Below are 288358 nucleotides of genomic sequence, written 5' to 3'. Positions count from 1 at the left end.
CCCTGGGTGCAGTTCCAAAAGACCTTGAAGAGCACCTCAACACCATAGGGGCCACAGAAATCACCATAAACCAATTACAAATAGCAGCTTTACTAGGAACAGCCTATATTCTGGGACGATATCTATAACCATTGACAATAAAATTCTGGCATCCCAGGTCCTTGGGAAGGACTCGATGTCTGGATAAAACAAACCAGTCAATAACACCTGTCTGACTGTGTAAACAAGAAATAATCTCATCTTGCCTCTAGTGGCCAGAAGAGGTTACTGCAGGCTAAAGGTCAATACTATAGAATTCTAACATTTTCATCATGAGGGAGCTTCACAGTTACAGGGCCCTATTACCATTAGTGACAAAACTTGCTGAAGATGGCTTAATTTTCTGATCTCAAAGCCACAAGGATATTCATATGTGAGAAAATGTATCGCAGGTATCCCAAACCAAGGAAATGTATGCTATTAAAGATTAACACCAGCCCCTTGAATTGGTGAAGAATTTAGGTGAAGCTTTTCCCAATGCATGTTTTCATACTGGAAAACCCTGCTAAATTTCTGGGTCAGCTGCTGTTCAAAACAGAGAAGTAGGGGCAGTAAATTAAAATTACATACATACATACTTTTTGACACCCCTAGATAGAAAGTGTCAGAAATGGGACTAGTGTACAAAGGAAATGGTGTTGATGTGGAAAGAAATGAGGCGGGATGGCAGTAGCAGAATAGTGTGTAGACTGAAGTGTTAGGATTAAGAAAATGGAGGATGGATTTTATTTATTTATTTATTTATTTATTTATTTGAAACATCTAATATACCACCCACTTCGAAGACTCTGGGCAGTGTGCAAAAACATACAGAGCAAGACAGCATTAAAATTACATTCTAAATTAAAAACTAAAGTAACGAACAAAAAGAAAAAACCAAATCAATAAATTAAGGGTAAAAGCCTGGCGAAAAAGAAAAGTCTTCAATAGAGATTTAAAAATCAATAAGGAAGGAGCTAAATCAATCTGAAGGGGAAGGGAGTTCCAGAGAAGCGGGACAGCAACTGAAAAGGCCCTTTCACGGGTCCTAGCACCCCGAACCTCTCGGAAATCAGGGACCGACAAAAGGGCCATTTGAGATGATCTGACCAGACGGGATGTAACTGGATGGGAAAGGCAGATCTGGAGGTAGACAGGCACCAAACCCTGCAAGGCTTTGAAGGTGAAAACCAGGACCTTAAATTGAACTTGGTAGCGAATAGGCAACCAGTGCAATGACTGCAGAAGAGGTGTTACCCTGTCATATTTTCTGGCACCCATGAGTAGGTGAGCTGCTGCATTCTGAACCAGTTGTAGCTTCCCTAATATCCTCAAAGGTAACCTTAGATGGCAATGAGGTTCATTGTAATGGGGAATGAAGATATGGCAGGGGGGCATGGTTAACAACAACAACAAAGGCCAAGGACAGTTGTGGCAGCATTGCAAAGGGGGGAGCAAGTCACTCAGCAATTAAAGCATTGATTAATCAGAATGATTAATCACTTGCTGCCTTCAGCCTCACTTAATGAAAGTGTGGTGAAGGATGGAGCATCTTCAGGATCTAGGAGAGGATTGTAAATTATTGTACCAACAAGATTTCTATCAGAACTGGAGAGAGATACAATTAAGGCTATGATCTTAGGCACACATATCTGGAACTAGGTCCTATTGAAATTAATTGAGTTTATTTCTGAATAAACTTTCTGAGTTACACTGCAAGGCTGCATCTTTTTCATGTGTACTTGGGAGTAAGTACTATTAAAATAAGTTGGACTGACTTCTGAATAAACATCCATAGCTTTAAGCTAAAGTCACATTTTCCTAGGAGGTAAGTATCCATTACAAAGGAACATAGGAAGCTGCCTTATACCAAGTCAGACCGTTGGTCCATCTAGCTAAGCATTGTCTGCAGTGACTGGCAGAGGCTTCTCCAAGGTTTTGGGCAAGACCCTTTCCCAACCCCACCTGGACCTGCCAAGAATCAAACCTGGGACATTCTGCATAAAAAAAACAAATGAGCTACAGCCCCATCCAGGCACTGACCACACCAAGACCTGCTTAGCTTTAGCAACTGGCTGTATCATGTGCCCTTGGACCATACTCTGGGACCATCTTCTTGAAATGCTGGGATTCACTACTGAGTAAACATGAGTAGAATCTAGGTGCAAGGAAGATCACGATCCTTGTTTTCAGTATATGAGTTTTTGGTTTCAAGGCTTCTTCACACATTACATTTCAAAGTGTATATCTAAAAGCTGCTGCTTCCAAGAGAACACATTATTCTGTCTCCTTGGGACCATTCAGCAGGACCCCTGAGGAGTGGCTAAAGCAGAAGCACATACACTATTCAGTTTCTGAATCAGCAAGATGTGAAATGGTCAGGACATGAGACAGAGATCAGCTTTGACAGGCTGATGCCATTGCCACCCGCAGAGCAACAGCCTCTGCTGCTTGTCCTCACTCTCTTGCTCTGCACAGTGGCAGGATTGGGCCCCAGAAGAATCCTCCCCTTCTTCCCTCCCTAGTGCCACACTGCCACCTGGAGTGGCAGCAGCTCCCTTTCCAGAGACTACATGCTGCTACTGCCAGTCAGGGGTGGGCAAGTGACCAGCACTGGCTGCTAAGATTTCTCTTGCCGGTAACTGGTGGTAGTGGCAAGCAGTAGCAGCAGTTGCTGCCTGTCCTCTATCTCCTTGGCAGCACCAGAGATTTTCAAAATACTGGACACGTTTGGATGTAACACAAGACCAGAGTTAAATGGGGCAGAGGTTGGAACTTGGTTACATCTGAATGCTTGCACCTGTGGTTTCATGGCAGAAACAACCTGCGGTTTTCCTTGTCAAACTCCAACTTGAATCTTTAGTCTGCCCAAAGGTTTGCTGCCATGACCAGAGGTTTGGCCACCACAGCGTTACATCCGAAAGTGGATGGTGCCATAACCGCAATTCTGTGCGGTTTCTGGAACCGCAATCATAAGGATGGTGATGCAGACCCACCTGGGATCGTGCCCACTCTAGTCTGTGCCAGCTGTGCTAATTGCTGGCCACCTCTCCAAGCACTCACCCCACCCCACCAATTGGGGGGGGTGTTACCCTAAGGTCCTCCACAGTAAACTGGCACTCTCATGAAAGTGCTAATCACTTGGCAGCAAGCCGCCAGGAGAGCAGGAGTCAGGTTTGGTATGTATGGATTGCTTTGCTGGGCGAACCCTCAGAAGAGCATCCTAGGTCACAGTGGGCCAGGCCCTAGGATCCTTTGCCCCACCTCCATATACATATTTCCTCCTAGGAAGTCATCATGTTTGCCTCCCTTTCCTGAGCAACAGGAAAATATTTACTCCTCCAGATCCCCCCTCCTCGGAAATCGTGCTTGTGCAGGACAGTTTTGTTTTTGAGCTTTTAGGAGGGCAGCAGTACTATCACTTTCAGAAGAAGCGCTGGCAGGCATGGCATTTAAAGGTATTTAAATGCCCTTTCCATGCTGAAGGCGGGTGGACCATTTCAAAAAGACAAATCATGTTTGGTGTGCCCCCTGTAAGATCATGGCCAATGACAGCCATTCCTGTGACATGCTGTCACCTTGCCCACAGTCTGGCTACACAGGTGGTATGGAACTTGCTGGGATGTGGCCTCAGTGGACCAGGAAAGGGGGGGGGGCCTCCCCTGTCCTGAAACTGGAGCTTGCTGGACAGCGGTTGGACAAACATCTGCAATGCTTTTCACAGTTTGAAAAATTAACCACAGGTCAACTGATCCCCAGTTTTGCATTATGTGCGAATGCAGCCATAGAATCAGGAGAAGCCTAGTTTGGCTTTAGGTTAATTAAAAGACAAGCAATTACTTCTGCCTATTGAATACTAAGAGAAATGTGACATAGCTCTAACAAGTAAGCAACAGAAGTGCCTGGGCAACAAGGAAGGTGTTTCCCCCCTCTTGTAAACACAAGCTATTTCTTTTGTTCAGTCATATCTAGTCTCTATCTATAATACACCTACACTATAGCAAGCTAGTGAGGATGTTTAAGAGGTTTATTCTGTCTGGGGAAGGTAGATGGTGGCAGCAGATTAAGAAAAAAATAACAGGTGGAATCTTTAGTAATCTTCCACATGAATGTGTGCTAGCGCTGCCTGTAGTAGCCACAACCGCAGCTCCTTCTCTTTGTCTTCCTTCTCTGCCCCTCCCGCTATGGGACAGATCCATGGGCTAAACATTCCAGCCTCCATAGTAATGCTTTTCATAGCTGGCTTTCAGTCAAAAATAATTTTGGATTTGTTTAAAACAAACAAACCGAGAACCAGTCTAAATTATATTATTTACAAAAACTATTCTGGCAATTTACCATGGGCAAAGGTTCAAGGGAGCCACTTTTTCAGGTTGCTTGGTAGCACTACGCATCAGGCACCCAGGAGCTGGTTTGGTCAATATTCCACCCCCACGGCAAACTGGGTTATGTGATTAAAATGGGGACTTGAAAGAGCACATACATCCTTCTGTCTTCCCAGCAGGTCCTGATATTCTCTTGACATGTATCTTTATTACATGGGTCTATAGTTTGTCCAAAGCACTGCTCTATACATGACAATAGCAGTTTAAACAAGTATTTGGGCCATATGTAGAATGGCATTTTTGACAATATGCTCCCCCAGTCACAAGAAAATAACATGCTAGAGTATGTCAGGATACACCTGGAAGATATAAGGACATGCATGCTCTTGGCAAGTCCCCATTTTAAATGTGTGGGCCAGCTGTGTGTGTGTGTGTGTGTGTGTGTGTGTGTGTGTGTGTGTGTGTGGTGGGGGTGATATTGTCCAAACTGGCCCCAGGATTAGCTGTGGCTATCTGTGGAATACATACTTAGTGGCAAAACTGAGTTCAATACTGAAATGTGTGGAATATGAAATGGCCCTTCTGTGAAACAAGAACTAGGGATGTGTACAGTTCAGTGGGCTGCCAAACTGGCGGTGGGGGGAGGGTTTGGGGAGGGTGCTTTTAACCCCTCCCCCCATTCCTCCCACTGGTGCTGTGCTTAAAATCGGTCCCATGGGCAGCAACGTACCACCTTGCTGCCGTGGTGCATGTCAGACTGGAAGTAGCCGGTGCATGTGTACACACCACACACACACACCAGCCACTTCTGGTCCAGGGTGGCAAGAAAGAACTACCACCTTGCTGCCACCCTCTGCCACCCCACGGGAACGATTTTAAGCACAGCACCAGCAAGGGAAATGTGGTGGTGCAGGGAGAGAGCACCCCTACCCAAACCTTAAAGGTAACACCCCCCCCCCCTCGCCGCTGGTTCTGCCAAACTGCTGGACCTTCAAACCAGTTTGGCAGTCCTTAAAAGGATTGCTGGACTGGGTCGTGCAAATCCCTAACAAGAACCACCAACCTATGGAATAAATGTGTAAAAGAGCAAAGTGAATGGAGACATCTTGAGATATGTGCAGGTAAGTGAAATACCGTAAGCTCAGGTCGAGTTAGGACAGGAATATTGTCAATAAGAGACAGAAGGAAAGTCGGTGGCTTATCAAGAGAAGAGCATGTTTGGGGCTGGAAGTGGAATATAGATGGGAATGGAATTTAGAAGTGCTTAGCTTTCACTGGATTACCCCAATTTTAATTATCCATGACTTAAGCAAATTGTAAGACTATAAGAACTGCCTTGGGCTAGTTAAGATGATAATTCCAACGTGTGATTAGATTCTTTTACTCGTGTACAAATGATCATCCAAATGGAAAACCACACATTCTCTACTCTGGATTTAAACACTAGATATTATGTAGGATTTAGAATGTGGTGTAGTCACTATCGTGTGGTTAGGTGATCATCTGAATTGAAATGTAGTTTTTTCCCCCCCAACCATAGAGTTTGAATTGTAAACAGGACAGATCACAGAATTGGATCATCCATTTAAATATCTATCTATCTATCTATCTATCTATCAGATTTGTACACTGCCCCAAACTTTCGTCTCTGGGACCAATGGAAGATTGTCTGCGGGGAAGGTAAGTAAAACCCGCCTTCCCTGCAGATAACCCATTAGCTCTTCTCACCAATCATGAGAAGAACTTCTTAGTCTCTTTTCACATTTTAAATGCATACCTCATTAGTTATATAATACCATATATATATACATACACTGACTTCCTTCTCTCCGTCCCAAGCTCATGAAAGTCAGCTTTCTCGTTCGGCATGATTTTTACTAAGATTTTTTTTAACTTTATGTAAGCTTAAAGTAAAGATTAGTTACTGTTATGACTTAGTCTGGATTCTTCAGAACCAACTCTGGTAACAGTCAGAGGTGTTTTGGAGCCTGAACCTAAAGGCCTTTCGATCCCCCTACACACACACACCGTGACAAACACAGTATTTTAAACATGTAGGTTCTTGAGGCCACAAACAGCAATTGAACTCACAAGAATGTAAGAATATAAAACAGGAATATTTATGCAAATATGCATTAGCAGAAACATTTCAACACACAATTTAACATATTCTCATCCCACATGTTTATTTTCCCCTGACCGGGGAGACCCAAGTTCAAATCCCCACTCAGCCATGATGCTTGCTGGGTGACTCTGGGCCAGTTACTTCTCTCTCAGCCTAACCTACTTCACAGGGTTGTTGTGAGGAGAAACTCAAGTATGTAGTACACCGCTCTGGGCTCCTTGGAGGAAGAGCGGAAAATAAAACATAAAATAAATAATAAATAAATAAACGCAGAGGTCATGCTCAGCTGCCCAGTGCAGCACAGGCCAGTGTCATGGCAGACTAAAGAGGATTTGGGGGCCCCAGGGGGTGTGGAGGTCCTGGACTTCAGCCCCGAAGTCCAGGGGAATGAGCACCATTAGTAACCATGGCAACAATGGATAACAACGAAGTCTGGCTGAGGCTTGCAGTGCTGAAGCAGGCTGATGATGTTATCAACCTAAAACGGTAGCTGAGGTCTACACAGACCTAGTGCAGGGGAAACCTGTAGGGTGCCCAAATCTGCTCTGAATTCTGCCCAAGACATCAGCTCTACTGGTAACAAGTGGCATAGTGAACTTTCTGGTCTATAGCAGCATTCACAAGCAACCATGTTTAGCAAGAAAATACATGTCTGCTAATTTCAGTTTCCTTTTTCTTTAAGTTATATGTTTTAAGGATTGTGTGCTACACAACCTTGATAAAGCATTGTCACAACAGTTCCTAGCTTTTTCAGAACATTATTTCCAGCACAAATTAAAGCTTCATTTAAAGCCTGGAGACTCTTTTTGTATGTTAATTTGCCGTTCTAAGATGAAAATGAACTAGCTTCATAAATTCTCCTCAGATTCCTCCTTTGCTAAGTTTAATGCATATGTGAATATTTGCCAGATCTTCAAGATTTAGCATTCATATTTGATAGCTGGCAATATTTGATTTTCCACAGAATGTGATTGCTGCTATGTAATGGCATTTAGTATGTAACTGCATTGCAATTCACTCCCCCACCTCTTTGAACTGCAAAAATTTCCAGGGGCAGTGTTTTGGGGCTGGTTTCCTTTGGATGAGAGAGACCACTGGAAACCTAATGTGTCTTTATCATAGCAGCTTAAATATGGCAACCTTTGTATCAACCACTCTCCTGTCACTGAAGTTTACAGGAAATAGATTTTTCCTCAAAAATTGCCCTTTGAGAAGGAGAAGCCCCACACACTAGAGGTGCACATGGAATGTGTTTTGCATTCTATTCTGAGCTTGGAACAGGACTCAAAGCATTGGAACATTCCACTGGCACAACTGGCTGAACAGAGTTGTTCCTATGGAACAACCCCATTCTGACCTGGAACACCAGCATAGTGTTGCTGGCCATGCAAATAGCCACTGCGCATCTGCAGCAGCCATTTGCATGCCATAGGCGGGGCCTCCGCCACTTGGGATGCTGGTGCGGTGCCACTCCTCACAGCCTCTTGGACTATCACTGCTAATAGCTTTGAAAAGTACCTTTCGTGTGCCTGCCACACTGCCCTCAGGCCACCCACTGGCCACCCAGAACAGTAGAATGTTGTTTCAGAACCAAGCCTGGGAAAGCCCTTTATATAAGGGAATTCTGTTCTGGGCTTGGAAGACTTGGAATGGCTTGTTCTGATACAAATGTTCTGCACATCCCTACCACACACAACTCAAATTTGATAGCACAATGATGTCTGATTTTGGTTTTACAAACACTGCTGGCAGGTCTCTGTTCTACACACGTTCAGCATTCCACCCTTCTCCCACACTGTAAGCCCAAGAGAAAGTGGAATGTGAGAGAAGATCCTTGTCATTTCCAGAAGTATTGAAAGAAGGTTCTTCATATGCTTAACTGGGGAAACTCCCCCCCCTCCCATCTCAGCAGTGCCTCTAAGTATTCCATAGAATCAGTATGAAACAATTGATGTATATACAGTAGTTGCAAATTCAGCCTAAGAATGTCAAATCCTCTGTTTGGCAAATGGTTTGTTAGAGTGTCTTTTTGAAATATCATGTACTCTGCATTCCAGTATGTCCTACTCATTGCAAAGCAGTGTATGATACTCACAATACTTTCCCCAGAACAATCTATGGGTGTTCTGGGCCAATCCAAGAGAAATGAGAGTACCTGAATGAAACTGTAAAGTCATTCACATGACCACATTCAGCCGGTCCTGGGGAGGGCTGGTGGGGAAGGCAGGAGCAATCCTGCCTTCCCTTACATGATTCAAGTTGCTCTCAGGCTTGCTAGCATCCTGCACCCACATGAGCAGCGCACAGAGGCTCAGAGAGTAGCCAGGAGAAAGATGAAAGCAGGCTGCAGCCTCTCACATCCCACAATGCACCATGTGACAAGCACAAGCTGGGCACTCTAGGCACCTGACTCTGTGTCTGTTCGGGGACTTGGGTAGAAGGGTGTACTCATGCCAGCTTGATCATATGCACATTTACTTGGGAGTAAATCCTGCTTTGTCCAGTGGACAGAATTAGACCTAATTCTGTGGGCAGAATTAGACCCAATGGTATTAGGCATGTATATTAAATATAAATAGAGTTTGAACCTGGGAATTGTGTTCAATATATTAAAGTCAATAATCAAATTGATTGCTTTTGCAGTTATACAAATGGTTCGCTTTTAGATTTTACATTATTAGCTTATTGGGGCTGCTGCAGTTTAAGGAAGCCACAACATTGTTGAGGACGAGTGGCTGCTCAAGCAGCGCTGTGAGTTACTCCTGTAGTGGAAAATGGGAGTAACTATAGCAACTCTGCCTGCACTCGTTTTCAACCGCATTGGGGCTGCCTTACAAATCCACAGCAGCCCCAGTGCTCTTGACAGCATTGTTGAGACACTATGCAGCATGTTAGCCATTGATTTAGTGGAAGAACTGGGCTGATACTTTATCTGAGCTTTTCCTGCTTTTTACTTCTGCAAGATTACAGACAGAATTACTAGGTCACATGATTGTGAAATTATAACTTTTAAAAATACAAGTCTGGAATGCCCCAGAAGAAAAGAGATTCTACACAGAGAATTGAATCCATTGAAATTCATGACCATACGCCTTCTGTACTCTGTGATAATGCAACCTTTGTATTTTCTATTGACCACGAGAGCTGAATTAATATTAAACCTGTTGCCATATAGTTAATGTAGTATAACATACAAGCATACCGTAAGTAGCTTTGTAGTTCTATCCTCCTTTAATTATACCTGATGGGTCAAATCCAAAGGAAATGTGAACTGTGTCCTTGAAAAACTTTAACTAGATCTTTATAAATATTGCAAAAAACAATAATTTTTGCATCAGTATGGCAAGCCAGTAGCAAAGAGCTTGAAGAATATAAATTGGATGTTCCCTAGAAGAATTGGAAAAGGTTAAAATTCATCATTCTAACTGATAGGCTTTTTTTGAAAAATAACAGGTGCAGGGAATACAAAATACGGTGTTAATTTTCCATTCCTGTACTGCCCCCGCCCGCCATACTATCTTATAAGAAATCCATATTTGATGCTTTAAATACTTTAATATATTGATTTGAATGCAATTTTCTTAAAACACACAAAAAACACCTTATCGTACAATTGCAGACATAATCATACTCCATTTTATAGGAGGTTTGTTGAGATATAGCATATGCAGCTTAATCCACAAGCAAAAATAAACCCATGAGATCAAACATGAGATGAAGTTAGTCTCACTGAAATGTTACAAAAACAGCTTCAAACCAACTAGTTCCCCACTTTAATTTGCTATTCAAGGAATCTGTTGTGCAAAAGCCAGAGCACATCATTCAGTATGCTAAACACAAGTTTATTATCGCAACATGAGAAGAACCAACAGCAAATTCCTGATTGCCTCCGTTATACTACTAAACCCAATGCTAACTAGTGAATGAATCATAAGATGTTACTAATCTCCCCATCTCTACCCCCACCCCCACTTTTTTTTAAAAGGAAAAATAATTAGATAAAATAGCTCTGTTGAACATTTGGTAGTTCAGGTAATCCTTTGCTCATCTCTAAATCTCAGGACTGCCAAATAACTCAACCAGAGTGAGTGACGATATGATTAGTAACACTGCTGTCAGTTTTGCAGAATGGCTCTGGCAGAGTCTCTGTAGAGTTTGTATTAATTGTGCATTTGATGGCTGAATGTTCTCCAGAATAAAAAAAAAAGATGTCATCTGTTTCTCTTGAGCATTCCTCATTTGGACATGGGTGGTGGTGTTTTTTGGTACTGTAACATTACCTACAGCCATTTCTTCATTAAGTCATATGTAAATTGTTAACCAGCTCTAAGTGTGTTAATTGCACTGATTATCAATGCTCGTATCTCCTTTTGGCTTGGCTTTCCCTGTCAGGCCTATTTGGAAAGTGGTTCTTCTCTGGGATGGGAATGGATGCTCTGATTTGTCTTCCCAATAGCAATTCCACTGGACATTCTGATGAAGTGTGTGTTTTTTTTGAGGGATTGCAGGGGTGTGGTGAGATCTCTCATGCAACTCCCCCTTTCCCCCTGTGGGCACACTGTTGAGCCATTAGAGTTCCACAAAGTCCTCATGCTCTTAAAGAGCAGTCCCAAGCACCCTTGCTGTACCCGCTGTGATTCCTCGAAGTGCACACACTTCTTCAGTCAAGGTGTCAGCCACTGTTAGCTTCCTCATTCACATGGGCTGGCTTCTGGTTTTGAAAGGTAAGGATGTTGTGGTAAGACTCCTTTTGTTTTATTGGTCTATTTCTTCTGAAGCAGTCACAAGGTAAGATTTTGTTCTTGTCATTCCTGTTCCCAGGCCATAATACCATCTGCTTGGCTCACTCATGACATTTAGTTAGATTCTTATGTCCTTGATAGATCGGATCCAGAATTTCATTCCTCAAAAGCCCTATTCAGACATAATGTTAAACACTTGTCCAGTGTAGACAAGTACGGTTATTCACATGTTAGATTGAACACAGTTATAGCTGTACACTTAGAAACATAGGAAGCTGCCTTAACTGAGTCAGACCATTGGTCCATCTAGCTCAGAATTGCCTACACTAACTGTACCATGGATTTGATAGGCCTGTACCAGGTTTACTTTTAAAATGAACACAGGTACAGTCATTCACAACAGACATGTATGACTATACTGCCATCTGCACACTTGTACAACATAATGTCTAAATAGGGCTATAGATTGTGGTACAACAATGTGGTTGTTTTTTGTTGTTAGGCCTTCCAATTCATTCAGTTCCCCCTAGTTAGCAAAATGCTTCTTTTGCAACTTGTTTGCATATTAAGATACCCAAAACAGTATAGGGCATCATCTGGGCTCTATAAAATGGTCTCTGCTTTATGCATGTTGTAAGTTCTCTGGAAAAGGTTAGGTCTGCTCTGAAAGAATTCTGATCTCAGCTTCCCAATCAATTTTGAAATTAATAGTTGTCTTATAAATACTTATGTTTATCCTCCAGAAAAAGTTGGAGTCTTTACAGAACCTAGAGCCAAAGAAAATGTGTCCATCCCCCACTGTGGTTGTTTCTTGCTCTAGCTGGGCACACCACGTGAGGGCAACCCCTTCAAATGTTGTAAACATTTCCACATCTTGTACATTCAGGCTGTAAGGATGGTATTCCTTGCTGCAGAGTGCTTTTTAAATGGCTGGACTGCTTTCTCTGGGCTTTTCTGTGTGCTGCTTTATCAGATAGCATACATATGAAATGCTTTTGTCCTTTCCAAAATGGCTGCTGCTACTTCCAGTGTTTTATAGAGTAGAGGTTACCTCTTCAGTGCCTCGTTCCCTTTGCTCCCCTCTGATTGCCATTTGATCTCCATGCCTTTGTGGAGAGTTAAGTCCTCCATTAGTTGCATTTTCTCAAATAACCCTTTGTGCAGAATTTCAAGCGCTAGCATATCTCTAAGGTGTTCCTTTTTTGATCAAGAAGCTCCCTGTGTTCAGCATGTTCCTACAAGGCCTTGACAAATGATTCAACCATTTATCCAGATAGAAGTGTTCTATTCTTTGATAGAAGCAGGCCCTCTTTATACAGCACATTCCTCTTTGAAATGAAATAGGCGTCAAATTTGACCAGAAAACCTCATAATTAAGCTTGTGGCCCTCTTCAGCAAAAATAAATGATTAATGAGCATTTTTGCTTATTTCCCCATAAAATAAAGAGTGAATTTACTTGCGCTATACTTTTACACATTAATCTACACAGCATTAATCTACACAGGGTCAAAGATGACTTCAAAATCTCACATTGTTTAACAGCCATTTTTGATTCCCAGGTCCTACCAGAATGGTGTTTACTGTATAACAGATTGAACTGAAATGATTATGGGGGAGGAGGGGGATGTAAACCTTATATATTGCCTGTGTAAACCACATGGCACTGTGTTCACCAGGAGTCACACTTGACCTTAGTCTGATCCAGCGTGATGCCTGACTGAAGTTTCCCTGTATAAATCCTTGTAGCAAGTAAACTCAGTTCATGCAAATTAGCTGGGAGAAGGAGTAAGTGGGTCTGGCCCCATCTGCACTCTTGCTGCAAAGTGGGAACAGAATTTTCTGAACATTCTGTTGAACAACAAATAACATTTGTTAAAAATGAAGCTATTATGGTCAGTTTGCTCAGAACACCACCACATTTATGTGGCAGTCATGCTTCGAGCAGATGCTGGTGTTTCCTGCAGCAAACGTGTACAGTATGAACAACAGGTGTGCATTCTTCAACACCTGTGCCTGGGACCAAAACTCCCAGGTATTTATGCAGGTGTTTAAGGACATGCAGCTGTCTTCCATACTTTACATGCTTCCTAGGGAAAAGACTGTTGTACCCATGTCAAACATGATTGTTATGGAAAATATGGAGCCATCTTCCTTCAGAAGCCAGTACAGGATAGACGATTGTGGAGTAATGAATACTAGAGACGTGCACGAGCCAGTTCAGCGGCGCTTCTGGGAAGCACTGAACTACCTCAAGTGCTGGCGCCTGGTTTGGCAGGGCGGGGAGCTGGTTCCCTTAAAAAGCAGGGAAGCAACTCCTTACCTGCTTGTCCACTGCCCCTCCACTTTCTCAGTGGCAGCGCCTGCGCTCCAAATGGCCACACGTGGCTGCAGTGCTTTTCCCTGTAGCCTCTACTAGGCATCAGAGGCTGCAGGGAACAGTGCCTCAGCCATGTGGCCGACAAAGAGCTGCTTACCTGCTTCTTAAGGGAACTGCCCCCCACCCCGCCGGCAGCTGCTTGAGCCATTCCTGACGAATACAGTGTACCAGGCAGAGAGGGCAGTGTGCAGTTGTCATGGGTGGAGCAGGTGCTTCGGCAGTGATGCTTAATGTAAAAATTAGGATTGTTTCAAGCACATGAATGATCTCAAAAACAGCACAAGTCTGTCCCTGTTTTTATCTCTGAACGGTTGGAGAATATGGATGTGCTTGCTAAGTTGTAGGGTTGTCACACCTCCTCTCCCTTTTCTCCAAGGAAATGTGGGAGAAAAAAACCCCCTCACAAATGTTCTTTTTGAAACTGAGAATGGTACTTTTGTGCCTATGTGTATATCACCCTCACACCTTATGGGAGATAATCATAACAGCTCTTGCTGCTGCCGACTCTGTGCTTCTTTCCTTTCTCTCTTTCGATTCGGCAGTCAATTCAGAGGAGGGTTTTCATTGTCAATATATCCACTTTACACTGAATAACTAGAGCGAATAGGGGAGGGAAGGACTTTCAGAAGAGTGACTTGCAAATACTGCTGCCAATGCCATCCCTGGACTTGAATTTAAAGCTATCACAAGAACACTGTTAACATTTATCTGCCTCTCTGTGGGCCAACAAATGAAAATCTCTCCCAAAGTTTCTGGCTTTGGCATTTTGTTTTGATTGATGACCTCGATTAATGCAGATGGTGCTAGTTAGCTTTAAGATACCCAAAGGGTAGCGATCTAGTTAAAACTCCAAATGTGACTCACACGCACTATTTAGCCCCCTGAAAGTTTTTAAGAAACAATTGTTGAAGATCTTATCCATCATTACAATTAAGCGTTTGTGTGTGTGTCGTTTCCAAGAGCCATCTGTTACTGAGTTTTTAAAACTCACTGCTCCATTTATATAACACAGCTGAAATAACATTTACTGTATGGAATTGTGGCAACTAGATGAAGAAAAACAAAATATTAAAGATTTCCACTTTAATAATCAGCACGTCTTATGATGCAATATAATTTCCCCCTCTTTGCTGTGCTCAAGGCCTTTAACAAATCAAAACGCATCAAGTTAAAACAGTAATTAATGTCAAATGACTAGCCACAAAAGGGCCTATTTAATTAAAAAGTTCTAGTCTTTGATTAAACCTTATCACACATCCTTCTGATTGCAAACTGTTGTCTGGAAAGCGAAAGTAATTGGTTACATAATCTATTGTCTCTATCCTAATTGACACCTGCTAATTGTCTCAACATAAGATGGCAAAAGATGCATTGCAAATGTTAAAAGTTAATGGTGAAATTACCGTTCCTTTGAAGTCTATGGGAAAACGTATATTAATCTTTACCAAGACAGGATTTTTCACCCTGATTTTCACATCAGAAGATTTTTGTTAATATATTCAAATGATTTTGAGTTAGTTCTCATATATCCTTTATGAGTTTTATGCCTGGTGGCCCAAATTCCCCACTTGCTGTAAAGCTGGAGTAATCCTAAATCACTAAGCTGCTGTTGCATGGTTTTCATAGAGTCAGTCCTTTGGCTTGGTTGGTTAGGTCCTCACCCAAAGAACATGCACACACATTTTAGTGCTTTGAGGTACTGAGCAAAGTGGCAGCCATTATGCATCTCATCTTTGTTTCGCCATCGGTAATAAAACCAGTCATTCATTCATTCATTCATTCGGCACAGAACATCCCAAAAGTTCAGGGTAGGTCACAACAAACTAATGATTCTACCCCAGGGCTGCTTGACTTTAGCCCTCCTGCAGATGTTAGCCTACAGCTCCCATAATCCTGACTATTGGCCACAGTGGCTGGGGATTATGGGAGTTATAGTTCAAAAACAGTTGGGGGGCCAAAGTTGAGCAGGCCTGTTACCCTATCTTTAGCCATCAAAAGCCAATTGGAATAAATGCCTTGCACTGCTTCAAAAAATGCACAGCTTCAGTCTTTCATGAGACTCTAGGGTAGAATTCCAGCACTGATGAACAATGCTGGAAGATGCCTTTCTGTGTGCACCTTTTTGACCCTAACTTGGCACAGAGACGGTAAGCTTAAAAGAGTGTTCCTGGAACATGAGTGAAGGTGGTCTGTTTAGGTGCCATGGCCAAAGCATTCATGCTTCAAGCAGCTGTGGGGGTGCTGTGAAAGCCTGTGTACTGCTCCATTGCATTCTGAATCATGAGCACAATTGCACAATTGAGCTAGAGTCCTAATATTTCAGGGTACTCACCTGTGCAGTGTAGAAGTGGAAACACATCCATTAAAGCTTGTGGCTTCTGGAGCACTTCTAGAATGTGGGAGAGTGCCCAGAAATATTAGCACTATTGCACAACTGCACTTAATTCAGAATGCCATGGAACTGCAAATGGGCTCTTACAGTGTCCTTGCAGCTGCTTGATGCATGAGTGCTTTGGTAGTCAGGATGTCAGGCACTGGCTCCAGGTCATTTAGGACTTCTAAAGCCATCACCAGCAGTTTGGAAAGCAACCATGCAGCTTTGGGGGCAGTGGCATAATGCACTTGCAGCAACCTACCCTCTTCATGAGGCAGGCAGGTCACAATATTTGGCACCAACTGAAGCCTCCAAATTGTCTTTAAGGTCAGCAACATTAAGCAGATTATCTAGCTTCAAAGTTCCAAAAGCATGAATCACGGTTGCTAGGTGTGGATCTGTGAGAAAAGGCTGCAGGTGTCTCACCGAATGGAGATGGTAGAAAGAACTCCTGGCCATTGCCACCATCTGAGTAAACAGGCCCGGTGACAAATTTAGGAGTTCTCCATGGCTATAACCCTGAGTGACTGAGTATACCAAACCCTACTGCAAAGACTGCTGATCATCATTACTTCAGTCTTTATTGGATTTAATTTCAGTTGGTTTACCCATGTTTAGTCCCCCAGCTGTAGCCGTGCATAGGGAGAACTCCACATCTAAAAGCATCTAAAATAATTTATAAAATAATAAAAGCCTGGAGATAATCTTCCAGTGATAATTACATATGGTGAGCTGGTCTGATCACTATTTAGCCCCATTGAATTATGCTTAGTGTCATATGTCGTATGCTTAGTGAGTCATAATGCTTAGTGTCATATGCTGTGTTAGCCTTTTGGGGCATTTACTGGACAGTAGGAGTATGTGCGGGGAGATGCATTTCTCCATTCACTTTTGTTGTTAGTTTGTTTTTACATTTATATTATATCTGCTCTTTCTCCAAGAAGCCCAGAATGGTGTATATGATTATGTTCATCCTCACAGCAACCCTGTGAGGTTTGTTGCTTAAAGCTTAATTCATTAAGGTATTAATTTATTAAAATTGTGTGTGTTTCATCACAGCATTCGTCAGTTTCATTCATTCATCCCCCCATTGATTTTAATGGGAGAACTAGCTGCATTTTTCCTTTCTCTAACTTTGCTGTTTTTAGCTAATTGGTATGAAAGTTGCAGGCATTCTAGGACCCCTCGAAAGTATCAGATCTGCCCATTTTCAAACAGACAGGACAAAGGATCCCTGTTTTAGAGGCCACTAAAAAGGCCATTGTAAGGGCGACTTGTTAGAAATAAAATGTATAGGAAGGCAGAGGGAAACTATAAAAATATGTTAAATAAATAAATACATAAATAAACAAAACAAAACAAAACTTAGGCAGGCTGATCTGGATATAGCTAGAAACGCTTCTCCTTGCCACCGTGATTGAAGGCTTGTGTGTATAAAGAAGCCCTATCATATTTTTGGATACTTTCACCAAAATATATCTGCATTCACTGTCAATTCTTACTTCCTACAAACACACCATACTTCCCCCCCCCATATCCCCCCCCCCATACCTTCCTCCTAGCTGCTGCTTGCAATGGGAAGTGCAACCAAAGGCAATTAATAAGACCTGAATGGGACCAAGTGGACAGTTAAACTGGTATAAAGGTTTAAGTCATGACAGTTAAACTGGTATAAAACCAAGTGGATTTCTGTTCACTCGTGACTCTTTCATGCGTACTGTGTTATGCTTAGTACAAATGTTGAACTGAGTGCAATGGCCAAATTCAACCCCAGGTACTCTGAAGGTGCTCGACCAAAACTTACTGAGTCAGACCATTGGTCTATCTAGCTCAGTATTGTCTTCACAGACTGGCAGCGGCTTCTCCAAGGTTGCAGGCAGGAGCCTCTCTCAGCCCTATCTTGGAGAAGCCAGGGAGGGAACTTGGAACCTTCTGCTCTTCCCAGCGCAGCTCCATTCCCTTAGGGGAATATCTTGCAGTGCTCACACATCAGGTGTCCCATTCAAATGCAACCAGGGCAGACCATGCTTAGCTAAGGGGACAAGTCATGTTTGCTACCACAAGACCAGCTCTCTAGAGTCTGGAAGGAATTCTGCCTTGGGTTGTTTTGGGGCTTCATGGGAATTCCCTTCTTGGATCAAAATAAGGGAAATAGGAGTATGAGGCAAAATATTTTGAGTTTAAATGGTTTGTTAAAATACTTTGTAATATACATAGCACTTTGGGAGTGTCCAAAATGTTTGGCATACAGTAGCTCAGTAATCTTTACAGCAACCCTTTAAGGTACGTTAGTAGTATTCCCACCCCTCAGTTGCAGATGGGAGGCTGAGTGATAGTGATTTGCCTAAGGCTGACTAGTGAGTTCATGAATGAGGTAAGACATAAACCAAGAATTCCTGACTTGCACCCTTGAATCCACTCAGTTACCTGAATTTTTGAAATCAAAAGTTGACAGTCCTCTTTGAATTCCTGTTTTTAACTTGGAGCCATTTGGTGCCCATGGTTTAGAACCCCGCTTCAGAACTCACTGGTTATCTCTGAGGCACTCTCCTAGTAAAACGACATGAGCAGCCTCCATGGCACCAATGAGTCAGCGCTCACAGAGAGTAACGGTCTAAATATTTTGATTGAAAGCCTCTCTTCAGAGAGACAATTCATAATCCAGCAGAGCAGCCCACTGTTCCTTTTTTCCCCTAGCATATGTCTGAGCCAAATTAGAGTAATATTTCAGAGTGGCAGCAAAATATATTTACATATTTAATTTTAAATAATTTACGTTGCCTTTTGCTAAGATAGTTTTACACGGGCTGATGTTTTAAGCTTCCTGTGATTTATTGACTGCAGACTTTATTGGCATTGCATTTTCCTATGCAAAAGAAGAAGAAATGCACCCAAGCACTCTCTTCCAGCCTATATCTTTACCTATAGAATCAAAACAAGGAGGATGAGGATGAGGAAGAAGCCATTCTCAATGCTGAAATAATCAAACATTTCCCTGGGATTTTTCCCAGTAGCAATCTATACAGCTTTGTTCTGTGTTACTTATTTGACAATAAATAACGTAGCATGCAACTGAGAATGAATGAGAGAGAGAGAGGTTGGTTGAGTGACTTTTTCTTCTGGAGTGTGAGTTTAAGGTCCACCAGCAACCTAGTTCACAAACTAAGTGGGACATGTCTACATCACAAACTGACAAATAGTCATTCTCTCTTTTTACTCCTATGAGAGGGGCCGGGGCCTCTAATAGTATGCTCAGTACGCTCACCAAACTACAATTTCCAGGATTCTTTGAGGGAAGCCATGGCAGTTAAACTGGTATAAAATACATTTGTATTGTAGATATATCTCAGTTCTATCATTGGATGGCTGGGGCTAATCTGGAGGGCAGTCACTGAGAAGTTATTGCTGCTGCTCCATCCCCACCACCTGTGGTGAGATCCATGTGGAATTGGATTATATGAAGGATTCAATATGAAGACCAAAGCAGAATGAGTTAAATCTGGTTTTGAGACTTGCTATAGCCATTTTAGTCTGTGGCCCTTAAACATGCTGTATCCTTTACAAGTCTCAGCTCCACATGGAACTTATCCCAATGGAACTTATCCCATTTCTTCACTTGATTATAGGTTGTTTTCCTAAAGTTTGGTTACTTAGAACACATTAAGGAGATTTGTTGCACAGACATTTTTTGGTAGCCTGATACAGTATATCTCTGAAGCATTTGAGAACTCGGCAACTAGACAGAAACTTGAATTTTAAAACATGGACAAGTAGATATTTTCTGTTAGAACCTGACCTTTTTTGGATTATTATTATTTCCATCTTGTACCAATTGATACTGGTCTGATGATCTCTAAACATCTAGGAAAATCACATGGATAGCCTTGGAATACCTCTCAGGTTGTCAATAGCTAAATGGATACAATCTGTGAGAGCAGAGGAATGTTTGCTTTGGCAATCTTATCCTTGAGGTTATACAATCCACCACAGAAGAAAATCTGTATCACATTTGTATTTGTATATTTCAATTCTAGGCCAGGATTGTTAGCAGAGGTTGCCAACAAGCAAGTCCAACCCATTCAGGTGAAAATAAATGGGACTTTTGCCACCACCTTCTACTGGATAAGAATGAAGACCTTGATTAGAGTGTACTTGAGCTTGTAGCCAATTGTGCAGAGATGGATGTCAGCAGTGCGCAACTCCAAGTATCCCATCATTTTTACAGCATCCAGATTTGTAAGATAGGTGGTGTCATGTCTGATAGTACTTCCCTGACCCAACAGGAAATATCCACTACAGAGTTTTCAAAAAAGCTTTCAAAAATATTAGTAGAATAAGCAAAGTATAGATTTTGCAGAATATACATAGATGATATCTAAAGACACATACAGATATGTATACTTTATATCAGGCCTGCACAACATAAGGCCTAGGAGCTGGATCCGGCCTGCAGGGAGCTTTTTGCTGGCCCCAGGTAAGAATATCCTGTAGCAACAGCAGGAGCAATGAAGAACTCTTGGTCAGTTGGCCAAATGCCCTCTACCCTTGGGCTAGAACCGACTACTGACACCATCTTTCCTTCCCCTTGCTTAAACCCCTGGCTCCAACCCTCTGCCCTCTCACTTTCATTCATATTTTTAATAATTAAGTTTAATGTAATAACTAACGTAGCCACCTTAAGTGGTGAAGTGGGGAAATGCTTGACTAACAAGCAGAAGTTTGCCGGTTTGAATCCCCGCTGGTACTATATTGGGCAGCAGTGATCTAGGAAGATGCTGAAAGGCACCGTCACATACTACGCGGGAGGTGGCAATGGTAAACCCCTCCTAAATTATTATTATTATTATTGTTATTGTTATTATTATTATTACATTTATATCCCACTCTTCCTCCATGGAGCCCAGAGCGATGTACTACATACTTGAGTTTCTCTTTCACAACAACCCTGTGAAGTAGGTTAGGCTGAGAGAGACGTGACTGGCCCATAGTCACCCAGCTAGTTTCATGGCTGAATGGGGATTTGAACTCAGGTCTCCCGGGTCCTAGTCCAGCACTCTAACCACTACACCATGCTGGCTCTCTTCTACCAAAAGAAAACCACAGGGCTCTGTGGGTGCCAGGAATTGAAATCAACTTGATGGCACACTTTACCTTTAATTACTAATGTGCTGAAATTAACCTCAACCACCACACACCATGTCATGGTTGATTCTGACCCAATAAGCATTTGAATTATGCACCCCTGCTCTTTATAGATTAATCACATCAGTGCTGGCCATTGGCAACAGCATATTAATATAATGTTTTGATCCACGTTCTTTGCTTGCCATTCATCCCTTTCAGCACAGGCAGTTACCATAAAGCAATGGTTCTCAAAGTATGTTACAGGGTACCCTGTGGTTCCTTGGAAGCATATCACAGAGCCAAACGAGACATTATGAAAGATACAGAGCTTTCCACTCCATGGGTCTTTACTTTCTGTACCTTGTAACATTGAATGGAAACAATGTCTGACAGGATGTCATCACAATTTGTGTCTCCCTACCCCAACCCCCCACCAGCCAATGTTGCATTGTTTATATTGGACAAGAAAACAAGAAAGCGAGGGCAAAAAGAAGTGGAGCAAAGGCAACTCTGTATCTCTTGAAACATCTAATGTGGCCCTCCGGGGTTCCTCCATAAAGAGACCAGTGAGGGCAGACAAACTTCCCTGAAAGGCAACTTGCTCACTGCTCTACTGACCTTCCGCCTACAAGAGAGTTTGGGGCTTGCAGTTCATGTAGGGCAAGGGAGAGGTTGAGCAGGCAAGTGTTCCTCAGCTGATAAGTTTACATGAAAAGTGTTCCCTGAAGGTACAAGGTTTGGAAAGCTTTCACTTTGAAATATGGGCTTGAGGCGTATTCATGCACAGTTACTTGAATTATTCTAAAATTCTGGAGTTGCCACTGAATGTTGTCTAAAATGAGACTTGAAGTGAAATTGGAGGTTCCTGCTTGGGGAAACAGCCAAAGAATTTTTGAGAGAATTAGAAAGGCGGCCCGCATGTTCTTCAGCTGTAGGAGGAAGGAAGAGGGGAAGGAGGACTGCCCCCTCCAAGAAGACTGTAGAGAAGGCTTCTTCCACAGATGACTGTGTGCAGGGATGTTTGTTTCTCTCCCCTTCTTCCTGAGGGCTGCACAACCCTCAGAGACTTGTTTCTGGAAGCCAAAATGACCTTTGGAAAGGGGAGGGAGTGAAAATCACTCCCTGCTCCCCCTCTGTGTGCACTTGACTGTGGGTGAAGCCTTCTCAGCAGCTACTCTGCAGTAATTGGTTTAGCTGTTCTATCAACCCTAAACTAAAAGCTAGCACTGTAGCAGTTAACTTTGGTGGAATCAAGATATCACCATAATATATTGGGTGAACCCAGCAAAAAGAGTGCCCTTTTCCATACTCCATTGTTGTTGAGTTCTGTATTATATACTGGGTTTTATCTTCATTACATTTGAAAGCAGGAGTTTATTTTGTCTGTAGAGTGATTTTAAAATGTTTTAAAGTGATTCCTGAGCATCATTTTGAACGCTGAAAGAACAGCTTAACCATTTTAAAAACATTTATAACTGCATAGATACGCAACATAATTGGTTCTGACCCAACCGTAGTCATGGGCAACTAATCCCATCTGACAAATAGTGGCCCCAGTATAGATGTGCATCGTCACCTTTTTCATCCTGTGAACTAGTTCAGTAGGATGAGAGAGAGCATTATGATGAGGATGTGAATATGCATCCAGGCATGCACCTGATCCACAATGGCAACATTCATGGAAGCCTGCTTATGCATGCAAATCTCTCTTGCTGGATTGGGGTGACTGTTTCATCACAGGCACACAACCTATTCAGATGATCCTTACATATATTAACTAAATACATGATTGTATACCTCAATATAGGAGCACTTTAACTACAATGAATGTATACCATTAAGTATTTGCAGGCTCAGGAAACCTGACATGTTCAATTTGAGTTGAATAAATTCCATACTTATGAACCAAAGGCCAGAAGGGGGTCATCATTCCTTAAAGAATATAAGAGCAGGTAGGTTTTTTTAAAAGATGCATATTCAACAGATTCCTAAGTAATTAAGTTTTGCATTAAGAGTTCAATAACCTCTGCATCAATTTGATGACCTGAGGTACTTCAAACCATCAGGACAGCAAATGGTATGTATTTCAGTGAGATTCACATCAGTACTGTGGCCTACATCAATCAATGCAGTGTTCGCTTTACAGCCAAATTGACTAACCTTCTGGGCTACCACTTTATATTAGATTTTCCAAATATGCATTTAATTAAGGTTGAATATGACAGTTTTGAGATGTTGACTATTGACTGCTTCTTAACAAACAGCAAAATGGAAAACCCAACCCATTAACAGGCAATGTTTAAGCCTGAACAAATGTGCTTTAGTAGCTTTCTGTTTTATTAATGTACAGTACTGTCTGATCAAATCCACATGACAACTCAATGTGAACCATGACTCGAAATGTAATTCTTCCTCTGAACAATACTATCTGCTGCTTTACAGCACAATGGACTCACCAATGAGGAAACACATAAATGATGCGGGCAATTATCCTAAGTTAGCCATTTGGAAAACTTAAGTGTTGTACATATTAAATTAAAACAAACCATGCAATATATGTCTTTTTCATACTCATTTTTTCTGCAGTAGAAATCTTGATTAGAACACAGTTTTAATATCCACAGTTTTGGTTATTAAATTCTGATCTTTTAACTAAAAGACACTGAGGAGATTCTCACGATCAGAAAAAACGGGCTAAGGGAGCCTAGCCCACTTTTTGCTGATCGTCTGCTGCCACAGGAGCCGTGCAGCTCCCAGTAGCAAACCCTCCTAATTCCCCCTCCCCTTAGCCAGGGTTAGCGGAGTGAGCACTCTGCTAATCTGGTATTTCTGATCGTGTATTGCCACAGCGTGGCTCAGTGTTGTGGCAAGGCACGAGGAGACCCCCGCCAGGAGGCTGAAACAAGCCTCTCGACCCTGGGGGTCTCTCCAGGATGCCCCACACACTTATGCGTGGCATCCTGTAACTTCCGGGGGCCGCACGGCCCCTGATCCCCTTAGCCCCCACTGGCTCTGTGATGGAGTCGGCAGTCATGTGGGTGGCTGATCCGGACGCCCTGGGCTGTCTGGGGATCATCTGCGGGGAGAGCGGGCTAAGCCTGCTCTCCCCACAAACCATATTTCGGCGAGTCTCATCAATTGTGAGACTTGCCTCACTTAGTCTTTGCTTTTCCCATTATAGGCAACTCCAGACACTTTGCAGTTAGATGTGATGGTTGCAGTTCTACATGGTTTCCCACAGCCAACATCTAAAGTATGAGCAATGTACCCACATGTTGACTCTTGTATCCCTGTGCCTGGGAACATAATTGGGCTGTTCAGTAGAGCCCTATTCGCACAATGCATGTACAATCTGTGTATAATAACACATGTACAAAACACACCTGTATGCAGGCACAGGGTCAAACTAGATACGATGTTATGTAGGAACATAGGAAGCTGCCATATACCAAATCAGACCATTGGTCTATCTAGCTCAGTATTGTCTTCACAGACTGGCAGAGGCTTCTCCAAGGTTGCAGGCAGGAATCTCTCTCAGCCCTATCTTGAAGAAGCCAGGTAGGGAATGTGGAACCTAGATGCTCTTCCCAGAACGGCTCCATCCCCTGAGGGAATATCTTGCAGTGCTCACACATCAGGTGTCCCATTCAAATGCAACCAGGGCAGCCCCTGCTTAGCTAAGGAGACATGTCATGCTTGCTACCACAAGACCAGCTCTCTAAGGGGCCAAGCAGTCCCCTTCCATTTTGGGGATTTAGCTTTCTTCTGTGCCCATTGCTGCACAAACTGAAGCTTGAGGATCAGCCTCCATTGTAGACAAGAGAGGCAGTCATGTAGGCAGGGAAATTATGTTTCAGGGAGACTGCACACAGCACTCTTGCATCTTAGATCAAACAAAATTGACCCCTCTCCAACAAGCAAGGGCTCAGGCACAAACTGATCACACCCTAATGCAATCGGAGCAACTCCCAGATGATAACTGAGACATATAGAAATATAACGTATAGAAATACGTGAAATAAATAAATAAATAAAACGGCTTGCTGGAGCCTTTCTGCTTTGTGCCCAGCCTGAAGCACCCGGCTCTCCTGATGCCCCAATAAAACATCAACATAAACATTGCCTGCCTCACAAACCCCTGAGCTCTAGAAGACCTCCCTCCTTTGTCCTCTCACTTATTTTGCCTTGAACTTGAAACCCTAGAACTACCCTTAGGCACCTAGAAACCAGTGTTACTTTCCAGATGGGAAAGTGCTCGGGGATGCTCTGTCAAGTATTGCTCCAGAAGTCTTCCGGCTGAGTGCCTGTCCCTGTCCTCAACCCCTTCCAAGTCCCCATTGTGCACAACCTTGGGAGGAGGCACACACAAGGCTCCAGCCTGAGCCTGGATCAGTCAATTAGGGTAATTCTTGCCATGGGTTTGTTGATGGACATTGTGCTCAAGATTGCTCTGAGACCCTTGGAGGAATGCTGCCCCTCTGCTCCTCTTTCTCTCTTGGACTAGGGTGATGGTACAAACCATGGATTGGTCCCTGCTTTGAACCTGGTCCCAGTCCAGGACACATTGAATGTTTGACTCAAGGTGCTAGCTAACCAGCCTCAAAGTCCACTTGCCCCAAAATAAAAACCTTATTGTGGCATGGATCTCCCAGACTCCAGTGGGAGATCGACCCCTCTTTGCTCTCAAATCTGCAGAATAAGGAAAGGTATAAACTGCTTTCCTTTCTCCTCCTCCTCCTCCTCCTCCTCTCTTACTCAGGCTGTAAGTGGTTTTGCTTCATCAGCCCCTGCTTCCCCCTGTATTATCTGAGAACAGCCTTCATCCTCCAATTCTCAGACCTCGTTATGGTGATGTTCTCTTTAAATAAACATTTCTTTCTCTGGAGTAGTCAAGAACTATTTTGAAATAGTTTTTTAAAAACCTGCTGCTGCTTTTGTGCTAATCATTCTGATAGGGATGTGCACTAATCAATTTTTTGTTTTGATTTGTACCCGAATCAAATCACCCTTGATTTGTTTTATCAGAATATCCTAATCTGTCTGCCAAATCACACCAGATTTGATTTGTACCTGAATTTTCTGAATTTGAATCCAAATTGATTTGAGGCAAAAAAAAGGGCCCCTAAGGGCAAAAGAGTGGGGTAGGTGGTAGTTCTCAGTGGGTGGAAGCTACCACCCAAATTTCAAAGAAATTGGGAGAGGGCATGATTTTTAAATAATTTTTGAAGTTGGCACATATTTAAGCTTTTTCCATAGTTAACAACGGGGATTTAAGCAGACTTATAGCTCCACGTAGGGGGCACCAGGGTGGCCCAGAGCAGGTTGTGGTGAGTGGTAGTGCCCAGTGGGTGCAAGGAAGCTATTACCCAGATTTCAAAGAAATTGGGCAAAGGGGTGTTTTTTTAAAGAATTTCTGAAGTTTGTGTGTCCTTAAGCTTTTCCTCCATAGGGGATAATGGGGATTTCAGCAGCCCCAGAACTCCACTTGGGGACACCAGGGTGGCCCAGAGAGAGTGGTGGTGTAGTGCACATAGGGTGCCAACCACCCACAAGCCCATGTGGCACTGGGTTTTGTTGTTTCTAAGGTGTTCTGAGAGTAGATTATCTGGTAGGAAATGAGAGTGGATTTAATGTTTGTCATTGAATCTACTCTCAGAAGAACATGTGAGCAGGAATACTGCTATTTTCTAGCCCTGTGCATGTTCAGAAAATTCATATTTGGCCCGATCTGAATTTGACAATATCAGATTTGGATGCTATGTGCTCTGGTGATATTGGATATTGGCTTGGATTCAGACATAAGGTCCAATCTGAATCTGACAATATTTGATTTGGATTCTATGGTCCCTGGCGATATCGGATATCAGATCAGATTTGGAATTAGAATCTAAATTCCTACTTAAATCCAATTTTTCCCCATAGAGGTGAATGGGGAAACCAAAAACAAATCACTAAAACTCACTGGTTGGTCCTAGATCCTTGAAACTTGCCATACATGTGTGGAAGGGGCTCAGCCACCCCACCCCCATAGTGAATTTGAAGATAATTGGTTGCTGTCATGCATAAAGATTTTTGAGATTTTTATTTTAAAATTGCTAACAATGGTGAAATCTGGCTTGTTTCAAGACAGAATTTTACAAAAACTTCTGAAACTGAAGATCCCCCTTGGACCATCATTTCACCAGATTGTGGAGGAATCTGCCCTTTGCCTTCATGAAAAGGGGGTAACAGTATGACCTTTTGCCCCCGCCTTATATTTCCAGAATGGATGGGCATGCAGTTATGAAATCTGACAAACATTAGTCCTCGTTAGCAGGCCTCTGTATAATTTTCCCCCCAAAGCTACGGGTCAATCCCAAAATTTTGGTGGATTTTTGACTTTTTTGTTTAGAAATAGTTTTTTCTGAGGTGTGAATTCTCATTCTATCATAGCAAATGAGCTATTTTTCAATTAAACAACTCTCATGACCCCACTTTCACTTTTTCACACTTTCCTTTACTATGAATAATATGAGGAAGTAATCAATTTAGCACACTTCACCTTATGAAGACAAACCTCATACAAATAAATTCACCATAATTCACCCCTCTGCCCAATCACTCTTAAATTGGGGATGGGTGGTAGCCTCCACCCATTAGGCACTATCTACCAGCCCACCCCACTCCTTTGGGGCAGATCCACTTTCTGCCCCCAATCTGCCCCAAAGACACCCAAACTTCAAAAATTCTCAAAAAATCAGCCCTCTGCCCAATCCCCCTGAAATTGGGGTGGTAGCCTCCACCCATGAGGCACTACCACCCCACCCCACTCTTTTGGGGCAGATCCACTTTCTGCCCCCAAACTGCCCCAAAGTCACTAAAACTTCAAAAATTCTCAAAAAATCAGCCCGTTGTCCAAACCCCCTGAAATTGGGGTGGTAGCCTCCACCCATTAGGCACTACCACCCCACCCCACTATTCTGCCCCAGGCCCCACTTTCTGCCCCAATATGCCCCAATCTGCCCCAAAGACATGAAATTTTCAGAAATTTACCAAAAATCAGCCCTTTGCCCAATCCCCCTGAAATTGGGGTGGTAGCCTGCACCCATTAGGCACTACCAACCCACCCCACTACTTTTGCCCAGATCCCATGCTATGCCCCCGAACTGCCCCAAAGTCACTAAAACTTTAAAAAATCACCAAAAGTCAACCGTGAACCAAATCACCCGAATTTTTCATGCCCGAAATTCGGGTGATTCGGCTCGTGCCCGAAAAATATTGTGGGACATCGGGGGTGATTCGGTTCAGCCCCGAATCACCCGAAATTGTTCATTTCGGGCACAGATCGTTCTGTGCCCGAAATTTTTTGCACATCCCTAACAGGAAGTACTGTAAATGTAAAAGTCCTTTTTCACAGAAGTAGCATGTATAGTACATTTCACAGAAGTAGCTACGGGGCCTCCAACCAGGAACCCATGGATCTGTAGAGCTGCCCATGTGGTGAATCACCAGGATTACAGGCTGGAGCAGTTGCCTAGGCAGTAAAGGAATACAAGATACTGAAGTGCCTGAAGTAGTTACTGGCTCTCCTTCCCAGGAAGGACTGTAAAAGTTCCTTTTCTGAATGGGATTTTGCCTGGGCAATCTGCTCATTATTGGATCTTAGCGTGTTTTCCCCTGATGCTGACTACTGCCCGTGTACAACTCTGCTCCAACATTCTGCATACCCTTTCCTGACTTTATGGTATTCATGTTGGCAGATTGCTTGTGTGAACATGGAAATGTGCAATTTAGGACTAATTCACAATGTATGCATGGCTTCTCAGTGGCCTCACAGAGGCTTTTTGAGGATGATTCCTCATTTCCTACTGGAGGAGTACTCTATGGAACAGTGTGACTCAGTCCTTGCCATTCTGTCCTATTCCTTTTTGTAAGTATGAGGAACAGGTCTCACTTTGCAGATGGCCCTCCTCCCAGGAAATGAAGAAGTGCCTGCTAGATAGCAAGAGGCCATTCACTTTGGTCTCCCAATCTGGCACAGGAAGTGGGTGAGGTCGGGGGTGGTGGAATTATGCCCCTTTTCTCACAGAATTCTACTGAAATAGAAAGATATGAGAATGGGCATGCTACAATTAAAAAGCACTTTGAAGTTGAACTGGTTTCAATGCGAAATACTGAAACAAAAATTCAACTCAAAATCAAGGGGACTGAGGCTGCAATCCTATGCACGCTTACTGGGGAGTAAGTTCCATTGAAGTCATTGGCTAACATCCAGATTAATGAAGCATCAGTGCTTCTGAAGCATTCAACTAACTCAACTCCACTGCTCATGCAAGGGTGTGTGTTGGATTTTGACAACCTCCCCTTCCCCCAGAAGTGCTCTGAACCACCCAAGAATATGTCACTGGGGGTTGCAGTACTCTCAGGGACATATTTTTGGGTGGCAGAGAGTGCTCCTGAGGGAAGGGGAGGTCATTGAAATTTACCCCCTGTGCAAGCACTAGTGCAGCTTCTTCAGAAGCAATGGTACTGCTCAGGGGCATACCAAGGTTGGAGTTGGCCCAGAGATGAGATTTTTAAATGGGCCCCTCACTGCCTTCCTCTCCTTCTCCTGGCCCCACCCATGTCTCAGCTGCAGAAGAACATTAAAGACATGTGTGGTATAGTATAGCAGATATAGTGTAGACAGGAGACTACAGCCACAAGGTATAAATAACAGCAGAACCAACTAATACAACAGTATCAATGAAGAACTTTAATAGTTGCACATATCCCAACTATGACATCTCACCAGAAGCCACATACTATGATATCCCACACCACCATCCAGAACTTAATGCAATGGCTAGATCCATCTAGCTACACATCTTTAGAAACAGTGTGTCTCTATATTTCAAGCACAAACGAATATAAACAGCTTTTTTTCATACCCAAAGGATTCCTTTTACTCTATTGCATGAATGATACTAGCAAGAGAACAAAACACCACCACCTTCACTATGGAGGCTGATTCAAGCAGGGCAGCACAGCAGACCAAAACAAAGGGTACAAATAGGCTGGCACTGACTCAAGTTTACGCTCAAAGCTAGGAATGTCGAGAGACCTGTGTGGGGTGGGGGATAAGGGGAAGGGAGAAGAGTATATTTTTCTCCCAAGGAGGCTTGAAGGAGGCCGTGGGCAGGAAATTTTCTTGCCCTTCTTCTCAGTTTTTCCTCCAGTCCTGTGCTTTGCTTTCCCATCCCATCCCATCCCACCTTGCTACGCCGCTGCCCCTGCTCACTTGTTTTTGAGGGAGAAGACAACACACAGGAAACCGAGTAGGCAAAGTCCCTCCAGTACAGCTCTCTCAGTCTCTAGTCTCTCTGACTCTGCTCTGTGTAGTCTGTGCTTCAGCACAGGCGCCTTCCCTCCCACCCTCTTGTTCCCTCCACAGCCTCGGCACCTTTGCAAGTTATGCAGACGCAGGCTTGGGCTGCTCTGCCTCCTCCTCCAGAGCGGGGAGGGCACCACTGCCCAGCCCAGTCTCTCTCAATCGGGAGGGGTGGCATCTCCGCCTTCCTCTTCGCTGGAACACGAGAAGGAGTCTCCTGCCTCCTCCAGCAATGCATGGCAGGCACTGGGTGGGCATGGGCAGCCAGCAACATGTTCGGAGGGCTGCCCCTCCATCCTCAGCTTTGCCTTGCATGCCGGCAGAGAGAGAGCCCACCTCTTTTGCCTCCCAGGCTGCGCCCAGCACGGCCTGCCTCATCTTGCTTCCACCACCTGGCTAAGACTCAGAGCTGGGGATGAAGAAGGGAGCCAGCTGGAGAAGTACGGCCCCAAAGGGAGAGCTCTTTTTTCTCCTCCACCTTCATAGGAAGGGAGGGTCTCATGGGCACAGAAAGTCTCTGGGGCTCTGGTGGATGCCAGGCAGTGGGACAATGGAAGGGAGGGAAGGACCCAGGCAGCTGCAGCTGCTCCTCGGCTGATCATCAGGGCTCCTTATGATCAGCCAAGGAGCAGCCTGCTCCTTGGCTGATGAGTAGCTGCTGCAGCCAGCCCCCTCCCAACTGAGAGACTGGGCTGGGCGGTGGAGCCCTCCCTGCTCATAGGAGGAGGCCAGGGGCGTAACTATCATAGGGCAAGGCGAGACAGTTGTCTGGGGACCCACTACCTTGGGGGCCCCCAGAGGCAAGTCACATGACTGACTCCCCCAGCCACGCACCCACCCGGGCTTCCTTCAGTTGTATTCATCCTCTGAAATTGATGTGGGTGTGAAGACCTGGAGCTACCAGAACAGCATGTCTTTCTCTAGTCCCATTAAATGACTTGCATCGTCCACCGTTTACAAAACCTTTTAAAAAATAATTTAGGATGATGTTCTATTGTGGCACACAGGTTATATTTTACTATGCTTTTTGTTACCACTATTCAGCCTCATTTAAGATTTCTTTACTTCATGAGTTGAGCTACAGCGAGGGGGGCCATTTAAAAATCTTATCTCAGGGCCCACTACAACCTGCTACGTACCTGGAGGAGGCAGAGCAGCCCAAGCCTATGCTTAGGGCAAGAGCTGGCGGGCGTCGCGGGGGTGAGTGCGTGCAGTCGCCATGTTTGGGGACAGGCTTTGGAGGGTCCTTTGATGCTGCTGGGCTGGGAGACAATTGTCTCCCCTTGTCTAATGTACGGTACACCCATTGCTACTGCACTTCTCCCATAGCACTTGTGCTTTAGTATACCTTGCTTCTGAATAAACTTGCTTAGGATGCTGTGTGAAGATCGGCTAGATTAGGCCTTATCCTATTAAGTGCTGACGGCATCCTACTGGCATCACAAGGTCTAGGTTAGCCAAAAGATTAATCATAGAAATATATGATCACAAATGACAGGGACTATATCTGCAAATATGTCAAACTTTTCCCCAAGCTTTAAGCTTGCAACAGGATTGCTCGGCTGCTAATTGGTATGTTTTTCTCAGAAGAGTGAAAATTCTAACCTTTTACTTGACAGATATGTGGGTAAAATGCCACATAACAATTTGAAAGCTTATCTACAGTGTGCTCTTTACCATGTTTTGTTTACGCTGAAACTCGCACAAGAATATACAAATATTGGTGGTGGGGGGGGAAGAGCCCAAACAGAAGAGTATAGCCTAAGAGGTTGTTTCAACAAAAATGCGTAAACAGCCATTGGCAGCTGGTTTTCAACTATGTTAAAAACAAAACAGATTTTTCTTTGGATAAAAGTGAAAGGAATATTTTTGATACTGGTATGGGTGGAGGATAAATTCTGTTCTGATTGCAATAGTGTTCTTTTCCTTTTCCTTATAGTAGTAGAAGGCAATTGGTCACTTCTACTCTAGAGGAGGAAGTAAAGGGAGGCCCTTGATGCCACCATTGATTTGGAGATGCCCCAGCCTCCTGATCATGCAGATGGCCACCATCACAGATACAGTGTTCACCTTTTTCAGATGAACGCTACTGTAACTGTGAGTAGCATACTGCCATGGGTGAATGACAGGACTAGGGTAGGACTCCTGGTCTTGCTTTAGATGCTGTACATGAGTGCAGTGTCTTTTCAAACATGTCTGGATATACCTAGAATATTAGGAGGACAATCTTTGAGTGTGTGAATGTATTCGAACAAGATGGCATGGCATGAATATATATTCCCAGCATTTCTTATTATCTCCGTTGTTCATAGCACCTGTTTGGTGTGGTCATTTGAGAATGTAGTAGGAATCTGGTTCAAATGTAATGCTAAACTAGCTTTAGGTAACAAATCAGTTACCAGATGTGGGTAACTGGTTAACTTATTGTGGTTTGAATAAACTAGTTCCCCATATTCAGACAAAATGGGAAACTATGCTTTATTCTAAATGGCAAATGAAAGCTTTCAGCCCCTCTCCCAACACATATGAGGAAGGGGAGCATGAAGGCCCAGGCTTACTGTGGCTCATACACATAATGATAAACAGTGGTTAAAACTATATCTGATCTGGGCCATAGTCTGCTTGGGATTTTACTCTTCAAAGTAATTTTGGTGTTTTTCCAAAAACTGTGCTAACACACTTCTGATTACTGATCATTCTGAAATTTACATTAACTAGCAGATTTTAGTGGGGTTGGGAAGCACAGCTAATTTTGTTGGTTGCTTCCTATGCAAAAATGGCCTATTTACATCTAATGGTCTATAATTTGGCATCTCCAAGAGAGGGCTGAGAGAGATTCCTGCTTACAATCTTGGAGTAGCCGCTGCCAGTCTGTGTAGACAATATTGAGCTATATGGATTTATGGTTTGACTCAGCATATGACCACTTCCTATATAGTATAAAAACCTGCCCAGCTATCATTCCTTCAAGCCTTTGGTGAAGAACTTTGTCCTATATCTATATATTCTGAAGTTGTCACTGAGGGGTTTTTAAAAGAAAGAAAAAACTGGATCAAATTTGAAGTTCCTGCTTGTATGAACCATATGAAAATATTTGAAGATATTGAACATGCTGCCATAAATAACAGAATGTCTCATGGATGCTTCTGCATATCCCTCGAATTTGCAGTGTCTATCTTTGAGACTGGCAGGCAGATTGTGCATTTTTGATCTCTTCCATTTTTGATCTTATTATGGTGGAGCGGGCCAACCTGGTTTGTATTATGGAAACCCGTCAGTGTCAATTGGGAGTGAGCGTTCTGCACCCTGTCCCCTTTCTTGTGGGGTTCCACAGGGCTTGGTCCTTGCTTCCATTCTCTTAAACATCTACATGAAGCCACTGGGCCTGGTCATCCATTGGTTTGGGGTAAGTTTTCATCAATATGCTAATGATACTCAGCTTTATATCTCTACCCCTGGCCAAACAGGTGATGCCATCCATGTGCTGACTCAGTGCCTAGAGGCTGTAAAGAACCTGGATGGGTAAAACAAGCTCAGGCTCAATCCCCCCAAGACCAAGTTGCTCTTGTTCAGTTTGCAATCTTGCCGATTGTTGTGTGTGAGTGTATCTATTGACAGAGATGCACTTCCCATGAGAGAGATGGATCGTGATCTGGGGGGTCCTTCTGGACTCATGGCTCCTTCTTGAACAGCAGGTGGAGGCCAGCTTTGGCTGGTTCGCCAGTTATGGCCTTTTCTCGACTGGCAGGCCCTGGCAACAGTAACTCATGCTTTTGTTACCTCTCGTTTTGGATTACTGTAATGTGCTCTACTTAGGGTTACCTTTGAAAATGATTTGGAAGCTTCAACTAGTCCGCAATGCAGTGGCCCACCTCCTCATGGGTGGCCGTAGATTTGATAGTGTCAAACTTCTTTTACAGTCGCTGCACTGGTTGCCTGTTCACTTCCAAGTCCAATTCAAAGTGCTGGTTCTCACCTACAAAACCCTTATGGGCTTAGCACCTGTATATCTCTGGGATCGCCTCTCTTGGTTGGTTGTATCCCTGTGAGGTCTTCTCAGCTGGTCAACCTTAGTGTCCCAGGCCCTGGTGTAGTGCGTGGTGCCTGGGCCCATAGGAGGGCCTTCTCTGTGGCTGTACCTCTTCTTTGGGACACTCTTCCCACCCAGATTCATTCAGTCCCCTCCCTGGCTGCTTTTATGGCCCTTCTTAAGACCCACCTGTTTTGCCAGGCATTTGCCTTATTAATAATAATAATAATATTTTAATTAATTGTTATTGTTATTCACTGCCTAGAGTCTTTGGAGGAGGCAGTATATAAGAAAATTTAAATAGACAAACAAATAAATAAATATCCCTCAAATATGCAGTGTCTATCTTTGAGACAGGCAGGCAGATGGGGTGATACCTACATTCTCATTCATAACTGAAAAAGGAAGGAAGGAAGCTCTTGAGATCTGGTTTTCTATATTGATGCCATACTGATTGTTCCTCAGCAACGTTTTTGTCTATATGCCCAATAATTGTAGTCTCAATAATGCTTGCCACTAATGTGGGGTAGGGGAAAAAAATGAAAGACCCGTGAATGAAAAAAAAATAAAATAAATGAAAATAATGAATGACCAGCTCTCAACACAGGTAAGAATAATCTTGAATCCTGCATATGAAGAAAGCAAGCAACCTGCTCTGTAATGACTGATGATGGTTGGCGATGAGAGACAGGGCACACCAGGGAAAAATCACAATGAGAGACAGGGCACAACAGCCACCCCGGGATAAGGAGCTGTTTCACCATAGGCTTCATCAGGGGCTGGTTCCCATTAACACAGGCTGGAACAATGGAATGAGAATATACAACAGTATCTATGACATTATAGAGTGTAAAAAACTGAACACAAAAAACACTCAAGATATAAAGACAAAATACAATGCAATTAAGCTTATCCAAGCTAATTAAAAAGCTCAAAGTTTGCTTTACTAATGGAATGCTCAACATAGGTCATGAACACAGGCAATAATTAATTCAAAAGATTTTTTAGCTGTACCCAAACCATGAACTTCCATAAAAGATATAGTAGATAATAGTATATAATAAAGGCAGACCACAAACAATGTCATATCAAATGGAACTCAAAACATAAAAAGTAGGTACTGCCTGTAAATTATCCCAGTAATGATTACAAAGGAACAAACTGAAATAATAATATAGGGGGGAATATATATATATATGTGTATATATATATATATATATATATATATATATATATATATATAAACATTATCAATACAATACAAAAGAATAAGTATAGGAAAACTTACACAACAGTAGAAAAACATTTCTTATACAATCAAATTTCTCCAAGCATGTTAAAGCCTCTGAGTTCAACTAGCTAATGAGAACTTATCCCAGGTTATAAAAGGAGGAGAGAATTAACCAGGGAAATGATACCGCTGTTCCCAAGAACTTCAAACTACACTTAAAGGAGTAGCCTATCATAAATGGTAATTTCAAGCTAACCCTTGAAAAATACAGCTGAAAGGGTAATTGTTAAAGCATATTATCCTTGCAATGATGACAACCTAATAAACAAAGTAAAAAACATACCATGCCATGGAGAAGCCTAGAATGTACATATAAAAAAAGTCACAGGGGAAACACGTCAACCCAAACCATATATTTAATACTACCCCAAGCGAGGAACTAAATTACTAGCAAACTGTAACAGGGGGGAAAAAAGGAAAACCGCAGATGATCCTCTAACGGAAAAGATACTATAAGAAACAGGACAGATCATTGGCAGAGTTCAGACCTTGAGGTGCAACAGTCCAATAATAATGAATGAAAAAAAGCTTCTTTCTGAAGAAGAGTCCAACGGACATCAGGTAGAGCAAAAGAAGATCCACAGTACTTATACAGAATGAAAAACTGAATATCATCAGCAGAATGTTGTTTATCAATATAATGCATCACAAGGGGAGCCTCTACCACCTTATGCAAAATGCGGGAACGGTGTTCAGCAATCCGGACTTTGGCGCTTCTTTCTGATTTACCAATATACCAAAGATTGCATGGGCATTGGATCACATAGACAATGGCTTTAGAACTGTAATTAGCAAAAAAACGGAGCGAAAATGATTTGTGAGTAAAAGGATGATGTACAGACTTAGTGGAAACAGCTAATGAGCATACCGAGCAATGGCCACAAGAAAAAAAGCCGAATGGTTCAGAACCATGCTTGTTCAGAGATGAAAGGTCAGTACTTATTAACATATCTCAAATTCTGGAAATTTTGCGATAAGTGATCAGGGGTGAAGTTTCACACCCTGGTAACTGATCCACTATATGCCAATGCCTTTTGATGATATTTTTGATTTTATAAGCCAACAGGGTGTACTGAACGGACCAGAAAAGCCGAGAACTGGAACTGCGAGCCATAGAGTGAAACAAGGAGCGGCGATATACAGAATTAGCACGAGAAAGCGGATGCCGAATTATATGTTGTGGGTACGTGCGATCAGTTAATTGTGATTCCAGCAGTTTAGACTCTCTAACATAATCTGATGTATTTGCAGAATTTCGCTTAATCCTCAGGAATTGGCTGTAAGGGATGCTTCGCTTAAGATGTTCAGTGTGATAAGAATCAAAATGAAGATAGGCATTAGTGTGAAGAGGTTTCTTGTAAAGGCTGAATGCTAGCTTATTAGAATGGTCTTTAAAGACCAAAGTGTATAAATATGGGATATGGTCTTTGTCCCACTGGTAAGTGAATTTAATATGGCTATGAAGTTGATTAAGCCAAGAGACAAAAGATTCAAGAGTAGAAGGGTTGTTGTAAACCAGGAAGATATCATCAATATAGCGTTTGTACATTAATATATCCTGATAGAAAGGATTAGATGTTGAATTCAGAACAAACTTATCTTCCAGTAGTGACATGAACAAACAAGTAACAGAAGGAGCAAGGCTGCAGCCCATAGCCAATCCTTTGATTTGAGCATAAAATTGGTGTTGGTGTCTGAAAAAACTGTTTTCGAATACAATATCAACCTGTTCCATAAGAAAAAAGGTGGGAGGATGTGATGAAGAACGAGCTAACAAAATATCCTCAACCATCGTACGGGCTTCGTCCAGAGGTACTGACGTATACAAGGAAACCACATCTAACGAACATAAAATGGCTGGTGGGAAAACTTCATGCCCCTCAACCTTCATAATGAAGTCTTTCATATCTTTAATGAAAGATTGAGACCGGGAGACCAAAGGTTTAAGAAAATGATCAATATAGACAGAAAGAGGTTCAAGAATGGAATTGGAACCCGACACAATAGGGTGGCCTTTAGGAGGAGGATCCGGCTTATGAATCTTAGGTAAAATATACAAAATAGGTCCCTGAGGGTAAGGGTTAAACAGTAAAAAAAATTTCAGCATCAGTAATAAAACCTAAGAGATCAGCCTCATCCAGAACCACTTTGATGATAGATATGATTTTGGAAGTGGAATATTTATCTAAAGGAAGATAAAAGGACCTATTGTCCAATTGTCGAGAAATTTCCTTTAGGTAATCAGTCCTGTTCATAATAACAATGGTGCCGCCTTTATCTGCTGGTTTGAAGATCAAATCGGGATCCTGCTTAAGTGTATTTAGAACAGAGTGGTCTTCTCTAGAAAAAATACCAAATGAAATTACAAAATGCAATGAAAGAATGAGAAACCAGTATATCCAGGTGTCCAAACACAGTCCAAGATGTCATCAAAAAGAGACATGTCTCATGGCTGTCGTGATTTTTCCCTGGTGTGCCCTGTCTCTCATCACCAACCATCATCAGTCATTACAGAGTAGGTTGCTTGCTTTCTTCATATGCAGGATTCAAGATTTGAACTACATGTATTTACAACATCCTACTGAATACATTGTCTCCTCCAATTGGATTTGAGGACTCATTACCTGTACTGCATGCACTCTTCTATGTCTCTTTTTGATGACATCTTGGACTGTGTTTGGACACCTGGATATACTGGTTTCTCAATCTTTCATTGCATTTTGTAATTTCATTTGGTATTTTGTCATTGTATTTTGTTACATGCTATACAGGTGTGTTTGATTATTCTTACCTGTGTTGAGAGCTGGTCATTCATTATTTTCATTTTGTGTTTTTTTGTTCACGGGTCTATCATTCCCGCCCCCCCCCCCTCCATTCCATGGACCCCAGTTTTTTCCTCGGTTTACTAATGTGGGTTATACACACTCCATGATGCTGTACAGTGTTATATAGCATTTTCAACAGTGTGCATTTGGAGTATTCACCACCTCCATTCCTCCAAGTAAGTGTTGTTGATGGGTAGTTTATACCACATGGCACCACTATGTATGCTGCGTATTACACGTTTTAGAGGGGAAATGTTTCTAGGATTTGTCAAACAGCACATTTGTTTACACAGATTGGTTGAGATCAATGGAAAGAATCTTATTAGCCACCAAAATGCAAAGACTTTATAAGCTGCTAGAAAAGCAAATACCAGAATGTGAGACAGATATGAGTATGTGTGTATGTGTGCACATATGTACATGCACACATTATATAATGCCCATAAATTGTGGGGACAACATAAGTTATGGATCCCATAAATCCAGAGCAAGAAAAAAATGAAGGAAAAAATCCAAAATTATACAAGAGACAAATTCTCACTGGAAAAATCACACACACACACACACACACACACACACACACACACACACACACCCTATATAGCAACAACAACAACAGTATATATCCAATTGTTCTGTTGACAATTGCTTATATAGATAAAATAAAGGTATTAAAATTCACCAAATACACACATTATTGCCTCCTCAATAGGAATAATATAGTCAAGCTTCCATAAAACCTTAAGAAAAGGTCATCTGTTCTGTACCATTATTACTATTATAAAAAGAACAAAAACATCTGTATACCCTTTTAAATTATGTGCATCCCATAAGAATGACTATGTTCACTTCATGTAGGCCTATTTTCATGGAATTTACACAATGTGGCTCAAAAGGCTTTAACATATGGACATAACAGTAAAGTAAGTCTTTCTTGTAGCACCCAGGAGAGAAATATCTAGGTTTAGAATCCAAACCATGTATTTTGTGATGCCTCCAGGTCTGGGAGGGTGGGTAATGGGGGGAAGGGAATAGCATACAAAATAATATACTATCCTCAGGTAGAAAGGCTGCTCCACTACCCCCAAGGAAGCCTATGTACTTGGGGGTGGGAATTCTCTGTCTAATCCAGAGTTAAATCTAATTCACCCTGCTACCGCTTATATTTATGGCCACATATCCATGTGTGCTTGGTGGGCACCTCATTAGTATACACTAACATCATTGGGTTGTATCCAAAGAAAGTTAGTCCTGACTAAGTCCCATTGAAATGAATAGGATTTGAGTTGGTCACAACTAATTCAACTCGCATTAACTTCAATGGGACCTAAGTCATAATTTACTTTCTTATAATACAGTCCATTATGTTCGGATATTATTCAGGCTGGCTGGGGTACTTCCAAAGGCTGAAAAAAGGGACATTCTTCAAGTATCTATGGAAGATTGGGAGAGAGGGAACAGTACAGATCTCCATTGAGAGCGAGCTCCACAGTCTAGAGGCAATCACTGAGAAGACCCTGCCCTGCATGCACTGCAAGCAAACCTCAGCATGTGTCAACACATGGAGTAGAGCCTTCCTTGCATATCTGGTCCAGTGGGTAGATTCATCTGGAAGCAGGAGGTCCTTATAGCATCTGGAACCCAAACCGTTTAGGGCTTTTAAAGCAACCAGCACTTTGAATTGTACTCAGCCTTGGGATTGTTTCTAATGGAAGGTGGTATATAAATTTAACAATAAATAAAATCCGTAAAAGGGGGAAGTGTTGGTGGTTAGTAGGACAGTTGATGGGGAATAATCTGGAAGAGGCTACACTCCTGAAAGAACAGGTGTGCAGTTTGGCGGGGCAGGGGGAGGGAGTTCTCCTGGGCCTGGCAGTGCTCCTGGATAGGAGTGCCTTTGCACAATGCACCAGCTGCAACCCTTCCTTGGGACAGCAGATGCAACTCTTGTCACCCTAGTTACATTGTGGGTGGATTATTGTAATGTGGTCCCCCATGAAAGATATTCAGAAACTGCAGATGATGCAGAATGTGGTGTCCCAATTATTATCAGAAGCCATTCACAGTATACACATTGGCTGACATACAGAGCAATGAACTACACTGGTGTAGAAGGGAAGTGGCGATTTTTATGCCCTACCCTTCCTCAGGGTGCCCTTTGTGCCACCAAAAAATGGGCACAAAAATCTGAATTTTACTCAGATGGAAATTTCTCTTCTCTTAATGAGGCATTGATTATAACCTCCGGCCATCTGGACATCCCCCTTTGGCAGCTTTATTAGCCAAGAAAGGCAAATAAAGGGTCAGAAGCACATTGCAACATCCTCACACTTCCAGGGATCTTGTTCACAGCTCCAAACTGCGTAAGTTGAAAAGTATCCAAAACAAGAGGGCAAAAAGAAGCCCATAGCAAGATACTTTGTTTTATTTACTGTAATTCCTTGTAGTCTGTGCATCTACCCCAAGTGTTAAAAGTATGAACAGCTGTATGGCATCTGCACTGACCCATCAAGGCTGCCTTCCCATGTCCATTATGTTTGAACTAGATATCACACCATTGTCCTGAGGATCTATGATAAATAGAGAATGTGTTCTTCCCTGGCTCCTAACTAGAACCTGGGGTCACCCAGTGAAGTAGGCTGCAGTAGGTTTGGTTTGGACAAAAGGAAGTAGTGCTTCACACAGCAGGTGATTAACATATGGAATGTAATTGCCACTAGCTTAGTTTTTTTTTTTTTAAGGTTAGACAAATTTGCAGAAGATAAATCTATTAACTAGTATTAGCCAGGACAGCGATGTAGATAGTAGATAGAGGGCTACTATCTCTTCCATGTACAGAGATAGTAGCCCTCTGAACACCAGAAGCTGTGAATAAACTGGTGATGGAGAAGTCTTTCGTGTCCTGCTTGTGAGGATTTTGGAAGCATCTGGCTTCTGGCCTGTTCCAGACACAGAATGCTGGACTAAATGGAGCCTGCTTTGATCCAGCCAGGCAATGTTTCTGTGTCTGTGCCTTGGAATGGGGACACATGCAACTCTTGTGCAAAGGTTAAACTGCAGAGTTGGGAGCATGCCTCTGCTGATCATCTGGATAATCCCCAAGTGTCAGTCTTCTGATGATTCTGGCTCAGTGAGGATTGCGGATGCTCGGTGTAATGCCTATCAGATGGAACCGAACAGATGCTGAACTGAAAAAAAGAGACAACAAATCATGTGGCGGCGGCGTTTAAACTGTAATCTGTACATAGATCTTATTCCAAAGGCACATGTAAATCAGAGGGGGAACCTTGTCACAGGTGTCTCTCCATATATGAATTAACAGCGCACACAATAATGAAGTGTGGCATGTGTGGTTTTTCTGCCTCCAAGAATACCATTCGGGCACCTTCAGCATATCTCACTTGGGCTGCATCTGGGAAATCCTCTCCTATCGCACACTTCAAATGTTACAGAAAATGTATTTCTGTGCCTAGGGCAGGGACCCAAGTCAACGTGTCCTGAAAATGGGAACTAGCACCAGGAGTATCCAGGGACGGCTGTGGATACTCCCAAAGGGGCTGCCAATGTGATTCCAAGATTTGCTCGCCTTAGACTGCCCGTACTTAGCAGGAAAAAGCCCAGCAAGTGGCTCCTCCTTCCCTGTGAGTAATGATGACTCAGTGGAATGAAAGGCTGGTGAGCCCACCATGCCCCTAGAGGTGCACCTAGGTAATTTTGGAACCTGGACCTCAAGGCCTTTGGAGCCCCTCCTCCCTGCTGTAAGTTAAGCATCATCCCCCTACACACACACACACACACACACACACACACACACACACACACACCATGACACATGCAGTATCTTTAACACATGTCTTCCTGAGGGCACAAACAACTGAACTCACAAGAATGTAAGAATATAAAATAGATACATTCATGCAAATATGCATTTGCAGAAACATTTCAACATGCAACTTAACAGATTCTAAAGCAGAGGTCACGCTTGGCCACCCAGGCGCTTTCCAGATTGCACACTGTTCAGCAGGTGATGTTGAAACACAGGCAGTACAGGAGCGCACTTAGTGGACAGTAGCGATAATGTTGTCACGTGTAATCTAGAAAGTGCCCCGGCACAAGTCATAGTCACGCTCAGCCACCCGGCACAATGTGGCGACCACACTACCCGGAACAGACTAAAGGGGATTTGGGGTCCCAAGGGGGTATGAAGGCCTTGGTCCTTGGCCCGGACGTCCAGCGGTAAAGGCACCTCTGCATGCCGCTCCAGTCTTTTTGTCTCTGAAAGGAAGGAGCCCTTAGACTTGCTGCAAGGCAGGTTCAGGCTGTGTGATTTTGATGGGTGGAACAGCTGATAGGGCTGCCATATGGAAAAGAGGACAGGAATCCTGTCCCTTTAAAAAATATCCAGGAGAGAGAGTTTCAACAGGTACAGCTTGTCATGCAGGGGAAAGAAAAGTGGCACCCACTGAAATTCCCTCTTCTGTCCATCTATTAAAGGTACAGAAGACCTGTCCACTTTTCCATATGGCCGCCCTAGCTGAGGAAGCCTGTATTGAAGGGCCTCCGCAGCCTATGCTCCTGGGATCTAATCCAAAATACGATTAATGTATGATTCCCACCACACATTAAGGTCATCTGAGGAGGTCTGTCTTCAGTTGCTACCAACATGTCTGGTGGCAACTCAGAGGCGGGCCTTCTCTGTAGCTACTTCTGGGCTGTGGAATGCACTCCCGGCAGAAATCCGCAATTGGAGTTCATTATTGGCCTACAGGAGAGCCCTTAAGACCTCTCTGTTTGGCCTGGCCTTCCAGGATTTTTAAACTGTTTTTAAATCATACAGGTTTGGCCTGGTTTTCCAGGGTTTTAAAAACTGTTTTAATTGCTTTAATAATGGTTTTATGTTGTTTTTACAGTTTTTGATTTTAACAGTTAATTGATTTTAGTGTTGTTTAAATGTAAACCGCCCTGAGCCATTTTTGGAAGGGCGGTATAGAAAGAAAGAAAAAAATATATACAAGGGCCCACCTCTTCAGCAGACCCAGATTGATGCCTAGGAATGCCTTTGTTATCTTTAGTATGTGTGACATATGTCATTGCAGCTGGTTGGAATGGCACACTTGAGGGAAAGATGTGACTTTTTTGCCTGGGACACTATCATTTGAAGATAATCTAGCAACATGTTTTAAGCTTACACCATATATCAGTCGTTTATGAGGAAAGTCTTGAATTGAATCTTTGTTCTATAAGACTCATATAAGTGTATTGCACAGAGTGTTGCATGTATGACTGTCTGCCTGAGGGGCAGAAGTCATGGGCATGTGCTCAGTGCAAACAGCTCCTGGCTCTCAGGGAACAAGTTTGTTCCCTCAGAGCCAAAGAAGCTGACCTGGAAAAGCTCAGAGGGGCAGAGAGGCATGAACCACTCTGGGAACAGTTGCCTCCACCTAGCACCAGGTGGGTGCTGCAAGTGCGTTGTTATTAATAATGTTAATAATGCAGTAGAAGGTACTTCTTTTTTTGTTTAAATGCCAGATGCTCTGATTTTCAAAACGGGATCCAGGGAGGATCCAGAAAACTACAGGTCGGTTAGCTTAACTTCTGTGTTGGGTAAATTGATAGATAGCATACTGAAGGACAACATTGTTAAAGATATAGAAGAAAGGGCCCTGCTGAACGAGAACCAGCATGGCTTCTGCAAGGGAAAGTCTCATCTCACTAAGCTTTTGAAGTTCTTTGAGAGTGTCAACAGGCACGTTGATAAAGGTGATCTGGTTGACACAGTAAACTTAGGCTTCCAAAAAGCCTTTCACAAAGTTCCCCTCTAAAGACTCTTGAGTAAACTTAGCAGTTATGGGATAAGGGGACAGGTTCAACTGTGATTTGGTAACTGGTTGAAGGGTGAGGAACAGAGGGTTCAGGGGTGTAGATGGGTTCAAAGCTCCTGAGAGCTCCACCCCTGGCTCAACCCCTTCCCTATTTTCTGCATTATCTCCCACACTCCAAGGGGCCACCTGGGAGAGGGGTGAACACAGGTCCCATCTCCCCTAGTTATGCCAAGATGGTAGGAATAAATGGATAGTTTTCAGAATGGAGGGAAGTATGAGGTGGGTTCCCCCAGGGATTCACACTGGGACCAATGCTCTATAACTTGTTCATAAATGATCTAGAAGTTGGGGTAAACAGCAAAGTGGCCAAATTTGCAGATGACACTGAACTATTTAGGTAGTGAACTCCAAAACAGGTTGTGAGGAGCTCCAAAAGGATCTCTCTAAACAAAATGGCAAATGTGGTTCAATGTAAGTAAGTGTAAAGTGATGCATATTGGGGCAAAAACCCAACCCAACATCACATATACACTGGTGGTGTCTGAGCTGTCAGTGACTGACCAGGAGAGAGATCCTGAGGTTGTGGTGGACAGCTCGTTGAAAGTGTTGACTCAGTGCGTGGCAACTATGAAAAAAGCAAATTCCATGCTGGGGATTATTAGGAAATATATTGAAAATAAAAATGCTAATATTATAATGCCCTTATACAAATCTATGGTGAGGCCACATTTGGAGTACTATTATTACTTTAGTATTTATTATCACTGCATACAGTTCTGGTCACTATGTCTTAAGGAGGACATTGTAGAACTGGGAAAGGTGCAGAAGAGGGAAACCAAGATGATCATGGGCCTGGAGCACCTTCCTTATGAGGCAATGCTACAGTATCTGGGGCTCTTTAGTTTGGAAAAGAGGTAACAATAGAGGGATATAAAATTATGCATGGAGTAGAGAGAATGGACACAGAGAGAATTTTCTCCTTCTCTCACAACACTAGAACTAGGGGTTACTCCATAAAACTGATGGCCAGGAAATCTAGAACTGACAAAAGGAAGAACTTTTTCATACGGTGCATAATTAATCTACGGAATTCTCTGCCACAGGATTTGGGGACAGCCACTAGCTTGGATGGCTTTAAAGGGGGCTTGTATTCATGTAGGACAGGTATATCAATTTCTACTACTTGGTGTCTATAGGCTACCTCTAGCCTCAGAGACAAGATGCCTCTGAATACCAGTTGCAGAGGAGCAACAGTTAGAGAGAGGGTGTGCCCTCACTTCTTGCCTGTGCGCTTCCCAGGAGCATCTGGTGGGCCACTGTGTGAAACAGAATACTGGACTAGATGGGCCTTGGGCCTGATCCAGCAGGGGTGTTCTCATGAATCATGTAACTCATTTATCATTCGGCTAATTCATACTGAACGGATATTGTCCTAAACTAAATTTGAATATTGCCTTTTTACATAGGAACATAGGAATATAGGAAGCTGCCATATACTTAGTCAGACTATTGGTCTATCTAGCTCAGTATTGTCTTCATGGACTGGCAGCAGCTTCTCCAAGGTTGCTGGCAGGAATCTCTCTCAGTCCTATCTTGAAGAAGCCAGGGAGGGGACTTGGAACCTTCTGCTCTTCCCAGAGTGACTCTGTCCCCTGAGGGGAATATCTTACAGTGCTCACACTTCTAGTCTCCCATTCATATGCCAGCAGGGCGCTCATCTAACCGCTTTATGCTCTTCTTTTTCACACTTCATACCATTGTATTTATGGGCGCTAGTCTTCTCCTGCTTGTCCTCATCAAATATGCCCCAAAGGCAGTAGTATTGTCTCTGTACACCAGAGGGAGCCATAACCTAATTGCAATCTTCTCTCTCCCCCCCACCCCCTTTTTCTCTCTCTCCATAGACACAATCAGGCGTGACTGAAATTTGAACAAGTTTTCCTATACACACAAAGCAACGGGAGCATCGACACCTGACTCTCCGTTTTTTTTTTTTTTCTGGCCACTCATTCTGTTTTGCTGATGGATTTTGTGAAGTTTGCAAGAGTGGCGGGGTGATAGGAGGAGGCGTGTCCCAAGAGGAATGCTTCCTACCACCGCGCTAACCAGCCGGTTTATGCTGAGCAGGTTTACTTCCTCAACCAATCGCGTCTCAAGTTTCAGAAGCCTGCTTTCGACGAAGCTCCTCCTGTCGGCCCAGTTCAGTTCGATGATTTCCAAGTTGCAGCTAATGGAGGTATACGCTGCATAACAATACATTTCTTTTTCTCTGCGCGGTGTATGTCCCCCCGCCCACCCCTCACCCTGCATTCGCTTGATAATGGTGAGCAGCAGAACCGTTCTACATGGTTAACTCTCCATTTCAAAGCTGCAAAGGAGGCTTTAGATGGGAGATCGGGGGAGGGTGCAGGGATTTGAATGCAAATAATCTGAAACTCCCCCCTCTCTCCGGTCAGTGATATTTATGATCATCACAGACCGAGAAAAGGCTGAAGGTTATCCTGAAAAAGAAGCTCCCCCGCCCCCCAGCAAGACCCGAGTCTTCAGATAATGTCCAGGGGCTTTTGTAATTGCCCTCACGATCTGATTTTTTCCTCTGCCATCCTAAATGATTCATGTTAGTCACTTATACGGGAGTCATTCACAATTTATAAATGGCAGCTTGACTTTAGTATTTATGAGTCGAGATCAATGCTTTTAGCAATCAAAACGCTCACCTTTACCTAGTTCAAATGCATCCTGGAGGGAGTTTGTTTTTGGGTAATTTTTTTTAAAAATATAAATCATTTCTTTCCTAGCTTGCTTGAAGTTAAGGGCTCCGCCAGCAGCTGTCTGGGGAGGAGGGGCTTTGGGGGGAAAGAGTGGGCTGCTGTAATAAAGGTGGCGGCGACTACACCTGCAGGCAGTATCGAGGAACATAAAAAGATGTCGAGGCGGCGATCCTGGAAGTCCCATTGAACCGGGTGGAATTTACTTCCGAATTCGCGCATTGGATCGGAGTGCTGTTCTGTTCATTTAAATACTGGCTTGTTTCAGACTGACTCTCCCAGCTATTTCTCGCTGCCCCATTAGCTTCCCAGGGGCCATTTGGGGCAAGGCGAAGCGTCCTCCTTTCTAAGGAAAACGGCTCTTTGGTCCTGGGGGACTGGGGCGTGATGCTATAAATCACTCCTTTTTGTCGTCCCGGTGCTGATGAAGGAGCAAAAAGGGCACCGTTACCTCTAGACGTATCCAGGGCAGACTGCACCCAGGGGAAAAGGCGGGGGGGGGGGGCTAAGACAAGAATCTATGGTGCCTGCTACGCAAATGTGCTTAGATTGCATTATTTGACGGATTTTCTCCCCAAGGAAAAGTGCGACGGAGGGGACGGGAAGGGAAGGAAGGTCATGGACATGACAGCACTTAGCCCAGAAACTTGCTCTTCATCCCAACAGCCCTAGAAAGTGTGAAGAAGAATGAAGAGAATCCTTTCCTCCACCAGGACTAAGAGGGTAAAGACTTCCGAGAGCGTGGCGATGACGTGACATCTAGGGCAGGCTTGAGCCTCCGCGACACCTCTCATTTGTGCAAGGGGCGCAAACAGAATCGGGACAAAATGCGGGGCGGGGGGAGTCACAAGAGAAGGATCTACCTTCTAGCGTTGGGTTAACACTAAAGTTTCACTTTCTGGTTTTGGAGCATACACCACTCAGCGCCTGTGGGCTTTTAAACTCTTTCCCTCCCAAACAATGAGGACTAGAAACTTGCATTTGCAAGTATTTCCTTTACAGTTCGAAAAGTTCATGTGATGCCTGAGAATTGCATGCTTCCGGAACTAAGCAATCGACGCGTGAACCAAGCGCGCCTGCACACACACGAAGTTGAGGTGATGTTTTAGAATAGACCTGAGAACAGTGCTTCATGTCTAACCTCAGCAGCTCTTCCTTGTAAAGGATCTGCACGGAACCCCTAGTTCCGCATCGTGTGTGGGATGGATAGCGACAGCGATTATTCAGTGGGATGAGAAACATTTTCGGTAGTTTTATAACCACTTCTTAGTAATTACTATTTCTCTGGGGGCTGAACTGAACATTAGAAGAGAGGGTCCCCAGGTGATCTCTGCCCCCTTGCGATCCTGGGGAAAACAAAAAACAAAAACTGGCTATAGGTATGGTGGATAAAAATCAAGAGTCGTTTGCCAAATTATCTATTCCACTTCCCTTACGATGTTGGTCTAACTTGGAAGAAGCCTCGTGGGTTTTCAGTGGCATTCACTCCCAAGTGGAGACGACCGCAGCCTTTCATATATAACACATCCACCCTTCGCATTCACATTTATTTTGCCCCAAGAAGGAGGGGCAACAACAGAGCACTTTGCAGGGTCAAGAATCTCCATCGCTAACGCAATAATCTTTCATCCAGGTTTAGGTACAGAATAATTGACCGTGCGTCCGAAAATCCCATTTGATCCTCAACCCCCAACCCTCCTTCCTTTGCAATAACAATGATAATCAAGAACTCCTAAATACATCCCGTAGATTCTAAATTAAGCGTGTGTGGTGGTGGTGGTGGGGAAGCCCGAGAGAAACTCCCACTGCTAAGGAGTCGCCGCAGCACAGAAAAGGAGAGGCTGCTCGCACGTTGGAAGCAACAAGGCAGCTTTTCCTCCCGCGGTTGGTTCTCCAATCTGAACTGATCTAATCAATGACACCCAAGCGTTGGGGATTCTAACCACGCCCCCAGCAGCCTAGTGTCCGCTCCTCATTTGACGCCAGCCTCGGAGGCAGGTCTCGTTCCCCTCCTGCGATTGGCTGGCAAGAAATCAGTATCAATGTTTAAGCAGCGGCGTGAGGTGAATAGAGTCAGTCAGCAAGAGGCACCGAGAGCGAGAGAGACGAAGGTAGGCATGCGAGGGTGCCGCCAAAGCCCAGCGAATGCTGCATAAAAGGAGGAGGGGGAGGCGCTGCTGATCCTCCTCCTCCTGCTAGGCGCTTGCTCCATCCAACTGTTGAATCTGTCTCCGGTTTCCTAATCATTAGCTGCGGACTCTTGAGCAGAAATGGATTTGCTTTCTGGGAGATCCACACGCCTCTTGCTTGTTGGCTGGAGAGGTTGACACAGACCCGTCCGTGAGAAAGAGGCGAGGATATTAATTTTAAAAAGGAAACGAGCAAACCCTCGTCTTTCGACAGATTGCAGGATTCACTACTCCTTGCACACTCAGCTCCGGACTCGATTTTTCTAAAAAAGATATTTTTTTTTAAATAAACAGGACGGGGAATACACTGGCTACACACATCAAAACCCGACCGAAACTTATTAGATCTGTGATTTATCTGTGTGTTGTGCGCGAGAGTGTGATGTGTTCTCTCCCACCCCCCACTGAACGCTGGATGGTTCACACGTAATACTCAGGAAAGAAAGGGGTCGGCACAAAAATACTCCAGTCAAACAGCAGCCAAGTCGCCTTTGGGGATTCCAGTCTGCTTTTGTCCTCCTCAATCTCCTGGTGGGGGGGAAGGAAAGAGGTACAGTAAAAGTGGATCTGGGGGGCCAACACCCTCGCCCTGTGCACCTCCCATCCCTCTGTCACTGTGGATTTATTATTATTATTTTTTAAAACAAACCCCCCTTTCTTTCCACTATTCCATGCATCTGGTGCTTTAGAATTGCATTCTCCAACGTGTTCCTTCTTCCCGGGTGTCTGTCTGTGTGTGTGTGTGTGTGTGCGTGCTCACAGCCAGGGAAACTGCAACTCATGTCTGTACAAGGGAGCAACATGAGGCGCTAGTGACTGTGGTTCTGCTTTTTGCTCGGCTAGATCTGACTCACCCAGCCGGCTTGAAACACCTGCAGTTCTGGCGGTGGCTTCCATTGATGCGGGGAGGGAAAGACTGTTTTGCTCTGAAAAGCTGGAAACCAGTCGATGATCAATACATTTTTTTTTTTAAAAAAGGCCTCCATGATCTAACAATAAAGAGGGGAGGGGAGCGCGGGGGTGGGGGGAGCCGCCTTTTTAAAATATACATTTTTTTTTCTCTTCCCCGTCTTGCAGACACTCTACACGTAGAAACGCTGGCAAAATGCACCGAGGAACCGTATTGGCTGCAGCCTCATAAATTTTTGTAAATTTGTTCTGGAAAGCGAAGAATTAAAGCGAGAGAGATTTCAAAAGATTTTAGTCTGGGCTAAGCGGAGAGCTCCCCATGAAGAGGACAAAAGTGGCATTTGCGGTGGGGAGGAGATGGAGGCGAGGAAGAAAAGAGGAGCGATTGACGGCGCTGCCTTGTGAATGCAAAGGCTGTTTTCCCATTTAGGGAGAGAGACTCGGTGCGTGTGTGAGTGCGAGGGAGGGTGCGTGTGGTGTCTCTCTGTCTCCCCCACCCCACCTCTCCGCTCTCACTCTTTTTTTAAATCTATGAGCCTAGCCATGAGTTGCCTGTTGATTTCCTCTTGACTGGCGAGAGAGGAGAGGGAGGCAAGCAAACTGAAATTAAACTGCATCGAGCAAAAAGTGCAAAGCTCCTCCAGACACGCACAGAGGCAGCAGCGAGAGGCGGGCGGGCGATGTGGTCGTGGTGGTGGCGGCGCCGGCGCCAGCAGCAGCAGCAGCAACAACGGCGGAGGCGGCGGTTCCTGATCTCCCTTTCAGAACCCCTCAGAGTGCCTTTGACGGGGCTGGCTATTTGAATTTTTAATTCGCCCACCCCCCTTCCTTTTGCCAAGAGACCCGCTGCATATCCGGAGGAGGATCGGCTCTGGAGGGCTCGCAATTCGCTCTTTCCTTCTAAAGAAGAACCGGCAGCGGGGGGAGGAATCTGGTGTGTAGGAACTACAAATCCAGAGGGACTCTAATATTTTGATTTTTGGACCCGGCAGTTTCCCTCCCCTCTGATGGTTATTGTTTTTGGCGTCGCAGGAGGAGGCAAAACGTGTGTCTGTGTGTGAGAGAAGCAGAGCGATTTCCCGATGGCAGGCAAAGAGATGCGGCTCTCCGCAGCAGCCAAGCAGGCGAGATTAGATCTCTAAATGCAGCAAAAGGCTCGCTGAAAAAAACCAACAAGCCCGTGGGGCCGTCAGACGTCGCCTGCCACCTCCTTTCTCCCCGGTTCCAGCCAGCAAGACTTGGCCGAGTGACTCTGTGCTCCCCCATCGCCACCTCAAGCTTCCCCTTGCCGCCCCCCACCCCGTCTCTCCAGCAAGCCTTAGCTGTTTACAAGTCGCCTTGAATCAAGAAAGAAACCACTTCCTTTAGAGAGGGGGGAAAAAAACTCACAAAAAACTATTCTCCCCTTAATTTTTTTTCTGGGACTCATTGCAGGCTTTTTCTTTCCCCCCACTTTTTGATTAAAAAAGAACACACAGTATATTTGCGGATATTTCTCGTTTGGTGTTTTGTTCTCCCCTCTAGAAAAGAAGGTGGTTTTGTATTTCTCATCCCTCCTCCTCTCTGAAGTTGGACAGAGCAAGTGGAAACTGCAGCAGGAACCAGGAGGAGGAGGAAGGGTCGAAAAAGAGAGAGAACCCCCCCCCCCCCCCGACCGCTGGCTGCCTTGCTCTTTCTTCCCTGCCTCCCTTTGCCAGCTCCATCCATGGTGGTGCCGGGGCTTTGCGGATCTTTTAGAGCAACAGGTTCTGGAACTTGACAAGGCAGGGGTGGGGAGGGGGGAGGCAAGGGGGAGGGAGAAGGTGGAAGGCGGGGGAGGCAGCAAGGGCAGGGGGAGCCGAATGTGGAGAAGCCAGCCAGGACTGCGGGAAGCCGGCCTCGTCGGGTGGGCTTCAGTGTCTTCCACGGGGATGTACCTTTCCGTCTGGTGCTTCTTCCTCTGCTGGGCTCCTGCCCTGACGCTGAAGAACCTGAACTATTCGGTGCCCGAGGAGCAGGGCGCCGGCACAGTGATCGGCAACATCGGCCGCGATGCCCGGCTGCAGTCCGGTGGCGGAGGCGGCGCAGGGTTGCCGCCGGTGGAGCGCGCCCGCGGCGCCAAGTCCACGTTCCGCGTCTTGGAGAACTCGGCGCCTCACCTGCTCGACGTGGACGGCGAGAGCGGCTTGCTCTACACCAAGCAGCGCATCGACCGCGAGGCGCTGTGCCGGCGGAGCGCCAAGTGCCAGCTCTCCCTCGAGGTCTTCGCCAACGACCAGGAGATCTGCATGATCAAGGTGGAGATCCAGGACCTGAACGACAACGCGCCCGCCTTCCCGTCCGACCAGGTGGACCTCGACATCTCCGAGAACGCCGCGCCGGGCACCCGCTTCCCGCTGGCCAGCGCGCACGACCCGGACGCCGGCGAGAACGGCCTGCGCACTTACCTGCTCACCCGCGACGACTACGGCCTCTTCTCGCTCGACGTCAAAGCCCGCGGCGACGGCACCAAGTTCCCCGAGCTGCTCGTGCAGAAGCCGCTGGACCGCGAGGAGCAGAGCCACCACACGCTGGTGCTCACGGCGCTCGACGGCGGCGACCCGCCTCGCTCGGGCACGGTGCAGCTCAACGTGCGCCTCATCGACTCCAACGACAACAGCCCCGTCTTCGAGGCCGCTTCCTACGTGGTGGAGCTGCCCGAGAACGCCCCGCTGGGCACCGCCGTCATCGACCTCAACGCCACCGACGCCGACGAGGGCACCAACGGCGAGGTGCTCTACTCCTTCAGCGGCTACACGCCCGAGCGGGTGCGCGAGCTCTTCAGCATCGACCCCCAGACGGGCCTGATCCGCGTCAAGGGGAACCTCGACTACGAGGAGGGAGGCCTCATCGAGATCGACGTGCAGGCCCGCGACCTGGGCCCCAACCCCATCCCTGCCCATTGCAAAGTCACCGTGCGCCTCGTGGACCGCAACGACAACGCCCCCACCATTGGCTTCGTCTCTGTGCGCCAGGGGGCCCTGAGCGAGGCCGCGCCGCCTGGCACGGTCATTGCCCTGGTGAGGGTGACTGATCGGGACTCGGGTAAGAATGGGCAGCTGCAGTGCCGGGTGCAAGGGGACGGCAGTGGTGCCGATGGAGCGGTGCCCTTTACGCTGGAGGAGAACTATGACAACCTCTACACTGTGGTGACTGACAGGCCCTTGGATAGGGAGGTCCAGGATGAGTATAATGTCACCATCCTGGCTAGAGATAGTGGCAACCCCCCACTCAATTCCACCAAGTCCTTCACGGTGAGGATCCTTGATGAGAACGACAACCCGCCCCGCTTCAGCAAGAACCTCTATGTGCTGCAGGTGCCCGAGAACAACATCCCAGGCGAGTACCTGGGCTCTGTGTTGGCCAAGGACCCAGACTTAGGCCAGAATGGCACGGTATCCTACTCCATTCTGCCCGGGCATGTGGGTGATGTCTCCATCTACACCTATGTCTCTGTCAACCCCACCAATGGTGCCATTTATGCCTTGCGCAGCTTCAACTATGAGCAGACCAAGCATTTTGAGTTTCACGTTCTGGCCAAAGACTCGGGCTCCCCCCACCGTGAGAGCAACGCCACTGTCCGCGTCACTGTTCTTGATGTCAACGATAATGCCCCCCTTATTGTGTTGCCGGCCCTTATCAATGACACTGCGGAGCTCCAGGTCCCACGTAATGTTGGCGTGGGATACCCCGTGGGCACTGTCCGTGCCTTGGATAGTGATTTTGGGGAAAGTGGGCGCCTCACATATGAGATTGTTGAAGGCAATGAGGAGCACCTCTTTGAGATGGACCCTTCAAGCGGGGAGATCCGCACGCTGCACCCTTATTGGGAAGAGCTGAGCCCTGTGGCTGAGCTCGTGGTTAAGGTCAGTGACCATGGAAAGCCCAGTCTTTCAGCAGTGGCCAAACTGATCGTCCGGGCCTTGGCTGGGCCTCTGCCCGAAGCGGGTGAGCCCCAGGTGAATGGCGAGCAGCACCGCCGACAGCACTGGGACTTGTCGCTTCCCCTGATCGTCACCTTGAGCACTGTTTCCATCATCCTTCTGGCCGCCATGATCACAATCGCAGTGAAGTGCAAGCGGGAGAACAAGGAGATCCGTACCTACAACTGTCGTATTGCTGAGTACAGCCACCCTCAGCTGGGTGGAGGGGGTGGTGGCGGAGGTGGGGGAGGAGGCAGCGGAGGGGGTAAGGGCAAGAAGAAGAAAATTAGCAAGAATGACATCATGCTTGTGCCCAGCGAAGGGGAGGACAGCCGGGGGCCCCTCAATGTCATGAACGTGGTGAGCAGCCCCTCCTTGGCCACATCGCCTATGTATTTTGACTATCAGACACGGCTGCCCCTTAGCTCGCCCAGGTCCGAGGTGATGTACCTGAAACCTGCCTCCAACAACCTGACTGTGCCCCAGGGACATGTGGGGTGCCACACCAGCTTCACAGGGCAAGGGACTAACGTCAGTGAGGCTCCCCCGAGCCGGATGTCCATAATTCAGGTAGGAGATTTTTAGAAATAACCTGGAGCTCACTGCTAAATTGCATTTTGTGTCTGCAGTGAAACCTGCTGAGAGGTATCCCTCAAGGCATCCGCAAAGATTAGTAGGCTTCGGGGTCTAAAGCTACCCACATTTGGGCCCGACTCTCATTCTAGTTCATTGGCAACAGGGTCAATTACAAGTTTTAAAGCAACAAAACATTATAGTACTGTGAAACTGGTGCCTGTTATAGGACCTAGAACCACTATGTTGGTCTGGTCTTTTAGAATTAAACATTGATCAGTAAGGGTGTTTTCTCCTACAGGTTTCACTATGATGTTCTTTCAGGAAGCAGAGGAAGGGGTTGAAGGTGTCCTATCACTTGTTGCTCAGTGGAGATAGTGAATGTTCATTTTTTATAAATAATACTAAAATGGGGTTTAATCTGAGGCTATTGACAGATGCAGTGTATGTAGTGCTCCATTTGTGTACATCAAGATGAACTCCATTTGCAAAATGTATGTTTTTTTAATGTGCAGAATGTCACACACACACACACACACACACACACACACACACACACACACACCGTAATATTTTGGAACTCTACTGCCCCACCAATAAATTTTTCTCTTCAACAAAACCTTGGCGGAATTAGAGCACTCATAGAATTATATCTTCCTAGTTTGAAGTATGTCCATGATCCAACTGAAGTTAAGCACTTTAAAATGTCATTGATTTACACAGGAGGGTGTGTGAAATGTTTTGAGCACATGCATAGCCCTCACATTTGAAACCAGTCAAATCTGAGCATGCTTAATATTGACTAGATCATGCCCTATATGCTTCCCTCTATCTTGGACGATTTTAAAAAATAAAGAGCACACACACATTGTGGCATCAGTTAGCAAAGACATATTTCTAGTATCTGGAACTGATGCTTTGATGGTTGCTTTGTCATAGAAGACTTAGGGCTGGTTAAAGCATGTATGCTCCCCATTTGATGGCTGCAAGTCAACTGGTGACTGGCATGTGTGAATGGACCATACAGGTGGAACACTGCAGATAGAACTTAAATTTCACCTCACATCACCTCAGACACAATGCTTTTCAAACAAAGTCAGTTCAGCCATTTAGCTGCCAGTCATGAAGTGTGCAGTGATCAAATGTAGAGAAATGTAGTGATGTACATGTGTGTGTGAACCAGCTCTTAATTTGTTTGATATTTTTTTAAATGTCAGAAATACAAGTGGAACATATTGTGCTGTTTTTTGAACACATTGTGCTTTTATTTGCAAATGAAGGTAGAAAGCTGTAAAATGGGCATGACCCAGCCAAAGTGAAGCATTTTAAGTGCCATAGATCATAGCTACAGAGATTTAAACACACACTTAACACCCTTATTAAAATCAATGGAATTTGAATGTGTGTAACTTTAGCTGTAATGTGCCTATAGTTTTACAGACCACCATACTTTGCAAATGATGGTGGAATGTTGTACCTTTGTTTTGGTTTACTTTAATGATTTGCTTTACTTGGCAGGGGGGAGATCATTGAAATAAAGAGCCAGAGGTTATCACCTAAGGCCTACATATTTCAAAGCAGCCCCACTGATTTTTATAGGACGCAGAGTAAATGGGTGGTGGAATGCAGTAGACGAACCTGTTCCCCACCCCAACTTAAAAAGAAGACATAGCAGAGAGTTGGCATCAAATTATTCTTCCTGGAACCAATGGACTTAATTGGGGTGTGTCCCGGGCTGTTAAGAACACTTTCCAGAGAATTAGGTGGTGAATTCCAGATAGTATCATTTCAGATTGCAAGTGAGGGGTCATATTTCTGAAGCCTCTGCTCTTAAAAAAAAAAAAAAAAGCACCCTCCCCACATATAGTAAACTAGTACCTTAAAAAGGAGGTTTATTATATATCGCTCAGTGATGTGCTGATTTATTGCGTGCAAAGAACTCTGTTTAAGGGAGCATTACAAATATATGACCCATCATTGCACCTGGAAATTATAGTAGTACAGTTCAGAATTCTACCACCTAGTTCTACGCTCTATATAGATTGGCTCTAACAGAGCAATCCAATGCACGTTTACTTAGAAGTAATCCCCACTGTGGGTTTTGTCCTAGTAAATATGTTTAGGATTGCAGCCTTAGTTCTGTAGAACTAGGTTTGCATGGATGCGACATAGAACCCAGCCAATATGTGTTCACTCTTTAGAAAAAGTAATTGTGGGATAATGTTCATATACCCAATGCATTCCAGTGTTGGCTCTGGATATTGGCTGCTAAATACATTGGCAATGTCATATGTTTTGTCCTGTGCTGCTTCTAATATGCTGTACAGAGTCACAGGGGAATGATCTGAGTGTATCAAAAGTGACACAGACTCATTTTATGTTCCAAGCTTTAATGGGGGAAAGTTGCTCTCTTGCTCTTGATGCACCGAAAGGAAATTCATAATAGATTGGAGATTTTCATTCTGAATGGTTATGTGTACACCCAAGCTATGATTTCTGTCACTGCAATCCTATGTACACTTACTTGAGAATAAGCTCCATTGAACATAGTGGGATTGATTTCAGCATAAACATGCATAGGATAAAACCCACTTCCCAGCATTCTGTCAAGCTTTAGTGTAACTAAGAAATAGAATCCAGAATGGGGCTAAGCAGGGAGGAACAGATTTAATCCCTTCTACCATGGGGCCCCTTCCTTTTCTTCTTTACAAGTACATGGCTGCCATTCACGGAAACAGTGTTGTGGGGAGAGCAAGGCCTGCCTAGTCCTCTGCCTTCAGCAGCAGGGATTCCATCAAACTCTACACACACACACACACACACACACACACACACACACACACACACACGGATGGATCTTTTCAGTATAATTGGCCAACCGATCTTGTGGATGGGCATCCACTAGTAGTTCTCTGTATAATAGCCTAACTGTGGACAAAGATGGTGGGGTGTAATGGGAAGGGACATTTCTTATAACTGACAAGCCTTTTGTCCAAAACTGCAAACACTGATGCTTGTAGAGTTATGTCATTATCTTCTAATAACTGGAGTGGGAAAATGCTCCACCTCACACAAGGTCACTGTGAACTATTTTTCAACCCACTATTGAGTTGTGTCACAGAAACAATTTCATTTTATGCTTATCATGAATGTGTGTTGCTATCAATTAGGTGAGCTGAGCAATATTCAAAATCTGAAATTGATTTTAACAAAAAGTGACACTTGGAGAAAGAACATTAGGTTAGGGCAGAACTGAAGGTAATTTGATTTATAATTCATGCATTTAAAATGGATATTTTTCCCCAGTGACACTTGTTTAAGTCATGTCTTTCTTAAAAATGTAAAACGGAGTAGTCAGAATACCAAAACAAAAGCAAACATCCAAACTCATCCCACCTCAAAACCTTTTTATCTAGTATGAGAGTTACTGAAATATAGAGAATTATATTTTGCTAAAACTATGTAATATTTATCTAAAGCAAATAATACATGTGTTGATGGTACTGAACCACTAAAGATTTTAATGTAGTGTCAAATCCCAATGGGTGAACATGATTTTCTTCATTCTTACAGTGTACACTGTATCATATCAAATAATTTTTGTCTGAGATCTATATAAAACTTAAAGAGGAATTTCCTCCCTTAAAAAGGTGTTCTGTGGTTTCTGTAAAAACCTTAAAACGCTGACCATGGAGGATAGTAGCAGTAGCATCTGGTAGCATCTCCTGGGTGTGTAGAATCTGTAACTTGTAGCATTGCATGGGCGATTATGGAGCAAGAGAGCTCAGCGAACAGACTGAGATCTCTCTCCTTCAACTCTGAAAAATCAGGGTCATGGAGGTTTAATATCTAAGTGACTCTAGTATTACCTGTTTTAGAACAAGTTTAGGTAAGGTGTTGTGAATATGTGTTTAGATGACTCTACTTCTGAAGGCTGTGAGTATGAGGCTCATTTGGCTCACAGTGTATTTCTACTTCCAATCCACCTAGCTGGTAACAGATATTCAAGTCCTGTTCAGACATTACACTACAGTGGACACAGGTACAGATGTGTACACATGTACAGTTACTCACATAGGAAGCTGCCATATACTGAGTGAGACCATTGGTCTATCTAGCTCAGTATTGTCTTCACAGACTGGCAGCGACTTCTCCAAGGTTGCAGGCAGGAATCTCTCTCAGCCCTATCTTGGAGATGCTGCCAGGGAGGGAACTTGGAACCTTTTGCTCTTCCCAGAGCGGCTCCATCCCCTGAGGGGAATATCTTACAGTGCTCACACTTCTAGTCTCCCTTTCATATGCAACCAGGGTGGACCCTGCTTAGCTAATGGGACAAGTCATGCTTGCTACCACAAGCACAGATACAGCAGTACACTATCTATCATGCATTTGAGGAGCCTGTACCCAAGTTCACTTTTAAAATGAATACAGGTACAGTCATACGCACAAAAATATGTTGATGTGTACAGACATCTGTATACATGCACAGCATAATCTGAATAGGGCTCTAGACTTGAGGTTGTCATCCCCACCCCCACCCCCACCCCCTGCAGGGGAAGGGCAGAAATACAGCTTTTTTCTTTTTTTGGCATTGAAAGGCTGAGATGGGGAAGCTTCATCTGTTGACTCACACACACACACACCCCTCCAATTTTCTATACAGCTGTTAAAAGTATAGGAGCCTGACTGGGTAAATTCTGACAACTCTCATTTAGGTAGTTGTGTGAGGTGTCAGCGGAATACTGCCTTAGTCATAGAAATGGGTGTGTCCCTTGACCATGGTGTCCCAATATGCTCTAAAATGTCCTCTGATATAGTAAAGTATTACTGTACATTATAAGCAATACAGCATTATTTGTACAGTGATGTGTTTCCTATTTCTGGTTTTATTTCCCTCAAACCCCAAGGTTTTTAAAAAGCAAGCAGCTACATTACCAGGTGGACAGTATACACCTGCCCTAAGAGCCAGTCTACACGTGCAGGAGAATTGTGCGGTAGATCTTTTCTCACACAGTTGTTTAGACTCCAGATTGGGGAATCATATTTGAATGGTCTCCCAACTGCAAGTGCAACCCCTTCCTGCCCATGGAAAGCTAGATATGCTACTAGATTTCTGTGTGCATGGATATTTTATCTCCCACATGGCAAATCATCCAAGAGCATTGTATTAGAGTAAGTGCATTTGATGCTGATACTGAGGAGTCAAGCTGTGGTGTGCAATTCAGCAGTGAAAACAGCAGAGATATTGAAGTGTGTGTTCTTTGGATGTATGTTACAAGGTGATTTCCTTCCCCGCCACACATATGGAGTAGAAACTTTATCTCGATGCTTGCATGTGATAGACATATCTTCACATATGTGTGCCTTTCCTACTTTGATAACTGCCCTTGCACTAAGAGGAAATGAACCATGGTTCCCAGTCTGCACATTCTGGTAGTCAAGAGGGAGAAGTAGCATTTGAGCTCATCCTTAGTTTGGATGTGTGATGTCTTATTGTGCAGTTAGTCTGGGTTGAGAAGAGTGGCAGGCAGAGTTTGTATTTTTGTAGATTGGGAAGTATTTTTCTGCACAAGCAAATGCAGAATTTATCTCTGTTTGAGAGAAAGGACAACATAGCGGATTGTAGGATAATGTGAAGTATAATTTCAGTGCACTCCCTCTGTACTGAGCTCATGTTCCGGGGCATAGGGAGCTTGGTGGGGACCGGGGGACAAAGTATGACCAGCGGCTCCCCCGCCCCTGGGTGGTAGAGTTTCATTTGCCCTGTCAGCGGCTGGCAGAATCGCTGAAAAGGAGCTCCTTTCCAGGAGCTCCCTCTCAGCGATTCTACCCCTTGTGTCGGATGACAGATGCAGGGAAGAGGTCAATGCCTGAGAGGGGAGTCCATCCCTCTTATGACACATGTAGGGGAGGAGCCAATGCTGGGGTGGGGGAAGGGTCCATCCCGCCCCACCCAGTGTGAAAAGCTGGCTGGAGATAAGAGAGATGTGCCTTGTGTTCCCAGCCAGCCAGCGCTTTGCTCACCGGCTTAGTGCGGGAGAGGGGAGGGGAGTGTGCTGGCCGAAGGCGAGCTTTCGGGGGGCAGACCGTTGGGGACTGGGGACAATTGTCCCCCCTTGCTCAGTAGTTGCTATGCCCCTGCTAATGTTACATATAAACCAATTGTATGCCCATGACAGGTAAATCGCATAAGTAGGTCAATATATAGCCTAGTCTGATGCATTCCTAAGAACTAAGTGTCAGTCATTTCAATAGGATGTACTCTTTTGAGTCTGAGTAAGATTGTAGCCCTAGTCATTTTCATCTATAAAAATAGTTTTTTTATTTGTGTGTGTGTGTGTGTGTGTGTGTGTGTGTGCGCGCGCATACATGCAGATACGCAGAGAGCAGGAGCAAGAAAGAGAGCTGTAAACAGAAATTCTTGGATTTATGCCACATTATTTGAAGTTAGTGGGGCCAAAAGGCAAAATAATCTCATTCCTGTATCAAGCCTAAGCCCTTTGTGGGTAGCGATAATGGAGGCAGTTGACCTGAGCTTCACTCGTGGAAGAGAGGCCACATCCACTCTGACAGACATTATATTCTGACTGATAAAAAGATGGTATTGACATAGGGTTCAGTCAGAAGCAAAAGGGGCCTTGCAGTCTTTAGAAGGACTTGATTGTACTAGGTCCAACATAATGATTAAACCGTCCTGTTGAGGCATTTTATTGTATGAGTGTACAGATGTAAACTTGTTCATGCTTTGAACATTTGTTCATGTTTTAAACAAATTCTACCTGTGTTTGTTTAAAAAGTGAACCTGGGTAGAGGCCCCTCAAGTGCATGGGACGAACAGGAAGTGTACTGCTCTACCTGTATTCAACATAATGTGTGAATAGCTATACCTGTGCACACTCACTGTATGAATGTTGGACATAATGAGGCTATTCACACGAGCATGCAAAACCGGGCTAAGGGAGCCCAGACCAGTTTTACACTCTTGATCCCGGTGGCTACATGGCGGCAAACCTGCCAAAGTAGCCTCTTGCTAAAATGAGGTTAAGGGAGTGAGCGCTCTCCTAACTTCATTTTTTGGATCATGTGTCAGCTTGCTTGCAGCCACGCCTGGCACACTCAAGGGGGGTAGGAGGATCCCAGTAATGCACTGCACACTTGCATGATGCATTATTGGGGCTACTGGCGGTGGGGTGACACATGGTGGTGCATCCCGGCACTCTTACCCTCGGAGCTGCTGGGCAAGCCACAGGCAAGCTGCCGCTTGTCTAGGTGGTTGATCCACCCACTCAGGGACTCTTTGGAGATTGTCTGCAGGGAAGGTGGGCTAAACCTACCTTTGCCAGCATGGTGTAGTGGCTAGAGTGCTGGACTAGGACCGGGGAGACCCAGGTTCAAATCCCCATTCAGCCATGATACTGGCTGGGCTAGTCACTTCTCTCTCAGCCTAACCTACTTCACAGGGTTGTTGTGAGGAGAAACTTAAGTATGTAGTACACCGCTCTGGGCTCCTTGGAGGAAGAGCGGGATATAAAATGTAAAAAAAGCAAAACAAAAAAACCCAACAACAACAAACTGTCAAACTCTCCTTCCCCGCAGACAGCCGGCTAGCTCTTCTCACTGACTGAGAGAAGAGCTCTACAGTCTGGATAGGGCTAGCAACACTACAGAATAAGGGTTTCCATCTTTTTTTCTGCCTCTGGGTCTTTAACAAGAGCAGCTCCACTAGGGGCATGATAAAGCTCTCACTTTTGCTGCAGCCATGGGATTGGTGTCAAACTTCTGGAAGGCCACAAAATGTGGTTGGCAGATTTCATTTTGCTCGGTAGGTCACCATTGTTGTAGGCCTGATCTAACCATTAAGGGTTGGATAAATATTTTCAGATGTGCTCCGATGAGTCACCCCACCCCTGCATAAGTTACGAGCCACCAACAGAAGCTCTAGCTTCTCTTGCCTGCTGAATGTTGTCTATCTCCTCTCTCCATTTTTGCAGTTTTAGGCAAGCAGAAGAACCTGGAGCTGTATCACCCTGTGAGGTTTTTCTCCCCACCCACAGAAACTGGGCTAAGGGAGCCCAGCCTGGTTTCTATGGGTCGTGTGCTGCAATGGGAGCCGTGTGGCTCCCTGCAGCAAGCCCACGTACTTGCCCCCCACAAATGAAGTTAGCTGAGTGCCTGCTCCACTAGCCCCATTTACCTGATCGTATGTCTTCATTTCCTTTTACTAGAGAAGGAAATAACTGTGTGTGGCGGGGGGCATGATAAAAATGAACTTATGAATGGAGTGGAAGGAGAAGGGATTTTTCCGCTGTCATAATACTAGAACTCAGAGAAATTGACTTGCACCAGATCCATGGCAAATAAAAAAATAACTTGGAATTAATTACCACAAAGGCCACTTCTTAGATAGTTGCTGAGGTCTGTCTTCTTTTTCCTCCCCCCACCCCTTTAACATTAGACAAATTCATGGAGGATAGGTCTGTTTGTGGTTATTAGACCTGATTACTAAAAAGAACTTACATTTACAGAGGCAGTCTACATCTGAACGCCAGGGATAGGTGAACCCAATCGGGTGAGGTAATCATCCTCATAATTTCCCAGAGGCCATTATTGGAAACAGAATGATGAGTACCTGAACCTTGGTCTGATCCAGCAGGCATTTCTTACACAGGACTAGTCACTTGAGTAAGGCAAGAGGGATTTTGTTCTGTTTCCTTCAAACTGTTTGAAAAATAAATTGTATGCGCACACTTGTATGCAAAATCAGAACAAAAAAGCCTTGCTTGTGTGGATAACTGAAATAATTTCATGCTAACAGGAAACAGACTTGTTTTTTTAAAAAAAACTTCTGGCAAACAAGCCACACTTTCTTTTTCTCCACGTTTCCAAAAAAGATGAAAGAGTTGATGGATAAAGGGAAAGCAGCAGATATAGGTTCTTTAAAGTGACATGACAGCAGCGTTGAAAAGTATCTACATATGCAAGTCGCGCTGATGATCATAGAGAATATTTACAATTGTTCTTGTGATGTGATGTGGAGAGATTTGTAAATATAGTGGGAGTGAAGACAGAACGCGAGAACCATGACTGCAGCTTTTTATTGAACAGCTGCAACAAAAAAGCCCATTTTGCAAGAAATGCTCAAGCTGCGAGTAACCATGGTTGGCTATAGTAGGCAGTCCTGTAACATTTTGAGATAAAGTACAGATCGTTCGTAATACTTCAGGCACCTGATGTTTACGATGTGCCGACAGATTACTGTCAAATCCCAATGCAACCTCATCACCAGGTGTTCCTAGTAGCATCCAAGAAGAGAAGAGGCTTTAGGGGGGAAGAAAAACCCCATAAGCTGTGCTCACGCTGTTCAACTATTTCCTATTGTTCCATTGCGTGCTTTAAGAAACTTCCATGTGCCCACTTTGAGAAACTTCAATAGAGTGTAAGAAATACTGCTACAGAAAAAGAGGAGAAATAAAATACTTGCTTCATTGTTGTTAAACATGGGGAAAAAACAGTATCAGAGCCACACGGTTCTTAATCTTGTTTTTATATTATTCACAAGAATGGTAATTTTCTCTTAGTTAGTGAGAGCTATTCACTAACAGACTGGATGCTTTGACATATGACACTCTCTTCTGGAAAACAAAACCACAAAAAAACTGAAGCTATGCTGAGTTCCAGAACTCATGTAATGTGTTCCAAAGCAACTTTACTCAGATATAAGTCCCAAAGCCTTCTGTGTGATTTACAGCTTATTTATTTAGCACATTTTTATACCGCCCCGTGCAAATGTCCCATGGTGGTTCACAGTCTAAAAAACATTAAAACATCAACACGATTAAAACAATATAAAATACAAGCTTAGTAACTGTGTTTAGAATTGCAACCATATTGTGGTTTGGTTCCACCAAATGGCAGTTGTATTGTGATCAGTGTGAAAACTGCAGTCTTCATGGGACCAAAAACAAAACTGTGGGAGGCACTCGTTCTTATGATGGGGAAATCTCACCGAGATAGTAATATCTTTTCATAAATAGTGAAGACTTCCAAACATCAAGTGTAATTCTACTGAATTTATCTGGGTGGCTTTGTTGCCTGTTTTTCATTGCATGTAGTAATATTTATGACTGATACAGTGTTCAAGGAACTTCGCATACCTTTTCCCAGTAATTCCTTATAACAGTACTTCAAGGCAGCTCACCTTTATTCTCTCCATATTGCAGGGGAGGTGGGTGTTGAAAGAGAAGGTTACCTAAGAAGTTTATGATGGATGGTCTTGAACTGGAAATTCCCTGGTTCATGGCTACTGAGCTACCCTAGTACCCTCAAACAGTAGTTGAAAAACTTTGAAAGAGAACTCAAAGCTCCTTCACAGAACCCCCTGCAATGGCAGGGTTCTCTAAATTGGGCCTGCACAAATTGTGAGCCACCAAGCCAGCCACATAGGATGGCTTACCCAGAAAGGAAAAGCAGGAGGTGCAGTAAATCCCAAGTAAGCTGACACACAGTAGATTTTTGGTGGGCCACAAGTTGTGAAGGCTTCTGCTGTAAATTAAATCACGGATGAGCTTTATTTAATCAATTTGTATTCTACGCCATCAGTAAACAAGCAATACTCCCAGGGTGACCAAACTAGTTATTTACAAATTAGGAAAGGAGATCCAGTAACTGGTACCCATGCTTGGCATAACTGCTTGGTTGACTTTAACTACTGTATGTATTTTCCTTATGGTAGAGTTCACTCTGTTCTCCAGAAGCACAGCCAGGACAGAGAGGCTGACTGTTATTGCAAATGCATGCCTCCATTCCAAGCTCTCTGGAATCCACTGACAGCACTTTCCTACCAACTAACAGAAAGTGAAAGGCTGCAGTCCTATGCACAGTTACTTGAGAGTAAGCCTCCATTTAATTTCGTTAGGCTTATTTCTGGGTATGCATGCATAGGATTGCACTGAAAATCTTACTGGTCTGGCACTAACCCCTTGCATGAGTTTTAACAGCAATACACATCATATATATCACACACATATATATTTATACATATCAGGCTTTCCTCCTGCTACATTTAATATTTCAGCATTATTCAGTGACCAGCTGCGTGGGAAACCTAAAGCTGTGAATCTGGATGTGGGTCCTATTTTTAAACAGACTTGTTAATGCCATTTACAGCATCACTTCTGCCCACTTCTGCCCACTTTACTCGAGTTGGGCTTGCAAAGAAAATCAATGATAATAAGCGCTTGGCATTTATATTTATTTATTTATAAGACTGAGCTATCCTGCCCTTCAGTGTTGGTACTTTCAAGGCGGCTTACAGAAATAGAAAACAGTAAAGTCACTATCCCCTGCTAAACTGGCAGAGAGGCAATCTAAAGGTGGTTCATTCATTTATACATATATACATATACACATACACAACTGTCCCTGCTTAACCCCAGCACAGTGTCCCTTTAGTGATCGTTGCTCATGCCTCCCTTGTGTTTCTTTTTAGACTGTGAGCCGTCTGAGAAAAGGGGACATTATTCTCATTCTTTTTATTATATATAAACTGCTTTGCGGTCTTTTTTGTTGTTAAAAAGCAGTATATAAATAGTACTATTAATAATAGTTTGAGGAGGAAAAAACAAACCAACACACCAGTTAAAAGCAGCAGAACCTTAAAGACATAGCAATAGATGTAAAACAGCTCAAGCACGTTATAGTAATTTAGTTCAGGGCAATTCACATACATGGATCAGTAATCCTTACAACAGCACTCTTTGGTAGGTCAGTAGTATTATCCCAGTACTAGCCGACCCTGCTTCTGCCCCCCCCCGCTCCCCCCCCCCTGGCCTTGCCTCCGCGACTGGGCTGGGCCCGCCGCTGCCTCTGGCCTCTGCGGCCAGGCCTGCCGCTACCACGGCAACCAATCCTCCTGGGTGCGCCTCAGCCAATCAGGCCCGTCCGCCGCCCAGCCATCAGCTGGGTGCTGGGACACACATTCCAAGGCACACCCAGGAGAATTATATATATAGAGAGATTTTAGATGGGGGCTGAGACAGTAGTCCCATTCACACGTTGAGTCTCTACACACGAGCGGTGTGTAGAGCCTGGGAGTGTTCAGCGGGGAGAGACGACAGCAGACGATCAGTCCTACAGCCCTGGGCAGCCAGATCGGCAACCCACATGACTACTGGCTCAATCACGGAGCCGGTGGGGGGCTGCGGGGGTCAGGGGCCGCCCAGTCCCCAGAAGTGCCAAGATGCCACCACACGAGCAAATGGGGCATTCTGGGGGGACCCCCAACACTGGGATGCTGCTTGTAGCCTCTCGGTCGGGAATCTACTCGTGTGTTGCCACACACCGCGGTGGCATACAATAAATAAACAAGGTTAACGGAGCGCTTGCTCTGTTAACTTCGTTTAAGGGGAGGGGGAATTAGGCAGGCTAGCCGCCTTGGAACTGCCTGCGAGCCCGGTGGTTCAGACGATCACTAAGTGGGCTAGTCTCTCTCAGCCCACTTTCTAGTGATTGTGGGGATAGGCTTATTATGTTCAACATGTACGGCGAGTATATAGTGTACACAGGTAGAGAGATCTGTACACACCCAGTCATTCATGTTATGCTGAAAGCAGGTACAGAAGTACACTTCCTATCTGCATCATGTATTTGAAGGGCCTGTATCCTGGTTCACTTTTAAAATAAACCCAAGTACAGTCATTCACACAAACTCATGTACAGTGTACAGACATCTGTACACTTGTACAGCATAATGTCTGAATCGGGCTAGTGTAGCTTGCCTATGGCTACCTAGTGAATTTATGGCAGAAGCATAATTCAAAATTGGTAACTTCCTGGTTTGTAGCTCAGTGTCTTGATTGTTAATACATTTCTCTCTCTCTCTTCCTCTCCCCTCTCTCTCATAAATTATAATTAGAATAAATCCTGCATTTTCAAGTACTGAAGGTCATGGTTGTCCAGGTGTCAGGCGTGTTTCCCTGAGGCTGGGTAGGTGATAGTGAAATACAAGTTGAGCCTTGAGCCTTCTCGGCACCATCAGGTGTCTTCTGGGTGAACAACCAGCTAGCTCACCTTGTGCTAATTGAAAGGAACAGGAGCTAGTGTTGACAAGCTTTTAGCATGTTTGGTGGCATCAAGGTATCCTGCATTCTTGCTTCCTGGCTTACTTACTTTGTAAAAAGGTAAAGTTGTGCCGTCGAGTCAGTGATCACAGAACCATGTGATTCTCTTTGGTAGAATACAGGAGGGGTTTACCATCGCCATCTCCTGTGCAGTATGAGTTGATGCCTTTCAGCATCTTCCTATATTGCTTCTGTCTGATATAGGTGTTTCTGTTTCCCATAGTCTGGGAAACATACCAGCAGGGATTTGAATCGGCAACCTCTTGCTCACTTGGCAAGTTACTTCGCCGCTGCACCGTTAGGTGGCTCTGTACATGGAACATAATTGAACACCATCAGCCATAACACACATCTTTGTTTTTGTTTCAATGAATTCACAGGAGTTGAACTGGAGTTAAGAGTAGTTCACCAAATGTCCATTTTGGGGGTGGGGCAGGGGTATGGGAGAGGAGACTGAAAGTACATTTCTCAAGTGTCTGGATAACTGACACTCTGGATAACTAACAGATCATATTCTTGATCTGTGTATCTATTTAACTTGTGCAAATCCACAGAGGAAAATTATTTTCAGCCCCCCCCCCCCCCCCCCGCCTGAGATGAGTTTCAACATGGCAACATGGGCAGGGAGAGGGAAGCACAAAGAAACTGCCCTCACACCATTGTGGTACGATAAGCTAGATTTTTAACTAGGAACCTCGTGATCAGCATGTTGTGGTTCCCCTGTAGGGAACTGCTCAAGGTTTCAGAGGAGAGGGGAAACAAACAGTAGTATCTTTTCTCCCTAGCATGAATCTACTCCCAAACAGTTTTTCCTGATCTTGCTCTGACAGCCAGGCTCCAAGTTCCCTGGTTAGACCTCAGTATTTGTCTGAACAGGGTGGTATTGGCCTTGCTTATTTGGCGTCCTGCTTTACTATTCCAATGCATTGTTCTTGGACAGATACCTTGACTTTGATCTTGACTCTTGAATTTATGTTTTGTCCTTTTGTATGAAAAAGCTCAGGATGATGATGTCTGCAATCTCTGGACACACACACTATTCTATCCCTGTTGCCTATTTGAGGTCCTCCCCGCCCCCAATTCCAGCAGTTTCTCCGTAGCTTTTAGAGTGCTCACGAACCTTTGATGAGATCACAGCAGCTCTGCCAATTGCTGAGAGGAGACTTCATTCCTGCCACATTTGGGTGTCTGGGATCACTCAAATTGTTCAGACAAAAATTCAGGGCACATACAAGACTTCTGCATGTACAGCTTGTACATGGATGGGCTCAATGTCTATAGATCGGAGTGAGAGTGCAGACAGTGAGCATAATGTATATGGATATGTTCTGAGCAATCCTGAATATGCCAACTCTCTGTCCTTCAGAAACTTGGTCTGGATCTGTCTTGGCTATCTACAACAAACCCAGGTTGTGGCAATGTGTGAATGGCACTTTTAGTCTCTTTCTCGGTGCACATGCCTCATGGGTGGGAATTCTGAGGCTGAGCACAATATATACACCAAAACTGGTAATGGGTTTGGAGACATCTGTGCTGAAATAGTCACACTTTACTGAGGAGCCCTCAAACTTTGTGAATTTTAAGAGTTGCATAGTAGAAGCTAGCAGTCAGCGAAATTAAAATCCATATAAAATTCATTCTCTCACTCCACTGCCTCTTGGTTCTCACAGCCCCTTTAAGCCTGTGAGGTACATAGTGCTTCTGTGTCATTCAGCAGAATTTCAGCTTCTGTGCAATTTGTTCAGAGCACAGGAAACATTTTGCAGTATATATTTGGCACTCCAGTGCATCATTAGATCTCTGGCCATAGACTCCAAGCTTTCAAGCTCCCTTGCTTGTCTATGTCCTTCCTGTTAAGAAATCTCTTCTGCCTGTCTTTAGGCCATATTTGGGAGTTTTCCTTAGACCCACATGCTCTTTTGAATATTATCTGTTGCAGAACATTATCTGGGCAGATTTAAGGCTTCTGCGAGTCCCCCCCCCCCCGCTTTTCTTTTGCCAGAGCTGCCAGAATAAAAGAGTGGCTTGGGGAGGTGAAGCAGTCCCAAAATGGCAGCTTGCACCAGGGCTTTTTAAAAGGAAAATTCAGAAGTCCACAATGCTATGTGAGTATAATTTGTGATGCAACAACACACAATTGTGCATTTTCCTTCTCTGTGTACACATCCGTTGTTGCCTAGAATCACCATGACATTTGAAACACACACAGAGTGGGAGAAATCCTTAGAACTGGGAATTTGACAGCACTGTTGCAAAAGAATGCCATAACATATTCCTTGGTGAAGATTCTATGAGGAATAGCAGTGGAGTCTCTGGGAAGTGTCATTGGCCAGGGGAGGAGAAATGGATATGTGTGATTAGGGTCTGGATTCTAGAAGAACATGGACTACTCACTTTACTTTTGTTATTGTGTTTTGTACATCATTGGCCATAATGATCATTGGTACATTATGTTATAATGTAACATAACTTTTGGAATAACTTAAATGATTTCATGTTTGTTATTTTAGAACATGTTATTATTAACATGTTCATATTTGCACATCTGTTATTATTATTTAATATTAATAAGAACTGCATAGTTTGTGTCAAAATCCCAGAATTTCAGGAGAAATTGGCAGAACAGAAGGGGAACAAGAGGCACTGCTTTGTGGTGAAGAAACTGGAGATACATTAATGCTAGAGAAAGTAAATCAACCCTGAGCATTGAAAGGGAGGGAGAGATATAGAGGGAGGAAGATTAAAAATGATATGGCCATGCCTTCACTCAGCCAGCTGATCAGATTTGTAGAACTGGCTGGAAGGAAAGGGAGGCAAAAGTAAGCCCAGAGCCTGGAGAGCTACTTAAAATAAACTCCCAAGCTACCTAATGCTCACCATTATCTGTTGTTTCCTCAGCTTTCCTCTAGCTTACCTATCCACACAGATTCTGTTGTTCCTACTCCTATGTAAGCCCCCCCCTTCAAACCCCTGCTAACTTGGCAAAGGCACCTTTTGACGTGGTGATTCTCTTTATTTTGCAGGGGGAGAGTAACTGGCCCTATCCACCCCCAGTACAGTACTTCCAGTGACTGTTGCTGGTGTCTGTCTTAGGGGTTTTTTTTGTGTGTGTGTTTTTTAAGATTTTGAGCCCTTTGGGGACAGGGTTCTATCTTATTTATATTTATTATTTCTCTGTGTAAACTGCCCTTAGCCATTTTTGGAAGGGTGGTATAGAAATCGAATAACTAACTAACTAACTTACTAACTCAGTAATTTCCCCTTAGCTGCTAGAATGTTTGTGAACTTTCCATGACATCACCCCAGTTCAGCCAGTTGCTGGAGGAGGTGTCATTGCTGACACATTTTGGTTGAGGACATTACAATATTGATAGTTATGCTACAAGATAATAAACCAAGAAGGAGCATATTGCTTTTGTGAGAATGGGGGATTAATGATGCATTTGAAATGAAAGCCCACCTCATTAAATCAGTAGTATCACTATCTACAGATAAACTGTTTTATGTGCTAAAAGCATTAGCTGTTAAAATTATTTCCAACAATCACACCCTAATCCAGAGATACTCTAGCACAGCAATATGTTGTGGGTGGCTAGTAATATGTTGGGAAACTCTGAGCATAGTAGCCCTAGACAGCTTATAAGTACATGTATTCCTATTCAGCATTTAGAGAAAGAATTCAGTGTGCATTCTCATCTGTATTATAGAGACGTTGCAGGGAGTGTATTAAACAGTGCACGTCTGTGGCAGTGTGCATCCTTATCCCTGCCAGTTTGAACCCACAGTTGCATGTATCGCTAACTTGGCAAAGAGGCACCTTTTAACGTGGTGATTCTCTTTTGTTTAGCAGGGGGAGAATAATCAATCCACCCCCAGCACAGTATCTCCAGTGACTGTTGCTGGTATTTATCTTATGTTTCTTTTAGATTGTGAGCCCTTTGGGGACAGGGATCCATCTTATTTGTTTGTTATTTCTCTGTGTAAACTGCCCTGAGCCATTTTTGGAAGGGCGGTACAGAAATCGATAACTAAAAATGAATGAATGAATGAATGTATAGATCAACTTTCACACACATAGCATCAGCAGTGCTGACTACACTTGTGGAAGGCCGATATCTGGATCTGCCTGTTTTTGCTTATGGTTAGCAGCATCCAGTTTAGTTTATAGCATCTATTCCATGTTTGCCGCCCTTGCCCAATACCCATGTTGGTTGATCTGGATGCAGATCCTGCATTTTAAAATATGAAAATAATGTCATCAATCAAAAGTATTCTTAGATCAGGTCAACCTGCTGAAGAGAAGCAATCAGAGATCAGTATTAAGTATTGGTATTAAGATGTGAAATATTTTCAAGAGACGCATGAAATGTGGCACCCTTTTCACCAAGAGCCTGAAACCCCACTAAACAACATACTCTTGCAAAGCTCCTGTCATTACCAATGGGGTTTTAAGTTGTTTTCTGTATTGCACTGATACATTGTCTGGGTTTGCAGCCTCTATAAAGTGCTGTAATTTTTTTCTCCATATGCCTTGCAAAGAAAAAAAAAGGGGGGGGAGTAGAGCAAGTAAAATTGTGCAGGTTTTAGTGCTTTTTATCGATGTGTATGTTGCACTGAAATTTGCGCTTCCTTTGGGTGGAATTTGAGTTCCTTTGGCACAGAGATTGGGTTATTTTTATCTGTGGCACACAATAGGAAAGGATTTTAGCACAATACTCTTGGGTCAAATTCACTAGTGCAGTGACCAAAGAGAGCTGAGCTTTTGAACCTTTCATAGTTGTATATCAGGGGGCATTTCATCAGCACAACATTTGTCACTGGTACATGACAAAGTTGCACCTGCCAAAATTCCCATGTTTGCACAACTCTAAAGCTACATAAGCCTGGTTTCTTCTGTTGGCCACATGCAGAATGTCTCCTGTACAGTTCCCACTGCAGAGACTGGAAGCTGTGCAAGAGCACTCTCATGGATTGTGGCCTTGTTCTGCAAATAGTAATAACGTCAGATGGGGGGAGAGCTGGTCTTGTGGAAGCAAGAATGACTTCTTCCCTTAGCTAAGCGGGGTCTACCCTGGGTTGCATATGAATGGGAGACTTGATGTGTGAGCACTATAGGATATTCCCCTTAGAGGATGGAGCCACTCTGGGAAGAGCAGAAGGTTCCAAGTTCCCTCCCTGGCATCTCCAAGATAGGGCTGAGAGAGATTCATGCCTGCAACCTTGGAGAAGCCGCTGGCAGTCTGTGTAGACAATACTGAGCTAGATCAACCAATGGTTTGACTCAGTATATGGCAGCTCCCTACGTTCCTATGTGTCTGAAGCAATTAAGGGTATCCTATTTGCCGCTTTTCCCAGGGGACGACACTCTATTGCACATGAATGGGAAGTGCTTTGTAACAAAGATATGGTTATTTACAATAGTAATGAACATCCTCCAAAGAAAGAGTGAAAGGAGCAGAATTTTAGGGTGTTTCCCCCCTTAGCTTGGGATCTAGAAAAGTGTTTGTCATTATGATGGGTGATGTGTATATAGAGGGTGGGTCTGTATATTGTGGAGACTGCTAATGGGGTTGCATCCCATGCAGTCTTTCTCTGTGGATACTGGGCCATCTGCTTTTGGGTTGTGGAGGGACAGGTTTTGCCCCTTGTCAACTCTGTGCCAGTTGAGACAATAGTAATCTAAACCAAAGTTTAGATTATCAGGAGAGAATCTGGCCTGGCTGTGGGCTCATAGCTCCCTCCTCACTGCTCCTCGTCCTTTGGGTGCCAAGATTTCACTTTCACTTTTGCTGTTAACAGTTTCCTGTTGTATCCAACAAACCAGGATGGGCTCATGAAGGGAAGGGAGGGGTCTGCTCATCCCAACTAATGCTCTAATGCCTAGAAGGGAAGTGATGTCATTTTGACTGACAGATCTGTTATTCACAAAACTGAGCCCTTATTGGTAGCAATTGCTCTTCTCTTCTGATTCTTCATTGATTTTTACCTTATTTTACACTTTGCCTTTTGTAATTAAGGGGGAAAAGGTTACACTGAACTTTCATTTACTGTAAGGATGCTACAGAAATACCAGTAAATTCAGAAATTGATTTAGGCTTCTAAATCTAGATACATTCCAAGTTACATGCAAATTGTTCTGCCCATGTTAATTTTATGATAAAATGTTATTTTTCTCTAAGATGGGAGTTTACCACTAAAGACCGAGGAATATTTGTATTCATGAAATGAAGGAAAATACACTATACATTTTAAAAATACTTAGCTTGACTTGCTTTAAGGGCATAAACCTCTCATTTTTTAAAGCACATTAAATTCTCAAAAGAATAGTAGAAGCAGTAACCAAAAGAAAAGAAATAACCCAGAGGTGCCATTTCCGTTTGTGTGTGTGGGAGGTGAAAACAAAGATATTTCAGTAGGAGGGGTAAAATTAAAGGTCCATCTTGGATATTTTCAAGATTGATTGGGGGAAAGGGGGCTTTTAAGAGGATTTGTTGTAGATGCTTTTAAATTTATCATAAGGACAGTACTTTATTACCATGGACCAAAAAGTCATCTCATTTTTTTAAAGCAGTTTTAAGTTTAATTAATAGAGTCTACTCACTACTCCTTTAAATATGGTTTGTATCCAATGGTTAGCATTTGGTTTACAAAAGGATGTAGTCTATAATTTGAATGGCCACTTCTTGAAACAACATGGCGGATAGGCAGAAAAATGCCTCATTGGGCCCCCCTAGGACCACCTCCCCTATATTGTGAATTTGATTTGTGTCAGATTTGCATTTGTAAATGCAAAAGTTACTAGAGGGGGAGACACAGACAGGTGATGTCACAAGACTTCTTCCCTTTGGAAAGTAGGCTAAAAATTAAAGGTATGTCTGCCTTAAGTACAAACCCAAGGTTAGAATTACATGGTACCAAGTCATGTTTACAAACTCAGGTTGTTGCTTTGCCATGACAAGGTATAACCTACAGGGGGTAGGTTGTGGGGGAGAAGCTGAAGACCCGAAATAACAATAAAGACCCTGGGTTAGGCTGTGCGTGAGAACCAATGAGATCAGGCCTGATCCGGGCAGGGCAGGGCAGTGCCACCTAGCCCAGCTTTTCACCCTGACTTATAGCCGGGGTTGAGGGCATGACCGCCCTTTTAACTCAGGCTCCAGGATTGTGTGTGCACTTAGGCTGCGTTCAGTCCAAGAAGATACAGAGACATGCGCCTAGGCCCGTCTCTTGGGGGAGCCTGTCAATGCACCACAATCATGGTGCAGTGCATCATGGGATCTCTGGAGGCCAGGACACATTTTCCCGTCCTCCAGAGCTCCATGCTGGGGGGCACAGCATGGATTGCCTGGAAGTGTGGTCTGCACTCCCAGCAACATTTCTGCTATTGTATGTGGGTGGGGAGGGGGGAGGGAGGTGAGCTGGATCAGCCTTTCTCCCCGCCTGCCCAGTCCTATGAATGGCCCCTCTGATTTGCAGTGGGAAAGCCAGAGGTAACACACAGTTCTGGCTTAATACTGCTAGTAATACATGGGCCCATTTTTTACGTTTCAGAAGAAGAAATTTGTTTTGCTTTTAATTGTAATTTTGAGCTGTTCAGTAGTTTATTGACTTTCTGCTACTGGTTTGTGGTGTGTTTGTTCTTAGTTGCCTTGAGTGCTGCTGAATGGGGAGTATAAATGCTTTAAATTAAACAAAAATAAATATTAAACATTTGTCAATTCTTAAATAGCTTTTATCAACAGCTAGATGGCACAGACTTCCAATCAATCTTTGGAGCAGTGATTTTTACTATTTTTCAAATTGAGGCTTCCTTGGCAAAAAAACCCACCTTCAACTGGAGAGCCATTTCTCACTGTGCTGACCTCTACAGTGTACTGTGCTTCTCTCAGTGCTGGGAGCATCCTTCAAGAGAGACAGAGCCCTCTCTTAAGAGCTCTAGGAGGAAGGTGCTGGAAAGGGCTCCACTTCCCAACAGTTCATGCTTTCCAAGATGGTGCAGGGGCTTGAGAGGGCTCTGCTTCCCCTAAAGGACCTCCCTGGTGTTGGGCAAAGCAGAATGGTCATCTCCACATGGTGCCGGAGTATTCAGCTTATACTGAAGCTTCATATAGGCACAATAAACAATTAGTCAGGAAGGCACACTCAGGGTTGATTGGGGCCACCCGTGATCTTACAATTAATCACACTGCTTTTAAGTTGCCTCCATATATATAGCCTTGATGCCACTGGGATGGCTCAGATAGAATTTTGAACACTTCATGAATGAGCCTGGCAGGACACTCAGGCTCATGCACTCAGAGGCGCTGTTACCCCTGGACTTTGGGGCTGAGGTCCAGGGCCTCCACACCCCCTGCCCCCCCATATCCTTTTTAGTCTGTCCCAAATAGTGTGGTCGCATTACAAATATGTTAAAAATACTGTGGGGGCGGTGGGCCCTCCAAAATTACCAAGGTGCACCTCTGCATGCCCTGCCTCTTTGCCTTGCCTCCTTCCCTTGCATATGGTGATTGCCTGCTTCTTTTCCTAGTCTGAGGCAAGTAGTAGTTTCCTCTTTGGCCGAAATGCACAGACTCTTACTCTTCTTTGCAGTCTCTGCAATGGAAAATACAGTTTGCCTCAGACCAGGAAAGGAGAGAGGAAATTGTTGTCTGTGAGAGAAGGAGGGAGCACACAGGACTGCGCCTTGGCCATGTAACACCAGACCAAGATGTATTTCTCAATACATCTGAAACTTGCCATCTGCACAGAATGAGACTCTGTGCAGGTGCAGAACACACTATCCCACTGTGTCCTCCCGCACTATCTTGTGAACTTTAAAACTGTGGAAGTGTATGAGTTTCTCTGGGGTACAACCTTAAGTATGATACTTCAGGTGTTTACTGTTAAATGCAGGCACTAGAATGACTTTTTGATCTTTTCTTGAAGAAAGAAAACAGCCTTTAGTTGTCTTAGCTTGCATAAAAGCAATATAATTTGTAAGGAAATAAACTAGAACATTTTCTCTCAGCATGTGATGCTGTCAGTCATATTATTGCCTGCATTGATTAACTTCCAGAAATGGAAAACTTCTGTTGGATGCCAGGAAATAAGAAACAAGCGAATTTTCCCTCACAATTCTCTTCAAATGATAGCCCAGATTCTGAAGAGTTGCTCTTCCTAGGAAGATGACTATATAGTTCCTTTCTCCAAGCCATTCACATAACATGCCTGCAAAATAATAATGCCACCAGCTGTGAAAAGGATGACATGTAAATGAGCCATATGAGGGCATGAGGTTCAAAGGAAGTCGTGGGATAATGTTAGAAGGGAATTGAGCCAGAGCCACATGGCATGCTATTTTTTAAGAAAGAATATGGGATGTACATCATCACATTTGAAGCAGCTACACCTTTTAATACCTGCTTGCACCAGAAAAAAGCAGGCGGGTGGATCTTCTGAACTGGGCTTGTTTGCATAACAATTGTAATTGTGTAAGTGTTTGAAAAAAAATTATTACATGCAGTATGAAAATAAAAAAGCTTTATGCAGTGTGTAGGGTGAGGGTTCACTGAGGAGTACAAGCTTGATGCACACTTGCACGTACAACTGAAGGTAAAACATGCACACCAGGGCTGTGGGAAGAACTGAGGCAGAATTCCAGAATTTCTTGTTCTGAAGAAGGTTGTAAAGGTCTACAGAAACATTTCAAAGCTACTGACACATACATATATCTCCATTTTCTGTTTTGTAGCTTATCAGTCCATGCTGGACTATAGTCAATTTAAGACAGTAAAAGAACTGACAAGGAAACCCGCCAAGTGATTTAAACGCATGATCTCATGTTAAGTCCTTGCTCCTATTTGAAAACTGCTGTATCACTGTCATCTAGTCCACTTAAATACATTAGCCACAATCTTTGGGCTGAGAACTTCCCAGAGTTTGCGCTGAGAACTTCCCAGAGGAATGTGGCTAACATTTTCTCCCTTCATCACACTTTGTGCTGACAGTCTTTTAGTTTAGTTTAGCTTTTAGTTATTTATCACCCTTCAACCAGGGACGTCAGGGCAGTGAATAACAAATTAAAAACAACAACCCAATAAAACAATCATACAGTTTTGTTTAAAGTATACTAAAAATCAACAAACACAGCCACAACAAACTAATGAAAGGATGTCAGAGAACAGTTATGAATTGACCAAAGGCCTGAATAAAAAGGGCAGTCTTTGCAATGTTCCCTGGAATTTTCCCCATCTGTGCTCAGCAGGGGTGTAACTATAATAGGGCAAGGGGAGACAGTTGTCTGGGGCCCCCCTGCCTTGGGGGGCCCCCAGAGGCAAGTCACATGACTGACTCACCCAGCTGCGCACCCGCCCAGGCTTTCTTCAGTTGTATTCATCCTCCGAAATTGATGTGAGAGTTAAGACCTGGAGCTACCAGAACAGCATGTCTTTCTCTAGTACCATTAAATGACTTGCATCACCCACAAAATAATTTAGGATGATGTTCAATTGTGGCACATAGGAGATAGATAGATATGTATGTATGTATGTATATGCTTCAGTGAGGGGGGGCATTTTAAAATCTTGTCTCTGGGCCCACTCCAACCTTGCTACACTCCTGGTGCTCAGATTGAGTTTTGTTCTGGGCAGTAGTATCAGTGCAGACGTGCATTCAGAATTGGGACTTCCTGATTCAACCTGAGCGAGAACTAAAATTAGTTGAGCAAACATAAAAGAACTTGTGTTCTTTTATTTAAGGCACACATATGCCTTAGAGGGAACACTAGTCTTCAGAATCCTCTGAAAAACTGATCGGGAGCCATGCAGATCTCATCTGAGTGAGAATTCCATGGCCTGGAGGCACTCACCGAGACAGCCCTGTCCCACGTACTCAACAAACAAACATGGGTGGTGGCGTGTGGAACAGAGCCCTTTCAGCTGACCTAGTCAGGTGGGTAGATTCAGCTGGGAGCAGGTGATACTTGGGGGGAGGTGATACTTGGTAACTGGGGTCCAAGTCATTTAAGCTTTTAAAGGTAATAACTAACATCTTGGATTGTACCTGGAAACATATTGGCAACCAGTGTAGTGTAGTGTATGCACACTTTGGGTGGCTCCAGATAACAGTCTCACTGTTGCATTCTGCATGATCTGTAGTTTCGAAATGCTTTTCAAGCGAAGCCCCATGTGTGGCGCAGTGCAATAACCCAAGCATAACTTAACTAAGGGATGAGTGACAGACCAGCCTTTTCAAGGAAGGGGCACAGCTGGCACATGAGCCGCAGGTGTGCAAAGGCACCCCTGGCCACCATTGCCATCTAATTCTGTAGGAGCGTTGCTGAATCCAGAAGGACCCACAAACTCTGAATCTGCTCCATCAGAAGGAGCATACCCTGTCCAGAAAAGGCTGAACCCCCTACTCCAATTGGCCCTTCTACTAACCACAGTTACATCCATCATGTCTGACTCAAGTTTCAGCTTCTTAGCCCTTATCCAGTTCATTACAGTCTCCAAACCCTGATCTCCTCCACTTCCCTTAAATCAGATGACATACATAGTGAAGTATAACTGGTTGTCGTTTGCATATTGATGACACTGTAGTCCCCCCCCCCCCCCCGGTTTCATGTAGTTATAAAACAGGGGTGGGGAACCTTGGCCTTCCAGCTGTTTTTAAACTACAACTCCCATCATCCCCAGCCACAGGAGTTGTAGTTCAAAAACAGCTGGAGGGCCAAGGTTCCCCTCCCCTGCTATAAAACAACAGCACAAGCTAGAGTTATTCGAAACCTCAGAAGACATGGGGTCGAGCGGTAGTCCTCCAATAATACCTTCTGAATCCAGTCATCTGAGTAGGACCGGAAATAGTCCAAACACAGCCCACCCAACCCCCAAATTGGATGGGTGGACCAGAAGGATCCAGTGGTCAATAGTACCAAAACCACTGAGAGATCCAGCAAAACCAACAGAGATGCACTTCTCTTGTCTTATTCCTGGGATAGATAATCCACCATGGCAACTAAGTAACCAACCTGGACAAAAAACAGACTGAACTGGGTACAAATAATGTGTGTCATCCAAGACTCTTTGCAACTAGATTGCTACCTTTGTCATCTTGCCTAAAAAGGGGAAATTAGAAACTGACCAGTAGTTTTTAAGATCAAAGATATTGAGAGTAGGCCCTTACAACAGAGGTCTAACTACAGCCTCTTTCAGAACAGATGGAAACTTACCCTTCCTCAGTGAAGCATTGACAACAACCTCAAACCATCCCTCCTTTGACAGTTTTTATCAGCCAAAAAGGGCAAGGATCAAGTGCATATGATGATACTTGTAGACTAACAGGGATCTTGTCCACATAATTAGACTCCACAAGCTGAGAATACAAGATAAGTCATTGGACACTGACTAACTCCTAAAATCCAAGTCGGTATATATACAAGCAATTTTATCTGCAAAGTTTCAAGCAAACTGGTCACATTGGTCCATTCAGGACTTTTACCTGGGAAGCAGTAAATGACAAAACATTTCTTTGCTGCTGTCACCATTATGAAGTAGTCCCTAAAATAGACTATAGCTGGTGATCAGTTAAGTTCCTCATGAGTCTGTCTCTAGTAATGCTCCAGCCACCTTCTCAGAAACTAAGGAGCCAACTGGATTTTACTCAGCCAGAGAGGTGTTTAGGAGCAATTGTATTTTGCAGCTGGGTTGTCTGTCTAAACCAGAGGGCAACTAGAGCCTTGCCAGAGTTGCCAATGGGAAACACTGAGAGTGTGTCTGGATCCATAAATCTCTGGGGGCTGACCATCTTAGTGGGTCTTCACCCATGCGAATGCCAGAGCATACAGAAAAGCTAAGCTAACCAGAGAGTGATCTGACCATGACAACAGAGACACTTAGAAAGTGTCAAAGAAAGGGAAGGCGGCGAACTAGGTGGATGCATTGTATCTTCTTATCCCAGGGACTAGCTCTGGGGAATGAAAAAAAAGAAAAGCATTTTTGCTGTTTTGCCTGCCTTCCAAACCCAAGAATGCCAAGGATGCCAATGGAAGGGAGGCAATAAGATAAGCTTGAGTTAAGACTGCTACTAAGAATTTTTAATATACCGCTCTTCAACCAATTTCTCAAAGCGGTTTACATAGAAAAATAAACAATACATAAATAAGATGGTCCCCTGTCCCCAAAGGGCTCACAATCTAAAAATAAACATAAGGTTGACAACAGAAACAGCCACTGGAGGGACACTGTGCTGGGGTTGGATAGGACAATTTGCTCTCTCCCTGCTAAATATAAGAAAATCACCACTTTAAAAGGTGCCTCTTTGTTCAGTTAGCAGGGGTACTAACAAGACAAGAGAAGTTCTTTAGCTAGTCTGTAATAAAGAGGTGTATCAATCAGTATTCCATATCTGCAGCAAACTTCATTTCATGGCACCAAAGTATGTGCAAGCAGTTATAAAGGTCCTGCCCATGCAGCAGAAATTAGGCATCTGCATCTCCTAAAAATGATTTTCATTTTCCTCTTTGCATGATCGACATACTAAATTAGTTTCAGACGGTGTTTCAGACAATCTGTTAGGATTCATGTGTCAGCCCTCCATTTGGCCATTCTAGTCCTACTGACGCTATGATTACCGGTATTTGCGGACCCTGCCCTGGAACACATCCAGACAGTTTTATTGTACTGAAATGGCTCTTCCAGTTCATTGAGCATCTAGCATAATACGGTTGAATATGATTGGCGCGTTTACATATATTTATTCAGGAAAAAAATCCGGCAGTTAAACTGCATAATTATGGGAAAACGAATCATAACAATAAAAGACCATTTAAGTTAACAAGCTTTGTGATCAAAGGATAAATACAGGTTGGATAAATGAGACTGTAGATGTAACTAATCTACATAAATAGGCTTTGGTCTGATTAGAAGAAGAGAATACATTAAAATAATTTAGATGTACTTTAAATTTTTGTTCAGAAGCTGTTGTTTTTTTAAAAAAAAAATTCCCATTTTTGTTGCATATATTAAAAATAGCTGTTTTTAGTGATACAATGCATTTCACTTAAAAAAGCAATGTCTGCCACCAAAAGAAAACAGAATTACAGAAGCATATTGTATTTTATTATTTATTTTATGCTAAACATTTATATTCCACTTTTCTCTCAAGATTCAAAGCTGCTAAGAACATAACAAAAACAAATTATCACAAAATCAGTAGGAACCAAACAAAGAACACACACAGAGAAACAGATGCACCTAGGTAATTTTGGAGCCTCGACCTAAAGGCCTTTGGAGGCACACCCCTTCTGCAAATTAAGCATCATCATGCTCTGCTGGGCGACCACACCACCCAGGACAGACTAAAGAGGATTTAACGGGCCCCAGGGGCTTTGGAGGCCCTAGACTTTGCCCCTGAAGTCCATGGGTAAGAGTGCCTCTGCACACAGATATATAAATAAAAATAAACAATAAGCGGAGTATGCAAAAAAAAAAGGGGGTGGAAGCAGAAATAGCCCTCCCCCAATACACAGGAAAAAAAACAGGGAACAATCCTCAGGAAAAGAGCTCCCCACCCTCCCCAGTAATTGACATACAGTGTGTGGCCTTGTTTCCATGATCAATAATCCTGGAGAAACAATCACTTCCGTTGTTTATTAATTCATGTAAGCATTATATCTAGCAGAAGCTAATTTCCATACTCTGAATTATTTGTATGATCAAAAATTAATTTGAGGCTGAAGTAAACTGAAAGTTCTTGATGATGAAATGCTCTTGATTATTATTTTTTAAATGTCAGGGTAAGGAAGAGTATAAGAAACAGAATAATCATAATGAAGGACAGTATGGGAGGAGTTTAATGCCGGGCCGGCTCCAGGCCCAGCAGAGAAGCAAGAATTCTCCAGAGTCATCTGCCCACATTATTCATGCAAGCAAGCCAAGCCAAATGCAATATTTTTTTTCCTGGAAATGTCTATACAGATTTGGTGTTTGTTTCTTTCAAGTGATGGCAATAACCAGCTTATTTAAAGAAGAGAAAACCTGTGGCCCTTCTCCAGACTTGCTCAGTATCCCTCTCTCTCTTATCCCCAGAGCCATGAAAATTGCTGGCCACCCTCTGGAGCTGGCCATGGTTTCACAAGTGTATTATTGTGACTCAAGAGGGACTTCAAAAGAGCCCTTAAAGACACTTTTCTTTTAAGCCAGGCTTTTAATAATCTTGAATATTTTAATTTGTTTTAACAGTTTGTCTTATTTTGTTTTTGTTGTGTTTATTTTTGTGAACTGCCTAGAGCCTTTGGAATCAGGCGGTATATGAATTAAATGAATGAATGAATAAATGAATAAAATAATGAGGACTGATAAGGAGGATATAAGACAGAACAGCCATATTTGTTTATTCACGTGCCTGCCACCTTGGCACATGAAGGGGTGTGTGTGGACCAATTTTAACACCAAAATGTGAAGAAAGCAGAACATCCCCTCTTTACCTCTTTACCACTGATGAACTGATCATCAGTTCAGTCACTTTTCTCCCAAATCTGCTTCACACATGTTATCAGGGCTGGGAGAAGAGTACCTGAAGCAACAAGTGCAGAGAAATAAGGTGGGAGAGAGTTTAACTTCCTTTCACTCAGGCACCTCCTTTGATGTTAGTCCCACCCACCCTTTATACCTGAATGGGAACAGATATGTGAATAAGCAAATATGGCTGCCCCTTTCATTCTTTGGCCTTGTGTTTAACCAGTCCAGGATTCAAAGGTTAGTGTGATCCAGGGTAGCAACCCATAATTACCCGTCTCTGAGACGACCTTGGGCACTCCTTATTGTGGAAATAGCTCCATGTCAAAAACCTTGAATTTAAAAATAAGATGGCTGCCCAATTTTTGATTGATTTTTAATTAAAGAAAAACATTAAAGGGAACATTTAAAGGACAATTTCTTGTTTACTGTCTTTATCAGAGGAGAACAGCCTTTGTAGTATCTGAAAGCTGCTGCATTAAAAATCAATTGCGAGTCTTCAAAGCTGTAAAGTCTTCCTTGCTTTGTAGATATATAATTTAAAGAAAGAAGAGGGGGGGAAAGAATGAGAACACACTTGACAATTGGTTTTAAACACAAAAGATAAATAATGGCATCAAAATTTTGAAGGATTTTAATGTATTTTTAATAATAGCTAAAGGATCTTATGCCTTTAAATGGCATGAGCATCCCAATTTGTAGGTTTTTAATGAATAATTTGTAACTAGAAAGGGTTATTTTACTGGGGTTTTTTTATAGCTTTGCTTCCATCTCCTCTTGATGACAGTTTAGGATGGTTATTTGTTGCACCGTTATATTTTAACGTACATCATGATTCCATATCAGGCTAGGTCAGTACATTGCATTTTTTTAAAAAACCACGTTTTCTCCAAGATTCTTGCTGATTACTAAACAATCATTTCTCAAAAGAACCACTAAGGGCATATTTCAGCAGAACCATGAATGGGGAACATGCATAATTGAATAGGAAAGTGATACTAGTACTAATGCCTGAATTATTTAAATATTGTGCGTAATTTGTCATCTACCAAGTGATTGCAGCCCACCAGCTATGCGCTGTGGTGTGCCAGGGGCTTGACAATAAGCCCTCCTGTTTCTGTAGTCCTAGGCAGGTAGCGCAGACAGGAGGTTTACTGAGACCATGGTGGCTTGCCATACTTGGATGGTGGGTTGCAGTTTTTGAAAGCACAGGTTGTTCAGGTCTGCTTTAGAACAAGTAACCACTGCAGAAGAACAGAAAAGACAGCTTGCTACTTCCTCGTCCTGTAGCACCAGTTTCTTCCTGAAGTTAATCTCCATCTCTTACAGATGGAGTCATAGACTTGTAAAGGAATAGCACCCGATCCTTTTGGGCAGTACAATAGATCTTCCCTTTCCCAATGAACCTGCCACGCCCGGAGTAGCTAAAACATAAATCAGTTGTCATAGAGTATAAACCAGGCCTGCATAACTTGTGGCTCAGCCAAATGTGACCTAGTGACCATCCCTAAAGTATGTCATGCAGCAGTTGTGGTGGGAGGGGCCAGCAAGTTTGTGATAAAGGAGGGATGTTAGAATGAGTTTAAATGTGGCAAAATGTGTGACAAGGGGAGGAGGTTGCAAAAGTTCTCTAAAGGTGAACTCTATGGGCACCTTCCCCATCAGCCCTTTGCATTGCTCATGCATTGTGTCTCTTTGGAGATTTAGTAAATCTCTTGTTTTTGCTGTCTTCTTGTGTAGGGAGAGATTGTTTCAGCCTTGGACAATATATTGCTGGTCCATTCAGTTTGGTTGCTCCCAAGTTGTGCATGCCTGTTTTATGTATACTCCAGGGTTAAGATGTTTACCACCATGTTAACCCCTTATAGAAATGCAGCTGGGAATATAACTCCAGTTTGTATCCTTTGAGATGTATGAGTATTTTTGGATAAAGCCAGCTCCTGGAGGCGCTTGTTTTATTGGACTTTTTTTGCTCTGCACAGTGCCCAGCCACCCAGGTTTAATGGCACCTCTACTGCAATAGATGCCTCCTCTCTGCTGTACTCTGTGCTACGTGTCCCCAATGTAGCATAATTGCATCTTTTAACGAGCCTCCAAATGCATTCTTTAGTGTTCTGTTGAAATAATCCTCCATGCTGCCAGTTTGATAGCTTAGCTGTTTTGCATACACTCGTGTGTAATTTGAGATGCCAATCTGAAGAAGAAGAAGAAGAAGATGATGATGATAATAATAATAATAATAATAATAAATAATAAATTCACAATCCTGCTTTGATGACCAGGCACAAGATTATCCCACCACAGCTGTAAAAAACTGTCCAGTGTGTTCTTTCCAGATCTTTGTCATTTTGCTGGATCAAATGACAGTAAGAATACAGTTGAATTTAGAATACTTGGGAAATAATGGATTTAAAAGCCGTTAAAAAAATCCCTTAGAAATTATTTCAATATCTAGGCCATACTTCAAACAAAATAAATGTGTGCATGCAGGCTGAAGGAAGAAGGAGAAGCAGTAGGCTTCAAAGGGAGACAGAGATCCACTTCAGCTTGAATGGGAAAAGAATTTTGCTTAACAATTCTCATCTAATGGCATTTTCTGGAGGTATTATGTGACCTGTGAAGAACTGTTAAGCAGCCTTAGAAAAGATGTTGCCTGTTTTCTAGCCTTTTATGCAACAAACACTAAACAGCTCTGATTCAGGGGCAGATTCAGCCTCAGATATTCCTGGGGCAAAAGGAAAGCTTGGGGGGCGGGGGGAATCCACCCCAGCCTTGTGTAAACATTAATCCCATAATTAGTGTTCTGGATTGGTAGTACAGTAGATTGAATAAAAATAAAGAACGACTTAGACTTAGGGCAGTGGTTCCCAACCATTTTCTGAACGCTTTTTCAGACCACCACGCAAGCAAGCCCTTTTAAACATTTTCAACTTGGCCTACAGTTGGCGGGAGTCAAACTTATATATCAGAGGGTATTAAAAACACAGCTAGTTCTACTAATGTATTATGCTCACTCACAAACATGTCACAGTACATGTACCTGCAGTAGGACTACCAGTGGGGAAAAAGCATTTATCTAATAGAAAGACAGGAATGGAAGGCAGTTGTCCCCATTCCCCCCCTTCCCTCAGCCCAGTTTCCCCCCAAAGAAATCTTCTCCTGAGGGTTGAGGGGACCTTCCGGATCAGGATGACATGTGGTACTGGGAGGCTGCATAAGAGGCACATGACACACTGTATTATTATCACACTATCCATTTTCCCCCCTGTGGACCACCTGCAGCACCCTCGTGGCGCACAGGTTGGAAATCACTGACCTAGGGACACTACTGAATATGGACAGACAGACATTAAATCCTTCGACAGTCAGCATTTATTATCTACATATTGCTGATTTCAGAGACTCAGAAAACAGTGGTTGACATCCTAACTAATGAAGAACCCATGCAATGAAAGAAGCACCTGTGCTTTTGAACAGTTCAACTCTCTCAGCTCCACTGCTGGCTCAGAAGTGGGGGCAAATTGCAATTGCTTCTCCTTCACAAGGAAGCATTCTGTCCCTGAGGGTTGAGCAACTTTTGCGGATATATTTTTGGGTATCACAGAGGGCATCTGGAAGAAGGGATGATTGTTGAAATCCTTCCCTTCACACCCTAGACCAGTTCATTGGTCTGGAACCCTTTAGAAGTACCCTTGCTTCATTAGTCAGCATGTCAGCCAGTGGTTTTCCTTTATCTATCTATCTATCTATTACATTTATATCCCACTCTTCCTCCAAGGAACCCAGAGTGGTGTATTACATACTTGAGTTTCTCTTTCACAACAACCCTGTGAAGTAGGTTAGGCTGAGAGAGAAGTGACTGGCCCAGAGTCACCCAGCTAGTATCATGGCTGAATGGGGATTTGAACTCAGGTCTCCCCAGTCCGAGTCCAGCACTCTAACCACTACACCACGCTGGCTCTCCTCTCTTTTTGCCTAAACATTTAACTAAGCATTTGATTTAATACTTGTCCATGTTGTGTTCTTCATCCCAGGCACAGATAATTAAATGGTTCATGCACTAAACAATAACTGAGGAGAGCTGCAATTTAGGGAGTTTCCGAATATTACAGATCTTAAGCCAGCCTGATCTTAAGCCAGTGGGTTTTCTAATGCCATCTAGAGAATCCATAACAGAGGGGAGATTTGAACAAGGGACTTTCCAACTTACTGATCAGTCACTTAGGATTTATGCTACAAATCCATAAAGAAATATCTCTGTGAAGTAAGAAGAAAAGTGGCTTTGCATTAGACTTGCTTTAGTTTTCTTGATAGATGTTATTTATTTATTCATCATTCATATGCATGGTTTAATTTTAAAGGCTTCAGAGTTTTGATGTTGTTTGCCTTTATTTGTCCCATCGTTGTCATTCCCATTGTATAGATGGGAAAACGATACTGAGGCTGACTTTGCCTGTTATCACATGTGATTGTGGGAGAGGAAATGTGAGCAAGTTGTGTTTCTCTTTCCCCACTTCTGCTGTATTGTACAAAGGGAAAATCTCCCATATGCATTGCAGGGGGATTTCTTAGCTGGTTTTTCTTCTGAACCTCCTGCAACTATCTACATGGGAAATACAAGTGTGTCATAACAGAAGCAGGAACAAAAGGAAGCCTGAGCAACCCCAGATTCTTATATGTGGCAGCCCTGAAAGACAGTATCAAATGTGTGTTGGGTACCTCAGATCAGTGTCCCTAATGGTGTTGTTGGGCAGGTTCAGATGTGTCTGTAAGTACTTATGAAGTTGGAAGGAGAGGAACTGGTGAGTGCAATCAGTATGTGCTCCCATCAGGTGCGTGATCTGAACACACCTTAATCCAGTTACTAATAGTGTATTCTCTGCCTGATATTTATCTGACTTGGCAGGTGTTACTTAAAGATGTGGCTCCTCAGCTGGGCTTTCAGACTGTGGAGAGCTGACTGGGCTGATCGCCATTTCTTTAGTTCCATCGTTTTTTGAAAAATTGTATTTTTTCCCCTTTTACGTGCTTTTAAATACTTTATAACCTGCCTTGATGAAATATAGAGATTTTAAATGTTCTATATGAGGCATAGACATTTAGAAAATAAAGGCTGACAGGATGAGGGAAATTATTTAAAGAAGTCCCATTGAAATTATAAGAATGAGTTAGATATTGCCCAAAGTCTTTAATTTGAGCTACTTTGAGTAGTTTACCTCAACGTGTCAGCTGAATAAAATAAATTTGTCATGTGGGCAAGTTCTTTAACAACTGCTTTAAGGACAGATGAATATACACATCATAACTATAACACCACAGATGAAACTTTCGCTTCTTCTCACATCACTTCACAGTGCTTCGCAGCTGAGTTGGTTCACACAATCAGGCGTTGGTCAACGAGTGTGCAGTTGTTATAAGAATAGCCTTCCTGGATCAAGCCCAAGGCCTACGTAGTTAAGCGTCCTGTTTCACACGGTGGCTCACCGGATGCCTTGAGAAGCCCACTGTTGTTGCTCTCCTGCAACTGGTGTGTCAGGTGCAGGGTAATCAAAGGATGTGCATGCATATGGGAACTAGGCCTTCTTAACTGACAACGGAGTGTGCGAACTGACTCCATTGAAAAACATAGAGCTTGAGGGGATATGAAAGTGCTGAAGCCTGGTTTAACCATTCAGTGGATTGAGGAGGGAGCAACCTTGTAGAGTTCTAAGTGGCAGAACGGACTGTTCTACTTGAGGCTACAGATAATTTTTGAATCTTCTCTTTCATAAAGAACTCCTTGCAAGATGAAAGCAAACAGAGCAGAGAGTGAGTTGAGCCAGAACCCACATAGTAGGTTTCTAAATAAAAATTGCAGGGAGGGTTTAAAAAAAAAATTAGGTAGGTGGGCATTCTAAAATTGTATTCCCCCCTTGAAGTCTGGTGCAGACCACTCTACCACCTAATTCTGCTGTATGTGTGGAAAAGGTTTGTATCTTGTCCCCAGCATCTTCAAGATAGGGCTGAGAGACTCCTGCTTGCAACCTTGGAGAAGCCACTGCCTGTCTGTGTAGACAGTGCTGAGCTAGATGGACTCATGGTCTGACTCGGTATAAGGACTCATCACTGTTGTCATTTCAAATGTCATCTCATTTCACTGGTACAGACCAATAATAGCAGCAAAGGGAGGGCAGGATGCCTCCTTGTCTTAAGGAGGCTATTATTAGACCACTTTTGAAGAAAGCTGCACTGGATCCCTCGGAGTTAGTTAATTACAAACCTATTTCTAATCTTCCATGGTTGGGCAAGGTGATTGAGCAGTTGGTGGCCTCTCAGCTCCAGGCAGTTTTGGATGATGTAGATGGTCTAGATCCATTTCAGACTGGCTTTTGTGTGGGCTGTGTTCTGGATGGGATTACACTCCCTGTGAAAGATCAGGTATGTAGTTTGCAGAGCTTGTTGACCCAAAGCTCTCCCTGGTTTCTCAGGTTGAGGCAGTGGCCAGAAGTGCTTTTTATCAGCTTTGGCTGATATGTCAGTTTCTAGAGTGGTACATATGCTGTACCACTTAAAACAGTGTTACATATGCTGGTAATCTCCAGGCTTGACTACTGTAATGCACTTTGCATGAGGCTGCCTTTGTACTTAGTCCAGAAACTTCAATTGGTACAGAATGCGGGAGCCAGATTGGTCTCTGGGACAACACGAAGGGACCACATAACACCGATTTTGAAAGAACTGCACTGGCTGCCAATATGTTTACAGGTGAAATACAAATGGCTGCTTATTATCTACAAAGCCCTTAACGGCTTGGGTCCAAGCTATTTGAGAGAGCGCCTCCTTTGTCATAAACCCTGACTCCTGTTACGATCTTCTGGAGAGGTCTGGTTACGGTTACCACCAGCTTGTTTGGTGGCAACCCAGGACCAGGCTTTCTCTGTGGCTGCACCAGGGCTTTGGAGTATGCTCCCTGCTGAAATAAGAGCATCCCCTACTCTGTTTGTTTTCAGGAAGACCCTCAAGTCTCTCCTGTTCTCACAGGCTTTTAATTATAATTAATTTTAATATTTTAATAATTTGTTTTAATAATTGTTTTATGCTATTGTTTTTATTGTGTCATGTATTTTAACCTGAGTTGACTTTTAAATATTAAATTTTGTACACCACCTAGGGATGTACATATCAGGCGGTATAAAATATGATAGTAAATAAATAAATAATCTATGTATCCATCTGGCCAGTAATCATGTGATATACATGTATGTGAACCAGCCTTACATTATGTTCAGGGTTCAGCTAAATGACCTTCTCCAAGTTTCTGTGACTCCATGTGTCTCGATATAAAAGAGCTAAAGCCTATTCAATAGATTTGTTTTGCTGTTCATTCATAGATCACCTTTATGTACAGCATTTCTTCATCGACAGTAATATCAGTGTCATGAAATAAAGATTTTATGAGGAAAGAAAGCTATTTTGCTACTTGTTTTCAATAGACTGCCAGAAGTTCAGGTGTCAGGAATGTAATTTATTTTAGCTGTGTTAAATAGGAGTAGGGTGGGTGGGTGGGTGGGTGGGGAGAGTGGAATTTCCTCCCCTCACCCCTGTCTTTTGAATTTTGGCAAGGACTCCCTGACAATTAGATGCTACAGTACCCAGCTTTTGACCTGCTCAGTAAGGCAACTGTTTATCTTTGCATGGAGGTAAAATGAGAGATGACCATATTTGTTAAACAAATGTAAGCTGCAGGAGTTTTTGGCTGATGCTGTCAACAGCAGTGGCTTGGAGTCCTTTCCATCTTACTGATATTAACAAAGGAAGCTTTGTAGTCAAGAGTTGGATGAGAAGGAGAAGATGGCGTGAAAGGATTTTTTTTCTTTTTTGTTCCAAGGTATATTTCAAGCAATGGGCTTTCTATAGTGTTTTTTCTCATCAAGATGATTCCCAAAGTAATTTGGGTTAATTAAAATGCATGCCCAGTTTCCCATCTCAAAACCCATTTTTAACCACCTGTGGCTATTTCTATTTTAAAAAGAAGCACACATATATAATTGTTATGACTCTCAGCAGTCGACATGCAAAATTTGCAATTACAATGCCTCCCTTGGGCAGATGTGTGAAATGGCAGATTAATTCACGGCAAGCCCAGCCAATGGTTGGGCTTTTAAAGGGATGCTTGCAATTTGGCATAGCTTACTAATTATGTGCATACTGTGGGGAAGGGTATCCCAGCATTTCCATGATCAATAGTTTATCTTCAGAGAAACAATGCATAGCACTGCAACAAAAGCCCACTTTGCCTCAAACCTGTCCTAGATGTTTGTACAAACTCAACTATGTCCTCAAGCCAGTAGATATTCTCAAGGGAAAAAAGCCTAAGGTTATGACTCCAGTGGAGGGGAATAACTAGTCAATAATTTGCAGGGACTTTACACTGATCTGTTTTCATTCATGCGTACCAAGAGGGCTAAACCTTATTAGTGCTGGCAGATGAAGGTTTCAGAAATTAGTACCTGGAATCAGTTAAAGTTCCAAATTTTGCCACTCACACATGACATTTACAATTTTAGATGTAAAAATTGTGACTGGTTTCTTGGCACCTCTTAATTTGTTTTTATCATGGAAGGTCTGAAAACTGAAATAAATTGTCAAATAGTGAACTCTGTTTCATGTCATCTGTTTTATGCTGCCTATTACTGAAGTGGTCTATAAGTTACTCATTCTGAGGGTATAATAATAATAACTAGCTGACCCCACACAGAGCATCTGCGCTCTTTGGGGCCGGTAGCTACCTCTCCTCCCCCACATTCTGTCCCAGTCTCTGCTCCCAGACCCAGCCACCTCTCCTCCCCACTGCCACTTCTGCCCTCCTGCCCACTTTCTTTCCCCCCTCCTGGGCCTTGCCTCCGCGGCCCAGCTGGGCCTGCCACCTCTGGCCTCCATGGCCCGGCTGCTGCCACGGCAACCAATCCTCCTGGGTGCGCATCAGCCAATCAGGCATGTCCACCGCCCAGCCAATCAGCTGGGCTCTGGGACGCACATTCCAAGGCACACCCAGGAGAATTAATATAATAGATAATGGAATCATGGTTTTTAAAAAAGATTGTACAGCATGTCTGGCTGCTGTGGCAACATACAGATACAATAAGTTTTACTTAAAAACATTTCAGAATGGCAAAGCCTAAGTACTTGTAACTGATTGAATTAATCCCTTGTTAGTCTTGACTGCTCTTTTCTTCCCTTCCCACCCCTCCTTCACTAGAGATGTGCATGAAATGGATTTTACATTTTGTTTTAAGATCGAAACAAAACACAGATGGCCAAAATGTTTCATCGAGAGAGTAGTTCCAAGGATGCCCACTCCTGGCAATGCTTCATTCTGTCACTTCCTCCCATACTATTCGTTGCCAGCTTGTTGAGGGTGCGGAAAAGCTGTATGAGCCACATTGGCACTTTTCTGAGAATATAAACCACTAGTTTAGGTTTGGACATGATGCAATGGCAAATTGAATCATGGTTAAAACAAACCAGCCAACGACAAACTTTGGTTACAAAGTTTGGTTTGTTGGGCCAAATTGAACCTCAGTTGAATTTCAGAGGCATGTTTGGATGAAAAAGCAAATGGGGAATGCTGAAATTCAACCAAGCTTCTGCATTGTGTCTGAATCCACCCGTGCTGGCATTTGTAAGCAACCAAGCTCATATAGCATAACATTCTGAAAAACAAAACTAATCACAATAAAACTGCTTAAAATGAGCTACTACAAAATGATAAACTAGATTTAGCACTAGCTACCTTTTCTGCAGTGCTTGGGTCTATCCTAGTGGGATGGGTAAAATTAATTAATTAGGTTTTATTAGGTTAATATAGTGAAGTATTGTTTTATTTGCATTTAAATAAGCCAACAGTGGCACATACAAATGAAAACATTATTTAGAGTTAGAATGTGTGTGGAATTACTAGTGTTTTCTCTTCTCTTTCTTCCTTCTGGGGATAGTATTTTGTGTTTTCCTGTTCATGGAAGAATGTGAACAAAGCTCTGTATGGTCAGAAGCTTTGTATGGTCAGAAGCTTCTTTGTGACTGTAGCAGCTGTCAGAATTGACTACTACAGCTCCCTTCCAGTCCTCTCACAGCATACCTCACATTTCCTCATACACCTTCCATCAGTGCTTGGCCACTTCTTGAAGCAAAAAAGCATGGGTGATCCTAGCTACTTGATCCAGGACTCGAGCCCACAGCCTCTCTGTGGATCCTAGGATTCTAGGAAAAAGGTTAAAAATTTGTTTAAAATAACCCAGTTGCCCTTTTCTTTTGTAGGTTGGGTGGTAGGTAGCACACATCTTGCTCTACCAGCCAACCCACTCTGGTGTTCCTAGGAGCTGCCCATGAAGGACAATGGGGTGTTTCAAGTTCCACATTGTTCTCTGTGGCCGGAACACTCAAAACAGTTCCATTCATTCATTCATTCAATGTCTATACTGCCCTTCCAAAATTGGCTCAGGGCGGTTTACACAGAGAACTAAAAAATAAATTAGATGGATCAATAAATAAGATTTTGAGTCTGTCTTGAGCTCAAAACAAACAATCCATTCCGTGCACATGCCAACCCTAAATGCATTTTGCCCTTTCTGTGCCCATCATTTTTTCTTTCTTTTTGGTGCTGCCACTGCTCTCAGTCTCACCCCTTGCATCTACAATATGGAAAAGATAATATTGGCCTCCCTTAGATGGTTGTAAGGATTACAGCAAGACAGAGAATGGATGTAACTTGCTCAATATTCTACTGTAAATCTCTACATAAATTTAGGTGTCTCTTATGTTTCTAGACAAACTGTGAATTAGCATTCCTGTCATGTTATTCACATCATTTTACGGGCTGTTCTAAGGTAAAGTATTTCACAAGAAATAGTTCTGTTTCCCCAGATGTTTCCAATTTTTCCCTATCTGGCCATGGGGAGAAAAAAATAACTTTCTATAGTATTTGTTTCTGCCCTTCCCGCTCTCTCGGTGACCTTTCTGTTGTTTCAGCGGAAACAGCAGAAGGGAGTATAGAATAACCACAACTATATTTCCCCTAGAATGAAGTGTGAATGGCACACCCCCAGGGAGCAACATGAGTGTTAAACCACAAAGAAAAGATCCATGAAAATGATATAGAAGTGATGAAAAAGCAACCATGAGAGCAGAGTTGGATATTAATAGGACAGAGCAAACTTTGAATAATGTTCATGTTTTACGTTTCAGAGAACCCTTAAAAAGATTTCAAAGCATTTTGGAGCCATTCCACAAAGCCTACTATTGTTTTAATTTGTTTATTTCTGATTCAGTTGTACTGTGTATTATGTACTTATGTGTGTCACATCTATCTATTTTATTGTTAGGGTGACAAGATGCAAAGTGGGACATGGCTCTTGTACCTTTAATAGCTGTGCAGAACAGGGAATTCTGGCCAAGGCACCTTGCCATGCAGTTAGCCTTTTTGACTGGTTGTTCTAAGGTACTGGTCTACTCATAATTATTAATGGTACAAGAGCACTGTTTTTCTTTTGCATTTAATTTAATTTTTATTGTTGAGGAAGGAAGATATAGGAATGTTTAGACCCATGAACCATGTATTTTGAGCTGCTTGACCCCCCCCCCCATTCTTGAATTCCTGCTGGTCATCATACATAGCTGGAGGTCTGTGCTAATCTTAACAGGTCGCAAGTTATGCGGGCAGACCTGCTTGATATAAGAAACGGGTGCCTGGGTTCTAGCCATTAATATAATCTACAATCCTTGGCTGTCTTGTTGGACTCTACAAAATCTAAATATTAGCTAGATCTTTGAAGTTTGTGAGATTGCAGCACTACCCAGCACTTCAAAAAATGCAATTATAGTACTTAATCCTTTGGTTTTTTGGAGCCAACACTATACCATATATTTTTATACATATGTGTGTGTGTGTGTGTGTACACACACACACACACACACACACACCCCGTTTAATTGTTTCTTGTATATTCTGCCAAAGTAGTTACAAAGTAGCTAACATTTAACTTCATTAGTGTATTAGTTAAACAAAAGAGTTACTGAACTTCTTACTGTGACTTAATGCGTGAGCATTAACTCTTCCTAATTATTTCTTGGGTCTGTGTTACATTAAAATCATATATCTGAATTCCAGTTCCTAGGAGAGTGCCAATTACAGCACAGTGCAGACATAGAATAAATGTTGAAGTTAGGGTGCCCCTCAGGCATTCAATTCAATGCGTTCCTTCTCTATGACTCCCTTTATATACACAGGTGTGAAAATGCATCCTTCTCCCTGTACTCATCCCACATGTGTGACACACAAGCAGGATGCCTTGTAAAATTACATGGCAACTTAGGGCAAGGAGGCAACATATTGTGATAAGCGAGCATGATTTAATGTCCTGTCTGTTCTGCTACAATCCTATCTTGTTTGAAGTTCATGCAAATTGGACAAAAAGTTATTAGGCAGCTGTTCCTTCAGTCCATGGGATCAAATTCCTACAATGTTTATATACGGTCAAGTTAGATGATTCCATTGTAACCTTGTAATCCCATTTCACAGCTTCTTTGCAAATACTGGAGACTTCAATAAATAGGAAGCCAATTATATTGGCAGGGTAACTCCATTAATAGGATTCTGATCTGCTTTATTGACAAACTCAGTACTCTTAATATGATGCAATATATTAAACTGACATGGGAAACACGAGTGACAGAATCTATCTGCGGCTTAATTGACAGGGAAGCACTTTTAAAGTTTGTTTTTGCTTTTTCAAATGTGGTTATTATTGGCAGTGCTGCTCCAGTAAATAATACATATCTTTGGCGAATGATGTGAATATATTTCATGCAGCAGTGCGGGTGGGTTCGAGCAAAATAGATTTTGTTACGGTTTCCCGTATTTCCATCTTAACTTTGATGTAACTGAAGCTGAGCTTTGTCACTGTAGTCTTCACAAATCCTTTTTAAAACATCCATCTCGGCCGCACTGCTTGTAAGTATTTGACAAGTTGTGAATTATTTCAAAAATCTTCAGCTTTTTCTTTTCTCTCTTTTTTAAATGAATAGCAGCCGTACCAAGTAATGTAATAATGTGCCATGAATTTCATTAAGTTTATTTATTGACTCTGCTGGGTGATGGCTGAAAGAAAAGCTATTGTGTTCTCTCCTGACTAGAAATATTTATATACTGTGCTAGTTGGCACTTCTTACGGGAACCTCATCTACCTTCTTAGAAGAGTAGTTTATCTTAGAAGCCCCGTTGAGATACAATAAGATCCATCTTCTCCTCACTTAATCACTCAGCACATTCCCTTTTTGACTAACATCTCAGTGAGGATCAAAGACTGATTGTTTGAAGCTCAGAAGCAGGAGCCCCCTCAAATGTTCTCTAGGAAGTTTTGTTTCTCTGGTAAGAGATATGCATTTGACTAGATAAGACAGCCATCCCTTCGCTGAGAGAATGCATTTATTATTTCACCAATATGGTGTAACTATTGAACTAAAGAAAATACAAATGTTTTTCTTAGGAGAAGTGAATGGATTGTCTATTGAGCTTAAAAAAAAAAAAAGCTGCACTAAAGATCTGTACAATCATTACAACTGGGTACTGCATGCATTTAGATGGGGGAGTGGGATCAGGCCTGCTTGCCCCACCCCATCCCCATCTCACGTTTGGCATCATTTCTGCATAGAGTCTATAGGTGACAAACGGAGGCCAACATCCAGAGTGGTGTGCTGCATGTGGGAGGATGTTGTGCTAGTGCAAAGCTGCTGCACTAGCTGCACTATGGCACTTTCCAGAGTAAAATGCCTCTGTTCAGGCAAGTCACATTGAAAAACGTAAACAGCAGGGGGAGCAGTCTTGCAGCAACTAACAACCCCCCCAAACAGCAACTTCCTTAACACCAATATACAGCATCCTAGCTCTATATCGCAGCGATTAAATTCGAGACAAGGCATTGGCAATGTGAACGGCACCCTGCTGGCCGCGCAGGGCCTGCGGTGTCACAACGGAAGGAAGTGTGAAAGCACACAGCCGAGACCCGACGTGACCCCATTGCAGGGTCTAATCTGGAAAGCGCCTAGGTCTGGAGTCTGCATTTCAGACTAGACTCGTGCAATTGCAACATGCCTCACTGTGTTAATGGGAATTTTTGGACAAGAGTGGTATAACGCAGTAGCGCTGTAATGCAAACTCAGTTTTTAGTATAAGACAGACATCATCTTGTGCTCATTCTGCAGGCGGTCTGCTGCTCTGGATGTCAGTCAGAGTCCCCGATTGTGCATACAGAGACTACACACATGCAGCCTTCATGTCTGTTGGCTCCATTTAGAAGTTATGCTGAACATGCATAGGGGCAGAAGGCCGGGCCAACAGATTGTAACTGTGATTGTAGTTTGCATGGTTTGCCTTCATTGGTTTTTAACCATCAGGCGGACTGTATAACTTGTGGTCCATCAAGCCGAATACATCAAAACAGCGATGTATGCTGATCAGCAAGTAGGGTTGTCAGATTTGGAACTGGGCCTTCTATCTCCCCTTTTAATAACAGCTTACACTACACCAATTAGCAGGTAATGTTTAGCTCCATGCCTCAATAATTAATTCACTCCATTCACTTGATAATTTCTGCATATCAAATTTCTGTTTAAGGAACAGCAGCAAACCAGGCCAGTCTTTTTCTGGTCATCAGTTCATAACCCTTCCCCTGAAACATCTTGGAAAACCTCCTCTTTTTTTAAATGCCTGCTTGGGACAGCAAAAATGAAGAGCTGCTAAACATTAGATGCTTGGCTTTGTGGCTCATGATACGTGAAGGCCAGCCAGGGGATACTAGTTCCTTCTCCCTACTGTTATTTCTTAACCCACTACTGCACTCTCTCCAACCTTCTCATTCTAGGCACTGTTAAGGTGAGTGTGGTTGCCTGGCAACTCCACACACCTGGATATTTTCTGGTCTGGTTTCTTACTTGAGGCAAGACCTGTACAACTTGCGACTATTAAACCAAATCACTGTCAGTCATGTATGGGGTTTTCCCAAGCACTTGACAGCCACTTCTGTGTTTGTGGTCTCAGGCAGTCAGCCAGAGCAGGAAGTTTATCAAGCCCCTTGTAGTCAGTATACATGATGGACTTTGTTCAGCCTTAGGGTTGCCTTTTATAGAGGGCATGTAACTAATTTGGGTACCAAATGACTTTTTTTGCATTAGGAGGAACGGAGACTATTTTGGGGACTAAACAACTTTTGTGTGTGTGTGTGTGTGAGTGTTTTGGTGTCCAAAAATTCTGGGGAGCAGCTGGGACGTTGTGTTTGCTTAGAACACTTTGCTCTCATGATCAGCTTCTCTTCCTCTTTGTCCTTCCCTTTCCTGCTGACCATCCATCCAATGGGGAAGCCAGAGGGGAGGTGATGCTTCCATGGCAGGTTGCAGAGCCACACGATGCAGGGGCACAGGTAGGTGGGTCTGACAGGTGCAACTTGCTTCCTTCATATGGTGGCAGTGAGAAGTTAGCAGTTAGCTAACATTACTCAGTTAGCAGTTAAGCCTGCTAACTGAGTAAAAAGGCACCTTTTAAAGGTGAATCTCTGCTATTTATCATGGGGAGAACAAGTGGCCCTACCCAACCTCAGCACAGCGTTCCTTCCGTGGCTGATATTGCGTTTCTTTTTAGATTGTAAACCCTTTGGGGACAGGGGAGCATCTTATTTATTTTTTAAAACCACTGTGAAACCTTCTGTTGAAAAGTGGTCTATAAATGTTTATAGTCGCAGAGAGAAGCTAGTGAGTGGGAGACTATGCACGCACCATTGCACCAGCACGAAAAGAGGCTGGCTCGGTAGCTAGCTGGCTGCCCTGCCTCGAGCCAAGAGGTGATGTTGTGGGCCTGGCTGTGGGGAGCAGGCTGGGTGATCGAGGCAGGGGGAGGAGAGAGGACTCTGTGTGTGATAAACCTAACCAGGTAAGGAATTTACAGTTAAGAAGCAGGGACCTTGAGAACTCAGCACTTAGGCAGCAGACATATAGCTCACCTGCTTATCCGCTTTACAGTGGTGAGTTGTATTTATTCTCAAATTATCCATTTTTAAAAATCAAAATATGCACATATATAACGTACTGTACCAATAGACATATGTAAATTTTATCCAAGTGGAGACTGTTTTGGTAAAAAGCGTCCTCTATTTCCACTTTTTGGGTGATGGTTATTGACTTTTTTCAACATCTGGACCGGGCAACCCTATTCAGCCTGAAGGATCACAATTTGTGCAGATTTGCTTGAGATTGTGGTCAATGATTTATCCTTGGAGATAATAATAGTTGAGCTATTTTGATGTTTCAACTGTCTCATTCCGCTGATTCAAGCACTTAATTTCTAAAGTGAGAGGTCTCATGACTCCTGCCAGAAATTTATTAAATATTTAATTTACTTATTAGCCATTTTTCTACTTCAGAGTACCCAGAGTGGTGTACAACATAAAGCACAACTCACAGAAACGACAATGTTAAGAATACAATAGAACACACAGCTTTTCTAGCCTGGAAATTCATCTCTGTAATGTATTGAGAGAAGACCACTTTTTAGGAGACCACTACTCAGTGGTGGGGGGAACATCTCTCTCCTTGTGCCTAGTGCTATTCTTCTTTATTAGTTACTTGACATTTTCTGGAGATGAACCTTTGCATTGAAAACAGGTTCTAGTCACGACCCCAGATCTACATGCCTTCCCCCAATTGAGGGAGGAGATAGGATGTCCAGGTGATGAGATAGGGTGGGAACATCCTAACCTCAGGTAACCTCTTGCCCACACTGCTCACACTAGGAGAACCAGGAGAACCTGTGCTAGTACCCCAACTGCAACAAGGACACAACGTTCTCTGTGTCCTATCAAGTCCCACCCAGATGTGGCACAGTGGTCTCATGGCAAAGATTCACCCAGAGGTGCAAAGTTGGGTCACCAAGTGGAGATCAGGCTGCTGGGACTGATCTCTGGGAATCAAGTATAGCCACGGTCAGCAGACCAAGGTCAGGGACCAGGACGTCATAGTCTCAAAGAGGAAAACAGGAATCTAGGTCACACCGGCCAAGATCAGGAACTGAGGAATCCAACAAGGGGCAGGTAGAAGAGAAGGTCAAATGGGTCAAAGTCAGGGACCCGAGAATCAGATCTGTGTGGGAGCTGAGCTAGGAGAAGACAAGGCTTCTACAACGATATTGCTTCAGTAATTGCTTCTCCTCAACTGAGGCCTGCCTTCAGTGTATCTAGTCTCAGGCTCTTCCCTCTGGTTCCGGCAGCAGGAGACATTTAAAAGGGCTGTGGCTGGATTCTTAATCATAGGTTTCTGCAATGGAGTGGTGATTCCTCTACCTCTGGTGGGGTTTCTAGGGAGTCCTTGGAATCAGATAATTTGGGTAGAGGGGTGACCTCAGGGTGAGGGGGGGCAATGATTCTTCTGGTTCAGCTGTCTCTTGTGGTGCCTGTTCTTTTGAATCCCACTATTGGTATCTCAGTGATGATGGTTATTTGTTTGCCCATCATTAACTCTTTAGAACTGGTACTGCAAGGGCGTCTGTGATCCATTCTGCATCCTCATCCTCTGAGTTCTCTTCACTTGAGCCAGATATGTGGGATGGCAGGCTTGGGCTCATGACACAGGATAGCATAGGAGTCTGCATAGGAGTATCTTGAGAATCTAACAGTTTTAGCAGTGGCCTCTCAAGGTCTCTGGAATATGAACTTAAGAAATCTGGCAAGGTCTTAAGCAACAGAGCCTTTCTAAGGAAACGGAAAGGGCCAATTCAACCTGCTTAGGCAGTAGCTTTATAAGAACCAGTAATCTGCTGCTGGAGCAATATTCTCCATTTGATTTATTTATCATATTTTTATACTGCCTGATATATAAATCTCTAGGTGGTGTACAAAATATAAATTATTTAAAAGTCACAAATTAAAATACATGACAATAAAAACAATAGTATAAAAGAGTTATTAAAACAATTAAAATTACTAAAATGAATTCTAATTAAAAGCTTGCGATAACAGGAGAGTCTTGAGGGTCTTCCAGAAAACAAACAGAGAAGGAGATGCTCTTATTTCAGCAGGGAGGATATTCCAAAGCCCTGGAGCAGCCACAGAGAAAGCCTGGTCCTGAGTCGCCACCAAATGAGTTGTTGGCAACTGTAACTGGGTCGCTCCAGAAGATTACATAGGAACATAGGAAGCTGCCATATACTGAGTCAGACTATAGGTCCATCTCACTTAGTATTGTATACAGACTGGCAGTCGCTTCTCCAAGGTTGCAGGCAGGAATCTCTCTCAGCCCTATCTTGGAGATGCCAGGGAAGGAACTTGGAGCCTAGATGCTCTTCCCAGAGCGCCTCCATCCTCTACGGATGTCTTAGGGACATCCTTATATCTTACAGAGCTCACACTTCTAGTCTCTCTTTCATATGCAACCAGGGCAGATCCTGCTTAGCTTAAGGGGATAAGTCATGCTTGCTACCACAAGACCAGCTCTCTTCCCAGGGTTTGGCAGGTTTTATGACAAAGGAGACGCTCTCTTAAATAGCTTGGACCAAAGCTGTTAAGGGCTATAGATAATAACCAGCACTTCGTATTTCACCCGGAAACAGATTGGCAGCCATGTAATATCTTACAGAGCTCACACTTCTAGTCTCCCTTTCGTATGCTGCCAGGGTGGATCCTGCTTAACTTAAGGGGACAAGTCATGCTTGCTACCACAAGACCAGCTTTCTTCCCAGGGTTTGGCAGGTTTTATGACAAAGGAGACGCTCTCTTAAATACAGTAGCTTGTACCGAAGCCATTAAGGGCTATAGATAATAATCAGCACTTCGTATTTCACCCGGAAACAGATTGGCAGCCATTGCAGGTCTTTTAAAACTGATGTTATGTGGTCCCTTCGTGTTGTCCCAGACACCAATCTGGTTTCTGCATTCTGTACCAATTTTAGTTTCCAGACTATGTACAAAGGCAGCCCCACATAAGTTGCATTACAGTAGTCAAGCCTGGAGGTTACCAGCAAATGTACCACTTTTTTAAGGTCATCTACCTCTAGAAATGGATGTAGCTGACGTATAAGCCAAAGCTGATAAAAAGTGTTCCTTGACACAGCCTCAACCTAAGAAATCAGGGAGAGCTTTGGGTCCACGAGCACTCCCAAGCTAAATACCTGATCTTTCATGGGGAGTGTAACCCCATCCAGAACAGGCAGATCTAAACCATCTCTTGGGACTCAGCCCCCACACCCACCCAGTCAGTACCTCCAACTTATTTGGATTCCACTTCAATTTGTTATCCCTCATCCAGCCCATTACTGCCTCCATGCAGGCATTTAGGGGAGATATGCCATTTCCTGATGAGGTCGGCATAGAGAAGTAGATCTGGGTTTCATCAGCATATTGATAACACACTGCACCAAACCTCCTGACGATCTCTCCCAGCAGTTTCATGTAGATGTTAAAGGGCATTGGAGACAGTATGGAGCCTTATGGAACTCCAAATTTTAGTTCTTGCTTTGCAGAGCAGCAGTCTCCAAGCAACACCATCTGGAATCTGCCAGAGAGGTAGGAGCAGAACCACTGTAAAACAGGCCACCCAATCTCACCTCCCTCAGGTGGCCCAGAAGGATACCACGGTCGATGTTATGGAAAGTTGCAGAGAGACCCAAAAGGTTCAGCAAAGTCACACTCCCTCTGTTGATAGCCAGATAGAGATCATCCATCAGGCTGACCAAGGCAGTTTCAACCCCATAGCCCACACGAAAGCCAGTTTGAAAGGGGTCTAAATTATCTGCATCATCTAAAACTGCCTGGAGCTGAGATGCCACCACCTGCTCAACCACTTGGTCTAGTCCTTGTTGCTCAGCTTGGCTCTGGCTCTTGGAGCTGTCTGAGGTCTGGTGTTCTCTTGAATCCCTGACTTGGCAGAGACCTTGGCTTGGCCAGGGTGGTGATAATTCTAGAGCTTAGAGCCAAACTACACATTGAGGCTGTTCACACGAGCAGCCAAGACAGGGCTAGGGTAGCAAAGCCCAGGCTTGGTTGCCTGTGGGAACCGCCAGTAGCCCCAGGGCTCTTGGCGGTGTTTCGGCAGCAAACCCGCCTATGGACCCTGCCTCTCGAATGAGGTTAAGGCAGTGAGCGCTCCCTTAGCCCCATTTAGCTGATGGTCTACCAGCACAGGCTGCTTTTCAGCCAGCACTGAAGCAGTAACGAGCCCCTGCTTGTTGCTGGGGAGATCCCCTCAATGCAGCATGCACACACGTGGTGCATTGTGGGATCTCTAGGAGCTGGGACTCCTCATCCAGAGCTCCAGAGCTCAGCGCTGCAGGAATGCAGCACTGTTTATCTGGGAGCACTATCCACTCTCCCAGAATCAAAGCATTCATTATCTGGGGGTAAGGCGAATAAAACAAGCCTTCCCCCTGCCTGCCTGGTTGTGATAACGACCTTTTTATGTTAAACATACTAGCCCCCTTCAGATATTTTGAGTGTCAGCCATGCTCACAATTGCAACTGCAAAAGCTGAGAGGAAGGCCCGCCTTGTGCTGTCACTCACTTGCTCTAGCTGGCCTGTTCATGCTTACAGCCCTGTTTGTCTGAAGGGGGAGGCACCGTAAGCTTGGTGGCTGCTGCTTCCGTGAGCTGCAGCCTTGGGTGATACAGGTTGCAGCTCACGAAAGTGCTGACCGCCATGCTCACGGCACCTCCCCCTTCAGACAAACAAGGCTGTAAGCATGACCAGACCAGATCGGGGAGGAAGTTTCACCCTGCGCTGTCACTCACATGAGTGAAACTTCCTCCCCAGTATTGCAGATGTGTGCGTGACTGGCACTCATAATAGTTAAACAAACAACAAAAATAACCTCACCTTAAATAGCTGTTGGAGAGGTCGTCAGGATCAGGACTCTGATGTGTGCAGGGAGCAGCGTTTAACCCTTTTTTGCTGCATCAGGGTCCTGTGAAAGGAAGGTTTCATTGCTAGCAGTGGATCTTTCCCTCCTGAGGTTAATCGCAGCTTTGGGGAGACCATTTTAATCAATAATTGTGCTGTGAAAGGAACGGGTTAAATACCCTCCTTCCAGCATACTGTTGTCTCAGTCCTGATCCTATAGTCCCTTGGCTGCTATTTAATTTTTTAAACGCACATAGGGCTAAAATATATGTTTTACATATATACATATTTTTATTTACAGTCCATGACCAAAACACAGCACACAACAGTTAAATACAAATAAAATTGTTAAACCGTACAGTGTCATATTAAGCAGGAAAATTAAAACTAATTTGTTCGTGTCTTATTTTGCTGCACAAAATCTTGCCATTCTCCCAGTAATCCCCACATGACGATCCATTAAGAAATAAGCCACATAAAAATCATCTGAATGGCCCGGACATTTTTTTAGATAAGGCTCAATCCAGATGGAGTGAATATCTTTATTAAAAGGACAGTAAAGCAAAACATGAGAAATTGTCTCAACCTCACCTGTGCCACATGGGCATAAACGATTCCTCAGAGGGATGTATGTATGTATGTTTTACATAACTTAAAAGGCCTGCATTTATCCCAAGACTTTGTGGTTGTGCGTATTATGTCAGTGCTTTGTCAGCTGCACTGGCTCCCAGTCCATTTCTGGGCCCAATTCAAAGTTCTGGTTTTAACCTAAATGGCCTGGGACTGAGTTGCCTGAGAGAATGCCTTGCCCCATAATTCCCGACTTGGACATCAAGATCTTCTTTGGAGGCCCTGCTCCGAGTGCCCCTGCCAAACGTGATGAGGTGGGTGGCTGCTAGGGAGAGGGCCTCCCCAGTGAGGTTTGCCTGGCTTCATCATTTTGTTCTTTCAGATTCCAGGTAAAGACCTTTTGTTTCACCCAGGCCTTTAAAATTCTGATTTTCAGCTTTGATTTGATTTTTAACTAATTTTAAAATGAGCTTTAAAACTGTTTTGTATTCATTCCCCCCGCCACACACACTTTTTATCTGTTATGATTTAATGTGTTATGTGTTTTTACTGTATGTTTTGATTCTGTGTTGTGAGCGGCCCAGAGAACAATTTGTTATGGGGTGGCTAACCAATAAAGTTGTTTTATTATTGTTGTTGTTGTTACAGTTACTTGACATGTCTACAGGACCTCTTCTGTGAGTTCCTCTGGGACAGCTCAAACACACCAAATGCAGCTTTTGTGCTCAATATTTTTGTTGTTTTCCTACTTTCTACAATGCATTTGGAAACAACAGCAAAAGATAAGCAGTCTTAAGACAGGGACAGCCTGAATATTTTCAGAGACATCATGGCCTCACATGGATTTCTTTTAAAAGCTGAAGAGAAAGTAACTCCAGAATGAGGCACAATTGCTCCTTTTTATTGTAACATAGTTTCCTTCATAAAGGAAAGACACTGTACATATGCTCAGAGTCATGTTTACTATGGGCTCTTTTTCTAGAAAATCAAAACAAATCCCCTTGGAAGAGATGCCAAGCAAACGTTCACTAGCCCCCCCCCCCCCGCCCCGGCTTTTTTCCTTTGTCAACATTTGTTCTGAGCCAAAATGTGCACCCCATTTCTAAGAAAATAACATTTGTTTGTTGTTCTTTCAAACTAGGTTTGGCAGAATGCAATTCTCTTGTCTTGCACAGCTACTGCCAGTGATGTGAAATTACTGTGGCACTGAAGGGGAAATACTTGGAATTAGGGTTTCTAGGGGAAGAACTGGAATATGTTTGAATGAGATATTAAGTGGCAGCCTGATAAAGGGTAGAGATGTTCCATTTCATTTTTTTCTAGTAATGTTTAATTAAAAAGCAGTTAAAGTCAGCAAAGACATTTTGCTTTATTACAGTTTCAGGTATGAACACCTACATGCAATAAACCCAGCACTGAATCATACATTTTGAAAATGTGATACTTGTTCTTGTAATTCTGAGGGGGAAAACTATGAATATTCCAGCAGCCTCATATTCATAAATCTGATTAATGTTTCAGTCTTTGTTAAATTTTAGAATACATCTTCCTCTAATAAGACAATTCTTTTCGGGCACAGTTTGGATACCAAAATTCATCTGATATTTTTTGCAGGTATGTTGTTCTTAGCCTTTGGTTTTGTAGAGGAGGAACCATTGAACTCAATATATGCATTAACTAACTTCACATTGTGAAGTGCCTATTGATATAGATTCTGCTGCCTCATAGTAGCAGGGTAGAAATCTATGTGTCTCAGTTCTATCATGGAGAACAAAGTTTTATCTCCAAGGCAAAGAACTGGTTAGATGCAATGTTCAACCGTGGTTTATTTCTATGTGAATAAGCCTAAGGAAACTGTGATTTTGCACTCCCCCCCCCAACAACTCTTCCTCTTGTGTGAGGCAGAAAATGAAGTTTTTCAGGGAACTGTGATTTGTTAACTAACTAAAACACATACTAGGATTCAAATCACAATTTCATCTTCATTATTTCACACTCTGATTAGTTAACAAACCATAGTACTCTAAGTTCTTACATAACACAGAACTGTGGATTGTTCTTATAGGGAAAAGGAAGCATTCACTCTCCTCTCGGACATGGTGGCAGGTGAGGTGAAGACTTTGACTTCCTTAGGCTTGTTCACGTAGCAGTAAATAATGATTTAGTATTTACGTCTGAATCAGGCCAGAATCTGATTCCTACAGTAGATATGTGCAAATCATAATTTTCGTTTGCAGGTTTCTTGGAGTTGGGATGGCAAAATAAACCCTGCAAAGTGGCATGGCCATTTCAGTCATAGGTTTAGCACCGAAATTTGAGTGAGGATATAATACTTCTTCTTGTATGGGAGTTTAATATTTTAGCTCTGCCAGCCTCCAAAGAAGCATAAATCAATGTTACAGCAGGAGATGTTGTGAGGAATCCATCAAGAGGAGAAGCTTTAATCCTAGCCACAGTGCATCATGTGACGGGGGTTTCTGCTGAAAGAAGTTGAGGTTAGGCATGTCCACTTAGCTCTACCCATAGGGAATGGGGTGTTCATGGACCATTTGGCGAAATTTGGTAAGACAAAATTTGGTCCAGATTCATACCAAACTGCCTCAAAGCGAACTGGTTTGGATGAATCAATCAGCTGGGCTGGTCAGTTCGATGAACCAGTTCAAACTGATTCACAAGAGATGGGAGATCCTGGAGGGGAGTGAGTGCTCATTCTCCTTCTATCGGAACATGTAGAGAAGCAACCCCAGATCACATACAATGTCATTTTTATGGATGATCCCTAGTCCTGTTCACATGTTATATTCAACACTTGTACCGCATGTGTACAGTGTGCACAGGTACAGTTATTCACATGTTATGTTAAACTTCGGTACTTTTTCTGTTTTTATTTTGTTGTAAACCGCCCAGAGACATAAGTTTTGGGCAGTATTCAAATATGTTAAATAAATAATAAATAAATCTGTACCATGCATTGAAGGATGCTGTACCCAGGTTCACATTTAAAATGAATGCAGTACAACCATTTACAAAAACATATATGAGTGTACAGATACTTGTACATTCGTACAACATAATGTCTGTATAGGGCTCTACTCTGAGCTGTATCAAAGGGTTGCCTAACCTGTTGTTTGATGGAAAGTTTGTAACTACAGAAAAATTGAGGGTCCTCAAGAAGGAGATTCACTATATACAGTAGAAAAGAACTGGCTGACATCTAGACCAATGGAGCATGAATGCACCAGCAACTCATGTCTGCACTGGTGAGAGATTCCCACTACTTCTGTAGCTGTGTGTATGCAGCAGTGGGGAGCAAATTTTACCCCTCAGGGGCATTTGCACAACCTCCAGGGACATATTTTTGGGCAATTCAGGGCACTTCTGGAGCCAGAGCAAATAATCCAAATTCATCCCCCAATGTTGCGTGCCCAACACTGCACAGTTAATAAAGCTCTCTGCAGTGTGAACATGTCTTCCTGGCCTGTCCACACTCCATTATTCTGGATGTCAGCCACTGTAATTTAAAATAGATTAAAAATGAAGGATTTATCTGCAGAGTTATTCAAAAATGATCATGTCCTCACAAAACTCCTGTCTTGAGATCATAGAAGTCCTGAGGTCAAAAATCTCCCCTAGGCTTCTAGCCATACATTGTAATAACTCAGTTTCTCTCTTCTCCCCTTTGGAAATCTACAACTTTGGGGACAAGTGGGACTATTTTCCAACGACCCTTTATCTAGATGGCCAAAATGTTATATAAACACCGAAGCTCGGGGTTATCTCACGTTCTTACTAGCCGAGAGGAATCACATTCCTTAGAACTGTTTTTAGTTAACCAATAGGCAACAAAGAGCAAAGGGAAACTTCCTTGCTTTCAGCTATTCAGTGTCAGAAAAACAAATATCAGCTCATAATATAGCCAAAAATACAAATTTCACAACTCAACTCCATTAAAACAAGAGATGAACTTGTCAGCCATCAACCCAAAGGTCCATAATATACCACAGAAGTTTCCTGAGGGAGCTGCAAATAACAACATAAGAAGAGCCCTACTCATTCAGACCAAAGGTCCACCTTGTGCAACATCCTGCTTCTTACAGTGGCCAGTCAGATACTTCTGAGGAGCTCACAAGCGGTGCATGATGCTATAGCTCGCCTCATTGTTATTCCCTCCCCCAGCAACATATCTTCATTGGCATACTGCCTCTGAATATGGAGGTTCCTTATGACCTTTGTGGCTAATTGTGGCCATTGGTAGACCTATCTTCTGATTTTCTTTTAAAACCATCTAAACTGGTGGCTACCACCATATCTTGGTGATGAATTCCATAAATTGGTTACATGTTGTTAGAGAGGGGATAGCAGTCAGCTCACCAGTTTTGTGCAGATGTATCTGCATGTGGCAAGATCTTCTGCTATGAACTACACGAGGAAAACCCAAAGTTATAATTAATCCTGATGTGGTAAATATCAGTTCTCATTAAGGGACAGTCCATTCATCTTTATAATACAAGACTTTTCATGCCATTATGACAAGAACTGTAAACAACATAATCAGGCCTTTTATTTTAAAGGAAGCTTCTATCCTTCTTGTTGTTCTGATCGGGAAGAAACCCCCCTTCAGATACCTGGCTTTTTCTGTTCAGTACTCACAAGCGAGTGATGATCTGTCTTGCGGTTTCAGGCATATAGGAAATAGCTTTGCTTTGTTCAGCAAAGGTCTCAGTGGCTGCTCGTGTTCCTGTCTTTATGGAACTACCAGCCAGAACTTTATGAGTCCCAACCTACCTTTTTCAGTCCAAGACAAAAGAAGAATGGACCCAAAAATAGTGTGTGCACTAAAAAACAAAATGAAGCGAACTGCACAAACAAAACTAGGCCTGCAGGTCTGAAGCACAGTCTATCCTCCTTGGTGTATCTTGCCTTTGAAATGTAAGTTATTAGATGTGCAACTATACAGGATTTTATTGTTTCCAGTGTAATCTTATTAGTGACATTTCTAACCATAATATAAGGAAATAGAAAAAAATATATCTCCAAATAGGTCTGCAAGGCTATTAACTGGGGCTGGGCATTTTGATCACATCACAGCAGTGTGTCTTCAGCTGCACTGTCTCGCAGTCCATTTCCAGGCCCAATTCAGAGCGCTTGTTTTAACCTTTAAAGCCCTAAATGGCTTGGGACCAGGTTACCCGAAAGAGCATCAGGTAACCCCTGCTAACTGGGCAAAGAGGCACCTTTTAAACATGGCGATTCTCTTTATTTAGCAGGGGGAGAGTGATTGGCCATATCCATCCCCAGCACAGTACCTCCATTGACTCTTGCTGGTGTCTATCTCGTGTTTCCTTTTAGATTATGAGCCCCTTGGGGACAGGGATCCATCTTGTTTGTTTGTTATTTCTCTATGTAAACCACTTTGGAAACGGTTGTTGAAAGCGGTATATAAATAGTTGTTGTTTTTGAGCATCTTGCCCCATATGTTCTTACCATAAGGTCTTTGAAGGTATGCCAAAATGGGGGTTAATCTATACTTTCCTGGGATCTACCCTCAGTAGAGAGATTGCTCTGATCCCAAACTAGGAGCATACTGCTCCTTCTAGGTATGCTGCCACCAGTTGATCTAAAGCCACTGACCAGGCTTAGACACGACTTCAGCAGCCTAGAACGGTCTGGCTTGGGACTTACAGGCACTGTACAGCTGGAGTCCACACTAACCCAGCTCTAGACAACAATATATTATTCAGGAAACAACTCAACAGTAGCAAGTGACCTTATGAGGCACGTGGGGAAGAGTCTTGCAAGTAACCCTCTGGAACCTGTTAAATCAGACTGAAGCCACTTCTAACTACAGGTGAAACTCGAAAAATTAGAATATTGTGCAAAAGTTCATTAATTTCAGTAATGCAAATTAAAAGGTGAAACTGATATATGAGATAGATGCATTACATGCAAAGCGAGATAAGTCAAGCCTTAATTTGTTATAATTGTGATGATCATGGCATACAGCTCATGAGAACCCCAAATCCACAATCCCAGAAAATTAGAATATTGTGAAAAGGTTCAACAGTCTAGGCTCCAGGTGTCCCACTCCAATCAGCTAATCAATCCATAACACCTGCAAAGGGTTCCTGAGCCTTTAAATGGTCTCTCAGTCTGGTTCATTAGGAATCACAATCATGGGAAAGACTGCTGACTTGACAGTTGTGCAGAAAACCATCATTGACACCCTCCATAAGGAGGGAAAGCCTCAAAAGGTAATTGCAAAAGAAGTTGGATGTTCCCAAAGTGCTGTATCAAAGCACATTAATAGAAAGTTATGTGGAAGGGGAAAGTGTGGAAGAAAAAGGTGCACAAGCAGCAGGGATGACCGCAGCCTGGAGAGGATTGTCAGGAAAAGGCCATTCAAAAGTGTTGGGGACTTTCACAAGGAGTGGACTGAGGCTGGAGTTAGTGCATCAAGAGCCACCACACACAGACGGATCCTGGACATGGGCTTCAAATGTCGTATTCCTCTTGTCAAGCCGCTCCTGAACAACAAACAACGTCAGAAGCGTCTTACCTGGGCTCAAGAAAAAAAGAACTGGTCTGTTGCTCAGTGGTCCAAAGTCCTCTTTTCTGATGAGAGCAACTTTTGCATCTCATTTGGAAACCAAGGACCCAGATTCTGGAGGAAGAATGGAGAGGCACACAATGCAAGATGCTTGAAGTCCAGTGTGAAGTTTCCACAGTCTGTGTTGATTTGGGGAGCCATGTCATCTGCTGGTGTTGGTCCACTGTGCTTGATCAAGTCCAGGGTCAACGCAGCTGTCTATCAGGAGATTTTGGAGCACTTCATGCTTCCTTCCGCAGACGAGCTGTATGGGGATGCTGACTTCATTTTCCATCAGGACTTGGCACCTGCCCACACTGCCAAAAGTACCAAAACCTGGTTCAATGACCATGGGATTACTGTGCTTGATTGGCCAGCAAACTCGCCTGACCTGAACCCCATAGAGAATCTATGGGGCATTGCCAAGAGAAGGATGAGAGACATGAGACCAAACAATGCAGAAGAGCTGAAGGCCGCTATTGAAGCATCCTGGTCTTCCATAACACCTCAGCAGTGCCACAGGCTGATAGCATCCATGCCACGCCGCATTGAGGCAGTAATTGCTGCAAAAGGGACCCAAACCAAGTACTGAATACATATGCATGCTTATACTTTTCAGAGGTCCGATATTGTTCTATTTACAATCCTTGTTTTATTGGTTTCATGTAATATTCTAATTTTCTGGGATTGTGGATTTGGGGTTCTCATGAGCTGTACGCCATGATCATCACAATTATAACAAATTAAGGCTTGACTTATCTCGCTTTGCATGTAATGCGTCTATCTCATATATCAGTTTCACCTTTTAATTTGCATTACTGAAATTAATGAACTTTTGCACAATATTCTGATTTTTCGAGTTTCACCTGTATATTAACTTTATTCTATAACAAGGGTTGCATACAGAATAAGGAACTGTGGGAAACAGAGGAAACTGGTAGTAAATAAAGGCACACAGGAAATCCAAAGGAAATAATAATAAAAAAATAACTATCTATCTAGCACTGAGTTTTACTGTAGTCTAGCAATAGGCAGGTCCTTGGCAGAGAGAATGTTAATCTCTACAGCTTCTTTCCTTGACACTACTAGCATCTGGTGACATGGTGCCTGGTTGCTGGCAACTCATGACTATGCTGGTGAAAAAATGGTGGGGTTCTTGTCCCCTATGTTATAGAGTACAAAGAGGGGGAAGGCTTCCAGAGATAGACAGCTCTGGGATCCAATGGAATGAGTCAGCGCATCTCTGATGTAATGCTGGTTTTAGGACAATCCGGGTAGAGGTTTCCCCTCCAAACTGGAGGTTCCTCCTCCTTGATGGGTCTGAACTTGCATGTCTAAAGGTGAGTCCAATTTGAAGTGGTTACCTGTTGTGAAAAAGGGCATAGTCCTGTAGCTTGATGGCCCTGTCCCTTCAATAACAAAAGTGAGAAACTGTCCCCATTTAATAACAAGAGGGAGGAATGTCCTCCATTCAGAGCACTCAGAGTGGAGTGTATGTGCAAGACTTCTAAAGGGAGAGCTGCTCGTGGCCATGCTGCGAACGCAGTGCTGGCCGATTTAACTCCCAAATGGGGTTGTGTGGCCCCGTTTGGGAGCTAAACCATGCCCCTCCACATCTGACATCAGGTGTGGGGGGCATGGCTAACTGCTCCCTGTGTCTGACGTCAGACATTGATGCAGGGGGTGTGGTTAGGGGGGCCATGGTGGCTGGTTGAGCCTGGGCCTCTGCTGGCCTCCTTCCGCACCTGGAACCTGGGGTCCTCGTCCCCTACTGGGTGCCTAATACTGAGCACACTACAGTCTGGTCAGGAGATTATGTTTAATGGAAGGCCTCTGTGTGTCTTCAATAGCCATGTATGTACTGTACAGGAGAACCTCAATATTAGCAGGGTTTATGTTCCAGGCTGCAGCCGTGGATATGGAAACCATAGATACCATGTTATGAGATCCTATGGGATCACAGGGGTTAGGTTGCCGGTCGGCCAAAAGTGGCTGAAAATTGGCAGAATTTAATGGATGTGGGGAGCTTCTTACTGTGCTCTGCTGAGTCGGGCTGTGCACCCAAAATTGGCATCCCCCCTTTTTTTTAATAAAGATGGGAGCCATTTCGTGGCTCCGTTGAAGAAAATGATGGACACCTCCACGGTCATTTCCGGCCATGGTCATTCCCGGCTACCTCCGATCTGCGGATACATGAGGTCAGCGTGTCCCCCCACCCCCCGCATATGCCAAGGTAATTTGTCCTTTCTCCGACTGTGGATACACAATAAGGAGTCAGTGGATAACAAGTTCCACCTGTATAGTGTAGTTTAAGGGAACAATGGAACTACATTGTAATCCTCTATCATATTCGCTGTTCCCTATATTAGCTGTACTCACGAAGGGAATGGATTGTGTCTAGGGCCAGAGAGACCTGAGTTCAAATCCCCATTCAGCCATGAAACTCACTGCCTGATTCAGGGCCAGTCATGTGTCTCTCAGCCTAACCTACCTTATGTTGTGAGGGTAAACATAACCATGTACTGTACGCCGCTCTGGGCTCCTTGGAGGAAGAGCAGGATAGAAATGTTAAAATAAAATAAAATAAATAATAAATTTTCATAATGCATTCTCATTGCAGAGTTATGAATACTGTACTTAATTGCAGAAACTGTAAGGCTTTCTATCCCATATATGCTACTGTCTCCTGGATCATTGCCAAGTAATAGGTTTGCTTGCTTCCCCAAAATAACTTTATTTTAATTAGTATTTACAGTGGGTTGTGTGGTGATAAAGGTTAGGGTTTCTGAGGCTCTAGAAACAGTTAGGTAGCTTTTCAGTGATTTATTAGTAATTGTGTTTGCTCAGTCAAGGTAGGCACCCAACCAGTTTATTTTAGTGCTAAATACAGTATGAAGAAAATTGATCAAATTGTTGAGTTACAGGTCATTAACAATTGCTTTAAATACAGAGCTTCGCAGTAGTAGTGCCCTAGTTAAAACTGCTGTTAGGTTGCCCTTATAGGCCATTTTTTAAAAAATGCAACCTACAATTTGACAAAGATTTATTTCTGGCTTAAAATGACTTTCATAGCCCTCTGGTTAAAATCAGTGTAAAACTGCATACTTCCCAATATTTCCAATGATACTGCAGTTCACAGCTGCCTTTCTCTAATATAGTCCCATACCCATCATTTGACTTCCAGTGAGTCCACTGTATCATGGGTGTGGTGTGTTAATTGCATCCAAAGTGTGTTAAAGAAAATTATGACTAGAAAATCTGTCATTGTATCAGGGAAAATTAAAAGGAATAATCAGATGTTCTTATATAATCCGCTAAAGAAATGTAAAGTGAGTCACGGATTATATATTTACAAAGCAATGTTGATTCTCGTAGATGATTTGTGGGACTTGGGGACAAACGATAATAAAATGCAGGAATTTCAGAGTTGTCTGGGGACTTGTACAGTGCAATTCTGTTACTATTCCTAAGGGAATACAGTATGTCCCTTAAGGTCCCAGAATGCAGGGGACATGTTTTCAGGAAGCACAGAGAAGAGGGGATTGGCAAAAATTGCCACTCTCCTATTGCATGTGTGAAACATTAGGAAAGTAGGAAGCTGCCTTATACTGAGTCAGAGCATTGGTCCATCTAGCTCGGGATCATCTAACTGGTGGCGACTCTCCAAGGCTTCAGGCAGGAGTCTCTCCCAGCCCTACCTGGAGATGCATGCATGTTATGGACCTTCTGCAAGTAATGTAGATGCTCCACCACTGAGCTTTGGCCCCATCCCCTATGGGAGATGTCTCACAGCAGACGATGCTCACATGTTGTCACCTAGTGAAATGCAAGTCAGGGGAGACACTGCTTAACAAATTCTCCCTACTGGGGGTTAACAAATGCTCGCTACTGCAAGGCCGGTAGTGAGCAGCAGTCTTACCTGCAGTGAGACTATTGCTTAACAAAGAGCTTCCCAGATGTTCACCACTGCAAGAGCAGCAGTCCTCCCCAAATTACTCTGTGTGCACAATGTTAATCTGGATATTGGTCCATGAGTTTAGAGAAGGGAAGTAAAGTAAGGTAAAGTGTGCCATTGAGCCGGTGTCAACTCCTGGTGACCACAGAGCCCTATGGTTGTCTTTGGTAGAATACAGGAGGGGTTTACCATTGCCATCTCCCATGCAGTATGATATGATGTCTTTCAGCACATTCCTATATTGCTGCTGCCTGACATAGATGTTTCCCATAGCTTGGGGAAACATAGCTTGGGAAACATACCAGCGAGGATTCAAACTGGCAACCTGAGAAGGGCTTGAGAACGGGCGGCAGGGAAGGTTGTTTGAAATTACCTTCCCCCGCCCACACTCCTCCATTGCTGGGCATGCTCCCCACACGCCCAAACAATCCTCCGCTGCAAGAGCACCAGTGATGTTCCTGTTCACTACAGTGGTGCTTGCACAGGAGAATACCCACATGGATTGTGCCCTAAAGCTTATATTCTATTTCTTTCATGGTAAGACTATTGTCTCCATCTTTCATTAGCTGTAATGTGAATATTTTCCATTTTTCCTTTTGGAGAAAAAGTCTTTGAAATCACTTCTGCAAAATTGTATTATATTTGAAAGTATATTTTTGCTGTCAGAAAATGACAATTTTCTCTCCCCCCCCCCCCCGCCACCCTTCATGGCTACTGAAACCTTTTGAAAAGAGCTACTGTTCATATTGCTGTGTACTTTAAATGAAAACATCGACAAAATCCAATTACTTAAATCTGCCTACACAGTGATGTGCATTCCCTTGAAAATGTTAATACCAAATATCTAATAATAGTACAGAAGTTGCTTTTGCTGGAAATAGCAAGAAAGAAGGGGATGAATCAGTGTAGCTAGTGCTCAGTAGAAGCTAAGTGGCTTCCCCAAATGAAGAATCAAAGACTGATATAAAGTATGTGACTAATTTCACTTTTACTCCAAGAATGATATTAAGTTGGTTGAATGGTTTGACTGCACTCTTTAGTGACTAATCCAGAGTATAGCATATTTCATTTTTTAAAAACTGTCAACATCCGAATAATAGAATAATAGAATAAGTGAATAGAATATTCACAAAGCAGTTTGCATAGCAAAAGGAATGAGAGGATGGTTCTCTGCCCCCAAAGGGCTCATAATCTAAAAAGAAACACAAGGGAGCTGCCAACAGCCATTGAGACTGATGCTGTGCTGGAAATGGATAGGGCCAGTTGTCCTTCCCCTGCTGAATAGAAGGAGAGCACTTTAAAGGGTGCCTCTTTGCCCAGTTAGCAGGGGGCCGTTGGCTTAATTGTTTTGTTTCTGCCAGCTTGACTGGCAGCTGCTTTCCAGGGTTTCAGAAAAGAGTCTTCCCCAGTCCTGTCTGGAGATGACAGGGATTCACAGGGGATGTTCTGCTTCCCAACTGGCTTGGCACCCAGCTTCGAGAGAAGAAGTTGGGAGGGGAGAGTTGTGGGGACAAGTGTCAGGCAGAAGAAACGTTCTGCAACACCTGCTACTCACCACTATTTTCTTTTTTTAACTGCAGCCCCCCCCCATTATATGGCTATTTATCACAAGTGCACAGGTATATGACATAGGTGCAAGTACACTTCTGCACATAATTCTTTCATCTCAGGATATGGAGTTGGTTCGAATTATATTCTTACCAGCCGCTATTAATTGTATGTGTCCAGAAGCACAGACACATACATTTCCCCTCAACTGATGCACCAGTGCTTGATTATACAAGGGGGAGTCCTTTGAACTGCCTCTCTCTGCATGGTTCAAATACTACTTTAAAATAGTATTTTAAATAGATGTATGCACCCAATCTCCTTCCCCATATGATTACAGGTGCCTGATTCAGACATTATGCTGTACGAGTGTACAGATGTCTGTATATGTATACATGTGTTTGTGAATGAGTGTACCTGTGTTCATTTAAAAGTGAACCTGGATACAGGCCCTTTAAATGCATGATATAGATAGGAAGTGTACTTCTGTACCTGTATTCAACACAACATGTGCATTACTGTACCTGCGTACAGATCTGTATCTGTGTACTCTCTACACTCGTTGTACGAGTGTTGAACATAACATGTGAATGAGCCTAAAGTGCCACAGTATTTTCTGGAAAGTCCATGTACAAATACAGTGTAAAGTAATGACAACACATGCAACTAGCTTAGAGACAAATATAAACAGCACACACACAACCTAGATCATAGTCAACAAAACTATGGAAGCAGCCCTTGTAACTCTAAAGTCGATTCAGTATGAAGACATATTACAACTGAGAAAATAATAACTTTTCATATGAAGAGAATCAATTCCAATGCAGTTCCTTTGGCTACTTTCAGTTTTTGATTGGGGCTCCTCTCACAACTCCTATCTCCCTAGCTCAATAATGTGTTAACTGGGTGTCTCTCTAAATTCAAACTATTATCACCATAGCCTTGAAGTTCACAGGTCTTATCTCTGAGCAGATTGCGTGTGCCATGATCTATTACATCTGCAGATGGTTTCAGAGATGGGATTGACTCATGCGAATGTTCCCATCTCTCTAAAATCAGAGAAATGACAGTTCATCCCCGTGAAAGGAATTTGACCATATTAAGTGAGGAACAATGGTTTAAATCTCCAAATATGATTCTATCAAACAGTTGAACCAGCAACATCTATGCTTGTCCTAGACAGACCAACCTAACTAAAGACAGAGAGACAATGAGGCAATTCTCACGATCGCCAGGGTGGGCTGGGAGGGCATGGTGGGTGAGGGAGGCTGCTCTTAACCTACCTTCCCCCAGACGACCAAACTGTCCTTCTTTGGTGCGCCTCCCGCATGCCCACATAGGCAGCCCTGCTCTGTGCTATCACACAATGCAGCGTGTGACACGCATGCTGTATTGGGGATTCCTCCGTCAGACGGGCACTCTGTGCACCTGTCTCTGTGTCTCCTCAGGCTGAATTCAACCCAAGGAGACACATGATACCCGGTAGCCAAGGGAAGGTTGCAAGTTCTACTTTAGCCTTGTTTCTTAAGAGGGTTAGGCAGGTGGGGAGTGGAGGGGTCCGCAAGGATCCCACGGCTTCTCACAACCAGCTTAGCTCCAGCTGGGCTGGCCCAGGCTAGGTTAGTCTGGTTGTAAGAACAGCCTCATGATATGGAAAGCTTTTGGCACACTAAGTTAAGTGCAGCCTACATCTGTAGTCACTCAGGGACTCAGTAAATATCATGGTTTTTCTGCCTGTCTGAATTGAGAAAAACAGGGAAGAGTTTGTCAAGCACTTTGCATTCCATGCTATATGGCTGGTGAGCTGCTGTTGGCCGGATGGGTTACACCAAGACCTTAGGCCCTAAGGCTTGTATAATAGCATGAAGTGAATACTGTTGATATTTGGGCACTCATAATCAAAGGGGATTTCTCAGCTTGAGTGTACAAACCGGGTTGAAAGAAAATCATCTCCGTCACCGGTGAGAGATAAGCGGGTCATTTGTTAGTTTCACGAGGAGTGGTACGTGGCCGAAGTGCAGAGGACATGAAGCAAAGATGCCACCCATTTCTTTAAAAAAATAAAATAACGGTTTGGGTGGCAGATTCTGCCATCCGTTCATCTTGATTTTATTGGGGGATACCACGACAGCATGGCACGCCCCAGCATGGCAGTAAATCCAGATTGATCCCTGATGTATCACTGTGTGTCACTATGATGTCATTCACTTATGTCTGTTGTGGGACTGCTGTATTGCCCCCAAATCACTGCAGATATACTGCAATTGTCTAGCAGAATAATCCAATAGGTCTGGATTATCTCCATATAAAAGCTGTCAGGATTCACTTGTCCCTAGTCACTGGTTTTAGAAATAATGATGCGGGGGTCATTTTAGTGAAAAGTTAATACAGCTTTCAGTCTGGCCCTGATCACCATGCTGAATGTAGGCTATCCATAATGTATTGTGTCCTCCCAAGTGCCTAACAACCCACCATTTCTAAAACCACCTGCCCCACCCCCCACCAAGACCCAATCATATATTTATTTATTTATACACCTGATTATTTTTATTAATAAAGAATAATCAGATGCAAAAGAAAGCATAGTGAGCTGCAATAGATGGTGGGTGGGCTGCATTCAGCTTAGTCGGTCGCGAGTTGTATCCACTAAGCTGCACCTAGCAGAAAAGGATGAGATCGCAGTGGGTGAGGGGCTGGAGTGTGGAGAAGCCTGGAGACTTTCCAGAGCGGCCGGTTCCAACCCTGTACACTGTTTTATTCATGCACATTAAATATTTAGAACAAAGAGTGTCCTGAATGTTGGAGAGGACGGTCAATTGCTGTTCTGTCCAGGCCAGGCCTGTGCATCTTGCAGCCTGCCATGCCTGCCTCACACATCGAGCGTCCTAGCCCTAGATAGTGTTGCAGTCTCCTCGCTGTTGCAGAGCGTAGAGGTGTGGCGTGAAGTGAGGCAGAACACAATAGGAGCCTTGTCACCAAATCAGCTGCAAGAAGCAAGGGATGTGCTGCTGCAGTGGCAGAATTCTGTGAAACAAACCAGTGCAGTCTCTCTCTAGCCTAAGAAACTCCAGTAGTTTATAATACAAGAGGAATTCAGTTCTACTGTAGTTTTTTTGGCTGATTTCCACCAATTCTGTAAGTACTCACTGTTCTGCAATTAGTTATCTTGTACTCATTTATTTAGTTGGCATAGGGTTGTTAACAAACCTGGGGCATGATCCACCCAGTGTTAAACACTCCTGATTCCCATTGGTTTCCATGCTGGAGACCTTATTGGATGCTTAACTCTCCTGTTGAATCTATGACACTTAGAAGTGCCTAGCTTTGACTGGATTCTGTTAGCAGTATTTTCCCCCAGCTATTAGTTGTTTAAAGAGTATTAGTCAACTAATCATCTGTTTTTAACCAACCAATCAATTAAATGCACTCGATTAAATATAAATATATTTTGCATGTTATCATACTCTTGATGGAGGTGCCTTTCTGAGCATATCAAAGGATACCACTCACTGTTAGAAGGAAAGACTACCTTTAATCCATTTTTCCCTTTTACTGCCAGATAAAATTGACCCCTACTGATTAATTAACTAAAGCTTTTGGACACCATCTGGACAAAGTAAAGCACTTAAAAACAAACAAAAACCCATGGCTTTCAGTGGAAGTTCATGAAGCTTTTAAGTATCCCTATGAAATGGGACTTAAGCTTGGCTGGATTGGACCCTTGATTTTATTTATTTATCTATTGTATTTGTACATGGCCCCAAACCTACATCTCTGGGCAATTTACAACAACATAAAACAAATTAAAACAAAATTTAAAATACTGTAAAACCACAATTCTAGTTAAAAAACTTGAGTGAATAAATGTGACTTTAAAGACTTTTAAAAAGCTGTCAGATACAGGGAGCTCTTATTTCAACAGGGAGCGCATTCCAGAGTTTTGGGGCGGTGACAAAGAAAGCCCGTTTCTGACTAGCCATCAGATGAACTGGTGGCAACTGCAGACAGACTTATCTGGATGATCTCAATGGGTGATGGGGCTCATAGTGAATAAGTTGTTCTCTTAACTATCCTGGGCCCAAGCAGTTTAGGGCTTTATAGGTTATAACCAGCACCTTGTATTCGTTGACTGACAGGATGACTTACGATTTTTACCCATGAGTAGGCCCTCCTACTGACAAGTAGTCCAGTTGATTAAGCTGGATGCCCCCCACTTTCCAGCTTTTCTAGACCACAGAACCTACAACGATTTAATGTTTCACTCCAGGGGAGTGCATTGGTGACCCCCATATCCCAAGCATGGTATCCTCTATGACTGCACAACTCACTGAGAATGTGAGTTGTTAGCTAAGAAAAATGAACATTTAAGACCCTACAGTAATGAGAATCCATGTGTCGACATCTCAGCTGAAAGGACACACTGTGAATGACCTAAAGGCAATCATCAAGGTCTGAAAGCTGGTCAAGTGCCTGCTACAGGCCATTCTCCCACAATTGTGACATCTTTTGTTTAGTTTCTCATCAGCTTTCCTTGGGCACACACTTCTTGTATACAAACATACAAAAGCCTACTGTCTACCCACGCCAAACACAGATGACAACGGTTCCCTTTGTGAATGTGGTTGCATCTCTGGGGTATGACTGGAGGATCAACCTCTTCCTCAGAAGAGCCTCTGCCAGCTGTACACTGGGAAAATATTTATTCCCCACCATAGTTCTCTGATGAACACAGCCCTGCATACATGATAACATGAGGGCTTCAGCAGCCCTTTTCTTGGGCTGTGTCTCATCAGGAGAAACCAGAAAAGACCAGAGATGGACAAGGGAAGGTTGCAGCCACTGAGGGAGCCAAGCAGCAGCCCAGGTGCTGCCTCTGCCCCCAGCCCCGCCCCCTGCATTTGACATCAGACGCAGGGAGCATTGAGCCGTGCTCCCACATCTGACATCAGTTGGTTTCGTCACACGGTCCCATGCAGAGTGGGAGAGCCACTCTGGCTGGCCAATTTAACTCCCAAATGTGGCTGCTCCTGTTTGGGAGCAAAATCGGCCAGCACTGCATTCGCAGCTTGGCGAGGAGTGGCTCTCCCTGTGCCACCCCATTTGGGAGCAAAATCACCCCCCCCCCGCATCTCCCCCCCCCGCCCTGGATGGTGGCAGGTTTACTGAAGCTGACATGTTGTGGTAGTCAAGTCGAGCTTTATTACGGTCAGAGACCAGCATAAAATTACACATTAAATTTTTATTTATTTTATTTATTTTATTAAAAGATTTTTATACCACCCAAAACTTACGTCTCTGGGCGGTTTACAACAGAATAAAAACAAAGTAAAACATCTGTTAAAACAAAAATGGGGGTGGGGGACACACACATTACAACAATTTAAAAATTTTAAAATAATATTTTAAAACAGCATTAAAACAACATTAATTAAAAGCCTGGGTGAAGAGATGTGTTTTTAAAGACTTTTAAAAAGCTGTCAGAGATGGGGAGGCTCTTATTTCACTAGGGAGCGCATTCCAAAGCCTCGGGGCAGCAGCGGAGAAGGCCCATCCCTGAGTAGCAAAGCTGGTGGCAAGCCAGAAGCAAATGCAGACGGACGTCTCCAGCAGATTTCAGTGGCTGTGGAGTTCATGCAGAAGAAGGCATTCATAGGTTATAACCAGCACCTTGTATTTTGCCCGGAAACATATCGGCAGCCAGTGTAGCTCCTTCAATACAGGAGTTATATGGTCTCTCCGAGATGACCCAGAGACCAGCTTGGCTGCCGAATTCTGGACCAGCTGTAGTTTCCGGACTATGTAAAAGGGCAGCCCCACATAGAGCACATTACAGTAATCCAGTCTGGAGTTTACCAGCAGATGTACCACTGTTTTGAGGTCATTCACCTCAAGAAATGGACACAGCTGGCGTATCAGCCGAAGCTGATAGAAGGCACTTCTGGCCACCGCCTCAACCTGGGACACCAGGGAGAGGCTCGGATCCAGAAGCACCCCTCGACTGCATACCTGTTCCTTCTGGGGAAGTGTGACCCCATCCAGAACAGGCAGATCAAAATCATCTCTCGAGTTCCAACCCCGCACAATGAGTACCTCCGTCATAGCTGGATTCAGTCTCAGTTTGTTATCCCTCATCCAGCCCAGCACCGACTCCAGGCAGGCATTTAGGGAGGTTATGCCCTCTCCCGATGATGCTGACATGGAGAAATAGATTTGGGTGTCATCAGCATACTGGTAGCACCCTGCACCAAATCTCCTAATGATCTCTCCTAGCAGTTTCATGTAGATATTAAACAACATTGGAGACAATACGGAGCCCTGGGGAACACCATACAAAAGTTCAAATTTTGAAGAACAGCAGTCTCCAAGGGACATCATCTGTAACCTGCCAGAGAAGTAGGAGTGGAACCACTGCAGAGCAGTGCCTCTCACTCCCAACCCCCTCAGATGCTCCAGAAGGATACTATGGTCGATAGTATCGAAAGCTGCCAAGATGTCCAGAAGGACCAACAGAGTCACACTTCCTCTGTCAATTCCCAATTGGAGATCATCCATCAGGCCGACCAAGGCAATCTCCACCCCATAGCCAGCCAGAAAGCCAGTTTGAAATGGGTCAAGGTAATCAGTTTCATCCAAGACTGTCTGGAGCTGGGAGGCCACCACCCTCTCAATTACCTTGCCCAGCCACAGAAGGTTGGAGACAGACCTCTAGTTGTTCAAGTCTGAGGGATCCAGGATAGGCTTCTTCAGAAGCGGTCTAATAATTGCCTCCTTAAGACAAGGAGGCATCCTACCTTCCCTCAGAGAGACATTTATAATTTCTACCAGGCCTTCTACAACAACCCCCCTGCCAGATAATATAAGCCATGTCGGACAAGGGTCAAGAGAACAGGTGGTAGGCCGCACCATTCCAGTCAGCTTGTCTACATCCCCAGGAGTCACAAACTGGAACTTATCCAACCTAATCACACAAGAGGAGTCACTGGACACCTGCACATCAGACACTGAGGTAATTGTGGAGATGGAGTCTAAGTTGGCCCGAATATGAGATATTTCCCCCACAAAGAATTCATTAAACACATCACAGCAGGTAATCAATGGTTCCAGATTCTGATTCAAGGAAGGAGGGGCACTCACTAGCCCTCTCACAACCCTGAACAACTCAGCCGGACGTGAACTTGTGGATGCAATATGAGCAGAAAAGAATTGCTTCTTTGCCGCACGTATCGCCTGAGCATAGGTCTTCAAATGTTGTAATCTGTTGAAATCTGTTGGATTCAAGCCGAGTCTTTCTCCACTTGCGCTCCAGTCGTCTGTCTCGCCGCTTCAGCCCCCGTAGTTCTTCCGTATACCAAGAGGCCAATTTTGAAGCAGGTCGGAGAGGACACTTAGGAGCAATCATGTCTACTGCCCCAGTGAGTTTGCTGTTCCAATTCTCCACCAGGGCATCAGCAGGATCACCGGCAGAGCCAACACTAAATCCCTCCAAGGCTTCTTGAAATCCTATTGGATCCAATAACCTTCTTGGGCAGATCATCCTAATAGGTCCCTTGCCCCTGTGAAGGTGGGAAGTGATTGTGAGTCCGACTTTAACCATATGGTGGTCCGTCCATGACAATGAAGAAATCACAGGATTCCCCACCCACGGAACACCACCCTGATCAGAGTGAAAGACCAAATCAAGCATGTGACCAGCAATGTGCGTCAGCCCCGAGACCACTTGGGATAGGCCCATAGTCATCATGGCCACTATGAACTCCTGAGCAGCCCCAGACAAATTGGTCCCAAAGTGAACATTGAAGTCCCCCAGCACCACAAGCCTGGGGGACTCCAACACCAAGTCCGAGACCAAGTCCGTCAGCTCGGTTAGGGACTCCGTTGAGCAGCAGGGCGATTGGTACACCAACCAAAGTCCCAATCTATCCCTGGTCCCCAGACTTCACATTTGATATGGTCTGACACTCTAACAGGGATCCTGGTAAGGGAAAGGTTATTCTTATAGACCACAGCCACTCTACCTCCCCGCCCACGGTCCCTCACCCGCTCCTCAACAGAGTAGCCTGGAGGAAGAAGCTGGGACCACACTGGGCCCCCATCCTCCCCCAGCCAAGTCTCTGTAATACATACCAGGTCGGCACCTTCATCCAGAATCAAATCATGGATGGTTTCTGATTTGTTCTGGACCTACCTGGCATTACAGAGGAGCAAGGTGAGGTTCCAAGGATGATCAGCACTGCTCTCCAAGGTCAAAGAGTTGGCAGGACAGCCGGAAGGGGAAACAGCCATTAGATTTCCAAGTCCCCTTCCCCTGTAACGGCCCGCTGACCTGCCAACGTTATTTCTTCTGTTCCCCACCACGACCGGAATTGCCGCCCCACAGTCAGTGAACACGCTCCCTGTCTCCCCATCTCCAGTTAAGCCCAGACACATTCTAAGATTGTCTCACCCAGGACAAATTAAAAGAGAAGCTCCACTATTAAATGCCCTCCCCATATACAAATACCTAGGCCAAGAGACCTGGCCCTTGCCCTTGCTATCCCCCAAAGTGGCTCCCCCAAAGGGGCAACCCCCTTTGGTGTCACCCCTTCGGTGGCGACCCTGCCGTCACTGGCAGAAGCCTATATAGCCCTGAGCAGGCAGCTCTAGGCAGCTGGAATACAGGAAACTGCCAAGTCACCCTCCTCCCCAGCCCCATTCCTGCAAGGCCTCACCTCAGCACAGCAGCCAGACCTGGGGGGCAGATAACAGACAGGGGGCCAGCAGGAGAAGCACACAGGCAGGCACCCAGTCTCACACTCTGGCGTCTACCTAGGAGCAGATGTTGTCTCTCCTCTTCTCCGTCCTGTAAACTTGAAGGTAACACTAGAGATGTGGTAGCTTCTGTTGTTATCCTTTTGGCTTTGTTCTGCGGGATAAAAACCCTGCTTCTGCAAGGTCAGATGCTACTGAATGGTTTACTTTTTCCAAAGACTAGTTCTGACATTGTGGGAGGGGCTGGTATCATCGACCCTAACCCAGGAGCACAGAACTCTTCAGTACCTCAGACTGTTTTTCAGACACTATCATTTTTCAAGCCCAATTGAGCTTGCAAAACTGAAGTTTCAAAAAGAAACAGAGTACAGTATTCTCTCCTATCCTAAATGGCTTAACATGGAAATGAGATAGAAACCACCCCACCATAGGGAGTCAATTCATTTTGGGGTGGTTTTCTATCCTGTGTCTTATTTTTTTTATTAATAACATAAATATGATAACTGCTGAGGGGCCATGTGTGGGGAAATGTTGAATACCAAAGTACATATTGTTGTTCACTGCCTAAAGTCTTTGGAGGAGATATAAGAAAAGTTTAATAATAATAATAATAATAATAATAATAATAATAATAATAATAATAATAATATAAATAAATAAATAAGCTGTTGTAAAAAGATCGCACAGACTGACTACAAACAAAGGCATGACAAGGTAGCAGGGATGATACACTGGAACATCTGCAAAAAATACAAGCTACCTGTAGCCAAAGATTGGTGGGACCATAAAATTGAAAAAGTGGTAGAAAACGAAGATGCAAAAATATTATGGGACTTCCGACTACAAACAGACAAACATCTGCCACACAATACACCAGATATAACTGTAGTTGAGAAAAAAGAAAAACAAGTCAAAATAATTGACATAGCAATACCAGGGGATAGCAGAATAGAAGAAAAAGAAATAGATATAAAATCACAAAATACAAAGATCTACAAATTGAAATTGAAAGGCTGTGGCAGAAGAAGACCAAAATAATCCTAGTGGTAATTGGCGCGCTAGGTACAATTCCAAAACAACTTGAAGAGCACCTCAACACCATAGGGGCCACAGAAATCACCATCAGCCAATTACAAAAAGCAACTTTACTGGGAACAGCCTATATTCTGCGATGATATCTCTAATAATAACAGCAACAACAATGATAAAATTCAGCCATCCCAGGTCCTTAGGAAGGACTCGATGTCTGGATAAAACAAACCAGTCAATAATACCTGTCTGACTGTAAACAAGAAATAATAAATATAAGAGTATGGCAACAAGGGCATCGCTGAGAGTGCAGCAGTTTGCTTGTTTACACATGTTGACACAGCTGGGGGTAGAAATCTACCCCAAATTCCAGATGAGGGTTAAACTGAAACTGATGAAAGCTTACCACCCCCTTTTAAAAAAGAAAACTAAACAGCTGACTCGGTTATTTATTTGTGGTATTTGTATCAGCCCGCAACGTTTGAAGGCACTTATTAAAGTCAATGAGAGTTTGCTAGAGACTTGAAATCAAACACATCCATCATACTTGCATTTGTTTCCACTGAAATTCAAAAGGAAAAGAACACAAACTGCTGTAAATAGCCTGAAACTATTGTTTGTGACTTTGGAGGACTGTTGTAGCTTGTGTAAGATGTTATTGAATATGTGAGGATACAGCAGGGGATGCTGTTGTGAATTGCAGCAAGTGCTGTTGCCCTTTAGATATCTTCAGAAAGGCCATTTTCAGTAGGTGCATCCAAACAACTAGCTTGCTTGGGCAAAAGACGTGATGAGATCAGCTTTTAACTTACAAATGTGTGTTCTATGGAAACAGAGGCTATGGAAAGCAGATGAGGTGATAACATTATTTCTGGATTGTACCCCTTCCATTTCTGACTGCAGGGAGAGAATCACAAGGTCTAATATTTCTCCATGGTGGGAAAAATCCTTGCACAAACAAAACAAGCAAACAAACAAACAAACGGGAGAAGGCTAGATTAGAATTCGTCCCCCTAACTGTTCATTCGCATGTATTCCTCATCTGCAGTCTGAAGTGTACATGAAAAGTTTTAAAATCCTCATTTTTCCTCTTGATGAGCTAGACCCGATCCAGGACTGCCTTGCCAGGTGGTGTTGCTATATTTCCAGGTGGAGCTTCAGATAAATAAATAACCAAGTATTCCCTCATAACAGAAACCTTTGTAATGCAATTGCCTAGCCCAATTGTGTACATCTTATCTAGTGTCCATGAAGTATTAGCACTGCAAATGTACAAGCTGAATAAGAACAATTATTTGTAAGTTTCCTACATTTAATAAACAGCTTCCTTAAATAAATAATAGTGTTCACATCATAGCTGAAGAGGAAATTTTTTAGCACTATGTAAGCATGACCACCTTAAGTGGCACAGCGGGGAAATGCTTGACTAACAAGCAGAAGGTTGCCAGTTCAAATCCCCACTGCTATGTTTCCCTATGGGAAACATCTATATTGGGCAGCAGCAATATAGGAAGATACTGAAAGGTATCATCTCATACTGCGTGGGAGGAGGCAATGGTTAATCCCTCTTGTATTCTACCAAAGAAAACCACAGAGGTCTGTGGGCGCCAGGAGTCAAAATCTACTTGACGGCACACTTTACCTTTATGTAAGCATGAGAGTGATAGCGGCGATACTCATGGCCAACAGGGCAGCCTGGCGGGCGTGGGGGGAAGCAGGAGGGCTGTTCTCACAGGAGAGAGTAAACCCAGCTCTTTTTTTTTTTTTTTGGTCATCCGGGCCAATGGAAATCCATCCAACCCAGCTGTCTACCCTGAGTAACCCAGATCCTTTAGCCATCTCCAAACCAATGTAGGACATAAATTGTAGCTTTCTACCTCGGTCATTTGTGTGTGATCCAGGCTTTTGGTAGCTCCTGGGAGCTGGTGATAATCTTTATGAAAGAGTTTTGTGACTAGAGGGGCCAGGCAGAGGATAGTTGCTGCCTCTGCTGGGCCCCTCTAGCCTTGGGACTCTATGATAAAGATAACAGCTTGCGGACCCAGGTTTTTTTCCCTTTCCCAGAGCACCAAGATCCTCAGTTGTCTGCTGGGCAAGTTGCCAGAGACATATGGAGCCTCTGCTCATGTGTTGGAATCAGAGTAGTTGATCTTCTGTCCCTCAAACCATCCCTGGACGATTGTGTGTATGACCTCAGTGAATGTCAGTCTGGGGAGAAGACACATGTATTTTTTTTTTGTTTAAACTAAGGTGAAAACAACTGTAATATTTTCAGTGTGGTGGAAGCAGTTTGAACACATGTTCAGTTCCCTACAATAAAATGTTTTTAGGGCAGCACATATCCGTTTAAGCCATTTCAGCAAACTTAAAACACTGTCTTCTGCCTAATTTACCCCAATCAACTCATGGAAGACACAATACCATCTTGTGAGCGAACCTTTTCACATCTCATACCCAGAGCTCTTGTATAGCTCTGAGATTCATATACTGATGATCACCCTCCTCCCTACTTAGGGTTGCCAACCATCCAGAACTGGCCTGAACCCTGGAGCCTCCTGGAATTCCCAATCCTCAGATGGCAACTGAAAGCAATCCTGGAAATTTTAATAGATTGATATTTTTAAAATATGGGGAGAAAATATCCAGGAATGATTTCATTCTTATCCCTATTGCAGGCAACCCATACCCACAGGGCGGTGTTATCACTTATAAGTAGTTCTGTGGAGGAGGGAAGGGGATCCTTATATACAGCAGCAGATGGGCAGTTTGCTGGTATGTGAACATCTGTGGATTGCGGCCATTGTATAAGCTTATTCTCATGTACTTGGTAAGAGCCTTCCTAAACAGCTGTTCATGTGGTAAAATAGTTGCTGGACTGTGCAGAGATATGAGGGGTATGGAACTGCTTGATTCATTGCTTCATGGGGGTGGGGGATCCTGTACAAAGACAACTATCATATCAGGGCAACAACTAGTTAGAAGAACCCTTCTTCCTGACAGTCAGTTCCCTGTGTGTGTGGAATTTATAAATAGTGACCGATATCCTATTTAACTGTGTGTGTGCAGGCCAGGAAGGTGTATCCCCACTATAGAGAGCTTCCAGAGTTCTGCAGTGCTAATTGGGTATGTGCACAGGTTGCTGATCTCTTCTTCCCCCTGAAGTGCCCTGTGCCACTGAAAATATGTCCCTAAGTGCTGCTCAACCCTCAGGGACACCTTTTTGGGTAGTATGATAAGGGCTGAGGAGCTTTGGAAGCTCTTCACAACAAGGACACTCCTTTCTGGTGCACGGGTACATGAATAGCGAGGCCTTTGGCAGCCCAGGACAGTTTCACTGTGTGATGAACTAGCAGTTTGTTTAGTGAGATTCTCAGAAGGATGCATCTGAGAAATAAGACTAAGTTGTGAGCAAAAAGTGGTGGTCATCTGAGCTTGCTTTAAATGTGAAGCTTAAGATGAGATTACTCTCTAGCTAATTACAAAGCATATTTTTGTGTCACTTATGTAAATCTTCCTTGTTTGTTTTAGCAGGTAATTTGTGGACCAGGATCACTTAATTGTTCTGAGTACATAATTATATGCCAGTATTTTCCAATTTAATTAAAATGTACAAATTTGAAGATTAAGAGGAAACATTATTTTTTTAAATTATTAATCATTCCTCCTCTAGGAAATCTTGTTGCTCTGCAGGAGATTTGTCCAGTGTACAACTAGATGTATTTTTTTCCTTCTCTTTCACAGACAGACAATTTTCCCGCAGAGCCCAATTACATGGGCAGCAGGCAGCAGTTTGTTCAAAGGTAAGGCCTATTAAATAACTTTCTTGGCTTCCCCATTTGCATCCTTGTCAAAATTGCTTTGCCAGAGAGTACAATTCAAATTGCGGAAGTAAATGCAAGTTTAACATATTCCTCTCTCTCTTTCTCTCTTGCTCTCTTTCTTTCTCTGCTCATATATCAGTAGCTCCACATTCAAAGACCCTGAACGAGCCAGCTTGAGAGACAGTGGGCATGGGGACAGTGACCAAGCTGACAGTGACCAAGATACTAACAAAGGCTCCTGTTGCGACATGTCAGTTAGAGAGGCTCTCAAGATGAAAACGACTTCAACTAAAAGCCAGCCGCTCGAACAAGGTGAGTGAAGCGGCCAGTGCCTGCACAGACTGCAGCTTAAGCAATGATTAGAATCCTATTACTGTGGCTCCAGCAGTTTATCACACTGGACGAGACCATTGATAATGCTATCAGAGGAAACAGTAAATCTTTCAGCCAGCCTGCAGCAAAAGCATGTTCGATACAGATTTTTGTTAGTGTGTGGATGTGTGTGTATAACACACTTGCACACACATACATAGATATTCATTAGAAGCCTGAAATGGGATACAGAGTTAACTTGGCTGTTTACATTTTCAATCCCAACATTTACTAATTGTGGCTTTTAAAATAAAACCCAGCTCTTAGACTCTGGCTGGGATCCAGACTACTGCAAAATAGTTCAAAATGGGCTTTGGGCCTTCCAGGAATAGTTTATTATATGGCATAGGGGTCTGGTGGAATAATCATTTTTAAGAACCACGGGGTACACCCAAGCTCTGGGACAAGCCTAAAGTTGCTCTTTGAATCCTGGACGATACATTTATGTTCTTGGGGAAGTCTAGAAATGTACAGCCTACCACCATTTTGCCGTAGCGTACTGGAAGAGCCAAGGTAGATTCACAATAATGGTTTGATTATCATATGTACCATTCCCTACTATACAGGTGGGATACTGCTTTCCTAATGCTTGATCCGTGATAACAGACGGATTAGAAGATTCATAGGACCAAGTTATCATGTGGTAGTTGCTGTGTGGGAAGAAGTGACCATAGGAAACTACCCATTGTTTGTTTCTTTATTACTATTTTTAGTTGTTATGACATGGTGTGGGCACTTGGAATCACAAAAGTCCTCAATAAATGGTCGCTTCATAGTTTTGGTTCCCAAATTTGATGTTATGGTTAATGAAAGGCATAGGCTGCAACCACAGATACAGTAATTTGGAAATAAGGTCTGTTGAAATTAGTGGTTTCAACTAAACTAGTTCAGGATCAGAGTATTTATATGATCATATGAAGTCACCAAGCTCAATCTACCAAGAACTACTGCTGTGTTGCTTCCAATCTTTTCAATAGATTCTGACTGGGAATCTTCTTCATGTACCACTGCAGTATTTATTAAACTTTGCACCATTAGGGAACACTTTCATCATTGATTCTTGAGCATTGCCACAAAGCTGCTACGTATTGCAGATGTTTCTAGGGTGCATTCTTGGGTGCATAGACACTTCACACAGAGCACTAAACAGTTCCCTTGGACCTCACAGTTGCTCTTGAGAATTAAGAGTGCCCACTCAACATCAGCCTGCAACTGCGTATTGTAGAGAAAGAGTGGTATTGGTAGGCAAGCTGTCTTTCATGAAGGGATTCCTGAGGTCATAGCAATAGCATTTACATTTTTATACCGCTTTATAGCCTGAGCTCTCTAAGCAGTTTACAATGATTTAGCATATTGCCCCCAACATTCTGGGTACTCATGACGAGCATTGTAGCCACTTCTTTGTGCAGCGTCTCCTATAATCCTGATTTTCAAATTGGGAAACTCCTGATATGCTTCCAAAGAAGTCCTGGGGTTTTCCTGAAACACAGTTTGAAAAAGACTGTGTTATTTAAATATGTGGAAGCCATCCAGATGCAATTCTTAGTGGGTTGTACCCATAATCTGACTAGTAATTTGATCATTCCATTTACTTCCTAAGAAAGTGACCAGTAGGTACCTGTGGCACTGTTGAAATGATTTACAACAGAGCAGTGAGTGTCCTCAGCTAGCTCATATTTCAAGGGAAATAAGCATGCCTGTTCCCTCAAAGTCTGTCTGATTTGGTTTATGCTCCCTTTTGCTAATTGCAAATGCTGTTTATTTGAAAAGAGGCCCACCATTTCCAAACAGCGCCAGCTAAATGGACTACACCAGCTCTCTGTGTGTGTGTGCGTGTGTGGCACATTTTGTTTGTAGTCTCCCAGGCTGTGAGGAAGAACACAGCTGAATTATTTTGAATTCAGTTTCACATCTCCGTTAGTCATTTCAGCTTGTTGTGTGGAAAATGATTCACAGCATAGAGGATGTTTTAAAAATTGATTAATTAAGTCCTTCTTAATGAGACGCTATATTTATAATTAAGCAGAAATACATTCTAAGCTTTCTATTAATTGGTGATTAATTAGAACTAGATTTTTGCCTCCAGCACAGTCAAATTTGTATCACATTCATCAGCAAATACACGCTCGGCTTCATTTTCTTGATAATGTCAAGAATGTGATATGATTTTATTTTTTTTTTGCTGTGTAGAATATTTAGGATGCTGCTTTATAATTTATTCTGTATTTGTTTGAGGAGAGACCTCACTCGTGACCTTGCTTTCCAAGTAATAAATGCCCCAAAGGTTATTTCTCCCCCTTACCCTTTTGCTGCATTGACTCTCTGCTTATAATTGGACATTGATCTGTATAAAGATGCAGTACTAGGGTTTTTCCCCCATCTAAATAAACCTTTTCAACATACATTTGTTCTTTTCTAATAGGAAAACACAAAATAATATTTTGAAACCTTAAGCTAGTATCGTACAGCTATGCAAGGAGCATGCTCAGGCAAAATGGTATAGGCATTTTGAGGGAAGTTAAAAATAAGATTAGTGGAATTTTCCAGAAGAGAGGTGTGTGTGTGTGTGTGTGTGTGTGTGTGTGTGTGTGTGTCTGTGTCTGTGTGTCCTTTTTGCCACTAAATTTCACCTAGAGTGAAATTTGAAGCAGTTTTTGAAAGACCTGCTCAGTCATGCTCAAAGAGGATATTTTATTTATTACATGTGTATCTCACCTTTCCTGAAAAGAACTCACTGCAGGAGTTTAACCCCACACCAGCCCTGTGAGGCTAGATAAGGGCTGCCAAAGAGCTTCATGTAGAAATCCCACTCATGCCAGGCATTCCAGCCAGTACCTTATGCCTCATTTACTCACCTGCAAATCTCTGCAGAATATGTGGGACATAATCAGTTACCTTTCTTTGCTCAAGCCTCGTTAAAAAACAGGAGAAGCGTAATGGAATCCTGTTTATTGCAACAGCAGCAGACATTTGTGGTGGAAGTGGGGTGAAAGTCAAAGTACTGCTGAGCAGGATGGCATGTCCACCATCACTTTCTGTAGCCCTGCAGTAGCAAACAGTGTTCACAGCAATACATTCTGTCATCATGGGAAAAGAGATGCCAGTGAACTTCAGCAATTTTTAGATTTACAGATGGACTCTTTGGGCCTAGTAGAATTAGGCCCGTTTTGGATACCTGGCTGATCTAGGTGGATGTGTGAAATGGGTCCCATTAGGTGTAGAAATGGCCTAGGGGAAGTCTAGGTCTGCAAAGAATCCTCAGGGCCCTAGCACTTGTAAACTGTAAAAGGCACCATGTGTAATGTTGCTGGTTGTCACATGCAGAAAACACAAACATTGCAAAACAGACCACATTCAGTTAACCATTCCTGTTGTTTATTTATGTGATAATGCAAAAAGCTCTTGAGAAGTTTGCATTTGTCATCATATTGTGAATGGATGGTCCTATTTATCAGATTCAACTCATACCATCAGCTGATATTAACTCTTCCTTTTTTTTTTTTTTTTTTGCATGTAGTGATTGATCTGAGAACTTTATTCAGTCTTTGCTGTTCTGAACACTCACAGGTGGTAGATCCTCATGTGTGTTGTGTATGTATGTTGTGGTTTTGGATCAGTACCCAGGGAAAATGTAACTCTGCCTATAAGAGGAGGAAGTATTTTAAAAATATAATTCAAGGAGTAATAATACTTCAGATCTTCCAAAAATGAGAAACAAAAAAGAATATTTCTATAAACTAAAAGAAGGCTCTCTACTCCTACTGAGCTCAGCCAGGAGGGCTCTTTGTGTGATGGTATAGCAATACAAATCAATTAGATTTGCCATTGACTTTTGGGAACAAGTTGTTCCTGGAAGAAAAATGTCTCTGTGTATATTTTTATATTCAATACCTATTTTCCCCCAGTACAAGACTAGAGAATAGAAGAAGTTGTTGTATCCTTAGTTTTGAAATGGGGCGGGGGGGGGGGGGAGACACATATAAAGTCACCAAGGGATCACATTGTGAGGAATTCTTTGCTATACAGGGAAATAAATCCAGTTTGCAACCCTAAGCACATTTACTAGGGAGTAAGTCCCATAAAACTCAGTAGGAGTTCTGACTACACTCATAGGATTGCCACACAAATGCTTGAGCAATATGTTATAAATGTAATACTGTACAAGAGGGGGGGAAATCTGTCCAAGGCTTCTCAAGGGGCTGGTTCAGAGGAACACAGCCTAGCTCATGCATTGAAGGTGGGAATGTAGCTCATTTTGTGACAGCCTGCCCGGATGTCACAAAATGATGTCCCAACATGCTGCTGGGATGTCCTGTAATCATGTGATTACATCATGTAATCATGTTCATCTGAATTGCTCCTCTATACATGGTGATCCAGAAGAATGCCCATCTCACATGATTAAAGGACATCCTCGCACACTGGGATGCCTTTTAGTGTGGATGTCAGCCATCATTAAGAATATCTATACTGCATATCACTTTTCAACAACAACAAAAATAAACCGGTGTATGTAGGAGGTTTACATTAAACTCTGTCTGTCAAAGCATGGTGTTCAGAAATATTCCACTATTACTACTACAAATATTTATATACCACTTTTCAGCAAAAGTTCCCAAAGCAGTTTCATAGAGAAATAAAAATAAATAAATAAAGTTGGATACCTGTCCCCAAAGGGCCCACAATCTAAAATCCACAGCACTGTTTGAGAAGTGGAGGCATTTAACTTTTCTCTTTCTGGCCTGATTAAGAACCATTTCATAAGCTCATAATTTTGTAATTCATGGTAGAGTTGGGGGTAAATGTTAACAATTCATCATATACCGACTTCTGCCCTGTTTGTGGCTGTACCTCTTTTTTCATATTACAGACAGGTGACTCCACATGAATGCCCTTAGCAAATGGCTGAACCTCCTTGTGGAAGCTCACCACTTACCTCCACTCTCAGAGGAAGAGGAGAACACATGGCTTAAATATTTGCCCTGATCATGGCCTTTGTTGCTTTAGAAAGCTCAGTGTTCCAGGATTTGTTCTAAAGTGTGAATCTGTATTTTGTAGCAAAACTGTAAGATTCAGAATGGATAGTACTTCTCCAAGTTACAGTGAATCACCAGGGAGGTAGCAGCAATTTTTGTTTGTGAGGTCCAAGCCTGTGGAAAATAATACTGGAAAAGAAGAGGAGGAAGAAGAAAAGTTAAAGAGACATGTCTCTAGCTGTTTGGCTTGGGATCCTTGGGAATGCCTATGTTTGTTTGCTTTAATCCTCCTATCACTCAGCTCAACACAACCCCTTTTCTCATCTCACTTGACAAGGCTTGGTTAAAAGAAGAGGCATAATGTAGAAAGATCCGAGACTATCTGCTCTTCAGGAACTGTTGCTTAAAAGGAGAAATCCACAGATAGCAATATTTGCTCTGTGCTGGCCTCCTTAGTAATAGTAAACAGAGAAAGGAGAATAAAAAATGAGGGTGCTTTGATAAATCTTGGCAGGTGGCCTAAAGGAGAAAAAGCTTTTGGAAAAGAAAGCGTAATCATTGGGACAGAAAGTCTTTTGCAATAAGCAAGCATGTCCCCTTTAAGTTATCTTTGCTCCAGCTTTCTGGAGGAAGCCTCTACCTACTCTTCTATAAAAATGCCTAGCTGTCTCATAAGCTTATTTATGCTCTCTGATTCACAGGCCTTTCTAAGCAGCTGCTTCCATATGTTTACTACTCTTTAAGGGAAATGGTTCGGCTTGACATTTTGTTTGTGCCCCATTTTCAGACTGTGTCCCCTCAAAAATAAGTTAATTTGAATACCGTCCTAGTGGGTTTGAATCCTTGTCTGTTAATTAGTGCTGCACTGCGTTTGGGCATGGTGTCTGCTGCAGCTGTGCAGTGCCACTTAGGAACATAGGAAGCTGCCGCTTTTTTTTTTTGTACTAACTGAACAATGGGGCAATGGGGATACATTCTGACTGTGCTGATACAGATGTTTCACTCAGCTCTCCTGCTCCAGCCTAAGCACGCACACCCCTTCAGTTTGCTGTGGCATCGGCAGAGATGGGAAGATAGGCATGGAAGGGAAGGGCTATAGATAGCCCATATACAGACTTTCCTAAGGGTTTTCAGTCCAACAGTGTCAGGGACTTAGGCACACAAACCAGACTGAGGTTGCTGATGAGAGTGTCAGGTTCAGGGCACAGCCCTGTGTTTCCATCCCAAAAGAGTATGTACAGTATAGCAGACAGGAGCATCGTCATATGACTGTGCTTTCCCATGGGGAGCCACTGCAGTTCTAGAAATAAAGCAATGCAGTGCCGATTCTAGGGGGCACCTTTTCACACTGCAGAAAGGGGAAGTGCAACAGGTTCTATGGTGGCAATAGTCAGCATGATGTGAAGGCCCAGTCTTTAATGGTAGATTTGAGGTTACGTTCAGGGGTGGGGGGGCACCAAGGTATTTTGTCATCTTTTGTTGTGACTTGTTTCTGAACTTATAATATCCCATACAGGGATAGGGCAAGGGGAGACAATTGTTTGGGGGCCCCCCAGAGGCAAGGCACATGACTTACTTCCCCAGCTACGCACCCGCCCGAGCTTCCTTCAGTTGTATTCATCCTCCAAAATTAATGTGTGTTAAGACCTGGAGCTACCAGAACAGCATGTCCTTTTCTAGTACCATTCAATGACTTGCATTGTCCACAATTTACAAAACCTTTAAAAAAATAATTTAGGATGATGTTCTGTTGTGGCACACAGGTTATATATAGTTATATATAATAAATTTCACTATGCTTTTTGTTACCACTATTCAGCCACATTTAAGATTTCTTTACTTCATGAGCTGAGCTTCAATGTGGGTGGGGGGGGGGCAATTTTAAATCTTGTCTCTGGGCCCACTACAACTTTGCTATACCCCTGATCCCATAGTAATTATGGCAGTGTTGTCAGCACAGGACAAACAGTTACTCTCTTCCTTTTCTATTGAAGCACAAGGATTTGTTTCTTTGACATGTATACTTATATAGAAGCCCATTTGTCTAGAACAGTTACTCAGTGGCTCTGTTTAAATGTAATGACCAGCCAACAGCAGCAACCCCCAGGCTCCTATACATCCTCCTACTATGTCGTCCCTTCCCCTCAGCCTCTTTTGGGATTAGTAGTGGAATGCTCTTTCACCCCTTGTTCTAGGAAGGGGACCAAGGATTTCTAACTGGGAATTTTCAGGTTATTTGAAGAAAGTCTTAATGGTTACACAGGTATACAACCAATATAATATAAAGTATTCCTTTGTGTAAACTGTGATATCACACACACACACACACACACACACACACACACACACACACACCATATTAAGAAAGTGGATATCCCTGTGAGGACAAATTGATGACACAAACAAAAGGGAGGAGTGGTCATGGATACAACATTGTAACCAAGACTGGGGAATCTAAGCGCCTGCCCAGTTCTCTAAACCTCTGACCAGTGACTGTGATCTCATGCTGTCACTGAACATTGACAGGAGAGAGCAGCATGTAGATACAAGCCCTCAGCTGGCCGTTTTGTTGATTAGATTAATGGGAAGTTGCAAGCCACCTACTTCATTTAATCCTGGACCCCAAAGAGTAGGGGGACAAGCTTCAGAGGACACATGCTTCTCCTTTAGAAGGCCAGTCTCTCCCCCTGCCCACCCCGATTCTTCTTCTAGCTGTAAGCAGCTAGTCCCACTCAAAGCTTGTAGAAACCCATTTGGCTTGTGGATTTGTCCTCAGAGAACAGATGCATCTGAGGCCCGTCCCTCCGCCCCAACCACATTTTTCGCTCCGCTCCATGACATGGAGCATCTTGAGCTCAGAGGGGGAAGGCAATGAAGCAATCCTCCATGTTGGCTTTGGGGCCCAAGGTGGGCAGGAGTGTCCTTTGGTCTCTGAAGCCATTGCAGGGGTAGGATAGACACTGTGCAGTCCAGTGTTCCCTCTAATAGGGATTCCCGGATGTTGTTGACTACTACTCCCAGAACCCCTAAGCAAAGGCCATTTCAGCTGGGGATTCTGGGAGTTGTAGTCAACAACATCTGGGAATCCCTGTTAGAGGGAACACTGCTACAGTCCCTCTGTTCACACCAGGATTTTCAAGGCTTGAGCAGAGTTCTGCTGTTTTGACAACAGAGTTACTGCTTAAAAAAATTACTATATACCAATGAATGTGGCATAAGGCCACACATCATTTCATTTAATTATTTGGCAGAGTCTAAGAAAGACATTATGAGAGAGAGAGAGAGAGAGAGAGAGAGAGAGAGATCTTTTATTCTCAGATGTTTCCAGAATGGGAAGACATCTCTCAATTGTTATTTCGTCAGGCTCTTGTACCATTGCAAAACAAATTATGAGTCTTTTTCTTGGTTTCTACTTGCCTTATTTCCTTTTGCAGCCATGAGGTAGAGTTGGTTTCTTTCTTTCTTTCTTTCTTTCTTTCTTTCTTTCTTTCTTTCTTTCTTTCTTTCTTTCTTTCTTTCTTTCTCTCTCTCTCTCTCTTTCTTAGCTTTAAATTCTCCTCTAGATTATAAAGTTGCAGAATTTCCATTTTGTTTCTTTTATGGCAAAGACTGTCTTCCATGGTACATATTTGCTGCAAACTGCCCACCCACATCAAGACTCTCCCCCACTTTCATTCTGATGTAATGTAATGTCATTCTCTTCACACATCAAGTGATTTGATTCAGAGAGTTTTGACCTGAATTTGCTGCTTCACAAGATGCTATGCATTTGTTGTTCACACTTGGTCCCTATCAGGCATGCAGTTTGTTTGTAATCTGATCATGGCTGGTACAGGTGTAACCTAGAGAGAAAGGATGTAAGGGATAGCTGATTAAACCAGAGGAGGAGGAGGAGGAGAACTGGCTTCTAACCTCCTCCTTATTATGCTTAATATACATTTTAGTATAATTCAGGCCACATCTCAGTATAATTAAGGGTAGGGTCTGTATAATTTGTGACATTGCACAGCCCAGTAATCATATAGAGAGCCAGCGTGGTGTAGTGGTTAGAGTGCTGGACTAGGACCAGGGAGACCCGAGTTCAAATCCCCATTCAGCCATGAAACTAGCTGGGTGACTCTGGGCCAGTCATGTCTCTCTCAGCCTAACCTACTTCACAGGGTTGTTGTGAAAGAGAAACTCAAGTATGTAGTACAGCACTCTGGGTTCCTTGGAGGAAGAGCGGGATATAAATGTAAATAATAATAATAATAATAATAATAATAATAATAATAATAATAATAATAATAATATACGGTGGCTTACTAGATTCCTGACAAATAACTCCTCTCCTTATTTTTGCCATCTCAAGCAAGCAACAAAAGCAGGATGTCCGAGTCCCTGATAGGCCACATATTTGTCAGATGAGCTGTGTTTGGTTTTGGGGGTCACAAGCTGTGCAGGCCTGATTTAAAACCATAGACCTCTGTGGCACCTTAAAGCACTTCATTGTGTTTTGCCACAAGACTCTGTTATTCTTGCTGCAACAGACTAATATAGTTTGTTTTGTTTTATAGTTTCCTATCCCACCTTTCAGGCCCAATGTCTTAAAAAGTGGCCTACATAAAGAATCATTCACTTAGAAAACAATTATTAAAATTTACAACAGTAAACAGTTGATAAAATGCACTCACTAAAAAGCAGACTGTGTGATGGACAAAAACTGTACAGGCTAAAATAGGATCAATCAAATGCTTCCAGGAAATGATGGGTTTTCAAAGCCATCATAAATGCTGTCAAAGATAAGGCCTAGTGCATCTCTACAGGGTGGGTGTTCCACAGGTGTATCTCTGGAAAAAGGTTTTACGGCTACTGAAAGAGCCCTGTCTCTGGTCACTGCCATAGCCATTTGCGATAATGGCAGGCCAGAAAGCAAGGCTTGATTAGAGCCCAGGCAACTTCATATGAGAGAGTACAAATAGTCCTTCAAGGCTACTCCTCAGTAATTTGTCACAGATTTGATCCTTGTCCTGGAGGAAGTCATCAACAAGAAATGTTTCAAATTTCACATTAAAAAGTTTTTTGAAAGTTTTCTTTGACCCTTATCTGAAAGGTGGTATAGCTTGGATCTAAATATAATGCCAAAAGAAGAGAGAGGGAAAGATGAAAATGAGCATGCAGTTAACAGCAGAATCCACATTACCAACCTCATTATCAAATATTTGTTTTTGGATTCATACTGATAACAATATTTCTGAATAGCTTTAAAAGCTCTGCATGCAAGTCTGTCCCTAGCCAGACTAAATTCTTAAAAGGCATTTTAATATGTCCCAGTATAGGCTTAGCACTTGACTCAGAGCTGAAATGAAACATGTAGGCCCTGCTCCATAGGGCTTCAAAGTGCATGTGGAATTCCATGCTGCCAGAAGCTATTTTCTTCCATGTTTGAGATTTCTCTGTGGGAAGGAATCAACATTGCATGCACAAGTTATTGCTTGACTAACAGAAGAGAATGAGACAGACTCAGTGTGCATTTCAGCTACCAAATGTGTGCTAGGGATGTGCACAAACAGTTCATGCACTCCCTGGGGTGACGTGGGGGGGGGGGCTTTTAAAAGAGCATGTAAGGAGCTCCTTACCTGCTCACCCCTGCCCTGCTTTGCCCTCTGCCAACACTCGGTTTTTCAAGAGATGCGCGTGGCTGCAGTGCTGCTTCATAAAGCCCTGATTGGTGTCAGCATGCACATGTCCATGGCGCATGTGCGCTGGCCATTTGCATGGTATGTTGAGCATGCTAATGGTCAGCCTGGTCATGTGCTTGCCAATGCCAGTCGGCGCTGGAGGAAGCAGTGCTGCAGCCCCACACATCTCTTGAAAAACTGAGCCCTGGTGGTGGGGAAAGTGGGGGGGGGTAGGAGCGAGCCAGTAATGAGCTCCTTGCTGCCTCTTTTTAAGTCACCCCTCCACCAGTCAAGCTGATTTGAACGCTGGCATTTGAGCCAGTTCAGCGCTTCCTTTTGGAAGCACCAAACTGGCTCTTGTACATCCCTAATGTGCACCAAAACACCTGGACTTGAGCAATTAATTAAAGGTTTCATGAAAGTCCAGATTTTTAAGTTTGGAAATTAGAATTCAAAATGTTTAAAGTTTGAAGTTCAGCTTTCAAAGCCCACTGTTTTTTCTGTCTCTGAAACTTAGATTTTAGCGCCAAAAATTAGTTTGTGTGTATTGGCCTTTACACCCATGTGACTATGCATGGAAATCAAACACTGCCCCCTTTAAAACGTTTTCTCCCAGTTCAGAATTCACACTTTGGATTTCCACATTCAATTAAAAACTGCATTTATAATTTACTTCAACTTTGCCATTTGCAATGACAATCACATGTATAGAATTGCAGGTTTTTTAACCCCTTTCTCAAATGTTCCTAAGTGCACCAGCAGTGCTTCAACATTATGTAAGAAGTAGATTCAAAATAATAAACTTCATACAGAAGTCTAGGGTATATGGAAAGCCTTATGACACAAGTTCATACATTATCCTATTGCTGGAAATGGTTTCCCCTCATTCATGTAGCAAGCCAGTTCCATAGAACCAATGACAAAATCTGTTTCTGCATTTGATTTTTCTGGACATGGGCAACAGTTGCCAGCCCAACAGCATAAACGTGCAGAATTGCACTGTTGGCTAGCATCTGGAAAAGGTAATTGAGCAGGATATATATCTAAATTAAGCTTTTTCATAATTCTGCTACTTTTGATGCAAAAGTTAAGCCTCTGCCATTGTAATCTTGAGCTCAACAGCTATTTCACTTTGACTGGTTTATTACCATTGTGCATGCTCTCTCCATGAACTGACAATTGCCATTTCACCAATCCAGATAATAGATTGGTGAAATAATAGTGTAGCTACGCCCATAGGAACCCCAAGGAACTCTGGGAACTGTAATTCTGGACAAGGGAGGAGGGGCAGGGACAAGCGATCTCTAACAGAATTTCTAGCATTTGCATAAAACTACAATTCCCAGGATTGTTGGGGAAAGGTGAAATCATGGTAATTAAAACTAGTATAAAATTGATATACAACTGTAGTTTAGATATAGCTCAAGTCTGAATTTTTGAACTTATTTGCCAATTGTGTTGTGCCCTTCTCAATAGTAGTATTCAAGTACATGAAAACATTCTCATGATGCAAACAAACAAACAAAAAGAGCACTCCAAATTTGTAGTGAACAGGAATGTGCCTCACATGCTGAATTATAGGGCCCTGCCATGATTTTCAGAGAATTCAGAGCTTGAATTCATCAAGTTTTGATCAAGGAGTTTTCCACTTGCCAGCCGTGCCACTCATGTTGTCAAACTATCAAAGCACAAACAAAAAACACCAAGCAAACAAAAAAATGAAAACAAAACCACAAGCTATCAAGTAACTGTGTGGAAACTAGCCTGGTAACTGTTGGGAATGGTAACCTTATAAACCAGCCATCCCTTCCTCTCTGATATTATCAGCCATATGTTCTTTGCTATAGTGAATCCTGGGTTCATATAAAATGAGTCAGTTAACAAACCCCAAAGAGCACAAATGCAGGTCCTTTCTCAAAGTCTTTCACCATTTGATGATTGCTCCCTGAGAGTGTGGCCTAGTTTGGGAGTCCCGCCCTAAAATGACACAACCTGTGAAATGTTGTTCACCATTGCTTCCTCCCATAGGTTTTTCCCCCTGGACAGAACATCTTCTCTCTCATTCTCTCTGTGCCCAAAATGAGAATAGCTGTCAGACTGCACTCCTTGTTCTGACTCCACCTAAGAAACTTTATGTCCAAGAGTATCATCCACTCCAAGTTGGTTACCCCTAACAAGGTCAGGTAAGAAATTGCCTTGCTGTTGTATGTTAGGACTTGCACGCAATACCCATTCTTCACTTCCATCTAACTCAGGAAACTACAGTCAGGAACAGGGCTGGATTGCTGAATAACAGACTGCAGATATATTCGTAGGAGGATCCATTGCCCTGGCTATCCCATATTTTTTTGTTTTGATTTTGATTTTGGATTGACTGATTTTTGTATCTTAACCAGCCAAAAAACACCACAATAAAAACTAGTGTGGCAAGACCCAGAATCTCTCCAACTCTCTCTTATGATTAGGTCCTTGACAAGAAAACTCTCTAAAATATTTGGAAGGCTTATAAATGAGCACAATGAAACAGTCATTGCAAATCATTTGCGCTTTTTAGTATGTTTGTTTTAGCAACCAATTGGCAAAAGAAACATCCACAAAAGCCTCAATCCTGCATGCGGAGAAAGGTCTGTGAGGGATTCCCCATGGGAGTTCAACAGAATCCTCTGCTCTGCTACCATGTTGCTTCCACCATGGAATCAAGCAGCCAAGCCATTCATTTCAAACGGAGGCCTTTCTGCACATCACCTTGGAGTATCTCATCGCCTGCACTTGCACAGACACTCAGCAAAACGGTGCATTACAGGCTAGTTCAAGGTAAAGTTTGGGAGGACCTCAGATGGAACTCAAAAGCCCAACTATGTTGCAGGATGCCATAAACAATCAATTTATCATCATCACTTACATCAATTAAAGTATTTCTATATCACTTTTTAAATACAGATTTTACAGAAAACAGTTAACAAAATTAAAGCAGTTAAATATAAAACCCAGAAATCCATTAAAAAGAGAAAAGTAACTACACATGCAACATAAAATCAGCTGGAAAAGTTATTTAGATTAAAAGCCAGTCAAAACAGAAACATTTTCTCAACCTGTTTAAAATTGGCTTACGTGGGGCTTGTCTGACCTTCTCAGATTAGGAATTCCACACACAGAGAGAGCAACAACAGAAATAACAATCAGAGTAGATTGGTTCTAATGGTCTTGTCCAGGGGTGTAGCTGTAATTGAGTGGATCAGTTCAAAGAACCTGCCCCCACCAGCACCAGAGGGCCCTCCAACTCCACCCCTTCCCTTTTTCTTCATTATCTCCCTCACTCCAAGGGGCCCGCTCTCCCTTAGCTACGTCCCTGTTCTTGTCCCTGGTCACTGCTAGCCAAATTTGAGTTAGTGGCAGACTGAAGAGCAGGGTATTTGGCAGTTACCTTGAGATTACTTGGTTCCAGTTGGTATACAGTGTTAAAAGTGATAACAAGCATTTTCAATTGGGCCCAGAAATGGAAAGCTATTGTGGTTGATGTAAGACAGGTGGGATGTGTTCCTGGTGGCTAACACCCGTCTACAACTTGACAGCTGCATTTTGTATGAGCTGTAGTTTGCAGACTGTTTTCAAGCACCATCAAGAGTGCACTACAATAGTCTAGACATGAGTACGAGATGGACCACGATAGCTAGATCCAGATTCTCTATATAGGGTTGCAGTTGGTGAATCAGCTGGAATTGGTAAAAGGCTGCCCTGGCCACGGCCACCACCTGGGCACCCAGAGTCAATGTTGTGTTTAGGAACACCCCCATGATAGTGCCAGGAGAGAGGAGGGGATGGTTATTCTAGACCCCTTTGACTTCTCATAGGGAAGAAGAGTCATGAGTCTTCTATGCAAGAATAGTCATGGGTCAGTGGTACAGCATGTTATTTCCATGCACAGATGGAGCCAGATTTTTTTTCTTACATTTCCAAGTTTAAAAAGGGTGCAGGGTGAATCTCAGATCCAAGTGCTGTGAATACACCTATTCCAGAGACCAAGGCTGTTCTCAGACCTGGGTTGGTGGGAAGGCAGGGTGGAACCTATCTTCCCTCTCAGCCGATCCCCAGTCCACTTCGATGCAGATCTCTGGAGGCCGGGACTCAGGAATCTCACAATGCACTGTGAGCACAGTGCATTGGGGGATTCCCCTGGGAGTTCTAGGCTCTGTGTATGGCTCTGTGTACGCTTGGGCTGTGTGCAGCCTGAACATACATATGTCCTGGGGTTCCTGCCCTTTAACCCGGGTAAAAGGCCGGGGACAAAACCCGGGCTTGTGTACTTATTGGGATCGATCCTGGTGCTGCACATGAGCAGCCCTACCCAGGTAGGGCTTCCCTAACCAGAGTAGGGCTGCTCGTATGCACAACCTCACCTGCCAATCAGAGTAGATAGGTTCCAATGGTATGATCCAGTGTAAGACAGGTTCACCTGTTTATAAACCCCTCGTGGTGTAGTGGTTAGAGTGCTGGACTAGGACCGGGGAGACCCGAGTTCAAATCCCCATTCAGCCATAAAACTAGCTGGGTGACTCTGGGCCAGTCACTTCTCTCAGCCTAGCCTACTTCACAGGGTTGTTGTGAAAGAGAAACTTAAGTATGTAGTACACCGCTCTGGGCTCCTTGGAGGAAGAGCGGGATATAAATGTAAAAATAATAATAATATGCTATTTGCATGCAGAAGGAGCTAAAGTCTTTTTAAAGGAGAGCATGTTGATTTTAGAAATTCTCCCTTAAGAGTGGTTGCTTAAAATCTTTCAAACCATCATAGCTGGGAAAGTACAGTACCAATTTGAAATGGAGACTACAGAACACTTGAGAAGCAAAACTAGTTGAGTGACCTTAGAAAATGGCTGAAAGGTTTTTCACACACATGTTCACAAAATCAGGAGCAAAATGCAATTTTTCTGACTGACTTTGTGAATTGTAGGAAATTTTCCATTTGTAGAAAACATTTATAGGAAAATATTTATAGAAAATATTTATAGAAAGATCTTTGGTGCCCCCCCCCCCACAAGTATTATATCCTTACATCCAGTTCTCAGTGGAATATATTGCATGATGGATTGCCAACCAGCCAGAAACTGGGGGGAAGCCCTGCTGGGTTTCATTTCTGAGTTTGTTTTTCTGCTTGTGGAGTCCTTGCCAAAATGGCAAGCTGTTTCCGCCTCCTTCACCCCCTGCTCATTTTTAGCTGTACATCTTAGGATTCTTTTTTTTTTTTAAAGCCGCTGTTGCACTGGAATCTACTCCACCACTACCCCATTCTGCCAAAAATAGCTGGGCTCCACCTGCTAGAGACTCCATAACCCACTGTGCTCCTCTTCTAGTCCTACTCTCGGATCTGCTCTGAGCTCCACCTTGGACCCAGCCCTGGGTATTCAATCTCAAGAGTTGGCAACCTTAGTTGATACCATGAATATGTACAGTCAATCCAATATTAATGTGACTGCAGATCTTCATACACTGAAAGTCTGAATAATGATTTCTCGTTTCAGTTGCCCAGATCTGTACAATTTTATGGAAGGGAGGAGACTCTTCTAACAGTTTAAATTGTGTGACCACTACTGTGTTCTGATTTTTTAAAGTTAGTTTCATACATTTTCCTTTTGTTTAACACCTATTTTTAAATTAGAATTTTTTAAAAAAATGATTTCCTTGCTTTTGCTGAATTTTTTTTTAAATCATACTTAAAAAAAAAAAAAAGTTTCATACTGAGCCATAGAGACCAGAATATACTAGTTATTGTTCAGAAGCAATGGACCTTGAGAGTACATCTACACTACAGACTTCTATTGGGTTTATATCATTCTGACTGCCATGACTTTCTTCAGGAAACTGTAATTTGGTGCAGATAATGATACAGTAAATGTCTGTTAGAAGTCTATAGCCCCCCGCCCCTCACAAATTAGTCCACAAGGTTCTCTGCTAAGTGGGAATCATTATTATACCAATTTATATCTGTAGTGTACATATGCACACAGTGAACTAGGGATTCTTCTATAAATATTAGGGAACTATGATCAACTTCTAGCTAGAAAGATGATGAAATGAGATTTAGAATGAAAGATACTGCATGTGCTACCAGAAATGCAAAACCAGGGGAAGGGGCGGACATATTTTGCCCCTGTGCTGTGTACAAAAATCAAATTTGCCTATTTGCCATCTATCCTTTTACACTGCAGAACTCATAACCACTGTAAAGATTGCCATAATTTCCATAAAATAGGTGAAAATCTACCTACTTCACTTGCTTAGTTGCTTAGAGCTCCATTAGAATCTAAATTACAGGCGCGTGTGTGTGTTTTTGTGTGTGTGTGTGTATCCAGTTATGTAAATTGTACAATTAGACCATGCACATAATTAAATATGACAATGGGCCATGTCCTCTTTTTCTGAAGAAAAATGCACAGAAGGGGAAAATTTAAACTGCATCATCTCCAGGGTTTTTGTCTGTCAGAAAGGGCTAGCGGTGGTGCAGAACTGGAAAGGGATTGTGTGGACTGCTGACTGTTTTCGTGCAAGATAATAGCATTTTGGCATATGTGTAGATAATTATGTAGAGAAAGGGCTGTAGCCATATTAAGGCACTGTTTAGAAATTAAAACTGGGATCAGAAAAAATTGGAAGAACCAGAGTGATTCAGCCATGATGCAGTGTCACAGGATAAGGGGATAGATTCAATTGTGGATTAGTAATTGGTTGAAGGACAGGAAACAGAGGGTAGGTATAAATTGACAGTTTTTGCAGTGGAGGGAAGTGGGTTGCCCCATGGATCTGTACTGGGACCAGTGCTCTTTAAATTATTTAGAAATGATCTAAAAGTAGGGTGAGCAGCAAAGTGGCCAGATTTGCAGATGACACTAAACTATTTAGGGTAGTGAAGTCTAAAACAGATTGTGAAGAGCTCCAAAAGGATCTCTCCAAACTGGGTGAGTGGGCAACAAAATGGCAAATGTAGTTCAATGTTAGCAAGTGTAAAGTGATGCATATTGGGGCAAAGAAACCCAACTTCACATATATGCTGATGGGGTCTGAGCTGTCAGTGATGGACAAGGAGAGATATTTTGGGATTGTAGTCAGTGGTCCTTCTAGTTTTTTTCATCTGTGTGCGGACTGAGTTTTGTTCTGGGCAGCAGTATCAAGGCACTATGTGCACACATGCATTCAGAGTGGTGCCTTCCTAATTCAACCTGAGTGGGATCTAAAATTAACTGAGTGGACCTCAGAAAACTTATGAGCGCACACACGTGTGCATGCCCACGTGTGCATACATGGCCCTATCCACTTCCAGCACAGTACTTCCAGTGACTGTTGCTGGTGTCTATCTTATGTTTCTTTTTAGAATGTGAGCCCTTTGGGGACAGGGTTCCATCTTATTTGTTTGTTATTTCTCTGTGTAAACTGCCCTGAGCCATTTTGGAAGGGCGGTATAGAAACTGAATTAATAATAATAATAATAATAATAATAATAATAATAATAATAATAAACAGTGGTTGTGGTGGACAGCTCATTGAAAGTGTTGTATGCAGCAGCTGTGAAAAAGGCCAGTTCCATTCTAGGGAAAGGGACTGAAAATTTAAATGCTAGTATTAGAATGCCCTTATACAAATCTATGGTGAGTCCACATTTGGAGTACTATTATTACTTTATTATTACTGCATACAGTTCTGGTCACCGTATCTTAAGAAGGGCACTTTAGAACTGGAAAAGGTGCCGAAGAGGGCAACCAAGATGATCAGGGGCCTGGAGCACCTTCCTTATGACGCAAAGCCAGGCAAGGCTACAACATTTGGAGCTCTTTGGTTTGGAAAAGAGACGAATACGGGGAGACATGATAAGGTCTATAAAATTATGCACACAGTAAAGAGAGGAACATAGGAATCTGCCTTATATCAAGTCAGACCATCAGTCTATCTAGCTCAGCATTGTCTACATAGACTGGCAGTGGCTTCTCCAGGGTTGCAGGCAGGAGTTTCTCTCAGCCCTATCTTGGAGATGCCAGGGAGGGAGCTTGAAACCTTCTGCATGTAAGCATGCAGATGCTCTTCCCAGAGTGGCTCCATCCCCTAAGGGGAATATCTTACAGGGCTCATGCATGTAGTCTGCCATTCATATGCAACCAGGGCAGACCTTGCTTAGCAAAGGGTACAAGTTGTGCTTGCTACCACAAGACTAGTGGACAGAGAAAAAAATTTTCTCCTTCTCTCACAACACTAGAACCAGAGGTCATCCCATGAAACTTAGGAATGACAAAAGGAAGTTCTTTTTCACACAAAATTTATTTCAGTGCATAAGTTAATCTACGGCAGTCTCTGCCACAGGATGTGGTAATGGCCACTAGCTTGGAGGGCTTTAAAAGTCTTGGACAAATTCATGGAGGACGAGTCTATCAGTGGCTACTAGTTTGGTGCCTATCTGCCACCTCCAGCCTCAGAGGCAAGATGCCTCTGAATACCAGTTGCAGGGGAGCAACAGAAGAAAAGAGTGTATCTGGTAGGCCACTGTGAGAAACAGGACTAGGTCTGGGGCCTGATCCATCAGGGCTGTTCTTACGTTCAATGTTAAGCTCCATCTTAGAAGGCAGTTTTTATTGGCAACTAAGGGTAATAAAGTGGATGACAGACAGATCTGGCCTATGGGGCACAATCCCTGTCTCTTGTGCAGCTCTCACTCATTTCAATGAGACTTGTGCAAGAGAATTTCACAGCAGATCATGTTTCATATTTGTTAGTAACAGGTTTGTATTTAGATGCCATTTTGGCATATAATTGTCAAATGCCTTGGGCTGCCTTTGGGAGTATGTAAATATGCTTGAACAGAATGTGTCTGCCTCTCATCTTCCCTTCTAGCATCATCATTGGGGTATTCACTGAGGGAGTTCTTTGCTTCCTCTGATAACATAGGATTACAACTTTTGACACTCTTGGTTCCATCACTGACCAAGTTGATGAGGTAGACAAGAACCTTTTTTTCTTCTTCTTGCTACCTCTGCTGGGCAAATGACTCTGCAGATGTATTTTATAATTTCAGGCTTATATTAGTAGTTAGTTTGCTGGACTAGGACCGGAGAGACCCGTGTTCAAATCCCCATTCAGCCATGAAACTAGCTGGGTGACTCTGGGCCAGTCACTTCTCTCTCAGCCTAACCTACTTCACAGGGTTGTTGTGAGAAGAAACTCAAGTATGTAGTACACCGCTCTGGGCTCCTTGGAGGAAGAGCAGGATATAAATGTAAAAATAAATAAATAAAAATAAATATATAGAGGTCTTACTGTGTTTGAGGCTTGTCTTTTGAAGAAATTGACTGAAGGATATAAGGAGCTACATACTGTTACTGGAAAGAGTTAAAGAATGTTGAGCAGAGTTGAATTTCTCAAATGGGCTCTCTTTCCTTGGAGATCTTTACATGTTTTGCTAGCTAGCATCTTAAGGAGAAATGGAGTATAGGTCTATGTGATTGAACACCTCATCTTATGCACTATGCTGTTGATGGGAAGGGTATGAAAGAGAACAGTGGCTGATTTTAGTTCAGGGGCAAACATTTTATGCTGCCTCAAGCACAACCTTTTCCCTATATTGTTTCATGAATTCACGTGTACATACACCACTATTCTTGAAAATCCTATGCTTGTATATTTTGCATTATATACATATCTTTGGAAATGGTAGTCTCAAGCATTTCATCCCAGTTGTAAATTGCAAATAAATCAGAATCATATACCTTGATATTCAGAACAGCAGTCCTACTATAGCTAAATTGTTATAACATAGTTATTAGCTTAGTTGAGCTTCTTATGTTCAGAGGCAGTAAATCTTTGACTAACATATGCTGGGAACAAACAACATGGGGATGTTATCATTTCTGACCATGTGAGTCTAAGACACTGGACGCCAATGGACCTGTGGTTCTTCACTCCCTTCCCCCGCTCTCCCATCCACATTCGTACAAAGCAGAGAGCTTACTTTCTGCAATCTCTTTGACTGTAGAGAGGAGGGGGGACTGGCTGTGTGGGCTTCCTTCTTTCATAAAGGGCAAGCCTGCACAGCCAATAGCCGCCGGAGAGAGGGAGGAGGAGCTTCCAGGCAAACTGTGTTGCTAGTGTTTGTAGTAACACTGGCACCACAAAACTAGAGATTGAACTGGTAAAACCATATTCAACTGAAGGCTCACATTACAGTTAGGGGAGGGAAACCATGGGTCCATTTTTTGACAAAATTGAAGTTGATGGACACAGTTCAGACACAGTTAATGGAACCAGAGGTGAAGGGGCCTCTGGTTTCTTGTTATGTGCAAATGCGGCCATTGTGAGTGTCCAGAATCATCTGACTGACTGCCATGGGGGAACACAATCTTGGAGTAATTTATAAGTAATAATTTCCATGGACTGATTATTTCTTTCCAAACTCAGCCGATATTCTACAAATTTTGACCTGAGTGCTCTCAGAGCCTGCTGTTCTTGAAAGCAGCAAGGGTATTTTTTAAAAAAATATTCGCCTACATGTTATTCTGTTGGAAACATGGTATGAACAACAGATCGTATGCTTGATTCTTCCCCTTTCCCGTAGGTGCCGTGCCCTTTTTAATATGAAGGTTCTGCTGTGAATTTCTTCCAAAGGGGCTGCTTGTGACTACATGGTGTTGGGGTAAATGCTACATAATTTCCCATGAGTGGTGTGCCAAATTACATTTCCCTCCATCTGCTCTGCTGTGCAATTCAAAATTGGAGGGCAGTCATCTCTACTGTAACAAAGCTATGCCATGACATCAAAACATCTTTCTTTAAATTGTGTAAACACAGCATACAGATTTAGGAATACATTCTGCTAATATTTATCTCAATGAAGTCAGTGGAGTCATAGATCTGAGTGAGAGCCTAGTCCAAAACCTCAAGAATTCATTGTACAGCAATTGTTGAGAGTCCTGGGTTCACTTTAGATCTCATCTCAGCCATGAACTTGATGGGTCGCCCATCACATTCATGGTTGAGACATGGTTAAACAAATTACTGTCTCTGTGTTAGCAGCTGTTTTCCTCATTTCGCAATATGAGCCAATATTACTGGTCTACTTCACAGGGTTGTTGGTAAAGATTACTGAGATTATATGTATGAATCACTTTGAATAAGGGAATTACTATATAAAATATAAATACAAACTATTGTTCCCTGCATGAGGTTGAAAGTGTTAATTGTAAAATCATTTAATATTCTAATCTATATCGATACAATCCACTTGTATGCCTTAACTTCTGCTCTGGGCCAGAGACTAGGTGGATAGAGACATTGTAATGGTTGTTAAGAATACAGTGCTCTTCATGCTTTCATCGGATAAAATCTCACATGCTTAGGATTGCTCTACAAATCTTTTATTTTTATTTGTTCTTGTTTGGATTGTTTATTTTTTATTTAAGAAATGTCTAGACTGCCTTCCAAGCAATTCTCTCAGTGTGGTATAGATAATTTTAAAACACAATAAAAATAAATACAGTAAAATAAAACAAAAAAACCAATGTTCCATCTAAAGGGTTGGGACAAATAAAAACATGTTTGCCTGGTGTCAAAAAGACACCACAGAAGATGCCAGGTGAAGGCATTCTGGAACCTTTCCGTAATCACCACACTCTGAATCTCAAATGGAGAAGAGCGTCAGAGTAGAGCCTCCAATGACGATCAAATTGCTGTGCAGGCTCAAACCATGCTGGGCTTTAGAAGTAAGCACAAGCATTTTCAGTTGTACCCATAAATAGACCAGCAACCAGTGAATTAAAACTGGTGAGATGTATTCAGATTAGCCAGTCGCAGTTAGCCATCTTATTGCAGTGTTCTGTACTAAATAAGATTCAAGACATCTGCAAAGGCAGCCCTGTATAGGGCACATTAAGACAGTCTAATCTAAAGGTTATCAGTGCAGCAATAAGAATGGCCAAGCTTTCTTTGTCCAAGAGGGGCCGTAGCTGGCATACCAACTGTGGCTAGTGGAAGGCACTACAGGCCATGGAAGCCACTTGGGCCTCCAGTGACAAAGCTGGGTTCAGTAGTACCCCTGAGCTATAAACCTGATCCTTTAAGGGGTCTATGACATCAAGAACTAGTTGAATGCCATCTCTCTGGTTAGACATATCATAGGGACATACAGTAGGAAACTTCCATATACTGAGTCAGACTATTGGTCTATCTAGCTCAGTATTGTCTTCACAGACTGGCAGCGGCTTCTCTAAGGTTGCAGGCAGGAATCTCTCTCAGCCCTATCTTGGAGGCCTATTACCCACACACAGAACCTCTGTCTTATCTGGATTAATTTTCAGTGTACTGGCCATTCCATTACTGATGCCAGGCATCTGTCCAGCATTTCCACTGCTATGACTTCATTGGTATATCTTTTTCTTAATGTTGTTGATCTCTTGGTATTGCTCTTGCTATGCTTATTGTTTTGCTAAATTGAAAACACAAAGTACATTGATACAGAGGGATATTTAAGTGAATGTAAAAGTCAGAAGCAGTATGCACTAACAAGCTGGGGGGGGGGAGCAGAAAAGGAGCCCCTGGAAGCTGCTCTCGCGCTGTGTTCTGACTCCACCCTGGCTGGAATTGAGCCATGTAGGCTGGTCATTCATTTGATAGGGGAGGGAAATCCCCAACCTGGTGAATAACTGGATGAATGACTAACTTGCAAAGCTCAGTAGAGCTTGGGTGGGGTCAGAAGGTAGCAAGGTTGTGGCTGCTTGTATCCAAACTGTTGGGGCTTGTGTTCCACCCCTCCAGTTGGTGATGTCACTGTGGGCACATTTGGCAAATGGGTGTGAGATCTTGTGATAAAAATGTACATGAAGAAAGAAATAACTTTCCCCCCCTTTTTTTGGGCAAGAAATGCTGAAAATCTACACAACAATGTGTGTGCTTGTTTTTGGCCCTGCCAACATATTTGCAGAAAAATAATATGGTGGCTGACAGGCTGACTAATCTCTGTTCAGAGGTACAAAGTGCCTCCACATTGTTTACTAATGCAGACCCCACTATGTGAGCAGGAGGACAATTTTTGCTGATCTTTCTCCCAGAAGCACCCCCCCAAAAAAACCATGTCCCTGAGGGTTGTGCAGCCCTTAAGCACATGTTTCGTGGGTTAAACAGTGCTTCCAGAGAAGGAGAAATTAGCAAAACTCACCCCCCCACCCCCACCTATTCAGCAGGATTCTGGATTACAAATGCTGCAGAGGCAATTAACACTCAGTGCTTCTGCACCATTTGTGAGCATGTCCTCCAACAAGTCATTTCAAATTTGTTCTGTTACTTTGTTCAATAAAACAAAATCATTTGTAAGCATGTTACTATTAAATGCCAGGCCTCTGTCTATTGTAGCATCTATGTAACTGACCATTGCATGTGCAGGAGCTTAAATGCTTCTGCACAAAGCAAGCACTGGCTTCCCCTTTCACTGCAGTGTACCTCCATTTTGGATCAGGCGGCTGTATTTTAAATTAGTTAGCATTGTGACAATATTGTAGTGAATTTTATTTTTTTAATGGTAGTGAAGGAAGAGAAGGCAATGAATGTGAAATGGTGCCCTGTTTCATTTTTAGTATCCTATTGGAAAATTTGAATTTATGTTTATCATACCCTGATAAACTAAATGGCAGTGGAGCTTATGATGAAATAATGTAGGTAGGATTAGTTGCATTGGTAGTTATGCTGAAGTTGATTGGATCAAATTTACAGTATTTGTTTGTTCAGTTTTTTTATACCGTCTTTCATAAGGCATCCAAGGCGGTTTACAAAAGTTAAAAGACAATAGAACACCATAAAAATCACATTTAAAACTGCTGGTCTACGACCGAAATAAAGTTTTACATTACACATTTAAAACCTTAAGATAAGTTAAACACACACATACACACACACGAGCTGTTTTTGACTTGAGAGCTGGGAGCCCTGGCAGCCCCTAAGGGGTAAAAGCCTGAACAAATAAAAAGTTCCTTAGTTGTTTTTTAAAAGCAGCCACAAATGCCAAAGAGCGGACATTCACTGGGAGAGCATTCCAGAACCTGGGGGCAATAACAGAGGAGGCCCTGTCCCGTGTGCAGAACAGTATAGCCTTTCTCAACATCAACGCAGGGAGCAAAGGCTTGTTGGGTGGGCAGAAACCCTTGGGAGCAGACGATCCTTCAGGTATCCTGGGCCCAAACCATTAAGGGCTTTAAAGGTGATAACCAGCACCTGGAATTGGATCCGGAAACAAATTGGCAGCCAATGCAGTTCTTTCAAATTAGATGTAATATGCTCCGAGCAAGCAGTTCCAGAGAGAACCCTGGCAGCTGTATTTTGCACCAACTGAAGTTTCTGAATATTTTTCAAGGGCAGCTCCACATAAAGCACATTGCAGTAATCTAGCCACAGCATGAATAAGGTATGGGTAACCATGGCCAGATCTGCCTTCCCAAGAAAAGGCCACAGCTGACGCACTAGCCCAGACTATGCAAAGGCACCCCTGGCCACCACCTCGATCTGAGCATCCAAAAGCAGAGCCGGGACAAGCAACACCCACAAGCTGGGTGTTGCTCTTTCAAGGAGAGTACAAACCTATCACAGAGGTTACAAACCTATCACCCATCCAGAGCTGATTGAATCACCCTATCCTGACTGGCTTTTCTTCTGACACCTCCATCTTGTCTGGGTTAAGCCTCAGTATTGCAGACAGACTTGACGTTACAAGAGACACAGGCTGCCTTTGGACATCACGGGAAACCACAGGCAAAATCACCTCAGGTTGGCCCCTTGTGATGTCCGAATAATTGGAACTGTGGTTTCAGGTCCCAACCGTGGTTCTGATTTCTCCCCCAAACCTCCAATGGAACCCTCGGTTGCAATTCAGTTCCTCTCACCTATCCAAGGGTCTGGAGGCTCCATTGTGTTGGGCAAATACCCCAAAGGGAGTAAACTCCTCCCAGGGCTTCTATTGGCTGGTGACTGGTGTGGGCTGCCCTTCCAAGGTCAAAGGAAGCCTGTGCAGCCAGTCCTGCCCCCTTTACTGGCTCCCAAACGGAGGCTTGTGATTGTATGGGAGCGTGCCAGGGGATTGAGGGCAAATTGCAGGTCCATTGGACCCGCAGTTCCAAGGTACATCTGAAAGTGGCCGCAGAATAATTGCCACTTTCTTTGTTCCCTCTCTCCCATGCAGCCCCTTGTGGCATATTGTAAGAACCATCAGAACATGCTAAAGCTGAAGGTCGTTGATGTAATCTACAATGGCTGAAAGCCAGAGATCATGGGGCTTGTAGTCCACCAACAACAAGTTACCCAAGACTGATGGTTTCAGATGTTTGGGGTAGCTTAACAAAATCTGCCAAACCTATTCGACCTTAGTTGACAGTGGGAGAAAAGAAATGATCATGTTCCTTGGCCAGTGGATAGCTCTATAATACCACCCTCAACTCTTAAAAACAATTATCTGTCCTCAGCCTGAGAGATCAGCTTCTTTTGCAGCAAAATGTTTCCTTCATAACCCCAAAGGCTTTTTCTTGAAGATGGGGTGGGCGGGGGGACTTGAGCAATCACTTTTGGTCAAATTACTTGAGGGTATTCCATGCCCAAATAAAGTTCAAAGGCAGTGTAAGCGATATGAATAATCTGAGCTGCCCAGCAGCAGCAGAAACCCATCCAGACTGATTATACAGCACCAACCACAAATGTGCCAAAAAGAAGAAGAAAAGAAAAGGGGGGAAATGTTTTGTGTATTTCCTCCAGGCACCTTAGAAAGAGAATTAAGGATGCACAGTATGGCTTTAAACTCAGCTATATATTTGCTGGAAGATCTAGCATGAATGTGCTTGTTCACTGAAGGTCACTACACCACCAGTACAGTATCATAATGATACTTAGCATTTATATAGTACATTTCAAGTGTTCAAATAATTCCATTTATATAATATCAACAAACCTTAAAATAGTCCAATCAGGCAAGCCGGTGTTGTTATCCCCACATAGCAGCTGGTGGGCTATGGATGAGAAAACAGTTACTTCCATACAACTTCCTAGTAAGTTTGTGATGAGATCTGGACCATGGACTTCCAGATTCAAAACTCCCAATCTTAGGTGAATCTATAGGATTCTCTGGGGATAATGAATGACTAAGCAATTCCAGGCAATCTCTCCCCAGGGAATCTTGGAAACTATAGTTCTGTGGGGAGAGCTGAGAGTCTCTAACAGAAATTTCAGCACCCTTCCCAAACTACAATTCCAGTATAAAACCAATTTACATTTGTAATGTAGATATGCTGTTTAGGAGCTAAGCCAGCGTTTCTTAACCTTGGGCCCCCAGATGTTGTTGGACTACAACTCCCATCATCTCCAGACATGTAGTCCAACAACATCTGGGGGCCCAAGTTTAAGAAACCCTGAGCTAAGCTAAAGAAGATTCAACCTTTCCTATCTGAAAGACTACAGATTCAGGCTTGATTCAGCAGAATGTGGTTGGGAATGACATGGTAAGCCTTCCGAGGTGGTAGAATGGCCTGTACCAATTAAGATCAGGGATCCCTGCAAGTAGAACATTAAGAGTAGTAAAGAATGCATTAGGCTAGAACTCTCCTTCCTGATATTCTAGCTCTTTACTAAGGTGTTGAATACATGGGGGAGTATTCAATAGTGACATCCCCACTTGCAGTCTGAAGTGGTACAATCAACTCTACACTATAATTTGTTAATGTTTAACAGTTCTTTGAAACTGTTTAGTTTCAGATATATATGAATTAAAATATGTTTCCAAATAGTTTATTTTTGCATTAACAATTTTTCATAATGTTTGAAAATCGTAAAAACACTCATTTAAGGATTAGTGTAAAAGTAACATATGCAAGATACCTGTGTAATATACAAAATGTTCAAGTGAAGTGCAATTTAAAATCATTTTGTAGTGGCATTAATATAGAACCACTTCTTGTCATCATTAATTACAGATGGTTCTTTAAACAACTACTAATCTTGGCAATTAGGTTTAAGAATCAGTAGGCATTTAATAAACATACAGTTGCAGTCTTATTAAATCTGAACAAATATGTATTGCAGACACTTGGAGTCATCTACACTGCCCAGTTCCATTCATCATCACTCAGCATGTATCATTATTTGAACTACGGAGTCACAGAGTGCATCTCAGCACCATTCTCATTATTAGAATAGAGCATTCTGCTTTCTGATCAGTAAGACCATGGTTTGTAGAAGAGAATGCATTTTTGGCAAGCCAATGAAGGCATCCCAAGAAGAATATGAGGCATAAATCCTATCTCCTAAATAGCCTTATAATAAAACATTGATCCCCTGGGTGCCCATTGAAAGGGAACTCACGACATAGAGACATCAAGGATAGCTTTGCAGGCTTTATTTTCTGTTTTGTTGGATATTAAAAATTGGCACAGCTGTTAGCAGTAGGATAATTTCTCACTAGAAGAAAACTCTGGAGGTGGCTGTTGCCTAGGTTTGAGCAATTTGTACCCTTTGATGAAATATGATTTTATTACAATGGTGTAAAAGATGTAAAAATGTCATGTGGTTGAACATTAACTTTAAAATACTTATTCCAGCAAAAATGATCAGTTTATCAAAAAAGTTGTTTTCCTGTATACCACGGAGCACTCTAACAAATAAGTTAATTTAGATGTAAATACAATCATCCATATTTTAAAAACATTTAGAAATGTAATACTTGTTGTTTTCGATTCAAAGCTGTACATTTTCCCTGCAGCTAATAAACTCATTATTAGTAGGATCCTATTTATTCCCTAAATCAACAATCCCTTTCAGAAAGTAATGCCGTTTTAGATTATATGGGATACTATACTCAGCAGTTCCCTTGATTAATCTTAGTATCTGTTTCCAACGATATTCTATCAGTGGACATTTTCTGGTGGCATCTTAGAAATATATTTCCGTTCTATTAATTTGAATCCTAAGTTTCCAGGACAGTTGTTTGCATATTTACTGACTGAGTTTAGTAGGACATTTCCAAGTAAATATGTTCAGTACTATATCCTTTTAAAATTAAAATCCACAGCTATTGTTCTTGGAAAGAATGAATTTATTAGGGAGGAAAAAGGTAAAGTGTGCCGTCAAGTCAGTGTCGACTCCTGGCGAACACAGAGCCCTGTGGTTTACCACAGGAGGGGTTTACCATTGCCTCCTCCTGTGCAGTATGAGATTGAATGTCCTTACTTTGTGGTGGGGCAGCTTTATGGTGCTGCTAGTTTCTTATCCCCAGGCTGCTGTCTATCCCATGGGATTAAAAAAATAAATACCGGTACATTAAAACAGCAACAACAAAACGCCTGGAGTGTTCCATTCCAGTCACGGATTTCTTGCATAACGTGTAGTTTGGCCCTTGTACTCCAACAAGCTGGGTTATGCACTGAGGCCACACCAAAGCCCTTTGCAGATGTTATTTTTTGTATAGATGAGAGGAGGAATTACCACAGCAGGCCCTTTGCACACCCAGCTTCATGAGTTAGTTAGCACTGTGGTTTACTTACATAGGAAGAGGTGCCAGATATGTGACTGTACAGCCTAAAGCTGAGGAGTGTACAGATCACATGACTGGAGCCTATGTCCATATTCAACCAATTAACAGAAGACTAACACGTGGAGGTCTCCCAGAAAGATTAAGTCCAATCCTGATCAATATATTACACAGATTTGTGGAAATGCTTCATTATTTTTTTCCTCTGTTTTACTGTGTAGTCTTATGACAGACTCATCCAGTGGTGAAAGTGAGTGGAGATGTTTTGTGAGGATAAGATTATGGTCTATTTTGAAATTGGATCTTGGTCAGTACTGAATTCCTTACAAGAGAGGTAGCCTGCTCCTTTACTTTGCAACTGACTTTTAAAATATTATTTCTCTGGTGTGGAAGCCACAGCAGCATCTCTCCTTCCTGCACCACTAAGTAATGTGAGATATCCCACATGAGAAGTCCTGGACCTGGGAAGCCCCTGCACCACCAAGTAATGCAAGAAGTCTCAGACCATAATGCAGTTCCTTCCCATAATGCTTCTCAGCCTATTTGCTTGAGAACTGACACGTGAAAGAGCTTCAGTGTGAACTCCCATCTGATGCACAGATTTTCACAGTACCCTGGTGGTGCAGGAAGAGGCAGTACTGCAGCCAGCGGCATAACTATAATAGGGCAAGGGGAGACAGTTGTCTGGGGGCTCACTGACTTGCCCCCCCCCGAGGCAAGTCACATGACTGACTCCCCAGCCCGGGCTTCCTTCAGTTGTATTCATCCTCCGAAATTGATGTGAGTGTTACAGGGGCGTAACAAGACTGGAGTGGGCCCAGAGACAAAATTTTAAAATGGGCCCCTCGCTGATACACACATACACACTTCACAATATATAGTGCACTCACACTCACATCCCCATTATGAATATGGTGGATGTTTATATAGTTATATTTATAACTATATCATTATAAATATAACTATATGTATATAGTTATATAGTTAATTATATAGAAGAATAGGTCATTAATTCACATGGGGCTATGAAATCTCATGGCTCCTCTCTGTCCCTTACAGATACATTTATACACATGCTACATGGAAGATGCTGAAAGGCATCATCTCATACTGCAGAGACAGAGAGAGAGATACTAGCCAGGTCGAAGGAAAAATATGAAGGAAGGATCATAATGAAGGAAGCTCTGCGGGTGTTGGGGAGTCATGTGACTTGCCTCTGGGGGGCCCCTCGAGGCGTGGGGGCCCCCAGGCAGCTGCCTCCCCTTGCCCAATAGTAGTTATGCCCCTGGAGTGTTGACCTGGAGCTACCAGAACAGCATGTCTTTCTCTAGTACCATTACACGACTTGCATCTCGGTTTTTTATACACACACACACACACATATATGGACGGCAAACTGTATGTATACTCTGAGATTTTTATTTCTTATGCAGTATAACTTCATGTCTGTTTCTTTAAAGGGCATGACCAGAGATAGGGTGGGGTGATGCCAGATGGGTGTGACTAAAGAAGGAGGAGTGGCACTCAGGGTTCCTTCTAACAGGGATTCCCAGATGTTGTCTCTACAACTCCCAGCATCCCCAGCTGCAATAGTCTTTGGCTGGGGATTATGGGAGTTGTAGTCAACAACATCTGTGAATCCCTGTTAGAGGGAACACTGCTGGCACTATACAAGGGTGCCCCCCCCAAGGGCCGGATTAAGCCAGTGCGGGGCCTGTAACATATGTTATAAAGGGGCCCTAATTTTTTTTTTTAATGCACATAAATATTAAAACGTAAATTATTTACTTGCATAGTAAAGTAATTCAATTTTTTTCATTTGCTATATTTTGGAGTATGAGAGACCAAGCCACAAACTCACACTTACTACAACAGCAGTGAACATTTATATACCGTTTTTCAATCAAAATTCTCAAAGTGGTTTACATAGAAAAATAAACAGTGGATAGATGCTTCTCTGTCTCCAAAGGGCTCACACTCTAAAAAGAAAAATGTGGTAGGCACCAGCAACAGCCACTGGACAGATGTTGTGCTGGGCCTTATCTTAAAAGGCACATTTAGCAGGAAAGGGATATTTTATCTAATATGGACCAAATAAAACAGGTAAAGTTTTAACTTTAATTCCCAGTTGGAAGCCGGGCATGCGGGGCCCTCAAAAACGCGGGGCCCGTAGCAAATGCTACATTTGCTACTACGTTAATCCGCCTCTGCCCCCCCCTCCCCCGCACTCCAATTCATACTGCTGAAGGTTTCATTGGTTATCTTGATCATCACGCTGGATTACATTTTCTTTCATCTTTTATATTGTTGGCATTACTTCCAGGCTAATGCAGAATGGTGGCCTTCAGATGTAGCCCTGCCATGAGGCGGCCCACTGAGTGGGAGACTAACAGATCTGAGCCTTTGGGCACGATCCATCAGGAAGCTCATTTACACAAGCCCCACTGGAATGAATGGTAGCTGCACAAAAGCAGAGTAGCAGGAGTGCTGGGCTGCATTTGGCTTGGTGGGTAACAGGTTGTGCCAGCCATCTGCTTCGAGCAGAGGAACTGGGCTACTTCTGTTATATCAATGTGCCTCCAGAACAATGTGCTGAATGTTCGTAATCAGGCAGGTGGGGAAACATCTGCTTTTGCCAAAATAAGTGACACGTTGTCTAAACTATTTCATCATATATATATTTTTTCAGATGTAGATATTTTAATACCTTTTTCAAGCTGAACTAAGCTAGTACTTAAAATAGCTCCCTGACATTCAGAATAATGGATATGAAAGCAAGTGTAATAAAAATTGTCAGCAAGGTGCAACGTAAGCACTGATTCAGCTACAGCCTCGCTCATTTTAAGCATTTTATTTAGTCGGAAAGATCTGCATCTTGTGAGAAGTAAAATATGTGGTTTGCACTCAAGCTTCCTCCCATCCCCTGCCAAGAACAAATACGTACAGTAAGGTCACTGTAGAAGTGGCTTTTAAAACTCCTGACTTGCACAGGAGAAAGGAAGGGAAAGGAGATAGCCCCTAGCTAATTAACTAATCCAAATTAATTAATTAGCCATATACAGCTAATTATTTCTGCAATTATTTCTTTTGTGTTCGGATTCATTCACTACTTAGGGTTGCTAAGTTATAACTTGGAGATTCACATTGCACCGTTACAGTTGTCAACAAATGTGAAACAAAGCAGGGGTGGTGTTTACCACCAGCTGCTTCACCTGTCCATCCCACTCTACCAACCTGCCTTTTGTAGTGAGCAGAATTACCACGTTTGGCATACACAGGAAGCAAACTATTGTATGTAGGGTTGTCACTTTTAAAGCTGGCAAATTATAGACCGTCCAGCTGGCTGCCGGATCAGCAGGGTAAGACATGTACGACACAAAGGGATTATTGTGCCTGCTTGAATGCTTACAGGCAGTGTAGTATACAATGACTCCTGAGAAAAATGTTCTCAAATTTCCAGGTACTTCTAGTGTGATTTTCCTCCCCACCCCCTCCCACAAATCTTTCCTTTGCCCTTCCTTTGTATGAAGTTTGTTCAAGTTTCTCTGCACCAAGAGTAATTTTCCAGTCTAGTATCAAAGTGACATTACATCATTAGCCATGTAGGTTGAGCGTGTCCACAGAGGACATATCATTTAATTTAATCTGTCAAAATAACAAATTATCACTAATGATTTGTCTTTCATGTGTAGCTTACTATTGTCCATTCAGATTTTGCTGCTTAAGAATATATTAAGGTGTACAATCGTTTATACATTTTTATACTTTTGGGAAATAGGTAGACCACAAAAATTATGAATGGATGGCAGATACACCTGCTCTTCCCAAAAGTATGCTCTAGAAATAATTTGAGGAATCTGGATAACTGGATTGTTTTGTCAAACAGTATCCAGACATTTGATAAAATCATTTGATCTCTAAATTGAGGATAGAGTAGATTGGGCTCCTGCCACAGCACTTAATGGAGGTCTTCCCCATCAAACCTTTTCCCCTAACTAGTTCATATCATGTACATACATTTCACATCACTTCCGTATTCAATATGTAATGACTGGCAGCTGAACATGTAAGCGGGCTCCATTGAATAAAGCATTGAGTTGTATCCAAAGAAAGCAGGTCATGATTAAATCACATTGAAATTAATTCTATTTGAGTTGGTCTTGATCAACTTGTTTCATGGGTGCTTAGTCATGATCAAATTATTTGGATACAACCGAATAATGTATTGTATTGGAGATTATGTAAAAGTTACACACTGCAAGTGAAAATTACCACTTGATGTTGCAGCCAGGTATGCATGTATGAATTCGCACAGTGCCCTACTGCTTTGAAAACCACATTCAACTCTTCAGTTGACAATTCACATTTTACAAGTCTGACAGTTTTACTTAATGCTTGTTGAGAACCCAAATGGTGGTGTTAAAGGGGCTGTCTTAGGGGAAAGTTAGGTTTAGATCTTCTCTCAGCATTAAAGCTCATGGAATGGGTTAGCCTACCTGTTTTGAGGACAAAAAATGGCAGGACAAGTGATGTATAAGCACAGCTAATACTAATATAATGTTTGCTGTAGTTCACTTAATCCTGGTGATGGACCATGGTGCATTGTTAAGTTTTTGTGAAATGATCAGCATCTCGGGATAGGCCTGTTCTGTGCTCCATCTGAGTTCCATTCTAGGCCTCTTATGAGAAGCCTTTTGTCACGCAACAGCTAGTAACTAAAGAGCAGTTTTCCCCTCCAGCTTTTGACAGTTTCACTCTGGATGCCATCTGGACTCACTGGGGTAGAATAACACAGCTGTTTCTGTGTGCAGTGAGTGGAACTCAGTTTCTGTCCTCTAAGGGCCCTATTGATTTTGACCTGGCTCTCAGGATAGTGCTAAGCCAAAACAAAGTGGGGAGGCGAGTTTCATGAACTTTAGTAGCCCTAGAAAATGTTTCCCTCATTTTCCCAGTGTTTTGGGTTTGCACATGAAAGTGTGCAAGAGTATTCACACACATGGTGCCTTCACACCATTACCCCATCTTAAGTATTCCCTTTCTGGTCCCTTGTTTAAGTCTTTTTTGCACGTAGTGCACTGCTGTGTGTTTGTCAGTCCTCATCCTAGAAAAAGTGAATTCATCGCTACGTCAATTAGATTTGTCTAGGTTACATCACTGTGTAAAATGAAACTTATAGGCCACACCATCACTCCTGCTGTGATGCTGATATCATCAGCTAGCCAAATTTGATTGACTGCTTGGCAACCTCCCTGTGTTTTAGCAGAAAGTCCACTGAAAGAGTACAGAGGAAGCAGTCAGCCAGAACTGTGAGCAATACAACATTTAAAAGATAACTTGGGAAACCCAATCTGCCCCCCCCCCTTTTAACCAAATGTTGAACCCTTGAAAAAACTCAGTGTAACTCTAGATTTACAGCCCAAAGAAAATATGGGATTGTTAGGAGTTGGATTATTGGCAGTTTTTCCTTTCAAGAATAAACTGCTGTATTTGGTTTAACTTAAGAATCCATGAGCCATTGCCTCTGTTTGTTTGTTTGTTTGTTGAAACGGCCTTCTCCTTTGCTGCCCCGTGGTTTGGGAATGCGTTCCCTGCTGAAATAAGAGCCTCTCCATCTCTGACAGCTTTTAAAAAGGCAGTCGAGACACATTTGTTCACCCACGCTTTTAATTAGATACTGTTTGAATAGTTTTAACATTGTTATAAATTTTACATTATTGTAATGTTTTAACCTTTTTATTTTGTTGTAATTTGCATTATTTTATTGTAAACCACTCAGATATGTAACCAAAATCTAAAAATAATATAAACAGATTAAAATTAGCATAAATAAAACTTTTAAACTTTTAAAACATCATCTTTGATGTTTAAAACATATCCTAGAGACTGTTTTGCCATCTGTGCTTTTGCCAGCAGTACACTTCCTATCTGTACCATACAACTGAGTAGCCTGTACCCGGGTCCGCATTTAAAATGAACACAGGCACAGTCATTCACACAAAAACATGTTCTAGTGTACAGAATAGGGCTTCTGATGAGAGCTGAACCAGGAACTTTAGGGAATGAGACTGGCCTAGCCAATTTGTAAGGTTCAGGACTAGCCTTATGAACTATGGTAGATCGTTGTATGGAGGTCTGGGAACCTTGTTCAAGTACTATGTCCAGGAGGAGCCTGTGAATGAATGAAAAATAGTTCAAAGGACCTGAATACAGGACCTAGGCCTCTTTCCTTGGCTGATTTGCCTTCTGTTTGCTGCATCTCAGGCTCCAGCTAATTTTGAGGACCCTCAGTTTGAGACTGCCCTATGCAGGTCTGCATTCAGATACAGCCAGCTATGGTCCTTTTGTGGCACTCATGATCTTTCTGCCTCTAGCATAATACCAATTCTGTGCATAAAATAAGTGCCGAATGAAAAAGCTCAAAAATGTGTACTGCTGTTGTTTCCTCCTTCCCTTTTGTGAGAAATGGCTTCAGTTGAATTTGACTTGTTTCCTTTCTTCTCCATGAGGCTTCAGATGTAAGAGTGACAGAGGTATGCTTTTGTTCTAGATTTTTTGGTAATAAGAATGTCTATTCTCTCTTTTACATAGCTATTCCAGTGGTGACAGGGTGAGTTACAGGAATACCTAAGGGTGAAGAAAGACCTAATACAGGTTCAGCAGAATGCAATGGTGGAATGCAGTTTTATACTGCCCTGGAATGCAGTCTTATACCATTGACTGTTTATTGGCCATAATATTGAAACCAGCTGTCCAATCCACCTGAAATTTAGCAGTTTCAAATTTCCACAATCAAAAATTTACGTAGATCCATTGAAAAGTTACTACAATAGAGCAGTTTGAAAAGAAGCTTTAAAAAAACCTGATTCTACTTCTTGATGACCTATATTCAATGGGCCTACCTTACTTTTCTTTTCCTTGCCCATCTAAACATATCCAAAAACTTAGATTCATAGATGAATTCTCCCTCCCTCCCTTCTTTTTTTTTTTGAAAAAATCCATTTAGTACTTCTGGAGTGAATAGACTACATGGACCTCATTATATTAAAGTAATCAACTCAGGTCACTCATCATAGCACATGTCCTCATTGTCCATGTTCGCACTTAATGGGGAACCGGAGTTGGATGGACCTGCAGTTTCCTTACCGTTAGGTCAGAACCCAGCCAACTTTGGTCCCATCTGTAGTGCGATCTGTAGTTGTGCTGATGACACTCAAATTTGAACCCTTGTAGTGGAGTTTATCTGCTCCAAAGCGAGGTCATGGGAGCGAGGTCTCCTGAACATCTGAATGCAGATGGGAGAGCAGGGGGAGGGGGTTGCAGTTAGACCCACCGTTCCGCATTACATGTTAATTTGGCCAATGATTCTCCATGTTAGCAATCATTTCCCTCAGTAAAGATGGTTGCCCCCTGACTTACTACTTAGCTGTGTGGACCAGGGGCATAACGAGGCTGGAGTGGGTCCAGAGACAAAATTTTAAAATGGGCCCCTCGCTGATACACACACACTCACTTCACATGTGACTTGCCTCTGGGGGGCCCCTCGAGGCGTGGGGCCCCCCAGGCAGCCACCTCCCCTTGCCTAATGGTAGTTACGCCCCTGGTGTGGACCACCTGAACCAGCACAGGAACCTGAGTTGTGTGTGTAATAGTAACCTGGCTCTTGTTCAAAGCAGAGATTCCTGGCTTACTGAGCATCCTTTTTGTATGCAGCTGCCTAACAGTCCTTTACTCCATAAGTAATTCTTACAAGCTCACATATTCTGCAGCATTAGAAGTGCAGAACAGGAGCTGTGTCCACGCTTGAGGCTGCTTCAAAACTCAGCAAGATTGTTGGTGAGCAGCCCAACACACATGGAGCGGGAGGAAGGAGTGATTTTCACTGATCTCTCCTCCCTCCCTCCCTCCCTGTTTAACTAACAGAAATATGTCCCTGAGGGCTGCTGAATATTTGCCTTAGGAATATGCCCCTAGAGGGAGGACAGATCAATGGAATTCATCCCTCCTCACTTGTGCATGCATTTGGCTGCTCAATAATGATCTTGCTGAAGGGGCACTTCTTAAAATTTACCTGTGCATGTATTAAGGCACAGCAATATACTAGCTGAACAACCAAGCTTGTTCAGGGCCTGTGCCGGCATGCTCTCCCAGTACATTACGATCTTATCTCCAGCATTCATCTAAGAATAAATAGTAGCAAATAGATGTGACAAGAAAGAAAGATAAAGCTCAGAGCTGTAGTAACATACAAGTCTCATCTTACTGCTCCTGGACATAATTCTATAATTACTTGCATGAATGGAAAAATATGCAAAAGTGCTGGTTTGCTTTAAAGTTCAATTATTCTAAAATCAGTGCAAACAAGAAATACTTTTTAAAAGAAAAATGAGTGTGGATTTCTCTGGGAACGTTTAGCATTGAGATTTAAGAATGGTGGTTTTAAGACCTAGTATCTTCAAAACTGTTATGATATTTGAGAGTTACGATTAAAAAAAAAAATCCCTCATGCAAGCCATGAATCAAATAGTTCTTATGAAGAAGAAATTGCTTCATGACAAAATAATCCTATTTATGCTACAAACAAAACATATAAAGGGGGTGTTGTTGTTTTTAATTTGTTTTGAAGGAAAAAGCAAGTGTAACATTGTTCAATGTACATGACATTGAGATCCTAACATCTACAGAAGTCAGGTTATACTAGCATTGAATGAGTATAATACTATCTCATGCCTTTTAAAATGCCTTAGAAATTCCAAGGTATCAATAGTTGACATTTAACTCTCCTAAATAAATAAATAAATTTCAGTTCTCTTGCTTGAATGTGTTATCGCTTTCCAGTGTCAAATGATTTAACATTCCTGTCATCCCTAGTAATGGGTCTCAACATGAAGTTTTAAAAGAATGTCTGCAGTCTAAAACATTGCAACTGCCATCCTTTTGTTCTCGGCAGTAGGGCTGAAAAGAGCCCTTTGGGCCTTTGCCACCTACTGCTTAGAGGTAACAATGACGGGAAAGCAAAGGTTATGGTTTTTACCAACAGTTTAATCCAAAATAGATGGCAGATAAATGGCCATGACATTGATCAGGTCAGGATGTATAAATATCTGGGGGTTGTTTTTCAGGCTTCTGGCTCTTGGAGAGCCCAGATTGCACATGCCACAAAGACTGGTCAGAGAAACATAGCTGCACTTCTTAGATTATTTTTATTCAAATTGAGGTTTGTATAAGACCTTCTGCAGTTAGGGTATTCCAAGGTAGCTTTTGCTCAACTACTGTATGGTGTAAAGTCATGTGTATAGAGAATTGTGCCCCCTGGAGGCAATCCAGTCCAAGTTTCTGAGGGCCATTTTTGGTGTACCACATTGTGCACCTAACACTGTCCTCGGTTTGGAATCAGGGTCTGTCTCACTAGAGGCTCAAGCCTGGCTTATTAAGATCATTTTTTGTCTCAAACTGACATTTTTCCCTGAGGACTTAGCACCTTTGACTCTGACTGATAATTTTTATTCAGGCTGGATGAGAACCCTTGATGAGAAACTCCAAACTTACGGACTTTCTCTTCCAGCTTTGGTATCTTTGGTTTCCCCAAGGCAATGTTTTATTTGTATGTTTGTTTGATTTAAGTAAAGTCAATCTATTAGGGACATTGACATTCAGAGGGACAAAAGTATGAGCTCTTGCTGCTCAGAGGTTGGAAATTATAGTAAAGATCTCTCTCCATCAAAATACCTCTACAATCTTGTTACAATAAATCACTGGAGAGCTTTTATTTTAGCTTGCTTTAAAGTACAGGATACTCTCATTATCCATGGTTTCGTGGATCACGGTTTCATGTATCCACAGATGTGTTTTAGACCCAGTTGCTTTTAATGGTGTGCACGAACCGGTCCACAGGCCATGTTAGAGGCCTGCGAACTGGTTTGCAAGTGGCCCAGTCGGTGGTTCGACGCGGGATGTGTGTGTGTGTGTCTCATTTTAAGGATGGGGTGGTTGTACTTACCCCTCCCGCTGCTTTTCCCCCTCCGGCGCTCCGTCTTGAAGAGAAATTTTTGGGGTGGCAGCGTTCCTCCCTGCCACCCTTGCCCCCGTTGTTGACCGGAAAAAGTTGAGTAACCTCTGTGCATGCGCCCGCCACTGACACGTGCAGTGTGCACACATGACATGTGCAGTGGGTGCGTTAGTGGCGGGCGCATGCGCGGAAGTTACTTTCGCTTTTTCCAGTCAACAATGGGGTCAGGGGCGGCAGGGAGGAATGCTGCTGCCTCAGAAATTTCTCTTCAAAATGGAGCACCAGAGGGGTAAAGAAGAAGAAGAGCCAGCAGGGCTGTTCTTATGTTCTTAGGACTGATCTGACCCTTGGAAGCTGGAGAGCTGGCATAGCGTAGTGGTTAGAGTGTTGGACTAGGACCGGAAGTACCCAAGTTTGAATCCCCATTCAACTGTTTATTATTATTTATTTAAAATATTTATACCCCGCCCCTCCAGTACACTACTGCTCAGTGCAGCTCACAGCAATAAAAGAGATACAATATACAATAAAAAATATTAAACTTAACCAAATTGAGTAAACAAGTTAAAAGTCAGGTTAAAAACCACAATCAGTATTAAGTTCAAATTAAAAGTTATTTTAAAAGATAAACACTGAAAATTTTAGAAAAGAACTTACCAGATATAACCAAAGATGGGGCATTAAAAAGCTTCCTTAAAAAGGTGCGTCTTTAGTTGTTTTTTAAAAATACTGAGGGAGGGAGCATGGCGAAGCTCTTCAGGGAGGGCATTCCAAAACTGAGGGGCCACATCCGAAAAGGCCCTGTCACTAGTCCCTTGGGGCCATGAGTGAACAGGGCCTGAGATGATGGACAGAGGGCCCTGGCAAATTAATATGGGCAAATGCGGTCTGACAGGTACCCCGGCCCCAAGCTGTGTAGAGCTTTAAAGGCCAAGACCAGCATCTTGAATCTAGCCCAGAAGTGGACCAGTGAGGGACGCAGGATGGGTATGAGACTCATGGAACTACTTGCACCCCTTATAGCAGCATTCTGGAGCAGCTGAAGCTTCCGAACAGTCTTCGAGGGCAGCCACACATAGAGGGCATTGCAGTAGTCCAATCTTGATGAGTGAGTCACTTCACATGAGGTCAGGTCCCACTTCTCCAAGTAGGGTCGCAGCTGGTGTAGCGGCCGTAGTTGGTAAAAGGCGCTTCGGCAAACTGGGGGTCCAGAAGCACCCCAAGCTGCTGACTTTGTCCTTCAGAGGGAGTGTGATCCTGTCCAAGACCAGATTTACCTCATTACTCGGATGATCAGAACTACCACCCAGATTTTGGAGGCACTAACAGGGCCCCAAAATGCCCCGTGCCCCTGCTATGGAAGGATCTCTTCAAGAGAGGTTTGGATAACTTCATGGAGGAGAGGTCCCTCAAGGGCTACTAGTGGGAGGGCTATAGGCCACCTCCAGCCCAAAAGGTAGGGTGCCTCTGAGTACCAGTTGCAGGGGAGTAACAGCAGGAGAGAGTGCATGCTCACAACTGCTGCCTGTAGGCTTCCAGTTGCATCTGGTGGGCCACTGTGTGAAACAGGATGCTGGAATAGATAGGTCTTGGGACTGATTCAGCAGGGCTGTTCTTATGTTCTTTAAAAATATATATAATGCTTTTCTTATGTTCTTAAGGTGCTATGCTTTTCTACCCTTATTTCTGCCCCCTCCCTACTTTTTAAGTGTGTGTGTTTTTTAAGCTCAAGGAACCTAACCCCCCAATTCCCATAGGGTTAAGGTCTCGTTATTCACGGTTCTTTATCTGTGGAAATTGGCAGGAAAGGAACCTCTGCGAATAACGAGGGCCACCTGTACTACCATAGGCCCTATTAGAAGGGAGATCTTTTCAAATACCCCATGCAGAATCTATCTATCTTTGCAAATTGGGACTGGTTGAAACCATGGATCATATATTATTATACTGTCAGTTCTAGAGAGACATCCATCACCTTTTTATAACTTCAATTGTAATCAAATTTCCATGTAGATCAGACAAATTTTACACCTCCCTTCTTGTAGATTCCAATACGGACATCATAGGGACATAGGAAGCTGCCATATACTGAGTCAGACCATTGGTCCATCTAGCTCAGTATTGTCTACACAGACTGGCAGCAGCTTCTCCAATAGGGCTGTGCGGACTGGTTCGGTTCGAGGGTTTGGGGTTGAACCGAACCACCCCCGGTTCTTTCAGACCGGGACCGGACCGCCAGGTCCAGTCCAGCCGGTCCGCGATTTTGTTGTTGTTGGTTTTAAAAAAAATTAAATTAGATTATAAGTACCTTTAGCCAGTTTGGGGGGCTTGCTGAAGCCACATGGCGGGGGTGTGTGTCCGCGTGGGTTCCCTCTCCCCCACCGTCCTTCCTTATCACCTCCGTGGCCCACCATTTTGGTGGCCATCGCGCATGTACCGATGCCCTCTGCGAGGCCATGGACTCGCAGAGGGCATTGGCACATGCGTGGCGGCCACGCGCTTGTATGGAGGCCAAAAAGGGCTGAAAAGGCTGCAGTTACCCAGCTGTGGTGGGCCGCAGCGGTGATGAGGAAGGCCGGCGGGGGGAGAGGGAACCTGTGCGGACACACACACACACGCACACACACACCTGTGGCTTCAGCAAGCCCCCCAAAGGTGCTAAAGGTACTTATAATCTAATTTAATTTTTTTAAAACAAACAAAATTCACAGACCGGTCCGGGGCAGGACCGGGTTCGATGGGGGGCCGGACCAAAATGGCCCAGTTCTGTTCGAGGCCAGTCCAGCCTCGAACCAAACCGGGCCAGATGGTTCCGTGCGCAACCCTATTCTCCTGGTTTTTTATTATATGTAATGAGAAAATGACTATGGTAGTTTTATGGTAAGAAGTAACAGTTCTTAGAACTCTGTATTTTTCTGACTGTTGTGTTTGTTGCTGTTCTCTGGTCTTGGGCTGTAATAATAAAGAACTGAATTTAAAAAAGTATTGCTAGACTGGATTATAAAAGGGACTTGTGTGAATGTTTACTAAAATGAAGCACTAGAGGCTGTGATTAGAAGCCAAGTAATGGCGGGAAGTGGGGCTGCTTAAATCTTTTCCTTCTTTTTGTTTTTCCACTCAAACTATCACTCCCTCCACTGTTTTTCTGCCCATTGCAAAGCTATATAGAGTACCTGTATCTTTTTTCCTGTGGAGAGAAAAGCAACTTGGAAGGATGATTTTTGAAAAAACTATGGAAGCGGAAAGGGTTATGTGATCCACCTCCTTACTATTCTTCCACTCAAACTGCTAAGTTCTAATTCTGATTTGTAGATAGGGGGTGGAAACAAATGTTGAGAGTTGCACATCTTCCACATATCAGAGAGTTTGTTCCTAATATTAGCAATGTGAATGATTTATATATGGGGGAGGGAACCCTGACTAGAATCTGTCTCCTCGAGTAGACAGCGGGCTGGGGGTGGGGACTCTCTACTTGAGGCCTGGCAGTATGTACATCTGTTTAAATTCCTCCCACATCTCCAGTTGATTGACGGCTTCAACAAGCTGTTAATTGCCCACTTGGTTAGCTTTAAATGAGTCTTAATTTTTTTGGATTTGTGATGTAGATTTGCAAGAATTAGGAATTAAGTAGGTCTAATTGCCTGCTTTTTCTTTTGTAGACCATTCAGGGAGATGATAGTAACATTTAACTGAAGTTTATTCAATAGTTCTTTTCATCTCTGATTCTTGTGCTGCTTTTCATTTAATAGGAAACAATGGGTTTGTTCATGTTGAATTTTTTTTCGTCTTTTAGTCCTTTATTTTTAATAGCACATGCTCCTAGTCCTTCAGAGTTTTTATGTGCTTTGTCCCTTTGCTTCATTTGTAAGAGGACCCCGAGTTGAAGATTGCCAGAAGGTCACACCTTTGCCCAGAAATTCTTTCCCCAGAAATTCCATAATCTAAGATTTGTGGAATCTTAGAATTTGCAGGTGTCATTCAGGGGTGAAGATGTTTCACGCTCGCTCAAAGATATGTTGGTTTCAAACATAATCCATGGTTCATATTAACAATATTTAAGAACACATACCGTGGTTTGAGCTTTAAGGCATACAGCAGACAATCTTTGGTTTAAAGCTGGTTCTCTGGTTTTGTTTCCCATCTGTTCAAGACTCTCATAAATTAACTCTTGTCTCAATTGTGATGCTGTCTCTTGAAGTGGAGTGTAGACTTGGAAAAGAATATTTGCTAATGCGTTAATTATAATTGAGGATAATATATCAGAGAATTTTTCTATCCATTCTATTAAATGCATTGGCAAATATCCTTTTCCAAGTCTAGCTGGAGCCAAGGTCCTTACTGTGGTGTATCAGTGGTCCCTGAATTCAGATGTAACACAGAACTGCAGCTCAAACTGTGGTTCGCAAACCAATTAAAACTGTTATTTCAGATCCCAGTTTGCTGGCCCCCCAAACAAACCAGAACTTGTGGACAGGCTCAGGTTCAAACATAAACCATGTTCCAGTGAAAGAAACTGTAGTTTCACATTGAGGTCATTCATAAAATCAAAAACAGTGAGCCGGGTCTCACGATCTGTGAGACCCATTTTTGCAGGGTGAGCGGGGAGGGAGCCCTGGGAGGCCAGATTGGCCGCCCACACGATTGCCGGCTCCGTGATCGAGCCAGAGGGTGCTGGGGGGAGCGGGGACCGATTGGCCCCCGCAAGCTCCAGCATGCCCTGTGCGAGCGCGCAGGGCATGCTGACAAGACCCACGGAGCCGGAAGGAGGCTTTTTGCCTCCCCTCCTGGGGGTCTCCTCATGAGTAGCCACACCGCGGAGCCGCGCCGCAGCTACTCACGATCCAATAGCCCAGGTTTGCGGAGCACTTGCTCCGCAAACCCGGGCTAAGGGGCAGGCTACTTGAGCGGGTTAGCCCCTCAAGAACCACAGGGCTCGCAGCTGAGCCTGGTGGTTCTTACAATTAGCAAAAATTGGGCTAGGCTCTCCTAGCCTGATTTTTGCTAATCGTGTGAATAGCCCCAGTGTTCTACCTGGGTTTGGGATCTGTGTGTTCTCCCAATTTTTGGTTGTGTGGAAGCAGGTTAAGAGGAAAACCTGGGTAGAGGTGACTAAATGGAAGCAAGGTAGGAGGAAAGTTTAACCAGGATTTGGTACCCCAACCCCAAGACCTCTTGGGCAAGCTGCCGGTCATCTGGACAGGCAATCTACCCACCCAGGGAAGACACAGAGATCGTCTGCAAGGAAGGTAGGTTAAACCTGTCTTCCCCTTAGACCGCCCCGGAGCTCTTCTCACCGAACATGAGAAGAGCTGCTTTGTTTGTGTGAATGACCTCATTATGTCTGATAAAGGGAGGCCCAAGGTATTTTGCTTCCTGAGGCAAAAAACAATATGACCCCCCTGCAGGTGGGTGCTTAGTATTCTCAGGCCGTACTGTCTAAGCAGTGGCAATGCCCAAACAGTCTCTGAATTTGCCACCAAGTCAAGGTGGTAGGGACTTTTCCTCCAGCAGGGGATGGAGGGGGAAATGAACAGCATTCCATAGTAGGGAGAAGAAGGCCGATGGCAGCAGGTGGCAAGGAGACCAGGGCGTGGTGCCCATTATGGCGGGACGCTAGCACTTGCTGCCCCCTCAGTGTATCTGTACCTGTGGCGAGTGCCTCACCCCGCCTCATGGAAGGGCTGCCCCTGTTGTGTCTGAAACCCAGCCATACTCTTCATTATTACTTGTGGTGAGAATGGAATTGAACCAGGGTTAGCAGCTGAGTCTTGATAAGCCCTAATTCCAATGACTTTCTCCCCTGTTTAACAATTGTAAACATTGGGGGGGGGCGCACGTTGAATGAATGAAAATATGTAGTATGTGTAAGATTTGAGAACAATAATTTAGAAAGAAAAATCCTATATCAATAAACTTGTATTAACCAATTTACAGCCAGAACCCATTTTTAAGTATGGAGAGAGAGTGTGTGTGTGTGTGCGGCGGGGCGGTGGGGCCGGCAGAGGTTCCATTGCAGGGCTGCTGGTCTGCTCTACAGAACTGTAGAGCAAAATGGAATTCCACAAAAGATATGCCACAAGGTTGTCTTCAGATTGGAGCCAACAGAGCCCCATTTGAAAGACTGATTTGCTCAGATTAATGCAAATAATTCTTGCATTAACCTAATAATTTAATGCAAAACAGTTTTAGCTTGTGACATGACAGCCCCCATGTAGAGAATGAGGGATTGTATTTAGAATAGGAAAAGAAATAAATGAATGGTGACTGTTTCTCACCCACCCACCCTGCCCCTAGTAATATCCCAGCCACTACTCACCCAACCCACCCAGCTCTGGCTATCCCAAATTGCCCTTTGGCTCCAGATAGATTTTTCAAGATTAAAGATGTGGTACTAGAAAGTAGACAGCAACAAGACCAAGGTGCTTAAGTGGTACTAGGAAAATAGCAACAACCAAAAATCAGTGACTATGACTGTGAGCACAGCAAGCTGCTTTCAGGGAATGAGTGGTAAAAAGTGATGTAGAGTATTAATGTAAGAAAAATGTTCATTATAAGTAGGTAAATGCCTGTGAGCATAACAGTAACTGTTCATATTCATCTTGTGTTCTTCAGATGCTAACGGTTCATAGACACTCAAAATATGCATAGGCACTTTGGCTTGGTGGCATGTTTCAGAAGTTTCTGTTGATTATGAGAGAATAGCTGGTTTTCCATTCATTTCTTTGAAAGCTGGCCCTGACTAGATGGCGATAAATGCTTGCCACATGAAAGAATACAGAATGTCTCTGTCCAGGGCATGCCCAACCACACCCCAGAGGATTATTTGGGAATAATGTGGAACAGCACCAGAGAATTCTTGGAAGAATTCTCTCCCAAGGGCTTGTTCCAAGCAGCAAATGGTTTATGGATAAAGAAAGTTTAGATAACTGGTTTCAAGAAACTTTAAAGAAACAAATTAGCATGCTTCAAGGACAAGATGGGCATGGTGCAAATACAACACCAAACCTCCAAAGAGTGATTGATCGACATGTTCGCACAAACACACTCACAAAGCCCAGATGTTGCAAGCCTAAAGATTTATACACATTTGCATGTGACTAGGTGAAGAGAATGTGTGTTGTAAGAATTCAACTTCTGGGACCTGTTCCAAGTAGTAAATTATGGCGAAGTCCTCCTTTAGCAGTATCCTTTATTTTCCTGTTTGGTTGTCATCATAATTTTAGAAAATAATATAAAAGATTTACAAAGAGTGAGCATGTAAAAGATTTCAGTTCTTATTCTCAGAAATGTTAGTAATAACTGTCTTCTCTCTGCCCCCCCCCCCCGCCCCCTACTGTGCACAGTGGAGAAATATAGACTGGAACTAAGGTGCCAGATAAGCAAAACAGAGTAAGTGATGATCCAAACCTTATTGTGTCTGGTGCTGAACAAGCAGAGACTAGTTTGTGTAAAACAAATCTTTAAAGTGTGACAGTGGTGGTCTATTTTCACAATAGTAGTTCCTGCTGAGGAACTGGATTGTATTTAGTTGCTTGCATGTATAATTGCATTTCTCCCAAGACATGAATTCTACACCTGTATATGAGTGATAGTTCGAAGTCAGCAACGGCTGTTGTTATGCACTAGCACTAACTTTATTTTATTCAGCCAGGAATACTTACACTGGTGCCAGTTAATATGTGGTTTTGCTATAAAGAAGAAAGGTTTGGTATGGCTTTAAGGAAAGAATGCAGGGGAGGGAAAAGCCTCATTTTTCCCATGTTTGTTCTTAGTAGTTTTAATACATACTGCATTATCTGTCATCAAACAAAATCAAAACGGAAGTGTATCTTAAACCTAAAGACTCACAAATAATGCTTAAGATGAAAGGCAACTGGAGTGTTTTTACATGCTTTGTCTGGAACCATTCTGAAGCAATTGGCCAGTTATGGACTGGTTGTTGTCAAAGCATATCCTTTTCTGTAGTCTGTGTGATGCACCAAAGAGCATTGGGAAGAATGATGGAAGAATCATAGCCTGCCCTTATAGGTGAACTCACTATAGGCATAGCCCTTGCTTGCTGGGGTGGGGGTGGCAGGTAGTGAGGGCAGGAGAGGTTACTTTAAAAAATCACCAGAATTGCTGACAATGACAAGCAGCATCCCACACACCCTGCTTGCTCCCTGCCCTGCCACATAAGCCACCCCCACATGCACATCACCCAGCTGCGTGGGAGCGGTAGGGCACCCGGTGGGTCAGGGAGCGAGGCAGACACAATTTTTTAAGTAGTACTCTCCCCCTCTGCTCCCTCTGCCTCAGTGAGCACGAGCCGCACCTGGCTCTCTGGTAATACCCTATTTTAGGGATCCCCAAACTGCGGCCCTCCAGATGTTGCTGAACTACAACTTCCAGCACACCCAGCCACAAAAAATTGTGTCTAGGGATGCTGGGAGTTGTAGTTCAGCAACATCTGGAGGGCTGCAGTTTGGGGATGCCTGCCCTATTTATTCATAAACAGTAATAATCTCCCTGGTAGTGTCCGTTGGTAACTTCAATCTCATCAACATGGCTCATGCATGTATGTGAGGCAATGATATGACTTCCACGTGAGTGTGGGCACATAACTGCTCTAGTTTGTGACTGCATTGGCGGTAGCTAGAAATGTGAGCCTAGCCCTTTCAAGCAAGCTTTGTTTCTGCCATCAATAAGAAGGAAGCGATAACAACTTCTTTCCAAGAGTAATGTGATGTAAGCATGGGGTGGGATAAGACAGTGGCTGGAATTCCAGGCCGAGCTGGGGCCAAGCTTAGTGATCACCCAGATCTGTGTGTGCTCCTACCTTAAAGCTCACTTTAGGCATAGAAGGGAATAGTGATGTCCAAGATTGGTCCTTGCAATTGACAGGCAGAATGAAACGCCCAGATTGGCCATGTTCTACTTTTGACCGGTCAACAGAACAATATCTTCTGCCTTCTGCACTTGAGGCCCTCAGCTTCTGCTTTAGAAAAAGACCTCAGAGACTTCAGGCTCTAGAACCCACTCTCTGCATCTGGATTTGGGTACAGCTGCCACAGCCTAACTTGGCCCTGAGAAATGGACAGATACTCTTAGATAATGACACTGTGCTAGGGTTCCCAATTTAGCAGGGCCACTAATCTTCCGCTTTCTTTAGCACACTGGTTAATTAAATGCAGAAAACCCCTGCTTTATGTGATTTGACCCTTATTCCATTAATTACTACAAGCAGACACTTAACAGTATGACCGGTAGAAGCTGTACACATAAGCCCTATTCAGGCATTATACAAAGCATGGATGGTGTACCCAGAACAGCATCCACAGCAGCATCCACAACAGGCCTTACACCCCTGCAGAAATGCATTCTGTAGCCCCATTCCTAGTGTTCCCAGTCAGAGGGGTGATCTCTCCCCTGACTCTCAAATGCTGTTTTCATAGACAGTGTAGAGGCAGGATTTACAGAGCATATCAATGCGGGGCGGGTGGGGCAGGGATTGCTGGCACACTCCCATGGACACTCTGTCCACACTTTGATTAATCCCTGAATAGGACTATACTTAGAGCTGGTTCTCACAAAGATGGTACATCAATGTCTGGACTGGGCCACTTCAAATTGCAGGCGAGGACTTGCTTATTGAATGCCTGTCTTTTTTCTCTCTCTCTTTTTAAATCCTTTAGATAGAAACTGAGCTGTTTGGGAGAAAAGAGTCTAGCCTGGCCTTCTCTTTGTCCCTCCCTGTGTGCAGAGATTTGTGTGGAGAAGTAGTCAGTCATGTTATCCTCCACCTGCAATCTGAAGCAGTACAACCCAAACACTGGTTTACTACTCCAGGCTTAAGTGTAAATAATGTACCAACCTGAGCTTAATAAGTGACTCTTTGGTGTCTTTTCAGCACACAGAGGAAGAAAAATATGGGTAGTGTTGTCGAGCCAGTGGGCTTTCAGAAGCAAAGGGTATGTCATTAGCTGATATAGTTTGAACTGCAATTGGTGGTATTAAAAAAAAGCTCCTCTGTGTTTTCCGTGACCTCACTCTTTCAAGTCAGTCACTAATCAGTTATATCTGGTGGTTGGTCTTTCTGTTATAGATCACTTGTGACCATCCACATGGCTGGCACAAGAGAGGACGCCTGGGATTTCTCTGACTCTTTCATCTGCCTTTTCTACCTACAAAGTCAGGGGGGAAGGAGCTAACCTTTCCAGCTAGATAGCAGAGAGAACAATTTGTTTTTCGTAATTAGAGCTCAGCACGCAGTCTCTGTTTATTTCACTCTTCTTTGGCTTGGCGTAAATAGAGCTCAGGGTTTCTTTGACAACTGTTTAGCTTACAGCACAGATTTAAAGTATTACAGGATAATGGGAGACTTATTAGATTAACTTTTGCCATGATATTTTAGTGTCCCAGATAATTACTATTTGTAGAATAAGCTGAATGGGTTAGTGTTGCTTTTGTGCATGCATTGCTGTATATAGTTTAAATGCTGTTGATGGCTTTACATTTACACCGACGTCAGGGGCAATTTTGAGTGCCAGAAAAACCATGCCTATGAACTACTCTGCTTTTCATATAAAAAGATCATAAAGGTTCTCAAGCACCTGATATTTCATTTTAAGCAAAACTTTTTTATCACCATCTTCATTGTATTTCTTCTCCTCTTAATCATGCTTAGTAAGTCTTCCTTGATCAAATTGTTAACCTGACATCTCGGCTACAGAACTGTTAAATTTCCTTTGCGTGCTCTTTCATAGTTCTTACATATTTTTATCTTGCTGTACAGCTCTTCATGTCTTCCTTGATTTGCCCTATTAATCACAAACTGATCTGGCATTGCTATTTGATATTGTCATCTCCCTCTGCCCTACCCTTTAATTATGATTTTCTGTGTCTTTAATTTGATCTTCTAATTGGCACTCTGACTTACTATTATTATTATTATTATTATTATTATTATTATTAGCAGCAGCAGCAGCAGCAGTATTATGTTTTCTTTATATAGCTCTATCAATATACATGGTTCTTTAAAGGATTAAATAAATGAGATTCTTATTAGAATCTTAAAGTCTAAAGCAAGGGTCTTGAGCTTTGTCCTGGTGAATCTTGGAAGTAGGGCATGGGGGAAGACTTAAAAAGCTTTTCCGTGGTTAGCAGAGACAAGGTATAATTGGTCAGTTCATTGGGTGATGCTCACTTTCATCATGAATCTGGGAATGAGGAGGACTCAAAGAAAATGCATGGCACAGTCACGAAGACCATTAGAAACCAAAATGGTCTAAAAAGCAAGAATGTATCCATGTATGAGCTAACTCAAAGCTGACTAATTTCTTTGGTTTTAAATAATTGCACCATTGTGGACAAATTTAGGGTCATTCTTTTTTAAATTGTCATTTATATACTCAAGCTGAACCTGATGTGGTAGATCAAGGGGCATCCCAACCTTCTCAAGGACCACACACTGGAATGGGTTCATCATGAGAGGAAGGGAAAAAATACCAGAGGGCAAAGCAAAGAGGGAAGTCACACATGGGAAGTATCAAGACTACTGTGGAGACAATGAAGCTGTTCTCACAAGCAGCAGAAACCAGGCTAAGGGAGCCCAACCCAGTTTCTGCAGCTTGTGAGAACAAATGGCCTTGAAGGTGAGCCCGGTGGGTGGCTCGACAGCGGCAAACCCACTTGGGTAGCCACCCTCCTAAATGAGGTTAACGGAGCAAGTGCTCCGTTAACCTCATTTTTCTGCTGTGCCATTAGGTGATAGCAAGGTGGTCCCCTTTGCTAAGCTGGGTCCCCCTTGATTTGCATTTGGATGGATGGGTGACTACATCTAAGAGCTGTAAGATATGGGTATTAGGCCATAGCTCAGTGACAGTATATCCACATGCTTGCACACAGTAAGTTCCAGGTTTTAACTCCTTGGCATCTCCAGGTAGGGCTGGGAAAGGCTCCTTCCTCAAACCTTAGAGAGACCACTGCCAATCAGTGTAGACAATACTGAACTAAATTGACCAATGGGCTGACTTGTTATAAGGCCTCTTCCTTTGTCCCTGTGTGTATGCATGCATGTATACATGTATGTGTTTACATAGATATGAGAGATATAAGAGTATTGATCCCAACCTCTTTATGCTCCAATCAGTCTAGCCGTTAATAGACGTTGGGATTATAGGAAGATACAACCCTAGCCTCATCACAGTTCCATCTAAATAAATGGCTCACAGGCAGGAGATAAAATCAGTTCTTAAAGAGCTGAAGGTGGAATGATAACTGTATCACTTGTGTGCACACTCATTTCTTTTGTCCCACTGCCATCTCTTTCCAAACAGATTTTATGAATCTCTACAAAAACCTGCAAAACCTGCAAGCAGTATACAATAGCAAAATAAGTGTGTGCACACAATGCACAAGCATCCTTCTCTCATGCCACCTGTATGAGAGGCGGGGGTGGGGGGAGGTCCATGCCTCCAGGTACAATCTTCTGCTGCTTTTCTTTAAAACTTGATTGGTTTATTAAGCCTGGGAGGGTACTTAACTGAAATATACAGACTCCAGAAAAGTTTCTGTGTTAGTCTAACGTAGCAAGGAAAACACAGTGAGGTCATGCACATGCCGAGGGGATTCACTGCTGAGATGGGGAGGTCTGGCAGGGAGGCAGGAAGCCTGCCTTCCCACACAAGATCTCCCTCCCCCATATACTCTGCCACTCCGCAGCAAGCAGGGAGCCAGAGGAGGACGTTCTATGGCATCTCTCAACCAGGCAGGAGCGCCGTGCATTGAGGGATCCTCCCTCAGCCAGGTGCTCTTACTGCCTGGCTCTGTGCGATTTTCCTCAAATACCTCAAGTAGTTGCTGTAAGTGCTGGTTTTGACCTTTAAAGCCCTAAATGGTTTGGGCCCGGGGTATTTGAGGGACCGCCTGCTCCCAAGGTTTGCTGCCCGCTTGACGAGGACATCTGAGGGGGCCCTGCTCCGGGTGCCGACAATGAGAGAGGCCCGGCTGTCGTGCACTTGGGACAGGGCCTTCTCTGTTGCTGCTCCTAGACTCTGGAATGCTCTCCCAGTGGCCATTCGTTCCTCGGACTCCATCACGGCTTTTAGAAAGCTTGTAAAGACTTGGCTTTTTACCCAGGCTTTTACATAATCATTCTTACTGCTGCTTCTGTGTTTTTTTATCTGTTGTCTTGTTTTTTATGCTTGTTTGATATGTTTTTAGCTTGGTGTTTTTATTGCTTGGTGTTTTTATTGCTTTTATTGTATGTTTTAATTTTTGTAAACCGCCTTGGGGTTTTCTTTTAACGAAAGGCGGTATAGAAATGTAAAAATAAATAAATAAATAAATAAATAGTTAACAATAGCCAGTATTAAAAAGGATAATAAAATCCTTGATGAATTTTACGGGGTAAATTCCTGGCTTGGGGCTGAGGCAGCGCTGCGATCGGGCTCTTTGCCGGTACCTCACATGGGCAGCCTAGCCTAGACTGGGCTGCTCATGTGAACAGCCTCAGCAGCATCTAATGACGTAAACGCTTGCTTTCACAAACACATGCACAACATATCAGTTAGGGCCAAACTACGTGTTATATTAAGCCCACAAGTGATGCTGTATGCTTGATTTTTCAATATAAGACACTATAGATGTCTGGTTCAAGATTAAACATTTTTGGAAAAGTCTTTGATCTGTGAGAATTTTTAACTTGCATGGTTCATGTTTGTCTATTGACCACAGTGTGCATGCACAATAGTGTCCAAGACTGTAGCACCCAATTTCAAACTGGAGGCATATGTCTGACTTTAACCAAAAGTGAGGGATCTCAGTAAGAGGTCTATGACATCTTTAGCCAGCTTCTAATCCATTATCATAGAATACAAGTACCAGCTCTTGATCTTCTATATTTCTGGCTGCTGAGAATTTAAGTGCTAAGGTGACTCAGCCTTGCTTCAGGTGACCTCAAATGTTTCCTGACTGACCTTTATTTCCCATAATGTTTCCTTTATCTCCTCACACTTCCTGGTTCTCAGCAGCCCTCCAACACTAGAATAAGTTCAGCCACAAGATTTGCCTTTTCCTAGTCCCAGTTCTGTAACTTCTGACACCTCTTCCTGTGAGAAGAGGATCAATGAACTAATGCAGGGGTGGCTAGCCTAAGACTCTCCTGCTACTTTTGGATACAATTCCTATCACCCCCAGCCCCCCCCCTTTTTTTTTTTGGTGGCTGGGCATTGTGAGAGTTGTAGTCCAACATCCACTGGGAAACTAATTGATTTCCGCTAAGGATGATGGGAGCTGTAGTCTAGCAACAGTGGGAGAGCCTAAGTTTGGCCACATCTGGACTAGTGTGTGTGTGTGTGTGTGTGTGTGTGTGTGTGAGAGAGAGAGAGAGAGAGAGAGAGAGAGAGAGAGAGAGCAATCTCCAAGATGTTAACCGGTAAGTCTGAAGGTTAAGGTTTCAGTTGTTTCATTTATGGTAGTAGACAGTCTGCACAATAAATGAGACCAGTGATAAAGCACTACAATCACTATATCACATAATTACCAGCCTGCAATTTTTATATTAAAATGTCTTCAGCGTGTGTTGAAGGTATTTTAGCTAACAAAGCACTGGTGTGGGCGCTCGCGAGCAGGGCAATTTTTTTAGAACCTCCCCTTCCCTTGGAAGTGCTCTGTGTGACCTGAAAATATGTCAGTGAGGGATTCATGACCCACAGCGATATATTTTCAGGTGACACAGAGGGCTTCCAAGGGAGGGGGGCTTGTCAAAATTAACACAGACATAAATGCACACATACACCCCGTGAGATTGCGCTGCTGAATTCGTCAATTGTGTGTGCAGCATTGATGCATTCTTACAATGCACTGGTGCTTCTTTTTTCTTTCCTTTCTTTCCTTTCCATTTTCTTTCTCTCTTTTGAGGGGGATACGCTGTCTGATTAAAATAAAACACCAATTATGCTGCTGTTTACTACCCAGCTGTTTCAGTTATAATACATTCAGCTCTCAGTAAGCAAAACACCTATGTTTTTTTAGGGAGCTGGCTGCAGGTATCTGATGTGGGGTTTGTCATTCAGTTGCCTTTTAACATTTTCTGGTGCTTCCTCTTTACTTCTAAACCCTGGGCTGCTTCTTTGATACCTTCATTGAAAGCAGATGAGGATGGTTTGGAACAAAAGGTGGGTTTGTAACTTCAGTGATTTAAAGAAAGCACTGAATTGCAATGTTTTTCCCCCCAAGTAAAAATTTTACATTACAAAAGAAATGTCCACATTAAATATGCACATATTTATGGCTACTATTAAAGGGTACTTCCAACAAAAACTACAAATGTAATCTTTTATTATAAAGGTAGCTTCCAACATAAAGGTGTTCTTAAAAAAATAATTCAAATGCTCCTGTTTATCAGATTCAAAAGCAAGATTTGATATGAGAGACGTTTCATACTGAAATTATTTTTAACCTTCTGCTTAGAGGGAAACAGACATTATTCAGGAGAACAAAAAGAAAGAGGAATTATCTTATAATCTCAAACTTCTTTAACATGTAATTCTGCCTAAAGAAAATATCTTATATTTAAATAATTTTAAAGGATTCCTCTTCATACTTAATAAAATAATCCATTGGCAATTTCCATGTGTGAATTTCACTGGTGATTTACATGTTGAATTGGGTTTCAATTTTGTTTTCCTAGCCTCATATGGCAAAAAATCTGTTTCCTTCTTCACATTTTCCCAGTTCCATTATGTATTCCTTCAGTACTAATAGTTGCTCACTTCAATTAAAGTGCTTGCTTGTTTACTTACTTATTCAATATTTTAATATTATTTATTATTTTAAGAGGCATGGTTACACTATATGGTAGATTTTATAGACTATACTGCAGGGACAAATTTGCAGATGATACCAAACTCTTCCGGGTACTGAAATCCAAAACGGACTGTGAGCAGCTCCAAAAGGATCTCTCCAAACTGGGGGAGTGGGCGACAAAATGGCAAATGCGGTTCAATGTTAGCAAGTGTAAAGTGATGCACATTGGGACGAAAAACCCCAACTTCAAGTATATGCTGATGGGATCCGAGCTGTCAGTGACAGACCAGGAGAGGGATCTTGGGGTTGTGGTGGACAGTTCGTTGAAAGTGTCGACTCAATGTGCGGCAGCTGTGAAAAAGGCAAATTCCATGCTAGGGATCATTAGAAAGGGGGTTGAAAATAAAATGGCTAACATTATAATGCCCTTATACAAAACTATTGTGCGACCACACTTGGAGTACTGCGTACAATTCTGGTCACCACATCTTAAAAAGGACATTGTTGAACTGGAGAAGGTACAGAAGAGGGCAACCAAGATGATCAGGGGCCTAGAGCACCTTTCTTATAAGGCAAGACTACAACACCTGGGGCTTTTTAGTTTAGAAAAAAGACGACTGCAGGGAGACATGATAGAGGTCTATAAAATCATGCATGGGGTGGAGAAAGTGGAGAGAGAGAGATTCTTTTCCCTCTCACACAACACTAGAACCAGGGGTTACTCCATGAAATTGATTACCAGGAGGTCTAGGACCAACAAACGGAAGTACTTTTTCACACAACTGTGATCCACTTGTGGAACTCTCTGCCACAGGACGTGGTGACAGCCAACAACCTGGATGGCTTTAAGAGGGGTTTGGATGACTTCATGGAGGAGAGGTCTATCAATGGCTACTAGTCGGAGGGCTGTGGGCCACCTCCAGCCTCAATGGCAGGGTGCCTCTGAGTACCAGTTGCGGGGGAGTAATGGCAGGAGAGAGGGTACGCCCTCAACTCCTGTCTGTGGCTTCCAGCGGCATCTGGTGGGCCACTGTGCAAAACAGGATGCTGGACTAGATGGGCCTTGGGCCTGATCCAGCAGGGCTGTTCTTATGTTCTTATGACAATTTTAGTTTATTTTGGGTTTTGCTTTCACAAATTAAAATGGTTTGGTACAAGAGGGATTATTTTTTTCACATTGTGGAACTGCCTTCCTGTGAAAACATGTCTGGCTGTGTCTGTGCTAGTTTTTAGATGCAGGGCTGAGTCCTTTTTCTTTTAACAAGTCTTTGAAAACATGTGATAAACTTTTGTTCTACTTCTCTTATTACTGAGTGTACTGTTCTCAATTTGTTGTTTGTATTAATTGTCCTCCATATATTTTTGTACTTTTTAATGGTGGTTCTTGTTTAAGGACCATTTTAGATCCTAATTATAAGCCATATTTTAATTTAATATCTTGGAGAAAGGTGAGTCAAATTTTTAAAATGAATAGAAATAAATAAGTATTGTTTGGCATAAAATAGTGAATCTATTGTGAGAAGTTAGATTGCATGTTAAAAATACATAATTCTCTTCATGTTAGTATAGCTAGTCATTAAATATATTAGTAGCATGCCAGGTTTGGGGAACAGGGACCACAATGTTAAGATCAGGATTCAGAAGCCGTAAAGATATATTTAAACTGAATTCCAATTTTTAAAGTTTGACAGCAAATCTTAAACAGAAATGACTGGCATCCAGACGAACCCTTTCTTTGCACATCAAGCTTTTCCATCAAGGAAGGAGAGGTAATTTTTACTGACCACCCCCCTTGCCCTCTACAGCTCCCTGTGCTTCTTGAAACTATGTCCCTGAGGCTGGGGAACCCTCATGGGCATAGTTTCATGAGGTAACAGAAGGAAGGGGGTAATGCTGAAAATTGACCCTCGCAAATTGAAAACATTGGCATATTGGCACAGCATTAAATTGGATGTCAGCCTTCCCCCCCACCCCAGATGCACTAACAAGTTCTATTGTTACAGTATTTTGGCTGTTTAAAAAACAGCCAAGAAGATTCAAATGGAAGAATAGACTTTTTAAATTGCACACCAGGGACTTGAAACTGTTTTAAAATAATTTACAGGGAACTCTGGGAATTGTAGTTCTGTTGAGCAAGGACTAAGGATCTCTAAAAGAGAATTCTCACCTTACCAAGAATCCCTGGATTCTCTGACAGAAAGTGAATTAATAAAACTTTCATCGAAGTCATGTCATCTAATGTGGAAAGTTTTAATTATACCTTTGAAAGATTTACAGATGGTAACTGTATTGTTTGCCTTGTTGTGAAGGCATTCACTGCAAACAATACATGCATGAGAACTTCTAAAACTGACACAGTGAGGCTATTCACACACGCGTGCAAAACCGGGCTAAGCAAGTGCTCCCGTAACCCTGTTTTCCTGATTGGCAGCAGCCATGGCTGCCAGACTGCGGGGAACCTGGGGAGGAGGGATCCCCATGATGCACCGTGTGAGTGTATTTCATTGTATTTCTGGGGGCCAGGATGATAAATCCCCGCCCCCGACGCTGCGGGGAATTGTCTGAGCATGCAGGGAGCGTGCCAAGCAATGTTGGACGGCACGTCTGCGGGGAAGGTAGGTTTAACCTGCTTTCCACGCCGCCCAGTTTGGAGCCTTTCTCACTGCTCATGAGAAAAGGCTCAGTATATTTTATTTTGTATTCAGAACCTGAGTAGGGATGTGTACAATTCGCAATTCGAAGCATGATTCATAACACATCCTCTGCACCTTTAAAATGGAGGAGAGCAGGTGCATACTTGCTCCTTTACCGCCACTTCCTGAATCAGCGGCACTCCTCCCAGCTATCTTCATGCACTGAATCAATGGCACTCTCCCCCAGCTACCCCGCACATCGCCAGCACACACATGGCTTCCACGCATGTGCAGCAGCCATGTGCATGCTGGCATCCCATGAGGGCAGCTGGAGGAGAGCACCGCTGGCAGGTGAAGATAGCAGGAAGTAGTGCTGCCGAATTAGGGAGTGGAAGTGAGCGGCAGAGGAGCAGTATGTACCTGCTCTCCTCTGTTTTAAAGGTGTAGGCGATGTGTTACAAATCATGCTTCAAACTGTGAATCGTGCACATCCCGAAAGCTGAGTACAAAGTGTATTGCAAAAAGCATCCTTAAGAGTATGCTTCCTATAAATGAAGCATTGCTGCTGAATTTATCCTAAGTGAAATCTAGATGAATTTGGAGGTTTCTGCTTGGGCTAAACAGCTGAAGAAATTGTAACAGAAGCAAACAAGCAAACAATTTCTAACAGAAGCAAGAAGTAAACAAGTTTCCCTAACTAGTGAACTTGCTCAGCATGAATGGATGGGGTGTTCTTCACAACCCACCACTGATTGTCATTTAGTGTCATATTTTGAACTGCTTTTTCTTCTTGTTTACCCTTTATGCTAATACTGATAATAAGCAATTAATTAGTCTATTCTGTTGTTTTCCTTTATGTGAGCTTTTTCTTGTTGCAACCTCATTTCCATTTGCTCTTAGGAATCCTAATAAATGATCTGTTTAAAATACAAAGGAAACCAAATATGTCATCCTTCTGCCTGTTTGAATTGAGTATTTCTGGACTGCGAAATTTTCAGAGCAGAGCATCCATCCTCCTACATGTCATCTCCCACATTTTTGTTACTGTTTGCTGAATGGCAAATGTGATTTACCAGAATCATGTCTTTGAAAAAATGAGGGTTATTTATCAGAGAACATACGTGCTTCTTGTAAGGTTTTTGTTTGATGTTAACATCAGTCCCATGGTGAGTACAAGGCTGATTACAGAAATTCATACCTTTCTTAGTTAAGGGTTTATTACATCAAAGCATAAAAGTTGTATCACCACTATTACAACAATCATGAAATTTCTCCATGTCATAAAGTCAGTGGAGCCTCTTCCTGGACAAACAGTATCAGGAAGACTGAAGTTCTCAGGCTCCTCCATGAAGGAAACCTTTCTCCAGTAGTAAAAGATGGGTGAGGCAGGACCAGCTCTGAGAATCCCTTATCCTCCAGTAGGGCTCCCCTATGCCAGTGCCCCCCCCAATATCTAGATGGACCGTGTTAGGCTTACCAAATAGCAAGCATCAGCAGCTATTTTAGTAGCATCATCAGCAACATCGGTGTGACATTGCTAGAGATACCATTTTAATTTCAGCACAATACCCTGTTCCCTAGCATTGCTCCAAAGTAATGCTATTTCAGGGGGAGATGACATGCATTCCGGGGAAATTAAAATGGCACCTCCAACTGCAAAAGCACTGAGAGAACGACAGTCATCATTACATATTTTCTCACAAAATTCTTATTTTGTTCTCACAAAAGCTCCACATTTGGACCAACCCTTTACTGCTACACTGAAGTCAAAAGGTTGAATTCCATGTATACTGAGGCTGTATTACAACTTGTCTTTTATATCCAATTACCGTCTATTTAGTATTCTGAGATTCAGCTTCACTAACTAATCCTTTCTCCATCTGTGGGCATTGTTATTTCTATATGATCCTATAAGATACAGTAGTGTTATGTGAAAACTAAGGCAAATATAAGGCAAATTGTATGAAGGATATCAAAGTCCAGTGGGAATTAATACAAATTGCCTTCAAATGCCCTCTAGAGAATTAATCTTAGTATTGTTTGAAATTGACTCAGATCAGTGCTTTAAACTTCAGCTAAAACAAGTAATATGCATTTCATTTTCCTCTTAAGAGCACTGAAAGTATCATTAGGAGCCTTACAAATGAATAATTTCTTCAGACTTACTTTTGGGTGTTTCCATATGTTGTATGCATGCACTTAGAGAGCAAGAGAAGCATCTAGAAATGAAAGAAACATCTGCAGGGCAACAGTATGAATGTTTTGAAATGTCTGTTATTAAGTACACAACCTGTTTTACACTGGAATTCTGCATAATTATGTTCTAGAAAATGGAGAAACAACAGATGTTGAATAAAGATTGAAAATTCTTACAAGAGGCTGTTTAAATAATATTTCTTCTTTTAAAAAAATAAGCTACAGTTATTCTCAGTGAGAGATATTTTGGCAAGCCAGTTAGACAGCAATCTATTTCTCAAATTCATTGCCCATTTCAGCAAGATTAATGTCAAACAAAGTGTTTCTTCTCACATCTGATCAGTTGAACAATTATACAGCTACAATAATCCCCAAGTCAGTCTTTCAGGAAACAGCTGAATATCTCCTCCAGCAATTTTGTAAAGCAGATTAAATGAATATATCGGGTCAAAAATGCTGCAAGTGCTTTGCATGAGGAGATTTTTTTTCTTTTACAAATTAATTGTTTTACTCAGCACAAAAAAGGAGAAAACAATCAATAAAGCAGTACAGTTGTCAAGGTCTTTGTTGAATAAATCATTACAGTAGAGTTACACACTGTAACTCCAGCAAAATACCTAAGGCATAAGAACAACCCTGCTGGATCCGGCCCAAGACCTATCTAGTCCAGCATCCTCTTTCCCACAGTGGCCCACCAGATGCATCTGAGAAGCCCCCAGGCAGCATGCCCTCTCTTTTGCTGTTGCTCCCCTGCAACTGGTATTTAGAAGCATCTTGCCTCTGAGGCTGGAAGTAGCCTATAGCCACCAGACTAGTAGCCATTGATAGACCTGTCCTCCATTAATTTGTCTAAGCCCCTTTTAAAGCCAACCAAGCTAGTGGACTTCACTAGATCTGTATTCTGTTACCCTGTTCAGTCCAACCCCGGAATGACACACACCCCTGGCCCATTTGCAGGGCTCATGGAGGTTTTTTTAATTTTTAAAAAAACTTACCCCCTCTGGGGCTGTTCTCCTGGGTCATGCAAGGCCACTCAGAGGCCTATTGCGCAGGCGTGGCGACCTCCAAAATAGCCACCATGGCAGGGGGAGAGAATGGCCAAACAGGCCAGTTTGGGACAGAAGGGAGGCCGGTGGGGGAGGGGGAACCTCCTCAGACACCCCTCCCCACTGCCTTGGAGAACACCCCCAAAGAGTGTAAACTTGAAAATTAATAATTTTTAAAAAAATAGTTCACGAACACACCCCCAGGCCAAACTGAACTTGCCGGGGGTGGGTGGGGGGATGCCAGGCTGAACTGGACTCAAATCAAACTGGACCAGCCGGTTCCATGCACACTTCTAGCCTGCACCACATCCGACAGAATTCCATGGATGAATTATGTGCTGTGTGGAAAAAAGACTTCCTTTTGTTGGTCCTAAATTTCCTGGCCATCAGTTTCATGGTGGTTCTAGTGTTGTGAGTGAGAAAAATTTCTTTCTGTCTACTCTCTCTACTCCATGCATAATTTTATACACCTCTATCATGTCTCCCCATAGTCGCCTTTTTTCCAAACTAAAAAGCCCCAGATGCTGTAGCTTTGCCTCATAAGTAAGATGCTCTTGGTTGCCCTCTTCTGCAGCTTTTCCAGTTCTACAATGTGCAGTTACCAGAAGAGCATGGAGTATTCCAAATGTGTCCACACCATAGATTTGTATAATGGCATTTTAATATAAGCATCCCCCCCAATCCCCTTCCTAATGAACCCTAGCATGGAATTGGCCTTTTTTACAGCTGCCACACACAAAGTCAGCACAGTCAAAGAGCTGTCCACCACAGTCCCCAAGACCTCTCTCTCCTGGTCAGTCACTGACAGCTCAGATTCCATCAGAGATATGTGAAATGGGAGTTTTTTGCCCCAATATGCATCACTTTACACTTGCTTACATTGAACCACATTTGCCATTTTGTCACCCACGCACCCAGTTTGGAGAGACACTTTTGGAACTCCTCACAATGTTACAGATTTGACTACCCTATATAGTTTAGTGTCATCTGCAAAATTGGCCACTTCATTGCTTACCCCAACTTCTAGATCAGCTGTTCTAAGGTACAGTCATTTAACATGTCTAGAACTCTGTCAATACCCACACATGAATTTGCCAGATCTATGTGAGGGTACTTAAGTCACACATTATTGCAGCTCTCTCTCTCGCTCTCTCGCTCTCTCTCTTTTTGACACCTCTCTGATTTGCTTCTCCAACTCCGGGTCACTCTCCGCATTTTGATACGGAAGGCAAAGCATACCCCTAGTTAAACATTTCCTTTCAGTCCTCGTATTGTCACCCATAATAATTCTGTTGAGGATTCTGGTTCTCCTAGCTTTTCTAGCTTGTTGATTCTATTCCTTCTTTAACATACAGTGCTACTCCACCCCAATCCTCCTCTCCATGTCCTATCTGTAGAGTTTGTATCCAGGAATAACAGTGTCCACTGGTTCTCACCGTTCTACCCGTTTTCCCTTATGCCCCATATATCTATGGTTTTATTAGCAACCAAGCCTCTAGCTCACCCATCTTGGCTCAGAGGCTTCTGGCATTGGTGTATAAATACCTATATGCAGAGTCTCCTTCCTGGCATTGGTGTGTGCTATCTCCCTTACCAGCATTTGACCTTTTTAACCAGCTGTAATGTGTTTCCATATGCTCTACTGGTTCTGCTGTGCCCCCTTCTGGTTTATCCAAAAGGTTTGCACCCTCAGACCTTAGAGAATTTTGCTTGCCGAACCAGATGCCCAGTTTCTGTCAGCAGTCTCCCAGGCGTCATTTCAAAAGCTGCTCTGCAACCTTTTTGATTTTCAGCACCAGGAGTCTGGTTCCATCTTCATTCAAGTGGAGCCCATCCCTTTGTACAGGCTTTGCTTGCCCCAAAATGTATCCTAGTGCCTAACAAATCCTCCCCCAGCACCATCCACACAACGAGAACCCCTCAGCTCTGCTTGGCTTGCTGGCCCTGTACATGGAACAGGTAGCACTTCAGAAAATGCTATGCTGTGAGTCCTGGACTTCAGTATGCTACCTAGAAGCCTAAATTTGGCTTCCAGGATCTCGCAACTGCATTTCCCAACATGTTGGTGCTGATTTGTACCACGACAGGTGACTTGAATCCAGCACTGCCTAACAGCCTACCTAGACACTGCATGAGTTTGCAACCTCCGCACCAGGCAGGCAAGTCTACATGCGGGTCACAAACCCATCTCTCTATGCCCCTGATGATCAAATCGCCCACTTCTAGGAGGCCCCCAACCTCTGGAGGAGTATCCTCTGTACAGGATGATATGGGCACATCACCCAAGGAAGTGTTCCCTTCTAAGGGATCATTCTCCACTTCCTCAGTATGATGTCCACCTCCTCTGAGACCTTCATTCTCCATGACAGCAGAAGAGCTATCAGGAGTGGGATGCCTCTATCATATCCCTGAGGGTCTCAACCACATACCTCTCTGCCTCCCTGAGCTTCTCCAGGTCAGCCACTTGGCTTCGAGGGAAAGAACTTGTTCTCTAAGAGCCAGGAGCTCTTTCCACCGAGTGCAAAAAAATGACTTATGCCCCTCAGTCAAATAGACATACATGCAATACTCAATTCAAAACACTCCCCTGGGTCATTCAACCTTCATAACTAAGTTTGATTGGCTATTTAGAATATATAGAGCTTATTAGCTTGAAAGCTAGCTGCAGTTGTCTGGTAATTACATGTTTTAAACTTGGTTCTCCAAGAAAATAACAAGAGTGGGGTAGTACTCAATTTCTCCTTGTGCTGGGTGTCTCCTTTGTGATACAGAGGGAACTATTTGTGTGCCTCTCCACACACTTCCCCTCTAAACTCCACACAACGCTTATTTGATCTCTGTTAACAAACTCCTGTTTGAAAAGCTCCAGGTAGCAAAGATTCCCTGGTCTAAGCCTCATCTTCTCAAGATCTGCTTTCAAACTGAGCCACCCAAGAATGTGGCCCATCCCACGAACTGTTTCTCTAGGCACAACTGAAACTGAAACTTCCCTGTCAAAACAAACCCCACTAGCCAGCCAGAAATCAAATTCAAGAAAAGACTAGCCCTAACAAATTTACCTTGTCCTTTCCCCCCTTGCTTGCTTGCTTCTTTAGGAAAGACAACATAGGTTTGCTGGCTCCCCTTGTCTGAGCCTTGATTTTTCAAGAGCTGCTTCTGAGCTGCAAAGTTTTCAAAGAAACTGCAGGAAAAGTCCATAATTTATTTTAAGACTTTTACTTTCCTTTAGATGGAGAGGAGAGCTGGTCTTGTGGTAGCAAGCATGACGTGTCCCCTTAGCTAAGCAGGGTCTGCCCTGGTTGCATATGAATGGGAGACTTGATGTTTGAGCACAGTAAGATATTCCCCTTAGAGGATGGAGCTGCTCTGAGAAGAGCAGAAGGGTCCCTAGCATCTCCAAGAGAGGGCTAAGACAGACTCCTGCCTGCAACCTTGGAGAAGCCGCTGCCAGTCTGTGTAGACATTACTGAGCTAGATGGACCTATGGTGTGACTTAATATATGGCAGCTTCCTATGTTCTTAAGGGTTGGTTCACATGCACATCTAACCAAGGATCCTGGTCACTTAATGCAAGCACCACTTCAACCCACCATAGTGTTGTATATCTGTTAACTCAGCTAACCCAACAGGATTTACAACCCCCTTCAGCACTCCCTGGTGAGTTAATAGAAAGCGGCAGCCGAACTGCATGAGTGAAAAATAAAAGACTCACAAAGAAAAACAGTAAATAAATTAAGTCCCCTGAACTGAACTAGGTACCCCCTTCTAACAATAACTGAGTAATAAGTGAAAGGAAAACACAGAGCAAGTATTGAAAATAGTGAAGGACAACAGAAGCAAGGAATTAACAGAACAAAGCAGGAAAGCATAAACAAAGCAAACTGGAACTCGGACAAAGTTTTGGAATTAAATAGCACATTGTCTGCGGACCAGCGAAAGTTGCAAACAGCACCTGAGCAATTGAGAGACTTCCAAATATATATGGCTCAAGAGAACCAGCAGCCAATCAGGCTTCCCTAAGTCAGCACTTTGGCTTCCTCTCTAGTGATCTCCTGCACCTGCATGACTTCCACTGAGCCTCCCTTTTGAGCCGTCTTCTCAAGACAGGTGAAATCCCAGGCTCCTCCCCATCAGAAATCATGTCTGGCAGCTGTTGTGAATCCTCAGCTCCAGAGTCTGGTCTCCCTGCCAACTCCTGTTGCTGTGCCTCTGATCCCTAACTAGCAGGCAAATCGCCCCATTCCTGCCCTGACTCTACTGAATCAGAAGTCTTAGCCATGACACATAGGTAAATGCATAAATATATGTCAGTGAGCCTATTCCCATGATCACTAGAAAACAGGCTAAGGGAGCCTAGCCCACTTTCTAGTGATAATCAGAACCACGAAGCTCACGGTGCTAGCCCACCTAACTCCCCTTGCCGCTAAACGAGGTTAACGGAGCAGGCGCTTGATTAAACTTGTTTATTTTATCATGTGTCACCACAGCACACGGCAACACATGAGAAGACCCCCAACCGTGAGGCTACAAGCTGCCATCCAGTGTCGGGGGTCCCCCAGAATGCCCCGTGCACTCGCATGGGGCATCTTGAGACTTCCAGGGGCCAGGCAGCCCCAGATCCCCGCAGCCCCCACCAGCTCCGTGATGGAGCCAGTAGTCGTGTGGGCAGCCAATCCATCCTCCCCGAGCTAGGGGTTTGATCGTCTATGGGGAGAGCGGGCTGAGCCCACTCTCTCCACCACACCCTGTCTGGTTCCTTACATGGGTCATGTGAAGCACCTCAATGTGTTACCGAAAGCTCCGCTCCTATGTCTGTGTACTTTTTGGCTTGTATTTCCCTCCTTCCCTCCCATTTTAGGAAGAAAGACCATGTAGATTGGGTATATGCTGGGAATCTCCAGGTCTCATGTTAGCTTATAGACATAGTTTGGGCACCAGGATAAGAGGACATATGACCATAGGAAGCTGCCATATACCAAGTCAGACCATTGGTCTATCTAGCTCAGTATTGTCTTCATAGACTGGCAGAGGCTTCTCCAAGGTTGCAGGCAGGAATCTCTCTCAGCCCTATCTTGGAGAAGCCAGGGAGGGAACTTGGAACCTTCTGCTCTTTCCAGAGTGGTTCCATCCCGATAAGGGGAATATCTTACAGTGCCTCACACTTCTAGTCTCCCATTCATATGCAATCCTGCTTAGCTAAGGGGACAAGTCATGCTTGCTACCACAAGACCATCTCTCTTCTCCTAAGTACCCTTGGCTGTGGGTGAATCAGTTTTCAAACTAGTAATGGTCAAAAATGTGACTAGTACATGTCCAAAATTCCTTGAATTTCAACCCACATTTATTGTACTGTATAACCCTGAAGTGGGTTAAGCAGTGATGACGTAAAAATATGCAAGGAGTTGAGTTTAGAGTAAGAGTGAATGACCATCTCATATTCCTGGATCCATGCAGCCTGCATGACATCCCTTTGCATGTTTGCTGGCTCAAAGGCAAAATAAAACTGAGTGGTGAACATGGTAATACTTTGGCTATCATAGACCAAAGCATGGGGAAACGATGGAACATTGTTCCATGAGCATAATGCATATGAGGGTCACACACTTTCCCCATGTATTTTGACTAAATTGGATATTTTTCTCCATAAAATATGACTACATTTAACAATGTGTGGTATAATTCTCAATGGACTTTTCCATATGAGAATTCAAGGAGGGAATTATACGATTTAATGTTCTTTGATGTAAAACAAAGTGGGGGAACACTTTTATTCCATGAAGAAGCCCACAATGTTATAATGCTTTAGATGCAGGGAACATTTGTTTTGTTTTGTTTTATATATGAAAAGATTCAAAAACCCTATTTCCCTCCCTGCATTCTGATGTGGTACAGTCCCAGAAGGTATGCACCTACATTGTTTTTCTAATATTATAGTCTGCTCCAAGATTCATGAGGGGGCAAAAACAAGTGTTGTGGGTTGACTCATTCTACAGCACCTGAGCATAGGAAGATCCAGCATGTACAGCTTTCACTTTCTGGCAATGCTTGAAGTACAGCCACTCTTACCTTTGGGACTGCCCTTTCGCTACCATTTTAGGACCCCCTTCACTTCAGAGTGGGTATGATACGGCTAATATTGGAGGGAGTCATTTGTGAATTTCATTAAAGGTCCTCCTTTGTTTTCCTTCATCATTTGCACACTGCTCCTTGATCCAACTAAAATGCATGCAACAATTTCAAATGTAAGAAGGACAAATTCACCACTGCAGCATCAAGTGTCCTTGCTTCATGGTTAAGCATACAGGTCACAAATAACATTATTGCAGCTTATAAATAGCACATCCCAAAGGTTCAAAGCTCTTCACAAGCATTGAGACAGTTCACAAAACTGAAAACTGGGTAGGACAAGTGGCCTACCCCAGTTTGGGAGCTGTGCACACTCGCAGTTGTTGGTTGTGTGGGAGCAAACAACTAGGGAGAAGGAGGGAGAAGTGACAGTGTGAGAGACAGGAGCTGGGTAGGCCAGCTTTTCCTCCTACATTGGTCAATGCTGGGTATGAAAGCTGGGCAGGACGAGGCTGTCTTACCCAGCTCCTGTCTCCCACACCATCGCTTCTTTCTTTCCCTGCCTAGTTGTGTGCTCCCACACAACCAAAAATTGGGAGTGTGCACAGCTCCCAAAGCTGGAATCTGGTGTTTTCAGTTGTGTCAATAGCCTCACGATCTCTATAGATCTTTACAGTGACTCTTAAATCATTGTAAAGATAAACCCAGTATTATTGTCCCTGGATTAGAAATGTTCAGGGAGGGTGAGGATGGGGGCGGGGGCTTGTCTAAGACTACGTAGTAAATTAATGATCGACTCAAGATTTGGAGTAGAGACTTTGCAATTCATACATCTAGTACATTGCACTGGCTTTCAAGGGATAATTGGAACGCCCCAGTTACACGCTAGGGAAAGGTTGGACAGAGCCACCCAGACTCTCCACCAGATTCCTTTTCTGTAATCAGCAGCAACTGTAGTTGTGAACAAATAGCGTAAGCAAACAATTGTCCCTGCCCCAAAGAAGACTTGTGCACTTTAGAAAGCAAATATTGGCAGTATCATTTGAGGGCAGCAGCTTATTGTGTAGTGTATTAATTGTCAGATATCATTATTTGGATCATCTGCCTCAGGCACCAAAATGTCTTGAGCTGCTGTGGCTCCAAACAAAGAGGGCTTTGTGCCTCTGAGTGTTATGATGGTCATTGTTGTCTGTAGTGAGTAATGGGTTAGCCTTGCGCAGAATGCCCATCACGTTATATGAAGCCTTTTGTGTCGTTTAGCATAAAGTATCCTATAATATCTGCCCAGGGGACTAATTTATTTGTAGATTCTTCTTACTGCTGAGAGTTTTTCTAAAAGGTTGTTTCAAGTGCAAGCAGAGACCATTTCTGGAACGGGATTTAAAGTTCAGTTAACCCCTTTTCCTGGCAAATGGATTTTTGTTTGAGGAACAAGATTCAACCAAGCCCTTTTCACCACAAATGATTTTTTAAAAATTTGGGGAGGGGGATTTCATATTGAAATGAACCCTTTCCGCTGCAAATGAATTTTTTCTACTTGTTAACTAAACATATTTTATTTTTCAAGCATTCCCGACTTTGCTTTCCTTTGCTATCCTCACCCTACACACCATCACAAGTAGACTTCAGTCTGTTGATCTGCTTCTGCCAGGTGAGCAAACCCTTCATCTGCTAGCTGTCTTACTCTTGTGATCCGAATTTTACTTGTGAGATTGTAAAGCTTCCTGGGGGATATCTCTCTCTCTCTCTCTCTCTCTCTCTCTCTCTCCCCCCACCCCCTCCTTCTCCCTCTCCTTTTTTTTTTGTCAAACACCACAACTGATAATTTGATAAACTGTATTTTTGCTGAAAGGATTTTCAAGTCTCTTGTTGAAAAACAAGTCTGTAAACTAGCTTAACATACATTTTGTTTTGCAAACAAGGTATAGTGATAATTGCAGCTGAATTTTATCAGAAATTCCAGTTGTTCTGGCCTTTTGTGTTTGCATGCATAGAGCACATAATGCAAAGATTGTAAATACAGGTGGCTCTCGTTATTCACGGGGGTTCCGTTCTTGCCTATAGGTGTGAGTATGGAAATCGTGAATAATGAAACCTTGAGTCAATGGGAATTGGCAAGTTAGGTTTCTTACAAACAAAAGGGGGGGGGCAAAAAGTGTGTGTGGGGGGGTAGAAATAAGAGAAGAAAACGTCGGTATTTTATTCACCAGCTCTCCAGCAATGCCCCTCAACTCCCAAAATGGTTGAATATTCATTTCGCCTATATTTGTGACCGTGGATAATGTAACTGGGTCTCTAAGACCCAATCACAGATACGTGAAACCGGAGTCTGTGGATAACATGGGCCACCTGTATTATGTGTACATCTTTTGCAGTTCTAGTGGAAAAGGTGCTATATAAGCTTTATCTCATTCCTTATAATAACTCCTTTGAGTTGGGCCAAATCTGGTTCTTGTCCCAATTCTGTCTACTTATCTTGTGCAGGGGTGGGTGTGCTGTTTTTGACCTGAGCAGTACCATACCTGTTATGATGCACCTGTCCCAAACTCAGAACAGCACATTTCTAGTCCTGGAAGATGTGCCTTTGCCTGTAAAATGAAAGGGTTCTCCTTTTTATTTTGTAAATTGTAGGGAGGTCTCCTATAAGTTGTATTCTCAATTTGCACACCCTACTTCCTTCCTAATGACATCATGGCCAGGGGTGGAGACAGTTGTGACTCCTGAGCACTTGGCTTGTGCCACGGCATGGCAGGGTCCACCCTCCCTTCAAGATAAAAAGCAGGTCTAGACCAAGAGTTTTTTTGCTGTCCTAGAGAAGTTAATATTTTGTGCCTCCCTCCCCATGTCTTACTGTATACTGAGCGGCATAACATCACATTAAGTGATCAAGAATGGGTCCTTTGTCCTCTGCAGGCAAACTTGGGGAAAGCCAGGTATGTGGCTGTAGAGGCTAAATGGCATATCTCTAGCACCCTGTTCCTAAGGTACAATAATGACGGATGAGGGCTATCATCTATGGAGATCCATAGATAGAGATCCAAAGGCACACAGTTATGTCCATTAGGGATGTGCGAAATGTTTCAGATACAAAACGTTTTGTACCCAAAACAGCCTGTTTCGGGTGTTTTGTAGACAAAACAAAACACCCATTTTCCAGATCCAAAAGTTTTGTATACAAAACAAAATGTCCCTCTTTCGGCTACAAAACGTTTTGTTGTTTCGGACCTCCATTTTGTGGTGATCTCTGAGTCAGTCTCCATTTTGTGTTTGACATCTCTTTGAATTTCCCACCCTTCCAGCCTTCTGATCAGTGACCTAAATCATGGGCTAACCTGCTGACAATTCCCTCCTTGTTCCACATTGGCTCTTTTGCTTCTTCCCACTCTTTACTGACCCCACATTGGCCAGGGGAAGGGTTGCTAACCTATGGGGTGCTGGGTTCTGCTGTTTCTGTGGTGTTCTGAGTGTAGATTCTCTGGTAGAATATGAGAGTGGATTCTTGTTTTTCACTGAAAATCTCATATGCTACCAGAGAATCTACAATGAACACCTCAGAAACAACAAAACCCAGTACCTCACAGGCTTGTGGGTGTGGGGGTGGTTAGCACCCTATGTGCACTACACAACCCCTCGCTCTGGGCAACCCTAGTGCCCCCCAAGTGGAATTATGGGGCTGCTGAAACCTCCATTGTTCCCCATGGGAGAAATCTTAAAGACACGTAAACTTCAACAAATCACAAAAGATCAGCCCTTTGCCCAATTCCTTTGAAATAATTCTGGAAGTTTCCTTGCCCCCATTGGGCACTACCACCCACCACACTCTGCTCTGGGTCATCCCTTTCCCCTTGATTTGAAGCGATACATTTGCTGGAATCCCCATTATTCCCTATGGGAAAATTCTTAAAGATGTGTAAACTTAAAAAAAATTCCACAAAAACCCCCAGCCCTTTGCCTAATTCCTTTGAAATTTGGGTGGTAGCTTCCACCCATTGGACACTACCACCACCCACTCTTTTTGCGCTGGGACCCTTTTGAAAAATCCAAATCGATTCAGATTCAGAAAATTTGGCTACAAAACAAATCAGGGCTGATTCAGATTCAGAAAATTTGGGTACAAAACAAAACGGGGATGTTTCAATTCGGATACAAATCAAAACAAGAAAATTCCAAAATGCACACCCCTAATGTCCACTGGAATGGTCAGTGAGCTGCTAGGCTGCCTCTCTGTACCTCCTGCAAAACTGCAAGCAGCAACTCTCTCTCAAATTTATGTGCCATATGTGGGACAGATGACCCTGGATTCTTGGCAGCCCGGGCAGGAGCGGACCGTATGGGGCGTGTGGACAGGAAACAAGCCACGGGTGCAGCTTGTTTCCATTTTCCTCTTCCAGCCCAGCTTCCTTGCTCATTTTGTCCACCACTGTGTTAACCCCAGGCATGCTGGCTGGTTATTGGCCTGGTTCCCTAGCTGGGCAAAAAAACAGCCCATGCACCTAGGGTTAATGCGGTGGTGAGCAAAACGAGTAAGAGCGAGGTAGCTGGGGCAGGGAGAGGAGAGTGGAAATGAGCTGCATCTGCGGCTTGTTTAACCCCACCCCTGCCCCACCCATATGGGCCACTCCTGAGCCCAGGTGATTGCCTAATTTGCATCTATGGGTGGACCAGCCCTGCTAATTAGTTGACCATTACTGAGACTTATTGTGTCAAGGTGCGCTTTTCTAGATGTGCTCTGAATTTAACCTTTACTATTCCCAATCTGTTGAGAAATAATTCTCCAAAAGTTTGATCAAGAGTGTCTGAGGCACACATTCAGCATACGTCCTAAATTGCCAGGAAATTTAGGACCAAAAAATGGAAGTACTTTTTTCACACAACGCATAATCAACTTGTGGAATTCTCTGCCACAAGATATGGTGACAGCCAACAACCTGGATGGCTTTAAGAGGGGTTTAGATAACTTCATGGAGGAGAGCTTTATCAATGGCTACTAGTCGGAGGGCTATAGGCCACCTCCAGCCTCAAAGGCAGGGTGCCTCTGAGTACCAGTTGCAGGGGAGTAACAGCAGGAGAGAGGGCACGCCCTCAACTCCTGCCTGTGGCTTCCAGCAGCATCTGGTGGGCCACTGTGTGAAACAGGATGCTGGACTAGCAGGGCTGTTCTTACGTTCTTATGTTCTTACGAGTGTGATTGTAGTGATTGCATATGAGTGCTCTTTTCTTTTCTTTTCTTTTCTTTTCTTTTCTTAGACATGAGCTGTTAAGGCACACTTACATTGTGATAAATTCTAAGTGAATATTGGTAGTGCAAGCTGTTAACACATTCCATATGGGAAGGCGGCCAGCAACTACCAATCTCTGTATGAATCTTCTATTTCACAAGCCTCACCAAGTTGATGGATCTGTCTGTGGAATCAGAACAAATCTTTCCAATGATTCATTTTTTTATTTTTATTTTTTTGCCACAGATAAGTTGTAAAACCATGACAGTGGATTGATGGGGGTTTAGGTTTTCTGCTCCTTTTTTAAACAGAAGATGTAGAACAGGTTCTTCTGTTTTATAGCCTGGAGCCGAACTGTCAACATAAATGATGTGCGGACTTTAATACCTGAGAGTCATGCTGAATAATTTCTTTTTACCCCTTTTTTAAAGAATAGATTAAATACCACACAACATAGCTCATTACTGCCTAGTATAAATTTATTGAAAAGGCATTTTTTGCAAAAGTAGCTGGCATACTTTATCTAGTTATTACCTGGTTTGCTGTACAATGGTTGACAGTTGGAGAGATTTCTCCTACAGCACAGGCAAGAAAGTGTGTGTGTGTGTGTGTGTGTGTGTGTGAGAGAGAGAGAGAGAGAGACAGAGAGAGAGAGAGAATGACATTCATTCATCAGTATAATGTTGTACAGGTGAAACTTGGAAAATTAGAATATCGTGCAAAAGTCCATTAATTTCAGTAATGCAAATTAAAAGGTGAAACTGATATATGAGACAGACGCATTACATGCAAAGCGAGATAAGTCAAGCCTTAATTTGTTATAATTGTGATGATCATGGCGTACAGCTCATGAAAACCCCAAATCCACAATCTCAGAAAATTAGAATATTACATGGAACCAAGAAGACAAGGATTGAAGAATAGAACAATATCAGACCTCTGAAAAGTATAAGCAGGCATATGTATTCAGTACTTGGCTTGGGCCCCTTTTGCAGCAATTACTGCCTCAGTGCGGCGTGGCATGGATGCTATCAGCCTGTGGCACTGATGAGGTATTATGGAAGACCAGGATGACAGTAAGATGTGCTGTGGCAGCCATATCTGGGGCAACATGTGATTAGATGCTATGGTCTACAAGTGGTGATATCTCTGGACACAGTTATGATATTTCATGAAGAGCTGTTTCTAAACTGGCATTTCATTTTCTGCAGGATAGAGACCCATAACATTACTGAAAAAGTGTTTCAGGTTGTATGAAAGTTATTTTCTTCTGTGGTGTTAGATCTATGATACATGTTATCATTTGGGTCTGGTTCTGGATAAATGCATGTATCACTTGAGAATTGCAACATCAAGTGTTAATTTGTATGTGTGAATTAGCCCTCATAGATAACACAGCAATTATGCAATTCGTATTTATTTATTGTTGCATTTATATACCGCCTTTCGTTAAAAGACAACCCCAAGGCGGTTTACAAAAGTTAAAACATACAATAAAAAGGCAATAAAACATCAAGCTAAAAACAAATAAAAACATATAAAATACAGGCATAAAAACAATACAGTATCAGTAGTCAGTACAATACAATATCAGTACAAAACAATACAATATCAGTAGTCAGTTCACCCATTCAGCTGCCAGTTACCAATTATTGAGTAATCAAAGTATAGATAAATCAAGTAACGTCAGTGAACTTGGAGGACCAACCTGTTTCCTGTTATAGTATTTTAATAAGTGGGGGGGGGGTGTTGTGTGGTTTCTTCTTTGTAATTCTCTAGGTAGTATTCAGAAAGCAACCAGAAAGAATAAATGACCTATTGGTATGCTATATTATTTGGTTCTTGCAAGGAATAAGCTCCTTTGAGTTACACTGTATTTTCTTTCCAATTGGCTTGAGGTCAGCTACAACGCCCCTATGCTTGTGATTAGACAGAGCCTATTTATCAATGTGTTCCACTGAATTCACAGGTATTTTATGTGACTGAGCAAAGGAAAGGATAGAAGTTCTCTCAGAAAAGCAGACTGGGCCTTTTTAAAAAAACACTAAATGCTTTAAAGCAGTGCAGGTAGCTTACTCCCTCTGTGTATCTGTGTTTGTCACCTGCCTGTCCACTTCTGTGTATTGCAGTTGAGTTGAGCTATTGGTTTTACTCTTCTTCTGCTTCTTCTTCTTCTCCTCCTCCTCCTCCTCCTTATATAATCTTTAATTGAATACTCTTTTAATGTTACAAAATCTTATTCCTTTGTGGTTAAAAGTAGAATCATCTCTGGAGTTGGGTTTACAGTTTGACCTCTCTTGGCATTGTTTCTATTAGCAAATTCTTTGCAGAAGGATTCCCCTAGCAATAAAACCAATGGCTGTGATGCCTTACAGTTCCTTGTCATAATCCTCTGTTCATTCATACTAATTGGGAGTGTGCATGCATCTTTAAGATTCTTGGTACTAATTTCTATAGCTCCTCGTGACGCTCCGATGTGTTCCGCATGGGCAGCGCATCTGTTTTCCCAGGCTGTTAGAGTGGTAGTTCCTCAGTTCTTCTTTGACCACTTAGCCAGCTGGATCAGGAATAATTAATTTTAAAACTATCCCATCCCCATGTCCCCAGAATAAGATCACCACTTCATTTAGAATTGATCTACATCTTACTCTCCTTTCATGTGCTGGAGAGCCATCCCTTTTAAATATCTCAGGGAGTGCTTTATCCTGCATAGGAGCCTTCCCATCTTCTGCTAGAGTTCAGGGTGGGGCCTTTCCAGTGGTGGTACTGCTTTAAAGGGAAAGCTTCTCAGGGAAGCCTACCTTCTGCCTCTTGCCTGGAACTTTTTTTTTAAATGAACAAGGCTATTCACCAGTTCTATTTTGCTGCTGCTTTCCTCCTGATTTGTATTTGTTTTTAGCCGTTTTTACTTAGCCATATTGATATTACTGGAACTTATCTATGAGTAAATGTGCATAGAACTGGACTCCTTTCTTTTCCTTTGTCAAGTTTCTTTCCTTATGTCTTGAATTACCAGCCTCTCCTTTCTCAATTTGTTTTTGGTAGATAGTCAGATGCTGAATTTGTGGGTTGTAGAGAAAATATTTGTTCCAAAGCTAAATGTATTATTGAGATGTTATAAAATATCTTTGAGTGCCCATACGTTATAAAGTCAGGTACACGTTAGTCCCCATAGCTAATTTGAAGCCACCTAATGGCTCAGTGGGAAAATGACTTAATTAGCAAGCCAGGGTTTGCCGGTTTGAATCCCCGCAGGTATATTTCCCAGACTATTGGAAACACCTGTATTGGGCCACAGCGATATAGGAAGATGCTGAAAGACATCTCATACTTTGCGGGAGGAGGCAGTGGTAAACCCTATTGTACCAAGGACAACCACAGGTCTCTGTGGTTGCCAGGAGTTGACATCAACTCAATGACACACTTTACTATGGCCAGTAAATCTAGGGCAAGAATCCAGGTTGTTTTAAACAATTAAAAAAAAACCTAAGAAGGATGTTATAAAGAACAGGAGATATCATATTGGTAGCATTGAATTTTACTCATAATATAATCCCTTCACTGGGAATACAGTACAGTTCTATGAGCAGTTTCTCCCAAATGGAACTTTTTAATGAGACATAAGGCTGGAGGAAAAACCTGATTGAAATAACTGTCTTAGCCAGGATTGCTTTCTGAGATTAATAAAGTTGCTTTAGATCATGACAATGATCTTGTTCACTTAGATTCCTGTCCATCTTTCTTAATTTAACTTAATTAGAACTTAGAACCCTCTGTGGTATTGCTTCCATGAATATGATGAATGAGCTCAAGAACAGAAAGTGTCATGAAGGAAGCTGATTTTAACCCTTCCCTTCAAACTCATGCCTTCTGAGACTGCCAAATCCTATTGGCTGGCACTGATGCCTAAATAGTAAGTGGGAGGGGATTAGCTACATCTACATTTGCAGCGTTTTCAGAGATTGCTAACAAGAATACCAATTCTATTGTTGTTGGTTTCCTAGATGTAGGCAAAGGGAATATTTTAGAGATAAAATTTATAAAGTAATCCTTTGCATGTTTACTTGGAACTAAGTCCCATTTTGTTCATTGTGGCTTGCTCCTAGGTACATTTGCATAGGTTTGCAGCCCTAGTATGGGGAAATCAAACCTAGCTCTGAAGAAATTGTGTGGCAGCAAAGGAAACCAAAGAAAAATCTAACAAGAGAATGTTGCTGCTCATAACCAGTTGGGCTCAATAGATGTATTCATCTTGACCTCCCATTCAAGATTATGGCTTTGCTAGAAGATAAATCTTTCAGACATGAGCATCCATGTAAGATAGGAGTTATTGTTTGACTTCTATTTTGCTGTTGGTGACATCAAAGACACACAGAAATTGTGATCTCTCACCTCAAAGCCAAAAGCTAAAAATGTGTACCCAGGTTACTTTTGTTTTACAAAATACTTTTATGAGCTGCTTTTTTTGAAAACATGTAGGACTGTAGGGGATAGTGTTTGTTTATTTATTTTACATTGGGGTGTTTTGTTTTGTTTTTTCATTTATATCCTACTCGTCCTCCAAGGAGCCCAGAGTTATGTACATGGTTATGTTTATCCTCCCAACAACCCTGTGAGGTAGGTTAGGCTGAGAGATATGTGACTGGCCCAGAGTCACCCAGTGAGTTTCATGGCTGAATGGGGATTTTAAAAGATACTATTGACTATATTGAAGGTCAGTGCCAGGTGGTAAGAGATAAATTTGCTACAGCACAGGCCACAGATAAAAGGGAGATGCTTACAGTGGCTGACATCTGGAGTAATCAGACATGCACACTTTGAGGGACGACAGGGGCACATTGAGAACCATCACACAACTCCCTGCACACATGCTGTTGCACAAGAGCCCTTAGACACCAGAACACTCCCTGCACTACAGAAAGGTTCTGTAAGTTCGGAAACAAATTGCCACCCCCCAGTGATGTGTTTCTGATTTTGCAGAGCCCTTCCATAGCATAGAGTATGCTCCTGTCTCTAAGGGTTCTTGAGCAACAGCACACATGCGGAGGCCAGACCGGGGGGGGGGGGATGACTGCTGGAGGAGGTGCACAAGGGCTCCCTTCATACCCCCGCAGTCCTTCAAAGTGTGCATATTTTGTTAGTAGGGATGTCAGCCTATGTAATTATTGGGCTAGTTCAGATATAGCATAGAACCATGGTTAAGCCTAGTTCTGCACCTCCCTGCTGCTGGGGGAAGCAGACGGTCCGTCTGGGCAGGCGGGACCACGTGTCCTGACCGTCCCCGACACGGCAGCCAGATCGCCTACAGGGAAGGTGAGCTTCTGCTTGCTTCCTCGCCGCCTGCCCTGAAGCCCTGTCACACGATCGTGAGAAAGGGCTCATTGTTTATTGTAACCTAAATAGATACTTCTGTGGGCACTGGAGGTAAACAGTGCATGCACCTGAGCTTTGGGGATGTTTCACTGAACCAGAATTAACTGTGGTTCCACATTATGAACAAATCCATAGTGAGAAGTAGCTGTGGCCTAAGAACATAAGAGAAGACTTGTTGGATTGTTTGTCCCCTGCCTTGGACATTCTAGGTTATACTGCTTCAGAACATGGAGGTTTTGCTTAGCTTATCATATCTAACACATATAGATATTCTTTTCCTCCATCACTTTTTCCAGTCCTTTAAGAGAGCCAACTAATCTAATGACCATTACCACATTTTGTAACAGTGACTTTCATAAATTAATTATCCATAGTGAGAAGTAAGGGATGAATTGTCTCTGCCAATCTGTCACTGCACAATGTAGCTGAAGAGAACCAATGCTGTGTGCATGCTGCTATTCTGTTCAAGTGCAGATAAAGCTCAGAAAGTGGGACTGAGTGCCAACCAGAAAGACTCGCAAGAAGGATGAGTGAAGATGATTTCCAAAGCTTGGGATTGATTTTCAGTATCTTCTTATTCCTTGTTCCTCTCAATGGCTATTAGAAGTAGTTATGTACACTGCAGGTGGTGCAGGTTGCAGAATCCAGCTCCCCCCCCCTCTTTTCTGCAGAATGTTGGGTATCTTTGATTTTGTTTTCTCCATGCCGAGTACCCACAGCCATGACACAGATCTCCCATGTTTCTTTTCATTTTTCAGTGAGCCCAACTTTTCTTCACTGACTTTGCATACATTATCTGAAATTGTTTTTCGGTACTTTTTCCTTCCCAGCAATGTGGGGCACCAGGATTCGCACAGCTAGGGGCAGTATGGTAGATGGTTTGGGATTTTCCCTCCCCAATCCTCAAATATTATTTGGGGAAACTTCATTTTCAGAGCAGAGTGGGTTTTCACTACTCTGTTCCTTTATTGTCCTGTATGCTCTCTCTTCCCCGAATTACACTCCTCCTGAATTCTGGCTTAAAATTCTGGAAATGGAGCATTTACAGTTTCCCATACCTTTAAGTTCTTTTGCATCAGTTTCTGCCTCGATGTTATCAGTATGTACATGTGCCCAGGCACTGGATAAGCACTGCCAAACAGTAATTTTATGCAATTGTACCTAGGATTGCATCAAGATCACACAGCTAGAATGTTGATGTTTTTGCTGCTGCCATTACAAAAGCAAAACAATGAAAAAATTGTGCCACCAGCACCCACTGCCAGTTAGACACCAGTTGCTTGTTGGGCCCAATTCTCCCTTGGCAGGTCTAGGGTAGTTGTCAGCACTGGGGCCCTGTAGCAGCTGCCCAAGGATGCTACCCTGTGATTCTGGGCCTGGTCAAGATTCGTTTTCTGCAGGATTTTTCTGATGTGTAGCGTCCTCCTGCACTTTGCTAAAAACACCACCCCCAAAAGAATGTTGAAACAGTCAAGTTAATGAGGATATGGAGAATTCTTCTTGCAGTATTGTGTCATGCATGTGTGCCCATCAGTAGGGCAGAAGAGAGGAGGAGAGGAGATCCAAATGAGCTGCAGGAACTGGATGCTGGGGTGGTTGCTACAACTGTGCATGCATGATGTGCTGCATAACATTTAGAAAATTAACACTGGAACAATGGAAGATTCATATTTCCATTGGATTCAATGGAGGCCCATCAGAACATCATATTTTAAATTAGGAAACAGTGATGTGGTTAGGGTGGTATGGTAAGGGCACCACCCTGAGTGGGTACAGAATGGTCAACGAAGATCATATCATCAGTTTGTTAAATCATGAATCAGAAATCAATCCATTATGATGGAAATGTAATGATAATTCCTTTCATGGTTTCAATAATAATGTTGAATGTAATGAGAATTCCTTTCATAGCAGTGGTATCAGTTTAAGTCAAAAAGTCACCCTTTAGATTCTGCAATAAATTGATTTGTTTATTTATTCAGTTTATATACCACTTTTCATGAAAATAATCTCAAAGAGGTTTACAATATAATTAAAACAATACATAATTAAAATACAAAGGTACAGATAATATAAATATAAAATAATATCTATTTAAAAATTTAATTACCCATAAAAACAGAAATTGTAATAATACATAATACATAAAACACAAAGCAGCAGCAGTAAAAACCATACTTTCATTCAAAGGTGAAATGAACCTTTAGTGAAGAGCCATCTCTTTACTCTTGTCCTAAAAACTGTCGAGGAGACTGATGAGCAGTTACCAGCCGGGAGAGCATTCCAAAGCCTGGGGGCAATGACTGAAAAGACCCTGTTTCGCATACTCAATAACTGAGCCTCTCTCACCATCAGAACACACAGCAGCGCCCCTTCTGATGATCTTTTCAAGAAAGCAGAAACCCTTGGGAGTCTTTGCCGTGCACACATAATAGGCACAGGTAATTGTTTATAACATAACTCAGCTTACAAACCCAGTGAGTTGACCTGAGATGCAGGTGATCCAAAGGAGTAATCATGTATGATCTGAAACAGGCTGTTTCCCATCAGTGGCAGCCCTGGGGACGTGCCTCAGCTTTGCTATCAGTTTTGCTTGATGAAGCTCCAACAAATCCAGTGGGATTTATATGTTTGTTTTTGGTTTGTTTAAAATGTTATAACTTTCCTTATGCTGACCTCCAGACTAACAATTCAAGTAACAGCAAAATTACAAGATGAAAAAAACTGCAATGGGAGAAAAATTACAGATTACCACATACTACAAACACCACCAAAAAAAACATTCACTGTGTAAAAGCTAGGGTAACACCAGCAATAAAAAGGCACAACTCAGCAAATTTGGGTTAAAAAAAAAAAACCCAATTAGGATAATCTGGAAATATTCCAAAGAATGCATAGGTTTTGATATGTGCTCATTTCTCTCACCTCAAAAGACACACCAAGCCACCCGTTCGACATCTGCACAGTCTGAAGCCTGCTTCCACATGTGTGAATTTGGTTGCTGGACCTAGACAAGGATGGTTTGATCATCCTTTCTTCCTCCCAGCATTAACCTTTAGCACAGGGTTGCTTAACCTTGGGCCCCCAGATGTTGATGGACTACAACTCCCATCATCCCCAGCCATGTCCATTGTGGCTGGGGATGATGGGAGTTGTAGCCCATCAACATCTGGGGGCCCAAGGTTACAAAACCCTGTCTTAGCATTCAAAATCTTCTACGTTCCCTTTTCTGCTAGAGTGCCGATTCTTTTCTTTCTTCATCTTCTGCAATTCTGTTCATTTCTCTGCTGTATAATCCAACGCTTTATCCCTTTTCTCCTTTATTTTCCATCCAATTTCTCTTTAGCTTTTGCCCCCACCCCCCATAGGGCATTCTACGGCTTGCCAGTACATATCCCAGAACATACTGTGGATGTTATTCTCTGTAGTCTGTCCAGCGGGTCAGCGAGGCTCCAAAATGATCCCCGGAGGTGTGCAGGTTCACTGAGTTGATGCTGTTGGCTGCAGATCGAAGCTTCCAGCTGCTGCCGAATTGACTTGAACATGATGTAGACCAGGGGGTTGTAATGTCTGTGTGCAATCAGGGTAACAGATCATAAGGAGCAATTTTGTAACATCTTCTGTAGTATACTATTCAGAATTGCTGTCATGGAGTTTCTACTTGGTGGGGTTTTTGTTTTAACATTTATTTAAAGAAATTAGCTGTTAAATATGTAGTATTAGCCAGTCAAAAATGGGGTGGGTGGGTGAGAATTTTCAATATGGATTCTCAATGCTGTTTTACATTCAGTCCTTCATACATTTCACAGACAGGCTCAATTTGCCCATTACATGTTTTAGGCATAAACACAGGGCCAAAGGACGTATAGTATTTATAGAGGTCATTCTCACAACCAGCCCTATCTGAGTAGGGCAGTGCTAGTCTGGGTAGAGGGCTGGTTGTGAGAAGATCCTGGTGTTCCTTGGCTAGGTAGCATGGGTTTGAAACCCAGGCTAAAAATGAAGTAGGAGAACGCCCGCCCGCCCGCCTTTTATCTCACTGCCTGGTCTTGTGGGTGCTTGATCTGCTGACAGCCACTGAGACCAGAGAGCTGGGGGGAAGGAGTGACCCAGCAGCAGGAAGTTCCACAATATACTGCACTGCTGACAGGTTGCATTGTGGGATTCCTGGCAGCCATGCTTTCTTACTCCCACCTCTGGATTGTCATGCCATTTGCCACCCAGCCAATCATGTGGGCATGTGGTGCTGCAGAACCCAAGAATGGCACGGGTCATGTGGGAGGGGGGGAGGTTGGTAATATCCTGCTTCCTTCCCCCCAGTCCACCCCAACTCCTAAGGTTGTGTGAATGACCTTACTGTATTCTTAGCTCTGATGGGTTCGGTTTTTTGTTTGGTTTTTTACTGAATAGCAGCCAGATTGGTCCCTCCATGAATCAAGACTTTAGTGGTGGGTATGTGTGTGTGTGGGGGGGGAGGTTTAGCCTAGACTTTGCCACAGTTCCAGTTTATAGGGGCTCCTAGTCTGACTGTGCTTTGCTAAAGAAAAACAAAGTCTTTCAGAGCTGATAATGCTTTAAACATCACTTATAATGTGTTGCATTAATCACCATGTGTTTCATGGTGAATATTCCTAGATACTGGGCCTATTCTCACAACTACAGATTCCAGGATAGGATAGAGTTAACCCAGGAACCATGGTTATCTGGGGAGCTGGGAGGCCTCCCAACCCAGCAGCTTCAAATCTGGGTAGCCCAGATCTACTAATCAAGTTAAAATTTAGGCAGGAAGAAAATGGAGCCCATCCTACCTTCTCATCTGGTCGTCTGCACCACCACCACACAGCTTCATAGTGCTCCAGGGCAGCCAGTGGCCATGTTAACCAGAGAGTCCTGTGCCTTGCAGAGCTAGGGAAGGGAGAGCTGCTGAAATGCTGAGTGCTGCCTCTCTGCTGCTCCCTCAGTGCACTGGAGGCCCCAGCTCCGGATTTCAGCAGTGGAGAATGCCGTTGCAGCATCTGTATGAGCGTGTGAGGTGCAGAGTCCAAAGGAGGCTCTGATTATCTATGAGGCACAAAGTAGGAACGCTCCTTCCCTTCAGCCCACCCCCATATGGTCATGAGAATGAGCCCACTGTATTACGACAGGAGACAGAGAATTCACCACTAGGCTGCTGGGCTTGGGAGCATCCCAAATGGCAGATGTAACATGTAGTCATTCAGTGGGTGAATGTAAGGTTCAGGAATAGCTCTGTGTTGTGGCAGGTGCTTCTGTGCTGGAATTTCTATGCCTCCAAGCTGCAGTAATGCCGTTTAAAACAGCATGTAAAAATTTATGCTATTAGGAACTCAGCAATATGATAGAGAATCAGACGCAATATGTTCTTTCCTTATGGCTAAGAAGAACCAAAACATGGTGTGCTTTGTCCTAGAATTTCCCATATAGGCCCTTCACACTGTGTAGGCAGGTTTGATTTGGGTTGTTATTCAACAAACTGCGTGCAACCCAGAACAAAAATTTGCAACAGGATTTGTGCTAGAAACATCGGCCAACGTTCCCACTAACCATGAAGAAGACTGCATGCAAAGCCAATCTGCAATGTTTAGTAATTCAGAGTCGCACTGTGCACGTGCAGGGGGCAGGTAATTTTCACTGATCTCACCCAAAAATATGTCCCCAAGGGCTCTGTGATCCACAAGGACATGTTTGTGGGTGTAAAAGAGCACGTCTGGAGAAAGGAGAGATCAGTGAAAGTCATCCCCACATAGGGGGATAATTTTCAGGGATGTTGGCCATCATAATCACATTTCAACTTTCCCCATTGATATTTTTGGTCAATGCCAAAAGAAGAACCAAGCTTTGAAATTAGCACCAATTATGCATATACCACTCACACTCAGCACAAAAATTCTACCACTTAAAAATACCAAATCTTGATATGGAAAGAGAGCACTACAAAATATTGATGCCACTCTTCCCCTAATTCTAAGACTGGACGATACCACTTTATACTACAATCTCTCTCTCTCTCTCTCTCTCTCTCTCTCTCTCTCTCTCTCTCTCTCTCTCTCTCTCTCTCTCTCTCTCACACACACACACACACACACACACACACACACACACACAAAGTAAATGTTAGGGAGAAGGATTCTCCCACAGATTTCCTACTAACATGCTGAAGTTTTATCTGTGTGGGAAACTTTTTAATATGGATCATGTATGGAGAAGCATGTGAGTTCACATCTGCCATCTCAGGTGGTACAGCCCAGACGCAAGCTTAGCAGCTCAGTGAACTAGGCCTTAATCTCATGGTAACTATGAATCTTTGAACTTTTATTTCAGTAGTGAAAGAGCCAGCCAGTATGCCTCCTTCAGCTGGTGCCTCAATATGGAGAGTTGAACTCCTCTTACTCAAGTGAGTGGGGTGAGGATGGAATCAAATATATAACGGTGTTTATGCCATGACAAATAGGCAATGGATAGGAAGTCTGTAGAAGGCAAGTCCGACTTCATGTATTGATTCAGTAGCACAAATCATATTCCTTTACTCTGGGGTGGACTGGTTTTACTTTTGGGTGACTGCCATCTGAATCGACCCTTAAGATCTACCAAGAACACCTTATTGACTATAATGTTTGATGGACCTCAAGCCCTCTCCAAGCATGATGTATTGACTATACTGTCAGTGTGTCAAGGGCATATTGAGAAGCATTCTAGATGGCTGCCTCTTATTTGGAAAACTCATTTCACCTAGCCCTCTAAAGGCATTTTGTAACTGTGTGTGCTGTATATGGTTACAGCACTGACAGGTCACATGCAGGGGATTTGAAGCATGGGGGTGGGGCTTGCCAGCACATTCCTGTTACATAATGCCCGAAGAGAGCTAGAGAGCCATCAAACCCTCTTGTCGTAATACAGAAAGCCTGTGTGTTTTCTGGGAGCAGCATTTGAATTTCTTTGGGGGCTGTTTATCATTAGCCAGCTTGAGGAAGAGAAACTGAACTAGATAAAGAGGCTGTTCAAACAACCAAGAACTGGGTAGAACAAGTGTCTTAACCTGATTTGGGAACTGCATGCTCACAATTTTCGGTTGTGTGGCAACAAACAACTAGGTTGGAGAAGGGAGATGCAATCGTGTGGGAGACAGGAACTGGGTAGGGCAGCCTTTCCTCCTCTCTTGTTCAAATGCTGGGTATAAAAGCTGGGTAGGGCGGTACTATCCTACCCATCTCCTGTCTCCCACTTCTCCTACCTAGTTGTTTCCTCCCACACAACTGAAAATTGGGAATATGCACATCTCTCAAACCTGGGTAGGACACTTGTCCTACACTGTTTTCAGTTGTGTGAACAGTCTAAGAGGCGATTCTTACGATCACCAAAAAGCGAGCTAAGGGAGCCTAGCCTGCTTTTTGGCAAACGTGAGAACCACTGGGCTCGCAGGCGAGCCCGGTGGCCTCAAAGCGGGTAACCCACTTAACTAGCCCTCCCCTTAGACAAGGTTAGCAGAGTGAGCGTTCCGCTAACCCTGTCTTTTCGATCATGTGTTGCCATGGCACCACCCCACACTGCTGCAGCACACGAGGAGACCCCCACCGAGAGGCTGAAACAAGCCTCCCAGCCTTGGACATCTCTCCAGGATGCCCCGCATGCTTGCAAGGGGCATCCTCGAACTTCCAGGGGCCAAACGGCCCCCGATCCCCACAGCCCCTGCCGGCTCCATGACAGAGCTGGCAGTCGTGTGGGTGGCCGATCTGCCCTGGGCTGCAGCCTGGATCATCTGCAGGGAGAGCAAGTCAAGCCCGCTCTCCCCACAGAACACCCTCCAGTGCGTCTCACCAACTCTAAGAGAGACTCGCTTCTAAGTGTCTGTCCTCACAAGAATACAAGAACAAGACTTGATTTGTAAAAGTCAAGCCAAAGCAGCAATGTATGGTGGTAAAACATGGATGGGGGTGGGACATATGCTCAAGTACCTGGCAAGCCGCAGTATGTGAAGGGGCCATAGGTAAGTAATGAGGCATAAGCTTTGCATGCAGACATTCCCAGGTTTAGTCCTGGCATTCCCAATTAAAAATGCATCTCAGGAAGCAAAGCCTGGGAGACCTTTATGAGTTGATATCAATTAGTGTAGAGAATAGTGGGATAAATGGACATATGAAGTATGGCAGCTTCATATGTTCAGTGGATGGCTGGTAGGTTGTGCTTTGCGGTCCACAGGTTGTGAGGCCCGGAAGGCCTGCATTAGAGGGAAGTCACTGATCACACACACACATACACACACAATATATATTCCTGATCACAATTTGCTTAGAAGTAGGCTTGTACCTACCTAGATAGAAGCACAAACTCCTCAGACGAACTCTGAGGGTGGACCAACAAAGCAATAGAATGTATCTTTGTTTTTTGACAGAAGAGTTGAGCAGAAGGATGTGCAAAGCTATGTTTTGACTGCTACGCTGAGCAATGATGACAATGAAAGTCACAGAGGGACAGAGTGTGTATGTGTGTGAGAGAGCAAGAAAGAGGGAGAAAGTACAAGGTGTCATTTTACAGAGTGACTTATTGCTACAAGAAGGAAGACTTTTACAGCTTATAGACTTGAGCAAGAATGTGAATAGTAATAAGCTTTGTAAAACGAAAGACCTTGAGCAGATTTAGCCTCTGCTGTTATAATTCATGAGGGCTGTCAGCTTTTCAGCCGTTTCCATGCTTTCATGCAGAAGGGGACATTTTTATGAAGGATGTGCATGTATTTGCCAATTGAAATTAACAATAATTGCCAGTACTGTTGTTTTATCTCATGCAAATGATAGCATGGTAAGTTTTGATCACATCACAGTTGGTCTGATTTGATTGGTTTATGTTCGATTTGTTTGGTGTATCTTTTCGTGGCCCAAGAACTGGAGATTCATGAATTGCCCCCGTGAATGTTTTCTGGTGCTGCATTATGTTGCCAAGTAATATTCCAAGAGCTCCTTCTGGTCACCTAAAGATGCTTCCAGTACAGCTTAGCAAGCAACTGCTCTTCTGTTTCTGCCATTGTGTAATTGGGTTTGATGAAGGATGATGTGTGTGAGGGAAAGAGAACTACCAATCAAGAAAGAAAAAATGAGAAAAATGAGGAATATAGTTCAAAATGAAACATTTCCTAGTGGAAACAGCTCTAGGTTTGATTAAGAGACTGTGCAAAGTTTCAGCTGCCAAGCTAAGAAAAAGAACATTTCTTCTTTTAAAATTCTGGAGGGGTAGTCACATTACTGTGTTCCAGCAAAGAGAACAAAGAGTCCCGTGTCACACCTCCAAAGATTAGATTTGTACAAGATTGGTGAAATTTGTCATGAATTCGGAGGTTCCTTCTCAGGTGAAACATCTGTGGAATTTGGGGGAAAGCCAAAAGTTTCCAAAAGAATAGCAAAATGACTGGGAGGGGGAGGTATTTTCACACACACCTGGATTTTTGCCAGGTTTTGCCTAAAGTAGAGTCAAAGCACATTTGAAGGTTCCTTTGCAGGCATGCCATCTGAGGAATTTTGAGAAAAGCAAAAAATATGTTGATAAAGCTAGTAAAATTGTTCAAGGCTATTTCCCGCCACATTCCTGTTTAAAGACCAACAAAAGTTTTGGGGCACATGTTTGTGATGGATAGAACCACCACCACCCAGATACAAGAAATGTGTTTTTAAAAAGAATATTTAGAAGGTGAGTAGGGAGTAGAAAAGAAGAGGAATTGTAATACAGGCAACTTAGACACAGGTTAAAATGTCCTGTTTCGGCCTTGCCTGTCATCCAGAAAATGAAACTTTTTCTTTCCTTTAAAAATAACTATTATTAATATTAGTATCAGTGTTATTATAAATGTCAGTTTTGCATTGTGCCATGTACTCAGAATCCAGAACAGAGAGATTCTCGCAATTAAGCCTGTTTTAATACAGAGAGACAGATGCCAGAGGTCTATCTATAAGCAGTTGCAATAGCAGCATATGCATGGCATCAGATTTACTAATACTTGCATCCCCAAGCCCTAGGCTCTTTCCGAAGCAGAGGGGAGGGAATGTTTTTATGTTCTAACATTTTCCCTGGGTAGTCGCAAATTGGCTGCCATGCATTCGTCTTGAGCAGAGCTGCACAGAGTCACTTGAGAGAGAAAGAGAGAGAGAGAGGGAGGGAGGCAAAGGCAAATGATTTTTAAACTGCAACCGTGTAGCTAAATTACACGCCTGAAAATCAGGAGATGTAAGATGTGAAGCTGATGCATGTGGACAGAGGTAGGCAGGCTGAAAAAAGAAACTTTAGATGCAAGAGTTCCCCTTATGTCAAGAACAGCATTTTATTTATACAATACAACACAGGCTGTGTCCTAAGGCAGGGGGAATGCAGCAGGCTCAGAATAAGTCTCTTTGATGGCCAAAGCTGGATCTGAAGCTACATGGATCTGAGAGTGTGATTTGGGAGCAATGAAAGTCGCAACGTGACTGTTCTCAGCCCAAGGCTGGTGCCTACATTACAAGAGCAATAGTGTTCCAGTTGCCCTCGTGGCTGCATCCCACGCCACTCCAATAAAATTAGAGTGGGGGAGGTTATGTAGAGGGGGGTGCCAGTGTGTTCGCTACTCATGCCAGTATTGCTCCCTAATAGTACCAGAAAGGTATGGAATAGAGCAGGCAGGGTCGTAGGGACTATGGAGCAAGGGGGCCCCCTTTGCCTCCTCCCGCACCCAGCCAGAGAACGAAGTGCTTGCCAGCTGGTAGTGTGAGGTGCTCCGCTCTTGTTCCCAGCCAGTCTTTCACTGACACACTGGTTGTGCTGTGGGGTGGAAGGGAAGAAGCCCAGCCAGACTGGGGAGGGATGGGGAGGGGGTCCAAACAGACCCTCTCCTGGGCATTGGCCATGCACCCTGAGTCTGATGTCAGATGCAGGTGGGCATGGCCAGTGCCAAAGACGGGGCCTGTCAGCCCTGGCAGAGTTCCTCTTCCCCAATCAGCAGTTTGTGGAATTGCTGACTGGGGAAGGGAAGCTTTGACAGGCCCGTCCTTGGCATTGGCCCTGCTCCCTTGCGGCTGACGTCAGACTCAGTGGGCATGGCTTGGGGCAGGCACATGCTTAGCACATGCGATTGTAAAGCCTGGGGGATGGGGGAGCTGCTGGAGCACTTGGTTCTCTGGCTGTGGCCAAGCTCCTCCCTCCCTTCCTGAGAGCAGGGGTGGATAAACTTGGCCCTCCAGCTGTTGTTGAGCTACAAGTCTCATCATCCCCAGCCACGATAAATTCCTGGACCATAACAGACTAGGGATGTGCGAAATGATTTGGGTACAAAACAATTTGTACCCGAATTTGGCTGATTCGGGTGATTTGTAGACAAAACAAATCAGCCCGGTGCTCAGTTGCCCAGATTTGGGTATAAAACAAATCACCCCAGATTCGGACCCCAAAATTTCAGAGATTTGGACCTCCATTTTGTGGCCAAAGTGGGTTTGGTGGTAGCACCCAATGGGTGGAAGCTACCACCGAAATTTCAAAGAAATTGGGCAAAGGGGTGATTTTTAAAGAATTCTTGAAGTTGGTGCATCTTTAAGCTTTTCCCCATAGGGAATAATGGGGATTTCATCAGCCTTAGTTATAACTCCCCATCGGTAGGGGGCACCAAGGTGCCCAGAGCGGGTTGTGGTGGGTGGTAGTGCCTAATGGGTGCAAGGTGCGGTTTTTTGTGGTTTTTTTTAAATGAAGTTGGCGTGACTTTGTGGCAGATTCGAGGCAGAAAAGAGGTTGCTTTGGATTTTCTCATTTCCTGCCAGAGAATCTACTCTCAAAACACCTCACACATTGAAAACAACAAAACCCAGTGCCCCATGGGCTTGTCGTTTTGTGGGTGGTTGGCACCCTATGTACACTGCACCAAAACCTTCTCTGGGCCACCCTGGTGCCCCCCAAATGGGGCTGCTGAAATTCCCCATTATTCCCTAGGGGGGACAGCTTAAAGACATGCAAATTGTAAGGGGGAAAAATAAAAATCACCCCTTTCTCCAGTTTTTTTGAAATCTGGGTGTTAGCAGGCACCCATTGGGGCACTACCACCTGACCTACTCTTCTGCCTCCCAAACCCCTTATCTGCTCCAAATCTGCCACAAAGACATGCCAACTTAAAAAAAATTAAAACACCCCTTTGCCCAATTTCTTTGAAATCTGGGTGGTAGCTTCCTTGCACCCATTGGGCACTACCACCCACCACAACCCACTGTGGGCCACCCTGGTGCCCCCCCAGGGGGAGTTATAACTAAGGCTGCTGAAATCCCCATTATTTCCAATGGAAAAAAGCTTAAAGATGCGTGAACTTCAAAAATCTTTTTTAAAATCACTCCTTTGCCCAATTTCTTTGAAATCTGGTGGTAGCTTCTTGCACCCATTGGGCACTACCACCCATCACAACCTGCTCTGGACCACCCTGGTGTCCCCCAGGTGGAGCTATAAGGCTGCTGAAATCCCCATTATTCTCTATGAGGGAAAGCTTAAAGACGCACCAACTTCAAAAATTATTTTAAAATCACCCCTTTGCCCATATTCTTTGAAATTTGGATGGTAGTTTCCACCCATTGGGAACTACTGCCCACCTCACTCTTTTGCCCCTGGGACCCCTTTTTTTGCCCCGAATCTATTTGGATGCAGATTCAGAAAATTCAGGTACATTTTTTTTTAATTTTTTTTTTAATTTGATTTGTATACCGCCCTTCCAAAATGGCTCAGGGTGGTTTACAATTAAAACAAACCACTAAAACAGTAAACAGCTAAAACAAATTAAAAAACAATATAACAATTAACAATTTAAAAACATTTTAAAACCATAATTAAACAATTACAGCGATTAAAAACCCCGAAATCGGGTTTTGAATTTTAAAATAGACCAGATATTAAAACCTCCAAAATTTGGGAAGCTGAGAAAGCTTGGGTGAAAAGAAATTGAATCTGGGGTGATTTGGGGGGGGGGGAGGCAAATTCATACGGAGAACAAATCAGAGGTGATTCGATTGGTTACAAATCGAATCAAAAAAATCGATTCATGCACATCCCTATCCCAGCCTCTTTCTATCTCCCTTGCACCACAGAAAGGAGTGGAGTGTGCTGTTTCCAATCCTGTAATAGAATCAACATTATAACAGGTGCTGCCTCCAGAGGCCATGCTGGTGACCCTTTGGAAAAAAGAACTGTCCTGCTTCTGTTCACCCTAATAAGTCAGCACTGATTATCTTATGGGGTGAAAGAGAAAACATCCAGACTTGATCCAGGTGCCCTGTGCTGTGACCTTCATGAATGGTGGGGGGAACTAGTAATAAGGAACTGAGCAATACAGACATTGGCATTTTTGATCAAAGAGCAGGGGAAATTAAACCTGCAATCTGAAGTCCTAGAAGCCTTAACGGCAGCTGGGGAAGCAGTGCATGCATAGCCAGAGGGATGTTAAAAGTTCTTTCTGCAGCTGATCATCTGGTTGAACAAACAAGCTGGTTTTAAATGGAAGATCAGCTTGCTCTCATTGCCTTTAATAACCATATACCTGCTTTTCCCTGCATCCTCAGGAATGACGCTACACAAGGCATCTTCATTTAGAAATTCCTCTGAAAATCTTCCTATCTGAATTGCTATTCCGATTCTGGAGTTCTAAATTATTGGGTCTTGTTTCTAAAGTGGAACTGGTGCGTTAGGAATTCTCCATTATTCCTAACCCCCCCCCCCGATTCCATACAGAGCACTGTTCATGCTTAGTTTGTTGCAGCTTTCAGTTCATTCAGTTCATTTGTTGATTTATCCTCCCCAACTTTGATAAAATACTTTAAAAAACACACAAAGCAATCCTGATGTGTTTGCATTTATGATGGCATCATGTTTCTTTTTGTGGGGTGTTTTACTGATGTGCGTGTATACATGTACATTTCTAAAACAGTGCAAAAATGTCAACTGTGTTTGATTAAACATACACTTGTATCAGGATTATTTTTGTGTGGTGTTTTACCATGCACGGATGTCCATGCACAAAAAGATTGTACACTGTCTTTTACTGGGATATTTTACTGCCTTGAAACCTGATGGTGTTTTTACAGTAGCAATAATTTCAGTCATAGCTCTTAGGCAAGGAAGCACCAACAGTAAAGCTCTCTTGCCAAGGCGTATACTTGTATAGCATTTTGTACCTTTGGACAAAACATGGATATCCCATAAATCCAGACAAAAGTCATCTAACCTCATCCAGGAAATCTCTCATCTGGGTATAATAATGCTTTCAATTAAACCTAATTCAGTGAATCTGGAAAACCATAATTTGTGGTGCCATCTGGTCAAGCACTAATGAACCTGCTGGGAATGTTGTTCTAATATATCATTATCACTGTTGAAGGCACTGGTTCTCAAACTTTTTGGACCCAAAAAAGTATTGCCAGTTTGCAACTTTACTTGTGGATGAATTCCTACTTCTTTCTGCCAGCCACTTTAAAAGGCCCAGTCCTGAGTTTGTGAATACAGAGTTCACCCCTGGCTTTTGAGTATCACACTTTACTTAGTAATAGTCTAATAAAATTATACTATTTAGTTTTATAACTTGTGGAATGGGATCACATGATTGCATTGTAAAGCACAGAATATTGCTTCTGCCACAAAAATGATAGTGACTAGTTATTTCTTCGAAAGTGAGTGGTTTGGGGTTGAAAGTGCCAAGTTTCTAGATCTTGTGCCCATGGAACTGTGGTCATTTTCTGGAGAGGTTTTAGATGCTAGAGGCTGTGAATGGGACCCAGGGGAAATCCTTCTTTAGAATACAAAGTACTAAAGTAATCAAGTATCTTTCATAGCTCCCTTGCTTTGTACCTTTGTCTCTGGTCTGCCTGTTTCATACAAACACCCTAAAAATGTATTAAGCTAAATTTATTCTTTATTGCTTATACTGTAGTGTTTCTTCAATGTAAATAGCGCTTCACAGAGTTTAATAAGTTAAGTAAATGCATCTCTTTGCCAGAAGGACTTTACAGTCCCAAATCTGTCAAAAGAAACAGAATCTGAAACAACTACAATCCAAAAACCATTTTCAGGAAATCCAAAGACCATTTCAGAACTGAAATGTTTCAGGAATGCACAGTTTGCGGCTCACCAAGTAAGTGTGGTGGCCTGCTGAGGCCTCAGGAGGTCCTCTGCTTTTGCTGCCTGCCTGGGAATGCTAAAATGGTGGGGTGTGGCATTGGCAGGCCACCAGAAATGCCTGATGGGCTGCATTTGGTTTCATCAATCACAAGTTTAGCAGGCCTGATGTAAGGGACTTTTAAAATTACATTTATTATTACATTTATATCCTGCTCTTCCTCCGAGGAGCTCAGTGCAGTGTACATACTTATTTTTACCCGCACAACAACCCTGTGAGGTAGGTTAGGCTGAGAGATACATGACTTTTGACAATATAGCAGATGCTTCTCTTGTTCATGATTTGTTTTAGGCACAGAGTTCAGATTTCCCGTTAAGAGACTTTGTTTTAGAGCAGAGTTAGGGATGTCTGTGTTGTGCTTAACACATTTGGGGTCTGATGACCTAAATTGTGACCCATTCAGTAGGAACACTCCCCCTGCCCTTCTCCTGCGCCTCATCACTTTTGAATTCATGCACCTAATTCAGAAATTTATCTTGTCTATCTGATCCATCCGGCAGTTTAAAAAGAGAGAGAGAGCAGGTTTATTGTGAACCTCAGTGGAACAGTCACGGCAATAAATCCCATATCTTGTATTTCAGGAGTATCGATGTTTATGGCTCCGGTACACCATCTGCCTTCCTGGAACCCAATGCATTAAAATTATTTCCTCTTATTTTTATAGAACAAATATAGTTCTGTTGCAGCAGACATTTTTAAATCTGTTAGTGTGAACATAATGAAAGATCCATATGTGTCAGTGTTTGGCTGAAAAAACAAGCCACATTTGGGACACGAAGGCTAGACTAAGACTCCGTTTCCAATGTAAGTGGAGCATCAGCGTTGCCTCCCTCCCCATGGTTCCTCCCATGCTGCTTCCAGTGATGTCTTCCACATGGTTAGGACAGGCCATGCCATTACATTTCCTGACAGCAATTCTCATCCCATTAGGGCATGTGGTGCTTTTATGGTACTTCAATGCATGATCCCTATTAACCAGGGACACAGAGAGAGGCAGGGGTGGATTAAGCTTTATGCCGCCTATAGGCAAAAAAGATTTGCCACTCCAGCTCAAGGGCAGGGGCAGGGCAAGTGAAATCTATTTTTAAATGTTTTGTGCATGCACAGAGAGCCCCGAAATGGGCCAAAAATGGCCTGATCTGTCATATGGGAGGCAGGCAGGCTCAGGGAAGAAGCTCCTGCCACCTCCCCCACCTCGGTCTCCCATCATCTTGTGCCTGCCCCCACCAGATGCCCACTGTCTGTGCTACCCTCCCCACCGCACAGCAGCGCTTGAAAAAAGTTTTAAAATAGATTTAACTTGCCCCCAACCCCCCAAATTTGCCGCTTCTTAAGAATTCACGCCGTAGGCAAGTGACTTTCTTGCCTATGCATTAATCTGCCACTGAGAGAGGGGGAAACGGAGAGGGAGAGATTTCCCTGAGGTACAATCCATGTTTCTGGGTAGAGGGTGTGACCAGTAGTGTAGAACATTCCCGCCTGATCAACACAAGACTCTTGTGCCATTGTACTAGTACAGTGACCCTCACTATTTTTCAAGTGAGAGGGCCACTATGACAAAAAACAACAACAACCTTGCACGTGAGAGCCATTTCCCATTGTACTTGCCTTCACATGGAGCTGACTTTGCCTAGTGCCCTTTAAGAGGAATTGAAACTGATCAGGCTGCAGCAGCATCTTGGTAGGTGCACTTGGAGTGCTGAGAAGTGTAATCCTTCTCAGCACTTACCCACAACACTTCCAAGCAATCCGGTCATGCCTTCCAAGATGGTGCTGGGGCTTGAGAGGTCTTGGTTTCCGTTAAAGAAGTTCCACTGGCGCTGGGCAGAGTGCAGCACCGCCCAGTGGGAATAGTGGCATGGTGTCAGAAGTGTTGAGCAGAGTATTGAGCTTTGGCTTCACACAGGCCTAATAAACAGTTAGTCAGGGAACCCTACTTAGGCCTCTGGCTCCCAGGCCTTGCAAGGAAAAACATTAATAGTGGGTATGTGAAAGGTTTGCCTCACTCCTCTTCACGGTGTCCCCACACCCACCTGAGATCTTTTGGCTGCAAACAGCTGGGTAGGTTTCTGAGTGTAGCAAGCAGCAGTGGGGTTCTGAGAAAATAGCAAAGCAGTAAATTGCAGTTGCCTCCTTCATTTAGAAATATCCTACTGCCATCACACCACATCCCTTGCTCCCTGTTGAATGGTTGCCAAGGCAATGGACCACCAACACACTCCCATGCTCTGCTGATGTTCGCATCACCTTTTGCCCCTGTGCTCATGTCTGAGCATTGGTACAAGGCCAAAGAAAGATGACAGTGAGGGGAGCTTCCCTGGTTAACATGGATACTAGTACATGCCCAGCGATAACAACTACTACCTCTGGATCTGGACCATTTCATTCAATTTATTTTCTTTTGAAATACGTAGAGAGCCTCCAGGAATTCTCAAGTCACAGAGTTGCTACCCTTCCTCTCTGCAAGCCTAGCTCTGTCATTAATCTTTCAGCTTCTTTTCTTTTCTTTTTCCTTCCTTCCATCCTTTCTTTCTTTCTTTCTTTCTTTCTTTCTTTCTTTCTTTCTTTCTTTCTTTCTTTCTTTTGCTGCTTATGTGCAATAAGAGTGCATGAGCAGCATCTGTCTGTTTTCATTAGCACCCAGCTCAGGTCTTTTGTGGCGCTCAAAGAGAGAATTGAATCACTAACTAGTGCCACACCATCTATGCTGCTGCTGGCAACAAGGACATCCCCCCTTTCCTATGAAGTGTAGAAACTGCAGTAGACACCCACAGCACCACCTTTATTGAGTCTTCAATTACACAACATGTTTAAGCATAGGTATCTGCCATGTGCTTCTTCCATAACTCCAAATCAATGCAATATCCCATTGCTGAAACTCTGGAGAGCACCTGCAAGTTATAATAGACAGTAGGGGCTAAAAGGAATGATGGACTGGCTCGGTATAATGCCGCTTCTTATGTGCTATAAAAAGGGTGCTCCAATTTCTCAGTTTGTCATTATGAAAATGTGTTGGCTGTTCCCTTGAGCCATGAGGATAAACAAGTCTCTACCACGAATAGTTCTGTCAGTCCTGTTTTAAAGCACATTCTGTCTTAACTGAGAAGACATCCTGCTAAAATCTTCGTGCTCCGGTGTCAGGGTCTGGTCCACAGGTGCCGTTTGGGGCAGGGGAGTGGAAGGAGGGCAAAGAGATTTTAATGCTACTTTTTACACTTCATAATAACTACAGCAGTGTTAGCAACACAGTACAAATTGTAGCCCTTTTTTGAGACAAACAAATCTGTGCTTTTGGCATGCATATCTAATGCAAATGTCAATTTAATTGTTTCTGCCATTCACACATTACGTAGAACTGGTGAGTGACCAAGAAATATAAGTGCTCCTGATGAATGAATGGCCACATGTGGTTTGAAATGCAGGGGGCAGGAGTGGGGGTAGGGGAAGGAATGCCAAATCTCATCATCAAAAGTTGCCTTCTTTCCCCAAAGTGGCTAAGGGTAGCTGGGGTGGGGAAATTGTGGGAAATGCCCTCTGTTTCCACCTGCATGGTATTGCATCTCCTAGCACCACTTCACCCATCAGATTGGCAGATCCCTGTGGCTACTTTGAAATAAAGAGAAAGACATTGGGAGAGATGTGATAGGCTTGCCCATGCCCTTTGCCCCTCGGACATAAATACCAGTGTGTTTGATATAGTAAGAGTATTATTTATTTTCCTTGCAAAACAGTTCATGGAATGTTCTGCAAAGAAAGTGTCACATTCACTGTTGTAAAGACAGTAGTCAGTTTGAACTTACTGCTCCTTTAAGTCCAGTTGGTCTCAGTCAAACATATTATTTATTTATTTATTTATTTATTTATTTATTCAATTTCTATGCTGCCCTTCCAAAATGGCTCAGGGTGATTTACATTATAACAAAAAAATTACAATCAAATTAACAGTTAAAAACAAAGATTATAAAACACCATGCAACAATAGCAATTAAAACATTCAAACAATTTTAAAACCCTGAAAAACCAGGTTACAGCATTGAAACGATTTACAACAATTTTAAAACCCTGGAAGGCTAGGCCAAATAGAGAAGAGGTTTTGAGGGGCTGATGGTCAATATAGAATTCAGATTAGGGATTTCTGCAGGGAGTGCATTCCACAGCCCAGGAGCGGCTACAGAGAAGGCCCACCTCTGAGTCGCCACCAGGCACACCGGTGGTAGCTGGAGACGGACCTTATTGTCTAGGAGTTGTGCATAGAATCGCAATTATAGTATGCCAATGTTAACTTAGTGCTGATGTAGAGAACACCTGGTGTACCAGGACTAAAGGGTCACTCTGCCCATCTTTTGTAGTCCGAAATCTGAGGAAGATTTTTTTTTCCAAATGCAAGCAATGATTTATTCTTTTTGGTCTCAGGAGACAGCTAAAAGAGAGCAAAAAACCACAAGTTGCTTATTAGTTCTTCCCTTAGGTCACAGTATTTCCCAAGGGACTCCAAGGAAGCTAAAAAGAATCATATTTCATTCATTTCCAGTTACCTTTTGTTCATAGCTGTTAATGGTGATGGTTAAAGAAGATATTAAGCCCAAAGTGGCTGCTACTTCTGTTTCTCTGTTTTCTTTCTGAAATTCTAGTTACCTTGTGGTCTCCATCCCTCCCCCCCAAAAAAACTATTAGCTTGGCCCTGGAGACCATTTTGAAAAGCTGTACTAAGCACTGGAACCTTCCTCTTTTTTCTTAGGCTGGAAAATGTGCAGAGAAGGGCAACCAAAATGATCAGGGGACTGGAGCAACTCCCCTGTGAGGAGAAAAAAACCCTACAATGTTTGGGCCTCTTTAGTTTAGAAAGAAGGTGGGTAAGGGGAACAAGATAGAGGTGTTGGAAAATATGCATGGTGTGGATCAAGTGGATAAAGAGCCATTTTTCTCCCTCGCTCATAATATTAGAACCCATCATCCATAGCTTAGTGCTGGGACATTCAAGTCAGGCAAAAATAAATTATTTCTTTACGCTACTTGTAGTTAGCTATGGAATTCACAGCTGCCAGATTTGCTGATGGCCACCAATCCAGAGGGGTTTAAAAAGGGTTTTGCCAAATCCATGGAGGATAGGCCTATCAATGGAAACCACCCTGGATAGCTGTATTTCCATCAGGATCAGATGGCACATGCACCTAAAGACCAGGTGCTAGAGAACACCAACAGAAAGTTTCCTGCTTTCCTCCACTTGCAGGCTTTCCAGATGCACCTGGTTGGCCACTGCATGAAGCAGGATGTGGGACTAGATGGACCTGTTGCCTGATCCAGCAGGGCTTCTTCTTATGTTCTATGTTCTTATGACTGTTCAGAAGAGCCTCTGAACTTTGGCAGGGACCCCTCTGCTCACTGTCTAGCCATCAATAAATCTTTTGCACATATGTAAATGCAGAAGATTTATTGATAGCAAGGGGAGAGCCTGTGCAAATTCTCAAACTCTTCTCCTGAACTACCAAAAAAGTTCTGTATAAACAGTACATAATGTTGAAAACACTTTATATGCATTACCTGAGCAATTCTTAACAGTCCTGAATGGTAGGCTGAGATTATGATCTCATATTAGTGACAAGTGGGACTGAAGCACAGTAGTCCCCAGCAAGTATGTGGCTCAGCTGAGCTTTGAACTCAAAATTCCCTGGTTCATTCTCTTGGGCTGCAATCAAAAACACACCTACTAAGAGTAAGCTCTATAGAGTACAGTGGCTGACATGTCCTGCAGCATACTGCAGGAAGTTCAGCATGGCCTACACCACTGTGAACCTCTAAAACAACATCAGGAGTATTGCACAGGAGCATTCTTGTGCTAATATGAAAAATTGAATTAATTTGTTTCCTCAGTACTAAAACCAATGCTTCTGACACAGCACAACATCTCCAGTGTTGTTTTAGATGCCCACAGCAGCGTGGGGACATGTCAGTCTCTACCATTCTCAGGTTAAAGGTCTGTAGCACAATGGTAGAGTACTGCTTTGGCACATGTGCAGGGTCTCAGTTTCAAGATCTAGCGCAGGCATCCCCAAACTGCGGCCCTCCAGATGTTGCTGAACTACAACTTCCACCATACCCAGCCACAAAAAATTGTGTCTAGGGATGCTGGGAGTTGTAGTTCATCAGCATCTGGAATTGTGTCTAGGGATGCTGGGAGTTGTAGTTCAGCAACATCTGGAACTGTGTCTAGGGATGCTGGGAGTTGTAGTTCAGCAAGATCTGGAGGGCCGCAGTTTGGGGATGCCTGATCTAGCGGCTGACATCCTGACTCAATTTATTGGGCCCGGGGGATGTGAAACAACCAAGAGCATGTACCTGCTTAGGTTAACCCTCTGCTTGTATCAAATCACTGTCACAGTTGTAAAATATTCTGTAGTGAAATGTATGGAGGAAAGATGTTCTGTTAAAAATGATGGTAAGCTTGAAAAATATGTTCTGACACAGCTAAGATTAAATCCTATTCCTGTTTAAAATCTGGCAATAATTTCTTACATGCTAATGAGTAAATTTAAAGTTAAAAATATACAAATTTAAGACCTTAAATTTGAAAGTCATTGTTTTTGTTGTTGCAAAATCAGACTGAGAGAGATATTGGCTTTGGGTTTTTATTGAAGTACAAAAAGTTCAAACTGTGAAATACAAGATTGGTACCAATTAGAAGGAAATAAACATGGTTGTGAATTAATGTCACAATAAAAATTAATATTACATTTTAATTTTCATATCCAAATCTGAGTACTGGCATGTACATTTAAAACAAAAAACAAAAAAACACATCCCACATTATCTCAAAACTTGATATTACATTTTAAAAATGTACCATATTTACCCAAATAGAAGATGATTCTGAATTTAAGATAATCCACTTTAAAAATACAGGTTATACTGTATTTACCTAAATGGAAGAGGACTCTGAATTTAAGACAAGCCCCTTATTTCTAACATCAAGGAACTTGGGGGGAAAAAACACCCTGGTCTTGGATTCAGATGAATACAGTAAAATTACAAAGTTCCGTTTGAGAATCTGGGTTCATATTCAAGAGAATTGAGGGCCCAAGTGTACCTGAAGCATGACTTGGAGGCCTCCAGCTTAGAACGGATATTTTAACTATGAGAATGTAAACATGGGGGTGGGGGAGGTGGGGAGAATCGCTTGAAGGGTGTTTCCGTCTCTATAACTCACAGGTCCAATTTTCCTCCAGAACAGCAAGGGAGAGGCCAAAGACCCATTGTTGGGATCTGTGGACCGGCCCGCTGTAAGGAAGGAAAATTTTCAGGTAACATCCACATTTTCTTTTTCTTGCACTTTGTACAAATATGTCAAGTCTAATTATAATGCTCTAACTGTAGACTATTCCTCAATCCATGCAAGAGCCCTACACATATCTTCAGTGTGGTGAGAAGCCTCTGGGTGACTGTATCAGGTATCAGTGTAGACAGCTGCTGCCGCCATCCACCAAAAATCCTCCTTACAGCCCTGTCTCAGTAGTAGCTGCTTGCTTGCTCGCTCATCCTCCATCAACGATTTTCTTCTTAAAGTGGCAGAGGGGAACAAGCAGAGAGGGAATAGTGGCAATTTACTTGTTTTTCTCTCTTGCAACAAGAAGCCGGGGGGGGGGGGTGAACAAGCGAAAGATCAGGCAGGCGAGTGAAAGCACTGAGATGAGGCTAGAAGGAGTGGCTGTAGCTACTCTCAGAACTGAGAGCAGCCTCACCTGAAGGCTTTTGACCTTGTGGAGGCTTGTTCCCAAGGGCCTGTTTGAACTGGTCTTTAGAATTCACAGGAACAATTTTATGTTCAAGGACTCTTTAATGTGATGAAACGTGAAGAACCACCCTGACCCTTTCAAATACCCTTCATATGTTTGTGGTTGATTTCAGCTGTGAAGGACCAGGGTTAAATATATGGGCCCACCAGCTATTGATTCCCTTTGAAATAATTCATTCCATATCCATCTTTGAAAGAGCTTCCCTTAACCCAGTTACCAGGCAAGAGTGTGTGTGTATAATAGTCTGATTAAACCCACAGTTATTGGGTTTTTATTTTTTATGGAGAAACTGCTTGGGAAGGGAGCAATTTGGAACAAGAAGCATCAGATCATCAAGCACCCTTTTCCCACCTGCAGTTTTGTGATTGCAAAATGCACTCTCCACCCCCCTGGAATTCCAAATAAGAACATAAGAAAAGCCTTACTTATGCCGGATCAAACAAAAAGTTCAGTAAATTCAGCTGTCTCTTTACCACAGTGCCCAGCTAGATGCCTCTGGGGAGCCCACAAGCTGAGCATAATGGCAACAGGTCTCCCTTATTGCTGTCTCCGACCCAAGCAACTGGTACACAGAGATATACTGCCTCTGAACATGCAGGCTCCAAACTGCCATCATGACTTATAGCCAGTGGAAGACCTTTCCTCCTCCATGAATTTGTCTAATCTTCTTTTAAAGCCATCTAAGCTAGTCGCCATCACCCCATCCCATAGCAGCATGGTGTGTAGAAGCACTGTTTCCTGTCTGTCCTGAATCTCCTGTCAATCAGTGTAAATGAGTTCTAGTGTTATGAGAAAAAGTGAAAAACCTCTCTCTATCCACCTTCAGGACACATGCATAATTTTATAAGCCTCTGCCAACTACCACATTTGCCACTTTAAAAAAAAATAAAAGCCCAAATACTTTAGCTTTTCTTCACAAAGAACGTGTTTCGCAGCCCTGAACATTTTAGTTGCCCTTTTCTACACTTTTTTTCAGCTCTCCAGTATAATTTTTGAGATGAGGCTGCCAGGGCTGTATATAGCTGACATCCTGACTAACGCACAGAGGATGCAATGGAAGCTGCATCATTGCAGCAGGAGGCTGCTCTTAACGTAGCTGGATACTTCCCTGCTGCTGCGCCCATGCATGTGGGGTGGGAGGAGTGATTTTCAGTTATCATCTTCTCCTCAAGAAGTGCTCTGTGCTTTCCAAAAATATGTCCCTGAGGGCTGTGCAACCCTCAGGGACATTTTCAGAAAGCACAGAACACTTTCAGAGGCAAAGATAGATGACCAAAATTAACTCTCCTACTTAGAAACAATGCCAGTGAGGAAGCTTTCTGCAATGCAGATATTTGTTCCTATCACTTTCATGCTGCCTGTTACCTCACTTTAGGTTTGTAATAAGGGAACTACAGTGATGGCAATTTTACTTTAAATACCCTTTTTCTAATAATCCCAAGCATAGAATTCACCTTTTTCACAGCTTCACACATTGAGTTGATGTTTTCCTAGAGCTATCCAGGAAATAGATCTATTTCTTGGTTAGCTACCACCAGTTCAGACCTCATCAGTGTGTGTGTGTGTTTTTGTGCATGGGAAGGGAGTGGGGGGAGTTGCAGCAGAAAAGCAATGGGCAGAGAAGGGTTTCTCCTGCACACACACCCCACACTCCTCCATTTCAAATCATCTGCTTCTGAAGCAGGTTTTCCATAACAAAATAAGCCATAGGAGTTTTTGAGCCCTTTCTCGTGAACAGTGAGAAAGGGTAAGAAAGTTAGCGGGAAGGAAGCCTCAGAAATTTTACCTCCCCACAGATGAGCAGTTCCATCCCTCTACGCGGGCGTTTTGCCCACCCAGACAATTATCGACTGCTGCCCAGTTGCTTCGATGGTCAGGGTGCCAGGCACTTAGCCCTGCTTAGCGCCCCCCCCCCCATGAGCTCCCGTAATGCACCACATGTTATTAGGATCCCCCCACGGTCAGCCAACCATGACTGCAAGTAGCCATGGCTGGCAGACTATTGAGAAAACGGGGTTAGGAGAACGCTCACTCTCCTAACCTCATTCTAGAGGGAGGCTCCATAGGCGGGTTTGCCGCCGCGTTGCCGCCGGAATCGATCCCAGCAGTACACGTGTGTGCAAAACCGGGCTGGGCTCCCTTAGCCCGTTTTTGCATGCACATGTGAATAGCATTTTTGTATGTAACATTTAGGGCCAGTTCAGATGATACTTTCCCAGCCCACACAATTAAAAGGGGGATGATGATGATGATGATGATGATGATGATGATGATGATGATGATTACATTTATATCCCGCTCTTCCTCCAAGGAGCCCAGAGCAGTGTACTACATACTTGAGTTTCTCTTTCACAACAACCCTGTGAAGTAGGCTAGGCTGAGAGAGAAGTGACTGGCCCAGAGTCACCCAGCTAGTTTCATGGTTGAATGGGGATTTTGAACTCGGGTCTCCCTGGTCCTAGTCCAGCACGCTAACCACTACCAATCGCGTGCCCATCCCTATATCTTTCACACATGTCGTGATGTGCTCCTACCCTGTATTCTTTTATCTCATGGGAAAGAGTCTTGTCTGAACTGCCACTCTACACATGTCCCAAATACTAATGTAAACTAGTATTTGGGTCGTAAGTAGAGTGGCAATTTGGATGAGCCCTCCCATGCAATAAAAGAACATACTGCGAGTACATCAGGATGTTCCCATCAGGATAGGCATGTTCCCGAGATGTCCCCCTTTTAATTGCATGGGCCAGGAAAGTATTATCTGCACTGGCCCTTAGTCGGATGCCAGTGGTAGCAATCCTTAGGAACATAGGGAGCTGCCTCATACCAAGTCAGACCATTGCTCCATCTAGCTCAGTATTGTCTACCTAGACTGGCATCTCCAAAGTTGCAGGCAGGAGTCTATCGCAGCCCTATCTTGGAGATAGATGCCAGGGAAGGAACTTGGAATCTTCTGCATGCAAGAGTGCAGGTGCTCTTCCCAGAGCAACCCCATCCCTTGAAGGGAATATCTTATAGTGCTTACATGTAGTCTCCCATTCAAATGCAAACCAGGATGGGCCCTGCTTCGCAAAGGGGACAATGCATGCTTTCTACCAGGAAAGAAACAGAATGAGCCAAAAGCAACTCTCTCATAAAGCAAGATGAGGCAACTGCTTTGAGGGGAGCAGATCGGAGAAGGATCACAATGTTACTCATTATGGAGCCCAATCCAGGCTTGTGCAGGAGAACTTCCTGCTGGATTGTTCTCCATGTTGATTAGAGAAAGGAAGTGGGGATTTTCTGCCTCCAGCACCAAAATGTCTTCAGCCCGCTCTTGAGAGGGACTGAAAGCTTTACACGGAACCAAAAAAATAAAAAGGTCATCCATTCTGGAATTATTGCCAATCAGTTTTCTAATTTAACTTTCCTAATTGCTTTGGCTAACTGAAGTTATGGGAGGGACACCTAGGCCAGTATAAATATGCAGATTTCAGAGAGCTCTGTTTAATAACATTGAGCTTGAATATAGATAGAACTCTGTTTGTTTATCACTGCTTATTTATGTCAAGATCAATTGTAATTAAAGAAGAATTCAGCATCAGAAGCAGCACTTCAGCTGATTGTTCTCATCAGGCGAATCCCATATCCCTGGGGCTTATGACATGTCAGAGGAACTATTCTTCCTCCCTCCCCTCCTCCCTCTGATTATAGATACCTCGTAATAAAGAGCTCTTTCAGGCCACAGTATTTTTCAGCAGAGACAATTGCTTCTTGCAAATGAAAATAAATGACACATTTTGATATCCATTTTAGAAGGCCTGATTCCATTGCAACAGCAAACTAGCTAAACTGTCAAAATAAAAACCATTTGCCAGTAACATCATCTGGATGGACAATGCAATTGATTGTTCAGGCAATTGCTCCCTTTTGTATCTTTCTTCCAAACGTATTGTGTAAAATATGGAAATGAGCAAACTCTCTCTTAAAAGTCAAAAAATAAACAGTCTCTGTCAAAAGGTATCATTCATTTCAGAATTTTCTGAAACCAGATTTCACAAATGAAGAAATGCAAATATCAAAATGCTCAGAGTACTTCTACATGTTTTAGGAATCTGAAATTTGGTACACACATAGCCAAAGACAATTTGATAACCAGTAAATTCTGAAAGGGGAGCCTTGCCTCACATCAGAAGGCAAAGGGCATTAAATACACTAAAAAACAGTATGGAGAAAAGGACCACAACATTATGAAAACATTAAGATTAAATGTACTGCAGCAGATATGCTTCTCATCCCCCCCTCCACCCCTTCCAACAGTGCATGCCAACCTTAGGCTAAAGATCAGACAATAGCATCCTTCACCCCAAAATTTTCAGGACGATCACACCCTGGTTTAGAGTAGTGGATCAGATGAATACAGATCACTGCTCCTTTTTGCCAGCCCCAAAGGGGCACAGGGCCATTCTGGAGGCTTTAACTACACACATGCGTGCATGCGCACACACACACCCCATCCAGCCATTGAAGTTGGTGGAGCTGAGTCATAGGGATGTGCCAGTCAGCTCAAGGTCCAGCCAGCTCGCATTGAAACTGGCTCAGCTTGAGGGAACGAGACAGGTTTTAGTTTGGCTCAAGATCAAGCCGAACCCACTGGGCTGGGGCCAGTTCAGGGTGTTGAACTGGGTTTTCAAACCAAACCGAGTTTTCTGGTTTTGTGCACACCCCTACTGAGTCACAGTCATAGCCCTTGCACCACCAAGCCTTGAAGGGTCAATTGTACACATTCTCACCTTTCTCAAAACAATTATAGGGTAATCACCAAACTATCAACCCTCCATCTAATCCATACAGTGCTGCCCCTGCTCACTGGGCAAAGAGTGGTGACTTAAAGTGGTGACTCTTGCTTATATTTAGCAGCGGAGGAGCAACTGTTCCTATCTAGCCCCAGCACAGCGTATTTGCAGTGGTTGTTGCTTGTGTTTCTTTTTAGATGTGAGCCCTCTGGGCACAGGTAACCATCTTTCCCCTTTTTTCTATGTAAACTGCTTAGAGAACCTTTTTCTTGAAAAGAGGTATATTATATTATTGTTGTTGTTATTATTATTATTCCCTGCCCACACTGTATCTACTGGTTGTAAGCTTTGTTTATTGCCTAAACTGGAAGGGAAGGGTGCTGCATGAGCAAAGGCTGAATTGTCAGCAAAAAAGCACTCCCAAATGGCTCAGTTGCCTCCACCTCTTGCCCAACTCTCAAGGAATCACCCCAGCATTCTGCCTTCTCTAAAGTCAGGTGAGGCAAAGTTGCAAACCCCAGCATGTGGGTGCTGCAGTGTATCTTTCTTTATACCTACCTACCTATCTATCTCTCTCTCTCTCTCTCTCTCTCAAAACATACCAAGACCAGGGCCTTTTTTATGGCTCCCACACTTTGGTATTCCATTCTGTCATAGGCCCACAGGTCCCACACCCTCTTCATTTCCAAACATCAAGTAAAGATCTGTCCATTGTGCAGGAGATTTGGGATCAGATGGCTTTCTGTGTGTGTATTGGTGGTGTTTAACTAGTTGGTGGGTGGTTTTTTTATTATTAGTTGTCTGTTGCAGGAGTTTTTTGTTTGTTTACATTTATATTGTGCTCTTCCTCCAAGGATCCCAGAGCAGTGTGCATGATTATGTTTATCCTTACAACAACCCTGGGCGGTAGGTTAGGCTGAGAGATACATGACTGGCCCAGAGCCACCCAGTTAGTTTCATGGTTGAATGGGGATTAGAACTCAGGACTGCCTGGTCCTAGTCCAACACTCTAACCACTATACCACACTGATCAGATTTTTTTCTGTTGTGGTGCCACTGGTTTTTGTTTAATTACTGGGGCTGTTCACAGAACCAAAAACTGGATAGGACAAATTTTTAGTTGTGTGAGAGCAAACAACTAGGTAGGAGCAGAGAGGAGTGATGATGTGGGAGACAGGAGCTGGGTAGAATGTGGCTATCCTTCCCAGCTTTCATGCCCAGCACTTGACCAAGGTAGGAGAAAAAGCTGTCCTCCCTAGGGATGTGCAAACCAGCTCAACCTCGTTGGTTCAACATCAAACTAATCTGGCTCAAGGGCTCGCCCTCTAGCTGGGCCCGGTTCAGCTCAAGGTTGAGTTGAACCCCCTGGGCTGGCTCAGGGCTGGTTCAGGAATTCTGCAGTTGGGGGTATTTAATAGGGGTGTACAATTCGGGAATTCGGTGATTCGGTTCAGGACCCGAACCGAATCACCCCTGTTCTGTTTTGTGCCCGAATATGGGCCACCTGAATCACCCTTGATTCGGTTCGGATTTGGATTTAATCCGAATCTGAATCTGAATCGATTCGGGGGGTAAAAAGGGGCCCAGGGGCAAAATTTTGGGGTGGGGTGGTAGTGCCTAATGGGTGCAGGCTACCACCCCAATTTCAGGGGGATTGGGCAAAGGGCTGATTTTTGGTGAATTTCTGAAGTTTTCATGTCTTTGGGGCAGATTGGGGCAGAAAGTGGGGACTGGGGCAGAATAGTGGGGTGGGGTGGTAGTGCCTAATGGGTGGAGGCTACCACCCCAATTTCAGGGGGATTGGACAAAGGGCTGATTTTTTGAGAATTTTTGAAGTTTTAGTGACTTTGGGGCAGTTTGGGGGCAGAAAGTGGATCTGCCCCAAAAGAGTGGGGTGGGGTGGTAGTGCCTAATGGCTGGAGGCTACCACCCCAATTTCAGGGGGATTGGGCAGAGGCCTGATTTTTTGGGAATATTTGAAATTTTGGTGTCTTTGGGGCAGATTGGGGGCAGAAAGTGGATCTGCCCCAAAGGAGTGGGGTGGGCTGGTAGATAGTGCCTAATGGGTGGAGGCTACCACTCATCCCCAATTTCAGAGTGATTGGGCAGAGGGGTGAATTTTGGTGAATTCTGAGGTTTGTCTTCATAAGGTGAAGTGTGCTAAATTGATTACTTCCTCATATTCATAGTAATTGAGAGTGTGAAAAAGTGAAAGTGGGGTCATGAGAGTTGTTTAATTGAAAAAAATCTCATTTGCTATGATAGAATGAGAATTCACACCTCTTTTTCCTGAGGTGTGAATTCTCATTCTATCATAGCAAATCATAGCAAATCATGTGGGGGGCCACATTTTGGCGCCCCCCACATGACCCGCCGGGGTGGCACCCAGGGCACGTGCCCCCCCTGCCCCCCTATAGTTACGCCACTGCACACAGCCAAAAACTGAGAGCGTGCAAAGCTACCAAATCTGGGTAGGACACTTATCCTATTGTTGTTGTTGTTATTATTATTATTATTTTGATTTCTATACTGCCCTTCCAAAACTGGCTCAGGGTGGTTTACAGAGAGAAACAACAAACAAATAAGATGGAACCCTGTCCCCAAAGGGCTCACAATCTAAAAAGAAACTTAAGATATGCACCAGCAACAGTCACTGGAGGTACTGTGCTGGGGGTATACAGGGCCAGTTACTCTCCCCCTGCTAAATAAAGAGAATCACCACATTAAAAGGTGCCTCTTTGCCAAGTTAGCAGGGCTATCTAGTTGTGTGAACAGCCTCACTCTATTTTATTGTATGTTTGGTTCTTTTTTTTCCTAATAGAAGCTGATTTATGTTGCCATATAGCATGAAAATGGGGCTAGAAGTTTTTAAAATAAAAAAGGATAAAATACAGTATGTGTGTCCCAAAATGCTTAAGGTAGTTCCATGCCACTCAGAAACTTGACATTCTGTACACATATAGTTCAAGATGCAATGATTATTAGCTGTATGAAAATTGTACATTTTTGCATCTTCAAGAATACAGTGCCAGGTTCTTCTAACAGTTCTAGATGTTTTAATGTCTAACAGCTAAAATGGAGAATTTGAAGTTGACATCTTGATAAAAGGGAAACACTTAAGTCAGAGCAAATAATGGGCTAAGGGATAGAACACTGAGCAATGGAAATTCCATGGCCCCTTACTACACTTGAATTCACATTGGGGAAATGTGTAACTATACTTTTAAAATTCAAGCATGGGCACTGGACATTTTCCTGGGGTGAGGTGGAGGAGTGGGGCAATGCCAGCAATCCAGTACCCCCTGTAGCTTGTGCAAACCTGAGGTGCCATGTGAACCCAGCCTGTGTCTGAATGCACATAAGGAAACAGGGATATAACAGGGCTATGGTTGTTTTGTGTGTGCACAAGGCTTTTCCCCCTTTGTGTGGCAGCATTTAAGCATGCAACCTCCTGTAGCTTGCCATAATACTGTTCAGAAAAAGTGTTATCACTTGATTCTGCTGCACCCAAATCTAAACTGATCCTTAATTTTAATTTGCTATTTCACAAGCCATGGCTAGAAAGATGTTCTAAAGGTCAGTGAAAACATTCCCCACATAATTCTGAAATCCAACCAGTTCTGCGAGTTTCTGGAGGAGAGCCGCCATTACTGGTGATGCAGTTTCCCAGAAGAGCCTCCCCAGCGACTTAGTTTACATCAAAAAGAGGCAAATCTTCTTGCACTCCAATCTGAGGGCCAAGCTAGACATTCTAAAAGACCTGGAGCTGCCACCACTCTGCATCCTCTTCATACAGCATCTAAACACAAACAATATGGAAGTAGCTTCCTCACATTGTTATCGCCCCTGCCAGCCATGGGGCAGTGTGAGGTGAGGAAGGGAAGACAAAAAGCACAATGACATCGCATCACTCATTGTTAGTGTTAGATGTTGTGAGGAAGAGAAGGAGAAACGACATGGAGTATCATCTGCTTTGGCCCTCAGGGAAAACTGAAAAGGAAATCCCTTTTCGCTCAAAACAGATGTAGTTTGTTTTATGTGTGTTTGATGGGTAGGTGCTCGGGGGCAGCCTACTCACTTTAACACATGTCTTCATTTCAAGCAAAGCCTCGTAGAATGAATGAATAAATACACTGGGGCCTGCTTTAGACATGCCCAAGAGTTTAGGACCATCCAGTGGGATTTTTGACTATGTCATTTCGAACAGCAGACTGCCCACATGCCATATCAAAGCCCGCTCAGGTTAAAAGAATGGCATTGTAGCATGCAGGGAGCTGTTTTTGAAGCACAACTCCAAAAGCACCTTGGCATGTGGATCTAGTTGCTTAGGTCTTTGGATCTTGGTCATGTTAACTCTTTTCTAAGAAGCTCTTGATAGAACTATTCACATGTCAGAGACAGAACTCTCCAGCATAATGATGATGGTGACTACATGCAAATCAATAGATTGCAGAAGCAGCTGCTTCCCTATGGCTCCATCTCATGCCACTCTAGTAATATTTGAGTAGTGAGATTGTAGGCAAGGGACCACCAGTGTGGTTATTCTACTTTCCATGCTTGCATTGTACTGATGAGGGGTGATCCTAATGTGGGGTAGATGACATAATTGGCTCCTATGTTCCCACTTTCCTGCTGGTGCTGGATTGGTGTGGGAAGGGACCACCAGAGAGCAGCAGCAATGCTGCATCTTTGTGACATCTCCCCCTTGATCTAACTTCATTTCTGTAGTGTAGACTAAAGAGAGTCACTTTTAGCTTTATGTCCATGCATATATGTTGATCTCTTTTAACAGGCTGTCACTTGCTTTGAATCTACAGAGGAAGGTGGACTATAAATGTAACTAAAGATACCAAGTAAAATTGTCACAAAGCCCATCCGTCATGTGAACAAAACATCACTGTTCTGTTGGATTTATTTGTGCCTTATAAACAGTACATTAAGCTGAACTCCTCTTGATCCGGAAACGAATAGTGATTGCAACATATACATTTAAAACCTTTCAAAATAAAAATAATGATTGCAACATACACATTTAAACCTTTTAAAATAAATAATAATTTGCATTATAGCAAGCCACTCTTGGCAGCCACTTTACTCTCCATATTCTTCATACTATTCATCTCTCTGTGTAAGCATTATTCTCTGTGTATCTTATGTGTCCATTCCTGTGTTTTAGTGTTCAATGGCTGTCATGTTTGTTTTTCTTATCCTGTAACCCTTTCCTTTTTGCATATTCAGTGTGCTCTAGAGAGCACTGTCTATTTGCATGCAATAGGTGCAATTAAACATGTTACAGGGTACAGCAGCCGCCTGCTTTCTGTGACCCTGAATTCTACCACAGCTGCCTTGTGTCTCTCTGCTCTCCTCTTTGCTATGACTTGCCAGCCATGGTTAATTCCAGGTAACTTGTTTCCTTTTCTTTCTATGGCTGCTAATTTCTCTAGTCTATTTTCAGATTTGTTCTCCCTAATGTGCACAAAAGCGCTTCTGATTGTTTATCCCTGTGCCTCCAGGGACCAAGCAAAGCCTGGAGGCTGCTGCTGTTTATTGTACACACTTGGACTGTTAAGGGTTTATTTTCAACAGGAGGCAGGTAGGCCCAAGTTGTGATAAAGGCTGATGGTGCATATCACCCTCCCCATGTGTTATGCTTCACAGTGTGAGATGTGGGTCCATGTTATATATTTATTTTTTGCCTTTAAATTGATTCCACTTTCTCATAAATACTAATTTAGCCGTGGGCGGTGATAGTTCACTCTGTGTTTATAGTTTTTCTGCTGGTACAAAAGTACCTCTTCGATTTTCTTCCCCCGTCTGCTAGCTGCAGCAAGTCAGAATTTCAGGCTAATGGTGAGGTGAGCAGCTTATAATATATGATAATCAATACTTCAAATCTGCTTTCTATGATGTGACATAAAAGAGGAAAGCAGGAGGGCGGGGGGAGAAAAGGAAGCTGCTGGTTTTTCCCCCCAGCACACAGTGGTGCATAAGCTCAAGGAGTGCTGGTGAATTTTCCCTTCAAGGTCAGTGTGTGCTGATTTCCTCATAAAACCACTCTTCCTTCTTTTTTTGCTTCATATTTAATTCAATTGGTGCTAGGAATCCCAGCTAGCTAAACTGGAAGGCTAGTCAATACTGCATACGTGTGTGTGTATGCGTATAAATATAGAGCTACAATGTGAACAAGGCAAGGTGGTTGTCTCAGGTGACACATTTTGGACACCATTAAGGATGTCAGAGGTGGGAGACAAATATATCTCAGGTGTCCATAGCTCTACTTCTCCTGCCGGGACTAAGAGAGGAAATGGACTAATGGGCTGGAAATGTATCTAAATTAAAAACGATGAGAAATAAACATTCTTTTGAATAACTCCAGTGCAATGGAGTGTGTGCAGGAGAATGACTCAGTGGAATGTGCCCCTTATTTATTGGTGAGGTAATTTGAATTTTCTGCCTCAGGGTTTAAAATGCAATAGGCCAGCACTCATCACTTTTTAAAAGATTTGTAGTAGGATATGCAACATCATTACTGTCCAAACAACAAGTGTTCTGTTTTGGAGGGAGAGTGAAAATAAGACATTCCTTGAGCCAAGTTGCCTTTAGCCAGGTAGTGTTAAACCTACCCAGAGAAGTACACAAAATGAATAGTGATGTCTACTCTATGCAGCTCCATACTGCTTGTGTTCCTCAACCTTAATTAGGTCAACAGTCCCGTGGCGTTTCGTGCCCCTTACATTGGTTTTTTTTTTTTAAGTATATTCATTTTACTGTGGTGGCACTGGTCATTGAAACCCCAAATTGCACTGAACATCAGAATGAAACTGACTGGTACCTGTTGTCCAGTGTCATTTTTGTTTATTAAAAAAAAATCTGTATTAAAATACCATTACCTTTGCCACTGCTCTATTCCTGTATTGCCAAAGAGAAATATTTAATATATAAGGTTGGTTCTCATTCTTTGCATCTGGTGTGGGGCAGGGCACAGCAAGGCAGCCCCACAAGGTTACTGTTTCTGTGAGTTACTTGGGGGTATATCCATGCCTAAAGTTGCTCTTTGAACCAGCCATAGGTAGCAACAAGGTTTGTCTGCCTACGTATTGGTCACTGTCATGAATTGAAAATGGGTCTGAAGTTCCATGCTAAAAGCTTCAAATTCTTCTGGATGGATGGATGGATTTATGTATCAAATATATGTGTTGCTTTCCATATAGGTAATTCAATGTGGCTAATGACAAAATCCTTAAAAACAATAAAAATCAAACCGATACAGTGCAATAAAGAGAAATACATAACAGCAGGACAGATGGATACAATCATTTCACCAGGAAGTCAAAAACTGATAGTAAGAGTACAGGAAGTAACTGTTACAGAGAGGCAGCAGACTCCACTGACCCCAAAGGTCTTCTTTGAAAGCCAGGTCATGAATGCCCAGCTAATTTGTTTAAATACAATGTATTTGCATGGTTTCTACCAAGAGAGCCATTTTAAAATGGGCCAGTGGGATTCATCAGTGGGCCACACAGACATGAAGTGCTCCATGAGCCCTTTCTAAGAAGCAGTGAGAAAGGGCAAGAGGGTTAGTGGGGAGGAAGCCTTCAAAAGCTTACTGCCCCGCAGAAAACCAAGGGCTCCCTCTTCAGCGGGCAGATCACCCGCCCAGATGATTACCAGCTGCTGCTGTTAGCTTGAAAGGTCAGGGTGCCAGGATACATTGCCACGCCCTCCAGAGTGCCCATAATAGCAAACCCCCCTCCCCTCCCCAGATCTGGCCAGGATCTCTGCAGTCTGCCAGCACTTGCTCTCCTAACCTTGTTTTAGAGGGTGGCTCCAGAGGCGGGTTTGCTGCCAAGGGGCAACCAAGATCAGGCCTGATCCCCATGGTACACATGTGCTGGCAAAACCAGGCTGGGCTAACTTAGCCCAGTTTTACCTGAATGTGTAAATAGCTTCCATATTTTTCTCATACATATTCTCTCAAACCTAGTTCTCACTGAAATGGTGAAGCTATATCTGGGTTGTACCACTTCAGACTGCAAGTGGGGGCCCATATGACTGAATGTTTCTAAATGAACAAATATTCCCACCACATAGAAAACTAGCATGTAAGGGATCAAACCAGTGTCAAACCTTTCTCCTTTATAGTTTTCCAAGTGAAGAGAATTCTTTCCATGAAATAGCATTCAATTACTTGAGTCCCACTTGCTGTCTGAAGTGGTACCATCTAAATACAAGTTTAGCACTTCACCAAAGATGCAGTCATCCTACACAGATTGGATATTTTCTTTTGAACATCTGGACAGCTGGAATGGCATCCCATGGTCACTCTGGCAGTGGTTTGTCTTTCCAGAGCTGCACTATTGCCTGCTCCTTCACTGCAACTCAGTAGACTAGAGGGAACCACCATTGGACACAGAGGAACGGCATATGTACTGAAATGTGCATTAGAGTGGAACTAGCTCATATTTTGGACTTGATTTATGGCACATGTGCCCCAAAGGTTGACCACCACTGACCTGCTCCAGTAATGAAAATGCCATACATAATGTATTCCAAGACTCCATTCAGAAGTGCCACAACACTAGCGGACTACTTGTGTCTCGATAGCATAACACAGGAACTCGGGGACATGAATTTGCTCTCAGGTTTGGCAATGCCACTGCAGTATAACCTGGAAGTTGAGGTTACACTCCCGGCTTTTAGCCCGCATCTCCTCCAGAATGAACCAGGCGCGTTCGCATATTGGGCAGATTTACCCCAAAGTCTCTGCAAACTGTCAGGGAGCACTTCACAGATGATTCAAGTTTTTCACTGCTCATTAGAGTGCAACCTGATTTATATCTGGGGTAAAAAAAAATCCACTTTTTGCATCGGGTTTTTGGATAGCGTTGAGTTTGCAGTAAAGCCTCACAGAAAATCTGCGGTAAAGCCTGCTCTGTGGAGAACTCCCTGTAGACTATAGCCTCATTCAGATGTTATTAAAAAGGAGGCTGTACCTTTTTAATAACATCTGTGCCTTCAAAAGTGAGACCAGAAGTCTCACTTACCAGAAGTGAGAAGTCCCAGCTGATATGTCAATCATTCAACTCTCCCAGCATGCCCCACATACTTACAGTGTTCATCTGGAAGCGAACACTATAAGTATGATGGCAGTCACTTCCATGAGTGAGAGAGTTGGGTGCCTGCTCACGGAAGCACCCACCATCAGCATTTGGTTCTTGAAATGAAGAGGCACGACTTCTGATAAACCTTTGGAGGTTGTACTTGAGTACAGTGTCCTTTTTAATAATGTCTGGATGAGGCTTCTGTCTGTTATACATCACTCATATGAATCCTCCTGCCTAGGATACCGGGATATGAGGATCTTTTCATTGATGTATTCTTATGTTTTAAATTACTTAAATAACATATAAAGGGGTCCCAGTTATTTTAGCAGGCAAGGCCCTAAGAGAATTTGGATGTATTCTGGACATGATGCAGCCAAAGTTAAGCTCTCTTAAGTCCCACAGCTTTCAGCAAGAGAGATTTGACTATGTGCATAATGTTTCCATTGAAATGAAAAAGGACTTAAATGTGCTTAACTTCTCTGTTGTGCCAAGCATTTGAAATCATACTTACAGGATGCTCATACTATACAAATGACTAATGAACTACAACTTCTTATTGTGGATTATTTAATACTGATTTCTTAGAGAACCAGTTCCTGGGTTCCAACTGGTGCAACCAACGAACTTAACCCAGGACATTGCTATGCAGGAAGGGACTGGCCCTATTCTCAGTGGTTCATATTGAGTTTCATGGGACAAAGTAAAAAGGGACACCATTTAGAGGGAATAAAACCTGCTCCTATGCCAGTGGTGTCCCCTGGACTCTACTTTCTCCCATATAATGAATTGCTGCCATTTACACCTATGGGAGAAACAAAAGTACTGCACCTGGAGTCCACTTTGGGGTAGGAAACCCCAAGAACCACCCACTTCTCCTGTCACTGAATGGCCCCAGTTTCTACCAACTAGGATTTCAGGGTGGGTCAGTTGTTTCCCTGTGAACAGAGTATCTAGGGATGCACAGCACATGCATTCCTTTTGGGGATCCGTCAACTAGATAGGCTTTCCCTCTAAACATACATTCACAAACATGGTTTACATAATTTTTTGAAAATAAAATTTCCCCTCTTGCACCAAAACAAAACAAAAAAGGGGTTTAAAAAACCCCCACCAAACTGAGTTACACGATACATATTCTTGTCTAATAAAAGAGCAATATCCATCTTTTTACAAGCTCATACTTAATACTCAGTGATAGAAATGTCCTTCCTCTGATCTCAGCTGAAAAAAGAAGCTGCTTGAGAACCCGTTTTTTATTGCACAGCTGCCATCCAACATAACATAACACTTACAAACAAACGGGTGTCAAAGATGAATACTCATCTTGCTTAATTTTTATGAAGTGTTCATATGTCTGTAGAATCAGCCATTGCTCAGTTGTTGGGTCTGGAAAAAGAAAGTAATTCTGATAATGCCTTTTGAGTTTCTTGTCTACTGTTTGCTGTTTTCTTGAACAGTTTTAACAGAACAAAGACTAACAGATTTCTACAGCAGATTAGTTTACAGATGAAGCTCAACTCTGCTGAGAGCAACTCCCTAATGACCCCCTTTCTGCTTCCTTTGGGTTATACAGCGACCATTGTACCTTGAGAATAGTTCTAAATATATCAATGGTCTCAACCTGTTGGTTTATGCAATGCTTCTGAAATGTTTTAATTATGATTTCTGTCATAATGAAGAAGCCCAGTGGTTAAGTGAACAAGCTGTGATCTGATTGGAGCAACTGATTAATGACATAAAAGCATTGTTGTTTCTCTCTCTCTTTCTCTTTTTTACAGAACAAGAGGAGTGTGTTAATTGCACAGATGAATGCCGAGTGCTTGGTCATTCTGACAGATGTTGGATGCCCCAGTTCCCCACTGCCAACCAGGCTGAAAATGCAGATTATCGAACAAATCTCTTTGTCCCCACTGTGGAAGCTAATGTTGAGACTGAGACATATGAAACTGTGAACCCCACGGGGAAAAAGACTTTTTGTACATTTGGGAAAGACAAGAGAGAGCACACTATTCTCATTGCCAATGTGAAACCTTATCTCAAAGCCAAACGTGCCCTGAGTCCTCTCCTCCAAGAGGTTCCCTCAGCATCAAGCAGCCCAACCAAGACCTGTATTGAGCCTTGCGCCTCGACAAAAGGACCACTGGATAGTTGTGAAGTCAAAACAGGAGCCTTGGCTGAACCCAGCAGCCAGTACATGACAGCCACAGACAGTCAATATCTATCACCTAGTAAACAGTCCAGAGACGCTGCCTTCATCGCGTCTGATCAGATGGCTAGGGTCTTTGCCGAGGTGCATTCCCGAGTAAGCCGAGACTCCACCGAGATGGACTCTGTGTTGGAGCAGATAGACCGTTCAAACAGGGAACTAGGGAGAGAGTCGGTGGATGCGGAGGAAGTCGTGCGGGAGATTGACAAGCTTTTACAGGACTGTCGGGGAAATGACCCTGTGGCTGTGAGAAAATGAAAAACAAACAAACAAAAAAGACAGCCTGGCATTTATTTGCTTCTTCTGCTGATTAAAAAAAATCTCCCCTGGTTCTAAAATTTATACAGGGATGAACGAAGACCAATGCTGCTTTAAGGCTTTTAGTGAACATCTGAAGTGCCCACAAGTATGTTCTTTTCACTGCTCTTTCTTTTTCACAGATAACACTGGTTTCGTTTTGACCAAACTTTCATTAGGACTGTGTAATGTATGTTAAGGAAAGGAAAGAAGGAGGGAAGGAAGGAAAAATTGGTGCCACTTTGACAATCTAATAGAAAGCTATAAGGAAAAGAAAAAAAGACAAATGGAACCTGTTATTTTAAGACTGATAGTTGATGTTGACTTCACTGTTTTACCTGTAGACCCCATAAAAGCAGGGTGGAATAGTTATGTGGTTGGTTTCCAGCAGTTGTTACAGGCTTCTACTGAAAATCCTAAAATCAGAAACCAAGTAAACAAAACATTCTTGTAGTAGACCAAGCTACACCAAGCATTAACACTCATTTGTGAAAACCATTTCTGTATAAAGTTACCTGCCGCCCAAAAAAAAAAAAAAAAAGATAACAAAAAAAAAAAAAATAAGGAACCCAAGCATCCATTCCATAGCATCATTCAGCAGAACTATTCTGGTCATTAGTAACACAGTTCATGTCATATCAAAGTTAAATGTAAAATGGTAGAGTCCATGTTTGTCCTGCACACGCATAAACTAACTCACGTGGTAAGAAGAGGGGGAAGGGGCTTTAGTGTCCAGAAAAACTCTAGGCTAGCAGTACATTTTAAACCTGAGGCATATTATGAGAACACAAATAATAATTACCTTTTGTTGGGTAATCATAGAGGAGACAAATTAACATTATTAACACCTTTTGTAATTCATTTGTGGACACTAAAATAGCTCAAGTGAGTGCAAGCATTTCAGACATCCACACAAATCCACACACATCATTTAAATGTGCAAATGTAAGAAGACTCAGTGTGTTTACATCAAATGACATATTTTTATTGATTTATTGCAGATTCAGTGCATTTGAGCCAAATTGTTGAGTGTATAAGAGCTATATTGTGTATTTTATTAAATTAATATATAGTTGTGTTGCAAAAAAAAAAAATATTTGGGCTTATAATGTAAATGGCAAGTGTTGCCTCAGTAGTTGTCAAACTCTATGAGTTTTGTTCTCTCCTTTTTTTCCCCCTTTCCCCCCACGGAGTGTGGGAAGCAGAGCCTCAGAGCAAAGTCTCTTGTTTAATGTATGGTCTACCAAGTACCGCAGTACATAATCTGTTCACAATGTGTCTTGAGTGAGTTGATGGAGCTGACTGAACGGCAGACAAATACATCCATCAGTCATGGTTATGTGCAAGTCCTTGTAGACGCTTCTGTCACAACCCATGTTTAATAACAAAAATTACACTTGACTCAACACCTGAAACTTCCTTATTCTTTACCAAGCATACAGTACTAACTCACTCACATAGACACTGGCCAGTCTGTTTAGATATCATGGTCATGGTTGAATTTTCAAATTACCCTAATATTTCAAAGCTTGATCCTACTCTTCGGTTCATGGAGCATGAAATGCTTTGGTGCCCATGTGGTACAAACAATCTTTTGTCTGGTTTTCTGGAAAGCGCTGTTACATCTATTAAGGTTTCAGTTTGGGCTCAGAGCCATCTTTCGATCCCTCATATCATCCTCCATTATTGTAGTTTTCAGTATATTTTTCTCAGTCTATCCCTCACACACACTTTTCTATGTGATGTCTCTTTATTCAGTTCATATGAGACTTTACAGTATAACATTAAAATGTGTTATTTGAATGAAATTTGTATAAGCACAATGGAGCACCAGAATATGCATATCTGAAAAGACTGCATCAAAAGATGCATATCACCCTCTTAATTAATTTTCTCAGCCATTTCTGTGTTTTAGGTAAACTGTGTAACACCATGTCAATACATGTAACAGTTAACAAAGGAAAGATGTCCAGAATTATATCAAATATGAACTTACATTTTCTTAGATGTATACAAAAAACAAACTTAGTTCTGGCTGGCAAATTTCAAACCCCACAAAGCCATTATTTTATTGTGTTTAACTCCATAATAGAAGTAAAAAATGAATAGGTCCTAATGGTGATGTTATGTCAGGAGTAAAATAGTGACCATGTTTTAAAGAATTAAATAAACAGGGCTACAAAAAAACTATTTTGGTTTCTGAAAATAGCTCTTCCAAAGCTAGCTTGCAGCTTCTGTCATTCAGATGCTCCAGTCCAGAGGCTTTGATGGCCATGTGAAGCCACTGTGAACTAGGGGCCCTGTTACTTTCTGATGTCACACCTAAAGTAAAAGGTAAAGTGTGCCGTCAAGTTGATTTTGACTCCTAGTGCCCACAGAGCCCTGTGGTTTTCTTTGGCAGAATACAGGAGGAGTTTACCATTGCCTCCTCCTGCGCAGTATGAGATGATGCCTTTCAGCGTCTTTCTATATGGCTGCTGCCCAATATAGGTGTTTCCCATAGTCTGGGAAACATACCAGCTGAAATTCGAACCAGCAACCTTCTGCTTGTTAGTCAAACATTTCCCTGCTGTACCACTTAAGCAGTATTAAAATAGCAGGAAGAAGACACTCCCCCAAATAGAAAGTACCTTCCTGTTCTGGGGCTTTTGTGGTACCATTGCTATTGATGATAGCCTCATCCCACCCCCACCACACAAACAGTTACATACATGTCTTGTTAGTCCAAGTGGACTAGTAGCAATAGGGATGAGGATCACTAACTTTCTCTTGTTTGAAAGTGTAGTTTATGAGTGAATAATACTCTGATTCAGAGTGCTGATCAGACATAAATTCAGTAGTCTGGATGTGGCTGTGCTCATGTTGTACTCCATGCGCATTGAAGAACTTTGAATCACGGGCAGAGATTCTTAATACTGAATTAACAAAATGTCTATTTGATGTTCTGAGCTCCTCTCCATAGTTTGATCAAATTTATGCACGCAAATCATATTGTTCTAACAAATGATATTGCAGGAAACTTGAATCTGGTAATTGCTTTGACAGCTAAAACGTCCCTGCTAGAAAGGAGCTCACGTAGTTTTGTCCCCTCTTCTGTCTTTTCAAAGTGCATGTCAGCAAAATGCCTGATCATCAAGCACATAGTTTCTGCCAGCAACATAATTATTCTGTAGAAGCTAAGCCAGTATTTAAGCAATGTGAAGTGATGGAGGTGTGTGTATTTTCTAAATTGTTTCAACACTAAATAACCGATTATACAGTTCGCTGTTATGTTTCTGAGGACATAAAGACACACACATACACAACATTCCAGGAAAGGCATTTGCCTGTGTAAAAATGGAATTTACCTTAAGGCACTCTGTCACTGGTGATTTACTAGCTCTAGCTGTTTAACACATTATCTGTATTTAGTTGTGATTACTTATTTACCAGTCTTAGGTAATGCAACACTCATGACTCACAGCCGCAAAGCTTGGTTTAGGAAACCTTGCTTTTATTTAATTTAGCTGTCAGCTGCTGGGTACCTAGATTGCTGGCATGCTGCTTGGGTATGAAGTATTTTCCACATTGTAAATGTGAAGAAGTGTGCGGCAATGAGGGTTCATGTGTAGGGCTGGTTATCAGAAGCATGTTTATCGCTCTGTGACTGCAACATCAGGTAATGATTTGCATGTGCAGTATACTACAAATGAGCACAGATCTGACACCACAATGGAATGTTCAGGTCATCACCTAAAAGCAGTAATTTTCAAAAAGTCAGTGCTACTCTTAAGAGATAAAATGCAAAATCAGCAGGCCTCACATAATGCATCTATTGCACTGGATTATACCACTCGGGACTGCAGGTTAGGGATGAAATGTTTGAATATTCCGATTTCTTAAATATTTTTTTAAAATTCCCTACAGGGAGAAGGCTAGCTTAAAATCCTTTTCTCTAATGTAGCAGATCTTTATATCTGGAGAATGTTTACATGAAGGAACATTCAAAACTTTGATTAATGCTGAACAGAAATTACCTCAGCAACTCTGACAAGCTGTGAAGTTGGGGCAATTATGGCTATTTGGAGGGATGAGACATGACCAGGGACAAAATGGTCACCCTGCTTACCAGCAGGGACATTTATGCTCCACATTATTTCTGGACACTGCTTGCTTTTTTTTTTTTTTTTTAATGCTTACCTAGAAGATGCAGGAGTGAAAGCAGAAAGCAGTGCTTCCTGATCCCACCCTCACTCTGATTTGGCTTCATGGTAACACTATGTGGCAGCAGGGAATGTGATAGCCACTGCTACCAGGATCATACTGTACAAAGAGGCAGATCCTCACTTGTCTTGAGCCACGTTTTCCAAAGAACTACTTGCTCAGCTCTTAATTCCTTAGTGACAAATATACAGTACACAAGGCTTCAGATTATGGACAGCATCTCCTCAAGAGCCTGGCATCAAATGTTGAGTAATCAAGTGATGAGAAATCACATGTACACTGAGCAACTTTGTACAAAGTTACAGAAGCTTCCTTATACTGAGGCAGACCACTGCACGTTGAGCTCTATATTTTCTGCTGCCTATGGCAGAGGTTCTCCAGGATCTCCAGCACTAGTTGTCTTCCTCATCACCTGTTATAACTCAGTATACCCGGAATTGAGCCTGGGACCTTATGCATTCAAGGCACATGCTGTACCACTGACATCCAAACTAATAAAGTGCCAGTGCTGCTAACACATTGACTCCCAAAAATATGTCCCTGAGGTCTGTGAAATCCTCAGGGACATCCGTTCAGGAATCACAGCTGGCTTGAGAGGGAAGGGAAGGTTGACACAATTCACCTCTCCTCTGTAGCACCAGCACTTAGTCTGGATGTCAGCCACTATAAATATTAAAAATATTTATATGCCATGATTGATTGATTCAGTGCCATCAAGTCAGTGTCGACTCCTAGCAACCACATAGGTAGATTTTCTCCAGAATGATCTGCCTTCAGCTTGGTCTTCAAGGTCTCTCAGTGGTGCATTCATTATATGCCATATGCCACTGTAAACCATCCAGAAGTGAAAGCTTAGGATGGTGTACAAATCTGAAAAATAAATAAGTAGCAAAAATGGTTTCAAAGCAGTTTACACACAAAAGGCATAAGCAAATGTCCCAGAAAGAGCTTACATAGCTCCCTGTCCCCATAGAGCTTACAGTCTAACAAAAAGTGCCAGCAACACTCAGCCACTGGAAGGACACTATGCTGAGTTGACAACTGCTCTCCCCCTGCTACATAGACAAGAACTGCTACTTTAAAAGGTGCTCCTTTGCTCCAAGAATTATTACTGTTATTTTTACACTACCACACAAGCCATTTGAGGAGGAGGAAGTAGTCGCAAAATCCATCACCCTCCCTCTGCAATTCCTCTTACAAGGGTTCTATTGTTGCAAAACCCTGTCATTATGCTATAACATGAAAGAGCCTCAGGTATATGGGTGATGCACAGAGCAGGTAAGATTAAGGGTGGAATCCAGAGATTCCTGGGGGATGTGATTTAAGGGCACAGTTATGTCATCAAGGCTATATCCAAAACACAATTAATGGGGAACTTTTGTCTAGAGAAGCAGTAATTAAAAAATCATCTGATATTTTCACCTTCTACGCGTGGAATATGATAGAGCACATACATTTATAAATGCAGGAATAAAGTCTTATATTCAATCTCTGCATCCCTGGTTTAAAGGATTTCAGCTGGGTTGGAGGAAAGCTGAATCCCTAGAGAACCTTTGCTGGTTAGAGAAGACAATACAGGGTTAGGTGGACCAACAATCTGTCCTCAGAGAAGAGAGCTGGTCTTGTGGTAACAAGCATGACTTGTCCCTTTAGCTAAGCAGGGTCTGCCCTGGTTGCATATGAAAAGGAGGCTTGATGTGTGAGCACTGTAAGATACTCCCCTTAAGGGATGGAGCCATTCGAGGAAGAGCAGAAGGTTCCAAGTTGCCTCCCTGGCATCTCCAAGATAGGTCTGAAAGGGACTCTTGCCTGCAACTTTGGAAAAGCCACTGCCAGTCTGTGTAGACAATACTGAGCTAGATGGACCTATGGTCTGACTCAGTATATGGCAGCTTCCTATGTTCCTCCCCACCTTGTTTTATCCACGGCTACTCGTCTGGTGGTTGTGGGCCATCTCCAGCCTGAGAGGCACAATGCCTCTCAATACCAGTTGCAGGGGAGCAACAGCAGGAAAGAGGGCATGCACATACCTCTTCCCTGTGGGATCCGTAGAGGCATCTGGTGGGCCACTGTATGAAATAGGATGCTGGACTAGATGGGCCTTTTACCTGATCCAGCAGAGCTGTTGTTAACTATCTAATTCACTACAATATATTAATGTATGGATTCTGTTCCACAATTGCAATTCTAAGCATATTTCCTAGGAAGTATGTCCTATTTATACATGCAATACATGTTTGATTTTTCTGCTCTTATAGAAAAAGCACATGTTTTCTGCTATGGAGAAGTCTGGAACATATGGAGGGTTTGAAAATATTATCACATCCATGAAAATCTAAAAGACATGTAAGATGTGCACAGCTAAGTCAATTGTGCTTATGGACATGATTGTCTTGCTGGATCAGTCCAGCATTTTGTTTCCAACATGTGCAGCAAAATGCCTCTGGATGTTTGTAAGCAGGTGGTGGCATGTGATAGACTGAAGGTTATGGCCTTCTCTTTGTCCTCAATATTTGAACATGTGATATGAAAGTTGCAACAGTCATTTAGACCTGTATTCTACCACTGTCTGTATATATGAATGGAGAACATTATGCTCAGTTAAGCCGATTTCATATAATAATATTCCCCACAAATTGAATCTTCGTTAAGGAAACAGCACATTGTCTGTTTTTGTGGATCAGTGTTCCAAATGTGCAGCCAGTACAGAAGGACAAATAATGAAGGAACATGTTTCACACACATCGCTAGTGTCATCAAAATAAGATGAATTTGCTCCCAAATGATCATTCTTAGTAAGGATGTGCACACAAACTGGTTTGCCTGGTTCAGTTCAAATTCAAACTGGGTTTGAACTGGGGTGTGGAGGTTCAGTTACGGTTTTGCTCGAACCCCCCTTTGGTTCAGTTTGAATTCAAACCTGTTTTGAACCAGTTTGAACTGGTTTTGAAATTTTTTATTATTGCCCATTATTCCCTATGTGGAGTCCCTAGGGGCAAAAAAAATGGGGTGGGTGGTAGGCACCCAGGGGTGCCTACCACCCACCGATTGCCAAAGCAATCGGACACTCCTGTGATTATTAATTATTTTCTGAAGATTTTTTGAATTTTTGTATTCCTCTCATAGGGAATAATGGGGATTTGAAGATGCCGCATGCCCCACCTTTGGAGGGTTCCAGAGCATCCAAAAGTAGGTCTGGGGGCACAGCAGGGCCGGCCTCCAACCCCTCAAGGCACCCCCAAGTTGATAGGATTTATTGTTATTTAATCAGGAATTTTAAAAGAATTGATTTTTGGCTCCATAGACATGCATTGGTTCCATAGGAAATAACAGAGTGCCTTTTCACCTACTGACCTTAATTGCTTATTGCTCTGAACTAGTTTGGGTCACAGCAATCAAGCTATTAAGGTGAAAGGGAACACTATGTTCTTTCTGAATGGAAAGGCTCAGGCAATGGTTTCCAATGGAGCCAAAAATTAATTCTTTAAAAATCCCTGATTAATCATCAATAAATCCTATCAACTTGGGGGTGCTTTGTGGGGGGTGGCTGGGAATCTAGGGTACCCCCCTCCCACCAAATTAGTACAGCTTCTTCTTTCCGAATACAACAAATATTTACATACCACTTTTCAACAAAAGTTCTCAAAGCAGTTTACATAGATATAAATAAATAAAATGGCTCCCTGTCTCCAAGGGGCTGATTGGACAGATCTCTCTGTCTGCATTCTGTCCCAATTGTGTTCATTTCCCTTTGACTTCTGTTCCAACCTTTATGCCAAAAATACCTGGATTATTTCCCAGGTATTATTAAACAAACATTTTAATACCTTTTTCCAGGTATTTTCGCATTTTTCCTGTCCAAACAGGTGATGCAATAGCATGTCACCAAGTACTGTATGTATTAAATATGCCCTCTTCTGCAAATGTATGGACTGCATAAAATCTGTAGCCATCGTCCTATTTTATCTACAAGCCTGTCTGCGGAGAAGCAGGAGGGGCCTAGAACCACATGTTCTGCTGCAAATTCTGACAAGTGACATTCCTACATACCACTGTCATGAATGCTTGGTGACTATACACATGAGAATTTGCTGGATCAGTTAGAAACAGGTAAACAGCAGCAAAGTAAATAAAGTAAAACATGTCATAATTCAGGCAGAAACCCCCACCCCATGGTCCCAATCAAAGCAGGCTTCTGTATGTACAGCCAATGCAGCTGTGTGGATGTAAATCACAACACTGATCCGGTTGCCACTGCTTCACACCCCCAGATCTAGTTGTTGCCGGTGAATAGCAGAGCATGACTAGTACTGAGTCTGGGTTAAAATGTGTAACCCTCAATCTCATTTCTACTGCCTCCTCCAAGGGCAGAAAGGGAGGGACTGAGTTGATCTTGTGGGAGCAAGCGTGAATTGTTCTTTTTGCTAAGCAATGTTTGCACTGGTTTGCTTTTGAATGGGAGACTGCCTGTGCGAGTGCTGTAAGTAAGATATTCCCCTTAAGGGATGGGAGCACTCTAGTTAGAGCACCTGCGTGCTTGTATGTAGAAGGTACCATGTTCCCTCCCTGAGATCTCCACAATAGGGCTGAGAGAAACTCCTGCTGTAACCTTGGAGAAGCCACTGCCAGTTTGTATATACAATAGGGAGAGGAGAGCTGGTCTTGTGGTAGCAAGCATGACTTGTCCCCTTAGCTAAGCAGGGTCCACCCTGGTTGCATATGAATGGGAGACTTGATGTGTGAGCACTAAGATATTCCCCTTAGGGGATGGAGCCACTCTGGGAAGGAAGGTTTAAAGTTTCCTCCCTGGCATCTCCAAGAGAGGGCTGAGAGAGATTCCTGCCTGTAACCTTGGAGAAACCACTGCCAGTCTGTGAAGAGCTAGATAGACAAATGGTCTGACTCAGTATACAGCAGCTTCCAATGTTCCTATGTTACTTGGACTGCAATAAGAGCCAATGGCCCTATAATGCCACTGCAGAAATGCCAAGCATGCTTTCTCCCCATTCTCCTGGATCTCATGAACATGCCGATGTCATTTGCAAACACGGAAAGAGGGGGCACAGTTCATGCTTTCTCTCCCATCATATCTTTGGGACCTCTGAAGCAGTTCTTGTTTTTGTAATGCACTAATGAAGCAGGTGTTGCTGTAGCACAGCCTGATCCAAGGCACGCTCATTCAGAAATAAATTCTACTACGTTCAGAGGACTTCTGCTCAAGTAAGATGCACTCAAATACTGAGCAGCGGCTAGGTTTACGATTACCCTTGCTAACTGAGCAAAAAGGCACTTTTTAAAGTGGCGATTCTCTTCTATTTAGCAGGGGGAGAGGAACTGGCCCTGTCCAACCCCAGCACAGCATCCCTCCAGTGGCTGTTGCTGGTATCTGCCTTATGTTTCTTTTTAGATTGTGAGCCCTTTGATGACAGGGGACCATCTTATTTATGCATTATTTCTTTTTCTATGTAAACCGCTTTAGGAACTTTGGTTGAAGAGTGGTATATAAATATGCATAGTGGTGGTAGTAATAGTAGTAGGAGTTGTTGTTTTTGGAGGAGGAGGAAGAGGAGGAGGAGGAGGAGGAAATAGCAACGAGGAGTGTTTCTTCCATGGTTATTCCTGCATGCACTTTTAATTTTAAAATGTAACACCTAATTAAAGAAAACCCAATACACCAGATAAACATAACACAGAATTGCCAGGACAAGGGAAAGCCTATTAAGCAACCTACACAGACAGCATGAATGCAAGCTGAGAACATTTAAAGTCAATGCAATTTGGACATTAAGCAATTCAACTAATATAGGAATCTATCATCGAATGTCAAGGAAAGGTTGACTGCCTTGGTTGGGTTCATAGCTGGTCAGGAAATTGAGAATGTTCTTGGCTGCTCCACTGAAAGAGAACTTCTCTTTTACCAAATGTTGCTGTTAACAGCAAGTGGGAGGTTATCCCCCTTGGAAACGGTGCCATGTACAAGCTGTTCAGTCACTGGTAATGGAACCCAATATTTCATTCAAACCAGCTTTCAAGCTCTTTGTTGTCTAATGGAGTAGAAGTTGCTGAGGTCAACAAGAGTTTGCTGCTTGGCAATAATAGACACCCTTTTGTGATCACCTAATTACATCAGGAAGCATTTATCTGTGCATTAATTCAAATGGAGTTTGGGCCATCAAGATTGGTTGATTTGAAGTATCTTTGACTGACACCTGGTTATGGTCTTGACTTTCCTGGCCCCTTTCATTCTCCAGAGCTTCAGCTCCTATTGCAGCTTGAAGAGTTGCAACCACTGTCTGGTAAGCATCACAAGCAAGCAGACATAAGCAGCATCATACAGATCATCTCGATCGTTTCTTTTATGGCTGTGGTTAATATGCCCTATCTGGAAAATGAGGACAAGTGATAATAAACTAAATAAGAGTAGTAATAAAACCGTTACTGTAGTGGTGTCTGCTCTTGCCTTCATTAATATGGAAGAAGTGTCAAGCACATGCCAGGGACCATGACAGTAATTACTTAGGAAAAACAAATGTGACATTGCAGTGGTTGCATCTAGTTACTAGTTTGCCCCCCCACCCCACCCCACCCAAACCAAGTTGACAATTGCTGCTTCTTTTATTAGGGATGTGTAACTGTTTTCTCTCGACAGGAAGGTGGCAGACATTTTTCCAGCCTGCTGGGCAGGCTTATATTTTAAGCAGCTGAAACAGTAAAAGTCCTGTTGTCTGCTCTGAGCTTGCTAGACCATGGCACCATGGAAAAAGCGCTTTGGTTTGTATGTGGGTGGCAAGTAAGCTCTTCAAAAGCTTATTATAAATGGTATTTAATTGCAAGGGCTGACAGCCTAGTGGAAGTCTCTGTAAGCAGAACATAATTTAGAAATGGCCTAAAAAAAACACAAGACAAAACAAAACATGGAGTTCTTAATGGCTTATTAGCAGGAAAGTAATCTCCTCTTATAGTCTCTAGATGTTGCAGGGTTCCTGTCGACGAACCTATTCATTCCTGAGTATATCCTTTAAGGACTGCAACCCATCCATATAAGATTGACTGATTTGGATCTCAACTCTTCCAAAGTTTGATGCACTTTACAAAGTTTTGCAGATTGCAAAACTGATTGCAACAATTTTATCTATAAGTACAGACACCCCACACTCAGCTTTTTCTTTCTTATATCTTACTATATATTGGGATGCTTTTTCAGGTAGCCTACTGCTTTTTAATCACCCAACTTTCTCTATTGAGTCAGAAAGGATGATGGGATTTTCTGAGAAGTGGCAGTTCCAGAAGAAAAATCAGGGAGGGGACACGAAAGGGGCAGAGTGCATTTCTTGGTGGATGAGTGTGTCTGACATGTTAGATTTCTTTAACAGAAATAATACTATATTTCACTTTATCATCCTGAACATATTCTCTCTGAAATAAATCCTGTTAATTTTGATGAGGTTGATTTAGGTGATATATAATTCATTTTTATATTACAACCACATTCAATACAGAAAAAAAGCTTTCAAGCAAGCTAGAGTTCCTACACAACACTATGTTCCAACCAGGATTAGAGTTTGACCATAGCCCTAATGGATGACTGTACAGATGATTGTAGATGTTTTTGTGTGAATGACTGTAGTCCTGTTCAGTAGTTCTACCAAAGAGGGGTATAGCTATAATTGAGCAGATGGGTTCAAAGAACCTGGGGGCTCCCAGCTCCTGAGGGCCCCCAGCTTCACCCCTCCCTCTTTTCTTCATGATCCCCCTTACTCCAAGGGGCCACCGCAGAGAAGAGAAAACACAGGTCACCTCTCCCCTAGCTACACCCCTGTACACACTTACAGTGTGTAATGTGAGTTTGGAAGTCCCGCCCCAGAACATCTCTGGCACATCTGTTACCCTCCTGCCCGAGGTCTTCACACTTAAGGCATTTGTCTAAAGAGGCAAATGCCCAAAGAAGTGTGATCACTGTTGTTTCCATGGGCTCATGCTGGGTTGAAAAATTAGAATAGGTGTGAATAGGGCTCATGCTGGGTTGAAATGTCACCATGATGTGGCATTTTGTGTTGATGGGAAACTTATTAGCACTGACTGTGTTGAACTTTCTTGCTTAGACTGTGCAGTGTCACTTGGAACCAGGTAATAGGTTCAGTTCAATCAATAAACCAGCAACTAGCAGTTCTGAAACATTTTCCTTTTCTGGTTCAGAATCATCAACTTCACAAAATTCAGATTCTCTGTTGCTGGATAATGCTTCCTCCCTGATCATTCCTGCATTATCATTTGATATTTTCGTGGAACCCTGAGTGTGTGTGACACCAGAGTCAGGATATTACTTTTTATTTTTATTTTTTTGGCTTTTGATGGATTTGTGAAGTAGTAGTCTAAAGATCCTGATTCTTCAGATGGAGGAGTGAAGCGTTTTTGCTTAGAAAACTTGGCCTTGCCCAGGAATGTGTCATGGGAGGGGTGGGGCTGAGGAAGTCACCAGCACTCTGCAATGCCTGATCTCAGTATGAACTCCTAGTAAACAGTTACAGCAAGAAAAACACAAGACCAAACCAACTCAAGAGGAAGAGGGCTGATAAATGCTAGGTAATTCCTTTCAACTACCCAGTTACACTTTTTTAAAAAGTTCAAACCCAAGGATTACCCCAGCATTATAAAAGGGTAGCTCCTTTCACATGATCATATGGGAATGGGTTGGGGGGTAGGTTAAAGATCTCTTTCCCTAGTAGCAACAGGTGATCAGAAACTCTGGGTCAGAAAATCCAGGAAACACAAGTCAGCCTATCTGAAATTTGGAGCTGAAGCAGAGAGTCTTCTGAAGGCCTTGCAAGCTTCCCAGCATGCTTTCATTGCCAGTAGACTGGAGAGCCTCTTATATGAGCAGCTGCCCTCTAATTGGCCTAAAGAGGGGCAGGAGGCTGGTCCAACCCTGCTAAAGCTGCTGCAAGAATCATAGAGTTTGCATTGCAGAGTGGCACAGTCACAGATGGCAGCCCTTGTAGTCACAACTCTCTATTGTTTCCAGGCCTGCTAGTTCCTGGGGGCTGCTAAAAAATGGTAAATGGATGCACACAACCAGAAAAGTAAGATAGAGCTCTCCTCTCTTCCTACTTGGTTAAGAGCAGGGTACAAAAGCTGGGCTACCCTGCTTTGAGCAACCTGGATTGGAGAGATTTCCGTGAGTTCACACAACCATTAAAAGCTTGTGTACAAACAGCGTGGGAGGTACAAACTGGCCTCCCACGCTGATGTTGATGGTTGTGTGAACAGCCTGGTGTATCTCACATATTCTTCAAAGTCTATAATGTGTTTAGTAGTTCCCCCAGCAGTTGAACTTTCAAGTAAAACTCCCCACCCACCACTTGCTCTTGTTTCTTCTAAGAGCTCTTTAAAGGGGGTGATGGAAGACTATAAGGCTATGCTCACAACTGCTGGGAGAGTGGGAAGACTGTGTCAACTTACCTTCCCACCAGATGATCTGTCCTCAATGGTGGGATGTGCATATTGCGCTCCCACATGATCTATACTCCTTGGAGCAGCGCGGATCTCTGAAGGCTGGGACAATGTGCCTCCAGATATCCCACAATGCACTGTGTGATGAGCTGGTACCCCACAATGCACTGCACGATGCACCTCCTGACTCCTGGGGGAATCTCTGTGGATGCTCACATCCTTAACCCTGGCTAAAGCCTGGGGTTAAGAGCAGGGTTAAGTGTGGATCCCAGCACTGCACATGAGAAGTCTAACCCAGGCTGGGCTGCCCTAGCCAGGGTTTGGCTGCTCATGTGAATAGCCATTATAGGAGGTTTGCCAAAACTCCAGCAGGACTTTAGTGTCCCAAGACTGCTGTATTATAATGCAGTCTCCTAGACTGAAATCCTTTGCATACTTAACAGGGAATAAGTTATAATACGATTCATTGAACATAATGGGGTTTATTTCCCGGTAAACATTCATAGTCTTACATTATAAACAATTAAGACTGCAATCCTATTCCTGCTGACTTAAGAATAAGCCCCATTAAACTATGGAGGGAAGCTGAATGTCAGTGGATTGGAAGGGAGCCTGTCCTCAGCTACCGTCCAGCTCCAAAGTTCTCTACTCCAGGGGTTCCCAACCAGTCTTACTTCAGATGTTGCTGAACTACCACTCCCATCATCCCCAGCTGCAATTTATTGTGGGTGGGAATGATGGGAATTACTGTTCAACAACATCTGTTCATCAACACAGCTTGGGCACCCCTGCTCTACTCCATCCCAGATCTGTCACCAGTCTGGAAATGAACCCATGGGGCATGGCTCCTTAAATAGTTATATAGATGATGATATATTCTTAACTATCAGTAATATAAATAGATGAGAATAAATACAATATCATATAAATATATAAGAATCAGTTCCCAATGGCTTCATTTCCAGAAAGGCACTTTGGAGACTGAGGCCCAGTTCAGATGACAAGTGAAACCATGGATAGGCTTACCTGATCTTAACCTTGAAAGCCAAGAATATGCCGCAGACAATCCAGCAGCTCCAACTTTGTTGCCTCCATCAGCAATCCCCCTCCCTCTTCCTCACCAGAAACACCACTCTCCAGAAACCATTGGTTGTGAAATGAGAGGGGCTTGCGTGAGGGATCCTCGGGGCAGGAAGTGGAGGGTCAGGAAGAGCACAGGAATGGGGAGCCTCCTTTTGGCTTGCTGGCCACAGACCAGACATGGACGGTGCTTGCAAAACACCTGCCCTGGCCTGACAGATGGCCCTGTCTGTCAGGGGCTTTATAACAAGCAGGCAGCCCTTGATGAGGGGCCAGACTATGAGGAGGGCTCAGAGGAGGACTCCCTGAAGGAGCTGGGAGGCAGCACAAGACAAGCAGGGGAACCTTGTGAGCGTAACAAACCCCCTGGCTAAAGGTAAAGCCCCCACTCCAACCATTCTCTGAGGCCCGCCTGCCCCCAAGCCCCTGCCCCGGGAGCAGGAATTGCTTGCCCAAGGGGAGGCCTTAACAACTTCCTTGCAGGAGAGGCTTCAATGCAAACCACAGGTTGCCATATTCAGACAGCAGGGCACAAGGGGTCAATGGAGCTCCAGTTCCAGCAACCTGCCCAACTTCAAACTAAAGGTTCAATAGAAATCAATCAATCAATCTGCAGTTTGGAGGAGGCGGCAGAACAGCAGTTGTGGGATTTTCCTATATATGGACCTTGAGAAAGGCCGATCGTAGGTAATTGCAACTGAGGGTTGGTGTGTCATCTGAATGGGGCCTGAGAATGAGAAGAGTGCCTTTCCTTCAATGAAGCAAGTCTCATTATCAGTGAGACTTGCCAGAAGGGGGTTCATTCCTGCAGCCCTGAGCAGCCGGATCGGCTGCCCACACAACTGCTGGCTCCATCACGTGCAGCCCCTGGATGTTCCAGGATGCCCTACGCGAGCTGGGATGCCCCTCCGGTTGGGGGTCTCCTTGTGTGCTGCCACGGCACGGGGGTGCTTGCCACCCTTGTTTGTGAGCCATCTTTATTATACATATGTTCCTATTTTTTTGTGCTGACTTGTTCACTCATGAGAATGGTTGCGGTACCTTCATATCTTCTAGAAACTATGGGACACTTATCACTTACTATTAAACTCTCCCTAAAAACCTGAAACCTGAAAAGGGAAATCAAGAGAGTGACGTCGCTCCAGAATGCATGGTGTTTATTTAAAGCCACAATAATATAAGCCTAGTTAGTATATATACTAAAAGAGAGAAGAACAGCCCTTCTGGATCAGGCCCAAGGCCGATCTAGTCCAGCATCCTGTTTCACACTGTGGCCCACCAGATGCTGCTGGAAGCCACAGGCAGGAGATGAGGGCATGTCCTCTCTCCTGCTGTTACTCCCCTGCAATTGGAATTCAGAGGCTGGAGGTGGCCTATAGCCCTCAGACTAGTAGCCATTGATAGACCTCCTCTCCATGAATTTATCTAAACCGCTCTTAAAGCCATCCAAACTAGTAGCCAACACCACATCTTGTGGCAGAGAATTCCACAAGTTGATTATGTGTTGTGTGAAAAAGTACCTCCGTTTGTTGGACATAAATTTCTTGGCAACCAATTTCATGGGATAACCCCTGGTTCTAGTGGTGTGTGTGTGTGTGTGTGTGAGAGAGAGAGAGAGATTTTTCTCTTCAACTTGCTCCACACCATGCATGATTTTAGAGACCTCTATCATGTCTCCCCACAGTCGTCTTTTTTTTAAACTAAAAAGCCCCAGGTTTTGTAGCCTTGCCTCATAAGGAAGGTGCTCTAGGCCCCTGAACATCTTGGTTGCCCTCTTCTGCACCTTTTCCAGTTCTACAATGTCCTTCTTTAATTATGGTGAGCAGAACTGTACTCAGTATTCCAAGTGTGGCCACACCGTAATTTTTTATAAGGGCATTCTAATATTAGCAGTTTTATTTTCAATCTCCTTTCTAATGATCCCAACATGGAATTGCCCTTTTTAACAGCTGGCACACATTGAGTCGACACTTTCAATAAGCTGTCCACCACAACCCCAAGATCCCTCTCCTAGTCAGTCACTGACAACTCTGATCCTATTAGTGTATAATGTGACGTTGGGGATTTTCGCCACAATATGCATCACTTTACACTTGCCAACTTTGAACTGCATTTGCCATTTTGTCGCCCAGTCACCCAGTTTGGAGTAATCCTTTTGGAGCTCCTCCCAATGTGATTTGGATTTCACTCCCCTAAATAGTTTGATGTCATCTGCAAATTTGGCCACCTCGCTGCTTACTCCTACATCTAGATCATTTATGAATAAATTAAAAAGCACCAGTCCTAGTGCAGATCCCTGGGGGACCCCACTTCTTACTTCCCTCCATTGTGAAAACTCTCCATTTATACCTACCCTCTGTTTCCTGTCCTTCAGCCAGTGAGCAATCCACACATGTACTTGTCCCTTTATTCCATGACCGCTAAGTTTCCTCAGGAGTCTTTGATGAGGAACTTTGTCAAAAGCTTTTTGGAAGTCCAGGTAGACTATGTCAACTGGATCACCTTGATCCACACACTCGTTGACACTCTCAAAGAAGTCCAAAAGGTTGGTGAGGCAAGATTTACCTTTGCGGAAGCCATACTGGCTCACTCCCAGCAGGGCCTGTTCTTCTAGGTGCTTTACAATTTTATCCTTGAGGATGCTTTCCATCAATTTGCCTGGAACGGACGTTAGACTAACTGGCCTGTAATTTCCCGGATCACCCCTGGATCCCTTTTTGAAAATCGGTGTTACATTTGCTACTCTCCAGTCCTCTGGTACAGAGCCCAATTTCAGGGATAAGTTAAATATTTTAGCAAGGAGGTCAGCAATTTCACATTTGATTTCTTTGATGACTCTTGGATGGATGCCATCCGGCCCTGGTGATATGTTAGCTTTCAGTTTTTCCAGACAGTTTAGAACATCATCCCTTGTCACTTCTATCAGACTCAGCTCTCTAGCCTCCATCCCTAAAAAGCCTGGTTCAGGAACAGGTATATGCTCAGTATCCTCTGCCGTGAAGACAGACACAAAGAACTCATTCAGCTTCTCAGTTTTTTCTGAGGTGTGAATTCTCATTCTATCATAGCAAATGAGATTTTTTTCAATTAAACAACTCTCATGACCCTACTTTCACTTTTTCACACTCTTAATTACTATGAATATGAGGAAGTAATCAATTTAGCACACTTCACCTTATGAAGACAAACCTCAGAAATTCACCAAAATTCACCCCTCTGCCCAATCACTCTGAAATTGGGGACAGGTGTAGCCTCCACCCATTAGGCACTATCTACAAGCCCACCCCACTCCTTTGGGGCAGATCCACTTTCTGCCCCCAATCTGCCCCAAGACAGCAAAACTTCAAATATTCCCAAAAAATCAGCCCTCTGCCCAATCCCCCTGAAATTGGGGTGGTAGCCTCCACCCATTAGGCACTACCACACCACACCACACCACTCTTTTGGGGCAGATCCACTTTCTGCCCCCAAACTGCCCCAAAGTCACTAAAACTTCAAAAATTCTCAAAAAATCAGCCCTTTGTCCAATCCCCCTGAAATTGGGGTGGTAACCTCCACCCATTAGGCACTACCACCCCACCCCACTATTCTGCCCCAGGCCCCACTTTCTGCCCCAATCTGCCCCAAAGACATGAAAACTTCAGAAATTTCCCAAAAATCAGCCCTTTGCCCAATCCCCCTGAAATTGGGGTGGTAGCCTGCACCCATTAGGCACTACCACCCCACCCCACTCCTTTTGCCCAGATCCCATGCTATGCCCCCTAACTGCCCCAAAGTCACTAAAACTTCAAAAAAATCCCCCCCAAATCAACCATGAACCGAATCACCCGAATTTTTCAGGCCCGAAATTCGGGTGATTCGGCTCGGGCCTGAAAAATATCGGTGGACATCGGGGGTGATTCGGTTCAGCCCCGAATCACTCGAAATTGCTCGTTTCGGGCACAGATTTTTCTGTGCCTGAAATTTTTTGCACATCCCTAATTGTCACCTTGCATTTCTTTTGCCAGTGTTTGTGTTCCTTTCTGTTTTCATTTGGGGAGGCCTACCAATTTCTGAAGGAAGTCTTCTTCCCCCTTATAGCTTCCTTGACTTTACCTGTTAGCCATGCTGACATCTTTCTGGTCTTGGTGGTACCTTTCCTCCTTTGGGGTATACATTCTAACTGGGCTTCTATGATTGTGGTTTTAGGTAAATTCCATGCATTCTGGAGCGTAGTGACTCTCCCGATTTTCCCTTTCAGTTTTCTTTTCACCATACTCCTCATTTTAGAGAACTTTCATCTTCTGAAATTCAAAGTGTCTGTTTTATACTTCCTTGCTGATTCTCTCCCTGCATGTATGCTGAATTTAATCGCACTATGGTCACTTTTCCCTAAGAGGTCTATGAAAATAAAATAGAATAATACTTAAAAGGCAAAATGCTCCAGAAAAACCATCTGTTGGGCTTTGTACTTCCCCCCACCATTTAATTAATTACTTTTTTAAAAAGTGGGGTTTCTCTAAAAATGTGTACTGATGTTCTGTGTAGAACAGGTGCAGTGTAATGGCCCCCCGCGGGGTGAGGCACTTACACCCCATGCCACCCCCTGGCTACAGGCCGTGTACTGCTTTCCAGTGTTTAGTGGGTCGCATGGTGCAGGTTGGGGCAATAGGTGATCCCTGGATCTGAAAAAATTGAATATCATTTATGGTCTAGGCAAGAGGCAGGTGACTAGAACATGAGCAAGGATTTTTCTTGCAAGTGGGAGAGAGAGAGAGGATCTTGGAGCTGTCATCACTAAAGACCTGGCGAGAATCCTGAAGATACATGGTTGTCCAATTGTAGCGATAGCCTTGGTTGCCTGAACCCAAGCCAAATGTTGCAAAGGTGTTGTCCACATGGCATTCTGAACTTAGCGACCCTATTTGCATTTATCCACTTCCACTATGAAACTAGGGTACATCATTGATGCATGTTTCTCAGAGATAGTTGGATTGAATCATAATGGGTGTAGCTCTGATGAGCTATGCATCAGAAAGTTCTGAATGCAAATCCTGCCTCTGCCATGTGCTCTTTCAGTGGTCTTAGACACACCATTGTTTATCAGCTGCAACCCACCCACCCCCTGCAATTTGGAAACAGATTAATATTTTCCTACCTTACAGTGCTGTTGTAAAGATGAGAACAGGCTAACGTATTTGAAGCACTTTTAATACCCCAGTGCACTAAGTCTTGATATTTGGTCTGGAATAGTAAAGTAGCTCAAAGTGATTCATTCTGATAAACCCCAATCCCAATTGGGAGGCTGACTTGCAGTGCTGTGAACATTTGGCCACTGTACTGAAGTACCTCCTGCTTAATTATTACTTCAGCTCAGGTCTTTTGTTGGATTGTGTTGTTGGTTTGAGGCTGAGCTTTGCCGAGCTACAGGTAGGAAGCCCATTCAGCCATCCATACATCCTACTTTTTTGCCGCAGCGTTGTACACAAACAAAACTGTTCTGTATCTAATTAGCTCCTACCCCGGACACAGAAGAAAAAAGCCCTATTGTTTTCCTCCTTTTCTTTCAGCCACATATGCCTGCCTTTCAATAGGCATTCCAGACTCTAGCAAACTGCTGTCTGTGAGGAGTACTGCCAGAATATGCCTTGTTAGACATGGGGAGGTTTCGGAGCCTTGCTGCAATCCACTCTGTCTTTATAATTCAGTGCTTGGCTGGGCTCATGCTATGTGAAGAACAAAGGAAGCACAAAGCAGTCTTCGCTTACCATCGTCCCCAGAATCCAGAGTTAATTGATCTCCTGTTCACAAAATAGTGGCAAAAAATTCTAACATCTACTCAAGTTGACTGCATAGAGGGGTGTGTGTGTGTGTGTGTGTGTGTGTGTGTGTGGTATCATTCACAGGACAGTCCTGTCATTCATAGGGCAAAGAGCCTATTCCCATCCCTTTCTGTGTCTGAGCGACAAAAACAGCTGAAAGTATATTTCTTCCTTTGGTTATGTATCCCTACAGGCTGGATTTCATTGACAGTAATGGGGCGATGCCCATCTGCAGTCTGAGCTGTAAAAGGTCAGCGTGGTAGCGGCAGCGTGTGCAGAAATGGATCAGGAACTTAATGAGCCATCTTGAAGTCTTTTGAGACATATTTTCCATGATGCTAGCGGTATTGGGTGGGGGGATAATACAGTCCTTCCCATCTCACTGTGTGCATATGCTAACAAAGCCAGCTTGCTAGCATCTTTCCTTCAAGTTTAAGACACACATTTTCCTCTGTGGTCATCCTAGTCTTTTCTTGCTTCAAAAAGCCACTACAGGTGAATATAAATGTTCAACCACAAAGAAACCTATATTTTTTCTCATTTTAAATGTTTAAAGTTCTCATATTAAGGATGGAAGCTAAATAAAAATTATTTTAAAAGGTAAAGCCAATTGACATCTTGGGGAGTATGTCGAGCCCCAAAATTTATCTCAGTTGGCCCTCAGTTGACTCTATAAAATTGTAATCTAGGTGTGGTAAAAAAATGTTGCTCACAATTTCACTTGCAAGTGAAAAAAACAATGACATGTTCTATGTAGTCCATATAAATGACCTTTATTGTTTATCTCCTACACATTCTGAGAAAGCAAAGGATGCTTGACAAACTGCTTCTTGACAGACTCTTTCAGGTAGCACATGTATCCCTCAGCTCCAGGCCCTCCTATGTCTTAATCTCACACACCATCCAAGTGCATGTGGGAAGCCATTATTGCAAAGTGATGCAACTGCCTTATCATTTGTGAGGGATTCTGGGTAGTTCTGGTTTCTGTATGATGCTCTGCAGAATAAATGGTCTCCGAGGGTGCAGGGGTTGGCTATCCCTGCCCTGAAACAATAATCAAGGATAAAGAATAGGCTACCGAATAAGCCAAAACTCTAATATAAAATATGCTGGCAGACAAAAACCTTTGAAAGCTATCTTAATGTTTGCAAGTGAAAGCTAATTGGTTGATGGAGATGATAACTTCTAACCAATCCCTCAGATATAAATGCAGGAGAAGCATCAACATAACTCCTAACCATGCCCCCTGCTCACCCATGAGCCACCTCCTAAATGTCTTGGGGTGAAACTGCCCTAAACATATGTACTGCATTCCACATTTTGTATTTAATCATTTCCATGATCCGTGATCCAATGGGAAGACAGTGTACTGATTGAGGGAGAAACAAGCATGCCCATGTTCCTTGATGTGCTGGATGTATTTGGGGAAGAGAGCTGGTCTTGTGATTACAAGCATGTGGTCCCTTTTGCTAAGCAGGGTCAGCCTTCAGTTGCATTTGGATGGGTGACTACTTGCAAATGCTGTAAATATTCCCCTTAGGGGCAGGGGTGGATTAATCCTTTGGATGCCCATAGGCAGCCAAAGATTTGCCACCCTAGGGACAGGAGTAAGGGGGCTTGTTGGGGGGAGGGAAAATTAACTCTGTCACAAATGACACAGAGCGTGTGATTTTGGGCCTCTGTGAGCATGAAGAGGAACAAAATCGCCTGCTGCTCTGTGTCATTTGCAAGTAAGCTGAACTTGAAGGAGGACCTCTTTTGCTGCCATCCTCCAGTGTCCAACCTCACCTCCTGTGATGGTTTAGGAGGCGGGCAGAGTCTCCGCCACAGTGTTTTTCAAGCAGCATTTTTCAAGGTAGGAGAAAAAAAGAATTAAGTTTCCCTGCAGATGCTGCTCTCCAAGATTTGCTGCCATAGGTGACTGCCTATATTGCCTATGCAGTAATATGCCATTGCTTAGGGGATGGGGTCATAGCTCAGAGGAAGAGCATCATTTTGCATGCATACAGAAAGTCCCAGGTTCAAACCCTAACATCTCCAGGTTGGGCTGGGAAAAATCCTGCCTGAAACCTTAGAGAGCTGCTGCCAGTCAGTGCAGACAATACTAAGCTAGATGGACCAAGGGTCTGGCTCTGTATAAGGCAACCTCCTATGTTCCTATGTCCACAGCAAAGCTGTGCTTCAGTCACAATCCATCTTGTGCTTCAGGCCATTGATTTCATGGCCTTAATTGTGTGTTAAGCTCTCTTTATGTTGGAATGTGGCCAGTGTGTGCAAAATTGTATATTTTGTGTCCAAACTGTGTATAAAAACTATGTGTTTTGTGTCCAACCTCAACACAGTCCTTTGATCAATCTAATCAACTAAATCTCATGGCAAAGATGAGATTTCAACCCAGGGCTTCCATCCAATGCTCTGTCACTAGGCATCACGAGCTTTCAATTGTAATCCCTAGATGCTAACTCTCTTCTCTTACACTTGTTCATGTCCCCTTTATTTAAGTTGCAGCTGTGGCCTTCAGAAAGTGTACCAAAAAAGTGAACGAGTTCGGCATAAAGCAATGTCGTCCACTTCCCTGGATAGAACTCACAAACTTGATGGGATGTCACAGTCCCAGCTGGAGAGAATTGCTCTTCCAACTTCAAGTCAAGGGGAAGCTGATTGTGGTCAGCTGGAACTGGAACAGGTCAGCCAACCCTAGTCTGCACAAAAGCCTAGGACTCAGCTGGAACTAGAAATCGCAAGGGATGGAAACAGAAAGCAGCAAAACCTTTGATGGCATTTAGCCTGATTTCTTCTGATTGTGGAAACAGTCCATGGTCAGGGTTTAACTGGGGTCCTTGGACATCAGTGTTTTTGATGAAAGGGTTCAGAAAAAGATCGCCAGAGAAGATGGAAGAGCAGTAGAACTGAAGAAATTGGCTCAAGGAACTGCCTGCAAGTTTTAAAAATAGCAGAATTCCTGAAACTGCTCTTGGTGATTCAAAATGTGACAGAAAATTCTTTGTCTAAACAAATGGCTGAGGAATTCTGTGTCATGCAAAACTTGGCACACTTTTTCATCAAGAGCTGTGGGTTGGGCTGTAACTAGTTGAAGTAGCTCAACTATGTATACATCATACCCTTATATATGTCTACTTCCATGGAAGCCAAGTTTGTACTATGGATGTAGGAAAGCCTCCAGAAAGATTTGACTTCTCCTATCAAAATTCTCTCTCCCTTTTTAATACCTCCTTTAAAATATCTCATATTTCCTATTTGAAAATTTCTCTTCAGCTGTAATCTCCAAAAATGCCCCAAAATTGGCTTTAGGTGAAAGCTGATAGCAAATCTTATCCTAGGTTTTAAGTTTACCCACTCCATGGAGAATTACTTCATCAGTCTCCAGTTGCAAACAATTCATCCAGCTCCGGTGACAGGGAAATAACATCCACAGCACAGCCAGACTAACAACCTGTATTGATGTTTTCTGTAGGCCCTACAGAATGGATGCCTTTACATACAAAATCTTACATACAAAAACGTGCTTTCTTGAAATTCTTGAAATGTATTGCCGAACGGGAACCTCCACATCTACTTTGAAATTTGGCCCTTGACAAAATTCAGCAGCTATTGTACCTCCTCCTTCACAATGAAACAGTATAGTACTATTAATTAGTGACCAATAATGACCTAAAAGCACCTCAACAGACTTCAAAATTTAAATCAGACTGAAAAAGTGCTGCCACTTTTGTAGGGATCATAGTACTGCTTTTATCATCCAATGTTTTGAGGTGCTGGCTGACATCCTGACTCCTAGCAATGGGAGAAGCACTGGTGTAGCATCAGTGCTTCTGAAGAGTTTCAGACTGACGCTGCCTGGGTGCTAGTGTGCCCAGGTGGGGTGGTGGAGGGGGTAATTTCAGTAACCTCCCCTTCCATCAGAACCCCTCTTTGTCACATGGATATGTCCCTGAGGGCTACACAACCACCAGGGACATATTTTTGGATGGCACAGAGCATTTCCCAGGGAAGGGGAGGTCATTGAAATGTGTCCCATTGTTGAGCCAGTGGTGGAGCTAAGTTAGTTTAACTTTTCAGAAGTATCACTGCTTCATACATGATGCTGTCGGCCACTCATTCACACAAATGGCACTACCATGCAAACCTAAACCAGACATAACAATCGATAGGCCTCAGTCCTTTATATTTCTGAACTTAATCACATAGGGGTTACTGCATGTCTTCACTAACCCAGAAGAGTCTTGCATATTATTAGGACTTGGGTGACCTTTGCTATTTGTGTCCAATAGCCTACACTTCTGGTAACAGTTTCCTAAGAGCTAATGTAGGTGATATAGCAACTTAGTAATGGAGACATCTATGTAACTTCTTTTTCTTTAAATAGGAAAAATTACTGACATCCTCTCTATAAATTAGGTAGATTGTGATGTTTCAGTGATACTAAAATTACTTTGCAAAGATGAGCTGCAGAGCAGTGGCAAATTGTGGTCAATAACGTTTTCTTGGGGCTTTGTCCTGGCAAAGAAAATATATTTTAGAGAAAGGGTTTTAATGACATGCATTTCACAAGTTGCTTCAATAGGTAGTTAGCAGTCGATTAGCAACTATTAATAAGCCTTTATCTTTGGCACCAAGATAAGCTGCTTATGCTCATCTAGGCTGCGATCTGCCCCCCACTTCTGTGCCAGACCACAGAAAAGCAGCTCACATGCATAAACACAAGGAAACGTCTGCCTCATCTTGTAGATGCTGGCAAATTCTCCTAATACTCATCTCTGTAGACTAGCATGTGCTAATCAAACCCATAATAATGATCCCACTTAGCGCTGTTGTATTATGTCCAGTAATATTTTGTTTTTTGTTGTTTGGCCTTTTGTCCCAGTCAGGATCCTGTAGAGTGTGTGGAGGAGGAGTCAGACAAAAAAGAGAGGGGAAAAGGAGAAGGAGGAAAATGGAGTTGATTCTGAATAAAGCTTAGTTAAACAAACATAAGATTGCTTTGAGTTTATGGGGAATATAGGAACATAGGAAGCTGCCTTTTACCGAGTCATACCATTGGTCCAACTAGCTCAATATTGTCTACCCAGACTGGCAGCAGCTTCTCCAAGGTTGCAGGCAGGAATCTATCTCAGCCCTATCTTGGAGATGCCAGGGAGGGAACGTACTGTATGCTTTGGTAGTTTGTTGGTTCAATAAAAAAATCTTATCCTATTAAAAAATAATAATCTTGTCCTATCTTGGAGATGCCGGGGAGGGGACTTGGAACCTTTTGCATGCAAGCACACAGATGCTATTCCTAGAGTGGCCCCATCCCTAAGGGTATATTACTATGCTCATATGTAGTCTCCCACTCAAATGCAAGCCAGGGCAGATCCTGCTTAATAAAAGGGACAATTCATGCTCACTACCACAAGAAGCAAGTATATAACAGCTGAAATATTACTTTGCCACCATCCACCTTGTGACTTCATTTTGTGCTTTTTTCTTTAGAACTTTGCATCTCCAGTGTCCACTTCCTCCAAACAGAGGAGCATAATCAAAAGAGACCATTAGTGGATGGAACTTTATAAACATTTCACAAACCACATCATGTGGAGAAACATCAGTCTATGACAATTATGATACCTGGATAAAAAGAGCCACAATATTACATTAATGGACTTGTAGAGCAATCCTGAGTGAACTGTCTTTTCAAAATTGCTGCCCTATTCTTTCCCATTAAGCTTATAAAAGCAATTGTCACCAAATCGGTAAGTCTTAATAGCACTAAAAGCCCATTATGGTCCTCATTTTAGGTTTACATGGAGCTGAAGAGAATGGGGTCAGAGATAGCACTGCCGGTTAGAAAATGGGAGATATGTGTTCATGACACCTTTTGCAGACAAGGTGAAATGTCAGGGACACGTTAGGTCCGTATAAACTGAAGGATAGAGAAATGGTGCAGCGGGGACAGCAGGCTAGACGGAGGTGGATGAGGAACATCTGAGATAAGCGCTCATCATGGCTGAAGAGCTTTTCTGGATGCTTGCCAGCTTGAATGTGGGATCAAGAATGTAAAGCGGAGACAGCTTTGCTGATAACAGGAGATTATTTCAGTCTGAGGTGCTGCTCACATCACCCTTAGGCTTGGATGCTTTCCAGATCTCGGCCGGCAAAGCAAACACGAATCAGTGAGAAGCCACCAGAGGCAGCTGATAGAGTATGATGTGCCATGTAACGTGTCCTGTTGCAACTTTCTGCAGATTTGTTACTTCATTTAATGGATCCATTTTCTTTTTATAAATAAATAAATAAATAAATAAATAAATAAAGAAAGAAAGAAAGAAAGAAAGGAAGAAAGAAAGAAAGAAAGAAAGAAAGGGTTGGGGGGGTGAAATGTGCCAGAATGCCCCAAACCTAAAGTGTAGGACAAAAATCTGTAGGCCTATCTATGAAAATGTTTTGCCTAAACATTTAATTCATGTTCTTAATTACAAAGACATTAGAAGCATAGGTAAATCTAGTATTGCAAAATCGGCACAACCATTTCATAGTGACAGTATGTCTTTTGCAAGAGGGTTCGCAGAAACAGCAATATGCACAACAGCAGACAGGCATTTGCCATATTCATTATGGTTTGATAAGCAAAATTATGTTTGTAATTAAGAAGAGCTTCAATAATAACTACATATCTCCCCAAATAAGTAGAATTAAATAAATAATTAAGTGCCAAGAGTGAAACGGTAATAGGGAATGATGTGTTAACAGGCAGGGAGAGAGAGAGAGAAGAACGTGATGTGCTCCTAATATGGTCACAATTCATTATCACCAGTCAAAATAATTTTATAACAGTTACTAACGGCCCATTCTGATGTTATTTTTATAGCATAGGGCCCGCAGTGATGCATCTCCTTCCCACCATGGCTGGCCTGTTAATGAAGCTGGGTGAGGCAGCTGCCTCAGGTGGTGGATGGGTGGAGACAGCAGATTGCTCCCCACCCTCTTGTTCATCCTGTCCTATATTTTCAGAAGGGAGACAATATAGCATGACAGAAGGTGTTTTTTAACTACTTCTTGGTGCTCTGTTCCTCATTCTCTTCTTTTCAAAATGAGGGCAGAACGATGATCACAAGCCTTGAGCTGCCACCATTGGCAAATTAGAGGAGATCAAAGATAGGGGTATTGGTAGGGGAAATAATATGTGGGGATAATCAATGGGGGAGATCGGATGGGGTAGGGGAAATTGGTGGAAATTGGATGGGGGTGCAGGAATCAGTGGGGGGAATTGGGCAGGAGTGAGAGGCATCTGTGGGGGATGGAGCAGATTGGGCAGGTGAGGGAATCAGTGAGGGAGATCAGGCAGGGGCAGGGGGAATTGGCATGTGGTGAGCAGAGGGTCGAGAGGGAGGTCTCAAGGGCTGGGAAATCAGTGCAATCAGAGGACTACAGAGATAGGATCAGGCAGAAGTTGGAAAATAAATGTGTGCCATGTACCCTGGGGGTGGATTGAGAGAGAAATCATGGGGGGTGATTGCTGTGCAGTACACTTTGCATGCTTCAGCAATGGGGGCTGCAGGTCAACATTCAACATGGCACCTCAAACACCCAGGGGCTTGGATTAGACGGGCTTCATACTAGCAGCAGACTACCTATTGACCCAAATAAAAGTTGACTGCATGTAAGATGCCCCCCTTAGAAAATACAGGCTATGCCAAAGAATTCCACAAGGTGGTTCCTTCCCATGCCAATATTTCCTGGTTTGGTGAGAGCCAATGATGAAATTGTGGTCCAGTATAGTGCAGGGCTTATGACCAGTAAGTCAACCAGTAAGATACTACAACCAGTAAGATATGGGAATATCTATGAAGGCAACATCAAAATGGACTCCAAGCCAACAATGTGTCATCCAGTTTATTTTTGGTTGTCACCCCTGTCCAACGAGAGGCCATACACCCTAGGAAGAAAGCTTCTTCTCTTGTACCCATAACTGGATGAGGAATCAATACAAACCTGAGATACATGTGCATTTCCTCCTCCTGATGCATCTGCCAATGCTGCATATGTGGAGCTTTGTAATGTTATCTACTGTTCAGGAAGCCCAGATCAGAGAATCTGTGAAATCATTCTACAATCCACTTGCCTATGGATCAATTGCTTGTGACTAACTCTGATCCTTATTCTTATTGAACAGCAGCTCCCTCTGCCTGTGAGTTTTGCTTTAGAACAAGCATTGTTTCACCAGTTTTCAATCCAGTGTAGAAATCTCACCGAAAATAAACTGATCCACTGTTTAAAAAATCAATGCATTCCTGACTAGCCACTAAACAGAAATACACCCCAATGAATGCAATTTTAAACTTCTACATTTAATGAAAAACAATTGAATTGGCAACATTGCAATTCAATTCATTGGCCAGAGTAGCTGAATCTGAGCAGTGTGTGTCCCAGTGTGTGATCATAAGGAGAATCTATCTCCAAGCATAACCTTTGGCCCCATTCAGACATAACAGGGAACTGTGGGTCCCCCGCTGTCCCATCCATATTTGGACATTTGGGAGAGCTGCCTCTCTGCGGTCAGTGAGACTGCAGAGAGGCAGGGGAGCTGGCTGTGCAGGCTTCCTTCTTGATGGAAGAACAGCCTGCATGGCCGGTCAGGCCAGAGTGAGGGAGGAGCTTCCTGCCTCAACTCCAGGTCCATGGGGCTGAAACCGTGGATGTAGTGCTGGTGCCACAGAAATGGAGTTTGCAGTGCCCAAACACCACTCTGATCCAGAGGTTCAGATCGGACTTGGGGAGAAGAAACGGTGGATCCTTTTCACCTGCAAGCTCCATTTCCCTTCATTCAGACATGCACATGAGGATACTGGAGTTGAAGGGACCTCCTGTTTCCTGTTACATCTGAATTCAGCCAATGTCTCTTCAGACAAAGGCTTTAACAGAGGGAAGGATTAAATACTTACTGCGTCGGCAAGCAGGTGCGGGGGGCGTGGGGGCGGAGGCAAGGCTATTCAAGTGGTACTAAAACTTTCTATGCAGTACACAATTACAATGACACCTGAACAGAACTATAGTGTCCCCATGCTGCCTTCATAATACTTTGAGTGTAGTACTGTCAAAAGAAAAACTGGTAGACATAACACAGTATACATTTGTAGGAATGAGAAGATGGCCCCTGTCTTTCAAGGGCTCTCAATCTAAAAAGAAACACAAGGGAGATACCACAACAGTCACATAGATGGACACTATGCTGGGATTAATAGGGTTGCTATCTCCCTGAGGAAGATGGGCCTCTTTGTCCACTTAGCAGGAATATGGGTTCAGTAGTTCCATGCCATCCCAACTAACATTTAATGCACAGAGAGGCTTCTTACTGGGTCCAAGTGTCCCCAGTCCACTGAACACAGGGAAAGACAGTGTGGTCATCAAGTGTTTGTGAGTGTGTGGTCAAAATCTCCGGCCACCCTGTTATAGCCTGAATGTGGATTGGTTTAAACTTCCAGAAAGATGAGGCATTTCTCAGCAGGGAAGAGTAAAGCATGCACATTTGAAACACAATATAAATATTAATCCTAATCATCAGCCCACGCTGAGGATATCCTTTGGCATAATGTGCCCAAATATGCAATAATTATGTCAAAATGGAAACTATTATAAACAGTAATTAATACCAGCAGTCTAGAAGCGGTTCGCTCAGCATCCTCTCCTTTGAAGGCTGCATCAAAGCAGCAGTAAAGTGTGCACCAGATCCAGCAAAGCACATCAGCAACCCTAGGGTGGCTTTTCCAGTGGCGACTTGTATTACCAACCCCAACATGTGTTGCAAACTTCATAGGTTTTATTTGTGTTGGATTCGCGTATATCTATCCAACAACAATATAATTGCTGATTTACCACCGCTGTTCAATCTAATTTACTTCTTAATGGTCCATTTGCATAGTGGAATTTGCATTTTATTTCACAGAGAATGTTATGGCTCCACCTGCCCCACTTCATAGTAGACACCAGACACCGAAGACAAAAATGCTCAGGCAGGGAAAAAGAAAAGAACAAAATAGATCCTTTTGCCAAGATTACCTTATCATGAAAGTGAGGCTTTGGGTCAGGGTGGATGGCTAAGTGAGTAAACTGGGAAAGAATAAACCATTCACTAAAACACATTTTCCCCCTTTTTATGGAAGCAGAACTCAGCAGAATTAATTTTCAGGTGAAATGCTATCACATGCTTCTTTCTCAGTAAAACCTCATTCATTCCATGCAATGTGACAGGCAACTGCAAAGATATAAGCTGACATGCTGTGCCTTATCAAACCGTAACATCACTCTGGCATAACTATCCTCTTATTGACTTGGGCCTAGCCCCAAATGCTAGTGATCACAGATAATGTTACGAGATATTACTCTCTATCTTGAGGAAAGCAATCAAAATAGCACAAAATTAGACGCTGACTTTTGGGTCTAAGGTTTGTGTTGTGAGGTGTGTGTTTTTCCCCTTCCTATGTGACAGAATATGCATAATTTATTATATATTTTAGCTCAGCTTCAAGGCTTTGTTCCTGGGGTGACAGCTGTCATTTTAAAGGTGACTCATTACAGTAATTTTCAGAGTCCCCAACAGATGGATGGGTCTTTATTTCCCTGGGAAAACTGGCAGGTTATGATTTTCAGCAGCTTTGAATCATTTGAACCAAACTTATACACATCTGTCAATTACTCTGTTCAGTAATGTTAATAATACTGCAATTGGAGGATGACAGAGAATACTCACTTTCCGCCTTTTAGAACACCTTTTCTGAATGGGGGAAAAAGATCTTTCCCACCCAAGCCATGAATGAAGGCAACATTTTTAATATTAGTTTGATGGCAACTGCAAAGCTTTCTTGGATCTCTCCAAAGCAGCACTAAAACCATACACCATTAACATGGACAATAGATAATACATGGCAGGATAAAATCATGTAAGGCCAGTTCAAACCATACTTCAAACTTATCATTGTAATTGTGTGAGGGAGAAGCATGGGCATACATATTTCCCCCTTACTTAGCATACCCACACAAATGCCAGGCGGATGAGAGATCTGTGTCCACACTTCTCTCTTACACATTGAATTGGGCCAGTTTTAGTACTTTCTCAGTTGGCCCATCTATAATTACTATCAAAGACCCTGTGTCAAAACAAAACATAACTTTGTCCAGCTAAAGAAAAGCTGCCATCAAATGAGTGTCGCTTGAATATGTGGTATATTTGGGTTGTTCGTGGGAAACTCAAGTTACAGGATATACAGGACTGACCAGGAAAGGAATCTTGGGGTTGTGGTGGAGAGCTCATTGAAAGTGTCGACTCAATGTGTGGCAGCTGTGAAAAGGCCAATTCCATGCTAGCTATCATTAGGAAGGGGGTTGAAAACAAAATGGCTAATATATAATGCCCTTATACAAAACGATGGTGCAGTCACACCTTGAGTACTGCATACAATTCTGATCACCACATCTAAAAGAGAACATTGTAGAACTGGAAAAGGTGCAGAAGAGGGCAACCAAGATGATCAGGGGCCTAGAGCACCTTCCTTATGAGGCAAGGCTACAACACCTGGGGCTTTTTAGTTTAGAAAAAAGACAACTGTGGGGAGACATGATAGAGGTCTCTAAAATCATGCATGGTGTGGGGAAAGTGGATAGAGAGAGATTCTTCTCCCTCTCATATAACACTAGAACTGGGGGTCATCCCATGAAATTGATTGCCAGGAAATTTAGGACCAGCAAACGGAAGTATTTTTTCCATACAACGCATAATCAACTTACGGAATTCTCTGCCACAAGATGTGGTGACAGCCAACGACCTGGATGGCTTTAAGAGGGGTTTGTATAACTTCATGGAGGAGAGGTCAATCAATGGCTACTAGTTGGAGGGCTATAGGCCACCTCCAACCTCAAAGGCAGGATGCCTCTGAGTACCAGTTGCAGGGGAGGAACAGCAGGGGAGGGGCCATGTAGGGCCAATTCCTGCCTGTAGGCTCCCAGCAGCTTATACAAACTTGTTTAAATAGTTGTTTTAATTTGTGTTGTCCAGAAAAGGCACAGATAATAATCAGCAGCACCATTTATGTAACACGTTTCAGGTGCTGCAATGTCTTCATGTCTGCCAGGTCAAATCAAATCATATCGTTTATTATGACCATTGACCAGTATACATACTTTTTAAAAAAAGCAAAAGTCTACAAAGCTTGTGACTCCTGAAGCTGAGTTCGAACGTCTTCAAAGGAAGCCATGAAAGCAGGGTTTTTTCTAACCATCACCTATTGCACCCGAGGCTGCCAGAAAGACTGTAGGGCACCTGAGCATACCATTTTCCAGAGGAGCCAGGACAGGGCCTCTTTGACTGTTTAGCAGGTGTGATTTTACCTGAAGCTGTTTAAAAGCAATATTGTAAGCTGCCCAGAGATGAGTAATCCATATAGTTTGCATTCCTTATTTCAAGTTGTGATGAGAAGAGGTGGTTTTTGTTGTTGTTTTTGCAGAAAAGCAACTAGTGCAATACATGTACTAAATAAACAAAATGAATTCTAACCTACCAGACATTTACTGGAACTTTCAAAGTACTAGATGCCCCGCCCCCCAACCTGATTTGCAGTCCCAGACAGGCAGATAAATCTGGTTTAATAAGTACCTAGTATCTGGCTTGATGAGTTACAAGTTGTGCTGGCCACCTGGCATACATTTTCTGAGCAAATCTTCACAACCACCTTGTAAGGTCAGTCAGTATTACTGAAGCTGCCTTATCCATTCCTGAGACAGACCATTTGGTCCATTGTGATCAGTACACTCTCCTCGGATGACAAGCAGTGGATCACCAAGGTTTCAGGGAACCTTGATATGGGATCTTCTGAAGCTCTTCTCATGATCAGTGAGAAGATCTTAGGTGCTAACTGCGGGGAAGCAGGGTTTACCTTCCCTTCCCTGCAGATAATCGGTGTTCCATCCCTGGGTGGGTGGATCACCTGTCCAGATGAGTGGCGGCTCTCCCACACCTCGCTCAGACACTCCAGGGGCCAAGCCCAGGGAAGTGTTGCCATGCTGCACCCCACCCCTGGAGCCCCAATAATTAGGGGTGTGCAATTCGGGAATTTGGTGATTCGGTTCGGGACCCGAACCGAATCACCCCTGTTCTGTTTTGTGCCCGAATATGGGCCACCCGAATCACCCTTGATTCGGTTCGGATTCGGATTTAATCCGAATCCAAATCTGAATTGATTCGGGGGGTAAAAAGGGGCCCAGGGGTAAAATTTTGGGGTGGGGTGGTAGTGCCCAAAGGGTGGAGTCTACCACCCCAATTTCAGGGGAATTGGGCAAAGGGCTGATATTTGGGGAATTTTTGAAATGTTAGTGACTTTGGGGCAGTTCGGGGGCATAGCATGGGATCTGGGCAAAAGAAGTGGGGTGGGGTGGTAGTGCCTAATGGGTGCAGGCTACCACCCCAATTTCAGGGGGATTGGGCAAAGGGCTGATTTTTGGTGAATTTCTGAAGTTTTCATGTCTTTGGGGCAGATTGGGGCAGAAAGTGAGGACTGGGGCAGAATAGTGGGGTGGGGTGGTAGTGCCTAATGGGTGGAGGCTACCACCCCAATTTCAGGGGGATTGGATAAAGGGGTGATTTTTTGAGAATTTTTGAAGTTGTAGTGACTTTGGGGCAGTTTGGGGCAGAAAGTGGATCTGCCCCAAAATAGTGGGGTGGGGTGGTATTGCCTAATGGGTGGAGGCTACCACCCCAATTTCAGGGGGATTGGGCAGAGGCCTGATTTTTTGGGAATATTTGAAGTTTTGGTGTCTTTGGGGCAGATTGGGGGCAGAAAGTGGATCTGCCCCAAAGGAGTGGGGTGGGCTGGTAGATAGCGCCTAATGGGTGGAGGCTACCACCCGTCCCCAATTTCAGAGTGATTGGGCAGAGGGGTGAATTTTGGTGAATTCTGAGGTTTGTCTTCATAAGGTGAAGTGTGCTAAATTGATTACTTCCTCATATTCATAGTAATTGAGAGTGTGAAAAAGTGAAAGTGGGGTCATGAGAGTTGTCTAATTGAAAAAAAATCTCATTTGCTATGATAGAATGAGAATTCACACCTCAGAAGTTTTGGCTGGTTTGCTGCTGTGTAGCCGTGATCCCGGGGGTTCTCATGAGTGAGCAATATCGGGCAGGGCTCCCTTAGCCCAGTTTTGCTCGCTCATGTGAATAGCATTTCTGTATGTAAAATGTCTGCTCTACCACAAACCTACTTTCCCTAACACGTGTCTGTACATCTCACTGCGTCTTTTCAGCAATCTTATTGGTTAAGAGAATGGCAAGGACTTTTAGTAATTACCTGCTTCCATTGATTTCCTTTATTAAACTTCTCCTCCCTCCTCGGCCGCTGTACAGGCCTCTTCATTCCCTGGCCGGCATGCCAGCTTCTCTCGCGTGTGCTCAGTTTGAGTAGGGAGAGCATCACGTGCCACACCAGCCGGGGAGAAGCAAGACCACCCACCTGCCTGCCCACACGCCGAGAAGCCAGGCCACCCGCCAGCCACCGCCATGGGTAAATAGAGGGGGAAGCGCGGTGGGGCTTGTAAGTATGGGAGTGTGGCTCTGGCTCTGGGGCATGCATGTGCAAAGTACACATGAGGGAACCCCCAAAACAACTTTGTCCCCAGGAGCGAGAGAGCTCCCGTAACTGTATTTACTTGATTTTGTGTCAGTGCTAGCTGCTTGCAGCTGGTGCAGAAGCACTGACAGGTGCCCACCCATCACTGGGGGGATCCCCACAATGCACCACACACTCGTATGGTGCACTGTGAGATCTCTGGGGGCCAGGATGCATTTCCAGCCTCAAGAACTCAGCACTGCAGGAACACAGTGCTGCTCATCTGGGAGTGGATACATGCTCCCAACAGCAGAACTCAGTTGTCTGGGGGGCAGGTGAGAACTCAGCAGAACTCAGTTGTCTGGGGGGCAGGTGAGTAAAACAAGCTTTCTCCCTCCCTCCACCTACCCACCACCCCACCCTCTTGGTAATGAGAACTACCTCAGTGGTATTCTGTGATGGTTTTGGTCCTTCCTAGAGACCAGGTTCCAGTATGTAGTGCTGGGTTTCTTGGCCATTGGCCTTTGGGGTCTCACAGGATTCCATCTTGTACTCATGCTGTTGATCATCTACCTTAAGCTACTGGGAGAGGCTTGCAGAAGGTTTGGAGTATGGTGTCATCAAAAATGCAGATTATTCCCATTCAACCACTCTTTTCCATCTGATTCTAAGGAGGCCTTTATCTGTGTCTGGAATCTGTTATGAGATGCATGTGGGCTAATGATGTAAGCCACACAGAGGTGTTGCTGGTCAATAGAAAAACAGATCCAGACTTGTATATTCACTCTGTTGTGGATGGGGTAGCACTGCCTCTGAAGGATCAGGTTTGCAGTCTGAGAGTATTCTTGAATCTGGCTTTGCTTCTGGAGATGCAGGTAATGTCCATGTCCAGAGATGTCTTTATGCAAGTTTAGCTAACACATCAGGTGGGGAAAGGATTAAGCACCAACTCTGCCCATCTCTAATCAAGGTATCTTCCAGGGGCGTAACTACAATGGGACAAGGGGAGACAGTTGTCTGGGGGCCCACTGCCTTGGGAGGCCCCCAGAGTCAAGTCACATGACTAACTCCCCCAGCCGAGCACCTGCCCGGGCTTCCTTCAGTTGTATTCATCCTCCAAAATTGGTGTGAGTGTTAAGACCTGGAGCTACCAGAACAGCATGTCTTTCTCTAGTACCATTAAATGACTTGCATCGTCTGCAATTTACAAAACCTTGTAAAAATAGTTTAGGATGATGTTCTATTGTGGCACATAGGAGATAGATATAGATATAGATATAGATATAGATATAGATATAGATATAGATATAGATATAGATATAGATATAGATATAGATATCTATATCTATATATCTATATCTATATCTATATATCTATATCTATATATCTATATCTATATCTATATCTATATCTATATCTATATCTATACACACACACACACACACACACACACTGCTTTTTGTTACCACTATTCAGCCTCATTTCAGATTTCTTTACTTCATGAGCTGAGCTTCAGTGGGGGGGAGGGGGAGGGGGCATTTTAAAATCTTGTCTCTTGGCCCACTTCAACCTTACTACGCCCCTGGTATCTTCTGAGTGCTCTCTCACAAACAAACAAACAAACAAACAAACAAAGGTGTTGGGGCTTAATAATGTACATTGGAAAGTAACCTGTAATTTGAACCTCAGTTGCAGAGTTCCTACAAAGAGCTTCACTGAAGTCCATACTTGGCATTCTGTCTGAGGAAGCAGAACTGTCTTGTTTAAAAGTCTGTTCCAGCATGAACACAAATGGCAGTGGGAGATGTCATGGGGCATTTACATGTCATTTAAATATCTCATGTAATTGTTAGCACCATCTGTAAAACAACAACAACAAATCTTGTGCCTTGTAATACGAATGTACATGAATCAAGATTCGTGCACAGATTCTGCACCAAACCAGCTTTGTCCAAACTGGTTCGGCACCGAACCTGTGTACAAACCTCAGTTCGTGCACATCCGTGTCTTGTAAATACTGGTGACATGATTTGTAGCATTATGGAGCCATAACATTGCACCTGGGGCTACAGTGGACCAGAGGCAGCCCTGATGCTATTCTGAAGTGGTTGCAGAAGTGGTCATTGATGCTATTCCGAAGCAGTGGTTGCTTCAGAATAGTGTCAAGGTTGCCTTTGAAATCCACAGTGGCCCTGGGATGCAGTATTACACAAAGTATTGCTTTATTACTGTAAAGTAAAACTCCATAATGCTGCACATCATGTCAGCTACTATATTTATTCTGACTTGGGAACTGCACAGGTTTTTCCCAGATTGTTGACAGCCATCAGATGGCACTTAGAAATTATGCAACATTTTAAAACATTGTGTAAATGCCTTGTAAAATCTCCCATCGCAATCTGTGCTCATGCAGAAATAAACTGCTGCCTAAATAGGCAGAGAATCTTTCTTGTTTCAAGTCATTTTGCACACTTGAGTTTTGTTTGATTTTTATTTGTTGAATTGTATTATGACTGCTAATTGCTTTCCTTTAAAATATTTGTATTTTACCATTATGATTTTATGGTGCTGTTTATGTACATCTTTTTGAATTAAGCAGCACAGATATAATATAAATGAATATCAGTGATATTTTGGTATTGGCCATTGTGAGGTTCCATAATGCTGGGGGCATTGTTTGTACTTCTTGGACACAGGAAAGCATTGATTCCTAGTCAGTGATAAGAACATAAGAACAACCCTGCTGCATCAGGCCCAAGGCCCATCCAATCCAGCATCCTGTTTCACACAGTGGCCCACCAGATGCTGCTGGAAGACCACAGGCAGCAGTTGAGGGCATGCCCTCTCTCCTGCTGTTACTGATGCTGTGGACATGTGAGCAATAAAGGCAGCCACCTAGGATACACCTCCATCTCCTGGATAAACAAGAATGGATAAGAGAGGGACTGACTGGGTGGCTGGAACCAGGATGGGGTGGTGTGCTAGTAACCCTCACCTCCCCACTCAGCATTGACCTTCCCAGTTGTGAATGAGATGGCAGGGCCCAAGTTCAATTAGATATGGGAGGGGTGAAGAATAATACAGCAAAAACCCCGTCTAGTGTGGTGCAGTCCCACTAGACTCTAATTCTCTCAGGGGTATGGGTAGGAAGCCAATGACCTCCTTTTCATATATACATATACGTGTGTGTGTGTGTGTGTGTGTGTGTGTGTGATTGTTATTGTTTATTTACGATCTTAGATCAAACATCAATATACACAGAATATACACAGTAAAAAGAGAAAACAATAATGGAAACAAAGTCTAAAATGTCATCAAATATATAAAATCAAGTAACCGATTGCTGTGCTCTAGTTTCTCTTAGTTTGGTCAATGTATAACAAAATTTAGCAACCGCCAGGGATATTGTTGGGTCCCTGTCTTCTAATAAGCATATAAGAATTGTCTCCACTGAGTGGCTTTGGAGATCTTTCAGATACTGAGATAAAAATAAATCTCTTTCATCAGTATAAAGTGGACAATGTAACAGTGAATGCGTCAGTGTTTCGGGAGCAGCTCCGCAAAGGCATAGTCTCTCCTCATAGGGTTTTCTCTCAAATTTCCCTACTAGCATCGCTGAGGGTAAAGCATTCAAGTGAGCTCTTGTGTGTGTGTGTGTGTGTGTGTGTGTATGTGTAGGTCCTCCCCAGTAGACTGGCCCTCTCAAGAAAACACTAGTCCACTAGCAGCAAGCTGCCAGGTAAGTAGGAATGTGGTTTGGCCTTCATGGACTGCTTTGCCAGGGTGGGCCCTCGCAAGAACAATTTAGGTCACAATGGGGCAGACCCATCAACCAACCCCTCCCCCGGGTCTGTGTAGAGAGAGGGAGGGAGAGAGGGAGTGTATTTATTTAACAAAAGGGGAAGGGAAGAGGAAGAAATGATTCTAGCACATATATAGGCCAAATTTTTACATAACGTGAAACCAGAGGTTGACAAACCCACGGTTTCAATTTCAAACCCTAAATAACATTGCGGATGTTCGTCCAACTGCGGTTCAGCAGTCTTTGGTTTCAGGCCAGGGTGGCCTCTTCCTGCTCTTGGCCTCTGAGGCTGTATCCCAGCAAGCTCTGTAGCCAGACTTTGGGCAAAACATCAGCACATCACCAGAGCAGCTATATTTGGCTACTCTCCTGAAGTGAGCATGTTGAGGACGATCATACCTTTTTGGAAAGGTCCACCCACCTTCGGCATGGAAAGGGCATTTGAATCCCTTTAAATGCCATGCCATGCCATGCCATACCATACCAGTGCTTCTTCTGACAGCAATTGCACTGCCCATCTCCTAAGAACCCAGCAACAGAACTGTCCCAGACAAGCACAATTTAAGGAGGGAGAGTTCTTGGGGAGGCACTATTTCCCTGTTAACCCAGCGTCAGGAAGGGAACATGAACTCACAATCCATTAACTCGGGTTAGCAGAGCACTCGCTCCGCTAACCTGGGCTAAGGGGTGGGCTACTTAAGTGGGCTAGCCTTTTGTAAGCCACCAGGCTCACCTGCGAGCCCGATGATTTACACGAGCAACAAAAATTGGGCTAGGCTCTCCTAGCCCGATTTTTGCTGCTCGTGGAAATAGCCTCAATTTCTAATTAAAAGCCTGGGTGAACAAATGTGGCTTTACTGCCTTTTAAAAAATTGTAAGAGATGGGGAGGCTCTTATTTCAGCAGGAAATGTGTTCCAAAGCCTTGCAGCAGCAATGGAAAACCACCAGACAATTTGGTGGCAACTGCAGATGAACGTCTCCAGATGATCTCAATGGACGGTGTGGTTCATAGCAAAGAAGGCGTTCTCTTAAATACCCAGGCCCCAAGCTGTTTAGGGCTTTATAAGTTATAACCAAAACCTTGTGTTTGCCCGGAAACTTATCGGCAGCCAGTGTAGATCTTTTAAGTTGGCGGTGATATGGTCTCTCCTAGATGAACCAGAGATCAGCCTGGTTGTCGCATTCTAGACTTACTGCACTTTCCGAACTATGTACAAAGGTAGCCCCACATAGAGCACATTGCAGTAGTCAAGTCTGGAGATGACCAGCAGATGTACTATTGGTTTCACATTCTGTCTGAATTTGGCCACCATTTACAATAACTCCTTCAACGAAACACACAGTGGAAAACTCTGAGTCAAATTATTTAGTTGGGTCAGACCTGTCCCTAGCTCCACTCTTCTCCTTAAGAGAGCTGATGTCTTCCTGCTTGTTGTCTCTCTCTCACTCTGATCCTCTAAATCCAGGAATTAACTGCTCTCTTCTCATTCCCTGTTCCTTCCTCAGTCCAACACTTTCTCTAGGAAAAACTCTCTCCTCAGTTCCTCACAACGGTAGCCTCAAAAGTAAAACAAAAACAAAAAAACCCCAAACCCATCTGTTCTTGTGTTCCAGAGTAATTCAGGATTTTAATATATTTGCAGTGGTATTCTGTACTGT

General features: G+C 43.2%; 1 protein-coding gene and 1 long non-coding RNA gene across 17 annotated transcripts; one reads left to right on the top strand and one right to left on the bottom strand.

The window, feature by feature from the left end:
- Positions 1-49233: 49233 nt before the first annotated feature.
- Positions 49234-249177, top strand: PCDH17 (protocadherin 17). Of its 16 annotated transcripts, XM_053307347.1 has the most exons (7): positions 49234-49282; positions 50438-54780; positions 130483-130541; positions 130702-130874; positions 199400-199483; positions 230823-230897; positions 247047-249177. In XM_053307347.1, the coding sequence occupies exons 2-7, from the start codon at positions 52111-52113 to the stop codon at positions 247730-247732; spliced, it is 3747 nt and encodes a 1248-aa protein (XP_053163322.1). In that variant the 5' UTR covers positions 49234-49282; positions 50438-52110; the 3' UTR covers positions 247733-249177. The 16 variants fall into 16 exon arrangements, 15 of the variants coding, with proteins under 15 accessions (XP_053163322.1, XP_053163333.1, XP_053163334.1 ...); XR_008319091.1 differs by lacking the exons at positions 49234-49282; positions 199400-199483 and adding an exon at positions 143599-143753 and having other exon boundaries at positions 50383-54780; positions 247047-247095; XM_053307358.1 differs by lacking the exon at positions 49234-49282 and having other exon boundaries at positions 50383-54780; positions 230828-230897; positions 247047-247184.
- On the bottom strand, positions 63862-66592 carry LOC128349968 (uncharacterized). Its single transcript, XR_008319092.1, has 2 exons — positions 66510-66592; positions 63862-64232 (listed from the first exon to the last, which is right to left on the bottom strand). It is a non-coding gene; the product is annotated as an uncharacterized LOC128349968 (long non-coding RNA).
- Positions 249178-288358: the final 39181 nt, after the last annotated feature.

Source organism: Hemicordylus capensis, chromosome 3 (assembly GCF_027244095.1).
Source record: "Hemicordylus capensis ecotype Gifberg chromosome 3, rHemCap1.1.pri, whole genome shotgun sequence".
Classification (NCBI taxonomy): Eukaryota; Metazoa; Chordata; class Lepidosauria; order Squamata; family Cordylidae; genus Hemicordylus; species Hemicordylus capensis.
This window is presented reverse-complemented; position numbering and strand designations above follow the sequence as displayed.

Bases quoted from the DNA above. Each gene is read 5' to 3' on its own strand.
- PCDH17 (XM_053307347.1), top strand. From the start codon at position 52,111: ATGTGGAGAAGCCAGCCAGGACTGCGGGAAGCCGGCCTCGTCGGGTGG. The intron at 130,875-199,399 runs GTGAGTGAAGCG...TTATTTTTCAAG, and splicing joins AAGCCAGCCGCTCGAACAAG to CATTCCCGACTTTGCTTTCC. The intron at 230,898-247,046 runs GTAACATCCACA...TCTTTTTTACAG, and splicing joins TAAGGAAGGAAAATTTTCAG to AACAAGAGGAGTGTGTTAAT.